At 42.8% G+C, this 242,515-nt stretch overlaps 3 protein-coding genes and 2 long non-coding RNA genes across 42 annotated transcripts; 3 read left to right on the forward strand and 2 right to left on the reverse strand.

The window, feature by feature from the left end:
• Positions 1 to 260: 260 nt before the first annotated feature.
• On the reverse strand, positions 261 to 28,469 carry DENND6A (DENN domain containing 6A). Of its 2 annotated transcripts, XM_037383664.1 has the most exons (20): positions 28,201 to 28,469; positions 25,604 to 25,642; positions 25,467 to 25,509; positions 21,877 to 21,989; positions 20,848 to 20,928; positions 20,366 to 20,471; positions 19,134 to 19,213; positions 17,631 to 17,693; positions 16,910 to 16,965; positions 16,450 to 16,572; positions 16,181 to 16,276; positions 12,884 to 12,978; positions 11,030 to 11,095; positions 10,870 to 10,934; positions 10,163 to 10,252; positions 5,086 to 5,139; positions 4,893 to 5,002; positions 4,172 to 4,274; positions 2,653 to 2,727; positions 261 to 2,135 (listed from the first exon to the last, which is right to left on the reverse strand). In XM_037383664.1, the coding sequence occupies exons 1-20, from the start codon at positions 28,381 to 28,383 to the stop codon at positions 2,004 to 2,006; spliced, it is 1,773 nt and encodes a 590-aa protein (XP_037239561.1). In that variant the 5' UTR covers positions 28,384 to 28,469; the 3' UTR covers positions 261 to 2,003. The 2 variants fall into 2 exon arrangements, with proteins under 2 accessions (XP_037239561.1, XP_037239562.1); XM_037383665.1 differs by lacking the exons at positions 25,467 to 25,509; positions 25,604 to 25,642; positions 28,201 to 28,469 and adding an exon at positions 22,655 to 24,395.
• A 1,052-nt stretch (positions 28,470 to 29,521) lies between these two features.
• LOC119147429 lies at positions 29,522 to 36,170 on the reverse strand. Its single transcript, XR_005104026.1, has 2 exons — positions 32,239 to 36,170; positions 29,522 to 29,755 (listed from the first exon to the last, which is right to left on the reverse strand). It is a non-coding gene; the product is annotated as an uncharacterized LOC119147429 (long non-coding RNA).
• Positions 36,171 to 36,445: 275 nt separating this feature from the next.
• On the forward strand, positions 36,446 to 126,072 carry LOC119147336 (sarcolemma associated protein). Of its 32 annotated transcripts, none has more exons than XM_037386158.1 (25): positions 36,446 to 36,561; positions 36,692 to 38,137; positions 74,429 to 74,582; positions 80,242 to 80,314; positions 80,837 to 80,873; positions 82,340 to 82,402; positions 83,856 to 83,951; positions 84,236 to 84,307; positions 85,156 to 85,296; positions 86,979 to 87,116; positions 88,237 to 88,405; positions 88,491 to 88,541; positions 89,094 to 89,144; positions 93,457 to 93,519; positions 99,563 to 99,619; positions 103,088 to 103,168; positions 103,435 to 103,494; positions 109,584 to 109,706; positions 110,724 to 110,798; positions 114,469 to 114,789; positions 116,119 to 116,236; positions 117,785 to 117,956; positions 119,374 to 119,508; positions 122,991 to 123,080; positions 124,126 to 126,072. In XM_037386158.1, exons 2-24 carry the CDS (start codon positions 37,940 to 37,942, stop codon positions 123,072 to 123,074), a joined length of 2,532 nt encoding a protein of 843 aa, XP_037242055.1. In that variant the 5' UTR covers positions 36,446 to 36,561; positions 36,692 to 37,939; the 3' UTR covers positions 123,075 to 123,080; positions 124,126 to 126,072. The 32 variants fall into 32 exon arrangements, with proteins under 32 accessions (XP_037242055.1, XP_037242057.1, XP_037242054.1 ...); XM_037386160.1 differs by having other exon boundaries at positions 74,429 to 74,576; XM_037386157.1 differs by lacking the exon at positions 122,991 to 123,080.
• Positions 126,073 to 150,990: 24,918 nt separating this feature from the next.
• Positions 150,991 to 167,508, forward strand: LOC119147046. Of its 2 annotated transcripts, none has more exons than XR_005103935.1 (3): positions 150,991 to 151,070; positions 153,917 to 153,992; positions 167,402 to 167,508. It is a non-coding gene; the product is annotated as an uncharacterized LOC119147046 (long non-coding RNA). The 2 variants fall into 2 exon arrangements; XR_005103936.1 differs by lacking the exon at positions 150,991 to 151,070 and adding an exon at positions 153,452 to 153,524.
• An 832-nt stretch (positions 167,509 to 168,340) lies between these two features.
• On the forward strand, positions 168,341 to 241,939 carry FLNB (filamin B). Of its 5 annotated transcripts, XM_037382860.1 has the most exons (47): positions 168,501 to 168,864; positions 193,134 to 193,382; positions 194,371 to 194,468; positions 195,351 to 195,498; positions 198,617 to 198,735; positions 199,535 to 199,612; positions 200,271 to 200,433; positions 201,689 to 201,886; positions 203,603 to 203,740; positions 204,950 to 205,076; positions 205,633 to 205,769; positions 206,139 to 206,332; positions 206,691 to 206,804; positions 207,340 to 207,483; positions 207,832 to 207,955; positions 208,214 to 208,374; positions 208,949 to 209,039; positions 209,295 to 209,464; positions 211,628 to 211,745; positions 212,470 to 212,732; positions 212,964 to 213,561; positions 213,793 to 213,966; positions 214,344 to 214,506; positions 214,891 to 215,051; positions 215,903 to 216,070; positions 216,720 to 216,809; positions 217,665 to 217,788; positions 218,058 to 218,214; positions 219,944 to 220,133; positions 222,014 to 222,261; positions 224,011 to 224,085; positions 224,810 to 224,912; positions 225,793 to 225,933; positions 228,006 to 228,134; positions 228,618 to 228,791; positions 228,945 to 229,103; positions 229,489 to 229,692; positions 230,283 to 230,435; positions 230,760 to 230,882; positions 231,436 to 231,702; positions 232,136 to 232,273; positions 232,364 to 232,479; positions 234,259 to 234,391; positions 235,425 to 235,601; positions 238,062 to 238,280; positions 239,225 to 239,428; positions 240,130 to 241,939. In XM_037382860.1, the coding sequence occupies exons 1-47, from the start codon at positions 168,516 to 168,518 to the stop codon at positions 240,315 to 240,317; spliced, it is 7,959 nt and encodes a 2,652-aa protein (XP_037238757.1). In that variant the 5' UTR covers positions 168,501 to 168,515; the 3' UTR covers positions 240,318 to 241,939. The 5 variants fall into 5 exon arrangements, with proteins under 5 accessions (XP_037238760.1, XP_037238757.1, XP_037238761.1 ...); XM_037382864.1 differs by lacking the exon at positions 238,062 to 238,280; XM_037382861.1 differs by lacking the exon at positions 224,011 to 224,085 and having other exon boundaries at positions 240,130 to 240,317.
• The last annotated feature ends 576 nt before the right edge of the window (positions 241,940 to 242,515 follow it).

Consider the following 242,515-nt stretch of genomic DNA (forward strand, 5'->3'; position numbering starts at 1 on the left):
ATATTGGATAAATTTTGTCTGGAAGTCAGTCTCTGCCATTTGATTTTTTGAGGATCCTGCAGCTCTATTGTATTACAACCATGATGTACGGTCAAGCTACAACACTGCTCCATCACATCAGGCATCTCTGGTCACCTAAGGGGTTCAGCTTCATCAAGTCAGACTGCAGCAGTCTCTACAAGCTGCTGAACAGCTCTGCTGACACAGGAGAGGGGAAAACCCAATCATCTAAGTAACATAGCTTCCGAAGACAAAAAAAATAAAAATCAAACCTTTTATTTTCTTTTACAAAAATATGTATTTGCAGTCATGTGACAGTTATCATAGTTGTTACCAGTTTACATGGTTCCAAGAAACTACACAGTGCTCCAGGTTAAATAGTTAAGATAATTTCATATAAGAAGGGCCACTTACTGATTCCTGGATTAGAAATGCTACTCATCAGGGTGTGCAAAAAAAAATATTTGCGAGTTAGAAATTAATGCTGAAGTGGTGTAGTTTAAGTAACATAATAGATACATTAAACTTTTGGTCATGAGTAACCGTATACAAACCATAACAGTATTAAAATACATTTTCATAAAAATACCGTGACACTTTATATCTAAATAAGACATTTTTAGAAAGATGGTATGAAATATTTATCATACAAAAGCATATTCTTATAGCAGGATTATGTTGGAAGTTTTAAAAAATTCCATTCAAGCACTTAAAAGCAGAGTGTTTTTTTTATAACTGTGATCCACTTGTCATGCGAGTGTCTGCTGTGTGTACACTACAGCATTACGTTTATTCTGTTTGAAACTGGTCAAATACAACACTGCATGTGGAGCAGCTGAGTTCTTACGTACCACTGAAACTTGTTCAAGAAGATAAACATCACATTCTTGCTGCTTAACATGCAAGAGGAAATTACTCTTGATGCATGTCTGCTGTATGCATATATTGAGAATAATTTCAGGCTACAATCTCTTCTTGCCACAGTTTGACCTTTCCATAGGCTTTTTTCAGCTGAAGCCAACATCTTATCCCTTCAGCCCCCTCACCTCCCCGAACATCCTACTGGTATAAGTAAAAATAAAAGATTATAACAGGATTTGTAACTGCTGTGATCTCCAACTGAAATAGATTGTATATCAGCTAACTCTACTGAAATCACTGATTTTAAAATCCGTATTAGAACACCACTGTTTATTTCCTGTGATGAATACTGCATGCTTACATTTACACTAGCGATCCGCTTTAAATCCTGGATGTCAGCAGTTTAAAACCACTAGTTAGAATACAATTACTTTGTATTTAAGGCATGTGAGTAAGAGCACCCTAATTAACTGACATTGAATGGAAGAGACGACTCTTCACGAAATTTGTCAGCTGCCTTCTCTTCTTTAAAGATGCTAAATTAATATGGTTTTGGAAAGATGTAAGGAGGAGAAGGGAAGAACGTTAAGAGCCAATCTGATTATTTCAGCTGTCCCTGAAACAGTTTTGAAAGCAATGATTTACCAGTAAAATACCTCAACTATAATGTATTCTGACCAAGTCGCATGTCAGTTGGACTCACCGCTAGATGAAAACATAAAAAAAAAATTAAAAAAAGGCAAAGCGATCAGATACAACATCAACAGGACAGACAGTACAGGATCAATATTGCTTACCCCTGAGTTAACAGGATTGGGTATAGCAGCACCACTTGGAAAACATTCTGCAATGCCAGCACTGCACCGTGGTCCTATACTGTGGTATAGTTTCATATGCCCACAGATTTTTCTTTAAGAGCACTTATTTCAAACAATAATATTAGACACAGGAATTCCTTTAGTTGCATTGGTATTTAAATGGAAAAAACCCAGTGAAAATAGCATAGTAGAGTATACTATTAGTACAGTCCATTTGTAGTGTTAACATACTATTTAAAGGTGTGTTCTGAACTTGGGAAGCCACTGTCTTCTGTGAAACTGCATTTGCCATTTGCTTTCTGCACGAAAAAAGCCCAGTAGAAATCATGTTGTGCCAGTTTTGAGCAAGATGTCCTGTAAGTCATCTGGAAGTGCTAGTATGATATCATTGATGTGTGTCTGCAGCTTTTTCAGTGTGTCAGTTTTCACAGGAAGGTGTTCTCTGTCAGCCTGCAACTGCAAAGGTACAATGAAACATGGTTTCTACTAAAAATACAAGTTCACCTTAAGAATATGTCACACAAAAGTGACATATTAGTGTATCTGAAAAATTAATTCCTTATTTACAGACCACGTAGAAAGTTGGACTATAGGAGGTTTCCTCAACAATCACACAACAGCATCAGCTAACACTGATTTGGACTTTCAGTAATCATAAGGAAGTTTGGTTTTCTTCTTCCCTGAGGATTCAGCCTTGCTCCCACTCAGATCAGTCAAAAAGTTCAACTTGTTTTAAAAAAAATAGGATCAGTGCAATGCTTCCAACATAGCTGAACAATGGTGGGAAGCTAGCTTAACCTTACAGTCTTAGCTGAAATGAACTGGTTTTATTTTACAAAACTAGAGTGATTGATTCCTTGGGTTACCCAGATCTTAAGGAGTATATTTCGTTCAAATGCCTGTAAACACAACTATGTAACACTTATCTAGTTAAGTAATGCAAATTTGAGCCATGTTCAATTCCATTACTTACCAGTTTATTCTTTAACTTTAAGACAAGATCCACCGTTTCCACTTCAGTATGCTTTTGACTCCAGAAAACCAAGTTCTAAAAGAATAAAAATTAAGCATTGAAATATTTATGGTAACTTGTATAATTTTCAACAATAGTATTCATCTACACCTACCGTTCAGAATGGATCTTCTCCTTTTCCTTATTCTCATGCCACTTACTAAATTCATTTTACTCATGTACTGTCTCTACTGTGAACTGCAAAATCTGCTTTATTTGCATGTTTGTTCAGGACTTAGCATAACAGACTAGCGCACAACATCAACAAACAAATCATGCCAAACAGGCTTAGTTTCAAAACCAGCATCTACAATGCAAAATGGCAGCAAATGTTTACCACATCAGATCTACTAGCATAATACATAGTTGATAACTAGTAAAATATACTCATCAAGTGAATTTTCTTATGGAAGTTCTGTTCCCCTGCCCCTTTACTATTCACCTATTAAATATATTTGCTCATATACAGGAAGATGTTAATATTCAGATCAAAAGAAAAAACTAGTATGGAGCAGAACCAGTAATAAATTCGTGACACGTTTCCTTTTCTTTGAAATAAGTTCGTGTCAAATATAGTTGGATAAATTCTAGGCAATTGACCTAGCTGTTGCCCTGCAAATGATTTGGGCTGCTCCAGCTGAACAATCTATTTGGGCTGCTACAATGTACTGTTTGGGAATTGACAAGGCAAGGGATAAAAATCAATGGCTTTTTTCAAATAACCAGTGCAATCTTTTGTTTTAAAGCTGTGGTGTTGACTGAACTTTTTTTTATTCTTCCTATTCCCTCTTTAGCCACACAATCTCTTCTCCTCTTGCAGTACCTTTCTTTATTAGTCGTTCCGACTTAAATGATACTGATACCCACTTCAGCCTCTTAAGAACTGATCTTGCAACAGAAATCATTTATGTGGCATTTTTTTATATATCAATAAAGAGATTTCACTTCTCAGCTTCCCATTACCATGTATTTGTTGTAGGAATGCTTTAATATCTTTGGAGTTGTAGGTTTCTTTACTACCCATATCTGATTAGTTGTCAATTTTCTATGGTACTCCCTGAGTTTATACCTTCAAAGCTACTAACTGTATCGCAACTAAAAATGTCTTGTCAAATGAAATGCCAAGGAAGCAAGCTGGATGAAATACTGTTATCAAGTAGAAGGAAATATCTTTTTTTTCTGGGGTGGTGAATTCAATTCAAAACACGCAACAGAACAAAAAAGTACCTAAGATACATTTTACAAACCGTAACAGTTGTTATAAAAAAAGCGAACTGTATTTCATATTGCTGTCTTTTGCTATGTTAGTTCTAGCTTGTACTTGGTTAACAAAATCACTGTTTGCTAGATCAGACTTGAGAAAATTGTAAACATTTTTATGTTCAACCAATGAACACACCAGGAGTAAAACTGACTTGAGGAAGAATATATTTTTTATTATCAGATAATAAATATAATCATAAGCACACATTTTTCTAACCTCATTACAGAGTGCTTCTAAGTGAAGGGCCTCTAACTTCTGTGTCATTTCTTTCTGCCGGCTCCTAAACCAACCGTCGAAGTTTGGCGATTTCAAAAAATGCCTGGTAAAACACCAAAGAAAAATAGGGTTTATATTTTAATTAAAATTTTGATAACTCTGCTTTCTAAGTCATCAGATGTGAAGTAATGATGTTTGAGGTTGAAAAATATATTAGGACCCTTTCTCTGTTTACTTTCAAAAAACTAACATTCTCAAGTGGAGTATAACAGGTGTTTCTATTAATCAAGACAAGGATTGAGAAAACAACATAAAGAAAAGGTGTCTGAAAGACAAAATTTTGTCAGGAAAAAAAGCAAGGCTCAGTTTGAAATATCCTCATTTTTATCTTTGTGTTTTATTGGAAGTAGGAACCACAGAAATAAAACCACAGACCATATTGGTATACAGAGACCTGTAGTGTCATAGCACCTTATGAAACCCATTAAAAGGTTACAGAGACACAGATTTAAGTGAGCAAAGTATACTAAGCACTACCAATTCCTATTAAGGTGTGTATATATATATATATATATTCTAAAAGTAAGTCTTATTCAAATCAATACTGATTTGTTCAGGAAAAGATCTGAAGTTTGATTTGAGGTTTGCTCAGGAAAAAGAGCATTCATACTACTGATTTGTCTTCATTTATGAATTTTTTTATGCTGATGAAAAAAGTGACCTGTAAAGTCCTATCCAGTCTCCTTTTAAACCTGATGTGAGCTGTGGTCCTGCTTTTTCCAGTGTCTTCATGAAGTCATCTTGACTAAATTGCCTCAGCTGTGGTGGACTCTATGGAAAGAAAAAAGTAGTGAGCATACTATAACTGTTTTCTCTAATCAACAGTTTCCAGTTCATTTGAATTACTTCCTTACCTTCCATGGTGATATGCATTTTTGCAAAGGCATTAGGCTTGCCACGTAACGTTCCTAAGGAAAGGAAAAAGAAAGGTTGTTTGCATAACCAATACTAAAGACACAGTCCACGTGTACGGTTGCTTATCACTTGTGCCCACAATGTTTTTTCTTCTGAGTATTGGTACAGGGTGGGGTCGTGCATATTTATAAGAAGGAGCTTATCTAATACCATTCGTATTTCCTAACTACAGAACTCTGTCAGCAAGATTGAAGGACATGAGGCAAAGGAGGACAGTAGACAAACATATACATGGAATATATATCTCTTGAACTCCAGCCACTAGTAAATAACGTCTCTTTTCTTTGGTGACAGTCTACAGGTACCTTCACATCATGGGTGATTACAAACACTAATTGCACTTTGCATCAAGTATTAGGAAGTGATTTGCAGAGTGGCTCAGACAAAACATTAAGTACAGAACTAACCTACAAAACACTGAATCACCTGCGGGCCTCTCTGCAGCAGCAGTGTTTGGCAAAGGCATGGCTAGTGCCCCAACGGGCCATCTAGCATACGCGCGGAGGAGCGGTTTCTCAGCAAGGCCACTGCTGAAGCTGAAGGTCCGATGACAGGAGGCAGCTCTGCCCTGCCAGCTCACACAAGCACATCGATACAAGCTGCTATACATTCATTTTGAAAGTGTATTCAAATGGCTGTGCATTTTAATCTGCGAACGTAATCAGCTTCTATAATACTATGAAATTCAGTATTATTATGAAAAGTGTAGTTCCATCTTTTGAAGAAACAAAAGACACACCCCCATATAGTTTCCTTGTTGCAGGGAATGTAAAGGGTGATCTCACCCTGTAAACTAAGATTTATGACAGAAAACATAGTAAGTTTCTCACCTCTTGCTCAGAGTGAAAGTCTAAGCAAGATGGAGGGGAATGCCAGGGAAAGGTTTTGGATTCACCCTACATGTCCATCTCGTCTCAAAATAAGAGGAGAGCAAGACAAATTTTAAGGAGAAACTCCTCTAATCATTAACACCCAAGGGCAAACAACTCTGCGGGAATGTTCCAGTTCCTGCAGACAGAAATTGGACCTGATCATGCACGTTCTGAAATGATGAGAAGTTCAGGTCAAGCACAAAAAGTTGTTCAGAGCTCAGAACAGGACAGAGGATATGTAAACATCTAATGCCTGAGGTATCACTGCCCAATTTTATATATCCCAATTTTAATGTCCCAACTACCTGCCCACAGAAACGACTTCACTTTGTGCAGAAGTTTTTGGGTTGAAGTCCACCATTACACAGACTTCACACCTCCAAATGCTAGGTGAGAGTATGCACCTATTACAACATAATTATTACCCTAATGCACAAATTAGAAAACAAATGACAAATTTCCATTTCAGTGCAAGTCAAAGCCTACAAATCTGCATGGATTCAGCAACCTAACCACAATATTCATTTGTCAGCATAAAAATATGTCAGGAGTCTGCAATCACTACATCACGATTCCAATTTACAGGACAGGTAAATTTTTACTATTGCATCGGACACAAATTCCTATTTTACAAATTAACATCTCTGTTCAGAAGCAAAAAAAAATAAATAAAATAAATCAGTGAACATTAAGCATTCCAAACAACTTTGCTGACTGGCTAGAAGTGAGACAAAACAGGCTTAGAGATTTGAACAGATGAAGTACCATGTTTAGAGAGCAAACACCAGATATCTGCCATTTCCAGAGTAGCACGATGCTATACAATAAAATATTCTGATCCACTGAAAAAACATTCTCCATGTGACACCCTAATACAGAGTACATTTATCTCGACATTCAGTGATAGTCTTTCCTTTGTAAAGTGTAATAGCATCTTCTAGAGTCACCTGAATTTGCAGTTTCCTCAATCTGTTTTATCACACCCAAACCCAGAAGAAGTTATCGCCTGATAAAGCAAACTCTTGTGACAACCATTCTTTTACAGGAACAGCATATAGAAAACAGCTAGGAAGAAAACAAAAAATTTTGAGATTCACTGTCTAGAAACCATTCTCATGTGACTCTGAGGAAAACCAAACCAGCTTATCACTAATAGACAAAACCAGCAAAATTAGAAGGAAAAATCCTGAACAGAAATTACAGTTGAAGGAACTAGATTCCATTAGTCTCCTTATGAACCTTCAGATTGCTGAACTCACCTCTGCTACATTCAGAATAAAAAACTGGAGGCTTTTTTACTGAGGTTGATACAAACAAAAACCCAAATACACAAAAAAAGAAAAATGGAAACCACAAAACTCTGAAAGCTTTCAATGTTGTTTTGGGATGTTCCTCCCAGGTGTAAAACTGTATCGGGTTTACAGCCAAGTAGAGCACGACTGAGAAATGGTCATCACGAAAATGTCTTATACTCTAAAACCCAAGTCTTGGTGAAAGAGCAGTACTGTGGATGATTACTGCAGTCATCGGTGATCTAGAAGCTGTATTTACTGCCTCTGAGGAAGGCAAAGCATGAGGATCATGATGAAACCTCCTCTAGAATCAGGGGACACAAGTGTGTTGAATTTGTACAGCAGTTTATGCCTATGCTTGTATAGCAAGGTTTGATATTGAGCTATATATTCAAATTAGCCTTGCTCTGAGCAGTGGAGTTGGATCAGATGTCCTAGGTAACCTACATTCATCTTTGATTTTATGATCTAGTGAAGAGGTCTGTATATGCAATTTCCTCCCAAAGGTATTTATTTGTTTGAAATAGCCATCCATACTAAATTTCATTTGCCCATATTTTTTTTCTGAAGCAGCAGTAATATTGAGGAAAACTGAGACCAGGTAAGAGAAAGCAAATTCTGTAGTCCCTGCAACATCATGTTGGCCATTAAGATTTCCTGACAGGAAAAGAGACTGAGATAAAGCTGAGTTTCATAATAGTTTTGCCAGTTCTAGATGCTCTGAATCTAAGTAGAGACATTACCTTTTTCTCAAAAGTCTCTTGTGACTTTTGTTTATGCTTGATGTAGCTGCAAGATTTGAAATCCTGAAAATACTGCAATAATCTGAGCAAATAGCTGCCTTGAGGCGAAAAAGGACCTGCCCAAGGAGGACTGACTGCTGAAATTTGTCCACTGCAGGGAATGCAATGGCAAAACAACTTCAAAATCAATGAATAAAAAAAGAAAACCAAACCAAAACTCTGTCTACCTTTGGAAACAGACATTGTTCTTTGGAAGTCGGATAGAACATTGGTAAAAATGGAGTTGCAAAGGTAAGTACATCTGCAAAGTATTAATGAAGTAAATTAATTGCCTAGAAGATGAGTAACGAAATGCTGTCTGGACAAGGCAGCTGAAAGGAACTGAGATGTGCTAGAAATAGTTTCTCACACCAAGCCTAACAGCAGTGAGTGCACAAATATGACTGGAAAAGGGAAAAAATTCTCTGAACTTTAATGATTTGCATGGAAAAGCACAGAGTAAATATCCAAGGGAAAAAATTAAGCCAGTCTGATTTACCAGTTGAATTGGCTGATCTTTCACGTATTAACAGAAAGATTACCTTGTAGCATCCCCTCAGTTATCATAGCAAATAGCAATTTGCTACAAGAGTATATACACTTGCAGAGCTCTTCTCATTACAAAGTACTTTCCAGCTCTACCTTTCCAATACTGACATTTCTTAATGTCAAGGGAAATACTCTTACATGGGGAAAAAAAAAATAATTTCAACAGTAGACAGATGTTCCAAGTATTGAGGAAGGATTAAAGAAATGTCCATCTTGCTTCATGTTAAAATACACACACAGAGAGAGTTTTACTTTGCATAAATGCTACACAGTGTGTTGCAAGCAAACATCTGAAAATGCTGTCTAGCAATGTATACAAAGAGGCATTCCTTTTTAAGATCTGAATCTTCTGTCTAGGTATATAAATGTTCCATTTCTGAGATTAAGCTACGGCCTTCATTTTTCTGCTAAGTATGGTAATTAAAGAACTGTAAGACTACAGTATTTTAGAAAACTCAAGACATAGCCTAATGGTAAATTTCTGTAGCTCGGGTATTATTCACAGGATCCTAAACCACTTGAGGTTGGAAGGCTCATCTGGTGCTATTTCCCTCTTTCCCCCCTGCACAAGCTTCCCTGCAGGCTGCCCAGGACTATGCCTAGACAGGGGTTTTTTATATCTCCAAGGACAGAGACTCCACGACCTCTCTGGGCAACCTAACCTGCTTCACTGCTCAGTAGTAAAAAAGCATTTCCTGATGGCTGACAGACCCTCCTTGTGTTTCAGTTTGTGCCCACTGCCCCTTGTCCTGTCACTGAACTGAGCCTGTATCCATCTTATTTATATCCTCCCTTCAGATTTACATACATTTATTTACATTGGTGAGACTCCTCCCCTGCCACACCCCCACACCTTCTCTTCCCTAGGCTAAACAGCTCCAGTTCTCTCAGCCTTTCCTCACATGAAAGGTGTCCCAGTTCCTCAGTCATTTCAGTAGCCCTTCACTGGACTCTCTCCAGTACCTCCATCTCGCTCTGGTACTGGGGAGCCCAGAACTAGACATGATACTCCAGGTATGGCCTCACCAGCACTGAGTAGAGGGAAAAAAATCACCTCCCTCAGCCTGCTGGCAACACCCCTCCTAATGCAGCCCAGGATACCACTGGCTGCCTTTGCTTCAAGGGCACATTGCTGGCTGATGTTCAACTTCATGTCCATTAGGACTCCCAGATCCTTTTCTGCACAGCTGCACTACCCCCCCCCCCCCCCGACTTTGCACTCCTTTTTGCTGAACTGCATAAGGTCCCTGTCGATCCATTTCTCCAGCCTGCTGAGGTCTCTCTGAACAGCAGCAAGACCCTGTGGTGTATCAGCCACTCCTCCCAGTTTTGTCCCATCAGCAAACTTGCTGAGGATACACACTGCCCCATCACCTAGATCACTAACAAAGGTGTTGAACAGTAGTGGATCCAGTGCTGACCCCAGGGGTACACTGCTAGATACTGGACTTAGTCAGACTAACACCAAACAAGCTACTGCATATTTATATATGTAAAAAACCCGTTAGTCTGAGAACTCACTAATGGAATAATGAAACTTTCCGTCAATTCCAAAAAATACCGCCGAAGAATCACACTCTGTGCTTCTGTGGGACGCTTCTGTTGTACACCCTTAAAAAAGAAATAAAGAGTCAGTCTGTTACCTCAAAATATGTCAGTAGTTGTGGGGTTTTTTAAAGACTATTTATTCCAGTTTTTCTGTAGTCATTGTCCATAAGCCTACACACAGCACCCCGTACCCTGAACCATGACAGGAAAACGAATATGTCAGGTCCTTCTGCACAGATATTCATGCCTTCAATTGCTGATTTTTTATTTTCATGTATAGAAATTAAAGGAAAGTTTCTATAAAAAACTTGTGCAAATCAGTTGAAGTTTAGAATCTCTGATTCTTACCTCAAGCGTGAGATTTCTAGAACAAACAGACTAGATGGAGATGGCAAAAGGTAGACCCCCAAAAGAGATGCACAGATGAATCACTTCAGTTCTCTACATGATTAAGCTAACTTCTTAAGTTCTACTGTTCGTGTTGTTACCCAAACTGCTAAGAAGGCAGCAGCCTTTCTTCTGCAATGAAGGTGTACATCTGTCTATCCAGTTATGAATTGGGGCAAAGTAATCAGAATCTAGTTTCATTTCAGTTATGCACACAGAGCTCTGCCTTCAATTAAAACACTGCATGACAATATATAAAAGAGTTTCCATTAAGAAAAGACTTGCAGTATTACCTTTTGTAATTGTTTAACAATTTCTTCATCTTTGTTCAAGTATGGCTTGTAAGAGGTATAAACACCTAAAGAAAAAAAAGCAGCACTTAGCCAAAGGAAAAATAGGGTATGCTTTTTAAAATTAAAATACTGGTAATTTAATTCTGAAGCAACTTATTACCAGGTTTGGAGTCCAAAGTTTTAAGGTTCTTCAGTTTTTTCACTTTCACCTGCTTTGGAACTTCACCTGCCAAAACATTTAAAGCCACCCTACTTGAAATATCCATCTTTATTACTAGATACTACAGCTGATGTGCTATACATTGCACTGATTTTTAGAAATGGATACTTTCATTTAGAAGACTATCTAATACTGTAAGAAGCATTAAGACACACTGGCAACATCCAGGTATATATCCAGAAACATTCAGTAAACATATGAGTAACAGCATACAGGCTTTTCAATTCATATAAGGGTTCCCTGTTTAAAGCAAAAAAACCCCAAAAACCAAACCAAAAAACCAGAAGTACAACCTTCTGAATCAAAGTAGCCAAAGAAAAATACTGACTATATAGCAGTAAATGACTGTTTCATTAATTTCAAATTTCATTTCCTCTTCCTTTGTTCCCCTTAGGGTAAATGCTTTCAGGAACAAATCTTTGGTACCTGTGCTGAAATAAATTGTACACAAGAAACTAAAACAGTAGCCATGGATTTAAGTGTTGTAAAAGAAAATTTAAGTCCCTTTTTCATAGGCCAAACTAAGGTTTTTGGTTTTCTTTTTCAAATATAGCCTCCTCCAGCCAGAAGACCCTAAACCCTGTTAACAACAGTCCTGCAGCCTCATCAGAACCTTTCGCCTAGATGTAGTTGGACGCTCAACTTCAGAAAATGTAACAGTATATAATTGCTATTGAAACTGAAGAGTGAGGAGAAAAGGAGAAAAAAACCACACCACCCAACAACAACAAAAAAAATCACAAGCCCTCTCCTTATCCCTGAAGGAATAAAATTTAAATTTTTAAAGGCAGGTCAGACAGATACATCACTAGAACTTCCTGACTAAGCATTTCACATACCTGCACCAAAACTTCAGAATTTCATACTTGAGACTGTGTATCAAATTCGAAGGCAACCTGTGTATATGGCTTTGTAGAGGTTTAATAGTTTAATTAAGAATCTGTTTTCCAAACCTTCACTACACAGCAGCTAGCTAAGTCCTCCCCACAACCCCTAAAGCCCCACAGGTATTCTGAAGGTGGACAGGCATGATATTTTAAAAAGTAAAGCAAAACTTTGCCTAATGATATTGGGCACAGCATGAAATCTTTAATTAATTTGGTGTATTCAGACATGGACTCTAACATATTCTACAAAAATGGATTTCATGGTTTATTATCCTAACTGGGTATTTATGCATTCCCACTGCCAGAACAAAACAGCGAACCTGTCACAGCAAACTGCTACATTCAGGAATTAAGAGTACTGCAGTATTTTATTACAGGCTAGCAATTGACATGTTATCCAAAGATTACATTAAAATTCTACTCAATCATGTAAAGAAATCAGCCAGCTTGAACAATTAATAATTACCAGAATATCACCAGGTTATAAATATATTCTCAAAATACTGTCACAAACAACTTTTTATGTTATTGCAACATTCAAACTTAGCTTTCATATGGCTCTTACCTTCTGTGCACTCACTGTAAGTGGTTTGTTACATGCATCCTAAAATTAACATCAGTAATAATTTCTCATTTTAATACCTTATTGGTAGACAGACAAAACCAGGAATGTGTGAAAAGTAAAACATCATTAATAATGAGTATTACCACCTTTTACATTTAATAGATGAAATTTGGCAGTACATGACATACAGTACACGGGAGACTAACTTCACTTGACAGATTGACATTCATGAGGATTTGATTAGTATTCAACTAATTAATTGAACTAAATAAAATGTTTGTAAATAAATAAGCCACAGTTAAGTCTTGTTGCACAGGAGTGTAGAAGGTATTTCTACTTTACCTGGAAGTTTAAGATCTCCAATTCGGATAATGTGAGGCCAGTGCTGAAGTGTTTTAGCAAAAAAAGGATTTGTCACCCCTAAAATGACAGATGGTCTAGAAAAATAATGACAATGTTTAGAATATGACAGTAAGAGCTTCCGTCTCAATGAAATCAAAAGGTTAACTTTAATTCTTGACTTGAAATTGTTTTCCTTTTGTATTTAAGAGTTACGTTTTAAGTTGCACGTGAGAACACAGTAGTATGTTTATTAAAGTTTTTAAGTTTTAGAAACTAGCAAAACAAGCATATCTTAAAGTCTAAACAATAGTGGAGAACAGAAGTGACATCTGCTTAGGCTCTTGGCTAAATTCTGCCCAACTGCAATGATGAGAACAGGGTATTATCTGATATTTAATGAATAGGAATTTGACCCATGTTTGAAAGACAAATTACCACTTCTCAAGGTTTGATTATAACAAAATCTCAGTGCTTGAATGTGCATGTCAACATGACTGCTGTTTGTATGAGACTTCTCAGCAAAGCTACAGCTCAGCTGACATGATTAAGGAAAAAAAAATAAAAAAGACACACAACTTCCTTTCCGACACTTTAGCATTCTCCGTTAAAAAGCAGTTACCAAATGATGAAGTACAAGCACATTAACAGCACTGTGCCCAAGCTCACAACCTGTCAGATTTTTCTGTCTACTCTGTACTTCGAATGTGGCTTTGAAGATGCATAGGGGCACCCAGAGAACAAGAGGCATCAAGAGCACAAGGCTGCTGCTATACCATAGGCCTGCAGAATCTGGGATTTACAGCACTGATATGATGGCTGCCATCCATTTTACAGCCAAATGTTAATTAAGGAGAAAGCGTTACTGCAAGTCTCGCTGGAACTGCCGTATTAAAAACAGGTTATCGTAACTTCTTCAGACTGTTCAAATTTGGGATATTTAAAACACTTTCTGTACATCGCCCTTAACTTCCCTGTTTCTCAAGGCGAGGTGGGGAGAAAAACAAGAAGTGATCTTTCTTTATATTTTTGTTCAATTCTTCTGGCTATACCATGATGGCAACTGGGCATCAATTTCTATGTTAACCTCCAAACTTTTCCAACTTTCATTCCTCCCTCCACTCGCTAATTATAATTATACAGATCTCTCTCTCTCTCAAAATTCATTAGCCATTCACAGATAGGAGAAAAATCTGATCACACAGCTCTGTACCTTAGTAAAATGTCTAGGCCATGGAAATAACAATTTTCTTCTCTCCATTCCATTTTAGAATGAGCAGCACCAAACTGTATCAAGTTTCTTAGAAGTCTTTTCTCACTTGTCACCAACTCAACTTTCCCCAGAAAAATCACTTCGAGTCCTACCTGCTGTTCAAGTATGTTCGTCTGAAAACATTTTATTCCAGGTATTAAGTATTTTTCCCTACTCCTTTGAATTAGTTTCATTATTTTTTGTTGTTTCAATAATCCTGTTAAACGAATTTGCATTACTGACTTAAATTTATTGGGATTTGCAAATGTTTCAGTGTTATCATACATGATTTACAATCTTTCTTCCAAAATGAAGAACAGCATCCATAACAATGTCCCAACAGATTCCTTCCTTGTACTCTGAAAAAATCAACTTATGATGTTTTATCTTATCTTCTTTTCATAGTCACATCATAAGAATCAACATAACAAACTAAGGCTCAGAAGAACTCAAACCAATAGGCATTCTCCTTCTCTCTAGGAATGGATCAGGTCTAACCCATCTTAAATCTTCTCATGCCTCCTTTGTAGGAACCAAATAGCAAGTTTCACACAGAATTGGTTTGGACCAACATACACAAATTGACATTCTTTTACTAACTCGAGCGTTAAAGTCAAGTGAGGCTTTCATTTACACGCATACAAATAATTCTCCAGGTCAAGGTAAACCGGTAGCAAATCATGAGGACTCTTGTTTCATTGCTACTGATGATATAATAGCAAGATTTGGTAAACTACTTGGTAACTTTTAGGAGCGTTAATCTATTATATTTACCAGAACCAATACTGATTTTAAACCACTGAAGTAATTTCTGAAAAGGCACAACAAATCAAAACATCAAGATGAAAAACCTTGCTCCTCTCTCACTAATAAAACAGGCAGAATCTGCATCATCTGGATTCTTCCCCTTCTCAGAGCCATTGCTTTAAAAGCCCGTTTGCAATCTTTGAATTCTTTTTTTGTTTTCTGTAAGAAAGCTTGTGCAATTCTAGCTCTATTTCAAATACTAACATATGTACTGGACAACCTTTCTGCTCTGCTACAGAGCAGCAGATGGATTTTTTTAAACATGGGTTACTAAAGTTTAACCAAATTCTTCTTGCAATTATTTTTAGAAACTAAATTACATACTGCACAACCATTCCCATGGAAAACAATCTGAAACATAGTGCCTAAGTTTGTATGTTCTTCCACTGCTGTGCCTCTGGCAACACCTTTGTTGAGAGGAAAAATACAGTACAAAAAGCAACGAAATAAAGAAAAAACCCAACACAACAACACTGCTTGTTAATACATTAGTAAAAAATAAATTATGAAAAGATCAGTGAATCTAGCACACGCACTCCATTCCCAAATCAAGTTGCATTTAGATAACATAATAGTAAGAAATATTGGAGGTATATGCTCTCAAAATCAGAGCAGGATTAAAAAAAAAAAAAAAAAGGGAAAAATGTGTCATTAAAGCAGTTTCAAAGAGAATTGATTTTGTAGACTGATGCTCTCAAAAAAAGAATCTTAATTTCAGAATTATTTACAACATTTTTCTAACAAATTCAGTGAAGAGATATTTACTTTTTAAATTACTGCCTCAACTAGGACACTGACTGGATTAACTTTACAAAGCAGCTGTATGGATGTTGAATTCTAGAAGTCACCTTGTTTACCAATTGCTTAAAAATAAAAACAAGTACAGAACAATTCTCCAAGGTGCTACTACAGAGCTGTTGCTGCATAGACAAACGCTTATGGAAAAGTGAAACTTTTCTTGCTTTCATATTTGCATTTTACTTATTCTGTACACAAGTATCCTACGAAGCTCAAATGTCGTTTAACTGTGACATTGTTTGATAACTTCTTTATCCTATCTAACTGGGGCGAAAACTTAAACAGCTAATTACTGCACTCTAAGATAAATCTTATTTACGTAAGGAGTCTAAATGTAATTCTCTAATGACAGAAATTTAGAATAGTTAAGCAGTATCTTAAAACAAATTTCTATTTACAAGTGGCTTTGAGCAACACCTTCACAAGAAGTTTGATTTACTTACGGGGCTTGTGTGCGAGTTGTGTATTCCTTGAATTCACTGTCATGTATGGTAAAGTATGGCCTGAAATCACTGCAGTACTTCAATGGTGAAATACAACTGCAAGGTAGAAAGAGGAAAAGCTTGTTGTGTGTATACAGTGCAAAATTTCACGAGACACACAAGCAAATCTAAAATTTGTCATGCTTTGTTACATTCAAATCAAATGAAGATTGCAGCTGAGTGCAGCTACAATGACTCAGTCATTACTTAGGAAGCTCTACTACATTTACCTAACAAGTGCCAACACTGTTTCCGAAGATTCTGATGGTGATGGCGCCATCACAACAAGCGGTTCTCCTAGCAATACTAGTTCCCAAAGCATCTGAATGTGAAAGAACACTGGACAGAAACACCTAAAAACAGATTGTGTTATTTTAACACACTTAACATAACCAGAAATAGTATTTTATTAAGAACTGGATAAAAAGGAAGTTTGCAGCAGTATTTAAGTCATTTGAATAATAAAAACTTCTCTTGTGAAATGGAACATTTAACAGACTTGCTTATTTATTGCAGTTTCAGCCTGCATGTTGTCTGAAATTTTTTTTAGCAAGCTTTACAGAAAAAGAATATTAAAAATAATACTGATAAATGTTGGCTTGCAAGCTATGAGATATGTGTTATGGAAATGTCATAAATCTTTGACTTGTGGGAATTCACAATTAGGAATAAATCAGACCAAACTCCTACCTGAAAAGATCTACTTCATGAACAGTTGGTAAAGCCATGGAGATCTGAGCATCTGCCTAAAAGACATCGCAATGCTTGTTTTTTAGTCATCAGAATACCTAGGTATTAAATGAAAGTCTCTCTTAAATGCTTACAGACAGTAGATGGTATATACCCTAGTTATTCACCACTACTGTACTACTGCAGTATATACTACGTTATCTCCACAAGTACCCATTTTGTGTGCTAAAAGCAAGATTTCCCCCAACACACACACATACCACTTACAGACATGTAACTTTCAGTCCAGAAAAGATGTAAAATATCGAAGCTATTTTAAACAGTCATAGAGCACATGAAGGCACAGAGATTGTTTTTATAGCCATCTTCTGTGGCTAAAGATTTAAAATTTGGTTTTCGTCCTCAAAAAGCCCTAGTTTAGTATAGTTTCACCCATTAAAAGGATGCTCAAGTTCAGTAATTTTTTCAGCCAACTATCCTCTTCCAGGCAGGATATCCCTTTTCTGAAGCACTTGGGGTAACTGGGTTAGAATACCTTTCCTATGAAGAATCCAACTCTAGACTCCTCTCCTCAAAGCATCAAAGACTGTGGATTTCATTATTATCAAAGTATATAAGGATTTGCTATCAGTCTTTTATGAACAAGTTTTAAGTAAAAGAATGAAGGCAGATATTTAGCTTTCTCTTGGAGATACATACAACAGAAGGATCTAATCTCTACCTGGTGCATATTCTGTACTATTTGTGTTGTTCCAGGCTTGTCACGGTATGTTGGAATCCGCAACTTTGAAAGAAAAAGAAAGATTATTTTTTTTCCTTGTATCTAATTCAGCAGAGGCCTAAAACGCTGACTTAGACAAGATGTAACATTTAAAGAGGATATACTACCATATGATACTTACTTTAGAGAACACCCACATAACAATTAATACATAGCTGCAGACTACAGATCATCGCTACAGGAATCAATAAATACTACATGGTACTACAATGCAAACTGAATATTAGGGTATGAAATTGTATTTCAGTTAAAGAAGACTATTGGTAACATCAGTCACAACTATCACAACAATTTCAGTAAAAATGTTGGAGAGAATGATCTGAAATAAGGTTATGGGGTTTTAAGGTGGTACAGAATTACTTTTTAGAAAAAATCCTCTCCTAAAATATCAAGACATCCTGGTGGGTATAAGGCAGAATCCAAATAGGCTGAACAACTTAAATACATTTCACTGACCTCAGTCTGCATCTGTAAGTCTGAGTACTATAAATTTTATCATACTGGAAGCAATTTATATATAAGAATTAAATCTGACTGCTCCAGCAGTGTTAGAAAAACAGGGACAGTATCACCGAGGATGGCAATTATGGTTTTACTCAGTTTAGGAACACAATTCCAACTGTCATGGATAAGAATTACTGATGAGATAAATGCAGGCAATACCCAAACAAGACATACCTGACACTCATATCATTACCACCCAGCATCCAGAACACTGCTTTATTAAATCTGTGCTTTCAGAACAGCTTCAGAAACTTCTCTTTCCACTCCCTGGTGATGTACACGCGTCTAGCCATAAACCTGAGAGTACCTGCTAAGAATGTACTTCCGATTGTAACCTCTGGATCCATCAAATCCATTTAATTGCATTTCATATGAAGATGCTATGGCTCCCAGAAGCCCAGTTCTTAACAACTTTTAACATCTACAGTTCTTCCCCATGCACTATATACAATGTCTTTAATAGCATTTTTCAGACTTATTTCACTTTCAATGAAAATTATCAACAGACCAAGAAATTAATTTCTGGTGTGCAGGCCAAAAAAGACTTTTACTTGTTAAAACTTCAGGAACAAGAACGATTGTCATCAATATAATTAATAACTTGCCTGACTGGAACTTAGTTCTCAGTATTTTGAAGCGTTACTTAATGCTTGATTTGACAAATATAATTAGCATTAAAGTCTCCTAGAATGCATAGTCCAGAAGGATAATAGACACTGCAATTGGTAGTTGTATGGAAACATCACTTTTTAGTTATCTACAGAAATTACATGTTAACCTATGCACCATAAAAGATCTTCCCCTCCTCCCCCCAATCAAGGAATCTAATCAAGAGCTCCCAGAACTTTACTCTGAAAACAAGGCAGAATACAGTGAGTACCTGTACAGTAAAAGGAGGGGAAAACACTCTCAGAGAAAATTAAGTGCAGGAGTATTTACCTTCATTATAATACCCATTATAGGCAAATGCAGTATTTTCCCTGGAATTGGTGCTGGCCAACGATCAACATCGCTACAAACTTAAAGAAAAAGTATAATTTATAACTAGTTTATATATGCTGTAACCCACGATACTGTAGCCACCTTTGTGCACACTGCGATTTTAAATCAGTGCTGACAACCCACAACAGTTCTACTTATCTGTTGATCACTTAAACTCTTAAGTTTTACAGCCTTTTTGACATTCTTAATGTATTATTTTGTTAAAACCATGAAGTTTTTAATTTCAAGAGAACAGTATCCTCTTGCCTTCCCTTTTATGTAGCAACTAGACTTCCAATTAGTTGAAGAAATGTTATATGAGAAATCATGAAGATATATATTAAGAAAATTTGAAAAAGACACACACAGTTATGTACATTAGCTACTGTAGAACAGATAAACACAAGTAGTTAAGGAAAAAGCTAGCTTTCTAGCTCACCTAGAAAGTTTGTCAGCATTTTGTTGTAAACAATTATGAATATCATCACTACTTCTAGCAGTTTCTAATGAGCTTATTTTGTTCATAATACAATCTGTCAAAAAAACCCTGTTTATCTATGGGTGATTAAAAAGTACAATTCCTTCACCAAGAATGGTTTCCACAAATTGCTGTTCAGTGAAAGCACAAAGACATGAATGTTGTATAGGGCAGACAGTACAAAGAACACAGCACTGCTAGGCAAAGAGCAAATAATTTTCCCTTTTGGCCCTCTGGCTCTTGAAGTTCTATAGGTAATGCTGAGGCACCTGTTATCAGTGCCGCCCTGTTGCTTTTTCCCTCTGGTAAAAAACCAACTAAACAAACAAAAAAGAAATAATGCAAAAAAAAACCCCATGCAAGAGGACATTTGTACGGTTGCTTAACAAAAGTTGCCAGAATGCCCCAAAGGACTCAACTTGTGAAGAGTGCAAACTAAGCACTGCCATCAGCTACTTGTGCTGAACTGATCCTGAAACACACAACAAAACCCTAGATCTATGTTTCTTAGGGGCAAGCTTCAACTCTCCCATGGAGGATCCCAAAATTAAATTATCTCTGTTCAATAATCTAAAAATTCAGCCAGTCTGCTAAAGTTTCAACCCTCTACCCTGCAAGAAGACAGAAAGACAAACTAGAATGTGACAGTGTCATTTGTTATTTCTCCAAAAGAAATATGCAATACTGTAAGAGTACATAATTGTATCGCTACCTGCTTCCAGGAAAGCTTCACTTTTTTCAAAATACTCTGGTGCTATTTGCTTAAGCATGGTGCGAAAGAGATGGACATAAGGTAGCTTGCTGATGAGGACCAGTGACTGGAACAGAGAATAACAAAACAAAATATAACTTTTTCACCCTTGCTCTCAGTTCTACTGCAGTTCTATTGGTTATCTGCAGAGAATGTCATGTGTGATTTTTTCCACACATGCAAGTTAACCACACATTTGACTACAGGCAACTGCAACCAAACAATTCCCCGAAGTTCCCAACTGTTTGTTTTTAAACACACAAAAAAAATTCTGTTCAGACAGTGAAGCTGGAACATAGCTTAACTGATATAAAATTAGACCAATTTACTATAAATCAAAAATTAATCTAGTTAAGAGAGCAAGATACTCTTCCTGCTCCTCTGAGGTCACTGAAAAATAATTAATTTCTGAATTAATATTTTCCTAAAAGAACTGAAATTACCTTCTGGAAATAGCCTCTTTTTAACGATTTGTCTCGAACTTGTCGGAAATATACATAGCCATAGTAATATGCTGAATCCTTCTGTGAAAGAAATGAAATAACTCAATACAACAACCTGATACTGTCCTTCGTTCTGAAGCATTTGATATGCTTTTTAAAAGCTTATTTCCCTGCAAGCTCCAAAGTTGATTAGATACAATAAACTAGAAGGATTACTTTGTTTGTTGGCATTTTTTTAAAAATAAGTACTTCAAAGAGAAATGGAAACAGCTGTGCTTTCTGGCTTTACTATTTTTATAATCATATTCTCCTGACACACCATGAAAGCAAAAATAGAATTAATTTCCTGAGGAATAAATCAACACTCATAATTTTGCAAAACAGCATTTAACAGATTTTAGCAGTTAAAAACCTTAAAAGCCTGACTTGAAAAGATAAAAAAACTAGTCTTTCAATGTATTAGTTTTGTAAGAGATATGTGAGAGCATGCTTCCACAATTCAAAGATAAAACATCACCTTCATCCTTCTTACAAAGAGGAATTCAAGTATTTGCCATATAAGCAGATCTAAATTGAGTTTGAGAATCAGACTCCCACTAACATAGTTAAAGGCCTCAATATACCACAAGGACACAATGAGAACAACTTTTTGGTCATTACTTCTTTTAGATAACCGTGACATCTCCAAAAAACGAAGGGTGGAAACAGAGAGACATCTCAACTTTTTTTTTTTTTTTTTTAAGTTACAAAGCACTTCAGATTTCAAAAAAGGTAATGGTTTTTACAACTTGATCTACAAAGTCTCTAGTCAGTAACAAAACAGGCCTGGTCCTCAACTTAATTCCTTGCAGTCCAAAATCCATAGTAATAAAACTTAAAGAATAGTTAATGGCACTCACATTTGCTGAGCTTTGTCTTTCAGGATATCCAGTTCAGAGATTTTGTTTTTCAAGCATTACATTTAAGCGTGAAGACCCATAAATTAACATTACCCGAAAGAAATTAACTTCATTTTTTCTTATTTCCAACCTTTAAGTAAACTGGTAGATCTCTATCCAATTGGTCCAAAAAACAACACAGTGAGACTTTCCTTCCAGGAGACCGTCGAAATCTAAAACAAAATTGTGTGTCCCCAAGACAACCTATGTATGGGGAAGAGATAAACAACAAAGAGACAGACAGTATTCGGAGTTTGAGCCTTGTTTACAGTCAAAGAGGTATAAAAACTTCGATTTGTTTATTTTACACTGCTCTTGTGCCCTACTATTGTGACCATTTATGCATTTATGTTTTTGTAACTGAAAAATTTGACATCTTTAGCAACAATAAATATCCCACCTTCAGCAAGAAAAAAGTCACTCTGCCTCACAGTGAGTGTATTAGACTCATGTCCTTAAATGGATCTACTAATGGCTGTCCTCCTACTGTTATTACACATTTTATTGGTCTGTCTGTACAGTTCTGATCATCTTAACCACATGTCATTTCTCTGTAGAATCACCATGCTTAGCCTTTTTCTGGCACCAAACAGTTCATACGTAAGTCACTCCGTAGGAGTATATTATGCTGATCTCTTGTAACTCCACTTGCGGGCCTAAGACTTACTGTTTTTGAAAGTCACAGAAGTAGCTGTGGAAAACTGAGTGACACCAAGCACTACTTCCCAGTAATACTCCCAATGAGTTAAGTTTCCCCTCATTTCTATCAAAATTAATTTCTGAAAGAAAAATGTAACTAAGTATAGCGACTATTTGCAGTCTGAAAATAAACTTGGCCTAAGTTCTTAGCAGATATCAAAGAAACTTACTCCAGGTGGAACAGGAGAACTGCAACATCAGAACTTCTATCACAGATACACTCATGGCTATGTTCTCACCATTACAAATGTTGTCTGCTATTAAAAGAGCTCAAAAAAACTTTAGTTCAAGTAGAAACTATGCAAGCTAAACAGAATGTACTGCTCAGGGAAATAGCAACAAGAGGGACTGCTAGAATCTTAACATCATGCAGATACATTACTCACTCTAGCAAACCTGCAAAAAAAAAAAAAAAAAGTCCCTTTGGAATGCACTGCTATTAACATGAACACAATGAAGACAACCTCCTGAGCACTGCCAATCTGTAGTAAACAAACTAACTTCACCATTGTAAACGTTTATGTCAGTAAGTATAAAAAATAATTTATTATTAAACTTATAGCCATTGTTGAAGTAGTAAGTTTCCAGCTAGCAAAGGACACTTGCTTCTCCATATTGAATCTAATTTCTTCATTAGTGTTTTGCTCTTACAGCTTTCAGACATTAATTTGCAAAGACCTCCAAGAAAAAAAAAATCATTAAGTCACTACTGAATATCTGAATTCTTCACAGCTGCCCTGTCTTACATCAGCCAGTGCTGACTGACTAAACAGTAAGGCAGAGCTCCATTCTCCAGATTTAAAAGCTCAACTGAATCTTCTTCTCTTTTAGTCTGATACATGCTGCTGCAGCAGCCACAGACACCCTAAACCCGGAGCCAAATTCACTGGCTGTGCAACTGGCAGCGTGGATTAATACTGGCATGTTCAGAACATTCAGGTTGAGTCTTAGAACCCCTTGAAGTTGTAGCAGGAAACCCACAATGCACCAAAACAAAACCAGAAGTAGAAATAATTATGATGAGATAACCATTCAATTCAAACAAGTAACTAAAGCAAGTGCTTAACAATATGGATCCAAGCATAACAAGAAAAAGCACCGCACCTGCCAGTGACACAGCACTAAATTGGTGCTCCAAGCTTTCATAGCTAGTTTGCTTCATCCAAAGCAAAAAGAAAAAAGCAGTTATAAAAAGCTATACACAGGAGACCTAAAACTAAATAACCCTTAATTATTAATATGTTGAAATATCTTTCATAATATGATGACTTATTATTTAACAAGCTCTTCCGCTATGTGGAATTTGAAAAGATTGGTAAACGTCTATTCTTTCTTCAGCTATCCATGCAGAAAATGCAAAAGCATTATTCTAAAGACAACTGCACTAGGAAATTCAGCTTAAAAAACACAGAAAGTGTTGTGATCTAGTAACTGATTAAATCCATTCCCCCCCCTAAATTCATAGCCACTACAAGTCCTAGAATGATATCTACTTGTAGTCGTAAAAGAAAAAAAAAGTTGAATTTATCTTTTGAGCCACGAAAACCTACGAAAAAGACTGACTTCAAATTTAGCTGCAAACTAGTAACTTCCTTCACTGCTGTATTACACAAAGCTTTTATTTTATGTTCTAGCCTCTGATGAAAAAATAATTGTAACTGACAGCATACACTCCCAGCTAATTTCTACAACACAAGTTTTATGTAGGGAATCCCTCTGCATAATTTGAAACTTCAACCTACCATGAATGATCAAGAATCTACAGGTTTTTAATAGGCACATTATAAATGGCAAAAACGTGGGATTTTTTCCTGCTGAAAGTAAACCGTCCCTACCATATACCTGTTCTCCTAAAATCAATTTTACTAGCACTCTTATTTGAAAAAATAAATAAATAAAAATCAGCTTTTGTTCCTAATGCGTTATATTTTACCTTCAATACACCTTTTGAAGATTGGACAGATTTATAACCGTTAATGAGAGTAATAGGAAGATACAGTTGACTCATCTTCTCTTTCAATAACAGAAAGAAGCTCTTCCTCTGTTTACATACAGGAAATCCAGAACAGGGAAAATATCTTCATTTTAATGACATTAAGACATAGGGGAAGAATTAGCCAAGATATTTTGTAAAACTATGTAAGAGAGCTCATACACATATTAAAAGCACACGTCTGCATCACCTCGTATCAGGGTGGTTATGCTGCAGAGCAACCAAAAGCACAGAGTAAGAGCAGTTATAGGGACAAATCTGTTACTACAGGTTTTGACTTTTGTAAAGAAATAAATGAGAAAGGAAGCGTCTGTACTTCTGCCATATCTTCTTGCAAGTAGTCCAAGTCATCAGCCACATGCCTCCAGTTCCTCTTTGGCAGCAGAACAGTAGAGGTTTAGATTAAAAAATAATTTAGCAAGCAGGACCACACACAGCGACAGAAGCATCAAGAATAGAGAAGATGTAAGATAACCTAGGTTTTCCCTTCACAAGTTTTCTTTCTAAATGCTTTTGAATTTAGAAGTCAGTTTCACTGTTATGAATTTAGAAAAATAGACATTTATTCCGTTATGAGGAGAGGGTTCCTCCACATCCCTTCCATTTGCTTTATTCAAATTCTGTGACTCGTTTCTACAACATCAATGTTGTTATTTTGTTTAAAAGCGAGATTAAGATGTTCATTCTTTACTTGCAAAGTATTCTGAAACATCTGCATGTGTGTCATCTGGAAGGTCTTACACATGCACATTCCTGATACTTCACTTGCATAAAATAAAAAAGAATTCTCAGACCTTACTGTAATACAGGCAATTACAGTTTCATATTTAACCTTATTTGCAAATTTTCTGTATTGTAGTATTAATCAAGATGTTCATATAAGTATTCAATCTAAAACCATGAATATATACTGTCAAATTCTATCTTTTTTTAACACAGCTTACTCCAACAACAGACGACTAGAGTGAAGAAGTGAAGGAAGCACTTACCTGAATTAGAATCTGGAAAAGACAAATAGCAAATATTGGTTTTCTGAAGGGTGGGAAAAAGAAGAGAGAGCCGTTATATATCCTGAAATTACTAACTTAAAAAGAAATCATGCACTTACACAGCAACCATGACTCACCTCTTTATCGGTGAGTTTTGAATGTGGAGGATATATTACCTACAAAAAAAAAAGTATTATTTTATTTGAAAATAAACGGTATAAACAGTAGGCTTTTATTAAATACTTTAATGACACAGCCCTCAAATACCTGCCTAGCCTTAGGCTATTTTCAACGGTAAGCTACTAATACTATGTTTCTGTTCTTATTTTTCATATGTTTTTAAGCTAAATTGATCACCCATCTTTACAAGGTATACTGGATGCCAGTTGGAGACCACAGAGATGCATTAAAAAATTCAGAGTACTTGGTATTTTTGGTGCAACAGGTCTCAAAAGAGAGCAAGAGTACATCCTTTCAATTTAACTTGCACATACGAAATGCAGCATAGAAACCTAACAACACGTTTATTGTTTGAAATCTGTTGCAATGCATAGTTAGGTGGCAGTCATCAAAATTCAATCACAAAACATCCTTTATATCACTAGCAACTCTTGAAGGATAAACACTGGACCCAAATGAGAGCTGGGAACTGTGAAAGCTCAAGGAATACACTCAAAAAGCCATGGCTTCTGTACTGACAGAAAAGTAGTAAATTTATTTATTAAGTTTTTACAACACAGAAATCAAGAACGCTGCAACACAACATAAGATATGGAAGCACCATCATTAAAAAAAAAACAACACCAATGCATGTATAAAATCAGTGATTATGCAAGTAAGTGAGAAAACAACATACAGGAAAGAGGACAAAACTGAGACTTAAATTTCACCTAAGTTGTTCCTCAAAAAAACCCGCAAAACTACAGAAATGGGTGGCTAGCTTGTAAGCAGAGGAAATTCAACATAAATTCAAAGATTGTTTCAAAGAAGGTTTCAGGGCTTCCACAGATGCAAGCTTATCCAAGAACAGAAGTTCAATGCAAGAACACTAACTTAGTCTCGAGTCCTTGTATTGCCATAACGCTAACATCCAGTTATCTAATGTAATTTTGTTCACCAAAAATATAAGTAAACGTATTTCCTGCTCTATAGAAAACAACAAATATATCCCCCAGCTGGTCTCCGACTTAAGCAGACTTTCTATCCCCAGGCCATACAGTGTTCCAATCAGTATCTTTTTCCCTCAGTCTTCTGTTCAAAGATGTCCAGCCATACAACTTACTATTGGTATAACTACATCCAGAAGCAGACATATGAATGGAATACCTGCATACTGCATTTACTAAACCTATCATCACCTTTTTTTAATTTCTTAACATTTTGCTATGCTATCTTATGCTAAGCAATACACTCCAACGTAACTCAGCAGTTGAATGATGCTGAAATGATCTACTCAGATGACTGGAGTACAGACCAGGCTTGAATCCATGCTCCTTTCCCTCACTAGACAGTGTATCTTCCCACAACGCCAACTGAAACTAAGATTATTCTTACTGCAGCAACATAAACTGAAATTATTCTTACTGCAGCAACATAAACTGAAATTATTCTTACTGCAGCAACATAACAGGCCTTAGTTATGTGGACATCTTATGTGGACATTCATTTTATGCATGCATTCAACTAAGATTAACGCCACTGTTAACAGAGTTGTTTGCAGACAGGACAGTGGCTACGCCGTGCTTCCCTCAGCCACTGAGCACATTATCTCCTTAACCCACAGGTTATAAACAAACTCTTGTCTTTGTTGCTAACAGTACCACAAAGCGTCAAGCGAACAGAACTTAGATGATGAGCACAGTATGCTGGGTTTTTATTTGCATTTCGCTTGCAGCCAACAATGCGTATCAATGCCATTATTTTAAATATTGTAATAACTAGCTTGGCTGAATTTTTAGGCCAGTGTGGCATACATTCATGCCAGCACCACTTTAATTAAAAAAAAAAAAAAAAAAGAAGAAAAAGAGAAAGCGAAAAAGACAAGGTTTTTCTCCCTGCACACCCGTTGCTGCACAGCCGCATGGGGAAGAGGGTGGAACAGGATGTGAAACCGATCCAAATGAAAATTCTGTTTTCCACTTTCTCTCCCAGCCCGAGCAGTCCCAGCGCAGCTCCGCGGGCAGTGTCACCGCCGCCCGCCCGTTGCACCCGGTGCGGGAGCAGCCGGGAGCCACCACCTGCAGCCCGTCAGTGGCACCCGCACCCGGCGGCCACAGCATGCTGCTTCCAACACTCAGAGAATGCATTTGCATAACCCCTGCGATCCCGAGAACACTAATGAGGAAGACCACTTGCATTCACGTTATTATTACGCTCTTTTAAAATCTTAACGTCAAGATGTCACGGAAAGGGGTGCTATTCGTGTATAAAGAAACCGACGAGGTATTTAACACAGATCCTGGCACCAGCATAATGGAAAGCGGTTGCTGAGCACAACCGGACTCACCTGAGGCTCCGTGACAGCTGCCGCGTCCCCCCCGCCCCCCCGCCGCCTTTCGGGGTTTTGCACAACCGCGCTTCCCCCCGCACGCCGCCCGGCTTCCCCCCGCCGCCGTGCAACGCCGGCACCAGAGGAAGTACCCGATTCCGGCGGGGCCCCGCCGCCGAGCCGCCCGCCCCGGGGGGGAGCGGTGCCTGCCAGCCCACCGAGCCCGGCGGCCGCCGCCTCACGCACCTCCACGGCCTGGCCCAGCTCCAGGTCGAAGCCCACCACGCACACGCAGTGCAGCCAGGCCGAGAAACGGTCCCAGGGCAGCAGCGACAGGCACCGGTCCGGGCCATCTGGCTCCGCCAGCGCCGCCGTCGCGTCCTCCCCGGCCTCAGCGGCGCCGCCCGGGCTCCGCTCCCGCAGCGACATGGCGCTGCCGGCCCGGCTCCCGGCTCGGCCTCGGCCCCGGCCTGGGTCCCGGCCCCGGCCCCAGCGCCGCCGCGGGGAGTCACGTGACCTCCGGCGCACCGCCCCCGCCGCGCTCCCCCGGGGACTGGAGCCGCCTGAAGCGGGAGAGTCCAAGCGGGCACCGGAGCGGAGGGGGCGAGCGGAGCCGGAAAGCCCAAACCATTCCTGGGGCGGCGGGGGCGCGCCAGGCGCGCAGCTCCCCCCCGCGGCCCGCGCGGGAAGGGACGGGCGGCCCCGCCGCCCTCGGAGCGCCCACCCGCGGGCAGCCGCCGCTCGCGCCGCGCGGGGGTCACACCGAGCAACCGCCCCCGAGCGCACGGCGCCCGCCTTCACCGGCGCTTCTGCGGGGGAACGCGCGGGCGGGCAGGTAGATCTCCGTTCTCTGTCCCCGTTTGGCCGTCGGCGCCCAGCACCCCCGGGTGGGATGAGGCCGTGCTCGGTCATGAATGGCACCGCAGGCGTGCCCGCACCGCGGCCCGCGCAACGCTGCGCATCGCTCGGGAGCCCGCGGAAATTCCGCACGGGCTAACGGCTGGGGAGCTTTGCCCTGCATAGGAAATTGGAATAATAAGAAGTGAAAGCATCCAAATCTTTTAAAACCTATTTTAGTGCCTTAGCCAAAAGCCAAGCTCTTTATTTAATAATAAAAGAGCTTTCAAATGCTCTTGGCGCAATCCATGTCCCATTTATATTTCAGTAGGAAACGTTTTCTGGAGTTGAAAGTGCTAAATAGCTACTTTATTAGGGGGAAAAAAAATAATCCCCCACCCAACCCGTAACTTACTTAGTTACTCACACTAGACTTTTGGTTGACTGCTACTGGAACAGCCGAAACCGTAGCAGATGCAGACAGGCAGGTTGCCCGAATTCTACGTGCTGGTTTTTCCCCAACAGAAGTTGCAAATACTAAACCTGAGATACCACATCTGTACATACTTAATAGAGAAATTACACCTCTTCAGATGCACTGCTTCCTTAACACCCATTAACAATATTTGTTTATCTATCAAAACCAAACTACTAGAAATTTTAAAGTATGCTTTGATCATGATAGTAATTTCCTAGACAAAGGAAGCACAAACATACAACTCAGACAAAATTGTAATACGCAAAATTATCATTGTAATAATTTAAGATATAGCCGCTTTCAGTTATCACAAACCATTTGTGGCAAAGTAAATTTTAGATATAAACCAAGATATGAATGGAGTTTGGTAGCGTGCAGCGGGAGTGGCTGTACAGGAAGGCTCTTGCTGTCTCTAGTTGCTTCAGGTATTTTACCATGATGCCAGGTTAAGATTCACAAACTTCTCCAGTAGTTAACTCCCAAGTTCTGTAAAAGATTACTATCCAAAATAAGACATGACTAAGACACAGCTTCATCAGGTTAAACTCAGAGCAATGATTCTGCAGTGCTATTTCATTTGCTGTTTCCATTTAAGAGCTGAGACAGGGCCTGGCCAAAAGCCTTATCGCTTGGTTTAAGAGAAGATACCACCTTACAGCTTCTTACAAGCCTTGCCCTGTTTCCATTCTTGCTATCATGGGCAGAACAACATTTTAGCTACTATTATCATGTATTCCCTTTTGGGTTTTGCTGGCATCTATTTCTAAGTCTTCATGTGAACAGAAAGTATAAACATAGACAAGTAAGAAGAATAAAGTACTTCAGACTGGTATTCTCTGCTCATTTTGTTTGACAAACAATACCCAATAACTTAATTCCACTTGCTGCTTAATGGAACTAAACTTTCAGCAAGAGAAAGTTCAGAGAATAGAGACATGATCTTTGAGAAAGTAGTCACTGGAAAAAAAAAAATAGGATTCTCACCTACTGAAGATATTCCTAATTACTAGGAAAACATTAAGTTCAGGAAGATTTTCACCTAGCCATTTCAAATACATTTTAGTTTTGGTAAAACGCAAAGATCTTCCTCAATTGAGAAAGGATGTCAGTTGTGTAAGAAAAAAAAAAAAACTACATGCATTTTAAGTATTGTAATATTTAGAAGAACTGAAATTGACTGCTTTCTCCTTCAAGAAGTGTATCAGCGCAGGACAAAATACAGGCTTCAGAGCTGAGAACCTATTAACAGAGAATGCTTTGCTATATTGCAATACAGTCTCACAGAGCAGTAGGACTCTGCATATGGAATTTGCCCTTACAAAGCTGTATGAACTCCGCCTCATTTTGCAGAAAGCCAGCAATCTGTTCATATACATATTCGGCGGGGTTTGCACAAGAGCATCTTCTAGAAAAAGCATCCCCTGTGACGTCAGTTGCTGGAATAAAAATGAGTGTAAGCCTGTGTAGGACAGCTGGATTCTAAAGAGCCAAAACCGTTTGGCATTTGAGCCTATCTTGCTTTCTTCCACCCTCTATCTTGCTCCTACAGCTGCTATCGCTACTGCTCTATTCCGCCTCTCTCAGCAGGATGCTTTCTATCAGGTAGCAGCAAATGTTGTGTTGGCTGCTGGCTGGCCAATTTCCATCAGCTTCAGTAGGGAGTGACTCTGCAGGCTGTTCACATCCACTGAGCAACACCAAAAAAATGGATAAACATCTTTTGCTCATCTCACCTTCCCCCTCCGCCTCCCTCTTTGAGATTTCAGTTTAAAGCAATACTTTACTTGCATCTGAAAACTAGATCTGGTCTAATAAATACATTTATTTAAAACAAACAAACAAGACCCAGAAATCTCATGCTTATTTTTACAACACTTTTCCTTATTTTTCAAACAGCCACAAAACATGAATGCAAACATTTCAAAAAGTCCACCTCATATTAACAGAAAAGCAACTAAAAACAGGTTACAGGATAACTGTGTGATAAAGCAATGAAAATGCCAGATATACCAGCTTACCTAATTTCATTAGAAATGAAGAAACATTGTATGTAAGATTAGTTATACGTTAGCATAACACTGTATTAATAGTATGCATGTTATGTTATACTATTTATATATACCATATACATGTTATTGACATAAAACTGGTATATATAGACAGGATATATAGAGTACATTTATAAACAATGTATTTTATATATAACTGTATAAATATAAGCATATATTCAATATCTAATGTAAATTAAACAGTATATTCAACATATGCTTACTATGTATAATACATTAATATAATTGTCTGTTACATTATTACAAGTACATACTGGGTACAAGTATCTTTTAGTAAGCTTAATGCAAACTAGAAATGGGATCAGGGAAAGGTCTGCATGACAACCAGATAAATGGAGAATCTACATGACAAGAGAGGATTAAGCCAGTTGAGTTTTTCATTCTTTCAAAAGGAAGCTGAGATATAATGCACTTGTTTTTTATATAATCAGTCAGAGTTAAAAGATCAGGAACAGAAAGTAAGTCTGAAACTAGAGAACAATGATAGTGCTACAAGAAAGTGTAACCACCCTTCAATAAATCTGGGCTGATAATTAGAATAAATTTTCTAATCACTGAGAAGTCAGGTTTTGAACAAAGTTTTCCAACACGAGGATTGGGGAGTAAAGTCCCAGTAAGTTTTAAGGAGGAGCTCAGTGAGCTTATAAAAAGGATTTTGTGTGACCACTGCCACTGGAAGCAGAGGGACTCTGGTCAAGCAGACACATACCAATGTCTTCTACAAAGTGGTTTACATAGTGGTTCAAACTGTGTAGCAAAGTACTTCGTTAAAACTGAAGTGGAAATCAGCTCTTAGATATATTACAGGCTTTCTGTTATCTGTGATCTTTACTAATCTAGGGCAATCTGGCTCTTTTTCAATGCTATCATGAAACTGGCAAATAACCTATTAGCAAATACCTGCTATTTTCTGGTAATGATCATCATTCAGAGAACATGATTTCACTCCATTTACTTCTCATGACACACCAACATGGACAGAAACACGCTGCTAGAGAACACATTTGTAGAATGTATATGTATTCAGAAGCTCCTAAAACAAACAGGTATCCAAAAATTCAAATGGGATTGTTGCTGTCTTGACATACACTGCAACTGCACCATTTACTCCTGTGACCGTCCAGTGACAGGCGCGATCATCCATGCACAGAATATTGTGAATTTTGTCAAGAATTGCAACCAGAATATTTCAACAAATTCTAGAACCACCACAATGTCACAATAATCTTGCCATTCCTTAATGAGCTTGCTTTGTGAGACCACTTTTCCTACTTAAGAAAAAAGTGATTATATTTTCAGTCCCTGCAACTCAAAAGCAACCACAGATCACCAAATATTGGTCTGACCTAGTCAGTCTGACATGTCATGCAGCTAGTCCTCCCCCCAGTCCTCTAGTGGACACAAAGTGATTGCTGTGAACCACATTTTTGTAGTGTCAACATGCAAACTGACACATCTATAGCTCCAGGAAGATGAACCTATTGCTCTGAAACAGTTCTACACTTTTGACAGTTCAGCTTGATTCTGAATGTCTCAGAAGTTGCTTCTGAGGCAATTTTGTTTTGCAAAGGATACATTAGGATGTAAATAACAGTTCAAACTTTTCTATATACTTCCATATGCTCTATGTAGCAGTAAATGCCTTCATAGACTGTCATATTTTAAAATTTGGTATGGCTTAAAAGAGTGCAATTATACATAGAATTTGTTGTATTGCTGAAAATCAATATGAAATTCATTTAGTAAATTACTGATGAATGAGTTTCAGGGATAAGAACTCAGTGGAAAACTGTGCATCTCCAACTTTCTCCTTACCTATTTATTCTGTTCGCTTTACCAGTTTGCATCAAGTTTTATACTAGAAACTGAACTTTTGCTATACAGCTTGCCTCATTCATTTAAAATGTAACAATCTCTCTTGAGTCAGGATCTCCCACTAAGCAACTGGTTCAGGACACGTCTCCACTGACAAATCTTAATCTGAAGTCTATTAATATTCTGGTAGCCTTTTAGATCACCGTTGCACTATACTCAGAAATCTGGTGCCGAGTTGCCTATAATGATGCTCAGCGTTTTTTGTCTCTAGTCAGTTACAGTTAGTTTACAATTCACAACAGGCTTCCTTCAGCAGATCTTAATTAAGTCATTAAGACTAAAGAATCTCTCCTGCACTTTGACACACTTAAGCCAAAATCCAGATGCTTGGCAGGTATGCACATAAACTCTACCTCTCCTGCATTTCGTCATCCTGAAATGGACAGCAGCTCTTTAGGGGCCAAATGCGACTGCCACTTCACTTCCCTTCCCTTTCCCTTATCTAAGATGGCTGTAGAGCAGGCTGATTCTGCCCTCAGCTATGATGGCTATCATCAAATGTTTTAAGGACTTCCTGCCCAGAAAAAGGATGGCCACCTAAGCGGCATCTTGCTGCCCTTACCTAACATGGCTGCCAAAGTTCATGGCCTCTTTTTGGTTGTGTGGCAAACAGTGGTTCACAGAAACGAAGCATGAACTTACACTCATGCTTACACATCCTCCCTAACTCCTGCTGAGCATAGTACTGTGGCTGAGCATTTTATATTGAACTCTTTCCATCCACCTGTTGCTTTCCACAGTTCTAAGATGGACACTTTCTGGTAAACATCAAATACCTCATAAAAATACCCATACAATAATTATACCCTCATTTCAGAATGCAACCACTTTCTATATTTTTACCTCAGTCTATCAGTCTGCCCCTGATAACTTTTTAACTCATAAGGCAATTTGAAATAGGATTCAAAAACTCCCAGAGAGAATTCAAGGCACCCAACCGCTCTGAAAGCTGTCACTCGTGCAGAAAAGGAAGGCTCAAATTAATGCCATTGCTGAAAACCAAGGTAGAACTCTGTTGTTACATGAGCCACTTGGCAGTGCCAAAAAGTATTAGAAAGACAGCTGGCACATACCATTGCTTCCCCCATGAGACCATCAAAATGGGATTTCTCTAGGGGATGGAGAAGGGTTCAGGTTACCCTAATATGGCAGTGGCTTCCAGTTTAAAGGACACAGATACTTAAGAGTATTAGTTCATTCTACTGGTTGCAGAAAGACTTGAGCAAGATACTGCACAAGCAATACAGTATGAAATTTTTTTCAGTCTCAATATCTAAAAATAATAGATATTTACAGAGAACATCAGAAAAAGATATTCACTGCTCAGTTTAGCTTTTTTACTTGATTCTCTTAGGCCCTAAAGATGATAATTTTTCTTCATCTTTAATTTCACTTTCAGGCTCCTTTCTCCATTAATTTTGCATATAAAAATACAAAAAGTACTTTCATAAACATTCTTTTCATTCCAGCACCTGTAGTACCCTTTGTTTCCATTTTTTATGCCTTTGCAATTCTAAAACGTTCTCAGTTAGTTCTACTTTTGCAACCCTCCCCCTGAAATCGAACTCCTGATAGACTTACATTTATTCCTCATTTCCCCCATACTCTTGTTATACCCCTTTCCTTCCTCCTTTGGATTACTTATGGCACCTTATGTTATGTGCTATAAGCAATAGCTTATATTTTTTTTTAATAAAGAATTTATAAAGAATTTTCATTTATTTAAAAAATCAGTAAATTAGGAATATATTTACCACAATAGTACAGTCTCATAAACAAGCTGATGAAAGCCAGGAAGTGTTGTGCCAGATATATATATTTTTTTTTTTCTCCTGTCAGAATTGACAACTGTGGACATATAGTCCTAAAGCTTCCACCTATTAGCCTTTCTTTTTTTGTCTTAAAAAAATCAGACTCTTCTCTCATCTGGGATTTATTTTCTTTGCTTCATACACAGATGTTACAGCCTGGTTTTGCTGTTTTTTTCCTCATTGGATCATTGGAAGCAGAAGAAAACCAGGCTGTGATGAATCACATCTCTCCTAAATCACCGTGCAATCATAAAGGGGAAAAAAATGAGAACAGCCCTGCGATTTTACTGTGCTATAACTAACAACACAGCAGTCATGCTTTCTCTCATACACTGTGCTGCCTTACCTGAGTTGCTGCTTATTTCCCTCATATATTGCTAGCTAAAGTGCCTGGCCTAGCCCCACTTTCTCGCCTCCACGGCTGCCTGGCCTTCCTGGTGTCAGAGATCCCCCCCATATCCCTAATCCTAACACCTTGTCACAGGGTAATTATAGTGCTGGCACACCTCCAACACCTTGTATCAAACAATCTCCACTTGTTTGCTTTACAGGGAATGATGGACTTAAAAATTAATTCGGACCAGAGAGACCTGTTCACACTAGCCTACTGTATGACCTTGGAAAAGGAACCACCTTTCCTCGGCTTCTAGAAAAAGGGGCTAAACATGACCTTGGATGCTGCTCCAAGACCTGCTGAGGGAAAACACCGCACCAGAGACCCCAGCCCCATTCTATGCTGACCTTGTCGCGGCCTTGTGGCGCAGCCCCGGCTCCAGCTGCCAGCCGGTAACCGGGGCCAGGCAGGCCCGGCCAGCGCTTCCCGCTCCCCCAGGCACGGCAAAGGCATTGCGGCTGCCACAATTTTCAACCCGGGATCATAAAACGCCAAGAAGAACAACGGGGAAAGCAGAAGGATGTCGGGGAGATCCTGCACTCTCTCATGAGGGCTCTGCTGATGAAGCATGACCCCAGTTTCTCCTCAGGGCTACCCTGGTTAACGGCAGGCCAGTCCCGCCCAGGGCGCAGCTGAGGGGAACCGGAGAGGGGACAGACATGGCACCCGGCGCCGGGGCTCACTCACCTCAGCGACCGGCCCCCCTCCCACCTGCTAACTCGTCCTAACCGGACCCTTCCGCAGCAGCCCCTCTCACCCTCCCCCCGCCCCCCAGGGAGCCGCTCAGCTCGCCCCGCCCGGGGCCCCTCACGGCTCAGCCCGCCGGCCCCCCCCAAGCCCGCATTCCCCGCGCGCACCCGGAAGACGGCGGCGGCAGCGGCGGGGCGGGGCCTTGGCCTCTACCGCAGCTTCACTGCGCGCCGCGCGCCTGCGCAGCCCCGCCTCTGCGCTTGCGCCGCCGCCCGCGCGGGGGTTGGAGGCGGCCGCCGCGCCTTCCCTTTGGCCAGGCCCCGCCGAGGACGGCTCCTCCCTCCGCCACCGCCTGCCCTCCCCCCCGACCCCCGCCCCCCGCCCCTCCCCGGCAGCGCCGCCGCTGCTACACCGGGTAGGTTTCCAGTCACTATGGCGGCCGCTGCGCTGAAGGTAAGGGAGGGAGCGGAGCCCTGGTGCGCCCCGTGCCTCCCCCGGGGCCGGGCAGCGCTAGGCCGGGGGGAGGCGCGGGGCCGCGCCGGGCGAGGGACGAGTCTGACCCGGTTTGTTTTCGGCTCTGCAGGTCGGAGGAAAGTTTTCGTGGCCGGCGGCTGCCTGAGAGGCAGCGCTACCGAGCGGGAGGCGTCCGGGCCCGGCCGCCAGGCCTCTCCCGCCGCCGCAGGGCCGGCCGCCGCCGGGCCCGCGGAGCCGCGCTCGGCGGGCGGAGGGAGAGCGCGGGAGGCTGAGGAACGGGCCCTCCTCATGCGCCGCCACCTGCGGACGGGCTGAGCCGAGCGCAGGGGACGCCGCCTCTCCGGGCCGCCGCTCCCCGCGCCGGGGGCTTGTGGCGGGGACTTCCTGGAGCAGCCCCCTGCTCGCCTCCCTTCTCCGCCGGCCCCCGCGCCCCGCCCCGCCGCCAGCCGCCCCGCCGCCGAGGGACGCCCGCTCGCTGCCGCCGGCCGGAGCCATCGCGGGCACCGCCTGGGAGCAACCTGTCAGTGCACCTTGTAGGCCGTCCCCGAGGGACCCTTCCCCTGCGTTAGGGTGTCCCCGGGAGAAGGAGCGTTGGAAGCCCTCTCCATGCCTTATCAAGTTCCTTATCTGAGCGGCTCTCTGAAACCCTAGACCAGTTCAGCTTTATCTGGTGTAGGGGAAGAAAACAGTATAGCCCTTGTACCCCATCCTAAACCGAGGACCACCTATTGTGCTTCACTTCAGTATGTGAAGATGGTGAAATGCGGCTTGCTGTGTGAAGCGACTAGACCCCTGGTGTGGAGTGAGGGCTTTGTATTCACCTCCCGACTCCCGATCTGTATGCTTTGAGAGGGGACGCTAATCCTTCTCCCTCATCCCCCTTCCCTAAACCTTTCCTTGCTTCCATGTTGCATTGGTCGGAATTTTGGTCAGTGTTGTTTACGGAAGGGGGGTGAGAAGGCAGTTGAGGTTAAAAACAAAAGTACTTGTGTGACTCATCTACTTGGATTTAAGACATTCTATCCTTCTTTCAAGGAGCCTTTGCTTCTCTTTGAAGGAATCAGATGCTTGTTCCTATTCTTCCAGAGGAGGATGGATTGAAAGTTGTACATTTTAGACTTCTTTTGAGCCACTGCTGATATTCTTAAAAGACATAATGGGGCTTTTTCACTGGATTATTGCCAGAATTAGTTTACACACTGAAACAATGAGTTGTTAGGCCTTTCATACAATAATGTTTGTCCTGCTTTAATATAAAGTTGCTGTGGAGGTTTGAGGTGAAAATTGTGGAGGACAGTCTGCATCAGAAGAGGCTCTCTTCATCTCTGGTCGGTGTGGCAACCCCAATCTGTCCTCGATGCCTTCAGCCTTGGCCATCTTCACTTGCCGCCCGAACTCTCATCCGTTTCAGGAGCGTCATGTCTACCTGGACGAGCCTGTCAAGATCGGCCGCTCAGTGGCTCGCTGCCGGCCAGCTCAGAATAACGCAACTTTTGACTGTAAGGTGCTGTCCAGGAACCATGCTCTTGTCTGGTTTGATCACAAGACGGGCAAGGTAAGATTATTTTTTTTAAATTTAAAAATAATGAACTGCACATTTGTTTTAGCAAGTTACTGTAGGTTGCAGATCGCTTTGGTTTCACTGTAATAAATATGATTGCAAGTGGAAGGAGTAAGATTTGTGGTATAGTTGAAATGATTACTTTTCAGGTAAGCTGATAATTTCCTACTGAGCAGAAGCTTTAAATATTATTAAAGTACATAAAACAGTTGAAAATGGTTATAAGTGCTGAAAAAAGTTGCATGCGTATTATTCATTGCTGGAAGTAGGTGATTTTGAGGTAATAAAAATGTGAAAGCACAGACTTGCATGACTATAATAGCGTAACAGTATTTTTTAAAATACTGAGAAATTACTATTTTATCTGAGCATGTAAATGGATCTCATTGCGAAGAGCATTAAAAAACCACTCAGTTTATTTGGTACTCTTCCTACTTGCCCTTTTGAAATGTTATAAAGAGTATTTTGTTGTTTGGGTCTGATAGGAGGTTTGTTACTGGCAGCAGGAGCGTAACAAATGGCCTACAAGATATTTTCTCATTGATAGTGAAAACGGTTTTAAAATATATCCTGTGTTCACTTAACTGTTCTTTTCAAAAGGCTAACTGTCTTGTTAAGTGAAATTTAGGGGTTCTGTAGTGCATGTTTTGTCCACTAGGGATTGAACTGGGACAAGTAAAGTTATTGTACTTAATGACTGTCAAGTTAGTTTTATATATCCAACAAGAAATGAACAAAATGCAGATTGCAGTTGCTCAACAACGTATTTTTTTTCCAATATACTGATGTTATGCCCTAGAACTTCACATGCTCTAAATTAGCTCTGTTTTTTAGCTTCACAGCATGCCCCTCTATGAAATGCAGCGTAGCACTTGATTTTAAGAATAGTATGGTCTGTAATTAATGAAGTATTTTTTTTGTAGTGTGACACAGCAGAAGTAACAGTATAGCGCAGTCGAAGTTCTTAAACCTTCTATTGTTAACTATCCTATGTTATGCAATACCTAGGCATGATGGGACCTGCATGTAATTGTGCAAACAGCTATCTGTATTAGTGTTTCGTTAAGCATGTTGTTTTGGCTCTGTTGTGTGTGTGATGTGCATTCTTGGACACTTTAGAAAACTTAAGTACTTGAAGTATTTTCAATTGAAGCTTAGCTTTTAACCTTGTTTGACTCTACAAAGGAGTGTTACAATTTATTGTGCTGTTTTTAAATGGAAAAGTATTATGCATATAGGTTTTTATCAATGTTTCTCATGATTTATAAAGATGTTAAGACCCCTGTTAAGCTCTGTTATGGTTACAAATAGTCTAGCTGTATTAAACCTGGTTAATTTGACAAAGCATTGAGTACTGAGCAAGCCTGCCGACTAATAATGAGCTTGAAAAACAGTCAGCTGTGGGTTTTTTTGTTTGTTCTTAAATTTGTTAGCTTTGGCTTTTCTAATACAGGTAAAAAAATTACATGTTTATTGATCATATCTAGCTGATCTAAAATAGCAACTTAGTAGTAAATAAGAGGATGATATTCTTGAGATACCATCATGTGAAGATTTGACTGGAGTCTTGATGAAAATTGCCAAAGTGGTTATCTGGATCAGTAGCTGTACTGATCAACTAAAGTGTGGGGTTAAGGTCATGCATAAGAATACATTACTGTACATTTTGCGTGTTTAGGTGTTATGGTACTGTAAAAGGTTTAAATCACTGATACAGCAGCACGGAGAATTTTGGGTTCTGTATTTGTTTCTTGGCAATACGCTCTGGATTTTCATCTGGTTGAGTATCTGGTGGATTGTAAGACAGTTGGAGGAGAGGGCAAAAATGTATTGTTAGAGATAAATGCCAAATGCTGTTGTGAAAAGGCAGGTAGAAAATGTTGGTAAATAGAAGCTTAACCTTGAATTGCAAACAAAGAATTCTGGGGTGTTTTCAAAGTACTAACAAAAATATAAACTATGTCTGAACATTTGCATGCAGGAATGTTTATTATCATTACTTACAGGACTTCTAATAAGTACATCTCATTTAGGAACATGTAATTATCCTATCAATGACCTATATTTAAACCTGAATAAATTCTTTTTGCCATAATATTTGTAAACATTTCTTAGAAGCTTATGTATAGGGCTTTTGTCAGTTGTGGGTTTTATGAAGATAAAAGACCTTGAAATGTTAATTTAGTAACAGAGATAAACCTTCAGATATTTCAAAATAGTTCATGAATGATCTGGGGCTGCAGTTTCCTAAGTTGTGGAATTTGGTGATACCAGTTTCTGGCATTCCCAGTTGCTTGGTCCAGTCTCTGTACTGCCTCTTGAGCTGCCTCTCAGTTATACCTTTAATTCTTTTTTGAGGGTTTGGAGTTTTGTTTTGTTGCAGTGATTCATGTGAGTGATCCTGTTTACTACATAGGCTGTAGACAATTATATCAGCATAATCTGTAAACAAGGGTAGAAGCTGAAGAGAGGGAGCATCGGTAAGTGGTGCCAAGGAAACTGGTATACAATTTTATTTTTTTGAGGCAGAGGTAGGCTTAAGCTGAAGTATGTCACACAAGCAGACTATGTTTAAGATGACATGCTACTTACAGTTGAAAGATGTGAATGTTTACTTTGTATAAAGGCAGTTTAATTATGCATGTAAAAAAGTAGGTGCCCAAAGGAGATAATGCCTATGTAACTCCAGCGTTATTAAGGATAAAAGTAGGGTGAGTCTTCAAGATAACCAGTAAATAGCATTTAAAAGCAGATATTTAAAGTTGGATTTGCTTTTAAAAATATTTTTAACATAATATGTAAGCCTAAAAATGTGTAAGATAAAAGTGGAAGGGAGATAATGGTTGAAGTATCTGTACTCAGTTTTTGTTTGCTTAGTAATACTTTTGTAGACAACCAGTGCGATGCCTCTTTTTGCTTGTTTGTAGAAACAGTGTAATATCTCCCTGTGGATTTTTCATACAGCAGTTACGTTAGAAGATTATGCTTAGAATAGATTTTGATTTATTTATTTATTTATTTTAGTAATTACAATTTAATGAATCTTTGTAAGGGATGTCTGAAAAAATGAGTCACTGGATATGTATGAGGTAGATGTGCTGAGCATGGAGTGTTTCAAAAAGTGTGAATCAAAGCAAAAGAAGTGTGCTATAGTTCAGAAAATCTAAGTATGTTTGTTCAGCTTCTATCACTGCATATGGGCAGAAACTCTGAAAACTGCTTAACTGAAATCCTCTTAAAATATATTTTTTCAGGGTAGAGGGTTGTTTTGTTTTTAAAAATAAGCAAGTTGAAAACCCTTGAGAATTTGTATGTGACTTCTCCCAGGCTGAAATGCTTCTGGCAGATGTGGTGGAAGTTTTTAGTTCAAACCTGAAGTTTTGGACAGATATCCAGGCTTTCAAAAATTGGGATTATTCAGTGCCTGAGATTGTTGTGAGTGGCTCTTTTAAGTACCTTTTTATAAAGAATCCATTGCCATAGTTTACTAAAGGCACTGAGAAACTGTGTAAGAAATGAAGTATTTTCTTAGACCAAAAGGATTCGAAATAACTGGTCATTTTTAAGAACTGAAAAAAGTAACATACAGGCACAAGTTTTTGTGTTAGGGTGATAGCTACTACTACTGTTTTCACTTAATTCAAAGCGGGTGTGAGCATTCATAGTATCTTGGTTACAGAAATGCCAAATACTAAATTGAAAGCCAAATAGTCCACATGATAGCACATGAAATTTATTAAGGCCATGCTTTATGGCTTCTGGGCCTAAAATATGTGAGATAATGTTGCAGAATACTTACTGCAGGGAGCACCCTCTTTAAAAAAAACAAACCAACTCTGCTTCTCTGCTCCTGCCCACCCACCCACCCACCAAAAAAAAACCCAACAAAAAAACCCAACACACAACCCACCTAAAAATCAAAACCCCAAACAAAACAACCAAGAAAAATTCACAAACAAACCAGAAAACACCACCCAAAACCAACAACCACAAAGGTACAGCCAGGGAATTGCAGATTGGCTAGCTTTGTTTGAGTCCCTGGGAAAATCGTGGAATAAGCTTTGGAAAACTTTTCTGGGCACATGGAGAGGATGGTTTGGTAATGGTCAGTATGATTTAGCAGGGATAAATCATGTCTGATGAGTCAGATTGCCTTGTATGATAAAATGACTAGATTTGTGGGCAAGGGAGAGCAGTGCATGGTATTTATCTTGCCTTTTAGCAGGGTTTTTGACTATTTCCCATGATGGTCTTCTAAGATAGGGCATTGCAGCCTGGATGTACGAATAACTAGATAAGTAAAACAAAACTGGTTTGAGGATCAAGCTCAGTGGTTAATAGGTAGTGCTCTACCTGGATGCTGGTGACAAGCAGAATACTACAGGAGGCTATAGTGACCTGTCCCGTTTAATATTTTTATCGGTAACCTGAAGGACATGGTGAAGTACACTCTAGTCAAGTTTGAAGATGATACTGAATCTGGGAGTATTGTGGTGGGGAAAGAGTTGATATGCTCAAGGACAGCACTGCCATTCAGAGGGACCTGACCTTGCTGAAGAAGTAGACAAGACGGGAATATCAGGAGTCTCAATAAGGACAAATGAAGTCCTGCACGTGGAAAGGAAGAACGCCTCGCAGTTTGTTAGACCATGTCTGGGATACTGCATCTAATTTTGGACCACCAATTCAAGAAACAGATTGATGAACAGGAGTTAAAAGATTTTGGATGCTTTCTTTTTTTGCTGTGTTATACTAGGGATAAAAATCTATTGACCATATAAAAAGGAGTATGTTTTTCACTGAAGAGGACATAGAATGTTTTGTGGAGATCAAGAATTTGGCAAAATTCAAGAAGTATTAGAGATTCCTCTATGATACTCTGGGCTGTTCGGTGCTGATACATGAGAAATTAAACATCCCTTACATAGATCAGTAGCATTTTTTTCATTAGATACCATTTCTATTATATATTTTTCCTCTGTTACATCTTTTCAGCTTTCTGTTCTGGTTGTTGTCCTTGAGAGCTGGACAAACATTTTATTTTTCAGTGCTTTTGATGTTCTGTGCTTACAGCCTGCAGTATCTGTGGAGGAGACACAGTTTGCAGTGTCTGTAGAGGAGACACTTTATCTTCCAAACATCAAATGTGTATTCCAAGTGCCCTGGGAGACTGACCTGGGATCTGTTATAATGCAAGAAGGTGAAATTTCAGTGCTTAGATGCTTTTGGTAAGAGGGTGATGTCACCCAGCCCTTACGTACACCTGTTAATATTTTTATGTAAGTGCTGTTCACCCTGAATGAACTATCAATTTTTTGCTGATAGGTTCGTAACAGTAGCATGGGGTATGGAGTGCTCTGTTCCGGCAAACTTCACCACTGTACTTTTAGAACCCAGTGTAGGACTGTTGGTGGCCATTTATAGTAGAGGTAAGTTACTGCTGACAAGGATTTCCCTGCAGAGATACCATCTAGAGCCACTGCTGCAGAGCTAATACTGTAATTCTTGGAGCTGATCCATTGCAGTCATGATGCATCTATCCTGAGCCAGGAACACCAACGCATTGATTAGGTTTTAAAAACAAACAAAAATCCCTTTTGTATTTGCAATGAATTTTTACAAACCTCAAATGAATCAGGTTACTTAGCAGTATTGAAGGCCAATAAATATGTTTTCCTTAGGTCTCTAATGAGATGGTTTGGGTTTGCTCCTGGTCCCATGCTTCTAAATATAAAACCTTGCTTCCCTCATATATTTTCATTATATAAAATACTTTTTGACTGACTGACTTTCACATGTTAGTCATGGCAGCCCATTGCTCGTCTGCAGGTGATTTACATTACACTGGAGAAATACTTTTTTGGCTTTGCCTTCTCGTTTTTCTAACTGAATTTGAACAGTTTTCATTGTTCATTTATCTAATTTAAGCATTTAAATGCACGTATGCTGTAAAGGGCCGTGTGGGTTAGTGGTGTCTAACTGTGTCAGTGTGCTGCTTTTGGTTGTGTTGATTTTAATCTATTCTGGCTAAAATTCTGCAAAATGTGTGCACAAACACTCAACTGATTTGTTGTGTTTTGGTTTTTGTCATTTATTTTAATAGATAATACAAAGTGAAAATCATTATTGTTTGTGGAACCTGGCAAGTGAAAGGGAAGGAAGAATGCTGTCTCCATCCCTAAAGCTAGCAATTACAGAGGCTATTGCTACTAAATTACACGATTGTTTGTTGTCTCTGCATTTTCTTTTGAATCACATCAATAACTGCTTCCTGTTAACCTTGCTCACTTGCTGAGAGTTTGGATTATCTAAGAACTCAGAGTTTTGTTAAATCTTGCTGTGACAATGCATTAATGTTTGCAATTTGTCTTTCCTTCCAGAAGCATTTCTGCTTGTAGCAGAATTCTCGGAAGAAGGCTTACAGTATTGTCACATTTTTGTTGAATATAGACAAGCATTTTTTTCAGTCTGCTTTAGAAGTGGGAACCTCGGGCAGAGAGGTAGTTTGAGCTGTACCATCTTAAGCCCCTGTAAGAAGACATATCTGTCTGCCAGAGGCCCAGAACAGTTTCCGTTTTGAAAAGGAAAATCATTATGCTGAAGCCAACCACTTAATCAAATACAATTTTTGTTATGTTGTACCAGACACGCATGTATGTGATTGAGCAATGTCTCAGTTTATTTCAGTCTTGAGAAATAAATAAATTATGAACTTCCAGCAGGCTTATAATAGAAAGCCCCAAATCCTGTAGTAACGCTGTACTTGAATGGAAAAACACAGAAAATGATAGCAGCAGTTTGACTTTTTATTTTTGTTAAAATGTAAAAAGTAAATCTTAAAAGTACTGGGATTAGTCAGGAGTAGCTAAGGGCATGAGGAATTTATAATCTTTGCAAAGCTAAGGAGTACTTCAGTATTGATAGTTGAACTATGGTGCATACTGGAGGAAAGTATGTGCTATTATTAGACCTTTTTAGGTTATAAAATAACAATAACCAACCACTGAAAAGACTGAAGAATTGATGATATGGGCTCAATCGCAAATGTTCTAATAGCGTAAAACAGTGACAACTAGTAACTAAACACAAAAATACTGACAGTATTGTGTGACTGTTAGTTTATCTGCAGTTGGAAGATACTGTTCAGGTTTAGTTTTCATGTGATAATTCCAATGTGTTGAAAATATTTATTGACAGAAAGACTTAAATATAGGAAACATGCAAAGTCTGAGGTATATATAGAAGCTACATAAGAACAAACAAGTGACCTTTTGTTCTCATATTAAGAGGCTATTGAAAATAAACCTAAGAACAAGTTACTAATGCTGTATGTTCTCATAATTACAGTTGTAATAGTTCTTTCATAAAAATAAAATTAATGCAAGAGATTAAGATACAAGAGTTGTAGATGCTTGTAACTGTGTATTGAGTAAAGGAAGGAACAGAAATGCTTATGTTTCAAATCAAAGAAGAAAAGCTCTGTTATGGGCCGGATACATATTTGTACTGCAGGTTCTTTTGAAGACATTTGGTACTGGCTGCTGCTATTTACATATGCCATTAGTCTTATCGGATAGGGCACTTTTTGCTCTTAACTGGCACTTTTCAGAGTTGTTTCTTTTCTGGATGTTGAGCAAGATGAAGTTTAAACATAGATTTTCCAAAACTTTGTATGTCTTTTACAGAACACTGATAATGTTGCACCAGATGTTTTTTGCTTGTTTAACTCCCTGCTCCCCCTCCATGCCCTGCCCCAGCAGATTTTGATGACTCTGCCTTTCTTTCTATTTTGTAATTGCTTTTCTTGAAGTGTAATGCTTAACTGTATAGGGTAGAAACCAGATCTCTTGGTTTTGCAATCTGGGCGTACAGCCTGCCTACCTGTTTGCCTTTTAAATTTCTGGTGACCTTTCTCAGTAATTCCTGGCACAGTTACTGTAATTTTTCTCTTTTTTTGATTGTTAGCTATAATAATTGAATGGACTTATGGGCAATAGCATTGCAAAATGGTTTTGGTGGTATTACTTGTGATTCTGTTCTGACATTGCCTTTTTCTGCACTTACACTTAGTGTTTCAGTGTTTCAGGTACTTGAAGAATCCATGGTGGCATAATGAATTATTTGTAATTCTTCACGTTTTTAATTTGTTGTTAAAAAACCCTTTGTTTTTTATACATGGTTGTGAAAAAATACATTCTGCAGCCAAGCTATTTTTTCAGGTCTTTGATCTCAGTAATTGCAACTCCTTGTTGTTTACTTGCAATTGTTACAAGGATTTCTCTTGCTGAATGGCAGAGGATTTCTAAGGATATATGGAGTCAATATAATCGCATATTATTAAGGGACAAAGAATAAGTTTGAAGCTTCTTTTGTTTCTATGTATTTCAGAACTGTAAATCATTATGTATAGTTAAGGTGGTATCTACTCTGGGGGAGTTTACAGTATTATGAGCAAGGACAGCCATATTCTACGGCACAGATGTGCTGTCAGAAGATAAGTTAGGTTGGTGTGGACTTCTGGAGGTCATCCAGTCCAATCCTCTGTTCCACAGCAGGTCTGATTAGTTTAGATTGCTTGTGGACTTGTGATAGAATTTTGGGTATAAAATTAATCCCTACCAAAAAATAAGCATCTGAGGACAAGGTCAGGTGTATTTTCTAGGTAGGTTAGCTTGTGTTGCTGTTCTCTTATGTTCTAAGCTTTCAGTGTTTGTGTGTATATATAATTTGGTTTTATGAAATAACTGGAGTACTGCTATTGTAGTGTAACTTAATATTACCACCAAAATGTGTCAGATAGAAATACTTTTAAAATTTATCTGGAGGAAAAGAAGCACTAAATGGAAGATGTAAGAACGTTCCTAGTTCTACCCCTAATTCCATAAGGATGGCAGTAATACAACACTTTCACTTACAGCTCTCAACCACTACTTCCTTTTCTAAAACTCAAAGGGGAAATTAAAAAAAAAATATTTTTTTGTCTTCCTCTTTGTGGACTTTCCCTAGACTGCATATTCCAGTAGTTGTAAGAGAAAGCCAGGAATACAAATAGTCATAGAAAGGGCATATTTGTTTTTGCAATCTGTGTGACTAGTTCACATTAGGTAAAGCTACCGGTTGCACTGTTTAAGCAGGGGTTTGGTAGGAATATAAGTATTGTCTGTGACATGGAAGGCCAGTGGTTTGGTCTGTCAACAGGGGACTTCTGTGTGCTTGAAGGAAGAACAGATAGATTGCTATTGTATTATGGTACTTGTAACATAGAAAGGCATGTGGATATTCCATTTCAGTGCTAACTTTACCCATGCTGCCTTCCTGATTTTTAGTTAAATTTATGAATCTGACTGTTAATTAGAAAGTTAAAAGTTAACTTAAGATTCATAAATAGAAGTTAACTTTTAACTTTCGTGTAAACAGAAGGGAAAATGGTTTTTGTGGATTTCTTACTTGAACAAATGCATTATATTAACACAGATGGACAACTTTCTCTCAAAACTCGTTTTTTGTCATGGAATCTGTGTATGTACGCTACCTCACCTACTGAAATCAGTATAGGTTATACATACATCCTATTGCAGAGTATTGCCTCCTGATAAATTTAATGCAAATCTACATTTTTGCTGCAGGTTGCCTTGCTCTTGACCCCATGTTCCAGAAGTGGGCTTGGGAAGAGTTAGTTTGGCAAAACACTGCACCAGCACAGCTGTCTTGCTTTCTTTGAGCCACTCTGGGACACCCAGATAGCATTCTTGTGGGCTCATTTAGGTCATCCTGTTCTGGGATTTTGACTGCTTCACAGACTGATGTAAATCGGCTTACAGGCCTACAGTTGTACCATTTTGTATGCAGTAGTGCGGATAGGTGTGTGGTTTTGGTCTCCCCTTGATCAAATGAAAACGGGCTTAATTTTTGTCTTCCCTTTCCCACATAGCTTTATGTTGAGCCTTTCCAGGGTAGGTGTTGCTGTTGCTGGATGAATTTTAGATGATGATGATGATGTAAGTTTTATAAACTAATATTAAAGGATTTTGATGACTAGTCTTTCTTTTGAGATCTGTAACTCATACTCTTTGATGTGTTTTACAGTTTAAACTTGCTGTACACATCTTCATTTATAATTGCTGGTTTGTATTTCCAAAAAACTTAGAAATAGAATTGTTTTCTAGTTGCCTTTAAAAACCTTTTTTGAAGATGTAGGTTTGGGCCTAATGTTAGGGTACAAGTAATCCTGTAAGATTATTTCAGTGACTGGATCTGCTTGCTGGAGTTGTGCCTCAAATTAAGTCTAAAAAGGACGTTATATAGTTCTGCTTTAAAGATCGCTTTAGACAGTTTTTATACAGGTGAGCAAAGCTGAGTGGAAACTTTCTCTGGATTGGAGAGAATAGTTTTCAGACAATGAAAGGATTTAAGAAATAGTAAGTGCTTGCTTATGCTTGTAGACGTTTGGAAAAGGTAATAATTTTACTTGACTGCTGCACTCTCACTGAGGTGTCCCAAGTATTCTTTTTCATGGGACAGTTGTAGTTGTGGACCAAGTCCTGGTTGTGCTACATGAAAGTGCTATTAATTGTTGGCATTACTCAAAGTTGGTAACTTGTATAATATTTTAGTGTTCTAAAATTGAGTTGTCCATGATCTACATCTAAAATGGAGCTCTTTGCTGGTGGTATTTAATGAGGTCGTTATCAGTAATAAGGATGCTTTTTTTTCTGATACCATCAGGATTAAAGCTGTTCCCTGAGACACGATGCAACGATGACTTCTCCATTAGTGCTAAAACTACAAGTTACTTTGCAATTATGGAATAAATATGTGTTGGTATGAATCTTTCTTGCCTTTCCTTAAGCTGGAATAAAACCTGAGAAATTTTAAAACAAACATCTGTTTGATGGCATATTAAAAAGAAAAAAGAAGAGGAAATGGAACAACTGACCTTCCAGAATTGAGGCATTTGCATCTGATTTTTTTTTTTTTTTTTTGGCCAAAAAAAACCAACTGTTGAATTTTTTCATTTGAAATTTCTGTTCCTGGACTGCGCAGGAACTAAGCATTCTTACAGATGAAAAAGATGCGGTGGCTTACATGTGACTTGGTTGCAACAGTAGCTGCCAAAGTGTGAATGTTTACTCCATGGGCAAACACTAAGCAGTTGGTTTAGTCTGTAAGGTGAAGCTAAGGGTGTGTGGTGCAGGTAGTTATTATGTGTCTGCATCTCGAGCTGGTAACTAGAATTAGTAGTATGACAGCCCACTCATTTGGGGGCTGTACTATTAGCGTTACTAACAAAAAAGTAAATGCTGTTTTAGTGGGAAGTGTATTACAGCAAGGAGCTTGTGTCGCAGGATCCATTTTGGAATGAGAATCTGTGATTATATACAGACCAGAAAATGTTTTTATCTTAAACTTGATTATTGCATTTACAGACACAGCCAGCTTGCCTTTTTATTTTAAAAACCGGTTATATTTAATGGATGACAGAGTGAAAACATGAGTAAGAAAGGGAAAAAAAAACCCAAAACCAACAAACCAAACCAGAAAAAAAAAAGAGGCTAAATCTGCTTTCTAGGAATAGTTTCTTCAATCTGAAGAGAAGTTGCAACTTTGGAAAGTATGCTTGAAGTGTGAGCTAACAAATAACATTGTAAAAAGAATGCTCAAGCAAAACAAGTATTTTTGGTACACAGGAAGGGGTCATCTTTTTACAACTTTTGATATTACCAGTGGCTGTTGTAGTTGCTAGGACATGAAAAAGAATTTCAGTGAGTCTACTGAGTCAATATAAAAAATGGGCCAGTTCAGTTCTTTGCTCCTATGATTTCTGACCACTTAAAGTCATGCTCTGGTGTTTCCTTCCATAAAGCTAGAGATGCCTACAGTGGGTGGAGGAGACCAAACGCTACTGATCATCTGGAACTTTTTTTCCCCTCATCATGTCCTTTCATGGTTACCTGTTTAACTTCATTGTGGTTATTAAATACTAAAATAGTACTAATAAAACTTGTGATGCAGTAGAATTCTTACTGTTTGTATTTTTTATAATTCCTGATGGAAAGTCCCATTTCAGTGGAAGAAAAGAACACCGGTAATAAATTGCCACGGGTGTTAGATGCACTGTTGGCTCATATGACTGGCCAGGAATGCACATTTTTTAGTTGTGTTTGTGGGTAGGTCTGAGCGCCTTTTAAAGAACTTAACAAGGTTTTTGTGGTTTATGCATATGCTATGTGGGCTTAGGCTAGTGGAGATTAGCTCCTTATTTTCCTGATGCATTGTATTTTTGAGCAATTGAGAGAGTGTTACCTGTACTACAACGTTTTAATGTAGCCTTTGAAGTATGAGCTTTGTTAGCTGGCATCTTAAAAGAGGGAGGAGAACGTTTATCTGCTTTGATAAACAAGCCTTTAGAAAGAACTCTGTGACCTTGCTTGAAGAATTATGATGGAAGGAATGTCTTGTATATTTATGTAATCAGAAGTGGTAAATTGTTAAATGCAGCTTGTTTTAAGTGTAAAGCACTTAGATACCTGCCTACACTGAGGCATAGTAAGGGTATTATCATTTAAATGTATGAATTATAATTAACATATATTTTTAACATGCTAATAGTGTAAAGCCAAACTTACAATTTTTGAAAACATTCTAGTTTAAATACTTGAGGAGTTTGTTTTTTCTCAAGTATGACATCTTCAAGTTCTGCAAATAGACATAGATGGCTGTTCTTTGTAAAATAGTGTTAACAGTTTTCTTCAGACATGTTGATATTACGCTTGGGTAAAACTGTTAACAAAGTCCCATAGCAGGAAGCTTGTGTGTCTTGCATCTTCCCACAGTGTTTATGAGAAACTGCATTATGAAAACTGTGGTAGAATACAGAGTCTTTGTTACTTTCTGGAAAACTCAGTGCTGCAATTCAGAGGGGAATCATGCTTGGTGGTTTCCAGTTCTACTCTTCTACAGAATTTTGTTCCAACTCCAAAGGTACTTTTTAAAATGCCAATTTCTGTGTTCCTATATGCTTTCTAGTTCCCTTAACAAAACAACTGAAGCAAATAGGACGAAACAAAATCTTGTCAACTTGTTCTGCATTGTCCAGTGAAAATATCTTTCAGAAAATCCAAGGTCACTGAGTCTATACATTTCTGAAAATGTGGGTGATAACACTTCTTTAGAACAAGACACTCTTGCCAGCGTTAGGGCAGTTATCTAGTAAGTTAACAGAAAGAGTGAAATGGAGTAGGCAGCAAAAAAGCAGAATGAACAACAACTTCAGAGTAGAGTGTTGTAGCAGTAAGTTCCTCTCTTTGTTGTGTTTCTTTGTGGATTTTTGGGTAGTAACTTCCTTTTATTTGTAATGTATATTATCATTAGAAAATATGGTACTTCAGGTTGTGGATTAAGTTTCCCTTTATTTTTTCATTGAGAAGGTAAAAGATAAAATGTTTTGCAAAATACTAATTCTTAGCAAGGTATATGACAAAACTGAAGAAATGAGAACGAATCTGTGGCAGAAAACATTGTGTGTGGGTGCACAGAATTTTCCCAAACCGGTTCTCAAATGTCAGATGAGCCCTTCTGCATAACTGGTCCTTCATCCATCCTGTCCTCCTCACGCTAACTCTTGCACTTGAGCCACTCTTTAAAACCCTAGACCTTAGACTTCAGCTTACTGGTCTATGCTCCATACTGCTGGTCCTGTTGTCTTTCAACTCATTGGAAAAAAAGAATTCCAAGGTTTCATAAAAAGCTGCCTTTTCCACCCCGTTTTTTAGCAGGTTCCCACTGGAGCCTATAAGGCTTGTCTTCCTGAAAGTCATTGTTACCCTAGCTGCCACCTTCCTCTTATTACTGCCCCTTTCTGCAAAGTAAGAAAGATAGATTCCCAAGAATCTGTCGTAGCATCCCGTCTCAGCTGCACCTTTAATTCATCTTTTGTCCAAGTGGGTTTGAGGTAAGTGTCACGTGGTGATGGGGCAGGCAGACAGAAGTGATTTTAGGGGCTGGAGAGAGGGAAAATTAGGGAAAAGAGGAGTGAGTTGTAAGGCTGGAGGAAACTTTTCTGTCTCTGTGTCTCATTCCTTCTAAATATAAGCAACCGATTCTTGATGTCACTTGCTCAGATTTGAGCCTGCTAGCCATAGCGGAGGTGGTCTGCAGGTGCTTAGGTACTGTGGGGGTCAGGAAGCACATCTGTACGGTCAGGCTGGAGAACTCCAGAGGAGAGCTTCTTACCAACAGTGAGGCTCAGATCACTTTTCAGTATTCGAGGTGGTGGGAACAGCACTGAGCAGTGAAGATACCATGGAGTTTGATGGTATTGGAAATTCTGTGAAGATGGGGTACAAACATAAATGATGTTGCAAGTGGATGGAGTGATGCAAAAGGGAATATTGGAACTTAAGAACAACTGAAGTTACGTCTATACACTTGCAAGTTGCTCTTTAAAAAAAAAACCACCAAACCCCAAAGGGAAGCATGTATTACCACTTCTCCTTTTTAAATTTGTACCATTAAGGATAGGTACTTGAAGAGCAGAGTTGTGTGCTGTTAAGAAAAATCATCGTAAAGGTGAAAGTTATCATTTAAGGTAATAAAGCTTTACTTGAAAATTTCTGTGTTGTCTGCTGTTTAAGTGTGTCATTTCTGAAAATGCATATTTATCAGCTTAATTTCTTAAGTTCTATTAAATATTTTTAGCATGTTAGAGAGCTGTCATTACAAGCAGTGCAGAAAAATCGTGACTAATGAGTATTTATAGCAAATAAATATTTCTCGATCAGACAGTTTTTATTTTTTTCATTGAACTACTCATAAGGTTGGAAGGTGGGTCATCTTCCATGAAAGATTTTAGGGAAAATAGTTTAATCTCTTTATATAAGTCTGTTCCTGGTGATGAGTGTGCTGTCTCTATGCCATGTTGAGAGACTTAAATTTACCTCTTCACCTGTTTTTCAGTAAGTTGGTTGTTTTTTTTTGTTTTTTTTTTTTGAGGCTTTATATTGTGACTTGCCTAATGAGAGCATTGGATGTTAAGAGTCTGCTTCAGTGTTTTTGGTTGATGTTTAATTAGCAGCATGGAGCTACTCTTTTGTTCATTTATACACTGTCACAGCTAAAATAGTTTTCATACTTAATGTAGTTTTGAACACGATTGCTTCGTGAAGACTCCTAGTAATACAGTTTGCATTGTAGTTGATACTAAGTAGCGATGATGTTTGTATCCTTGAACTGACGCAATATACTCTCATATCTGCAGAATGTAAAGATTCTAGTAGTTTCCTTTTAAAAAAATCAATGGTGATTGGTTTTTTTTCTTTACTAAATTCATCATTGGGTTGAATCAAGTTGGAGAGTTTCTTGGTTTTGTTTTTTTTTCTTTGTGTTTTTGGAATTCTTTTTTTTTTAATTTTACTTCTGATTGTTTTGTCTTGATGGTTTGGGGACATAATTCTTCTAGTATGCCTTGACTTTTCAGTTGAAATTATGCTGCACATAAAGAAAAGATAAGCAGTTGTCTGTTGCAGTTTAAGTGGTATTGAGGTTCCAGCTGATTGACTGCTTCACTATGGGCACACTTCTTTCTGGGTTGCAGAGCCAAATGTTTGTAAACCAAGCACAGTTGGTAAACCTTTAGAAAAAGGGGAATGAAAGAATAAAAGGTGATAGTTGTTCCTCAGTGAAGTTTTACAATTATTATTGTCTAACTGTCAAAGTAGTAAATGTGTTGCGTTCTATCATAAGGCCCAGTGCAAGAATACTTCCATCGTAACTTATCATAGAATACAACTGTTGAGTGACTTGCTTTGTGTAAATGATTATAGTTTTTCTCTTTAAAGTGAAAACTGGATTAATAATTTGCACATTGGTTATTGTATATATAAATGACTGATAAAATCCAGAGGGACTTCTTGAAATTTTAATAATTTGTTTGTAAATTAATTTACAAAGAGTTTAGATGTGGTAGCATAGTTCAGAATAAAGGGTTAAGTTCAATTGTTTTGAAATGCCTACTGTTTTTCTTTCAAACTAATATCTATGTGAATTTTCTTAGGATTTTTCTCCTCTTCTTTTTTACTCTGAACTATTGTTGTGGTTTACACATTTTTGTTTGCTAGTTTAGTATTTCTGGTATTGAAATTTTCAAGCTAAAACCTTTCAAAGGGAAGTGAAGAAAACACCAACGTTCCTGATGTGCCTATTAAGAAACAGTGAGGTTATAAAATTGTTGAGAAACAGAAGGCAAACACTTCTGGGTGGTTGTTGATGATAACGTGTGTCACGCTTTGAATTAGTTCTTGTTGGTGCTGATTGAGTGGATAGTATTGGAAATTTAGAGACATTCAGCTGCTGAGTCTGAAAGTCGTCAGGCTATCCAGTTTGTGCAGTCAGTAGGTAGGTAAGCTGCAGAAACTGTCCAGCTTTGAATTAAGTGTGAAAAGAGTAATTTAACAAGGAGAGTGAGGGACCTTGGTTAACAGAACATGTTTACTTAATTTGACTTGTACCTAATTTTAAGAGACAGAAAAGCAAGCCATGGAATAAACAAATACAGTAAAAATACAGTTTGTTGCATGAGAACTTACTAAGAATTAAATGATGCATTTGTTTTTCTGTCTGGAAATGCAGCACCCCTTTATTTTTAAGGTACATTCTGTTGAAGGCTGAAACTTACGTGCAGGATATTCTGTGGGGCACTTCTAGTTGCGTATGCACTTTGCACATGTTGCAGTTGCGTGATGGGAGGGGACCAGTCTACATTCAGTTCTTCCACATGCCCGGTTTTCTTCTTTTCCAAAAGAAACCCGAGCATATAAATGGGGAAGAAGCTGGAGATGTGCTGTGGTGCAACTCTTAAGCACGTGTTTGGGAGAGTAGAACAACTGTGTGCACAGCATAGCATGTCTTTCCTGCAGTTGGGTGTGTTGTGGAATGTTACTACTCCACAGCATAGCCTTGGTGCAAAAGAAGGAACTTGTTACGATGAAAAATAGTTGAAATACATAGAGAAGGCAGAGTGCTGACTCCTGACACTTCCCTAAAAACTTGGATGGGATGTACTATGCAGTAAAGCCCACAGATATGTAAAGACTGAGGTGGTGTGTACATTACCTTCCAGGAACTGCTGCAGCGTCTCTCATTTAAGAATTTCTAAAACAGAGCTGCTTCTTCAGCCCCTAGGAGCTACCTCAGGTGGCAACAAAGGAGGGATGTAATTCTAAGATTAAATAGGAGAAGGACTGTGTTCCTTCTTTTGATGTCCGTGGTAGACAGACCAATTCCTACCTACTGAAAGGAGCAGTGTGAAAAGGTGCTTTCACGTAAGAGGGTCTTACCCTTATTGTTACCCGTGTCTTCTAGATTATGTAGCTTCAGTGGATGTTCATGTGGACCTGTGTATAAGCAATCAGAAGAGCTGTTATTGATCAATATATAAATTCTGTATTCTGTTTTTATTATAACAATAACATCTTAATTGTTTTAAGACTGGCTGGGCAGACTTTGAAGTGTTTTTCCTGGATTTCAGTGGTAAACACTTCAAAATTGTTCTAAGCAAGTGTCACAAATTTGGTGTTGTGTTGGGTTTTTTTGTTTGTTTTATGACAGGGTTGAAATAATGCAAAGCTGTAATAATCCAATTAAATGTTCTGTCAACCTACATCATCTGTAGGGTTTGGTATGCCTGGTATTTGCATGGCACCTAGTATAATACTTGGCTGCAGAAGAAAGTACCAAAACAAGTTTAGAAGAAAGAAGCAGTGGGGGGACACACATGTTTCTCTTGAATTTGTATTTAATCATGTTGCTCTTAATGCTGCCAGTTCCCAGTGGCCCAACCTATTTTCCTTTGAAACAAGCTATGGATAGCATCTAATACTAATTAAAGTTTATTAAAACTTCATACTAATACTAGACTAATTATAGGTAGCATAAAAGTCTCGCTGATTTTTCTTTGATTAAAGTATAGACTTGTGTATGGCTATTTTAAATTCAAGCTTGGATGACAAACCTCTTGGTATGTCAAAGCTTATTAACAGTAAACATGTTTTTTGCGGGAAGGCTGTGTTTGTACTGGGAGTGCAGTTTTGAATTTTATGTGAACTTAATTTGAGGGTTCATCTGTTTTGGTGACAGTACAGATTTTGTTTTTTCGTAGAGTGGATGGGCCAGTCTATGTGGAACTGATTTGATGCATGGTACCAGTGCATTGCCACTCCTATTAAATGTCATTACAGTTTGTAATGACTGGAGAAGCTAAACTTGCTGAGCTTTCTTCCGTGTTCTGTTGGGAGTGCAGATTTTGAAATAATTTTTCAAAATGTTTTTGCTTTGAGCTACCAGTGTGTATCCTTTTGTGAGTTGTTTTTGTTCTTTTTCTTTCAGTAAATGACTCATTCTCCTGGTTCGCTTTAGTTTCTGGATTTTCTCTTTTTTTCTCCAATTAGAGCCTAGATAATGAATTTTAGCATAATTTAATCTGTTAAATGTTAAAAATAAGCTTCAGGAAAGTGCTACCTTTGTAAAGAAAAAGCCTAACTGTTCTCAGAACAGCAATATTTTTGAACTGCTGATTAGATATGGAAAAATATGCATGTTAATTCCAGTTCTTTTGCAGTGCATGGCCAATTTCTAGCTAGATACTTTTTACCATTGATTAGGAAGTTCAGTTTCTATGTTTAATGTGAAAAGGCTCTGACAGCATTCAGATTTTATACATGCTTGCTTATTCTGGGTAGAATTTCAGTAACTTGCATAATCTCAGTAGCAGGAATGCTGAAGCTGAGAAACCTCATTTTAAAATCTGAGAAGTTGGAAACTCATTAATGTGGATGTTGTAGCTTGTGTTTGAGGCTCTAGACTGTAAAGATGGTATTACTAGTTCAGACAACCCACAGTATACGTGTTATCATGAAACTTCAGTATTTACACACCCCCACCCCCACCTTTGTAATATAAACAGACTTCACCATCGCTTTCTTATGGGTACTTTTTTGTTGAAGTGGTTAGATTTACCAAATCTGGGTGAGTGTGTATAATTCTGTTGCCCTCTAGTGGCTGACACTCAGGTTTAAAAAATAAAAAGAAAAAGCTTTTTCATGGGGAATGGATTCAATGATTCTTGCTTGCACATTATTAGCTATGGTGCGTTTTTTATAGTAAGCAGGGTGTTCAGTGATCTGTGGAACAGCATGGTTCTTCCATGACAACTGAATAACACCAGGATTGTACAAAGAAAACATAATATCCTGTTATAATTTGATAGCAAGGAATACTGCCCATAGTTATTATGATGGAAATAAAAAAACCCCACAACTTGATAGATTTATTGTATAATTTCAGTTTTCTCTAGTCTTATGAGATTATCATTAGTGCCTTATTGGTGCTGGTTGCAATGTTTGGGGATGTGTCTTTGGCTACTGCATGAGAAGAGCATAGTGGCTTTTGTAACCTTTTGATGAGGCTTTGGATTCAACTTTCAGGTCAGTGAATGTTTAAAAAAAAAACAACAAAAAACAAGCTCTTCAGGTCCTTCAGGCTGCCTACATCAATTTACTCTTGTGATTGTTGATAGGAGGATTTTTGCTTCATATTTTCTCTACAAATGCCCCATTTTTGTTTAAAGCATGACAACTGAGTTAATAAAAAAAAATCACTTGATGACCCTTCATTCATGAGCAAACAGTATACCAGTTTTCTACATAGTGGGACAAGATCCCTGATTTGGTAGCTGCATGGAAGAGCCTGGTAGTCAGAGGGACTAGTCATCTTTCCATAATTTTGCATATGCTTTTCAGGATTGAAACTATCTGTACTTCTGTCATCTCTCCCTCATGCTGCCTCTTTTTTTTTTTTTTTTTTTTTTTTTTTAATCGTTTTGGAATAAATAACTATCAAGCTTATCCTAACTGCTTTGTTAAAAATAAAAGGGGGGGGGGCATGCGGGAGAAGATGGAAATAGCTTTTCTGATGATGATACTGAAGTACAAAGAACTACCCAGGTGATTCAATGTACATGGTATCAGCAACTGAATAGTGCTGCTTTTAGGAGGTGAACTGTGAAAAATTTCACTGTATCTTTCTAGCCATTAAAAACACATATTTTTGTGGTAAGAAAAATGTTATATTGTGTTTTGTCAGTTGGACAGTGTGACCTGAAATCTCCATACAGGTCATTGGAGGTATCTCTGGTTTTCATACCCGGAAGGATCTGCCGTTTGAAAAATGACTTGATGGCTGTTTAAAGAATTAAAGCATTGATGGAGGATATTTCTTCTTAGACTGGCAGTCTAGAACTGTTGGTGCTAGAAAGAGGTTCTTTTTGTACCTTGAAAAATATTTCCCATGTTTTAGAGGGAAATGTGGCACATCTAGTCCAAAAAATTGCAAGATTTGATAATACATTTGAGAGGTGTGGAAAACTACTCCGAGGCTTTACATCTGAAGGGGTGTGAGATTGCCAGCAGTATTTTGCAATTCACTTGCGCCTGCTCCTTTTGCCCGCTGGCAAATTGGTCATGGGCATTTACCATGTGTTACAAGTACTTTTTTATTGACAAAAGAGATTTTAAAAGGCATTCAGGTTGGGTTGACTGTTTTATTTGGGTTTGGGTGGTATGTCTTTGGGGTTTTTTGTTTGGTTGAGTTTTTTAGCTTGTCTGAGGAATAGAATTCATGGGCACGGTGTTGTCAGTGTAATGTCTCTGATGACTTTGTAGATATGATGGAAAATAGCTAGGAAAAAAGACACTGAAATACTTTGGTCTGTGTAGAAAGCTGTGCTGAAATAATTACCTTGCCAAGTTTTGCCACGTTAGCAAACCTTTTAATCTGTAAATCCAAGGTACCATGTATATGATTTTTGCCCTTTACTAAGACCTGTATGAATCATGAGTCACTGTGTTTGAAACTGTAATTACCATATCCTTGAACATCTTATCTGTGCTCTGCCCATTCCTCTGTGCATGTTTCTGATGTTGTGAACCAGTTGAGAAGGCTGCAGCACTTGCCTCTTGTTCTGAAGCCAGCAGGACATGGCTAAAGAAATGGCTGACCAATATTCTCTAAGATTGCCTATCAAAAATTAGCTCATACAGTCTCTCACATTGCTGGCAGACCTGTCTCAGTATGTGGATTCATGCTACAGGCATTTCTTTCCTCAAGCTTAAAAAAAAATACATTAAATTTTTAATTGTAAAATTGCCAGTCTCAAAGGAACACCAGTATAATCTGCCTTTGTTCATGAATATCAGCATTCAGTTACTGCTTGCTTTGAAAGTCTTGACCCAGGAATGAGTTGCAAATAAATACAGCCTCCTCCCAGTCTATTTTCGCTCTCACTTTGTTGGAGGTACGGATTGGCGGTGTCTGGAGTACAAATATTAAACTCCCGATTGTCAAATTTCTCCTCTGTGCCGGAAAATGAATTTTCCGTCTTTAGATGGAGCCGCACCCTTCTCTGATGGTGTTTGGTTTCCAGTTGATTGCATTTGCTGTCTGTATGGAATGCTGAAGTTCAAAACACAGAATGAAAATAAATTAAATGAAGTATTTTTTTAAAAACACTTTTGGTCCTTACTTGATGCAGAGAAGTCTTCAGAAAAACATGGAGGAGCATATTGCTCTGGTGACCAGTTGTTTTCGTATGAGGAAGTGTGCAGTGAACTCTCACTACACTATATTTTGGTAGCATTTGTGGTTTGGACCTGTTACAAAAATATCTAGTTTGACATGATAAAAATTAGTACAGTGTCATTTGTACTTAGGCAGTTCTTTTGAGTTAGGACTTGCACTGCTGCATCTTTATTGGCTGCATTGAATTTATATCACCATAACATTAAGCTAATGTTCAGTATGGTTATTTTAACTGGTGTTTAGAAATGTGCTGAACATTATTTTCCCTGTGACACCCGTCATCTCTTAATAGCTCAGGAGCAGCTGGTGTTGGAAAGCAGGAAATCTCTGCTTTGTGCAAAGGAGAGATGAATTAACTAGGCCTGCTGCAGATGTTTGTTTAAAAAAAACCCACCAACAAACAGCATTAGAAGAGTCCTTTCAGCTGGAATATGTCCCTTGCTAAAAGGAAGGGAGACAACTTCTTCATAAAATTTTCAGGGTATTTTTTAGAGTTTCTATGTAGTGTTATTGTGACAGTACCAAACTACTGTTGCATTTGGAGGTGTTTTTGAAATCTGATGTGTGGGTTTTTATCTGTCTGGATGTGTGATCACTGGGAGTTTTCTCTGTCATAAAACAGCAGCACTATGGAATTAATGACAGTAAGTACACACAGTACCTTATGTGGAAGGAGTAGAAATGAGGAAAGGTTGAATTAGTTTCAACAGCTTCTCCCTTTATTCTCTGTACAGTTAAAAAGTGAACACATGAGAAGAGATCCTTCTTTGCAAGGGGTAGAGGAGCTTTGATGTAATGATTAACTAATTGGAGAAATTTAGCAGCGTGTAGTGAGATAGTTAAGCAGCTCTTGCAGTAGTGCACCTGCCTTGAAATGTCTGGGATTATGCTTGAGAGATGGAGTTCTCTGATAAGCTAACAGTGTGCCTCATGCTTCTTGCTTTTGTGTAAGTAGATCTGGCTCTTCATCTGGTTGGAGTACCTGGTAATCTTGGCTTCTGTTGTGGTTTTTCTACAATTTGCTTGCAAGTGAAAAATGTAGTTGCTGATAGAAGTTCAGTATTGCACATTTCTTAAGGAAAATCTCAATTTCAGCTAATTTTGTGCTAATCAGTTACCTCATTAATTCAAGATTTTTGAGGAAGCAGAAATGATGAATAATGTTAGAGCTGGATTTCTTGTACTAAGTATTTACTGTACCAGATCCTGATGGTATTTCAAGATTTCCTTTTTTAAAAAACCATTTGTTTTCTGCTTTTTTTTTGTCAATTCTATCTATCCTCCAATGTTTTCCCACTACAACAATTTAGAGTTTATTTTAGTAGGTGTTGTAGATCTTTGATTTCAGTTTTTGTTTATGCATGTTTTTTATAAGGTCAGTCTCTTAATTTGAAGATCAGGAGAGATTTATGCCTTACCTCTGGCCTTAATTTGGGGAAAACTTATGTCCAAACATGACAAATTTCTCTGAAGAAATACTCTTCATTGCAATAGTCAGAGACCAGACCGCAGTTGATTTTCATCTTGCGCTTTATGAAGCTGGCCAAAGAGAATAACTATCAAGCTTAACCGCTTCTTAATGATGAATTTAAGAATAAAAAGTTTAGTTCTCTGAATAGTCTTAGCATTTTTCCCTACTGCAGAATATTAGTACAGGTGCTTTTGCTACTTGAAGGTAAGAGTAAATTGCAGTAATTTGCAAACTTTTAGAATCATACATTTGGAAAGAAATTTGTTATATATAGGAACCTGCTCTTTGCATAGCTCATAATTCTTCATTTATTTTATATTCTAGTGGATTTTTGTGACAGGATTTTGGTAGCAGGGGGGCTACAGGGGTGACTTCTGTGAGAAGTTGCGAGAAGCTTCCCCGGTGCCTGATGGAGCCAGTGCCAGCTGGCTCTGAGAAGGATCTGCTACTGACCAAGGCCGAGCCCATCAGTGACAGTGGCAGCACCTCTGAGATAATGTATTTAAGAAGGGAAAAAAAACAGCTGTACAACAATTGCAACACAAGAGTGAGAATATGTGAGACACACACTCTGCAGCCCCCCGGGTCAGTGCAGGAGGCAGGAGGGGCTCCAGGCACTGGAGCAGGGACTCCCCAGCAGCCCCTGGTGAAGCCCATGGTGGGGCAGGCTGTGCCCCCGGCCCATGGAGGTCCATGGGGGAGCAGATCCCTGCCTGCAGCCTGGGGAGGGACCCACACCAGAGCAGGGGGTGCCAAAGTGGGCTGTGAGCTGTGGGAAGCCTGTGCTGAAGCAGGTTTGCTGGCAGGGCCTGGGACCCTGCGGGGGGCCTGAGGGACGGCACCCCATGGGAGGGACCCAAGCCGGAGCAGTTCCTGAGGGACGGCACCCCATGGGAGAGACCCACGCCGGAGCAGTTCCTGAGGGACGGCACCCCATGGGAGGGACCCACGCCGGAGCAGTTCCTGAGGGACGGCACCCCATGGGAGGGACCCACGCCGGAGCAGTTCCTGAGGGACGGCACCCCATGGGAGGGACCCACGCCGGAGCAGTGCCTGAGGGACGGCACCCCATGGGAGGGACCCACGCCGGAGCAGTTCCTGAGGGACGGCACCCCATGGGAGGGACCCACGCCGGAGCAGTTCCTGAGGGACGGCACCCCATGGGAGGGACCCACGCCGGAGCAGTTCCTGAGGGACTGCACCCCATGGGAGGGACCCACGCCGGAGCAGTTCCCGAGGGACGGCACCCCATGGGAGGGACCCACGCCGGAGCAGTTCCTGAAGAACTGCGGCCGGCCCATGGGAAGGGCTCACGTGGGAGAAGTTCATGGAGAACTGTCTCCCATGGGAGGCACCCCACACTGGAGCAGGGGAAGCGTGTGATGAGGAAGGAGTGGCAGAAACGACCTGTGGTGGACTGACCATAACCCCATCCCCTGTATCCCTGCACCGCTGGCAGGGAGCAAGTCGAGAAACAGGGAGTGAAGTTGCGCCCGGGAGGGAGGGGTGAGGGGAAGGTGTTTTTAAGTTTTGATTATTTTTAGCTCTCATTAACCTACTCTGATTTGAATGGTAATAAATTAAACTAATTTCCCCAAGTCAGGTCTGTGTTGCGTGTGACCGTAACAGCCGAGTGATCTCCCTGCCCTTACCTCGACCCATGAGCCTCTCCTTGTATTTTTTCTCCTCCGTGGTGTTGAGGGGAGTGATAGAGTGGCTTGAGTGGGCACCTGGCATTCAGCCAGGATAGAACCACCACGTATCTCACTATGGGCATCCTACAAATACAGTCTTTGGGACTTTGTACGCCTCAAGGTAATGTTTGCTTTCCTTATTGCAAAGTTGGAGTATGCCATGTTGCCAAGCTGTCATTAGATTTCTTACAGTAAACAATAGTATTTAGCTTTCAGTCTAGTTTTGGAGGAAAGTATTCATGTAAGGGCACAAGGATTGAAGAGTATTTCAGCAGTATTTCACACTTAGAAGTTGTAATCTTAAGTGATTATCCTGAAGAAGCCTGGATTTCTGGGTAATGGCGTATTAAGGAATTTTGTTTCATTTTAAAGCCATATTAAGTTGCACTATATTTCTGTAATTGATTAATACAGAGAACGCAGTAACATTAAGCAAAACCTCAGAAAGTCACCTTGTCCCTATGTTTTCCTCAGGGTAAATGTTTGATGTGGTGATAGAAGTTGCTGTAAGTTATACAAAGCAATTGCTGGTATCATGCTGATATGTGATACATAGCCTCTTGTTACGCAAGACATTTATACAGCTGAGCTTCCTTAATGAAATAGAGCAGAACAACTTCTTTGCAACAAGTACAATATCCTTCTAGAAACCTGTTTTTTAGCTAGTTTTCACTGGGTTTATGGCTCCATTGTGCTAATAAGTTTTTAATATGGAGCAAGAAAGTTTATTTCAAAGTCTCTATGTTATGTAAGATAGTAATCTATGACAACAGTAATACAAAATAATGCTCTTCATTATTTTCCTTTTGTATTCTACTGTGTCAATTTCAGCATCTTGGGACCATACGTAATCATTTCTTAGGAATCTTTCCCTTGATTGCACTTTATTGTTAATATATTTTAGCTTAGTACTTAAAGCAGCAATGTACCTTAGAAATCTCTCAGCATCTTCAGGATGAGAATTTCACATAAAATTAAAATTGCACTTGAGAGAATTTTTGTGTAGGCTGACAATTCAAACAATTTTTTTGTTTTCCTCAAGAAAATTGTGTATAATTAGTACTGAGTTGAGGAATTCTTTTTTTTGAAGGAAACTTTTCTACTTTGTCTATATTTTGTATATTCTAGGCATAATGGAGTTGCATCTCCTCTTCTGTTAATGCCCTTAATCTGTTTTGTGTTTTACGTACAACAGGAAGTTTTAAAGTATGGCATATGTGAGAGACAGACTTTGATTCATCTGTGAAGAGAATAAATAGGAATTTTTTCTAGCTGTCCTGAAAACATCCAGCATTTGTAGCAGAAGGCTGGTTTTCAGGAATTCTTGTGAACTGTGAGGACCACAGTTAAGTAAAAGAGATATTCTAACAAGTGCTAATTAGTAACTATGGTGACAGATGTCTCACTATAGCAAGTCAGTCAACTATATATAAACCAAATTACTTATAAATTAGAATTCTTCCTCTAGATCTCTTCGCAAAAATAGCCTTTTGCATCAAAACTAGTGACACTGATGTCAAGAGGTATCTATTTTTGTATGGTGTTGTCACATTCTGTGGTAAAACATTTTTATCTTGAGGTTTTTGGGGAGTATCTTGTCATCCTGCTCCTTTTGACAGCGAATGCATTCATGGATTGTTTGAATGATCTGGAGATAGATCAATGTTCACAAGTAACTTTTACCTTTTTTAACTATTTTATTCCACACCTTCCATTTAGCAGAGGAAATTTTATTCAGTAAGAGGAATGAATATTGTGTACTGTGCCTAGGATTGCTTCAGGTCACATCCTCTAGCGTGAATCTTTTACGTGAATGCACTTACCACAGAATTTTGTGGAATTAGGTGTTACTGCATAATAGAAGATGATCAAGACTTGTTCTTCAGTGACGAGGCATTTTACTGCATTTTGCAACTATGGAATGTGATTATTGGGAGGAGTTAACTTCACAACAGTCACGTTGCAAATTGTTGTTTCTAGAAAAAACAGAGTTTGCAGTTACTTGTGTGCTACCAGGTCTGCCAGAGAACGATGAGGGCAAATAGGTTGGCAAGAGGAACCAACCTTTCTGCTAACATTTCTGTTCATGTTGGTTGGTTCCAAGTTGTTTTTTTTTTAAAGAAGAGACAGTACTTGGGCACTTTTTGTGCAAAGTTTAGGTGAGTGTACAATCATAGTAAAAGCACTCTTTTTGGTATTGCTACTACTTTAATATTGGTATCCTATGATGATCATCTCATATGAAATACTTTTTTCATTATAAACTACTGTCACCATAGTAGTACTGTATTTTTTCCAGAGGTGGTGGTGATCTAGGTGTTTGAAGTGTTGATAGTTCCTTTTAGAGATAAAGTAAATAAAAGAAAACTGAAAGTGGATTAAGGGTGTTCGTACAGTTTTGTGCTAACCATTGGGGTGTTGAGGGTTACAGGAATTGTAATGCAGTTTATTTACTAATATTTTATGAGAGCAAAGATGCTGCAGAGGTCATCATAGTTTTCTGAATTTACTCCACCTTAAGACTGCTATCTCCTAATAAAGAGAACTCCAGATTCTGCTTGTGAAATGTGCTTTAAGGTCTTAAAATCCTGACATATAGCAATTGATAAAAATCAAATGGTTGACGTTGTACATACAGCCTGCTCTCTGCCATTCTCTTCTTGAATGCTGCTGTGGGGTTCATGAGTATAAGCTTAGGAACCAGCTTCTAAAGTATGCTCATTTTTAGCCCAGGTCATTGTTATATACCAACCAAATTAAGCAAACTGAAAATGACAGGAATTCTGAAACCATGCTGAGTTGTTTGGCTGCCCCTGCCATCGAGCCAGCTTTGCTGCTTTCTGTGATGGGTAAGGAGCGGATAACTGTGACGGTCGTGGGTTCAGTTGCCTTGTTTCTTCTATCAGTTACCACATGAGAGTTGAAGATCCCATTCTTGAATGGTATAGTGATTGTGAAAGATGTGTGGGATTATGGTTTGAAGCTGAGGGCACCAATGCATAATTACCGCAAACTTTTGGAAACAAGCGGTAGAGATCTTCATCCTCAGTCCTTTATGTATATATGCACAAACTTTACATTGTGAGCATAGGTCTTTGCTTTTGTTTTAAAATAAAGAACTTGGATTGTGGTATAGCTTGAGGTCCTAAACTTTTAGCCATCTTCTGCCAATCTCTTTAATATTAATTACTTTGAAAAATGCAGCAATACTGCTCAAGAATTTTATTTGATAATAAATAGCCAAAACCATTTAAATGGAATGTTTTTAAGCTCCACATAGCTAGTTCTAAAACTGAATAATTAAAAAGTACTGCTTAATCTTTTTAGTAGCCTTTCTGTTAATAATGATCACTTCCTAAAGCAAATTTTAAAAAATACATCCTTTTAAAGTACATCTGACATCCTGTTTCTGAGTTTTTCTTGCTGTAGATTATGTGCATAACTGCAAATATTAAAAAAAACAGTATAGACCTATTAACTGATAGTAACCTTGATTTCTGAGCTTTTCATCTTCAGACCAGTAAGTTCAATTACAACTACTAAGAAATGTGGTGGCGTTTGAATAGTGTTTTAGAAGGTAAATGCTTTTGCCTAACGGACACAACAGGTAGGAGGTGGTATTAACTCTTCAAATGTGCTTTCATGTTTTTATTTTTTGTGAATGCCTTTAATATGCCGTAATTTAAAAATTCTGATTCTGTATAAGTGTATCTGTAGAACTCAACAGTTAAAAAAAAGCATTGCAATGTCATATGTCAAAAGAAAGGTCTGTGCTGAAATGTTTGCAGGTACAACACACCTGGAAATGTTTGCTTTGTTTCATTGAGGAAGGTGATGTTTTGCTGCTGAGGAACTCACTAGAGCTCACAGGTTGTAGGCAAATGCATGTTTTATGCACAGTTTAAGCTGCTAGTGCCTCTTGGTGTTCAGCATTGCCCCTCTACTGAAGGTGGTTTCCCCTTTTCCCAACAAATCCAACCCATCATACCTTCACTGTCATAGCCCCCGTGCCCTTTTCAGGCAAAGTCTGCTGACCTAGCTCAGACAAAAGTTAAGCTGAATGACAGGGCCTGGAGTGAGTTTCAAAGAACTATCAGGACGTGGCAAGCAGCAGGGGGATTAATACGTTACAGCACTTCAAATACAACCAGAAAAGGCTGAGCGCTGTTTATACCCAGACTCAGTTACGCTGGCACAAAATTACTGCCACAGTTTATTTTGCTTGACAACAGGTACGAGCAGCCGGCAGGGTTGTCCTGGCAGTACAGTCAACAAAACTTCAAGGTGTAAACAGACACAGAACAACTTGGGCAGTCGAAGAGCATATTCTCTGCTGTCCTCTGCCTCTTGGAGTTACTGGCAGGTTTGGAATGATAGCACTGAATTCCTGGGGGTGGCTGAGGATTTTAACCTTTTTCATCTGAGTAGCTGGATTGACATCAGGCTTACACTTTCAGTTGAAAACTTAGGATGAATGTTTTTTGTCCAGTGCTATATCAAAGAAAGTTACTGTTTTCAGTTGTTTTTTTTTTTTTTTATTGCATAGAAATCGTTCATTATTTTCCAGGGAAGTTACTGAAAACTACTAGCAAGGTGTGCTTCTCTGGGGCCTTCAGTACTTAGGGTCCCTGAATAGCCAGCTGCTACTCCTTCAGTCTGTTCAATCGGACTGGAAAATCCTTTTCTTCACAGCTGGTCACTTTTAGTTTGATAGCGTGTGCCTGCCTCAGGTAGCTAGAATAATTTTTTAAAATGAGATTTGCTAAGAACTTAAAAGTTAATACAGTAGTTTTGTTCCTGAGTTGAAGGAGCTGGAGTTTAGTAAACAAAGAGCTATTAGATCCATGTGTTTAAGAAATATAAAACTAAATAGAAAAGCAGTTTTGTTTGATGTACCCCACCCTGTGAATTATGCTTGCTTATGGAGACAAATACTTCTACTTCCTTGATAGGTGGGTGGAGTTAGGCAAGTGAGAGGAAAGGAATTTAGCATGTGCCTAAGCAGACCAGAATGAGGAACTCAATCAGCTGGATCTGGAGATAATTTAGCATCTGACCTTCTCTATCCTACAGCCAAAGGACCAACCTGGAATTCAGTATGGCTTGCACAGTGTACTCTGCTAGCAGAAGTGCTGCCCCCAGAATGAGAAAATAGTCTTAGTATTTCAAGGAAGACAAAATGATCTTTTAATTGTATGGGAGAAAAAGCTTTCTGGCAGCTGTGTAATAGATGTTGTCGATATTGGTTTTGACCCAGTTATGTATTGTTTTGAAATCTTTGTGCACAATTCAGATTGTGCAAAGCCAATGTACTTCACCTCCTAGTAGGATACTCAGTGTGAAACAAGTAAACACAGTTGTGCTACTAGTGTTGTCTCACAAACAGAGTTTGTTACCCAGTGTGCAAAGAGCCAATCTCACACACAAAGCTGAGTTGCCATTTATTGCAAGTCTGTGCAGAGATGGGTGCTAGGTTGTAAATCCACAAAGCCAGCACACCTCTTAACACATAGTAAAACGTTTTATACACTTTGAGCAATTGTTTACAATTACTTTAGTCACACTAAATTCTCACTGGTTCCTACTAGCCCTGTCTCTATTTAAAGGTACAGCATATTTTTTTCCCCTACCATGCATGTTCTGTAAGGAGGGGGTTTTGTTAGTAGGGGGCTTTCTTTGTTCGAGGGCGGATCTTTTAGTGTGCTAATTACAATAGTTCACTTACAGTTCAAGTAATTTTGTTTGGACTCATTAACCATTTGGTTCTCCTTGAGCTTATCTTGTTATGCCCCAGCTTGACATAATTCTGGTATCTGTTCCTTCTCCCAAGGCCTTGTTTTGTTATACTATTAGAAACATTCTCTGTTTTTCAAATCCTTTCTTGTTTTTCATTATAGATATTTTACATACTTTGTCTAAATTTCAAGTTAAATAACAGACTGGCCTTCTTTTTATCACATATCTGCGAGCTGGTCGACTGTACTGCTCAGTCCAATTTTGAACTGAAGCATTACGCTAAGGCAGGCAATCCAATTTCTAGATCCCTGTTTACTTGCTGCATTTGAGTATTAGCTTTAGTACTCAGGGGGTGCATTTGTAATGCCAGCATTAATTGTTCAATGATTGATCCTGTAGTTTGTAGCATGAGTAGGGGAAGAATCTGTCGTAGTAACTGCAACATTTTATGGCTTAACTGCTCTAGCTGACAGCCTTGCTGCTTCTTTGTGGCAGCAAACATGGCAAAAATGAAGCTGTCACTCCCTGGTGGCTATAGTTCAGAATTTGACAAATTAATTTAAATCTTCCTGGTTTAAACTAATGCCTCAAAGACTGTATAACAGGTCTGTGAAGCACATGGAAGTTCTGTATACTTTTTTAACACAGGAAGTAAGATATGAGAAAAAGAGTAGTAAACTAGGAGGTCCTGAAATTTGGATTCTCTTTCTAGATTAGTTGTCTAGGCAGTGAAAATATATTGAATTAATAAAATATATTAATGATAGACTTTATGTAAAAGGCAGTGGCCTACATTATTATTTAATTCATTTAATAATTCAGGTGTGGAATAAGGCTGAAATACGTGTGATTATATGCTGTGATCTTTCTGCATTTTTAAATGTAGAATTTGTTCCTCTTTATGCAGTGAATCTCGCATCTCTGCAGACAAACTGTCTTAATTCTCCAGTAATTCTCTGCACTGTAATTCTCAGCATAATTGTTCTGAACTGCAGTTTCAAGCTGGGTTAGATGGAGTAGCAGTAATGTGCTCTTAAAATGGAAAAGGATGGCTATACATAGTGATAGCAAATGTTACGTGAGTCTGTCTTGATTGCCATTCTTGATTTACTGCCTTATTGCAGTACTGGTAAAGCTCTGCTCTAGAAGAGACTTGAGGTTCTTTCTGTTTATTTTATTGTACTTGGGGTATTTAGGTCATAAGTTTTTGAAAAAACACTTATTTTAATGCTCAGTAACTCATTAATAGAGCACTTAATCTTTAAACATTGGTTTTTCAGTTGTCCTGTGTCTGGAGCACTTATTTTCCCTCTTTACCTTGTACCTTTTTATGAACAGTTATACAACAGAAAGATCTCTGGCATCTTTGGCTTTTGAGTGTCTGTGTAATTGATTATGAAGCATTGCTGTTATTTTGAGATTAACATTTTAGCTTTCTCAGAACAAAATTAAAACCTAGCAATTTAAACGTTAATTTTTGATGATGCATTTGTCTACATTTTGGGCTAATTCTAGAACTTCATGTTAAATTTCTAGTTTGAGCCTCAGTAAAATAATGCAGCGTATTGATAAAAATGCTGTATAGCATAAAGATGAAAAAAATGCAGTGCTAAAAGCAAGTCTTGTAGTAAGGTATTAAAGCAAAAGCTTGGCAGTTTTTTTGTTCTACCATTGTGTTGTAATTACTGAAAAAGCGTGCTACTTTCTTTTCAAGATTTTCTGTGCATCTCTGAGTCCATCCTTGTCTTCTCTTAAGGTCCTTCAGAAGTGATGCATCCTATGTCAGGACTGCGTATGGCTTGGGAAACAAAGCACTTTCTCACTTGTCAGGCTAAGGAAGGAGTTCTCTTCAGCCTATCTCTTGGAAGATGTTACAGTAGAAATCCTTAAAGCAGAACTTTTTGGTTGTTAAATGTTTTTATTTCTTTGAAGAAAAGAGTCTACCTATATTTCGTAGGTAAAGTTAAAATCTGTCCTGCTGGAGCGTAGCAATTTTGCAGCTTCCTAACATCAGCTAGGATTTGTGTATTGTATGTGCGCAAATGTAATGTGTTATACTCTGGGATCTCTGTGGAAGAATTTTTCTGTTTCACTAACCAGGAATTTGTTACAGGGGGAAAAATTATAGTGGTATCTAACTGCATAAAAATAAAATGTAGACTGTGATTTAGCAAGTTGTTGGTACTCTTCTGAGTTACTGACCTGGAAACCAATGGAACTTAAGTGGAATGAGACTTTTATATACCACAGGTCAGAGCAGAGGAGGTACTTTTGTTCAGTTTTATTCAGTTTGCAAAACTGAATAGTAACTTGAAATATAATAAATACTAAATGTATAAAATTAATACATAATTCCATGCAAAGCATGGAAACAACAATTGGCAATTTTTTATTGGAACTTCTTTAATGCAGTTGCTAAAGAAGATCAACTGTACTGGAGAAATTTGAATGCACTGATGAGCCACAAGTTTTACTATAGAATAAAGTCCCCGTAAATTTTGTGGAAGCAGCATGTAGGATATCTGCAGTTAACTGAGTTTATTAACGATGTATAAAAGAGAGAATGTAAGCAATCACGAGAACATAAGTTGCTAAGGAAGAAATATGGACTAGGATTTCTTTTTCTGTCTGAGAAGGTGTTATGATACTGCAGAGTAAGTTTCTTAAGTAGCTGCATGTTACCTTGTATTTTAAGAAAGAGGGGAAACTACCATTTGAACCATGCATCTAGTTACCTGAATTAAGGATGTGGTAGTTCTTTAACAGTCCTCTAAAGCTGAGTTGCTTTGAATGAGCAATGAGCTCACCGAAAAGCATGAGCTACCATCTCTGCTTTAAACTGGAGTAGTTAATATAACGCACAAAAGGGCTGGGACTTTAGTTTGATCTGAAGAGAGGTGTGAATTATAAAAGCAAGTATAATTAGGTCAGTATATGCTGCCCTTCTTTCTGGCAGTACCAGCTTAAGCACCACCTCATATAACTCCCATCAACATGCATCAACTCTCAAAACTGGTTTGCAGTGACTAAACAAATGCCTGAGCCAGTTACACTAAAGAGGTGGTGGCGCAACTCAGCAACGAGCACCGGGGAAGGGAAGGATTTGTATTTCTCTTAAAGCTGGCACTGCTGCTGGAGTTTGTTCGTTTGTGCTGGAAAAGAACAAATGGTGCTAGTTTCGCAGAAGGCACTGTATTACATAGCTGCTGTGTGAAATGTGGTGTTTTGGGAATCGGAGAACCCACCAAGGATACTCTGTAATTAATAGTATATTAAATACCAGTATATGCCTTAGTTTCATGGCTTGCACTTGATTTTGTTTTTTAAAGATAACTTCTAGTAATGATACAAACGCGATGGAGGGATTGACCTTTGAGAAGGATCACTTGAACTAATGAAAACTAGTATGGAATTAACATTTGAATTTGCTACGTGAAAGGGACCAGCTCTGCGGGTTTCCTGAGCAAGTGCTACATTAAAGATAACTGAATCCTTTTTACTAAGTCTTGAAGTCGGTGCATTTCTCCTTAGACATCATCTTATTAACATGCTGCTAGTAATACTTACTTCTTTACTAGATACAGGAAGAAGAGTATTTTCATTCTGTTTGTAAAGACTTTGAGCACCACTTTTCTAAAATTTACGTAATGAAATTCAGTGGCATGGAGTTAAATGGACAGCAGGTTAATAATAAATGTTATGTGTATTTTCTGTGGCCATTTGTTTACAAATTATTTTTGCAGTATGAATTTTGTCTGCTGATATTTTATAAGTTTTGTGTTGCTGATGCTCTGTTGCACTTCCTGTTCTGTGGTCACTCTCCTGTATTTCCTTGTGCTGTCTCATCTGTGCCCCATCTGCAGATTCTGCAGAAGTGTGTTTACGAGGGGCGGTGATTAATCAAAAGGTAGAGGTATAAAAGGCAGATATTATGCATAGGAAAGAAAAGGGTGGGGAAAAGCAAATAAGCACAAGTAGGTTTGTTTCTCCTTGCCTGTGACTCTTTTTCATAGCAGAAGAATTTTCAAATGGAGCAGAAAGCCAATTGGAAACAAACAGGAAGTAAAGAAAACAATTATCGCTGCACTGAACCATGAGAGGGTTGGGTACTTTCAGATTAGCAACTAACAAGCTAATTAATTTGATTTGCGTTTGAACTTACGACTTCTATAAAAGCTATATTATATACTATAGTGTTTCATAACGTATAGATTATTATTTAGGTAGGGTGGGTCTGATTGTTAATGCAATGAATGCAGCCCTAATTTCTTGATCTATGCATAACTTGTGTTTACCTTCATCTTTATGAACATAGGACTGATTAGTATTTTCTTTTTCTTCAATTTAAGATCAAAGGCATATCTGTTGAGGAAAAAAAATCTTTCATGTACTGTTTTTCATTCTGTCATTTCATACCCCTAGCTGAGCTTCCCTGTGCTGGCATTCCCCTTGATTACAGTATTGAGTCCCATCTTCTGGATGCCGTGGCGTTTAAGCTTTCAGGTTTGGGGCACTGCTTTGTGCTACTCAGGATGAACATGCAAGATGCATATCATATGCTTGGTGTCATTTTCCAGTCTGAGGTCTGAAAAGCCCTGGTGCTGGTCTCTTGCTCCATTTTAAACCCATGTTTTTCCCTTGACACTATGATTTTGAGCTATATGTAATTGTTTTTTGAGGAGTGTGATAATAGAGGCAAATAAAAGTATGGGAAAATTTGCATGGAATCCTGAAAAAAATTGTCAGTTGCTTTTATAAGAAAAGCATGGGAATACAATAATTTTTCTGAAGGCAACATCTCTGCTCCGGCCTTATGCTTGCTTTGGGACTTGATGAGATTTTTCACGAGTGCAGGAAGCCAGGGATTTTTGCCATCCTAATCAGGTTCCTGTAATAACTATTGTAATCTTGAACTACTGAAAGTGACTCATTTCAGTAGTTACACCTGGCTGGTTAGTAACATTCCAGTCCCTTCTTTCATGCTGTCTGCTGATCAGGTCTTACCCAGTGACTGTGGTCTTCTGCCAGGTGATTCACTTGTAACCTCTTCTCAGATGCAGCACTTGTGACTAGAAAAGTCTTGTGTCAAGTAGTTTCAGATTCAGTAAGTTGCTATTAAAATTTAATTAACTCTACAAATGTATATTTACCGAGGTACTTGATGGTGTAGCAACCTTGAGATTAACTTAATGGTGTGAACTAGTATTGCTGATAGGTAAAAGCATGCTATTATTTTCCCACCCCCTTAATTACACTGTGGTCTTCTATTACAATTCCTGAATTCTGTCTTCTGCCAAAGCTTTTCTTTGTGCCCTCAATGCTAGTCTTCCCTACAACATATTTCTGTCATGGAACATTGGAACCTTAAATGATGAGCAGTTAAAATGTTTGTATGTTGACCAACATAAGTGCAGATTCTTACATATGTGTGGCAAAAGGTGTTGTTACTAACAATGTCTGATCCTTTCCATGCAGGCAGTTGGTTAAGTACAGTTTGTGGCAATTCCTTGCATAGTGCGTGTGGTAGAATTCAAGCACATATGAAACTACTAAAAATAAAATAAAATTATTCTTCATAATGTGAAGGTGTAGTGTCCTAAGGAGGGTGTTTTGAGTTTGGTACATCTGTCTTTTTGCACATGAAGAGGTCAAGCTATATTTCATAGCAAATACAATTTTAATTGGAGCTTATGTTTCATAATACTTGTTTTGTTGTTTCCAGATACTTTACTATTTTGTTTTCTTCTTTTACAGTTCTATCTTCAAGACACTAAAAGTAGTAATGGTACCTTTATTAATAGTCAGAGATTGAGTAGAGGATCTGAGGAAAGCCCACCATGTGAAATTATGTCAGGTGACATCATCCAGTTTGGTGTAGATGTGACGGAGAACACGCGGAAAGGTAAGGGTATGGATCTTTTTTTTTTCCCAAAAAATATATTTAGAACATCTTACTACAATCTAATCTTTGAGAATAAATGGTATTTCTGTTGTAAGCAGATAGGTTACTTTTTGCTTTGTTTTGTTGCTACCTCTTCCCTCCTTCGCACTGGCAGCAAGTCCTGCAGCCACATGGTAAACTGGACCAAGAAACTTACCTGCTGAAAACATGGACTCTATTTCACCCCCCAGCTAGAATTTGACTGGGTTTCTTCCACGGCCCACCTTCTTCTGTGGCCGTATGGGTGCTAGTATGTGTGGTGGAAATGCGGATCCAGAAAAGGAGGCTCAACTGGGACCACATGTTTAGCTCTTGCCTCACTTAAGTTGACCTACAGCAATATTAAAAGCGCAGCATGGGCATGTGTGTGCTGTGCTGTGTTGGGCTTTTTTGTGTTTTTTAGTTTTATTTTATTTTTGTAACTACCTTTCTTTCAAGCCTGTGAACCCAAAAGTTTCAGCTAATAATGTGGCAGAAGTATAAAACTGCATTTCTTGATAAAGTACTTAGCGTTAGTTTGAAACAGGCTAATTTAATTCTTGTCAAGATACATACTTTTTCTTTCAGTGACTGCTACTAATTTGGATTTCTGCAGGCACTTAAAAATGAGGATAGAAAAACATTGCTAGCTGAAAAATGAGGTGATAAAATTTTTGTTTGGTTTGGTTTTCTTGCGGTCCTCTTGCCAGTATGCACGCTCAGGGGATCTTGTATTACAGTAATAGCTATATATCTGGTAATCAATAAAAATGCAGCCTCAGTCTCTTTTTCTTTTGCATTTATGTATAGTGTTTCAGGAGCCATTTCTTTCTCTTTCTGAAGTCTGGTCTGTATGTGAATTATTAGATTGTAGTCAATATTGTCAAGACTTCTTAAAGTTATTTAATGGGTCTGTTATTTTCTGTAAGCATCAAACCTCTGGCTGTGTTCTAAAGAATCCTAATCCAGTAACATGTGAATTTGGCAATAAAATGGCAGAACTGCCATCACTCCTCATCTGCTACATTTCTGAACAAGACCTTCATAGACCTTATCACTAGAGAGGTGTATTAGGAAAGAATAAAATGGAAGAATAATATTAAATATAAATGCTGGTGGTAGTTCTTTTTTAAAAAAACCAAAAACAACAACAAAAAGCCCCCACACGAACAAAACCCCCAAACACACACACCACCCCAAGCCACCTCTCCCAAACCCCAACAAACCAACCCATAGTACAATGGTAGAGTTTTTAAAGGGCATTAAGTGAACAAAACGAAAAGATGAAGCTTGCTCATGAATTCTGTCTGTCTTCAGCCAGGTAGGTTATAGTTCTCAAAGTCTGAAGTATCAGAGGAAGGTTAAGGAATACATCTTTGAAGAAAATAAAGTTGAGAAATGGCAGTGCTGAAGTAGTTTGTCATGGAGAGCTTCTGGAGCTATAGTATTTTCCAGTGATTCATTGTAGTGAACATCAGATGACATTGTTTCACTTTTCTCAAATATGGTGGTGCAAAGATTTACCTCCTGGATGTCTAGTTGGAATTGTAACTTAGGGAGTTACCTAAATTGTGACTTCATGTGAAGTGATTGCAAATATTTATGAATGCTAACAGTATACATGGAATAAACCAAAGGAGTACATTGCATCTGATGAACCTGGAACTACTCATTTGATGAGATGCTGTCCTCACTAAAAGCTGAATTCCTTCATGTGTATTTAGACCTAAAGCAATATTTATTTTAAGATTTAGTTGGAAGAAAAATTGGAGTTCACTTGTTTTTATCAGCAATTTTTTGCAGTTAGTTTATGTGAAAGTGTATGGAAAGTTCATCGTAAGCAAATATTTGCTAGGAATTCTTGCCGGTTATTTTTCCCAATGGTTTTATCTTAGTTTTACAAAAATGTGATCTCAGTGACCTGTCATTTGTGTAATGAGTGACCAGGTTGTGCAGCCTTCCTTTTCCTCTTCTTTAGCTTTGAACATAGGAGCTGTGCTCATGTTACTCATGAATGTGTTGAGTTAGCTAACGAGGAAGAGCGTGCAAGTTTGCTTTCCTCTCTCTCTCTTCTCCCCCAAGCAATGAATGAAGATTGTATCATCGTGCTGGGGGCATGGAACAGCTGCATCACAGTTACGTGTTTAGCCTTGAATGCAATTAGAATGCATATAAACACTTTTTTTTCTCCAGTTCATTTCAGTCATCTTAGATGTTACTGTTAACCTAAATCTAGTAATGAAACAGACATGAAAGTAGTTCTTAAATTAGCAATTGCCTTTAAAAAATTTTTCCATTCTGGTATTTGCATAATGCCTTACTCATACAAGGCATTTCAGCATTTTGCGGTGCGTAATTATGAGGTAATGACACGATAGGCAGAATTTACTTGCCATGTAAATTCTGAATTGTGTAAATATTGCTGGAATACACTTACTTTTATTGTTCAGGCTGTGTCTTAGTAAGTCATTTCCTTGCCAATGTGATCTCGATTTGGTTCATTAAAATAGTGGCATATTCAGAATGTGATTTTACACGAGTACCGATCCCTCTGCTTCCTGCTGCAGAGCTGGTCCTGGCCAGGCCCTGGAGAAATGAGAAATGCTCCCAGCCCTCCCGCTTCCTTATTTGTTCTCTTGTTCTATCACTGACACGCACGCAGGCCTGCTCGCTTCCCACTCCTTCGTATGGTGCTTATCCATGAATCATCTCACCCTGCTTTTCCTTGTGGCCTCGTGGTTTATATTCTTGTAGCCGTTCCTGAATTTCCCAGTCGATGCCAGAGCGTTCCAAGAGCGAACCGGTGCTTTCCCCGCCTGGGGGGGGGGGGGGGGGGGGGGGGGGCGTGGAGCAGCAGGCTCTGGAGCAGGGGTAGATGCTACCAGATGATTTAGTTCAGATACAGTTTATGCATTATTTCCTAGGCAGGTGCGGACTCTCCTGTCCGCAGCCCCTTCCTGTCGCGGGTGTTGGCAGCAGCCAGCGCGGTGCGCCCCGGTGCGTGCAGCTTGTCGGGGGCACACAGCCCCCCACACAGCCCCCCTGGGGGGTGCGGGGCCGGTCCGTAGCCCGGGTGTGGCGATTGCCACGGCCGCTGTTACCGCGCTGACAAGCCAAGATGAGAACGTGCCACCTGCGAGCCGCCCGTGCCACACGAACATTCAGACCAAACCTCTTTCTTTATTCCTGGGGGTTTTTTATGCTCCTTTGCAGCATAAACCAGGGTTCGGGGCAACTCTGGGTGGTTTTTTTGGAGCGGTGCAGCGGGTGACAGTTAGGTGTTTCGGGATAATGCGGCGAGTTTGAGGCCGGAGCAGGGCCGGGTACCGCGGGACCCGCGGGAGCGGGCGGGGCCGGGCCGGGGGCGCAGCCGGGCCCCGTGGGCGGCTGCCGGCCGGGGGCGCCCCCTGGCGCCGCGCCCCGGCACTGCAGCGGGGCTGCCAGCCGGGCGCCAGGTGCCGGGGCCGGGGAGGCGGCAGCCCCGGCAGTGCCGTCACCCCCTTGCCAGCCGCCCGGGAGGTGAGTGCGGGGCCAGGGGAGAGGAGGGAATATGTTGTAGCTGGAGAAACGTTTTCTCAATCCCCTTTGTCAACCAGAGATTGCTTGACTATCCTTTTTTTTTTTTAATTCCCCAAAAGGCATAATACAGACTTGTATTTAAACAGTTACTGGTATCCTGTCCAGTCATCGCTATAATAATGTTTTATATGTTGCTTTACCTTTCCCTTAGGCTTTCTTATCATTGTTCTTCCAATTATAATGAACTGGTAGCTAAAGGACAGAGCGCAGGGATTTTTTTTTCCTTCTTTAAATTATTTTTATTATATAAATCCATCAAAAAACCTTTTCACAGTCACTGTCTATTCGAGACCCTCTGCAAAATCCCCTTTATCCCTTATTTTTTTACACAAATAAAGCTCCTGCAGCTTTTAAGAGATTTTTTTATTTCCAGTCAGAGTATTGATGGAAAAAACTTCAAAATTATATAACCTCACAGCAGACCTACCTTGATGTATTGCCCAAAGGTAAAGCTGTCTGTTGGTCTTTAATTTCAGATACCCTAATACTTTCTTCTTGAAATCACTTAATTTTCTCTTTATGCCTTAAAGAAAAGATTCTTCATTATGAAAGCTGCGTATTATATGCTAGAGCTAATACTGTTAATGTATTATTCTGTTAATATTTTTGCAAGAACATATTTATGAATTCTGAGGACTTAAGTCTAAAGCCAAAAAAGACACCAAACCCATGGATTAATCTGTTTTGAGAATGAGATCCTGGCTGTTCTTCCCTGGCATGTAAATTTAATACTTCACTGGGTCAGCTTGAAAAAACAAGGTGCTGTAGCCAAAAGGGTACTTCTGCAAGCATTAGCTTTTAGCACTGAACAAAGGTTAAGAACAACTCTCTTCAGTTGGATCATTTCTTCTGTGTTTTTAAATTTTATTGAGGTAGCTTCCTCAAAGGCCTGTCTTGTTTCCCTGGAGTACTACTGGTGTCCTAAAACACCCATTGTCCTTTTTTTCCAAGCCAGATTAACTGTTTTGCTGGTATTAATAACCCTGAAAGTAGAGCAGCTATTTGTCTTTGTATGTTGGTGGGTACTTTAGGTATAGTAGTAGATGACAGATGGCTGTATACTTATTTGTGTCTAGCTTATGGTAGTGATTTGGGAACAACATCTATCTTTCTTTCCGTGTAACTTTAAAGAATTTTTATTTCCCAATTCATAGGACCATACAATACAAAAAACAAACCAAAACAGGTGCAGCTGTCATTTGACTGTTAGCAATGTCATTGAGATGGTATCAGTAACATTTTTGGGAAACATTGTGAAGAGAGGTTAAACTTGATGTGAGAAACAAATGTTACATTTCCTTCTCTTATTCTTTAGGATCTTTCTTGAATTCAGAAAATCTTGAATTTAGTTCTGGAGAACAAGCTTTCTCCTGAAATGAAGAGGCCACTTGTCTCCAGGGGCTGTGCATTAGATATGTACTACAGGTGTACCAAAATAAAGATGTATTCTCCTGAATGATGCTGCTCATAGTGTTCAAGAGGATGTACTTCCCAGTAGTTCCTATACTCTTCCTCTCCATTCCCTTTTTGATCCTTGTGTTTGTAAATAACAATCACTTGCCAAGTTACAGGTGTTCAAGTGAGTGTCTGGTGACTCAAATTGGATGTGTTACTTTTTAAGTCCCTGGCTATGCCCACAGGAATTTTGTCAAGAAAGTAGCTTATCATTTTGTTTATAATTCTGCACTCCCGTTTCTTAGCGTAGGTAAGATGCATTCCTTTTTCCTCTTTTTATGATCAAAACGTACAGTGAATGTTTTTTAACTTGCTGCAGTAAAGGCAGCTTGCAGGTACTGCTGCATGTGGAAGAATTGGAACTGGAACTGCTTCACAGCCAGGACTAGGTACACAGCATAACCTCTTCAAGCTTCTATTGATAAAGTTTCCTGTCTCCAGAGGAGGTGTAAGAAGGCAGACCCAGGGACTGGTGCTTGAAGGCGTTCATGCCTCTTCTTGTTTGTCTGCCTCAGAGAACCAGGGCAGTTTGCTTGGATACCATAACATTAACCATTGAACTTACCGTGATTTGTTACTATTTAATTATGACTTACTATTTGTTTCTTTTCAGTTACCCATGGATGTATAGTCTCCACAATCAAACTGTTTCTTCCAGATGGAATGGAAGCTCGATTGCGATCAGAGTAAGAATAAGTATTGCATGTCCTAATAAGAGTAGTAGAAATATATAGTTCTAACTTTTTAGTTATGATGAAAATGTGCAAGTATAACATTTGCTCTAGTGAAAGTGTACAAAACTCTGTAAGCTATCAAATATTATTTTGCTCTGTTCAATTTGTAAACGGGTGTAGTGTATCCACTGTCTTTTTGTATCTATTGTTTTGTGCACACAAATTGATTTAAATCTTAATCCATTGCAGAAGAATCAAATATTGTGTAATTACTGAAATAGAAGTTGGTAAAGAGTTTTTAGAATAGACCTTGGATTTCAAGTTTGAAAATAATTCTGTAACTTTGAAAACATTGCTCAGCATAGTATTACCGGGTTTTGCACATCTGTATGTTAACTCTTATCTGGTTCTTATCTGAAGAATAAACTTAAAAATACAAAGCATCTTGATTAAATGCACGTTACTAGGGATATTCTGGAGTTTTGAAATGCTATTCTGCACTTTGTGTTCACTTTTTTTAAAATTTTTTTTTAGTGTTATCCATGCTCCATTACCAAGTCCTGTTGACAAGGTAATTTAGTGATTTACTGTTTTCTGCCTTATTCAGCCACATGCTGTTTTCTGACTTGTTACAAAGATGAAGAAATGGTGAAGTCCAGTTATATTTAGATATGTTTTCCACTGCCTGTTTTTAACTAGTTTGATTCTTTTGAGTGACATTTAAGGTAGAGAAGGTAACGCAGTATCGCAGTATATATTTTAAGGTAGCTTGGCTTCTTAAAGTATTGCACCTGAAACATGGCTTCAAAAAAAAAACCCCAAGTATGTTAAGAGGATTAAATTTGAAGGTACAGGTTGATTGACCAACAAGTCTTGGGCATTGCTTAATTTGATACTTGATCTGTTCTCTAGATCCCATGAGTTTGGGATCCCATGATTTGGTGTTTGGATGAGATCTGTTGTCCTTTTATCTTAATTTTTATGCAGAAGAAGCTGCACGGCACAGGCTGGAAAGTGCTCTGGCATGTCCCAAAGGAAGTTTGGGACCAGACTTCTGTTCCTCTTGTACAGGCAGAGTCGCTCACTTGTAGGGTCATGGCATAGCCAGTAATGTCTAGTATAGTTTTTAAACTCAATCTTGATGATGTGAGGGACTTGTAGAAAAGCTGTTAATAGATTCAGCCTTGAGACAAGTGATCAGGAACTGATTGTCTTGCTACCCTCTAAAAAGAAGGATTAACTGAAGTAGGTTAGAATCAAAGTTTTAAACAAAATTTTGAGAAACTAAGGGAGCTTATTTGTGAAGTCAGCAGCCTGAGGTGTTATAGACTTTGCATTTAAATGGAGGTTTCAAAACAGCATATGGAGCTTGAATGCAGGGCAAGGGCAGAAATTCTGAGGAGGGACTGCAGGTATAACTGTGTGAGAAACAGCTTCAAAATTGTGTCAGTGTAGGACGAGCCTACAAGAATTAGCAAACAAATAAATTTGCTGCCCCCGCCCATGAAACAACCCCTCTCTTTCCCTCAAGTCCAGAACAGTTTGTAATGATGAAAGATAATAGAGGAATTCCCCAAATCTGAAATAAATACTTATAAAGGGGAAAGATGAAGGTGATGGCAGTAGTTCAACAGGAAGTGTGTGAGGATGACATTTAATTGGAATATGAGAGACTTTCTTTTCAATTCTGGAAGCCCCTGATTTCTCTTTGTCCTTGGGTTGAATGGCTTCACCCTTGTGCAACTCGTTTCTTTTTTGTTAGTTTAATCTCAACTGAAACAAAAGCCTTAAACTCTTTAGTGTGTTGGTGGTTCAGGTTGTAAGGACGTTAACACAGTGAAGCCTCAGTCCAGAGCTGGGAAATTTTATGATAAAAAAAAGAAAAAATAGTAGCAGAACAATAAGTGATTTAAAACAGCAGTATTAGATAATCTTAAATTTACCTTCATGACTAGATTCAAATGATGAATTTTGCATTATTTGTGTTTAATGAAAAACCCCCAAACCATATTGATTCTTAAATTCTCTTATTTTTAGGTTGCTGCTAACACGCCCAGTATGTATTCTCAGGAATTGTTTCAGCTTTCACAGTATCTACAGGTAGGTTTTTTCTTGACAGCATTTAGTTTGGCTAAATATTTAATCTTTGTTGAAAACACAGATCTTAGCTCTGTATGTCTTTGTTTCACTACAGAAAAGGCAGTTGAATGCTTATCATGTTCCTATTTACAAAATGCAAGTCGAACAATGTACAGCATGTTGTAACTTGACATAGTGTAGTTCTGTGGAGTTTTGGGGTTTTGCATGAACAGTAGAAACTATTGACTTTTATAAAAGAAAACATGAGAGCTTCCTGTTTTATAGAAAGCTCGCTGAATGCTATATAGCTGCTCTTCCTGGCCTGTCTCCTCTCCTACTTTGCTGTCCTAAATTTTCTTTTGCTCACAATACTTTTGTCATCATCTGTTGCAGTGGATATACTGTGTATGTGTATAAGTTTTGGTAGAACAGAGGAAAGGCAAAGAAAAGGTCATTTCATGTCTCAAGAACTAGCTCGTTTCTGTGAACATAATTTCATAGTGTGAATATTTCTGTCCCTGTATCTGTTGGAAAGTATAAAGGAGGGGACAGCGCTGGCAGCTCATCTTCCTCACTGGCATCCCCAGCCTTTCTGTGCCTGCTCCTGTGTTAATTTTAATAGGCGTGTGTTTTCCTAGGGTGTCATGTCACGGAAGGGTTAGACTGCAAAATGGCAACGCATTAAAGTGTGTGTTAATAAATATAAGTAAAACCTTTAGAAAGGACCATAGAATCAGCTTTCTGGAAAAGATGCGAAAACATTATTACTGGTGAATTCTATCTAGGTTTAATTTATGTTTAGTTCTACTGATTTTATTTTGCCTGTTTTTGTTGGTAACGTCAATTTTTTTTGTTCGCTATCAATGACGAAGCTTTTCAGACAGGTACTAACTTTATATGTATTTGCTGACATAGCAGAAAGCAGCTCAGGCAGATGATCTTTCTTGGGAAGCCAAATACTTGCTGGCCAATCTGTTCACTCCCTGTATCCTGGAATTGTTAAAGAAGATGCTTTTCTATCTTACTGTCATAAAGCAAAAATCAAACAAAAATAGTAGTTCTTGCTTGGCATTTTTCTTTTGTGACCTGATTTGAGGGTGAACAGCTCATTCCTTGGGAGCTGCCAAACTGCCTTTTGGTGTTCGCAGTTCTGTTGCTCAAATTCTTGACAAAAGTCAAAGTGTTTTTAAGTCTTGGAAAGAACAACTTGTAGTGATGTATGCTCGGCATGTGCACCATATGTGTGAAAAAATAACGTCAGGTTCCTGAAAACTTTATAGGTTAACAGCTTCTAATTAAAATACCCAAATAAATGTGTGGATGGGTAACATGGGATGGGCTTATCATAGTTTCACATGTGACAACGTTTGCTGTTTACAATTCCTTTTTTTCTTGTATTTTGGTATCGCTTCTGTTGCTTCTGTTACTCTGAGTTGTTCTAGCTGAACTGACTGGTGCTCTGGTCTCTTCACAGGAAGCCTTACATCGGGAACAAATGTTGGAACAGAAGCTGGCAACCCTTCAGCGACTACTTGCTGTCACGCAAGAGGCTTCAGATACTAGTTGGCAGGTATCTGCAGCTTCCTTTTCCTTTATGGACTGAATTGCAGTGGCATATAAAGTTTAGCTATTAATTTACAAACAATGGGGAAAAAAACAGCAGAAAGAAGCAAAATCTTAGGGTGGTTCTCTTAAACTGCGCATAAGATAATTTTTAGTTTAATGATTATGTACCAGTTTGAAATAACTATTAATATTAAGTACTCCAACAAAATGGAAGTCTTTAAAGCAGAACTCTACTGGAACTACATAAAGCGTATGTTAATACTAAGGTGATACTGCCTTTTCTTCTAGGCTTTAATAGATGAAGACAGGCTGCTATCAAGGTTAGAGGTTATGGGAAATCAGTTACAGGCATGTTCAAAGGTAAGTAGTTAAAGTTGAGTGCAATGGAATGATCTTTTGAAGTGTTTTGAAATTAGCTAGTTGTAGGAAAGCAGCTGGAACATAAACTTGCCAAAATGACCCTGTGCAATTTTGATAATCTGAATAGCATGAAAACTGTAGATCTGTTCTCTATTTCATGGAATCATTTTAAATCTAGATAAATGTCTGTTTTTCAGCATTTTTTTAGTCCAGATTGATTTCTTTTGTATATGCATGTAAACGTGTATGTAGTGAGATGCAGGAAAGTAATTTCTGTCATCAGTGAGGAGCAACCACCCTGTCCTTTTTCCAAATAGGGATTTGAGAAAAAGCATTATCAATGTGCTGTCTGACAGCAGCATTGCTGTCAGAGTAACAGAGTACCAAGTATGTCCTGCCTTGATTGTGGTTTAGGCCACCTATGCCTGCCTTAAATTTTTATATTTATTGTTTTTGAGTTCTCTCAACTATCTGCATTATAAGAAATTTTTTTGCCGGTCCTGTTTGAGGTCTTTCAGATGGGACCTCACAGGTTTCTGGTTTGTCAAATTGTCGGTCTTCTGGGCTTGTAATTGTCTTAGCAGCATCCAAAAAACCCCCGTGGTTTTTCTGTCATCAAAGCTGGTCATTGAATGTGTGCTGCCATACATGCAATTAAAAACCCAACTGGTTTACACCCGGTTGTGTCAAGTATCTTTGATCACTGCTTTGTCTGTAATGTTTGTCCATCTACCAGAAATTGCTAAATGCTTTGGAATAGAATAGGTCTTATCACAATCTAATCTATTTAATCAACAAAATACTGATTTATCTTCTGTCTTTGTATCTGAATTATCTTATATATACAGAATCAAACAGAAGACAGTATACGAAAAGAGCTTATAGCATTACAAGAAGACAAACACAACTATGAGACAACAGCCAAAGAGTCCCTGAGGCGGGTCCTTCAGGAGAAAATTGAAGTGGTCAGAAAACTGTCTGAAGTGGAGGTATTGAAGATGAATGCCTAGTTTTCTGGAAATGCTGAAATATTTATAAATGTTGCTGCTTTGATCCCTATTCTGTTGCCTGTATTATGTCAGTATTTGTTGGTGTAAAATGTTGGCCCCAAGGACTTGTGGCACTTGCAGTATATTAAGTAGTAGTGTTTATTTCTCTTACTGGACAATACTTAGATTGTTAAACAGTTAATGAGAAACTATTCTTTAAACTCCTTTTTCTGCCAGGTTTTAAAGTTCAAAGTTCATGAAGCTGTCTTACAAAAGTTACTATGTGTGGGAAATAAGTGAGGGGAAAATTACATGCATGTGTTAGAAAAAATGCTATTAGACCTTGTTTAAACTGTAAAATTTATGGAAACATAAGCTTAACCACTCATACAAATGACACTTAAAAATGAGCTTTTGAGATTACACTGTGTTGAACACATTCTTCAAATTAGATTTCTGCCCCTATAATATGTCTTATTATTATTTTTTCCTTTGTTTTTTCTTTCCATTATTATTTGTTACATTTCCTTAGGTCAAGAAATATCATAAGAATTAATTTTAAGTGTAAAAAGTCTCCAGTCTCTTCATGCTTTTTTGAGAATGCAATGCATATAGTGCTGTAATGAATAACCTTACGCAATTTCAGTTAAATACTCCTTTTTATAATAGTTTTTGACAGGTTTGTTAATGGTTTGAGTTTAATCTTCTGCCATTCTTCTCCTTTCCAACTCTATATCAAGAAACAATCTTCTGATGTACTTATCCTGCTTTTTCCTATTTACTGTGACTCTTGGGGGAGAAATACTAATTTAACTTTAGTCAGAGATTTGCTTGAGTGTTTCGTGCCACATACTTTTCTCTCCGCACAAAAGATTCATTAGCTCCTGATTGAGAGTTGTCCTTTAGTAATTATATAATGTAGTTTCGAATGTACTTTTTTCTAAAGGTGTTTTAGTTGTGAAGGAGAGCTAAGTCAGAGCTTGTTACCAAAAAAACCTCAACAACCCCAAACCAAAAAACATTGTATGACTGAAGAAACAAATCTCGAGCTATGAGGAGGAAACTCCGTACACCGTTAGCTGTGCTACTATTACTGCTGATGCAAACTTCAGGAGCAATCCTTGCTTCCTGAAGACCCAGCTGCCTCTTGAGTAAGGGAATGATGCCTTTCCACATCATGGACTACAGAAAAAGATTTAGAACACTTCCTTCGAGCCACTTGGCTTTTATAATGTGTTAAATCTTCTTTTGCTGGGTGAAAGGTGTCCTGAAATCAATTAATTTCATTGCATTACAAAATAGTATAAAACTTCCACAGTTTGCCATAAAACCAAAGAGAATGGGAGAGATGGTTCACAGGTTTCAGCTCTTTATTCCTATCATTCACAATTAATAACCTACTGTGGGTTTTTTGGTTTGGGTTTGGTTTTTTTTTCCCCCCGTGCATGAAGCTAATACATTTTCACATAATCTGTTTTTTAAGTAGAACAATGCAAAAATTTGTGTAGGTAGCGTTTTTGCCAGGACTTGCTCTGGTTGTTTAGCTTTAATTATTAGGAACAAAGCAGTTAAATACAACTAATTACATTCGTTATTGTTTGGAAAAAAATAGATCCACTTCACTGTTGGTAGATAATTAGTCTCTTTTTTTAATTTTATTTCATAATAATTCTGTCTTACAGAGGAGTTTAAGTAATACAGAAGATGAATGTACTCACCTGAAAGAAATGAATGAGCGGACTCAGGAAGAATTAAGAGAATTAGCTAATAAGTACAATGGAGCTGTAAATGAAATTAAAGACCTTTCTGACAAGCTAAAGGTAATGACAGAACTTGATCGGACTTGTGATGATACTATAATGCATGGAACAAATGTAATTTCTCATGTAGCAATCAGATAAAGGTTAAAAAACTTTTAAAAAAGGTTAATGAAAAATTATATAATCTTTTACATACTGTTTTGTTTACATTTAATGTACCTGAAACTGTCATCAGTTAGGTAAATTGCTAAAAAAGGTTCCTTTACCTGCAATTTGAAAAGTTACCGTATTTTTGGAGCTGCAGTATATTTTAATATAAAACTATGTATGGTGTAAAACTTTATATTCAGCTGCTTTTATATAGACAACTGTCAAACTAAACATTTTACAGTTAATGGGAATGAAGACTAGAATTAAAAATAAATTTGCGCTTCATCTACCTTTTTTGCCGTTAACCATTAATAGCCTACCACATAGTAGTAGTATGGCTCAGCTTCCAGGGGAAAGGAGCATGCTGTCGGGTTTGGTATTAAACTAAACGTCAAAACATACTAATATTTAAAGGTCCTTTATGCCTGAGACAGTTGTTGCATTTTTCTTGAATAAATACGGAATTTGAACTTAGGTTCTTTTGAGTCCTAGGTCAGCACCTCAGAGAGAAGATTTTTCTTTCCAAATTAAGTGCATTTGGTTTCCTAATTACAAGTTACAGTGATTATGATGAGTTTATACAGAAGGATCAAAACTGAGATTTATTACCTAGCTTTGATGGAGGAGAGTCTCTGAAACTCGTTATCATGAACTTATTATTCCATCAAGTTGGTCTGTGCAATGTACTTTCAGTTCAGAGGGATGCTTGGGTTTTGATTGGTTTGAGATTCTGGGAGATGGTGGGTGTTTCTTAGTTCTTGGGCCCTGGTACTGTTCCTGTAAAATCTGCGTTCCTCGGACAAAAAGTTAGTTAAGATATTTTGAGATTCTTTCTCTCTGTTACTGTGCTTGAAGTGAAATGTAGAGAAAAATCACAGTAGAAAAATTTTGTGTTTTTTCCATTTTCTTTATGTGACTAGCAAAGAAAGTTACTTACCTGCATTTAATTATGCAAAAGTCAATGAGATCTGTTCCTTTACATGTTAATTTTTATTTGCTTAGGGATTTTTAAATTTTTTTTTTTGAGCAGGTAGCAGAAGGAAGACAAGAAGAAATCCAACAGAAAGGACTGGCTGAGAAAAAGGAATTGCAGCATAAAATAGATGAAATGGAAGAGAGAGAGCAAGAGCTTCAAGCAAAAATAGAAGCTTTGCAGGCTGATAATGACTTCACCAATGAGCGGCTAACTGCTTTACAAGGTTAGTCACTAGTGGGGAAGAAAGTTTGATTATTTGTTTTTCTTTTAATCTGTGAAATATCTTTTTCTTGGACTTCTGTTTACAGTACGGTTAGAACATCTTCAAGAGAAAACTCTTAAAGAACACAACAGCTTAGGTAGGTGTAATCAGTTTCTTGTTTCAAGATGGTTTCCAGCTTTTCTGTTCAATTACTTTTATTGTGAAAATCTTGTAGTCGAGGTGTGTGGGAAAAGAATGATGTTTTCCAGTTATCCCAGTAGTGCTTTCTTCCTGGGATCACGTAACATGGACAGCCGTGTGGCCACGACAGAGTGCCAGCAGAGGGCGCTGCTGCTGTGGGTGCACAGGCTTCGGGTTCTCCGCTCGGTTTCGAGCTCTGCTTGTGCCCCCTCAGCTCTAAGGCTTTGAAGCTTTTTATGTACATGTAAATATCCAGAAATTATATAATGTGATAGGAAGTAATTCTTTGGGTGAGAGTAACCTCTTACACATTTGAAAAAACAAGAACATGATCTGTAGTGCAGGAAAACACATTAAATTTTGCCTATTTTGTTTGATTTACATTAGCTACTTAGAAGGAGGAGGTAGCATGAAAAGCCAGATGCATTTCACAATGCTGTATTTATAAAGAAACAAAACCCAAAACATTTTGCTTGGTTCCAGAAATAATACCCTTTCTTAATCCTAGGCGTACAAGTTGACGACTTCATACCTAAAATTAATGGGAGCACAGAGAAAGGTAGTGTATCTTAAGGCTACCTTTTGTCTTATGATTGATGTTTGAAGTTAAACAGATTCAAAATGTTCTCTAAAGTTTTACTTTAAATAATATTCTCTTAAAAAAATGAAATTGAATTTGTGACCAGCACTTTTTGCTTAGACTTTCAGTCTAGGTGTTCTTAGAAGGTTCTCAAAAACTTAACAAACCAACTTAGAAGTCGTCTTTTTCGCTTGTTTTTTATGGATTCTCACTGGAATCAGTAAGAGCATACTGAATGATGTCAGGCTGGTGACACAAGACAGTGAAAAACTTGTTCTTTTCCACTTAGTTTTATTTTCTGTTGCAACACAGGCATTTTTCTAGTAAATTGGGCATGGTAAGTAAAGTCAGCAAAACTTGTTTTTTTCTAATTACAATGTATGAAAAATGTGAGTATATGAAATATAGAACTAGTGGAAACTAACTTTTTAAAGTTCAGGAGTGTCTTTAGGTAAAACCAGAGTAAATACAGATTGAGCTAACTGGTTATTATTTTATTCTTATAAAGACCAGTTAGCTAAAGCTTAAGTATTTTAACTGTCTTAACAAACACTTGAAGTGTTTTTAATAAAATTGTCTGATAAGAATATGCCCAGTATCACATATAGCAAAGATTATTCTGATTATGATTCTAAATTCACTGAATTGTTCCATTAGCTAAGATATATTTGTCCTCTTATGTTAGTTTTAGATTTTCCCTTGATGTATCTTTCTTCAGCATTTGCTGTGTCATTGCTGGCTAATGAAAGCTCTGAGGAATGGTGGTAGTATTAATTGGAAGGTTGGGACATCTATATAGAGAACTTGTGGTTTTAACTAATACAGTGGTTAAGGATTACTGTATACTGTTTTGAAACAACGTTTTAAAACTCTCTGTGCTCTATTTCTTAGCTTTTTACCTTTTTTTTCCTATTATAAATAAAGAGCTTCTTAACTAGGGAGACCAATAGCAAAGAAGTTAATCGTGGCATAACCTCATGACTAGTTCTTACTTGGAGCAGGAGGAGAGATCTGTTAAACACTAACAGGAATTGTACAAAAACCACCTCCCCTTAATATAAGTACTCCTTATCCCTTAATGTTTTAGTGTTTAAAGCACTTAGCTGTGATGCAAGCTGAGATTAGCAAGCAGGAGACCTAATGTCTGTTCCTGGTTCTCTGGGCTGCTGTACTTAGTTTTTAGATAGATCGATACATCTTGCTAATGCGTAATTTTAGGTTGGTAATACTCTTAATGCTTGATAGAATAGTTAAGAAATAAATTTGCTTTTAATTTTTTTTTTTATCTTCCACCCCATAAAATAATTAACTTCTTTGCAAAGTGTAACTGAGGTGCTGTATAGGGATTGTGATTCTTCATTCTAATTATGTAAAAAGTAAAAAAACCCCAACAACTTTGAAGATTAGATTGTTGGAGGTTTAGAAAAACTTGCCATAATGTGAACAAAAGTAGCCTAGAGCTAAACCGAAAGATTTAGGAAAAGCTTTCAAGGTTTGAGTGCAAATGCATATTGTTTTGTAGAGAAGTAATTGATAACATCACACTAAATATGAGGTTTTTCTTGTAACAAACAGTTGGTTCTGTTTAAGATTCTTAATAGGAATGTCTTGTTAGTTTTTTAAATACTGCTACCTCATCAGTTTGAGTGTAGGTTGTCTGAAAAGTTATTTAAAAATGGAATTCATTATTATGTGATTATAACCAATATCATTGTATCAAAGATACCACTTTTTTGTCAAAGTTGAAAAAGCAGTCTCTTCATGACTTATTTTGGGTGATAAAAGAGTCAATGTCATCTGAATGTGTGCATGAAAACATAGATTACTCCATCCTCTGAGTAACAGTAGAACTTGTGCTTAAACCTGGGAGTTTTAGGAAGCTGCCAGTTTCTTTTTCTTTGTTAATATAGACAACATATGACTGCTCATTCAAGTTGTCTTTCTGTGTGTTAGTCTGTTACCTCTTTCTGTCATGCACCTATTTTGCTATTCTGTATTTTAGAATTATATTTTTCCATTATTCTGTCTGTTGTACCTCATTCTTCTGCATCTCTGCTATACCTGCTCCATCCAGATTTCTCTGGCATTTTACAGCTTGCTGGCCTGTGTTCTCTTCACAACAGTTTGTGCTTTTTTGTATCTTCCTGTCCTTTATCTAGCCCTCATATAATGACAGATGGGCAGTAATTTTCTCTGCCAGATTTTGGATTTTGTTCTCTTGAAAGCCACAGGAGGCAGTTACTGGAGTTTGTTGGGTTATTTTGTTAGGGTTTTTTTTCCTGAGTAGTCTTGCATTATTTCAGAAGAGGTAAGAATTTAGGGTTTATCATGTAGGTTCAGCTGCTTTGGCAAGAGGTCACAGATATTTTGCATAAGGAAAAGACTTCAGTGTTGAAGGCAGAAGTCAGTAATGCTATTTCCTTTTGGTGCTAAATAGTCTGTAAGTGAAGAACTAAAAAAAATTTTTAAAAATGCTGTTTGTATACAAATTTGTACATACCTTCTCCCCCATCTCACTGTCAGAAGATGGTAAAGCCATGTAAAATTAGTATGCTTTTTAAGATTCCTTTTGTCTTCCTATCTGTCAAAACTTCAGGTCAAGTCCTCTAGGTATTCTTCTAGGCGTACTGCCTAGTTGCTGCAAGAATAAGGATGATACAGTACTTTTTCTGTGGCTGTCCATAAAATTAGAAGCTGTACTCTGAGCAAAGGAGCTAAGAACTCATGTTACAGTCTCTCTAGAGGCTTTTTTAACGAAGTATATTAAGATCATGATGGTTAGGCATTCATTTTCTCTCATTGCACACATGGAAATTCTGGTGCAGTAGAGGGTAACTTGCTTATTCGGCAAGCTACCAGTGATGGTTGTGTAGAATTGAGTTATTTCTGTAAGTGGTATGTTTCTCAGTGAGTTGCACCACACCTGGCTTTCATATTTGTTTTGTGAGCCATATATTACGTAAAGAAAGATATGAGAAGTTGTGTGCCGTCACTTAAAGTATCATGTTAAAAGGCTAAAAAAAATATAAAATGTTTAAATATGGAAAATAAATGTTATAGCCGTGGCATTGTCTTCTAAAAGCCCCGGCCCTGTGGGCTAGAATAAAGTTTACTTTTTGGAGTAACTTTGAAATACAGTAAAGCTTAGTATTACATGTTGGATCTTAACAGCTAAGCTTCTGATATCAGAAGCTAATGCTTGAACAGTTTTGTTAGAATGTAACACATTTTGCTGGTTTATGTACTAAAAAGTAGCCTTTCCAGATTGCCAGACTCCTGAGGTCAAAGGATTTTTGAGGTCCTTTAGAAAGGAAATGTTAGCACCTTTTTACTTGGAGATGCAAGATTCTGATGGAATGGGGAGCTGAACAAGGTCACATAGAAGGAATTGGGTAAACCTGGGAACTGAGCCCAGTTTTAGGATCTCTGCTGTAGAGCTGCCCTTTGAAAAATTGATGTTTCTGCACAGTAAAGCTTTGTTTAAAAAGTAAAGGGAGCTATTCAGCAACACTTGAAAATTTTTACATTTTTAAAATTTAAAGAACGTATTAGATATGAAGAATAGACGTGAAGACTAAAGAAAAACTTACTAAATGCCCTTTTAAAGGTAATAAAAAATGCTGAAGAATATAGGTTAAATACATATTTCTCATTTCTTCAATGCTTGGATTTGGCATTTGCAGTTATCCATGTCTGATGATGAATTATCCAATGGGAGAAACTAGAGGCATCAGTGCTATGGAGTTGCATGTTTCAGTAGTGTATCATCTTACGTATTCTAAATTTATTGTGATTTAAATATCACGTATGTGTGTTAATCTTTTTGCCAAAAATACAAAGTTGTCAATGGCAATTGAGTGGAATTCACTTGTCACCACCTAATCTGAAAGAGCAGTATGCCAAATGCAGAATGTTTGGACTTTTAATAATAGGTTCTTACTAAATTTTATTAAATAAAGTTGGTTTGATTTTTTTAAATAGCTTCTACTGAGGTAAGGGGCTTTTTATTATGCTTATGAACTGTTAACAGATTTTAGTATTTAAAAGTACCCTTTGAAAATGCAGTTAAAGTACTTCTTTCTTCTGATTAATTCAAGAGAGTAATCTATTTTCTGCTATCACTCAGACGTAATTTCAATTACATGTCTTGTCTGCTTGCATATTAACTCAATTTCAAAAGTTCACTGTAAATACACAATTACAAATATTGTTAATATTCCTTTCAAATTTTTTTTGCATCAATTTGAAAATGATAAGAAGATGTAAACTTAAGTGTTTCTTTCTTTACTAGAGCACTTTCTTTCAAAGAGTGGAGGGGACTGCACTTTTATTCATCAGTTCATAGAATGTCAGAGTGAGTACAAGAGTGTTCATCACATTTGCTTTAAAAACAGCAGAAAACCCAGAGAAGGTGGATAAAAGCCAGAACTTGTCACTACTATTTAATTTTTCTGTAGTAGCAGAAATTTTCAGGGCATAGAATTGTGGCATTGTGATGCTAAGCAGATGCCTGTAGTAGCAGTAGTAAGAGCACGTCTTTGCTCTTGCAAAGCAATGATCACATTGTCTCTTAGCAGTTAATCCATTATTGTCCTCCAACTAATGAAAGGCTGGTAATGTTGCCACATGATGTTTAAAACTGAGTGCAATTTTTCACCTGTAACGAATTCAGAAGTTGAACGCCAAACACTGTTTAAGCAGTTGTCACAGGCAGCACTAGGACAGAGATAAAGTAATGATGCCTTTTCTCCATTTCAGATATTTATAATTTATCTGACAGTTAAGAGCCTTATACATTCCTCAAATTAGTTGTTACAAAGAACAAAAATGAAAAGAAGACCTTAATTTTTATGTGGAAATCTAAGAGATAATTTTAAGAAAAATAGAACATAAATATGCATAAATATACCAATCTTTAGAAAGATGTGTTATTCTGGAAAGAGAAATGTGTTTTTCAAAGGAAATTGTTTTTGAAAATGAGTGATGAAGCAGCACAGTCTGCATATCTATAATAAAAGAAAAACTTAAGATGTTAAAACTTTCTGTCCACTGAGAGAAAAACATTATTAGGATGAAGAGAGAAAAGTGCTATTAAACTTCAAAGAAAACTCCTTTGTAGCATAAAGAACTAGTTTTTTACTTAAGAGTTTACAGAAGTTACGTGCCTGAAGTTGAGCAGACAGAAGTATTTATAAGCAGAAACAAGGCAGTACCTTTTTTTTTTTATGTTATGCCCATTGGACTCTTCTTTTCCCTTTTAAATTTGAGTAAGGAAGTGTGGCAGACCTGTTTGATGTTATTCCTTGTGATATGGATTGCTGTGCTATAAACTGAATGACAGGATGCTGCTAATGTTTGTCTAAGAAGATTTAAACTTTGAGAAATGTGTTTTTTTAGGAGTGAATGACTTGTAGCTGTCTTCTGTCAGGCTGAAGTTTAAAATAGTTTTAAGTTTTGCTAAGATCTTGTATGAATCCTCTTTATTCAGTACATAAAAATGACCTGAAATTAAATGTTTGATAAAACAGTTTGATAAAAATATTTTTTTGTCTAGACTGAAAATGAAGAGCACACTGAGTGATGTTCATATACAAATTGGTTGCCTGTTTTCATTCTCTGGATGTTAGCTTAACATATTTTAGCAAAACTTGTGTTAGTATCACCTCTGCAAACTAAATGTGACCAGTCTTGTCACTACTGAGAAGCAAATTGACCATCAGGATCTAGTAAAAGATTCTGATATGCAACTGAAGTAGTAATAAGTGTAAAATAAAGATCAGTTTACTTATGCCTCCCTTTCCTTGAGTGATTAAAAGCTAGAGTAAGGACAGTGTAAGGCCTCGATTGCCTTTTTAAAGGAAGGAATACGAGTTCAAAGGGTTCAGTATTCTGCAATTTTTTGACAGTTTAAGTTTTTACTGCCTAACCGAGAACATAAAAAGAGATTCCAAGTCAGCAGCTTGTATTTATTCCTGGACTGAAAGTTTGCCATTCCCAAATTCAAATCTGTTTAGTCAGGACCCGCAAAATCATGAGGTTAAGCTGCAAACTGTGGGCTCTATTATTTTATTTTGTATGTAAGTGCTACCCTTGAGTCCTGCTCCTGGGCTTTGCTCTCTGGGGCAGTGAGGGTTGGGAACTGATGGGGAGAAAAGTTGTAGTTCCAGAGATCGCCAGAAACCGGCGTTTTAAGACATGCAGCAAATACTGAAGTATCTAAACCGTAAAACTAAAACAGTATCATAAAGATTAGCAATCTTGAGAAAGAACATGTAGTTTAATAGGGGTCACTCATTGAAGTTGTGTTATGTATGGTTTACTGGTTTGTAAGAGGAGCACAGGAATTAAAACCATAAGAGAAATCTGGAGGAAAAAAAGGAGAATTTTAAACAACCATGGAATTCAGCAGGGAAAATGCACATCTCCATAATCCTGGGGAAGAAGCACTTAAATTGGGAAAGCACAAACAGAGAAATGAGGAAAAACAGCTTGAGTCAAGGTAGTTGAGTATGTGAGATAGTACAAGAAAGAAAATTAGATGATTAAACAAGCTGGTATTCTATACAGACAGTTGCCAGAGGTATAAGACAATTAGAAGTGCTTAACTGATAAGAGCAATCAAGACCTCTCCTGGTAGTAAAGCTAGAACTTTTTTTGGTGGAGAGAAACAACAGGACACTAAAATCGTAAGTTACAATGCTGCTTGAATGCTTAACTTGGGTAGCATTGTTTGTAAAATCTGGTTTCTGTAAGTTTTTGAAGATACTTTGATTTATTTTTCTTTTTTTAAGCAGAATATGGCTCATGATACCATCCAGTAACCTGTCCTGATCTACAACATCTCTAAAATGTTGTGAAATCTTGCTCTGAGTGATCTGGGACGTCTGATCATTACATCCAGCTCACTTGTTGCTCGTTTCATAACATTTTGTTTTTAGCAACCAGTGGTGAATAACAGTGACATGGACAGCAAAAGTCATGGTACTGCTTTTTGATTAGTACATCATATGTTCCTACCAAAAATGATGGTGATGTATAGAGACGTGGTGCCCTGCTAGCTTCCTGTCTTTTGTTCCAATCTAACTCTTTATTTGCATCCTTTTTTCTTTCTCATTTCATGTTTTTTTGCATTTCTGATTCTAAATGCAAGTAAATTTTTTGCTTTTTTGCTAAGTTTTTATATTTTTTTTATCTCTCTAGAATGAAGTAGGTTTTGGATGGATTGAAAAGCTATTTTCAACTTTTCCATAAATTTATGTCCTGTAGGTGGCAAGTAAAGTTGAAGCTGCTTAGCATCGTTTTTTTCAAATGGTCTGAAATTTGTGTGTTGAGAGCTAGGTTTCCTTTCATTGGTCTTCAAAACTGGCCTCCTTCAAAAACTAATTTGATACAAAAATGTATTGGGACATCTTAAGTAATCATTGTAATGTTAATAGATCTTAACTGTTATATTACATATATTACACAGTGATACACAACCTAAATCTAAAAGGGAGTTTGTTAATCAAAAAAATAGGAAATGCCTAAATACCGAAGAGAAAGCTGTCTTTGAACTGTATTCATCAGTGAATAATAAACATAGACTATCTTAAAGATGAACTGGAAGTTTAACTTTAAAGCACATTGAGTGAAAATTAGTATTATTTATGATATGTGTCAGTAACTCTGCTTTCTGTTAAGTAGCGCCTGGGTAGCATGAAAGATAAAAATTATTTGTGCCAGGAATTAAAGCTAGGATTCTCATTCTAATTTATATTTTTGGTAGCCAAAAATGCACATCTTGATTCAGGAAAAATGTGAATTGATTTTTTTTTAAAAAAAACCACTAAGTTTGAAATATGCAGAGATCTGAAAAAGGGAGGTTTTAAAAATACAGGTACATCTGCTTTTACTTTCTGATTGTTGTTTGGATGTTGCCATTTTTAATGACTAGGGTGGTAACAGTGCAGAGTAAGATTCTATGTAGTTCAATGATACCTACATCCAGTTTTCTGTTTATTATCTAAATATACACAGGCATGCTAAAATAAACAAATTTTTGTTGGCTTTGAAATATACTAATGCTAACATTCTTAAAACAGGGAGAATGCTTACTTGTTTTGTAAGTTAGGAGAGAGGTCAGCCACGAAGTCAAAAATACTGGCTTTGTCAGCTTTGGGTCCCACTGGCAAGGGGACTTGTGTGTTACTGCTGAAGTTCTTTGAAGAAATTGTGTCAAGAGGAACATTTTTGTACAAATATTGAAATTCATAATGGATGTTAGAAAACAGTAAGACACCATGGAAAAGGAAATAAATTAGTCTGCAGGTTTTTTAGTTGTAGGAATTCAAGATTCTTAAAAGCATAAAGATCTGCTCCTAAGGTTTCAGTTTGCAAAAACATCTGGGTCAAGAAGACTAGTTTCTTTGTGTTGTGCTATAATTATTCTGGTTTTAACAGCTACTGAATTGTGAAAACTCCAAGATCCATCAGTTCATAATGCTAAGTTTTCTTCTGTAAACTGATTGTAGAAGTGTATTTTAAGCCAACACGCTAGCACAGATGAGGTGTTACCCCTTCAGAACAGATAGTCGATAGCTACTTTGAGTGTGTGGTTTTTGCATTCAGCTAATTCTTTCAGACATATGGGCAGAACTCCTCAGCTGCTTTTTCTTGTTGCCTTCCTCCCTGCCCCCTTCCAGCCTCAGCTGAGTCCTGGAATAATTACGTATGAAGACTTTTTTAGGTGTTATTTTTTAGAATGGAAGAAGGCTCATGATACTTGGCTGCAGCCACTTGTCCCTCCGTGGTGCCTTCCTCAGTCAGGGCGCCGTGACTCCAGCTCTCATGAACTCGAGACCGTTCTGAACTTGGATGATGAGTGATGTCCTGCAGTTGCTTGAGACCTGAAGCCAATCCTGAAAATCCACTGTGCTGTTCAGTGCATTTCTGAAGTATTTGTAAAATGTTATAGCAGTGCAGGATAATATTTGGAGACAGAAGTAGGTGGAGGAAATACCTCTTTCAGACTGGTTTGTCTGGTTGTGGGTGAGGGAAGGGGACAGGATAAACTTTTGGCCGTGTGAGTGGTTCTTCAGGCCTCAGGGTTATATTTTGTCTGAAAGCTTGTCTACTATTTAGGGCTGAAAAAGATACCTCTGCTCAAATCTTGTCCTGCCACTGTCCTTAGATTGTAATGCTTACAGCAACATGCCATCAGAGGAGTACAGAGACCTGCTGATCTTCAGAAATACTCGATGCTGGAAATGCTGACTGAAGCTCACTTTTTCTTTTTTTTTTTTTTAAATTAAAATTTTGAAAACAATCTCCTGCCATCCAGCTTCCTTAATCTGAACTCTCCTGTATGTGCCGGTCATCCAGTTTTCTCTGTGTCTCAGTTACCTGTTAATAGCACATGGGATAACCAGCACACTCAGTTCCGTGGCTGATTGGCAGGGATCCAGCAGGGAGAGCACAGAGTAGAGACGGAGGCAGCTTCCAGCCTGGTCTTTCAGTTGTTGTTAACAGCTTTCAACATTGTCTAAATTTCAAGATCTACTGCATAGAAATGGATGATGTGATCTGTAAGATACGTGACCCTTGATAATTTTGCATGGTGGCATTGCTAGCCCATGCTTCAGGAATTAGCAATAATGAAAATCTCCTCTGAAAAATAAATTAATTAATTACTAGTTCGGTAGTTCTTTAAGTGCCTTTGGTTAATCCAAACCTTTCTTCCCTTGGTCTTACTGTTTGCCTTCGTGTCCTAGCTGAAATTAGGATGAAGTTAGCAATTTAGTTTCAAATTCCGTGTTTTAGGATTTTATTCACCTGGCATATATGGGTAGGCTTTCCTGTGAATGCTATGTGTAAACTCATTTTTTTGTGACCCTGAATGGTATGATGCATGCACAATTTTATGGAAGTTTGTGTAGCGCTCTAAAAGTTGCAAGCTAAGAAACGCTGTTTCTGTGTACCTTTTCATAGGTACTATTAAAGCAGTTGTGATGTGGAGGTGGCTTCTCAGTTCTGTTCTACTGTGACGTATTTCTAGATTTCTGCTGTGTCGGGTCGATACCTGTTTCAGGCAACCAGCTCTTATAATTCCTTCTTTGATAACTATAAAAAAAAAGATTGTAAAAATTAATTTTCCTAACTTCTCATTAGTGAACTGAAGCATTAATAATGTAAGCTAGTAAACTGCAGAAGAAATAATTATGCACTTTATCACAAAGTTCCAGTAGGCTTGTATGCTCTGTTTCATTATTCCATGCCAGAATAAAGTTTTTGTTCAAGCCTGAGTAGGAAGTAATACTATCAGCTTTTAATTTGGTCATGGAATGTAGTCTGCGTAGATGCGTGCAGGGAAAAGCTTGCTTAATTTGATCTTGGAAAGTAACACTTATTTTGTTTGGCAGACAAGATCATAGATGAAGGACATCTAACCAAAGTGGAAGAAACAAAGCTTTTGAAAGGTTAGACTGCTGGATTATTTAATTGTTTTTGAAGCATGTTTTTATGTCACTTCAGTGCATGTTCTGTCTTAAACTAGCAGTTTGAGTTTTGTTCAATACTCACTTAAGAAAAAAAAAAATCAATATAGGGCAGGTATATTGTTTATTAAACTCTGCTCCAAATACTATTGTAAGGTAAAAAGATTTAACGGAAACAATTTTTGAAGGTGAAATGCTAGTCTCAGTTTTGACTGAGTTCTTACCTGAGTGTGCATTTAAAAAAAAATAACTAAAAGATAATAATTCTTCTAAATTGATTCAAATATTTAGTGCCTGCATAATTTTCAACAGGTCTTTTTGTTCCATTATAGGACTAAACTGAATAGAAATAACATTTGATCTTATTTTAAGTTTTAGATATCAGTGTATTTTAATTTGACTTTTTTTTTAACTTACACCTTCATAACTTTAAACTATTAACCTCCTAAACGTGCCTTTTCCAAGTAAAATCTATGTCTCAACTCTTTTCTGTATAAAACAAGGGAAATACAAGGAGCTAATTAGGAAAGATTTATCTTGTCAAGGAATCGTCATCCTTATCTTACAGTGCCAAAATCGGGAATGTTATAAAGTGTGTAGATCAGTATTTCCTATGTGTAATGTGAGGCTGTTTGGACTTGTAGGCTGACTCCACTTTTGTAGCTTTTTGTTAATGTCTAGTCATACTAACTCATTTCTTTGCCTTCTGTTCTTCTGTGAAGTGTTACTGTATTGAATAAATGTTACCTTGTTAAAAGTTCTCATTTTTTGGAGACAGTTTATCTTCTCTTTACCTTAATTTATGAAACTGCACCTTTAATTTGTTTCTGTAGGTGAGTAAGCTATAGACAACATGCCATATTTGGCAAAAGAATGCATACAATAACTGTAACGTAACACTTGCATGCCAGTTATCTTGCAAAGCAGTGTGCTATTTTTGGTGCTTGTTAATATATTCTAACTCATCAAGTAAGTATGATGTCAACACATTTTAATATACTTCATCATTTTGGCTATATTTATTCAGCTCAGTTTTATTATGGGAAATAGGGACAACTGCTGTGAAACAATATAGTACAGGAAGGAGTTTTGTGCTTATGGTTCTGGTTCCAGAATAGGAAGCAGGTTTCTAAATCATTTTCTTTTTTACTTTTGCTGTTGCAGATGTAGACACTGATGCATCTTTCCCCTGGTGCCTCATCTTGTTCCCTGTTTCAGGGGGAGGAGGATAGGAGGGAGGAAGGAGCTGGTGTTACCCAAGTGTGGGTGGGAGGGGAGTATGAGAGGGAGGTGGGGGGAGAGAGAATTAATTCAGCGGTTGGAACTTGCACTGTTCCTCCTGTTTCACACGGAGCAAGAAAGCTGTTCCCATGTATGACCAGATATGGTAAAGTTAGTTGGATACAGATACTGCTCAGCTTAGTGCTTCTGGATTGGCCACTAATATAGACGACATGGGTGAGGCTCTTAGGATATACTTTTCTTAATACTTTAAAAAGAATGTATTACTTTGTTTAGTAATTACTGCGGCTTTAATGGCAATCTTGTGGGCTTGTTTCTGTATGATACATATAAAATGCTTTGTGTCCTGACATCTTTAGATATTAGTTAAAAACCTAAAACCAGGGAAGTACCCTTTTTGTTTTAGCAAAGAACCAACTCCGATTGTCAAGTTTTTAATTACACCAGTCACTATGAGCTTTGAAGTCTGCTGAAATAATGAGGGAGATGTTTGGAATAGCTGCCAGATCTGAACCCCTGATGTGCTCTAAGTGCGCGGGTGCTTTCCCCTTCTTCCTCTCCAGTGATTTCAGTTACATTAGGACAGGAAAAGTGGCTCTGGATCAGCTGCTTTGTTTGTACTTGCTGCCTTCCGTTTCACATGCAAGTGGATGTTACTCTGGCACAGAGAAATAGAAAACTTTTATTTCTATTAATCTGTCTGTGTTTTGTTGTCTTCCTAATTTCCCTGTGTAGGTGCACAGGTTGTCTTCAGTTTCCACTTAATGTCTTTCATTTTGGGGGTGTTTCGTTCTGTTTGTTGTCTTGTTACTTGAAAAAACAATGCACGCAGCTTTCTCATTACTCCTTTTTTACATATATTTTCATATATTAACCCTATTGGTATGACACACTTGATTGATTTATTGCTGTGCATCTTTTTTTTCCTGTGTCCTGGTACTATTTCATTGCATCTACAGTGTCTATATGTGAAGGAATTATTTGTGTTCACTGCTTTCCTGCATGTATTGTAGAAGTGAAGTCTGTATACTGGGAATGTTGTAATGATGCTTTATTTTATATATATATATACACACACACACTTGGAACTTGAGAGTCAGAGGAAACCTCTATTAATCTGTGGGTGGGCAGTGATGCTGTCAAACCAAGGATCTGCATAGTCAGCCAAGAAAGACTTCATTATGTGTGATATCACCTGCATGTTGGTGACACAGTTCCTCGCTTGACAGACTTACTGGGTTTGCCCACAGCAGAGATAGTGTGCCTTTCTTTAATGGACCTATCAGAACTAAACTGTAATAGTTATTTTAAAAAAAAAAAAAAAAAAGAAAATTACAGCCTCAGAAGTATTCAGACTCTTGAGTCAGGGATAATTCTGTGTCGAAAAAGGATAATTAAATATTATTTGTGGTGTTATATATATATTATATAAGTAAATATGTATAGTAATTAAATAAATAGTATAATTAAACTCCCCATACCTTTTGAAAAAGTCTGGTCTCCATTAAAAATCTGTAACTGGTAAAAACCAACCAACCGAACAAAACAAACACACAACTGTGTGGCTTCACTGAGCTGCATATAATAATGCGGTGAATTGTGTATGAGCAGATATTTAATGAAGGTATTTTTTGGTGGAAAGGGCACAGACTGCCTTCTCTTAATACAATTTGAACTGAAAACTCTTTCTAGAAATTAGTGTATTAATTTATATTGCTGTGATTCTTAACTGGTTCATGACACACTTCTTTTTAACAAAACAGTATATATAAGACTTGTTGCTATTATTTTACTTGTCCAAAATACTGAAGCACAGTTTTATTCTTAACAGCAATTTCTTTCTGACTTGTTACAATATCTGCATTGTTCTAGTCTTCTTTTCTTGTTTGTTCCCTGATTGAATCAGCTTTTGCACAGAGTTCCAGCTGGCAAGAATACAGCTTTAACAAAAGTTCAAGCTGTGCATGATGCAGTTGCATCCCCTATTAGAGCCTCGGCTAGATTAATGACTTTAGTGATGCTGAATCCATTTTAGCCCAGACTTACAAAGAAATAAGCAAACACCAGGTTTTTAGGTGTTTCTTCAACAAAGTTGTGTTCTGTTAACATCTAGCTGTAATTAAATAAATAGATGTATCGAAAAAATTATGATTAAGAGACTGAACAAAACATTTGCTGATTGTAGCTGATTTTTCTTGTTTCTTGCAGAGAATCAAGCAAGAGTCAAGGAATCTGATTTGTCAGACACTCTTAGTCCAAGCAAGGAAAAAAGCAGCGACGACACTACAGGTAAGCATTTAACTGAGATTTCTGTAACATCTAATTACTTTGAATTAAATCACTGAATCGCAGAGTCGTTTCTTTTAAAAGAGTGGCGAAGGCGCATATTACGCGGAGCCAGATACAAGCTTAGAGCAGTATTGTCTCTTTTGTGAGTTCATAATTAAATGGTCTAAAGAAAGAAGACTGTAAAAGCTTCTCCTTGCTTAAAGAACATTTATGTGAAAACAGTCTGCCTGCTCTCTGAAAGGTGTGGTATTTGTTGGGTTTTTTAGATGCCCAGATGGATGACCAAGATCTAAATGAACCTATTGCTAAAGTAGCGCTTCTAAAAGGTAAACAATTTTATTTTTGTAACTTTATATGTATAACCTCTGTGTGTGTGTATATATATTTATATCTTCTTGTCTACCTGTTTTTGATCAAATGTGCGTTGAAGTAGAGTGCTGAAATTCAAAGGTTTTAATCATGGTAGTACAGAAGAGTTGCATTTGAATATGAATAATGATTCCATTGGGTGATATGAAATAAAAACATACTTCTGAGTGTTAGTATAGAACTTGTGCATAAAGCTAGTTTTTGCACTCACCCATACTGTTCTAGGAATCTACATGTTACAACTTCCAAGTAGAGTCGAGAAGTAGTTTCTGCATACACTTAAGTTAGGGCTAATAGCTGTGGGGAGGAGAGATTCTTCTATCAGTGACATGTTTTAGGTACTGCCAAATTTTTCTCATATAGTTCCCATCGCTGTCAGAAATGCTTCTGTTAGTTTGCACCTGATGGGTTAAAAAGAAAATCGAAAATCTTTTTTTGCTTAACACAATCAAGATTTGAATTTCCTGCTATAACTGTATTTAGAATGATTGCTAAGCCTTAGCTTTGAGCTTCATAGCTGGAAAATTTAATTTTTTTACTGCTCACTGCACTGAAGGCATGTACTTAAAACTTGATTAGCAAGCTAATATTTACATATTCATGAGCTGAAAAAATTTGTGGGGTATTAGTTGTTACATTTAGCTTACTGAAAATTAATTTTATGCTTTTTGTACAATTAGACATTTGATCTGTAAAATGATGCTTACATTGAGATCACAAGTAAAAAGAACATCACAGTTCTTTATGGTTCAGAAAGATAGGAAACCATAATGAGTTTTAGAATACCCGTAAAAGAGCATTTTTCTATAGTTGTTTACACTTCTCTAATTTTATGACGGAAGGACTTCAAAAAATCGCATGTATTATATATGTTTCCAAACAGCAAAACTAAAGTTGAATTGGGTATTTTTCCAGTGGGTATCAGTTCAGCAAAGCAGTTTAAAAAGGAGTGTTTGAGCTCTTAGGCATGTTCCATTTGGCTTTTGCTCTAATGTTTGCAATTAATAACCAGTATATGCAGTGACTTCCTATGTTACAGGGTAGAACCTGGTAATGATGTTCATAGTGATTATGACAGTCTTATTTTTGGAATTTGGAAATAAAATTGGGTTTTGCAACAAGTTTTATTTGGGACGGGGTGGGGAGAGGAGAAATACAGTTGAAAAGCGTGATATTTGTTAAGTGTTAGAACTTTTAAGTCCAGAATGGGATACACATTAAGGAGTTTGCTTCCAGTGAGCATTGTCACATGCACATAATTCACAGCCAGAATAACCCTTTGTATGTAAACAGTACAGCAGAGAATCTAAGTTCAGCTTATGTCAAAATTATTTCAGTTCTAGTTCTTACAGTTTTGAGAGAGCCAACTGAAGACTACTCCCAATTGACTGGATTTCTTAGTTATCTTCTGCGGACAAATTAAAAGTGTACCCCTCAGGCTGAAAACCACAGATTCCTGAATTGTCCTTATGTGCAAGTGAAGTCTTACTAAATTCTCTCAGAAAGGTTTGTTTAACAGCCCAAGACCAAGGTGAGGCTGCTGTGAGCGTGCTGCTTCCTAGATGAGGACAGCCTCATGTCACAGCAAGGGTCAAGCGCAGTTACACTTTCTCTGTACAGGGTATGTTGAAGTGGCAGGGAGGGTTAACTGAACTCCTGAAGGACTAAAATCAAGTTTTCTGTGGTAACATGGAAGCAGTCTTTTGCTAATGTGGATGTTTTCCTGGCTTCATCTGTCTTTACTCGGTTGGAGATTTAAACCATAACCGTTACAGAACTTTTAGTGAATAAGTAGAAAAATACCTATTTGCATAGACCGCTTTGCTATTGAATTGCATATTGTAATTAACCACAGTAATTGTAATAACTGGTTTTCTCTTGAGGCTATTTATGGGCATTCCTTTTTTGCTGTCATGAAACCATTAAAAAATATCTGTACAATGAATCATTCTCCCTTGAAATTTTTAAGAAGAGCCTATAAACCCGCAGTTTTGTTTGAGGTTTTGTCAGAGAGCTACTTCACATGCCTGGCTTTGCCCTAAAAAGGATCATCTTTGCCACAGAAAGACTTTCAAGTGGATTTGTTATGCAGTCATACAATTAAGGAAGAGTGAGAACATTTCTCATCTGGCAGCTGTTTGGAATGCGGAAACGGCTGCTGGAAAAGGCAGCGTTCCTTTTTGTTTAACTGTTGGAATTTGCCAAACAAATCATTGGAACAAGAAAATGATGAGACTTCTAATTGCTGTAGTTTCCTCCAAGTGTATTTTCCATCATTAAATTTTGAGTGCATTCCGGATTTGTTTCAGCTTTCTACAAGTCAGAGTCTGTCAAAGAGGGGAAGGGGAAAAGCTGTCACAGATTAGTAGAACTACTTTTTTGGGGTTTGGTTTGGGGGTTGTTTTTCTTCCTTTCCCCAACAAGGTAAATGAATTCTGGCCATTAATAACAGTTCCCTGGATGCTTCTATTTAGACAGGCTGTTTGTGACTACTTTTTGCAAAGTTAAAACCAGGTATGTTAAGCAAAAATGTTAAACAGATGGAAAGAAGCAATAAATGTTACTGGAAGGTTAGTAATCTTGTTCTTATCAACTTCCTTATAATTTTATAGTAACTATAAGACTGATCCATGGAATCTTAATGAAAAGTGGTTTCAGTTGAGAGGTTGCTGAACAGTGGTAGTTTACAACATGAGAAATTTTGAAAATCAGCAATGGTCTGTGGATTTAGAAAGTTTGGGAACCATTGCGTTTTATGTTGCAATAGCCAGATACTTTATTTTAAGTATATGATACAGTTTACTTTATGTGGATCTTATGAAGCTGGAGAAAACTTAGCGTTTTAATCATTTATTTGACTTCACTGAGTACTCTGAGAAGAGTCATCTGAGTAACCTGAGAAATCCTGCAAAATTCTGAAAGTGAGCTACTGTGAGACTTGGAGAAGTACCACCCTGTTCATGAATGTGCTTCCACAGGCCAGGCACCTACGGATAAGGGATCAATTAAGACCACAGCCTATGTGTGGTGCTGTATCATCTCTCTTATCAAAAGTGTAAAAGCAAACATATAAGCAGAACTCTGTTGATATCTTCGTGTTTGTAAATATTAATTGGTTTAACCGAAGTTTTATTTTATAGATAGTAAAATTGCAAAGTATTCCTTTGCACACCATCATATTCTGTAATAATTTAGAAATGGTAGTTTTCCCCCCAAACTGGCCTATGGGTTAGACTCCTTTTCTTGAGCCAGATTGAAGGTGGAGAAATATTTATGTGCTTTAGCAATGATTTGTATGGATCAGGCTAATTTTTTTAGCATTTTTAAATCTACTGGTAGAGTTGATGTTAAGGGAAACCTCTGTGTGTGCAGGGGAAACAAAGTGGTATTAATTAAGAATGTATTGTGCAATGTGACAAACAGTCTGAACACAGATTAAAATTTTCAGTGAGCTAGAATAAATGAACAAGGGTTTTCAAACTGTTGTATTTGACTTTTTTGTTTTGGTACCTTTTTGTAGTTAATGATAGAATTCCTTAGACTTCTCTCAGAACAGTTTGTTCAATACTGAATGCTCCTGGAAATTGCTCAAATACTCTTTTTTTTTTTTTTTTAATTGCAGCCTTTTATATTAGTTAGCAAATTTTTTTTTTGTGATGTGAATTTGCTTTCTAAGGGAACTAGCTCTAAGCCTGATGATATTTAGTAGTTCTGTTATTTATAAATAGAGCGATCCTACTCACTAAGGATTTTTTTCAAAACTAGAGTTAGCAAAAAAAATGTTTGCTTTGAACTAAAAGACATTAAAGAAATTTTCAGTTTGGCTAAGACTGAAAAGCTGTTATTTTGTTGTACTTATGTTGCTTGGCTTTTGATTTAGAAGCATGTCAAGCATATGGAAATTCCCCTATTGCATTTGTGTAGGAAAGGCTTTACCTTGATTGTGTCTTTGCTAAACTGATTGTTTAAATTGTTTAAACGTTGTCCCATAAGTTGAGTTCCTCATCTCCTTTGAAGCAGTATTATCTTTTATGATGCATGCTTTCATTGCTTGGAAAATACTGTCCACCAGAAAGTTCATTTAGGGTGCCTATTGTTGGATTTGGGACACTGCTTCTTTATCAGACGTGATTGGAGCATAATTTGTCCACTTCCTCATCCACTTCTTCTGAACAGTCTCATTAAAGAGGGTTGAGAGTCTAATTGCCCCAAGTCTTTATCCATGAGAAGCTAGGAACAAAACATGTTCAATAAAGAGAAACTTGGATTTGGAACTCTAATAAACCATAAAAGAAAGCATTTGGATGAAATATGTAGTCCTCTTTGTTCTTTCTGCTCTCATAATTTTGTTCTGAAAAAGTCTAAAAGCACATGTGTACCCTCAGCTCTACTTGATCCATCCCACCAATTCATTACTGTGAGAACAGCAGAAACATAGCCTCTTTTCCTCGAGGGATACAGCGTGAATACTTTAACATGATTTGGTAAACAGTATTTTTAATGAAGAAAACAGAAAAAAAAAAAAAAAGATTACTTTGTTGATGACATACAGTCAATTATGAATGTCAAAAGTATAACGACGAACTAAACTATAGCTTGTATTTTTTTTTTTCTTATTAGTGACAGGTCCAGACAACCAAAGTAATCTATCTTTTTGCAGTTTTTATTCTAAGTAGTGTGCCTTTATCTGAAATCCATATGGTCTGTAGTGGTAGACGTACATTAAACAGTTCGCTGTGTAACACACCTACCTTTTTGTTCTCCCTCTCCCATGATGCGCAGCTGGACTTTTTTCACTGATTTCCATCTTTACCATTCTCACCTAACGGGCTTTCTATAGAGTTTTAGCCCTCTGCCTATGTAGTTTGAATGCTCCTTGTGCCTATTGGAAGATCTGTTTCTGCCCCAGGCACTACTTAAGGAAAATTTAGTGAATGCGAGTTTCCTGGATGCAGTTCCTGGCATTGCAGATGCCTGCAGGCTGGAGAGTTGTCTTCCTTTTCTTTACTGCACCTAGTTTCTGCTGTGTGCACATCAGAGGACACTGCAATTAGTCACAAACACTTATTTTTCCTCTTTTACATTCTGCCAAAAGTTAAGCTTTAAAACTACCTAATTTATCCACAACTGTAAGTCATCTCTTGTAAGCCCAAGAGGTATTTAATATGCATTTTAGCTAAAATAGACTTGTGGGGAAGAGAAATGTTTTTATTTGGAGTCTGAATAACTTGCATAGATACCTGATTGCGTTAAAGATATATCTAATATTTTAAGACACAGTGGAAAAAATAGCTTAGTATTCACTAGGCCACTGAATGGAATAAGGAGGGTGGACTTTTCTTTATTTTCTTAATTTTGTTTTAGAAAATTCCCCCAAATTTTTTCCTTTCCTTGTAGTTATGGTCCACAGAGGAGAGGGGGAAGCCAAGCCTTGCATGGTAGCAGGCTGGTTGGCAGTAGCAAACCACTTAATAGCAACTCTTTGCATAATCTCTTGCAGCTGAGTGGCATTAGCCAGCCTCAGTACAAGGCTGGGTCTGTACATGTGCCCGTAGCTGCGTGCCAGGGCTGGTACGTGCTCTTAGGAGCAGGCCTGGGAGGGTGGGCTTGGGAGGTAGGGGATGTGGAATTATTGCTGAGAAGTGTGTGCTGGGGGAGAGGGTTAGAGAAGCTTCCTTTTAAAAATAAGTTGTAAACAGAGCCAAGGATTGTCTTAGGCTTGTTGTTCCTTCATTTTTGTCATTGTTAGAATCCCTGCCAATCTATACAGTGTTTTTAAAAAAACTGTCTTGTTCTTGGTTGTGTTGTTTTTGTTTTGTTTTGTTTTATGCTGCATGTTGTATATGTAATGAATATTTTAAAGTTTGCATATGTTTTCCTTCTTTTAAAAGTATATTAATATTTTTGCTAATATTTACCTAATACAATTTTAGTTTAACTAACTTTGGATGATTTGAGTAAAAAGTTGCCAGTCATCATGTGTCAGTGCAAATTAAACTGTTGTACAAATTTATGATTAAAAAAAAAATAAATGTTTTTTTATCAGATGAATTGCAGGGTGCACAATCAGAGACTGAGGCTAAGCAAGAAATTCAGCAACTGCACAAGGAGCTGGTTGAAGCCCAAGAGCTAGCTAGGACAAGTAAACAAAAATGCTTTGAACTTCAAGGTGAGACCCAGATCAACTTGGTTGTGTAGGGTATCCATTAAAGTTGTATTTATCAGGTAGTCCTAAAAGGGGGTTCAGTTCTGCTGACTTAGATAAATTTCATAGCGTTCCCATCTCTTGCACAGAATATCAGAAACCTTTGCTTTTTTCTGAACTCTGTATACAGTCCAACCGAGCTCTGACTTGTTGATTCAAGATCGTAAAATCGTGGAATGATTTGGGTTGGAAGGGACCTTAAAGATCACCTAGTTCCAACCCCTGCCATGGGCCGGGACACCTCCCACTAACACCAGGTTGCTCCAGGCCCCATCCAGCCTGGCCCTGAGCACTGCCAGGGATGGGGCATCCACAGCTGCTCTGGGCAAACTGTGACAGTGTCTCACCGCACTTACAGTGAAGGATTTCTTCCGAATACCTAATAAAACTCTACCCGCTTTTAGTTTAAAACCATTACCCCTTGTAAGATAAACCAACATCCTTTCATAGTATTGAATACATACTTGAACTCCATATACTGCATTCTTATGAAATATATTCATCTGCAGATATTGATTAATCTGTATTTCAGTCAGATAATTTACGTAGTTTAATGTATTTGGTTTAGATCATCCTGTCGGATGTGTAGCTGTGTCATTATCCTCAGCAAAACTGTGGGTTGTTTTTGACAGGAAACAGTGTAGTCCAGTTTCATTCCATATTGTTCAGTGATTTTTATGGGATATATTTACAGCACTTGTTTTTTTTTTCATCCCACACCCGTTTGTGTTTAGCACACATGGAGTTTTTTGTTCAGGCAACAGATTGTATTAATTTCAAATTAATGGTAATACTACCACGATAATGGAATGGTGTCCTAATATTAACTTTTTATTAAACTACTTACACCATTACTAGCTTTCATAACTGAAATAATACGATTGTTTTAACCTTTTCAGTTAAGGGGAAGTTGCGACCAAAATTAATTACACAGCTGAAGTACTAACAAAAATTTGGGCACATTTTCACTTTCATTTATAGCGCTCTTGGAAGAAGAGAGAAAAGCCTATCGAGTCCAAGTTGAAGAATCTAACAAGCAAATAAATGCTCTGCAAGGTAGGAATTTACTTTTTTCACCCCACTCTTTAGGGAAAATATATAGCTTTGGCTGTTTCCATGGCATCATAAGCACTAATAAAGGAAAATGTTAATTAAGTGTATGTTTTAAATCTGATTTCTTTCACCATATCTTTGAATTTTATTGTGAAATGTTTCCTGTCGATTCCTGTGGTTCTAGTCATAACTTCGAAAATGCAAAAGATGTAATCTCTTGCACATAGCTCTCCTCCTTCAGCTTTCTCAGCTTTGAATGATCCAGGGATTTTTGCTGTGACTATTTTATCTTCAGGGCACTCAGAAGGTTTAGGGGTGTTTTATTGCTACTTGGTGTCTTCGCTTCATTAGTAGGATCCTGCCAAAGGAATTTTTAATCTAGATCTACATCCAACTTCAGAGCATGCATTAAAACTTCTGCAGCAGAGACGCTGTCTATGCTTTTTTGAAAAAACAATATCACCAAACACGTTCTTTTCAGCGCAGAATAATTATAGCAGAAGGGGATCCTGTGATTTACATAACTTCTGCATCATGTTAGCTTGTCAGCCTGTGCATGTGAGCGAGCTTATTGATCAAGAGGCTGTCTCGCCTTAAAATCAGTAAGTCGTTAGAGCAGGCGTTAGTTGGAGCATCTACACAGCTATTGATCGTTATGAAACTCGTTGGAGCTTCGTACCTTGGGCTTGTTGTCAGCGTACTGTTTGGCTTGGACCTGAAAACGGTTGGAAGGCAGATGAACAGACAGGAAGATGGACTGACAGTCCTCGCTTTCTTAGGAAATCAAAATGGCTTTAGCAAATTACGTCATGGGCAGTAATTTGTTGTGGAACGTAGTACTTGTCATATACCAGTTACACTGAGAAGCTTATGTAATAGCACTATTTTGTATGAGTGTCAGCAAAGAATATTTATGTGTTCTGCCATTGCTCTTGTAAGAAAGAGGAGTTTACGTAATGCTCATGTTCAGAGCAAGATGAGCAATTTGATTTTAAATATTACCCTGCTCATAATAAAAGTTCTCCGAGTAAAAAAGTGCTGTAGCAAAAGTTAAAATTAGAATTTGATAGTTATTTCCATGCAGAAAAAAAGAAACCTTTTTTTTTTCTCTCTCAAAAAAAGAGAATCCAAGTAGAAGCTTGACAGGGTCAGACTTAACTGCAAGATGCCTTTTGTCAGTTCGGTGCTTTTTGTTTCCTGAACCATTCTCAAGTGAGGTCTTGCTAATGTTTCCTCCTCTTCTCTCTCCGCTGTAGTTCAAAATGTTCAAAATGTCCTGATGCTCATTGTATGCTTGCTGCTTCCCAAACTTTTAGGGTGTGACGCATCTCAGAACTTGAGAAAAGTTGTCAGGATGTCAGGATTCTTTCTTGGCAGTCTCTGCAAACTGCAGTGGAGAAAAAAATCTTGGCCGCTTCATGCAGTAACGTTTCTTGAAGCATTTTCATGGAATCAATGTTTTAGGCCAGCCAGTGCTACATGGTTTTGTATGTTTGTCATAGAGAAGAGAAGGTGCCACAGAAACAACTGAGATCCTATCTCTAAGTGTGAAGTTCTTCAGATGAACAGATAGGAAAAACAAGGACATTCAAGTAACTTGCCATTACTTATTTAAAAAAAAAAAAAAAAAGTGAAGCGTTCAGTTTAGATGAGGTAATGGCCTACATAAGTAAGAGGTGTAATGGAAGGTTTCTTTCTAATTGCTCTTTCAGATTCTATCCAGTGCCTCAGAAACCATTCCAATATTCTTGGTAGTAATTTTCCTGTGTAAGTTATTTCTACAACTCCACCAAACTTTAGAAACACTTGTATGCATTTGGATTGTTTTCATGCTTGAACATTTAAAGGGAGGGTTGTTCATTAACAATGCAGACAGAAGGGAAAAAAGAAATTTATTTGTATTACTGCAGTTATGGAGAAGCAGGAATTTAGCTTGGTTTGATGAAGAAAATCATATCAGGAAGATATGGTTTGAAAAAAAATTGTTCCTTTGCTCGTTAATGGGCACCTGCTATATTAGCAAGTTGTAATTCTTGGTATTTTAGAAATGTGGTTTCCTAGCATATTGGTTTGGTAGTTTCAAGACTTCTAATGGGTACATGGAAAGGCAATAGGTAATATGTCATGTGTTGTTTTACTGTCAGGTTGTTCTCATCCACTACTTTGTGCTGTTCTGTTAGTATAAGCCTGTAGAAACTGTTTTCAAACAAATCAGATGGTAGTAAGTGTCGTGTTGCTCATGTATGTAAAAATCCATCATGCTGCAAACATTTTTGTTATGGAACAGATAGACTGTTTCGTCTTATACAGAATTGCTGTGAAATCTAATTTACTGTTGTCTAGATTAGCTCTTACGTATTACAGTATATAATACTCTATTTTTTTCCTGTACTGTCTTATTCTTCCAGAGTGTGAAATTGGGTAATTCATAGATTCTTTAATGTCTTGCTGGAGCCTGTTTAGAGGAGGGGAGGAAAAAGGTTTTTATGTTATATCAGTTTACGGCAAGACTTGCTCACGTTCTGTGTTATCTTCTGTAATGGATTGAGAGAACAAAAATAAATACAAGTAATCTATGAAGGTTACTCAGCCTTGGTTATCTTCCCATGCTTTCCACTATCCTCTTTTTGTCCCTTGTTTCTGAAACATAAAACCTTAAATGTGTGATTCTGACCCTCTACAGTATCTTATATTAGGTTTTCAAGTGATATTAAGTACTTCTGAGAGCAATTCTTCATTAATTTACTAATTGCTTTTTCCCATGTTAGAAATAAATGAAATACATGTGAATTCTGTGATGTACTCTTAAAAAAGCAAAACAAACACACTGACCAAATTTTGTTCTTTTTTAGTTCACTTTCCTCTCTGCTTCTTTTTTCCAGCTGTTTGCACTGAATTCTATTTGTGTGCATTTTTATGAAGAATATTTGTGCTCAGAGAAGAGATGTGTTTTAGTAATGAAACAGTTTTGAATGGGAATAATTTATAAGGTTTGCTTCATGCAGAAATGTAAAATAGCCTAGCGTGTATGTGTCTGCTGCACATTTACAGTAGGCTGTTAATGCTGAAGGACTTGTTATAGTTCAGTATATTCGGTGCAGCTGTCCCTTTCAATTGAAAATTCATCTCACGCTTTGAAAAATGCTTTTTGCAAAGAAGTAATTTTTATTTCCTTTACTACATGTGGATACTGGACTAGAAATTAGAGACTGTGCCTGAAATATTTGTAGACATTACAAGTTAACTGCTGAACAAGCAAACATTTCCACTGTAGCTTTGCAAATGTTTGGCTTGTCACAGAAGTTTTCTTGCTTTTCCTCTTGTCCCTGAACCCCTCAGTGTCCTTGTTCTGTAATACTTGTTTTGCTTACCTTGAAGTTGGATCTGAATCTTGGTTTCAGATTTTGGAGACTTGCTTTAATATTGCGCGCGTAACCCTATCTAAGAAAGCTGTGTCCAACCATAATTCTTGTTTCTTTTGACTCTGTAATACGTGACCCCCATATGCATGTCTCTTCAAGGGTGCAGCATTTGACAAGATTAATATCTTTTTCAATAATATTAGGATTCTTTAGTCCTGTTAAACATCAACAAGTTGAGAAAGCAAGTTAGGTTTTTAGAGTTTCTGTAAATACAGTTTTACAAAATAATAACATTCACACATGCTTTCCAGCTCAGTTGCGAAGGTTACAAGAAGATATTGAGAATCTTCGTGAGGAAAAGGAGAGTGAAATTTCAAGCACTAGAAATGAACTAGTCAGTGCTCAAAATGAGATTCTGTCACTTCAACAAGTAGCGGAAAAGGCAGCATCAGAACGAGATACAGATATTTCTACATTGCAAGATGAGCTGCAAACAGTGCGAGCGGAACTTGAACGGTGGCGGAAAGATGCCTCAGATTATGAAAAAGAAATTGTCAGTCTGCAAGCCAGTTTTCAGCTCAGATGCCAGCAGTGTGAGGATCAGCATAAGGAAGAGGCTACTCGCTTAAAAGGTACTTGTTTAAAAGGATGTCACTGAGAAGGATACTACTGTTAGTACTAGTCTATCTGATGAATGTCAGTTATTCAAATCACTATTTGTTTCTCTGTAGTTATTTACTATGTCTTTATGTATGTGCACACATGCACACATGTATATAATATGTGCATCAAGGCTTGTAGTGTTACAAAAGCTGTTTTGTATGCTTCATTAAATAGTAATTCTCTATTATGCCTAAACTAGCTTAGGTACCCTTTGGTATCAAGAGTAGACAAAGCAGAATTCCACTTATAAAAGATGGAAAACTTCTGCTGTTTGAGACATTGATACTGCCACAGATTTCCAGAAGGACTTGTGTAACTTCGGTATAATGTAAGCCCAGAAGTGAGTAGCTTCCGACCTATTAATTTTTCTAGCAAAGCTTCACTCAAGACAAAGAACTGTATTTTATGACTTAATAAAACTGTTGATACCATCTCATTTTTAACATAAAAATGTTAAAGCAAATTTGCAATAAAAGCTTTATTCTGGATGCATGATGTAGAGACACAAAACTACATTGTTCTGAGCCCGCATAGGGCTGCTTTTAGGCTCGTTCATTTGCATTTCACTTTACCCGTAACGCACCCACGTGCCATAAGGGCTGGTTGAGCGCCACGACCCCGGGCCTGTAGCCTCAGTTCTTGGAGAATCCACTAACAGAGTTCAAAAGCTCATGCTGAAACTTTTAATGTGCCACAGAGAAACTCGCATATATAAAATATGCTGCAAGTTCTGAATTGGTTAATTTTTGAAGGTGTCAGGGAAGCCATTTACCAGTTCAGGCTCTAGTCTCTTGACACTGTATTGGTGAGATGTGTGTAACATTGATTTTTATCTTATTTAGCAGGGACTGATTTATTTTAAAGGTCTCTCTTTCACCCTCTAGTTACTGCTTTAAACATTCTGCTGCTTGTAGCAGAGGTGTGGTGTGTAGTGATTCTAGTTGTTTGCTGTTTTAAAGTCTGGGGAATTAGTTTCTTCAAATACTTTTCTGTCACTGTTCCTGAAATACTAGAGTAAGCCCATAAACAGACTGTTTTCTACTCCTTTGTGCCTTAGAAAAAGCTTGCAAAAAAAAAAAAAAAGCACTAGCTTGTTTAATGGCTTACAAACCTCATAACAGTGGAAGGTATTGTAATGTTTTATAGGTGCTTGTGAGAGAATTCATGTGACGTGATTATAATCAAGGATATTTGAGATTTACAACAGATACCAGCTTTTCCTCCATTTATTAGCTGGTGATACTTGAAGCCGTCATGAAATAATTTTACTCGATTCAATTAAATTTTATTCATCGCAGGTGAACTTGAGAAGTTGAAGGCAGAGTGGAATGCTCTGGAAGCTGAATGTGTTACACTAAGGAAGGAAAATACTTCGCTTGCATCTGAACTTCAGCGACAAGAGAAGGAGCTTTCTAGGTAAGGGCACGATAGACTTGTCTGGGAGGGTATCGTAGTAGCTGAAGAGAGTTTTTCTGGTTTTTTTTCTTCCCCAAAGTGGTACTACATGTCTAATGGCATTTCGATGAATGTATTGAAATTTTACTTATAGTATTGGACTGAACACACTTTCATGTCGAATTGTTATACCAAACTATTTTTTTCTATTTTGCAAATGCTTGTGTATTACTTGTGATGATGTAACATGACTGATAAGGTAACCTGACTTATTTTTCTGCTTTTAATAAGGACTTGGACGTGTGTGTTGTGCAAGTATTTAGACTTAACAGTTATACTTCTACTTAAAAGGATAATACACCACATAGATTTCCTAACCTAAAATTTTCTCAGTATTCAGGGTTGGAAAATGATTCTCAGATAGTATGGTGTCTCATGGAAGCCTGTCACATCATAAATGTAGTAGTGATGGGCAGAAACAGCACTCTGCATGATGCTATGCTTAACACAGAAATTCAAGTCCTGTTATTGCAAGCTCCGTAATATCTTTTGGGAGGGATTTTAGAGTACAGAAGTATTTGTATTTTACTGTATTTCTTCCGCTCTTTGGGCACATGACATTACTAAAGGCTGTCTAAATCTTCCGCCTTCCCCTCTTACCCCTTCATCTGCCATTATTATGTTGTTTTTCAGTTTCAGATATTAGAAATTAATTCACAAAATAAATATGGGACAGCAATTTTGTTGTATTGTAGAACCAAGTCTTACCATCATGCTTAGATATCTTTTTTTTTTTTTTTTTTTTTTCCTTCTGGCTTCCTCACTGTTGTAAGATCTAATTGAAAAATGGAAATTTCCCACAGTAAAACATTTCTAGAAGTAATGTGTTATTTTACAAGAATCACTTTTTTTTTGTTTTTGTTCCATCATGCCTTGATTTCCACTGTTGTTTTTCCCATACAGAAGGTCACAGGAGCAAATATAATACTTGCATAATGAATATATGCAAAATCTCCCCCCTTTTTTTCCTTTGTCTTGCACCGGCACAAATTAATGCTACTTGGTTATTGCACTGAAGTTTGTAATGGCTTAATTTAGACCTTTCTATGACTCTCACACAATTGTACTAAACTCTTGAAGAATATAGTAGCTATTCGCTTATGCAACTGGAGTAAACAGAAGTATGTATGCAAATAAGTGAAATATTTCTAAAAATCTTGGGCAGACTTCTCATTACAAATTTGGAGACTCTAAGAAATACTTAGTGAATAATAAAAAATAAAATAAGAAACTAAAAAGTAGGAATGATATAATTAAATTACAGATTATGATTAATTATACACACTAAGCTGTGCATATATATTTATAAGCAAGACTATGTCCAGCCTTTTGTCAGTACTTTGTATAGGGAGACAATGATGATCTGTACTTCTCTGATTACTTTAAGCTGACATTTCCGTACTAAATAAAAATAATGTGTGAGGCTTTGGAAGATGAAAAGTGCTTTCATTTTTTTTTGTTTGTTTAAGTTTATAACACATGAGGAATCAATTGGATTTTGTTTTTCAGCTCTCAGAAACAGAGTTTAGCACTGACCAGCGATATAAGTGTTCTTGAAATGTCTCGAAAGGAACTTGAAAATCAGATGGGATCTTTGAGAGAAAAACATCAACGGGATGCAGCTAGTCTAAAAAGCCAACTCAGCGAAGCTGAGAGTCAAGCAAAAGATGTTCAGAAAGAGGTAACATGAAAGATTATTTCTGTTTTGAGAGAATGTAATGCCCTTTGACTTTTAAGCTAAAAGAAAAGGAAAAATATAGTATTTCTAGTGATTAAAATATTTTATACTCATACTTTTATGATAACGAACTGTATAAACTGAGAGCCAAATTTAATATGGAAGATTTCAGATAAAATGACTTGCATGTGTTTTGGGAACTTTGTAAAGTTTATTTTGCTGCATTACCTTAGTGAATTTACTTTTAAACTGTTCAGAAAGGTAAACCCCTATTCAGAGTCTTCCTGAACGTTGTGGTATAGAGTTTCATTAGCTGTTATGAGTCAATTTTCATTCTTTTTAGTCAGTATGATCTTCCTAGTTAGATTTGAACTTTTCTTTGACAATGGGACTACACATTCATTACAAAAGTCTCCTTTCATCTTACTGAATGACTAGGCTGCTGAAGGTGTTTAGCAAGTGCATAAGGAAAAGCTAGCATTTTGAGCATATGTTTCATCTTCCTATAGCCTCTAAAGACTACGTCTGGAAGAATGTCATAGTCTCTAACAGTTATTTGCTTTCTCTTATGAGCATTTTGAGTGAAGTTTTCCCTAGAAACTGCTTTTAGTTTCTTTTGCAGTTCTTCTTTGCTTTGTCATTAATTCGTCCATGTCACATTCCTTACCATTTTTAGATTTCAAAAAACCCAGTCTTGTTAGTCTGTGGTTTTGTAATCAGATGTATGCCTAATCTTTAAATTTTGTGGTAAATGCCAGTAGTGAAAGTCATTGGTTCCATCGTGAGGACTACTAGAAAGCTTGTCTATTGACAAGCATCTATTGAAAAGTGACTTTGAAAAAGCTGCTTATAGTGTAGGAACACGACACATGCACCTAGTATTGTTTGTACTTGACCACACTGAGCTTTATTGTGTGATAGTAATAAGGGACAATTTTTTTAATGCCCTTCTTATATTTGAATTTGTGATGTGGGAAGAGGATTTGATTTACTTTACACAGAAAGTTGATTTTTGCACCTATTTGATTCGTGTTGGTATTTAAGCTACAGCCTAGATCTAAGAACACTATTTAAATATAAAGGACTCCTTGTTCTGTCTTCACAGTTTTTGCAGTCGTTTCCAATATGATAGTGAGTAATAGGTTGGTATGAGAGATGAATTAAGGCCTTGCATTTGCTTCATATTTCCCTCTTTTTAGTAATCCTAGCCCTTCAAAGTCAGGAACAAAAATTTTCATTTAGAAAAAGAGAAAAACCTAAACTAAGATTTTTCTACCCTGCTTTTATGAAAAGAGTACTCATCCAAGGCGAGGTGCTCTAGGCAGATGCCAGGAAAGGAAGCAGTGTGCTCTGCAAACGTAAGCATGTGTTGGGTGTCTGGGGGTCTGCAGACTTTTTTTTTTTTTCTCTCTCTCTTTAGTATGAAAGAACACAGACTGTGCTCTCAGAGCTGAAGGCAAAGTATGAGATGGCTGAAAAAGAAAACCAGTCACTCACAGAAGAGCTCAAACAATGTAAAGAAAACCTGAAGCTGCTACAAGAAAAAGGAAACAACGTAAGTCTGTACAAAATTATGTGGGGAAGCTGGGTTATGACACTGGCAGTTGTGTCGAGTATGTAAGTGTCAAATAGAAAAGGACAACTTAAAAAAAAACCCACCAACAGTTGTGTACTGCATTATATGCCAAATTCCATTCTGGTACTACCTGTGCAAATTTGTAGGTTACTACACCGTTACAATTATGCATGCAAGTTAAATTTACAGTTGTGTGACAGTTCTAAGTATGGCCTTAGATATCTGCTCTCTTGAAAATAGCTGGCTTAAATACTGAACCAGAACTAAGTAAAACTTTAATTTCAGAAAATGATATTACGGGTAATAGCTGAGAAACCTGTATCCAAATGAATGAATCTTTTTCAAGAAGCTTTTATTTTATTAGTATTTATTACAACGAGTGTTCCCTCCTTACTCTTGCTCGTGTTTCTCCACAGTGGTTAACCCTGATGGGCTTATGCTTTAAACAGTGCAGGTGAACTATCCTTTCTCTTCACTAATGAAAATACTCTTTTCTGTTGCAATTAATTTCAGAGGTTGTATCATTAGAATTGAGATTACAGCTAGGGACAACTTTTTTTTTTTTTTTTTTTTTTTAATGCTGAAACTTCTGAAATCCTCCAAACATTAAGGGTGTGAGAGACAAGTTACGAGGTGGTCATAACCTTATTTTACCTACCTTACTACCCTGGGATGGCTGGTTTATTGTCTTCCTGTACTGCCTTTATGATCAGTGCAGGGTGAACAACTCCTGTAGTGGACAGTACAGAACAGGAGGATAATGGATGCTCTGTAAATAGCCCTTTAGAGAACTATTTCTCTGATTACAAAGAAGGTTTTACAGATACCATCCTCTCAAATCAACTGGCAGCTAGATGTCCAAAGTTTATATGAATACTCTCGCTGTAGCTAATTACTGAATGTAAACCTCTAACACAGCAGAGCTGTCAAAGTTGTAAAGAATTCAAAGCCTTTCTTACTTTTTCCAGCCATATTTTCGAGAATATGATGTTACAATTCCTTTGGAAACTGCTTCCTGCTTAAATTTCTTCTGCAATGCTGAGATAATATACTAAATAATACTAAAGTAGTCAGAAGTCAAAAACAAACAACAGACCACACTGTAATAGATCACACTGATTAAATAATTGTGAATGTGAGATTTTTCTGATCTGTTAAAATTATTAACCTCAGGATTAAAATATCAGTGGAAAAAGGGGGATAGTAGGGAAGAAATACTGTGAAGGGAATTGGAGCGCCTGATGAAAGTGGAAAAGCTTGAAAGGTAATGAAAATTTTAGAAAGAACGAGGTGAGTATTTAGATGACATGAGGAACCACAGCAGTCGCCAAAATCTGCTTACAGAGGGAGTTAGTTATGACAGTTGAAACCTGGAGGTCAGGGTATGATGAAGAGCATCCAACCATGTAGGAGCTTGCTTGCTGTTCAAGCAAGAATTACTCGCCATCAGCAATGTAAAACATCTATCTTGGGGGTTATTTGAAGCATCATGCATACTGGGCTGAGTTCCAAGGTCAAATTTTTGAAGTACCAGTGTGTCCTTGTGCTGGAATCATTATCTGCTGCTTCATTTCTAAGGACAGTGTTGCACAGAAAGGGACTTCCCGCTGTGGGATTTGTTCCTTTTTGCAGCCCATCTGTTCCTGAGTTTGCTTATCTTCATGTTCTAATACAAGATGCACATCTTGATGCAGCACCTAGTTAACTGTTCCTTTACAATAAGGAGATTTTATATATATTGGTAAGGTTGTGAAGGGGAAAATTTAATCGTTTGGAGGCCATTTCATTTAATATGGATATTTATCGTCTCTTTTATTTGCCAAGATGCTACAGCCATGAATGCGTAGAACTTAAAAAAGATAACAAACCCATAGAATTGTTCAGCAAACTAACAAATGTTAGGAAAGGCAAGGCTTCTGTACTCCATTTGGGATATCATTCAAGTCTTGAGTTTTTATACTTAAGTTTTACTTTTAAAAAACTGCAGTGTGGTGTTCTGAAACGCTTAGCAGTGTGGTGTACTACTTTTGCTTGCACGCTTGTAGTCACTGATTATTTCCTGATGCGCTTTATATGACAGATTTATGTGAATGGTTTGAGAACATTAGCTGCTCTGGTTGACTTAAACTTCTGGCACTTTTTTAAACACTGCTGTGATTATTTCTACCAACGTACTTTCTGTGGGAAGGTGGCACTCTTGATTTGTGGCACCAATGACACAAAAACTGTCCTGCATGAAAATAACTTCAGTAGTTCCACATAATTTTTCTATTAAATATTTGCCTTGATTAAAACAAATCCGAATTGAGTGGCAGGGAGTAGAATACCTTCTACGATTCCAATGTTTTGAACCTTACTGGAGGTTCTGTAATTGAGTGACTTCTACAAATTGGTAACAGGGTGAAATTATGAAACACTATGTTTTACAAAGTCTTCAAACATGAATTATTTATTTGACTGAACAAAATCAAGGTGGCTTCAGCACAAAAAAGTTCTTAAAACACTTAGCATGGTTTGAACTTAACCTCTGTGTGTCTTTGTGTGTGCACAAATATATAGGCTAGGATGCAGAGAAAGCAGATGTCTTCCAAAAGAAGACAATTCTCAAAAAGAATTGAAGTTCATTTTTGCTTTTATTCTCTCATATTAAGGATAGAGGCTATCTATCCAGAAAGTCAAGTAGTTTACAGTTAATTGAATATAGCTGAGTAAATGTGTTGATGGCTCTAACAAGGCCATAAGCTAGATGAACCCTGCAATATTGCCAGCTGGTAGTTTGGCCCAGCTGCAACACTTGATCAGTTTTCAGAATTGCATTTGGCCACAAGGCTGCTGACCTGCCAAAGTTGCTGATCTTGGTGCTATCTAATTGAAAAGTACTTCCCTGCTTTATGGTAACTCGGTGTTGATTGTACAGTCATGTTACAATCTCCTGGAAATGTTTGAACTACTGGGTTTGCCTGTGGACATAGTTGTAATTGATTCACTAATGGAGGAAAAAGATTGTTTTTCTTGGAGGCTGGTGATGGAAATGGGAAAGGCTAACTAGCAAGGAATGAAGAAGTAGGTGGAAAATTCAGTGTCTGGTGTGAGTCTTTGTACCTTAAGAAATCCAGATGGGATTTCCTATCACTTAAAAAAAACCTAAAACCAACAATAAATAAGATACAGGCAAATCGATTTTACATTTGTATTCTTAAGTGCTAAATTCCAAGTTGTGACAAGAGGTTTCTTAGAACACTTTCTGCTTACTTCCCTTTATTTTTAAACATCCCTGTTCATTTGAGTAGAACGGTGTACTAACTTTGTATACCAAATTAGATAATGCTGTATTGTGTTAGATGTCTTTAATACATTTCAATTAAAACAGAACTCACTGACTGATTTTCCCCTCTCTAAATCATCTTTACCTGAATGATTTATAGCACAAAGTGATTTTTAATATCCCTTCCCTTCTTTAGCCTTCCATATTACAACCCGTCCCAGCCGTATTCATCGGCCTAATCCTGGCTTTCCTGTATTGGTGTTACGGCCCATTGTGGTAGCGAAAGGTACAAGCACTACTGTTCAGTCAATGTATGTTTGTCCCTCTCACCTGTTCGTGCCATCTCTGTATAAAATAGTGCATGGTGAAATGCTCACAGGTATTTCTTTACCTGAAGCAAACCCTTCATTTAATATGCCATTCTGTTGATACTGACGAGCTGAGCAATCAACTAATCATTTAACATCTGTGTGATTTCTTTAACTCTAACAGTGAAGTTTTGTTCTAACTGGTTCTGAATGTGCCTCTTCTAACTCAGTCTCAGTTTGCCTTTAGCAAATGGGCTACCTTTTGCACAATGCTGCGATGCTAGGGCCTGTAAGAAAACTTAATTGCCTAATTAACTACGAAAAAATGAAGAGTTTGCCTCTAAATAATAATAAAAGCCAACAAGCTTTGGTTCCTATTTATGGACTAAGAAATTCCTCTCTGGCTCTAAACACTTTAATTTTTCTCACTATTGCTATGAAGATGATGGAAAAAAAGACAAGATGAGAAATAGGTGGTTGGTTTGTATTCTGAACTCTCAGCTTGCATTTTCTCTAATGTGTCTCAGTGTGTCGTCCTCTTTAAAATGCTATTGTTGTCATGAAATGTTGTGACAGTCCACTAGAAATGATGTTGTAAGGATCCTGCTACAAACTAACTTCATAGATCTGGACTTAAACATTCAAAAGCTAAGTTAAAGATGTCAGTACTGCATAAACCTGTGTCTAGCGATTACTTGGCATACACAATGTTTTAAAGATCTTAAGCCCTCACATGTTTAATAGCAGATTTCTTTGAGGTGCACACAGTAATGAAGCTGGAAATACAGAACTGCCAAAAGTCCTCCTGATGATCCTCAGTCATGAAGAGCTGTGGACTTCCCTTTGCTAGAGAAACGGTTTGCTGTGATGCTCTGAGTCAGGACTAGCCTGCAGTAGGGCTCGTGGGTAACATTTTAGTGATGCCTATCAACAGGTACTCAAGACTTTCAGGAACCACGGGGTAAACTGCTTAGTATGAATTAGAACAAATATGATATTGATTTTTTTTTTCTCTCCACACAGAGACAATGGCCTTGGATGCCTGTGATGGCAGCTTTGGTTGCTGTAACAGCCGTGGTGCTGTACCCAGGCCTAACCAGAGCTTCTCCATGAGAACTGTTGTTGAATCCATACACCGTCCTCCCTTTAGAAGCTGGCAACATTCATATACTGAGGGAAAACAGATTAATTCTCTTCCTTTTTACCTCTTAATACAGCACAGCTCTGCGTGAGAACAGCAGTAGGGTCATTTGCTTTAAACTGTATAAAATGTATCTGTCTATAAAGAGGGAATAAAATTGTGATTCATCATACTGTGAGCAATATTTTTGCTTACAATTTCATGCAAGTTTTAAATTAGTATGTTGGGATTCTGAATACGATGGTGGCCTAAAGTAGGCTTCTTGGTACCAAATTATTTATAATGGCTAGGGTTGTGGACACTTACTTTAGAATCTGATTGCCAGATTTAAAAGGAAAAATACATTTCTGATTTGGACACCCAAGCCAAGTAACCCTGTAGATACTTGGAGAACAGATACAGTGTGCTCAGTGCCTTTCAGTACAAAGATTATTATTTTTTTTTAAACTAGTATACCGTTTTACTTGCTGTTAGTCACTGAGCTGTTGGGAACAAGACTTAAGAAAACTTCTCTTACCACGCCTTCTGAAGGAAGCATATTTTTCTTTGATAAGGATTGCTTTATTAATGATTTTTGGGAATAAACACAATTCATGTCCAGCCTTAAAGAGATAGAGATACTGATGGTGAAGACCAGCCTGAAGTATTTAGTGTGCGCGTGTGCGAGTGTAAGCATGTGTGTGTTCTTGAGTGAACTAAGGTGTTTCTGGGAGCAAGTACTTGGTCATTTGATGGACATAGTGCAGTGATTCAACTTACGTTAACTTTAGTTTGAATGTAATTTATTAAATTGCATATATTTAAAGAGATACGTTCTTTAAAAGTATGAATACTTTCTCACATATCACATGTATCAATTTATTTTTTCAGTCATTTGATACTTTCTGACTTGAGCTGGAGAAGCTCTTTAGATAAGCTTTTGTGGACGTAACTTTATTAAGAGAACTGCTACAGTACGTCTGTGATTAGCTGAAAAAAATCTAAGATACATAAAATACTACAGAATTTGAATCATACACCTGATGAAGTATTGTCAGGTGAAGATGATTTTAATTTGGTAGTAAAATTTTGTGCATCCCTCATCACATGGCTGTAAGTATGATGCAGTGGTCCCCATTATAAAGTTTATTTTCCTTATCTAAGTACTATAACTATTACTATTTGCTGACTTTTGGTGGGAATCACTGTAGTTAGTGCTGAATTAAATGTAGACTGTGGTTGTCTTGTTCAGCTCAACAGTTCTGTCAAAAAAGTTCATTAAAGATTTAAATAATATGCTAAAGAATGGTAAAGTAAAATGGCTCTGCTAAAGGAAAGTTCAAAATAGGGAGGTAATCTCAGCAATTCAATTGGCTTTAAAGAATGTTATGGCAATCGACAGGTAGTTTCAATATTTAAATAGAAATTTAGCATATAATTTACTTTGTGAGGTTTTAAGGGTCATTGTCCTTTAATTAAAGGTTTTATCTTAAGTTACATGGGATTTGCTAATGGGAGGATAATTAGGTGGGAAAAATAGTCCACAAGTGACTTGTAGAAAATAAATATTGTCATTTAGTTCATTCATTTCATCCTTTTCAGTTGCAGGAAGCCACCCAACCACAGAACACTCGTATGCCAGTGGTACTTAGTACCTCTTGTATATAGGTTATTGCAAATATTGTTCTGAAATGCTTAACTTCAGAATTACATTTTTTAAAGTAAATAATTGTTTTAAATCTATTTTGTAAAGATATAAAAATACAATAGAATTTCTGGAGTACAGATTAAACTATTTGCACTAACACACGTGATGTGCATGATTTAATAAAATAACTTTACTCTCCCTATGCATGTTTGAGTTGAATGTCATTTGAAAACAAAAGATTCATGCTAAGTTTCTTTTGCGCTAGATGTTGCCACATTTACTAGGCACAATGTCTGCAGCATGTCCAGTAATAGCAAAAGAATTTTTTTTCCCTTGTATTTCACATTTGCACTGGTTTCAGTTTTTGTCTAGCTGATCTCTCTCCTGTCTGTGGTTTTCAGAAAGAAAAGGGGGGAGGCGATCGCCATGGAAGGCTTGGGAGCATGTTGCTGTGGGGCAGGGGGCAGATGTTCACAGCTGCAGGGTGGGTTGTGCCTGTGGCAGATGTTGTGAGATTGGAGGAGCAGTGGCTGCTCATAGTGGGGCAATAGTGGAAAGCCCTTCTAGGGGAAGGGGGCCTGATGCTGCCTCCTCTCTTCTTTAGCATCTTGAACTCTCTATTTGTCCCTCTTTCAGCTACTGTTTCTTTTCCAATGGATTCTGTTCCCTCCTCCCTGCCCGTAGCATGTAGCCATGGTGTGAGGAGAAGGAGTGGAGCCTGGTGGAGCAGTGGTCCCTTGTGGCTGGCAGTAGGGAAGGTGCTGAGTTCCCTGGGATCAACCTCGTGGTGGGCCTGCACTGCCAGGTGGTGCCCCATACTGAGCAGCACTGCCTGTGACATAACTTTGTTCTTGGATTAAAGACAAAAGTTGGGTTTTCAGAAATCTTTAGAGCATCAGAGAGCTGAAATTTGAGACCCATCATGGTCATATTAAAGGAGAAAGATTTCCAATTTAATTATGTGCATGTGTGCCTATTTATATTATATACACAGGTGCATAGTACACATTGCATGGGGGTTTGTGCTTATGAGTATACCTGTGGTTCCCTAATACAGTTCCTTTCCCAGGAGTTCTTGACATTTGCATGTTCAAAATGATCAGGAATGAGCTAAAATGCACAGTTCGCTCTCTCATTGTGAGAATCCCTGGAGAAGGATTGGATAACTGGGAAGCTGCTGTTCTTCAGTGCTTTGATACTAAAGCAGCAAGTGGAGTTATTTTGCCAGCACTCTATGCACAAACCTTTCTGGTGTTCTGTTGCGTTTGTTTATGGTAAATGTGTGTGCTCTTTTGCATTCATACTTAGTTTCTTTTTAGTTGTGAGGTTTGATTAGCTAAGCCTTGGAGTTACTGTAACCAGCTGCTTTTCACAAATGTGTAAGATGCTCTACTTGTAAAACAAGTGCTCTGAGCTTGCACTGAAGCTTGAGGTTTTCAAAAGGTTCCTCATACTTGAAAAGTTAGTCTGAGAGTTGTTTTATCAGTCGCTAGTTCAATTTGGAAGATGTACTATAATAAAATATCTGAATGCTGCTTCACTTTTGTCCTGATGTCCTGACTGAGGCACCTTCTTTTAATTTCTAAAAGAATTCTACCTACATGGGGACTACAACAGCAGGCCTTTAAAAAAATACAACTATACTATGTATAATGAATACAGTGTAACTTTTCTGTTTCTTCTAGCTGAAATTAAATGCATTCTTCCAGAGTCTTAGCCTGATCTTTCTTGCAGAATCTGGATTTTTTTGGTGCTAAATGGAGAGTTGTGACCCTGCACAACATATTGGAAAGTTTTCTCATGAAACTTTCTCTTAGCGAGACTTAGTATCAAATGACTGATGGCTGAAGCAAAGGTAATCACCTGTGCGTGTATTTTTGGGGTATTTTCCTAAGTTTTTGTTTGTTTGATTGTTTATAGTCAAGTCTTCTGAAGTATGTTACCTGTTCAAATTCTCAGTGTGCTTTACATGAGATTTCGAATGTCTCCTGCCTTAATCTGTAGGGTTCTACCACTGGCAATAATCATTTCTTCAGCTTGAATCTTCTCCATGACAAATCCACTGCTGAGGTTCATTCCACCAGCAGCATCCAAGTGCTTTAAAACACCAGGTCACCACAACATCTTTTGAGAAGCGATGGTCGTTTGCACTAGTTCTCCAACTGGAGCTGGCCGGTTTCCACCAGGGGTCTTGCTTCCCCTCTGGCTTTTCATCCCCCATTAGTATTTCATTAGCACCTGTCTCAAGATTTTGAGTCTCCATTAATTTAGCAATTGATCATATGAAAATTGGAATTGGAAGACATATCCTCTCCCTCTCATGTATACCTCTGGATCTGTTTGAAGGGTGACTGCTTCCAGCAAACAGCTACGTTGAATTCCCCAGATCCAGCTGATTTACCCATCCCAGCCCCTCTTTGCGTATCCTTCTAGACACAGAATTCCTTTGGTTGGTCTCTGGTGAGGAACTGGGCTGCAATTTGGGTCTCCTACTTCTTCCAGCCTTCCTGGGTTTTCAGTTTGTGCCAACTCATTGAAATTAGTAAGCAAAGGTTTGCCCACGGGCCCAAGTTCTTCTGCTTGGAGAGTGGGTTGCACTTGCTACTGCTTTAAAAACTGGGTGCTGCCAATATTTGACTAAAGGCTCCCAGAAGCAGAAGGCAAATCAGCAACTGAGACAAAGGTTTCAGTTGGTAAAGACCATTAGAGGCTCAAATTTTCATTAATTGGTAACAGTAGAGGGAACTTCTATCTAATTGCTTTTCTGGATTCCACAGTCACAAAACTTCACTGGCTGATTTCAACATCAGAAGCATAATGTCAAGAAGTTAAGCATATACATTTTAGTAAGGAAGAACTCTTGCTTTAAGAAAATCAGAAAAAGAATCGGTCATCTCTGTAGGTAAGTTACTTGAGCAACTGCTGTCCTCTAGGAAGAAGAAGAAGGAAAGAAAAAAAATCAAACTCCAAACCCAGTGCTGTGTTCGAGGAGGTCATCTTGCTTTGTCTCCCAACCATTGGTTTTCAATATATCTCTCTTGGAGGATGTTCTGTTACCGCAGATGTCCTGATCCAGGACTTTGACATACCGTGATCAAAATACCTTCCAATCTTACTTTATATGGATTTAATTTTTAATTTTTTTTTTTCTTCATCCTTCTAGCTTTTGTTGTCAGCTTTTTAAACTGTTTCTGAGTGGATGTCAAGCAGAACATGTCTTTACAGTAATTAGTTTATTATCTATTTATATCATGTCAGTAAGGTTATATCCTTCTCTGGTGTTCCTGTTCATCTGTCTACCAGAACCTTTTTTTGGATTTTGGGATTCACTGACTTCTAGCATCTGGATTTTAATCTTGTGAAGCAAATCTGTGCATTACTTGCATCACCCCAACCCCATGGTATCTAACTTTGCAATATTGTTCAGCAAACCACTGCAGGCAAGCAGTTTGAGGCAGCAAACCTCTTCCCATTACTGTTCAGCACTTCAACAATGGGGGTTTTTCCCTTTCAGGTTTTAACAGGGTTGACTACTGAAGTTTTCTAGGTTGTTGTCATACGCTGTTGAATGGTAGTGAGCCAAAACCAGATCCCTGCAGGACAGTAGGGAAAACGTTCATAGAATAATTCCTTCACTTAGTTTTTGCAATCTGTCATTTGGTTTGTAATCTGGATTATTAGAATGATAGTAGTGTAGTGACCACTTGGATTGAAATGTCAAATGACTTACAGAAGTCTTGGTTTAATAACACCAATCAACTTAAGTTTCTTAAAACTTAAAAAAGTGGAACTTTATTTCAAAAATGCTTTGACAGGCATGAATTATTCTACATTCTTGATTTTCACACTGATTGCTTCCGATAGATTACTCTTGAAGTGAATTGAAATCAGTCCTTCTCCCAAGATCATGTATTTTATACTCTTTTCCCTCAGCCCCATCATGTTGTTGCCCATTACTGCTGCTTCCCTCTAGAAAGTATTTCTAATTCTAAATTATTCACGTGACTGTTTAAATCTTTCAGTCTACTCAGTTTAGCTCAGCGTTCTTTCCCAGTGCTGGAGCTGTAACGGTTCTAACACACCGAGGTGTGTGTGCATGTGTATACGTCGCTGTTCCGAGATTGCGCTTGCATGCAGCAAAATAGATCGTAGATTCCTTGCATTTAGCAACCATGAGAATGGAGATGTAATTGAGATTCTCAAATAATTTTCAAATGTGGGAACGGAGGTGTTAGTATGGAGATGCAATTCCTTTATTAAGTCAGGTGATATACTGAAAATGCAGATGTGCTTCCAAGCATGTCATCTCTTCATCGTATCTGAAGAACAAATGCAAAGCTTGGGTTAAACTAAAAGTAATTTTTTCTTACCTGATCATGTTAATCAGTAACTTGCGAGAAAAGGGTTAAGTGATCAACTCATTCTGTTCTATTGGAATAAAATTTATCCAAAAAGCTAGCCCATATTTGTTTCCGTTAGGAAATGGATTATTTTTTTTATCATTTTTTTTAAACACCTTAGACGTACTATGAGTGGTGAAGTACTGCCTTCAGTATAGAATGAATTTACTATTTTAATCTCTTCATGCTAGATCATTTAAGAAGTTTATATTCTATTTATATTTCTTGTAAGGAGTTCTTGCTCTGGAAAATACTTTTATTGGGTATGTCATCAGTTTTCATGTGACAAAACTACTTGTCTTGAATAATACAGTGGCTCGTATTTAAAAATGTTCCAAATATGCAATATGTCTTTTGGGATGAATAAATGGTAAAAATTACAATAATAAATTTGCAACACAACAGAAAGCTGATTTGTATTGTACATAGTCTTTTTCATTCAGCCTAACTCTAGATTTCAGCACTCCACAACTTCCGAATAACTTGCTGCACTTTGCTTTGTTGCAATAGAAGACAAGTTGCTAGTTCATGAAATCAATTAAAACCTGTTTTAAAATTGGAATCTTATTTACCTGTTTACTTTGTACAAATGGGGTTCGCTGCTGTATGACCTTTCCTCCTCTCTGTAATGTGGTGAAGCAGTGCTTCAGCAGATCTCTATGCAAACGCAGGGAGAGAAGGGCTGGAACACAGAGCATGAGTGCAACCTCTGTGCAAAGGTGGTTTTTTTGTGGAGCTTTGCTTCAGTGCTGACTCAGGAGGAGGGTATTGACTGAGTCACATAGTTTTCAGCAAGTTTGAGCAGCTTGAGGAAGGGAAGTCTCCTCCTTGTTTGCGTGGTTTGGATCCACCCCAGGGTGTAGTTTAAGTAAACATTACTCCAGGCTGCAAGTCCTGGTGCAAGAGCCTAGCTAACTTGCCTTTCTTTTATGTCTCTGTTTAAAAAGTTAAAATCAAAGTTAACATTAAAACACTCTATGAGATGCATTAGATGTTCGGGGTTTTGGGAGAGGGGAACAAAAAAAAAAGCCTTGAAGTAGTGTTAAATAAGTCTGTCTAGACGCTCTACATGGGATACTGTTGGTAGTACCTAACATCTACCAGTAACTTCATCTCAAATACCTGTTTCTGGAATACCGGCACAGAGCGCTCCTCTTCAGACTGAGGAGACAAACACTGAGTTAGTTTATTTCTGAGTAATGCTACAGCTGAGAAACAGTGGTAAAGTTTGCTCATTTTAGAAGATTTAGTATCGATATTACAGACTCGTTGGGTGTGATCTTACAGGTGGTTTTTGCTGTTCTGTTGTATGTGTGGCAGTCACAGTCAATTGGCAGTTTTTGTGTTGCAGAACTTGACTGTAATCTCAACTGTAGCTGGGCATTGTAACAGACATTTATTGCTCCATTTTCTCCACTTCATAATTATTGTAGTGGCACATAAGTGAAAACGTAGCCTGCAGCAACTTCAGAGCGATTGTTTTAATTGCACTTAGACTCGGGTTGGCCAGGTGTTGCTGTGTCTGCATGACATGTTGCATCAATAGGATGTCCTTCTTCTGCAGACTTTTCTGAATTACAGTTCTTCCTTGGTTTCCGATACTTCCTAAAGAGTCGTCACCCATCTGTTTCAATAGTAAATTTGAAGTTGCTGTCATAGTGCCCCAGCAGGGTTGTATTATGCTTTTATCCTTATTATATCCTTAATAATTCGAACAAATTATTAACAGTCTCCCTTATTTATGTGGAAGGCTGCTTTTGCAGCGAGTGAGTGTATTCCTTAGCATATCCATGCCCCTCTTCAAGAGGAGACTTCGTAGATAAATAGCAAAAAAAATCTTCAGTGACTTACATGGTGTTTCTCATTTCAAATCTGGAGAGCATGGTAAAAAATTATTTGCCCCAAACTGATGCTTCCCCTGGTAATTAAGAAACAAATGGTGGAATAATTCCAGCGGAAGGAGTAGTTCTGGGATATTTCTTTGGTTAGAACTGAATTGCTTTGTCAGATGTGTACAGTGTTGCTTGGAACGTGGGTCTGCTGAGCCTTTCTGCTCTTGACTGCCCTTAGAGGGGCAAGGAAATTTATCTGTGAAGCATTTGATGTAACATGTGTCGAGATGGGCGATGCAGATACCGTAACTGAGGCACCTCGGCTCTAGTCATGTGCACATGGACTCATGTAACGGGGGTGTTCGTTTGGTTTATTTAGTGTAAATGGTTTCTAGTTCTCATGAAATACATTTCACTGGAGATTATTAAAACATGGTAAGTTTTTTTTACTCTAAAATAAAGAGCAATAATGGGCTGTTTACTCATATTTTGCAGCTGTATGGGTTAGCTTTTAAACTTCTTGGACTGTAAGTAGGGCCTCGGCTAGATCCTGCTGGCTCAGATACTTCGTCAGACAACTGCTGTATTATTCTTCAGATTTCGAGCACATACTGGAGTTCTTCAGTCCTTTTGGTTGTGAAGATACTGTGAAAATACGAAGTTATAACTGTTTAATGGGAAGGTTGCTTCCTGCAGCCTCTGAAGAGCAAGTTTGGAAAGCAGTCTGTCTTCATGGCTATTACCATGAGTATCCAGTGATGCAGGTGCGAGCAGCCATCTCCAGTTGAGGAGAAAGGGTGATGACTCAGGGTAGAGTCACATCCTCTTAACACTCTGGTTAGGGACACCACCGCTTCACCCTTCTGGGTCTGACTAATGAAGCTGAAAAGAGGTATAAAGATGTGAAAAAGGGAAAGCTAACCCTTCAGAGATCTGTGGCTATCCAAATCTTGTATGCAGCTGCCTGTATGCTCAGCTCTGCATATACAGGGGTCCTGGAGCCAAGCGGACCGCTTTCCACTGGCTGTAGTGGCTGCCACCCCATTGTTGAGTGTCTGCAGACTGGGGCAGATGTAACGGCCTTGCTTGCATACAGCTTGTACCTGTGGTTTCCTCTGCAGTCACACAAGCTGAGATGATTTGCTGTGATATGTGTTTGGGTAGATTTGGAGACGTGGGATCTTGGGGCGATTTCGTTAAACATGATTACACCTGCTCCAACGTGTACGAGCATCCAGAGTGGGAGAACTGAGCCCCCGTGGTTAGCAGTGCCCGTACGATCACACTTTGAACTCTTGCCCATCAGCGAAAAACACTGTCTGGCTCTTGCATCTCAGTGTACCCCAGCCTGCCCTGTGGGTTGGCTCTCAGCTGGAGCCTGGCATTTATGTGAAGAGTATTTCTGCAGCTTCTATTTTCCCAGTACAAGCTCAACGAGCCAGCTAAGCTGTGCTGGCAGGGCTGCTTGAATCGAGTGAACACTGTAGCAGAGACAAGTTGGTGTAGCAGAGCGTTGCATAAAACAATTTATCTGTACAGTCTGTAGTAGCAGGATGATGCTTTGTGCTTCGCAGTGCAGCTTTAATGGGATAGGTTCAGGTAAAAAACTATTTCAAGCTTTTCAAATTCAGCATGTTAGGAGGGTGAAGTTGAAGTTGAGGTGTGTGGCCTTGCTGTGTGCACAGATCCCTGCTGAGGCATCTCTTCATTTGTCAGGAGGAGTTTAAAAAGCTTCCTCAAATAATATTGGCTGTTTCCCAATCACTTTTAAGCTGGCATTGGGGCTGGAAAGGATTTTTTCTTTCTTTTGTTTGTGCTGCATTGCTTATTGCATGCAAAACTGACTCTTTTAATCAAGGAGCTTCTACTAACAGCTTGAGATGTCAAAACACAAATTTCAAATACATCTCTTCACGTGTTTCATGATGGAAAATACTTCACGTACAGCCTTCTGGAGGGAATCCTTGCTGGTAGCCATTGCTTCTGTTTTTCCTCACGTATGCCAGGCTGTCGTTGCTGAATTAAGTTACTTGCCTTCTGTATGTAAAAGCCCTGGTGTCCATGGTTGTGCTGTCTCTGAATGCGTCACCCCAGCAGCCCCGTGCTGTATGTGTGAGCGTGTTGGTTTCATAGACAATGAGCTGCTGCCCTGGGAAGTGTGGCCTGGCCAGTGTCACCGTGGGGGGTGGCAGGAGCCTGCTGGGGGAAGTTCCAGGTGTCTTGAGAGGAAGGAGATGAGGGAAAAACGGTGTTTTAGGGAAAGTTCCCACGCAGTGCGAAGGAGAGGCATGGGGCGGGGGTCGTCAGGAAGGGAAGAGCAAAGTGAGGCCATCTGGGAGGGATGGGGATGTTGCTGGGGGTTACCTCAGAGGGGAAAAGTCCTCTTCAGGCCTTGAGAGAGCATCCTCATCTTGCCTGCTGCCCCGCTGCCTCCTGCCCTCAGCCAGCACGGCAGCGGGCAGCTCTGGGTGCCAGCGGCCGGTGCAGGGAGCAGCTGGCCCTGCCTGGCTTGGGGTGCAGCGAGGTGGGAAGCGCTGTGCACGGCAGGGGCTGTAGAGACAATATCTGCGTTCCTGCCCTTGCCTGAACCTCCCAGGAGGCCCACGCCATTCTTCTCCCCTTCCTGGCATTGACCTGCGGCTCCGCCGCAAGCCGAGGCTTCCTCTTGCCGGTGTGCTGGGGCGTTCTGCAGCACCGCGGGGTGACGGGGGTTTGCTTGCAGTGCTGAGCAGGTGAACGGTGATGAGTTACATCTGGGGGGGTCGATTAGAGACCCCCTTCAGTTCACTGGGGTCTGCAGGAAGCAAAGGCTTGTCCGGGCTGCTGTGGGAGCGCGGCGGGGCAGGGTTCGGTGGGGATCCTCCTGCAGAGTGCAGATGTGTCTGAGGTGGCGCGGTGCCATCGCCGATGTGAGCGCAGCCCTCGGTAACAGCGGCTCTGCTGGTCGCAGTGCCAGAACTTGTAGGGCACCAGGAAGGGTGGACCTGTACCTGACTACGTCAGGAGAAGGTAAGACCTGTGGACCTCTTCTGCTGTAGGAAGAGTGGTGTTGGTGTCAGCACATCCTTTGCGTGGTCTTAGTATTGCTTTGGCTAAACCGCGTGTTACACGTGAGATGCCTTTGATGCATCTACTGCCTCATTCATTGCCTCATCTGTGGAGCTTTGCTTAAGCCATCCTTATGGCTAAAACAGACAAAGATTCTTTTGAAACTTCAAAGAATCTTTGTTCTAGTTTTGTTTTGTCTGATTCTCTATTGTATATAATAATGTGTGTAATATATATGGAAAAAATTATCTTCACTTAAATGTTTTGTTCTCTATTACATATGCAAGTGGGAAATGCTTCATAGCTACCTCCTACAATCCCACAGATTCAGACGACGCAGTTCACAATACTGTTTTAATCTACATTTAATGTTAAATGAGAGTTTGTTAATTTTACCAGATGCAGATGTCAAGTATAGCAGACTCAAAGCAAAAAAACCCCAACCATACAACACCCCATGAACCAACAGAGCCCCCCCACCAAAACAAAAGAAAAAAAGCTTTAGGCAACCCTCCGTGTGTGGCCTAAAGGCAGCAGTCCTTTAACTGCGCGGCCCCAGCTGTGCTGCTAATTGGGCCCTGTTTTCCACCTTCGTTAGCCTGGGATTGTGTACACTGCTCAGAGGGAACCCCTGGTTCCAAGGCACTATAATACATAGTCGTTACAATGATGTATCTCTGTGGGAAGAAAAATTCGGTTCACACCCTCTAAGTCCAAACTATAAGGTAAAAATAATCCCTTTCTATTCTCTCCTAAACAGAACTGCTCCTGGAAAGCAGAAACAAACCCTAGTAATTGCTCTATGTCCCTGGAGTCCTTAACAGAGCGTCTGCAGACATGACAGGAACAAGACCTGCTCCGGGATGCCTGCAGTTTTCAGCAATGGCAGAGATCAGTTCATGCATTACTGTTTAAGTGCTGTGTGTGTGCTCAGTGCGGTGGCATTACAAAGAAGATGACTTTATTTTCCTGCTGCAAGGAGGTTGAAATCTTAACATCCTGAACATATGGAAGGAGAGTTTTCTCTGACTGTCCAAAAATCTCAGAAAATGTAAGCCGGGGGGGAGAGGGGAGGCCATGTGCATGCTCGGTGTTCAAGAAAAAAGCTATTTGTGCTCAGTATAATGGCAATATTTTTCAGTTGCAGCTCTCCTGTGCGGAAGTTTAATCTCCCTAATATGGACAGAGTGAGAGCAATGAGAACCACATCATTTTTAACTTAGCCAGTTTTCTAAGAACAAAAGACATATGCGTCAAGTATGTGTTTTGGGTCACTTTTGCACCTTTTTTGTCTTTCTGTGTTTCTGTTTGTACCCTGGCCAGTTCTTACGCTCTCCGACCTGGTAAGAAAGTTAACATGGTTACTAAACTTTAAGAGGGAAGAGACCGGTTGCCTGGATTTGATCTGAGCACCATTACATTTATTAATATAAGTAATGACATCATCTTTATTGCAGAACAGGAACCTTAAACAGTTATGGGAGAGCAAATTTTAGCAACAGTGTCCTTATGAGACTTCTGTGATTCATCTTCAAGTGTGCATATTTAAGAAAGATCCTGTGCCAAATCAGCTCTGTGAATCTGACTTTACTTCATTTCAAACTGTAATTTATTAGCAAAAATTATTCACTTTCATTTTTTTCCTTTTAAACTATGTGAAAACTAGCGCTTGCAGCCTGCTGGGGAGTGCTAGGCAAAGCACAGGCAGCTCTTTTGTCCTCTTCCAGCTTCCTCCAGCAATCTGCTTTTGCACTCCTCCAAAAGCCTTTTGTAAATGATGCCTGAACCATAAAAGTAACAGTAACTGCTGTCTCATTTCTGGGATTCAATGTGTTAGTCATTCACAGTGGTGGTGTTCGGGGCACTGATGAACTGCCAGTAAAGCACTTGGTTTACTACCAGAGGAGTTTGCTGATGTCTGTTAGAAAGTATCACCACGTTCAGGTTCAGTCTTTTCTACATAACAGCGTGGAGGAAATGTGCATCCTTTATGGCCAGAGCTGAAAAAGCAAAACGATACACCACAGTATAGCCGTGGTGGCTGCCAAGGGTGAACATCTGCTCTACAGCTTGTCATTCAGCTTTTAAAGATGTCCTGTGAACAGCCAAGAGTGCTGGCCTGCCTGGCTTCTTGCATCTGTTTTGTACCTAGATGGGAGATAACTTGCTCCGAAGGGGAAAGCCGCAGACTGGCAGGCTTCACCTCTGTGTGAGCTGCACGTTGGCAGCAACACACCGATCTGCCTGCCCGCCTGCTGGAGCCGTGTTTTCTCCTCACCTGGGTTTTCTATGCCATATTTACTGGAAAGAATCGGTCCTGTAGTGAATTGCCCTGAGGAAAGTAGGCGTGTGCTCCCCATTTCCTAGCGCCTGCCCTTGTGCAGGGATGTGGTCCCTGTGCCTCGCCTCTCGCTGTCGGTGAGCAGCTTCATCTGTGCTAGCCACGCAAGGGCAGAAGACTGAAAGTTGTTTGGGTTGGTTGGTTTGTTTAAAAAAGGTGAAAAGTGTTCAACAAACATTAGTGGTTGTTTTCAGTGAGTTTGTTTTCAAACCTGACCTCGTGTGATGTGAAGGGCCGGTGTTACGGCACTCCTGGGGGGCTGGAGTGAGGCTCATTCGGCCTTAAGCCGCTGCCTTTACCTTTCTCTTTTCCTGAAGCTTAGGAGAAACCTCCTCTGCCACCCGGTCTGACCCAGCCTGGGGGCCCTTCCCTCAGCACAGGACGTGGCTCAGTGCTGTTGGTGAGGAGCAGGAGCCCTGCCTGCTGGACGAGCTGTGCAGCATAACTGCCGGCACTCGCCTACCTGCTGTCCTCTTTGAACCATTTCCTCGGTAAACGAAGACAAGTGTTGCATTATTCCAGGGGCAGAACAGCGTTTCCCAAACCTTCCTTGTGCGGCGGCTGTTGCCACTTCTCCCTAGCTTTAAGCCAGGGCTGGCTCAGCAAACTTTTGGGTCAGATTCCTGATTTCCCTCCTCTGGTTGTTGCCTTTTCCCATTGCCAAGGTGTCAGCTGGAGCGGGGGAAGCGCTGCTGGGCTGACCTGTCAGCCTGGTGCCTGGCCCTGGGAAGGGCTCCAGTGCTGCCGAGATGGTTTGGAGGATGCCACCAACTTGCTTTTTATGGTTCCTGCTGTGTTTTGCTTGCCCTAATGCCCAAGTCTCACGCTAAAACCTGAGGAAGACCGCATCTGAAGATACTCAGTCTTTTCAGCTCCCTGTGGGAGGGGTAGCTCCCTGATGGCACTTCATGCCTTAATTTGAGCTTATCAAGTGTCTTCACCCGCATCCCAGAGCAGCAGCCTTTATAAAAGCAGATGAACGCAGCTGGCATGGGGGCAGAAGTGAGATGCTTTGGGGCACCTCACAAATCTGTGCCAGCTAGTCGCTGGGTGCAGGATTGTCTGTCTAGCAGTGCCCCAAACAAATCCTGCCCAAAGGGCTCGGCGTGCCCTTCCCCTGGCATGGGTCTGCCCAGGGCTACGGGCTGCTGTCCCGGCTGACATGTAGGGCAAGAAGCAGTTTTCACTCCTGCTTCCAGGAAGGTGAGGAGATTTTTACCAGTTTTGGTGAGGCTGGCCCTTGTTTGGAGATTTTGGGTGCCACCTTCACGTGGCAATTCTCAGGACTACCCTTGAGATACCATTTATCTAGAAGATTTGCTGTGCCTGGTAACTTTAGGGATGTGTGCTTCTTCCCTGGTCTTACTAAGATCCTGGTTAGCCATCTGGAAATCTCATCCTGTGATTACTCCAGAATCTGGAAGACCTTTTGTAACTACTAATCCCAGAAACAGATTTTCCCTTCATCCTGTCTGTCAACACAGCCTTTAACTTATTTTTATGGGCTTCAGCACATGTTTGAAGCATCACTGCCTTAGGATACAGTCTGTTTTCCAGACTATTTTCAGTGGTCCTTATATCTACATAATAGCACTTCCTGAAGAAGGGCTGTTTAGTGGGTATTTAGTAGCATCTTTTGTGTCCTTCAAAACTTGACACATCTCCATTTGCACATCTAGAACAGGAATCAGTGTAATTTAGCATGCCATGAGCATGAAATCCTAGGATATTATACTTTGCCATGCAATCTGTTCTGCTTCAACAGAACGGAGTAATGTTTTCATTGATAAGATGTGATAAAGATTGTATTATAAAGTACTAATCCAATTGAAGCAAGGGGGGTAAAGCAAAAAGAATACTCTAACTGATGCCATATTAGACTTCATTTTTTTGCCTTTTTTGTGTGTCTTGTCCACTAGTTGTTGTTTACCCACCAAAATAACTTCTGTATGCAGGTTGCTGTATGTGTCTTGCCTGCTGCACGGAGGCAGCAGGATATGGCAGGTCAGCATCGACCCTGCGTGCAGCCAGAGCTGTCTGGTTGAGTGCCGTCTGCATGGGGGTAGTTCAGGAGGGTCCGTGTTATGACCTTGCCTCGAATTGTGGCCCCGTGTTCCTGCAAGACCATGAGGGCCCAGGCAGAGGTTGGGACAGCGTCGCTGGATGAGGCCAGCAGGACATCTACCCTGTGGCCGGAGCATGCCTGCGTGGTGGAGAGGGTGGGAAGGTGGCTCTGTGTGTGCACAGAGCACAGCAGTGGGCTCACATCCAGTCTGCAATGCTTTCAGGTTTGTTGGCACGTGCTGCTTTGTAGCAGTGGGCCCTGGACTACGTGTGCTGCTTGTGCCCACGCTTGTGCATTTGCAGAGCATCATGTAAAGCCGCCCTCCGTGAGCCAGCAGCGAGATAAGGGGAACTGCCTCCTTTTTCTCTCTTCTTAAGGAAGAATTCTCAAGAAATGTTTCTATGTTTCTTGAGAACAGAAAAGCTTGACCTAACTGCTGCTCTAAATATATGTCTGTGGTCCTTGAAAGGCCCAGCAGGATATAAAGCCACCAGTTCCAGTTCTCATTTTTGCCAGAACTTCAAAGTGTTTCCCTTTATGCAGTAATCTTAAAACTAGTCCAAGAAAACGCTCACGCGATTACTTAGATATTCCAGTTATGCCACCAATGTGGAAACTTAAATGATGATATTTTCCACAGGCAAAGCTTTCGTTGTTAGTTAAACGTGATGGTCTTCTGCTTGTTTGTAGGGAAGATACCACCTCCTTTCCGTGGTCTGAGAAACGGTTGCTGCTCATGAGCTGAGCCAAAAGTGGTGACAGACAGACTAAGAAAATGGAGCCATAACACAGTCACCAAAGTCCTGTTTAGGCTTTAAATGTTTGTTTTAATCATAATTGTAACCTTCTCTGGAAGAGAAGCTTTGGATGGACTAGCCATTACTTATTAAATAAACACGTTGCTATTTTAGTATTTGAAATTATAGTTGCCATCTTTATCAGTTGTGCATCACGTCAAACTTCAAGTAGAGATAAAAGCTCATGTACCTTCATCGATAAAAAGCAAAATTGGGCAGGACTTGCTCCTATACGCCAAATCTTAGTCTGTTCTTGGAAAAGCTGCAAGCCATAGTTTGCCTGCCTCTGCCAGTGTGGCCACATGTAATCTTGCAATGCATTTACTTCATCCACGAGGCCGTTGTGTGGGCTGAATTTGTGCGTATTCAACAAGCCATGGCTGGTCTGCTGCAGAGTTTGTAACTATATAATATAAATATAGTATAAAAATGAGAGCGACGTGGGGTTTTTGGGGGGTTGGGCTGTTTTAGGGCTCTCTTGGTAAGTACAGTTACACAGGCAGGGCCTGAGATTTTTATTCGGTTGGGTTTTTTTGGTTTTGGTGGTTTTTTGTTGGTTTGGGGTTTTGTTCTCCCGGAATGACTGTGCGGTAGCACTTGACCTTGCAGTCAAGGCAGGGTAGGTTCATCCCTTGGCTGCTGAGCCCAGGAGAGCCGCAGCAGATGTTCCAGGTCCTGGTCAGGAGGAATTCATGGAACACGGAACGGCAGCCACCGGGGTCAGCGGAGACCCGTCGTACTTCAAGTGGTTTTAAGGACCACAGGAAGCGTGGTCAAAAATGAAGAGATCATTCAAGGATCATTTAGACGTAGAGAATTCCTCCGGGTTAAGTAAATATCCTGCCGAGTTTCTCCTGGAAAAGAATTCAGTATGTAAGGCTGTATCTTTTCCAGATTATGAGCGATGGGATGCAACAGAGAGAAACTTCTATTTCTACAAACTGAGAAAGCATGCGGGCCTCAAACTCTTTTCCCAGTTGGAAAATTTGCTGCTAAGAAAAGGAAATAGATTTTTATAAGCAATATTTAATTCAAGCATTTGGCTAATTCTCCTGCTGCAAAGGTTTTAGGTCACAGTCTGATTCATTGATGTGGAACTGGAATGAAAGGGATTAGGAGAGGAAGTAGACTCTGAAGTTAGGAAAACTCTCTGGTTTCTTGTCCACTAACCATTTTTTTCCAACCCATCAAATGTATATTTGACCTATGTTTCTAATTTAAGTGTTGTAGAGAAACTTATTCCTACGCGCCTTCCCTTTCCTCTTTTTCTGCCCATTGTCATCAGTTCTGCCATGGGTGTGTTTGATTTTGCTCTTTCAGGAGGATATTCTGATCTTTCCATATTTGGGGAAGTTTCTGGACATGACATTGTTGTACAGATGCTGTGAACTTATACATTTATTCCACTAGGTTAGAGAATGGAAAATGGGTGGTTTATTATTCTTATTACTCATTACAAATATATGTTAAAATAGCTCCCTGCTCACAATGGGATGTTCTGCAGTAACACAGGTGCTGGGGGGAGCCACAGCCAGTACCTTCCTTCTGTTGCTACATGTATGTGTGTTTGCATAGGTGCATGTGTTTTGTTCAGGGATCACGCAGGGGATCCATCTGAAAACTTTTGTTGTAGCAGTGAGGTCAGTCTCCCCCTGTCCTTGCAACCTCCCCGTTGTTTGTCTGACCCCCAGCTCCTGGCAGCTCCTGCTATCCACCGCCCCGCTCTCTCCCAGCCTCCGAGACGTTCCCTTTTCCCCTGGCCAGTACTCTCATTGCTAGGTCTGAGAGACCTGGCAGTCATCAATCTTATGTCACTTACAATATCCCATAATATCATGAGCGGTGGTTGTGAGTGGTTTTCCTAGCTGCGTTCATAAAGCAGCTACAAAAAGAGACTTATCAGAGGAGACAGGTCTGCATCCTGCCCTGGCTGCGTTACTGCGGCGCTGTGATGGATTTACTGCTTTCATAAAGGCAGCAAACGACGTTGCCAAACCCAGTGGTTTATCTGGGGCCACCCGTGTGCTCTGCAAAAAATAGCTCATCCTCAGAGAAAAGAATGACGTGGGGCTGAGTTCACAGTAATTACTTTGGGAATAGTTATGTTGCTCAAAAGAAAGAACGCTGCTTTTCGTTTTGTGAGAAAATGGCGATCGGGACAAGGGGAGGTTAAATGTGCTGAGTCCTTGGGCAGGCGGCAGGGCTGGGCAGGCAGGGCGGGCAGGGCAGGCAGCAGCGAGGGTGGGCAGGGCTGGGCAGGCAGGGCAGGGCAGGCAGCAGCGAGGGCAGGCAGGGCTGGGCAGCAGGGCGAGCAGGCAGCAGTGAGGCTCCAGCCCTGCTATGCTCTGGAGAGGGGGGAGCGCTTTGGTGATGGGCCAGCTTCACCCTGGGGCCAGTAATTACTCAGGTGGGAGTTTCCCAGCAGATTCAGGGCGTCCTGGGAGTCACTGAACAGGGAGAAGACGGGGGGCTTGGCAGTGCAGAGGAGCCCATCTTTTTTTTCCTCCCAGTTTTTAACCGTGTAATTCATGCTTTGCTCTGTAAAGCATTGTGATATAGTTTGTATACGTTATGTAAAATAAGTTGTATTCTATTATATCGAAGAAATACAAATATAAAATAAAGTCAAAGGATGGAGTAAAGTAGCCTTGTGGTAACTGGACCCCTAGTCCCTGCTTGTACCGGTTGTCCTGTTCCCCAAGGCTGCAAAGCCTCTGGGGCGAAGGCTGCGGCTGCAGGTCTCTGCCATCCCTGGAATGATTCAGGAGTTCTCCACATGAAGATGCACTGTTAAATCCAGCCTGTCCTGGATGAAAGGGGAAGCACAGATCAAATTCCGTCACACGTTTTGCTCACCAGTGGAGCTTGTCTCCAAGATCTCGGGTGTTCCTGCTGTGTGGGGGGACTGTGCAGCTCTTGTGTTTTGGGAGCTTTAAGAAACGATTTTTAACTGTGCTTCAGTCTTTTGAGGCTGGAAACACTCCGTGTTGCTCTAGGCACAACAGATAGGTGGGCTCTTTAGGGGTGGTCCATGTTGGTAACGGGACAGCATGTGGCAATTTTGTGACCTAGGGAAAGCAGAACCCCAAATCTCCAGGGTTTGCGTGGGTGTGGGGCTGGGAGGGCGGTGAGGTTGACTGTGAGCACTTCAGATAGGCAACGTGCTGTTGCAGAAGGTGGAATCTGCCAAAAAATGCCAAGGTGAATTTTTTATGGGAGGAAAGATGTCGTTGTGAGCTGCCTGACACCAGGGCGAGACCCTGCGTTTGTATTTCATCCCTGAGACAGGAATCGCAGCCCAAACCCCCATCGCCCGGCGTGCGCTGCAGGAGAGCCAGCACCCAAGGGAGGTGGGAGGAAGAGCCGTAAATCCCAGCAGCTCCTGAGCATGGCTCGGGGGGGCTGATGTTCGGCTCTGCGAGGGCTGCCAAGAGGGTCAGTGCAGGGCGGCTGCCGGCACAAATCCTGCGCGGTGGGAATTTTCCCCCTTGAGCAACCGCTGTGCTTTTTAACCAGAAGATTAATGGAAGGGGGGCTGTGGAACGGGCCGGAGTGCCAGGTATTAGTTCATTAGTCTCCAAGCAAGCACGCAGCCGGTGAGTCACCGGCACCGCTTCCTGCGCTGATGCCGCGCTTGGAGCTCTCCCAGTGCCGGGTGATCCGGCCCAGCCCTGCGAAGGCTGGGAACTCGCCGGACCAGATCAGCGCATGCTGTGACTGTGGGCTGTTAATGCTATAAAATAAAAACTAGTCTAGATTAATTACACTGCACATGTTATTCATCTATAATCCTGCTCCTTGGCTTCATTCCCTCCCAGCGCAGCTCCCCGTTGGTTTCTGTTCCTCTCTTAAGGTGTCCTTGACTCCCTTTGGGTTTCTCCTTTTCTTCCAAGGGGTGGGAAGAAGGTGCCTGCCGCTGGTAGCAGCATGCCTGCTCTGCTCGTTCTGCTGGACAGACCCGTATATCTGCGTGTGGAGGCATAAATAGCTGGTCAGAACTGTCAGTCGGCTTTGATGGGTCACCAGCCGCAGCAAGGGCTTGTGATGCCGGTGAGGTGCCAAGCGCAGCAGGGAGGGCAGCTGGAAGTGCTCCTGGTCCCTAACACCAGAAGTGATGGTCCTGTAAGGGGATGCACGCAGGATGCATCTGCTTCCATGATTGAAAAAAAAAAATGTTGCGGCTACATCCTACAGCGATGGGTTGACAATGAAATTAAACCATGCAGGGAACCAGCCTGTAGCTGCCGGAAACGGCGTGTTGGGTCAAAGCAGTCATCTTGCAGAAAAGTGGTGGTGCTTTTGTGCAAACTTGTGTGCTGTCATGGGCCTGGTTGGTCCCGGCAGCAGCACTCTGGGGTGAGCCAGCCCTTCACTGTGCTGCAAGGGCCTGGAGGGAGAGCGGGAAAGCTGTAGCAAAATGCTGGAATTCTCATGCCTAAAACACATACCGTACCTGCGGTGCTGCCTGACAGCCAGGGAAGAGAAATCCCAACCACAGATCCAGAGCTGGAGGGCTGGGGCATCGCAGGTGGCCCTTCCAGCTCAGCCCCCACCGCAGGGGTCCCAGGCACACGGTTTGTTTAGCTCGGGGGGTGGGGGGGGTGGGGGGGTGGGGGGGGGGTGGTGTTGAGCTTGGAGGGACCCAAGCAGCTGCAACTGTGCAGTGGCAGCAAGCTGCTCTCTCCTGCTCTGCTTGTAGCAATGCTTAGCTCTAGCACATTTTTTGTTACAATCAAGCCTAGGAAATTAAAAGTTGTCAGCTTGACAGATAAGCAGGTAGGATAAGGTCTGGTTGCCGTCTGGAGCCTGTGGCAATGTTCCCAATGACTCGAGTGGGAGAAGCACAAGCCCCCCCATCTCTTGAGATGATGACGAGCTAAGACTTGCTAAATCCAGACAAAATAAGCTGTACTTTTGTTTAGCTGTGAGTTGTTTTGGGCAAGAAGCGATTTTGAAAGGATCTTTGTACCTCACAGAGGATTATTGCACTTTCATGTGATGCCAGTGGGATCAGCAGATGCTCTGGTAGGGTCCCAGAGTGCTTAGAGGTCCCCACCCCCATCAGAAGCAGTGCTGGGTTAGGGGCATCATCCATGTATTTTCCAAAATGTTCTGAACTATGTTCTGCTGCAGTCACTTCCAGCAGGTGTTTTTAAATGTGGCAACCATTCGTTCTTTTTTTTAGCCCTTGTTTTTCTCTCCTCTTCACCTGTTTGAAGGCCGTTGCCACAGGAGAGTGGACCAGGAGGGCTGGACCACTGGGTTGGAGGGTTTTTCCTTTTATTTTTCTGATTATTTTTTTTCAAACAACTGCATTTTTAAATGATGTGTTTATAATTATGGACCTTATTTTCAAAACAGAGCACACCATTCACAGCTGTTACAAATGAGAGCCCAGCCAGCAGCCCTTCCACATCTGTGACTCGCTTGTCCCTGCAGAAGCCACGATCGGTGCAGGGGACTTTGTTCTCAGGGTACGTAGAGGAGAGGCTCGTGACCACCGCAGGGCTGTAATCGGCCGCGTTTTGAACCATTTGTATTAGCCTGGTGTCCCCCAGCAAGCTGCGCCCTAGCTCAAGCAGTGAAGGTGAAAATGCTGAACCCCTGGGGAGAGAAGGTCACCCTGAGGAGAAGCCCCCCGTTAGCAGGGAAGGGGATGCACAGGAGGGGAGCTGGCAGTGTTGGCAGTAGTCAGGGTGGTGAGGGCTGGCACGGGGCGGCACGTGGTGCTGGGTATCGTGGCACAACTGGGTGCTGGAGATGTTCCCTGGCACTGGTTGCAGAGGAGGTCTCCACCCCTCGTCCCCGCATGGGGTCAAGCTCTCCCTCCAGCGCAGCCATCCCCAGCACCAACCACCCTTCCCTGAGAAAACGGGCCATTTCTGCAAAGGTTTAAATACTGTCATTTGGGGAATTTGCATATTGCCTTGGCCAAACAGGCCCTGTCAGCACCCCAACCCCCGCGCCCTGCGCCTGCTGCCCAGCCAGCGCCGGCCTTGCCCCGCGTGCCGCAGGGCGCAGGTGCACCCGGCGTTTACCCGCAACAATAACAGCACGTGCACATGCATCTGCTTTAAATCACTAAATTATAGCGAGGGGTCAGCGGTGTTTAAATGGACTCAGAGGTGAGGCCAAAGAAACGAGGCTTGAAATTCAAAGCAGTCCAACCTGCCCCGCCGTGGCGTAACTGTCTGAGTAATTCACTGGTACCGAGCCATCACCCTGACTCCTGGGAGAGATGCTTTAAAAGCTCCTCACGTGGGCAGTTCAAATGATGTGCACATGGGGGGAACAGAAAATAGAGTTTAATTGAAGTGCTGCACATGTATATATGTTTTGAGGATAAACAAAACAGATTGGGCAAATATTTGTTTCTGCCTCTACTGCTACAAAGCAAACTTTCCCACAGCTTTTGACAGAGATAATCTGTTTTTCAGCCATGATGGTGAATTTGTAATGACAAGTTTTCATTTTGAACATTTCAGGATTTTCTGATTGTTTCTCATGCAATTATTTTGATTAACAATGAGGTTTTCAGACCAACTTGAAAGAGTCTCAGAGGCTTAGGAAGAACCTGGCGCTCTGTTACTCCTCTCTCACTGGGATTATTTTCCACAGCTTTCTAACACTTTAATCAAATGATTTGGAAATCAAAGAAAACTGCATCTTAGAAATATTTCATATCTTCACCCCTTCTGAGAAGGGTTTCTTTAAGTTTAGAAAAATGCTTGTTCCCATATCAAAAAAAAAGAAAAAAAGGAAAACATAGGGCTGTAATAAGAATGAAAAAGCAACGTGTGTTTTTTTAATGAAAAGGTGTATTTTTAATAAAAAGATAAATGCTTTAGATGATCTGCTGTGAGAAAGCAACATCTAAAAACAGAGACTGAAAAATATTTAGGGAATTTCTGATTAATGAGGAAATGTGATCTCAAACTAGGAACCTCTGGATGTTTCTCTTTCATTTATAAACATAGGAGGTGTCTTAAGAAATTAGGAAAAAAAATCCATCAGCTGTTTGCTCAGATTTCATTGTTCTGTCCTTATCATTTATATTCTCTACCTTTTGGTTTTTTTAATATGACATGGAAATCTTAGACTAGCTTCAGAGTGTGCATGCCAGCAGATCTGAACCGCCTGCCTCTGTGCCCCAGCTGGTGGCATCTTTCTGCAGGTGGGAACAGCCCTCTGGAGCTCCTGCTCCCCTCCCCCCCCCCAAATGTCAATTAAGGGCAGGTAATCATAAGCAAAGGTGATGTATAATTGCTTGGACCTGGTATAGCCTGGGCAGGGTCCAAATAAGCTGGGACTGCACCTCCTTGAACTGGCCCCCTCCCCACAAATACCTGCAGCCCACTGGGCTCCTTCTGGTGGGCAGGTGAAAAATAGGAGACCTTGCTTCTGCTTGCAAGGGATGCACATGGAGGGAACCCAATCTCTCTGTTTTCAGCTAAGATGCCACTAGTGCAACTGTATAATTGGCATCTGGGCGCTGGAGCTGCCCTGTGCCGGTGGCAGCCATGGGGCAGGGTCCCACAGGGTGGCTGGCACGGCTCCCCAGTGGCCATCCCAGCCCCCTCCCTGGCCACGGGCACCTCCAGCCCTCACCTAGCTCTAGGGGAGGATGGAAGGGTGGTGGTCACCAGGTGAGCTGAAACAGTGGCAATGCAACGCTGTGAGACGGCTGCTGGGACAGGTCCTGCATTTGCTATTCATGTCCTAGATTAATTAGTCACCATATAATAATTTAAATATAACAGCAGATTGAAGCATCGTAGTGCAGAACCCAGCGAGGACTGAGAAGGGTGGGTTTGGTACAAGCGGAGAAGCCTGTAAGTGAAAAAAACCCAGTTTGGGCTTTCTGTGACAGTGAAGCTTTCTGAGTTCAAGCAATTGCACAGCCAGACTACCCCAGTTTAGCAAACATTAGCTAAAGGTAAGTACGTTTAGCAGTGTATTTTCTCTCACACCGCAGAAAGTGGAAACATAAACCATGCGTCTGGTGTGATCTCCATACAGATGGCTTTGAAACGCTGGCTCCGCTCTGAAACATCATTACTTTTACAGTGGACTTTTAAAAAGTATGTTATTGCTGCTAATATTATGTGTATGTATTTTAAAAGTAATTTCCCTGGACTCCAATAAAACGTTCTAACGGAGTTTTGTTCTCTAAACAATTTTAACCCATGTTTCGCCTTTTGGGGAGTACTTTTGGCCCCCAGGCAATGCAGAAGAAAAATTGCTGGCTAAGTAACACCAGATGCAGGAGAGACTGCTGGCCGCTAGAGAGCTCCCAGATGAGAAGACTTTTCAGGCTGAAATACAAATATGTTTTGTAATGAAAGCAGAAACCCTCTTTTACTTTAGGACACAGGGACCAGCCATGAAACGCAAAAAGGTTTCTGCTTGCGCTGCAGCAAGAGGCATCATTATCCATAATTGTATTTTTCATACTTGAAATCAAAAGCCCCAGTGCTGCCCTCCCTCCAGAGCAAGATCTGAAAAATTATCTTAGAAGTTGGCCTTTAAGTCAAGTCGCATAGTGGGGCGGATCTCAGGGATGAATGAAAAGCTGTTGCAGCCCTTCGGTAAGGGTGTCTGCGTGGGGATTATGTGTCGGCCGTTGTCTCATGCGCCATCAACGGTGAAGCCCGGGGGATGCCATGTGTCACCTGGAATTGCAGTGCTGCAGTCAGAGCCTCCTGCTCTGGGAAAAGGGCAGGAAGGTGCCTCTCCCCTCCCTCTCGCTTGCTCGAGCTCCACTTTCATCGAGGCTCCTATTACTGGGGACAAAAAAAATCACCTTTGGTGTAACTGGGGGTGCCTGGGTGCTCAAGGGGGCTGGCCACGGGGTGTGCTGATGGTCATTTGGGAATACCTGGACAGGAAGAGATCTGATGGCTACATCCCCCCTGGAGGGGCTGGCTGGGGTTCATGTTATTTGTAATGGGGCTGAAATGCACTGGATGCAATCAAGGCTCAGTGCCCTGGGAGCTTGCAAGTGAAGCCCAGGCGCAGGGTGTGGGGTGGGATGTGCCAGCATCGGAGCTGTGAGTTGCAGGAGCCTCGTGTTTGTTGTTTGCTCTGAGCACTTTGTTGCCAGCGATGAGGACCCATACGGATTCCTGCGGGCGCGTGGGCTGATGCACTGGAAGGGATGCGGAGGGTAAGTGGGGGTGGGCAGCAGCTGGGCTCAGCGCAGAGTGTGGGGTGCCCGGGCCGGGGCGCGCTGTGCCCACAGGGCACTGCAACACCCCCGAGCGCAGCAGGTCTGTGAGAAAACCTCCACTGCAGCTTGGCCCTGCTGCCCCCGTGAATTGCTCCTGCCCCTGCCGTGCGTGGCCTTCCCTGTGGCGACCTGCAGCCTGCCCACCCAGCACATCCCCCTGCAGCTGGCACGTGTCCATGCCTGTCCCTTTCCTCCAGCTGCCACCGCAGCAGGGCAAGAGGCCAGCCCCGCATGTGACAGCAGCTCCAACAGCAAGGGTTCATCCTGAACCATGATTTCAAGCCTAACAAGTGGCATTGGAAGAAGCCTTCACCGGGGCCAGGCTTCTCTTAGTTTCCTGTGGGGCAGGAGCCTAAGAATTCCCATCTGCCAACTCTGAGCAGGCTGCACGGGGCACGCGTGGTGGCCAAAGGTGCGAGTGAGCCTGCAGCGGGGGAACAGGGGACAGAAAGCAGCGCCCTGAAATGCAGAAAGTTTCCATTGCTCAACAGCTGTACAGCAGAGAAGCGCAAGAGGAACATGAGGTCAGGGCTGACATCATCACGTAACCTTTTTATGTATCTTGCTTGCTGGAAATAGCAGTATTTCAAGTCCTGGTGGCTGGCCCTTCCCTTCTTATGCATTACAGTAGTACCAGACACAGGGGCCACTGCTGGTGCACGGGGAGCTGGAAACCTTGTGGGCTGGGAGGGCCAGGTAGAGGCATCTCCTTCCTTCTGTGCTTGCATGAGCAAACGCCCTTTCATCTTGAGCTGGACCACCAAACCCTGTCCCTGTCCCCAGGAACCCCTGTCCGATTGGAGCATGGGGGGAGGTGGGTGCCCAGGAATGGACACAGCCAGGCTAGGTCTGGCTGGGGGTTCCCGACACCAGGTCTGGGGCTGGGACATTTTAGGGCCACCTCCCAGCACACCCTCGCAGATCTGGATTTCTCCTCTGCCAGAAGCGATTTCCACCCTCTGCGATTTCCCAGGGGCTTGGTGAGAAAGCAAAAAAAGTGCTGTCAAAGGTTTTCCCCTTCCCTTCCCAAGTGTAAGCCCCCGGGGTCTCTGGCAGGGATTTAGCAGCCACAGGAATGTGTGGGAATACGGGAGGCTTTGGGATGGGGCTTGGGGGTGGAAGTTGTTAAAAGAAGGATCTCACCATGGGCTTCTCTGCAGCAAACTCACCCCCAAGTCTAAGGGTGAACCCACCTGTGCTGACACCCCCCCCCCCCATCCCGGTTTTGCTCAGGTGTGCATCCTTGCGTTTGGCAGCTGGTGCAAGGTGTGCCTGGGCACCCAGCAAGGGATGAGCAGCGGCGCAGCCAGCCCTGCCGGTATTTTGCCTTCCAGGGAGTGAAGGAGTTAAACTTCTCAGATGGAAAATGAACTGAAGATCAAACCAGCAGCCTGGTGACCTCCCGCTGCTGGGACAGCAGCAGCTGCCCAGCCCAAGCCCGGCAGTTCCATCCATCAGCTTGGCGGGGCTGGCGGGGAGCGGCGGCCGGTAGGTGCCAGGGGTGGCATGGCTGGGCATGGTGTGGGACCCCAGGGCTGGGGCCGGGGGGCGAGGGCAGGGAGCAACGGTCCGTGGGATGGAGAGAGCGCCGGGAGGATTGTCCCTGATCCGTTCTCGGAAAGAGGATTGCTCAGAACCAGCTTGTCCTAACGACGCCTGGGGAAGTGCTATTTCTTGCCTTTTGGGACACCCGGCCAGTGGATCCTGAGGCTTCAGGAACAACATGGTTTTGTAACTGAACTCCTTGCATGCAGCCAGGGAGGGTGTCGTGGGTTTATTTCTCCCGGACAAGGAAGGAATGATAGCCATATGCTTTAATCCTGTCCTTTGACGATGGGCTGCTATGTACCAATAAATGCAAAAAGCATGGGATGTCGATTTGCAGTTTCTAAACAATAAGAGACCTTCTTGGTGTAAATGGATTATTTTTTTTCCTTGAGCTGAAAACACCGTGGTCTGATTCTAAGTAATACCAGGCATATCTCATTGTGCTAAATCCATATTGTCTGCCTGGCTCTTCAGTTTATCAAATGATAACAAACACTCACTGGTTCAAAGACACCGTGTCAGTAATTTGAATGTTTATTTTGCAGTAATAAGGTGGTATAGTCTTATCGAAGGATTTGCATAAACATTTATCATATCATTTACATTGTAGTAATAATTCCTCTTGTTCAGAAATCAAGGCTGAATCAAAAGCCATGATCATTTCTGGTAAAGAAAGAGGGATTACACTTAGTTCAAAGAAAACCGAGTAGAACCACATCCCTATAAAATTAAAACTAAAGTAGTATATCATTCCCCTTGCCCTAAGAATCCCCTCAACTCTTATGGTGTTACGTGTTTTTCTTTAGAAACAAACCAGAAAATATATTTCCCTAAAATCTGAGGCTTTCTTTTTATTATTGAAATGGTCTTGAGGTGGTGACTGAAGGAGGTTGCCAGGCGGATGGCTGCTAAGCGGTAGTTTCTCACCAGGCGAATGGAATTGCAATCACCGTGTTTCAGAGTCGGAAAAGCTCAAATTGCTCTTTACTGGCCTCCCAGTTGCTACAACCCGATTCCCACAAGGTACTTTCTGGCCAGAGATGAGGCTCTTGATTACAGAAACGCAGATCTCCTGGTAACCGCGCTTGATTTATTCTTCGGTATCACGGAGAACAAGTCAGTGTTATTCTCTGGAAGCATGAACTCCTCCAAATGCTAAAGTGTGGGGAGAAAGAAAGCAGCAATTGTTATTATTTTCTTAACAATAGCCCACAGGAATGCGCTTAGCAGCAAGCACAGCCTGCAAGTCCTCCTGCCTTGGCCCCGGCACCTTTCCCAGGGGCTGCTGGCACAGCGGGGGACCCCTCCGCCGACCGGCAGAAAACCAAGCAGGGGAAGCAATAATCCCAATGAGGGGAAAGGAGGCTGTGGGATATGTTGAGAGGAGCTCTGAAAAGTCATTAGTATAAATGTAACAGGGAGCCCCACTCCTGCGGCACCCCAGAGACAGCCTGCAGCTGCTCACCGGGGCCGATGGGGGACCTGGGGGCATCTCCTGGGGCCAGGCGGCAGCTGAGGTAGGTGACATCGGATGGGTCCCCTGGTGTTTCATCTCTTAGGACAGCCAGCTGGCTGCTGTGCTTTTGCCATGCACCTTGTTGGCCTGATGCCTTCCTGCAACAGTGCAGTTTGCCCTGCAGACACCCCTTGTTGTCCATAACTGAAGTTGCAGGGAAAAATGCCTGTAGGCAGATGGCAATGCATCCAAGAGGAGCAGAACCTGCCCAGGCTGGTGGGCTTTATTCAGTAGTGACTTGATGCTACTCCCATTCAAGCGGGTAATAAAACTCCCATTGATGTTTTTCATTTACTTATGATTTTCTATGGACTTTCAATTACCACTGCAACCATGCCCAGAGTGTGCGAGCGCACGGCGGGTGCACAGTGCTGCGGTGCAGAGGGCTCTGCTGTATCCTGTTTTTGTAAAGGGCTTTTCCTCTTAGCAGTCGTAGTGAAAACAAACATGTGGGAGAACAATGGGATTTTTTTTTCCTGCTTTCCTCTGTATTTTTAAACACAATAAAAAAGCCTATTAACATGAAATAAAACGTGTTAACTAAAAAGGGATACCTATATGTTAATGAAGAAAATAAGCGTAACTATGTGAACATGCAATCACAAGCACAAAGGTCATTTGCCTTCCTGATCTTGGCCTGTATTTTTGCAATTGAAAGCCTTATTCATTAAACACCTTGTGAAAACAGGGCACTGGTAAAGCAGAACAAAGCCTGTGCCATAAAGCTGTTATCTGTAATAAAGGAGGGTCAGCTTCACATCCCAGAGAAACACCCTCGCGCGCTGCTGCGGGACTTTGCAGTCTTTCGAGTCGCCACATCAGCAGGGAGCAAAGGGGAGTCCGCAGAAAGGATTTCCTTTCTTCAGCTAAACCTGGAGGTATTTCATTTGTTTTGTCTAAAATATTTGGCAGTAAGCAAATAAGGATAATTCTAGTTGCTGGAAAAAATGGAAGTAATAGTAAGATACTCTTTCTAGGAGTAAAACTTGTTCATAGAACAAATTACCCCAAGGAAATAGGGATTGTGAAATCAGTGATGAGGTATGATATAACAGGTGGGACAACCACCTTATATCGTTCCAATTTAAAATACGTGTGGTTTAGAGAAACATCTGACATTGGTTTCTCCATGAGAGGTGGACAATCTACCGCAATAGGTGGATAAGGGCAGTTATTCACAAGGTCAAGTTGCTCTTGTTTGAAATGTATTTCCCTCGTGCGCAGCTGCTCGGTGAGTCCCTCTCCTCTGACATTGCTCTTCCCCATGCAGGCACCGCAGCCCGTGACCACATCTGGCCTTGACCCTCTCAGCAGCAGACTGGGCTCCCAAAGCCATTTGCTACAAGGTGGGTTTCCCGTACCATTGCCATCCTCCTCGCTGTTCTCCCTGTTCTCGTTGTCTTTTCTGAGCGGCAAATGTTTTTATGGGGTGAGGTTATTCGTGCCACTAACAATGTCCGCTATCCTTCTGGCAGAGAAACTTGCACTAGACCCAGAAATATATGCGATAAATTTTGCTTTTAAAGCAGACCACATCCAGGGCTCTCCAGGTATTAGGTTTGTCACCTATTTGACAGGCTTAGATTTATTTGGTTTGTGTTTGGGTGTCACCAGTTCATTAAATAACACCCGCTTGTCACTGCTGCCTGGAGCGTGGCTGTGTGCGGACACCAAGGTGGGGACACCTTTCTGGCCCCATCCATCAGTGGGCTGGTGGGAAAGGCTGAGGACATATTGGTAGGACCAGATTTCATCCCAGCATGTTTTGTTTCTGTTGAGATCAAAGTGCTTTGTGAAATCGGTATGAATGTGAACGGATTAAGGGTGGGAGAAAGGTATAGAGTGCAATAATGTCAAAGTACTGCATTCAGCGTTACTTGGGGTGTAACATTTCAGATTTATTTTGAAACAATATACCCTTTCAAGACTTGGTTTGCTTTTATTCTGTTCTAACACATAACACAAAGTCAAAAAGAACAATTTTGAAGTGCCTGAAACTGAGGGGAGCAGCTTTTTACTATCCTCCTCCTGAGAACTGTATGCATCAGGGTTTGGCTCTGACTCACAGCGATGCTGAATTTAAAAATCCTTTCAAAATAGAGCTCAACCTTTCTCACAGCTCCCTTCATAAAAAGCTGAATGTTGAAGCGATAATGTTTGGAACAAAGAACACAGTATAAACATTTAGTTTGTACTAAATAAATTACGCTCGGTCTTACAGTCACGTTATTGGTGACAGCTCATACAGCCCGCACCCTTCCCCTGTAACGTACCAGAACGAAGCGAATATACATCGCTGGGAGAAATTCCTTGTCTTTTGTCAAACAGCCCAACTGCTGTCAGCAAACATATTATGGGAATATGAATCTGGAAACAAACAGATCATTAGAGGGTGAGTTAAGGTTTTGTGATTTAATTCTAAACATGTTGAGTGAGGGAACCAGAGATGTGCAATGCCAGGAAAACTGCGCACCAGAGGGTGTTTTTTTTTTTCTCTAATGAAAGCTGGTATTTTTATTGAATACAAAGTGCTTTGGGTGACAAAGATGGTTACATATGGAAAATATGAAGTTCCATTTGTTCTGGAGAATTATGGAGATCACTTGATTAGAAGTAATGTTGTGCCGATGCAAGTTTTACATTCTTTCCTTGGTGGAAATTATTCATCCATTTACAGAACTTTATTAACAAGGTACAATAATTTTCCAATGTTAAAAAAAGAATGTTCATGGAGGACCTCTGCACAGAAAGTAGTGACTTGGGTTTGTGCAGTCCCTGGCTGGATTACATCCATGTTTTGTCCCGTTGCAACTGTAACGGGGTTGAGAAAATAAAACGACTGCCCTGTTCAGAGCATCGTTGGTGGGAAGAGCCTGCACCGGGGGCGCGGTGCTGCTCTCGCCCGAAGCCGAAGGGCTGAAGACCGTCAGGAAGGAGGGAGCCCGAGGAGCTCTTTGGAGGTCTCCCGAGAGGTCTCGGAAACCATCTGTGGAGTCCCGAGAGGGCCCTGCCCTTCCCAGCGCTTTAGAGAAATGCAGTCGGAGGCGGGGGGGTGGGGGGGGTGGGGGGGGGTGGGGGGGGGCAGTGGGAGCGCCCCAGGGGAGGGAGCCAGGCCCTGTCCCCCAGCATGAGATGCTGCATCCCCTGGGGTGGGCTAAGCGCCTGCGACCAGACTTGTGACTCTTCTGGGCTTTCATTCTTCTGCCGCATCATCTCCCCCCCATGTCTAGACGCGTCACTGTAGAACGGATATCCCGATCTGCCCCAGCCCCTGCTCCGCAGGGACAGTCACAAGCCAGGCTGTGTCCTTGTGTGTTTTGGCAGATGCTGGAGCTTTGCTCTCTCAGGGAAAAACTGTTTTGGTATCTCCCCTTCCTATAGCCGGACAGCTACTGTCCTGGCCCCATGGCTGTTCTAATGGCAGCCTGAGCAGCTCTGTTGCACTGAAGGGGAGAAGGTTAAGGCGAGGGAGCTGCCGGACATCTCCACCTCAGCGTGCATCACCAAACCCACACGGACCTGCAAGTCTTCAAAGGCTGCTCCTCTGCCCAGCACCTATCCCCGGAGTGCTTTCTTCAGGCAGCTAGCTCTGGAGGCCTCTGTCACCAATGGTATCCTGCACGGTGCCACGCTAATGAAAACTGAAAATCCTCTGAGCTGCTCAGCCTTGTTCACCTGTCACTTCCCCTCCAGCACTGCCCAAGCACATCCTGGTTTTCCCAAAAATCCGAGGATCTGCTTCCTGCGATGCTCCAATGATGTCTGTTAACCCAAACAGGATGTGAGAAGACGGGAGAGAAAAACATTCGTTTCCCAAAGTCTTTGACAAGATAGAAAAATGCTTCTCTTCCTCAGGAGCAGACAGATGCTTTTATTGGAGTAAATGCCCCTGCAAAGCCGGCTGCAGCCCCACGAGCTGCTTGTGGCTGGGGAAGACCCTCCCCGGGAGCATGACACAGCTCAAACCTGGAGGTGGCTTCAGCTGCCCCCGCTGCTCATGGTCCCTTCTCTGCGACGTGCTGAAGTCTTTCCCTGTGTCGAGAGCGCATCTTCTTTTGCGTGGCCCTTTCACCGTGCTGTCCACCACACGGTCAGGCTTCCAGTCATTTCAGTGCTGTTTTATATGCTGTTAATTTTATAGTGAGGCAGAGGTTGATAAACACTTTCTGCTATTTCCTGCCTTCTCTCGCAATGCTGGTTCAAATTGCTATTAACAAACCAACCCCCCTCCAAAAATACCCCAGCCAGCTGTATGAATCCAGCCCAGCACTCAGGGCAGCAGTTGTGGGGGATGCATGGGGTGCACCGATGCTCATCCCAGGGTAAAGGAGCAGCTTTTTGCTGCCCTTCTTTTCTGCCTAGGAGGGAGCAGCAATGCAGCAGGGGGCTGCGAGAGCACGGGAGCACTGCCTGGAGATGTTGAGCTGCAGCAAGAAGATACTAGATAGTTTCAGAAAATCTGCTCGTCAGGATCTGAGGCTACATTCAGAAGTGGTAACGGCCAGGATAACGTGTTGTTTATTGCAAACAGGCATCTGCAGTGGCCTCGAAGGGCTGGATGTCCAACTGCCCTGCTACATACATCAAACCCCCTGTTAGGAGTTTCAGCCCAAAGTTCAGATTCCAAAGCCAAACGATGATGGTATCACATTCGCTTTTCATTTCTGCGTGGGCACCGTGCCCATTCAGTTATAACACAGCTGATTCTGATTTTCATATAGTTCATTGTTTACTTATGACTTACTATAAAGTTGAACTTGTCTTATTTATGAGCAGCCATGAAGATATGGGATTTCATCCACTGGGTGATGACTCATTCATTGGGTTGGACTTTTTAGCTCCTAATACGTGACATATTTTGGACTATTGGATGAACAGCATTTCTGCATGAGCCCAGATTAAATGTGGTGAATGGAAATAATTAGTTATTTGTTTTTAAAATCATGTTTGTAGCTGGGTTTCTGCTGGTGCAGCTCCCAGCTCATTCCACCGATGCGTACCCGGGCAGGACGGGTGGCTGTGTGGCTGCAGCGGAGGGATGGCGAGCAGTGGTTCAGGGTCAGGCATCTAAACAAGTCAGGGGCCACTCTGTTGCTGGTGCACAAGGAGGAGCTTTGCAGCACTGGAGCATTTGATACTTTCTATGAACTTTAATGACGGCAACGTTCCTTGCGCTGCTGCAAACCATTTGAGAAACTAATTTGTAAAATCACTCGTAAAAATCTCATGTTCTTTCTGTAATAATAAAGCTCCTCGGCTGGAAGAAGGAATACAAACCTTCAGGAAGAGCAGCCCAGCAGGGCCCCAGCCTGGGGCGCTCCCCGCCGTGGGTGCACCGTGCCCGCTGCGCTCAGCCCGGAGGATCCGTGCACGGCCAGGAATCGCCCCCGGTAACGCTCAGCTACATAAGGAAAATGCAAAGTTTTTAAAAACCTTCCTCTCCTCCTGCCCGCAGCTCTCGCAGACGGGACAGGTACCGTGCGAAACGTCGGGGTAACCGTGTCGCAGCAGCGGCTGTCCGGGCGTACGGCCGCTCGCAGCCGCAGTTCGTGCCTCCGCCGCGGTGCCGGTGGCCGGGAGCGGCGGCAGGGCGTGTGGGGGACCGGCCGTGACATAACCGCATTCCTGCGGCATTAGGAGACGCTCCGGGCCGCAGCGGGGGCAGCACGTCCCGGCCCCGCTCCCACCCCCCGCCCTGCGCCGCGGGGCCGCTCCACGCTCGGCCCGAGCCAGCACCGCGCCGGCTGCCGGCGCCGCCCCGGGCGGGTTAACGGGGACCTGCGGCGCCCCGGGGCCTGCCCGCTGCCCGGCGCACGGCGGGGCGAGGAGCTGCCCGGCGGGAGCGCCCCCCGGCACGGCTGCGGGGCTGGCGGCAGCGCCGGGGGTGGGGGGGGAATGGCCTTGCCCGGCCGCGCAGCCCCGCCGCCAGCCCCCACCCCGCCGGGGGCATCCGGGCAGCGCCGGGACTGGCCGCCCCCCGCCCCCGCAGCCGCGGCTGGCCCCGGCGTGGGGCACCCGCTGCCGGCGGCCGTCGCCCCCCCTGGCCGCGGGCGCTGCAGGAGCGCGGTGCGGCGCCCCCAGCCCCGGGCAGTGCGCAGCCTTTCACCCCGGCCCGGGGGCACTGCCCCCCGCACAGCCCCGCCGGGCAGCGACTGTCCTCCCCGTGCCCCTTCCTCCTCCAGCGCTGAACCGGCTTTGCGCCCGTTAGTGTGTCTGGGAGCGGCCGGGGGTGGGATCCGCCGGGCAGGGCAGCTGCCCGCTGCTCCCCTGCCCTGAGCGCTCCCGGAGGGAGCACAATTGGCGAAGCCATCTTCCAGTTGCGCTTCACCAGTTTACAGCCACTTCATCACGGCCCCCACTTCGCTACTGGAAACTTGCTGCTGTCAAGGAACCAGGGAGCGGATTTTTGCTCTGAAGAAGGAAAATCCGCTGCTGCTGTGAGGACCGCCACAAACACAGTGGGCTGGTGGCTCCCTGCGTTTGCCCGTGGCCGGGCACAGCACCATCGAGGCTGGCGAAGGAGCGGGAGGAAGGCTCCCATGGGGCCGAAGCAGCCTGCTGAGGGCCGGGCATCTGTGCAGAGCTCAGGGCCTTGGGCTGTGGCTGCACCGCGGTCCCCGTGCCATCCAGGCACTGGCAGCACCAGGGGTTATTAACAGCCACATTTCTGCAAAGGGTTTTGCTGCAGAGTCTTCCCAGCTGCTGCTCCCAGGGAGATGCAGAGAACGCAGGTGTGCTGGCCCGTGCCCCCATCAGCCCGACGCTTTAGGACATGGTCATAGCAGAAGCTTGCCGGCCAGCAAGGGCTGGGGCCTGAGGCCAAAAGGATCAAGTCCGTGCAGAATGACAAGGTTCAGCAAAAAGGAGATCTATCCAGAAGACCATTGCCATGTGGAAAGCAGGAGAAGGGGATTCCTGTGGGTACGCCTGGCCCCGCTGGCATGTCTTGCAAACTGGGGTGGGTTCTGGTCCCCAGAGGAGCTGCTGCCACCTCCCTCCCCAGGCTCAAGCTTCAGAGAGGCCAAAAGCAAACAAGGGTGATCAAAGGCACCCGGGCGGCCACCAAGCTGTGCCTGTGCAAACAGCCAGTGCCTCTGCGAGGGAAGTAGTGATAACCCAGAGCTTTGCAAGGCTCCTGCAGCCCTGCCTGGGCATGACTGGCCCCAGCTGGATCACCTCCATCCTGTTGCAACCCATGTTATCATCATGGCTGTAAAGATAAAATCACTTCTCTGAGGCTGCTGTAGCTGTGTCTCACTCTTCCCTCTCCCTTCTCTAACAGCATCACTGCAGCGATGGGGCAGCTGGGACTAAGGCACAGCGACCACCCTCAAAAAAGGGTCTCAAGCCATGCCCCAACCCTGTTCCCCTGTTACATTTTGTTCTTGTTTGATCCAACTAGCAGATTTGGGCTTGGTAGGGCTCTCTTTTCCTGCTCTGTGCCATACCAGCCTCTTTGTTGGTGCTTTAACCTGTACAAAAGCCACAATGCACACAGCTTACAAAGAGAAGGTTCCTGGCTTGGAGTGCTGTGCCAGATGGCTGATGTGCAGTGCCAACTACCGCAGCATGGCTGAATTGCCCTTTGAAATACACCTTTCTTTGATTGAAAAGGATCTGGTTTTACTTTTTGGTCCTTTTCAATCAGACAGCGTGTGACTGGGGTCATTCTTGATATTATCGCCCCTTTCAGGTCTCTCTCTGGCACACAGGGAGCAAGAGGTACCAGCTGCCCAGCTAGCTCCACCAGTAACACCTTTCTGATGCCATCTTCTCCCAGTAGTGTATCTTTTACTGCCCTTTTTTTTTTTTTTTTTCCAGCTAGTGATTTTGGAGTTGCTTTGCAAAATCCAGGGATCACCGTTGTGAGACAAACAAGAACACTGGAATTGCATGTTTTGCCCTACAAGGGCAGAGCCAGAGCAGAGCAGGGGTCCCTGCAGGGGAATCTCACCGTTTTTAGGATAAGTTTACACCCAGAAAAGCTTCTGGGACTAGGTAAAGCACAGATTGTGCCACACGGATGGGTGATGTGCTCGGCTTTCTTCCAGCCCTGTTTTATCCCATCTGGGGACTCTGGTTTCTCCAGACACATCCTGTGGAGCCATCCCTGGACAGCCAGCCTCCCAGTTCCTGCTGGGGGTTGTGCCAGCACGCACAGCCCAGGGTTTCCCAAGCTGCCACCTTCCTCCCACCCACCCCCGGGGTGATGTCTCCCATTATTTTCTGCAACAGTGGCAACACCCTGCCCTTTTCCCCAGGCTGGTGCTTCTTGCACCCGCGCACCCGCCTCCGCCTTTCCTCCTTGCAGGGTGTTACTGGGCAGAGCTCAGCCGCAGGACATTGTTATGGTGCAATATATTAACAGCAGAACTGACTAACAACTACACAGGGGGAACAGTGGCTTGAGGCTGGTGACTGCTGGCTGGGTCCAAGTGCTTTTCTTCCACCCTTTATTATTGCTAATACTCACCCAAATCGATGTGACGCTGCCCACAGAGGCCTCTGCCATACCTTTTAATTATTCAACATGCTCAGAAGGTTAGCTCCCTTTTGAGCAGAGAAATGCCCCAAATATATGGCCTCACACACAGGAGCATTTATGGAGGAAGTTAAATTCTCTAATTGCTTGTCTGGATCAAGACCAGGCTGCCAGCCGCATGGGGCTGAGCTGCAGAACAATGCACGGCCCTTGTGTCCTTACGCGCCAGCCAAGGCTTATCAGCCCACGTAGGGGCTAATAAAGTAGCTTTCAAAATGAGTCAGTAGACTTAAGGCTTCTTATGCAAGATTCCTGTCCGGGAATATTTTTGTGAGAAATGTTTAAAAAAAAAAAAAAAGAAAGGAGAGTGACTTCAGCTTTGTGCAGAAAGCAAATCCACTTAAAGCAGATTTTGGCTGATTATTTGCTGTCATGAGAACACTGCAATGGGGACGGTAGATGTGGGCGCTGTGCAGCATCGTGCCTTTCCAGACACAATGTGCATGTTTTCACTCACTCCATGCACCAGCCTTCTCATCTGTGCGGCTGCCGCATCCCAAGGCACGCACCAGGAGAGCCAAATGACCTCCCCCTTTGGCTGCTCGTAGGTCAGCAGTTTTGTTTATGTCACACAGAAGGCCTTTGGTTTGTTTAAAAAATATACACTGTTCCCCTGGAAAGTGTTTCTTCCTATGCTTCATCCAGCTGTCCCAAGGAGGAGCTTGGCTGCTCCTCTGCAGTCAAACACAACTATTCATTTACTCACAACTCAAACTCAACATATTCAAATGCAACCTGTACCCCAGGTTAAAACAACTCCCGAAGAATAACCAAGGAACACCTGGAATTCTGCACACACTATGAGCTCTGACAGGTGTGAGAAGTTTTATTCTGATTTTACACCGTCACTCCTGTGAACTCCAGCTCACGGAGTAAAAACACAACAAAAGAAGCTCAAACCCCGAGGAAAATGGGTGTACCACCTTAGGAAGAGAGCCCTGGTTACTCTGAATGCAAACACAAGCAGTAGGTAAAGCTGGAAGGAAGCACGGAAAATGCCTAAGGAGGATGGTGCCTGCAGGATCTGCTCTGGGCAGGAAGCTGTGAGTAGCTGCACACTGGAGCACGGTGCGGTTTAGTACAGGATCTGACTTCCCAGGCCGTGAAATCAGATCCTGAGTTATTTTGAAAATGAGTTGCTATTTCAAATAATTTTTCAGCTTCATGTTTGATATGTCAAGTCACATTTATTTGGGTAAGCTCTGTGTTGGTGGGACACCCACAACGCGGCCATCACCGCATTCCCAGCGCTCAGTGGGGGGTCTGGCTGAGAGCAGGCACGGCCGTGGGGATGTTTCAACGTCCTCAGGTACCAAGACAAGTTTTATTGGGGTTTTGCAAAGAGAGGGATGCCTATCCATGGCTGTGTGAATACATTTTTTCATTCAAAACCATCTTCACAAATTAGAAGTAAAATTAAACACCCTGTGGTGGTTTATCAATCAGAAAACTAGACGAACCTAGGAAAACAGATGAGCTTTGCAGCATTTCCATAGGAATAAGCGGCAAGGATATTTTGGACAAAGAAATGAGGTGAATTCCTGCATGAGAGGCACTCCCAGGGAATGCCCTGTCCTTGCTCTTCCAGTATGTGCTAAATGGATTCCAGTTTGGTTGCCTTCCCAGATTTCAGCTGCCACAGGATAGCAAAAAGCACCAGCAGCCTTGCTCTTGGGCCATTTACTGCCTGTGTCAAAACCAGAACTTTAAATTCCAGCTGCAAGTCTCCCTGGGATCCAAAGCAAGAGCAGTGCATTAAGTTCTGGCAAAGTACTGTGTTTGCCAGATGGATGGATGCTTTCGGCACCAGTTTCAGCTTCTGGATACACATACGATGCGGCAAGATATCTATGTACAGAAGAAAAATCATATTCTTCCAGGCATGGAGAGATGAAAAAACCACCCCAAACACAGCCGCTACTGCAAGCAACTGTTGCCTACATAGACTTTCGAATGATAAATTTCAATACAAATTCCAGGACAAGTCATATTTTTCAGCATATTTCTACAGATGCCTAAAGACATCCCTCTGTCTGATTTGGACTGAACTGCTGCTGCGTGCTCTCATATTGCTGTCTTCCCTGGATAACAGATGTCGGAGGAAAAAGAAGACGGAAAAAACTCAGAACAAGTTGTATCAAATGTCCTAGCCAATATTTGTATAATGCAGAACTTCTTTGCCTTCCATAGAGCTGCTGAATAAGGAAAATGCAACCCATGACGCAATCCCTTTAATTCATGCTTTGACTTGAACAACTGAACAACTTGTCTCGGTTTTGCTTCACTTGGTAGAGATCGTGGTAACGAAAGGAGAGGCTTAATGACTACTTCATCAATCAAAAAGAAACACTTCTATTGTCTTTTAAACCCCAGTAAATAGTGTGCCGGGTGAAGAAAATGTGCGGTCTGGAAACCTTTGACGCGGGAGGCTGGGTGCTGCTCCCAGGGACCTGGCTGTGACTGCCGAGCCAGGAGGGGTGCTGCCGGCAGCGTGGCAATGCCATGCATGGGCACTTAGTCATGAAACCCCATCAAGTTACCGTGACTGCAGCTTCTGAAAAACCAAACCTTTAGCTACGTTCAGCCCCAGCTTCTCTACCTTTAACGTCACATAGTGGATTAGTGGAGGAGTCTCCCTGCAGCACTGCAAGGGTTAGCATCTGCACGGTGTTTTGAAGGTGCTGTAATTTGTTTTATGGTATTTGTTGCACTGGCTTTTGCTGCAACGCACAATGCTGTCTTGTGTGTGGATAAGGCTATTACATGCCAAAAACTCAAAAATACTTAAAATCTCCTGATAGATTTCTAAAGCTACCCAGGTGCTATAGCCTATGGTCCAGTTATTCCTTTTCCGAGCCACTGCTCTGACAGCTCCCCATCTTTGACAGCCCCGGGGTGCAAATCTTTAGGGTGCTGTGGCTGTGACAGAAGCCTTTGGAAAGGATGGAAGCCTCTTGCTGGCTTTTCACCACACGTTTCTGCTGAGGTGTCTTCAAAGTCATTTGAGCGGTATTAGTTATAGTGTGGGGAACCCCCCCAGTGCTTCTCGTGTATGAGCAGCACCACTGAAACCTTTAAAAGATGATGTTTCTAGTTGTGCAGATCCTCAGAGAGGTGGTAAGTGAACTGTGATCTGGCAGCAGTGGAGAAAAACCCTTCCACCTGCGAAGACTCAGCCCTGAACGCTCAGCCAGGGCCGATTAGTGCTCTAAGCAAGCTGTGCAGAGGTTGGATTAATATTTGATATTAACTCTGATTATTGTCCTCTTATGATCAAAGCATGCTGTTGCTGAATAATACGTCAAGCAGAGAGCACGTACAGTGTCCCGAATGGCTGGGATCTCTCATAGCCCATGATTCAGAGGAATCCAAGAACATATCATCACATGAGACCGTGATAAAGTTGATTACCCTGAAGCAGACCTCAGACTTCATTAGTCACCCCGTCATGCGCTGCCTGTCCCCTGATGTCAGCGAGGGCTCGCGCCACCACTCCCCACACCCTTCTGCTTTTGTAAGCCAGGCTTAGACAGACCTTTCCTGAACAAAACAGCCAGAGGTCAGAGCTGGTATTTCCCCCTGCTATTAGGATGCTCCAAAAAAATTAAACAGGAGTTTATTTTATAAATAAAAATAAAGGGAGTCCCACGATACCCTTCCAGGCCCCCTAAAGATGCGATAAATAATCTGCGCTGAGATTAAATTTCCTTAAGGATTATCACTGATCCCAGCAAGAGCAGCAGCAGACCTGTAAAGGCCAGCCAATTTTTATTTACCTTTACACTTTAAACTATGCTCCTAGGTTTTTTATTCCTGCCTACAAAGCAACTGCAACTCCCTGTACATTCACAGAACCTAATGCCATATTCTGGTCTGAGAGACATTCTTCAGTATCTTTTTGCTAAAAATAGAGAAACCCAATGCCCTTACAGTTCATCCATTTACACAGGCTGGGTTTTCAAATGCAAAATATTCTGAGCTGTTCTATGATAAAACAGTAAGTATGTAGCAGTGGAAGATCTCTGCTGATGAACAAGCAGGGTCTTTTTAAGTCCAGCCTTGCAGTGAATTATCATAGAGGAAGAAGAATATTTGTAAAGCAGTGGAAAAAATTCAGTGCTGTGTTTTTGCAACTGCTTAAAGAGAACCAAAAAAACAATGGCAGTGTCCTTCCTTCCTTATATCTGCATCTAGTGAGCAAAGGAAGAGCCGGAATGGAAAGATCCTCATCATACAGGACAAATCAAAAGAAAAAAGTATCTGTCCCAGAGCGCAGTGTTGAAATCTCCCTCCTTCTTTGCATATATACATATATCCACACAAACATCTACCCATATAAATATAGACATAAGGTATTCCTGCAAGGCATGCATTAATGCATTTGTAATAATACACAGTACCAAGATGCTCTTCCAGCAAGTACAGATTCATGGGTTAGCTTGGTTTTCCTACTCAGCCTCTTGACAAAACTTGACACACATGTTCACTTGTGTTAAAGTGTCTTCCAACTTCATTTTAAAAGGAAATCCAGTTTCTCAGACCAAACATGACCTCAAGAAGAATCCCACCACAGAGCAGCGCAGGGTGATGCTCTCATCAGTAGAGGACAAGGCCTTGATGCCAGTGGAGGTGCCCAGTGCAGCAGTCAGTGCCACAGCCAGGTGTCACACTTGCGGCCAGGCAGCTCCCAGACACGTGCCTCTCCTGAGCTCAAACACCCGTGCAGGCGATGGGGTGCAGGCAGGGGCTGCTCCTGCTCCCACTGCCCAGAAATGTTGCTCAGATCACGGCTGGGAGGGCCATCTGTGAATGGGAAGGAAGGAAACAAGATCTGTTCCTCAGAACAGAAACTATTTTGCTTTTTTTTTTCATTCTCTTCCCATAAAGCAGTCTTTGTTTCCCAATAATCGTGAAAGCAATGAGGATGCAAAAGGCCAAATTCTGTTCAAAAGCCCTGTGATGTGCAGGGAAGGGCAGCTGTGACATGGGCTGCTGCATCCAGACCACCAGCATCCCGCTGACCCTGCACCGTCCCAAGCAGCAACAGCCCCGACTTACATCTCTGCGCCAGCAGTTTGCTGAGCACTTCACATCTGGTTTCATGCCTCAGTGCTTCTGGTGGGAGGGAGGGAGAGCTGGATGGATGGATGGACGGATGCGTGGATGGATGGATGGATGGATGCATGGATAGATGACGTGGTGCAAAACCACTCGAAGAAACCTCTGTCCTCATGTGTGCAGAGCATGTCATTGCATAATACATCATTGGGATAAAAATTATCTTTGCTGGATCTATGGAAAAAATTACCTTTATTGAAAATTTTAGCTAAATATTTAAGGTAAAAATTAAGGTCCTGATACTGATTCTGCCTTTTTCCTGTTTAATTTTTGTTCACCTCTTTTGCTACAGAAAAAAGTGGCTGAAGCTTCAACTTTCAGTGTAGTGTAGGCACAAAACGATATTCAATAGAGTGTGCCTCACTAGGTGCGGGAGTGGAAAGGAACTGAAATTAGAATTTTACAAGTGATCAGCTAATCCAGGTGGAATGATTGTGAAGGAGTCCCAACCCAGGCAAAAGTCAATAAGCAATTAGCATCTATTAAAAGATGGAGTATAGGATGATGGGAGAAAAGCCCTTGAAAAAAGGCTGAGCCCCATATTTCCAGCCTGCTTTCCTCTGGGCTGGAATAGCAGGGAGCTGCTGTGAAGCCGTGACCTGCCCTGCTGGGGCACCTCTACAGCCTGTGGCTGGTTTTGCTCTAGAAATAAAAGCCTTCAGTTAAATTCAGTTTTTATTTGGATCCTTCTTGCTGCTTGGGTCAATAATTTGAGGAAAGGGCACTGGCTGCTGTACCATGGGATACACCTTGTTGTTTCAGTGTAGTAAATGTGTCTGATTTCTTTGATGGTTTTGAAACAGGAGGTGACGCTGGTTGGGGAGCAATGGAAGTTTAGGTGTAACTCCCACTTTACCTCACCTTCATCTTTGCTTCTTTCTTATTTTCTTGTGAACAAATGTTTCTAATATAACTCAAGATAGTCTGGGGAAGGAGCTGTTAGGTCGCTGGAGAAAAATCCCAGTGCCAGGTAAAGGCATTCAAATAAAACCCTTGAAAGAAATTAATTAGAAAACTGATTTCTAATTTCAGCGGAGAAATTTTGTCGTTTAATTAGACTTTATCGACTGTGTTTTAATGGATTTGTTTTCTCAGGCAGACTCCTCCATCTTTCAGCGTGGCAACCTTGATGTAAATAGATACGAACGTGTACGCTTCGCTTGAAGTTGGTGGAGCAGCTCCTGGTAGCAAAGCCAAGACCGTAAGTGTGCGGGAGATCAGCGCCCGAGGGGAGGGCGGGTGGGCACAGGCTTCCCTCGGGGCAGGGACACGCAGGGACACCTCACCGCAGCTTTCACTGACCCCTCGGTGTCACGAGGCGTCTGGGCAGCCTGCAGAGCGTCAGCACGCAGCAACTGCCGATGGGCTGGTTCTGCTGACTCTGCTGTCGCCAGGTGAGTCAGTGGCAAGTCACCGTCTGGGCTGCGGGCACGGAGCGGCATGCCTGGAAACCCGCTACAGAAGCGAGGGAGGCGAGGCGCCCCCGAGGACCCCAGCCTCACCTGGCTGCTTTTTGCAGTTTCTGTTTTCTTTAAGTGGCTGATGAAACCCCGAGTATCAGGCAGAGGGTGCCCCCCCCGCAGGGTGCCGCACCTCTGCCCCCCCGCCGGGCTGGCCGTGCACCGGGGGCTGCAGCGTCCTCCGGCCCGGGCGCTCGGGCTCTGCCGGTGGCGGCACCGATGGGGGGGGGGGGGGGCGCGTAAGCGGGACGGGGGCTCTGCGAATTTCAGCGGTGTCTGCGGTGCAAGGGCCGGCCGCGCACCGGCGCCGGGGGGTCGCGCCGCGGCCCACGCAGGGTGCGATGCCCCCCACGCAGCGGCGCCGGGTGAGCTGCGCTCCCGCCGGGCGGCAGTGCCACGGGAGCGCCCCCCGCCCCGCCAGGCGCCGCGGGCAGGTGAGGGCCGGCTCGGCGGGGCCCCGGGGCGGGGGAGGCCGTGCGCGCTCCCGGGCGCCGCGCACCCCCCGTGGGCCGGCCCGGCGGGAGGCTGGGGCGGCCCAGGGCGTTGCCGCTCCCCGCGGATAAAGCCGGGCGGCGGCGGGGGCCGTGCAGAGCTGGGGAGCAGCGCGGGGCGGGCCGGGGCGGCGGCGGGGGGAACCGGGCGCAGGAGCCGTGCGGCCGCTGAGCGCCGCGTCCCTCCCCGCAGGCGCGGGCGGGCAGCGGGCGGAGCGGGCTGAGGAGGAGGCGGCGGAGGCGGAGCGGGGCCGCGCCATGAGCACGCAGGCGCGGGGCCAGGGCGGGCGCAGAGCGGCGGATCCCGACGGCGAGATGCCGGCCACCGAGAAGGACCTGGCGGAGGACGCGCCCTGGAAGCGGATCCAGCAGAACACCTTCACCCGCTGGTGCAACGAGCACTTGCGCTGCGTCAACAAGCGCATCGGCAACCTGCAGCACGACCTGAGCGATGGGCTGCGCCTCATCGCCCTCCTGGAGGTGCTCAGCCAGAAGCGCATGTACCGCAAGTACCACCAGCGGCCCACCTTCCGCCAGATGCAGCTGGAGAACGTCTCGGTGGCCCTCGAGTTCCTGGAGCGGGAGAGCATCAAGCTGGTCTCCATCGGTGAGTGCATCCCCTGCGGGTGCGTTGTCGGTTTATGTTGTTGGGGTTTTTTGCTTGTTTTGTTTTTTGTTGGTATGGGGGGTTTTGTTGTTGTGGTGGTTTTTTTTGTTGTCCCCCCCCCGTTTTATCGTGTGTTTTCTTTTTCCTGCGCCGGCCCTCTGCCTCGCAGGGCAGCCGCGGGGTGCTGCCCCCGGGGCACCGGTCTCGGCAGCCGAGGGAGCGCTGCCGCCCCTTCCCTTCAAGGAGAGGCTTTGGGGGTGCAGCGTGGTGCTGGAGCGCTGCCGCCCCTTCTCCTCAGGGCCAGCGTGGTGGTGGTGGTGTAAAGCTGTGTGTGCAGTGGGGCTGTCCCACAGCCCGGCTGGCAGTGCCTTCCTGTCCCCCTCAGCTGCTCTCCTAGTCACTCTCTCACAGGTGACGCTTTGCTGTCAGGGCTTTCCCTTGGGGAACCCAGTGCCAGAGCGTGTTCTGTCCCTGAGCCCCCAGTTTCCCCAGGAGCTGAGCCCTTCAGTAGCCCCAGCAGGAGATGCAGCCGGGCCAGTGCTTGCCCTAGCCCATGTCTGGCCAGGGGTGCCTGGGCTCTGGCGAGGTGCTGAGCCCAGCTCTGGGGCGGTGGGTGGGCTGTGGGGAGGCAGCTGCAGCCATCCGTGGTGCAAGGAGACTTTTCCTCCTCGCCAGGGCCCAGTATGTGATGCCAGTGTTCAGATGGGCATGGATGCTTGCCTAAGTGCAGTTGGAGCTTTTGAACAGGCTTGTGCTTTCTCTTTAATCTTCCTGCTGTGGTAAGGCATGGGTAGAAAACATACAAGGGCTGCTGCTAACTCCAGGAGATGTGTGGTTTAAGCTAATGCCCAGCCTGGCTGGTGCTGGCTTTGACTCTCCATACTGTACTGGAGGGTGCAATTGCTGGATAACTGGTGGTCTGCTCGGGAAACTAAAGCTGTTGGCATGCATGTCAAATTGCAGATGATCCCTCAGGAATGCCTGTGGTGACCATTTGGGGAATAGCTCAGGTGTGGCCACAATACAGTCTGTAAAGCAGTACAAATGCCTGAGAGATCTCTGGGAAGGAATGTGAATGCCTTTTCTAGCGTGTTGCCAGATAACTCTAATTACTGCCTACTGGTGACTCTGGCCTGGATGAATTGCACAGCTGAATTCGGGTGAGAGCAGCTCTACCCAGTTGTCTGAAACTCCTGGCCAGGGTGAAAGCTATTTCCCTTTAGAGGCTTCAGCTGCAATAGCAAGAAAATAACAAACTTGTCTGGTTTGGGGGGGCCCTCTCTGGAGACCTGTGGCTGCATGGTGTAGTGGGTATGCTGTAGTACCTCTCTACTAATGTGTAAAAGCAGCTTTGGACTAATGGGGACTGCTGGGTCCGGAATGGCTGATTATCCTCCTAGGGCAAAATAGCTAATGTACTTGCAGCTGGCAATGGAGCTGGTGCTAATTATTTACTTAGAGTTGCATTCCCTTTGCACACAGTGGGGTTCAAGTTGCAGCTGCTGACTCCTGGGCTGAGCTTGCTTTTGCTAACACCAGAGCTCACCTTTCTGTTTCAGCCACTGGAATAGCTCCTTAGCAGCCGCAGCGCTAACACCAGGCCAGTGCTCCCTTCCTGTTGCATTGTTTGCCCTAGAAAAACGTTGCTGCTCCAGCTGCTTTCCCACTAGCCTGTGGGTTTGGGAGATCAAGCTTAGTGCAGTCAGGCCTGGCTTCCAGCGACTTCCTTCCTAAAATGCTGCAGCAGCAGCAGCACAGCTGCCTTGCAGGATGAGGCTGAGCTGCAGTGTGGCCATAAACATTTAAGATGTGTCTAACTGTTTTGCAGTTTACTTGCGTTGTGTTGGCTGTTAAAGTAAATAAAAAAAAAAAACCCCGAAACAAGAAACATGTAGTTGAAGCTTTGGGAGAACAGAATGACTAGGGTTGCTAGTGCCTTTGCCATTGTCTCGACCTCTGTGTGGGGGGGTATACAGCTCTATCTGTGCTGTGCCACCAGAGCTGGAGCCAAGCAGTAACACAGGAGCCCTACTGTATGGTCCTGGATAAAGGGAGCGGCTCCTGAAAAAGCAGCCTCAACTTGCTTTCCAAAAAAGATGTTCAAAGCGAGCCTTGGTGCTCTGCTTTGTTGAAGAGGCTGAGGCGCGTGCCACCTCTCCGCAGGCGCGGCGTTGGCTGGGGTCGCTGCCTGTCCCTGCCGCCTTTTTCCCTGCAGGTTCTGAAGAACTCAGGGCTTGCTTTTTGTTTCTAGCTTGTACTCTCCTCTTTTGTGTTGCTGAGCAAAACCAGGGCTGTGACGGGGCCTGGAGCTATGTACCAGCAAAGGCTTTTAGGTGGAGAACTTTTATGACCAGCTTGGTCTTTAGGGCCTGGTGTGTTTAGGGCCAGCCCTGACCCAAATCAGCAGGGAAAACCTGACAGCTGTGGCTGCTGGATTTCTGGCATTAATGATGCCATCAGACCTCTGCGAAGTGGATGCAGGGCCTGTTCCAGTTATTATTTAACTTCCAGGAACATTTTGGAAGCTGTGTATTACGGCTCAGCTACTGCTGCTATACTACAGCCACACTCAAACTTTTTCAGTAGCAAGCTTTTGGCATTCCATTTTGTGCATTTAAAAGAAGTCTGCCTGTGCACAGAGAAATCAGTTAAATTTATAGTGTTTGGCCACAACCCCTTCTGGATGCACAGTTAGGAGTCCTGCCTCTCCTGCTGCTGTTGCCCCTTCTTGAGTCTCTGCTCAGTCTCTTGATAGTTCAGGATGCTGTTCTTATAAGTATGGAGTGCCTCCGCTTCAGTGCAGATTTAACCGCACGTGTGGTCTAATGTAAAAACAACTGTAAAGTACATAGGTGCTTTTTGCCATCCAGCAAAGATGGGATGTAAAGCTCTGAAAAAGCCGCTGTGAGGACAGGTGACTTCGTGGAGTTTTCTACTCAGCACCAGGTGACTGCTGTGCTACTCAAGTGTTAACAAGTGTTAAGTCTAGCTCTTTTTTTTTTTTTTTTTTTGTCTGCTAGACTGAGATAATTGCAGATTCCTGGGTGCTGAGTGGCATCTGGTGTGACAGGCACTGGGGAGTAGGATGCCAGGAATGCAGAGCACAAGGGCTTTGCTCTTGGCCAAAGAAGCTGATTGACTCTGCAGATTACTTTGTACAGGAGCCACACTGCCCCTTGGTAAAAGCTGTAGCAAGTGGCAGGGAAGGGGGGGGGTTGAAGCTAGCTTGGCACTGAGCTTGTCCCTCGAAACTGTGATACCGGGCAATCGGAGTCAACTGATTTAGCTTAGAAACAGAGTTCAGTGTCTGAAGCTTGGCAGGTGGTTTTGGGCTGTGAACTGCCAAGTTGCACTGGAGGCTGCAGCCAGCAGACCCTGGTGCACACTCTGGTGCTGTTCGGTGCCTGTTGGCAGTGTCCTTGTGGCTGCTGCTCGCCCAGTAGCTCTGTGTTGCTGGCAGAGGCAGGATGAGTGCTGGCTGGCTTGTTTGGTAAAACTGCTGTCTTACACTGCTGCAGTCTGATTGATCAAACTGAAAAACACATGGCTTCTCTACCAGGTAAGGGAGCTGATCTGGCTTGCCTCGCAGCTGCAGGACATCAAGTGATGATGCAGGTAAATGGATAGGCAGGGGCAGCTGGTTTGTCTTGGTGGTGGTCCTGAGTCATCCTGCAGTGCCTGGAGGGAGATGGGTGAGGAGAGGGTGGGATTATAATCATGATCTATTGGTACTTGCCTCATGGAGACTTTGGTGGTCTTGGGATGTCCCAGCTGCAGGAGTGCTTCTGGAAGGGCTGTTTCTTTCTGACCGAACCTAACTTGTGTATCAGGTGGGTTTTGGTTAATGACCAAGTACTTGATGCATCCAGTGTGCTCTGTAGAGCAGACCTCCAGCATGCTGTCAAGATGAAAGTATCTTGACCTGTGAGTCCGAGTACCTTGTGGAGTCTCTTCTTAAGAAAACAGCTGAAAACCAACTTTCTTCTCTAGGCTGTTGATGTACTGAGGGGTGACAAAACAAATCTTAATATTTTTGAGGAGAAGTCGTATATTCTAAAGCTTGGTAAGTGTATTGTCCTGTAATGCCTAGAGCTAGGTGCATGAAAACTGAAAAAAGGAAAATGTATTTTCAGCCTGTATACAGTTAGGGTCTTTCACTGTCTCACTTCAGGTGCTGTTAACACATCATAAGAAGGTAGTCAAAATACACTTGCATTTTGTCTGCCACTTACCTGTGACTTCCCTGGAGGCTGTTTTCTGGAAAATATCCAGTGTGTCTTGGAAGCAGGTTTCTGCTTCTTGGAAATGTGACACTTAATCCTTCCCCTCAAAGATTATTTTTGATAGAGTGGCTGTGGGCCTGACGGCTGGAGGTGGCTTCAGTTTCTGAGGGTGGTTGGTCTCCTCTGTTTCAATAGCTCGACTGCTGGTCTGAAAGCGTGGCTTTGCATAAGCTATTTGCTCCAAGTTATAGGAAACTTTAAGGTAGCTTACACAGACTGCTCTTGCATTCTTTTACATATGAGCGGAAACTTGTAAAGTGATCAAACTTCAGTAAAATTACTTGGGACCAGTTAGACTAATGTGCTAAACAGCTTTTTCATTTAAGGCGCTGAATGCTATGCCAGCTATTCAAGAAGGACTGAAGTCTTAACTGCTCCATATTCTAATGCCAGTCATGTATTGACTTACATGGGAATGTTTAAATCAAAATGGGTCACGATAACTCCTTTCCTAGCCTACAACTGTAATCTAAGAACGTGGTTAGCCTTGTGTGTGGCCATGCTTCTGCACTGCCAGTATTGTTCGGTGTCCGCTCCAAGCGATGGGAAGTAAAACAATGATCTCTGAATCTCCCAGGCTGCAGAGGAATTTTCTCTCTGCCCCTCAGAAACACTTTGATGTGCAGTTAGTCTGGGACCTGAACAAGGGCCTGCCAAGTTCAGACCGCTGATACATGCTGTGGCTGCACACCAGAGTGAAATGGTGTGTTGCAGGTGATGCTGGTGTGAGCAGACCTCTGCTGTACTGACACTCACCTGGTCTCTGCCACCAGCATCAGGTGGACCTGCCTGTGGACCTGTGCCTTCCTTTACTGCCTGGTGTGTGGTGCACAGCTCACAGAGATGACACCTGATCCATAAGGCGTTACAGTAATGGCAATGCAAAGCTCAGCGACCTGGAGTTTGGCTCTGCTAGGGCTTGGTACCACTGTGCCTGAAGAGCCGGTCCCAGCAGCTGTTGCTTACAAAGCATCAAACCTGATTTTTGGCTCTGGGTGAGGTAGCCAGGCTTTCTGTAGAGAAAGCTGTAGGTTCCTGTGAGATTTTTCTTGCTTTTTGTGTGTGCACTCTGCTAGTACAGTGGGTCCTGTTCCAGAGCACCCATCCATGGAGCGGGGGAGTCCTCTCCACACAGGTGTGCCAAGGTAGTGATGGGCATGCATGGTTGGTGGAAGCAGGTGAGGATGTGTTGCTGCAATCTGCTTGGACTTGGCAGGAAAAACAGAATCAGATGTTCCAAGTGTGTCTGCTGGAGGAGTGAAATGCTGTGTTAACTGTTGGTGGAAGTAAAAAAAAAAAATAGAGAAGGCTAAGGGAAGACACTGCCCAACCTCTTAAGGAGATTTGAGCAGTCTTTGCTACAGCCTTCACTGTATGGCACTGCTCACAGGGCTGTTTGTTGCAGGCTGAATTCATGCTGATGGTGGTGGTGGGAACGGATGAGTGTCTTCACATTGTGTTTGGAGAAATACGAGTAGCGGTTTTCATGAAAATACTGAGTCTGAAACCTGTGCTAGCTGCTAACGTATATTTTCTTGAAAGCTCTAGTACGAGCGTGTGGTAGAGGTGGGTACTCACCCACCCTTCTTGCAGCCGCTGCCTGGGTGGGGTGAGCAGAACTGCCCTGGCTCTTCCTGGGAACCTGACCTCAGGTTCAGAGTTGAGTCAACCGAGGTCTGAGGTTCTCTCTTCAATGGGCTAAGCAAGCTCTGCCCTGTGGATTTGAGTTAATTAACTGAAGCTGAAGTGAGGGTTTTCTCCCTGTGTCTTGCTTCTGGGGTCTTGGTACAGATATTTATTTTTTTAACCACCACCAGGCAAAAGTTTCTGTAGCTCACACTCCTGCCTATCTGTGTTCCTCCTGAGGAAGGACCAGTACTCTAATCTAACAGGAAAGACAGACACTTTCTTCTAGGTCGTCATTAGGAGATAAATCCTAGTTCCTGTACTTGAAAGCCTTGCAGTGAGTGTGTGTTGTACCATAACCAGATGTTTCTCTGGGCTCTGACATGGCCTCTAACCTGTCTGAGCCTTCCTCAGCTTTCTGTCCCTCATGCAACTAACCTTGAGTTCTGGAGATGCCTACATCATATCTGGTACATCATAATGAGGATTATCTGCTGTGGTGGGCTTTGGGTTCAGCTAATGGACAGCAATTCCTTGTGTAAACACCGTTCTGCTGTAAGCAGTTGAAGTCTCTAACATCCATAGTGAGATGTATGCAGTGTCTGGTTCCTGCTGTGCTAGTACATGGCAACTGCAATACTAGCAAGAATAAACTGGATTTTTTTTTTTTTGGTGTTAGTGAAAACAAGCTAGGCCACTTCAAAAGAAGCTTTGACTAAGTTCCTGGGGAAGCAAGGGTTGCCTTGCATGTCCTCCCTTGTGCTGAGTAACACAGCAGACACTGCCCTGGAGCTGCGTGGGGGTGGGCGGAGGATGAAGCAGCTGAATCCTGTCTCTTCTGGTGTGATGGGTTGGGGTTGTTTGGACCCCCTGTTGATGCTGCCCTTGGAAGAAAGCAGCCATGGCTCTAATAAACCCAGTGGCCACACATACAGCTGCACTGTCTGGTTGCTAATGAGATGTTTCCTCTGAGTCAGATAGGTGATGGTCCTCTGCTGTTCATTACAACTCACAGAAGCAGACAGCTAATCTAGGGAAGGAGCCAATAAATACTGAAGGACATCTCCAACTTTAAAACATAAATTCAGCTTATATTGCAGAGCTGTTTTCTCTGGGTCACTGAAATATAGCAAGTTTTATTGATCAGGCTGGTAAGGTGGTACTGGCAGAGCTTTGAACATCCAGGCTGGGATCTTTCTTGCAAAGGGACAAGCTGTTTTCATCTAACAGCAGCAGCAGGTTGCATGAACTCTCCTGCTGACTTTCCCAGTAATAGCACAAAAATGCACGTGAGCTACAGTGACATCATGGGCCGTGGCTCCTTCTCCCTTGCTTCAGGGCATGCCGTAAATCATGACGCATTTATTTGTCAGAGCTCTGCATTATTCCAGCATGAGCTGGCCAGGCTTTGTGGCAGCACAGCTCCAAACACGGGGTCCTTTGAGAGCGAGGTGGGCGCAGACACTGCCATCCTGGCACCCAGCCTCCCTGCAGTGAGGGAGAAATTGGGCAAGGGCTGTTGCAACAGCATGTCCTGGTGTCGCCCAAGGAGCACGCTAGCAGGCAGTGCATTGCTGCAGCCGGTGCCCGCATGGCATGGGTGCTGTGCTGAGCAAGCCTCTGCTCTCGCCACGCTGCTGGGGAAGCACTCGCTGTCTTCCCGAAGCCTGAGTGGAGTGGGAGCATTGCAGCACTGGCCACAGGCCCTCTGTGCCTCTGGCCGCAGCACCTCCGCTGCTGCGGAGCGGTAGGTGGAAGCGGTGGAGGCGCCTTCCCGCTGGCCTGGGGATGGTGTGTTGCCACCCACTTGTGCTGAAATCTGGGGGGCACTTCGGAGTGGCTGCCTGTGAGATGAGCTCTGGGCTGAGCTATTACATGCTGCTCTGAAATGCCAACTCCCGTGCCTTGCATAGGTGCTGTGAGCACATCTGGACCGAGGGGGGTGGGATGCTGGCTGGGGGTGGGATGCTGGCGGCTGTCTCTCTTCCACGGCTCGCAGCCCACAGCGATTTTGGGCTACCCTGGGCGCTTGCGGCTGCCTACTGGTTTTGATTAGTCTGTGGCTGCTCTTGTGAGGAGACAATGTAAGTGTCTGTATTTCTGAGCCTGTATTAAAGGGCACTCTCGTGGTTGGTGGGCCTAAAACCAGCTGTAGGTGGCAACTGGTGAGCTATGCTATGTAAACACGCTTTGAAATTCTCCTCTGGAGCCCTGCAGCAGAAGGCGCAGTGTACAGAGCTGCTCTGAGCAAACACCAGTGATATATGCATCTGAAGGTTATTCAAACACAGAAGAGGAAATACTGTTCCCCTTGGCTAGATACTAACCTGCCATATCTGTGCTTCCTTTAATTGGTATAATTAACTGTTTTACATTCCTTTTCTCTCAACACCCTTGCAGCAATAGGTGTAGCAGCTTTAGTGGACTTCACATAAGCAAATAACCGGCAAGCCAGGTCTCTGAGCTAGTTTAGCTAGGTCTTGAGGTTAAAACACTGAGTATGTCTTACAGGTGACCTTCACCTTCATGCAGATCCTCACTTTCTTACAAGGTGAGTGGTAGCAGCAGGTCCCCTGGGCTTGGACCACAGGAGTGAAGAGCCTGAGCTGGGGGGTATGTGCAGTGCCCTGCATTTGTCCCAGCATCTCCCTGGCTGGGAGCTGGCAGTTTAACAAAGACTCCCTGCATCTGTCATGGTGTGAGACACAAATCTTGGATTAATCTGACTGCTTTCAATCCTCACTACAGAATGAGGAACACTAGTTTGCTAAACAACGTTGGTGTCTAACTGTCATCTTGGTGGTGCAAGATACCAAGTGTTACTTCATCTTCATAGCTAGACAGTGAATTTTGGTAGGGTTTCTTTCTCTCTGCAAGAGACGGAGTAATTTTACTTGTCAGTCTCCCAAATAATCCAAAGCCCAGGCACCTTTTGAGCCTGCTCCAACACCTGGATGCTGCTGTTTGCTGGTGTCACTGCTAGCCATGGTGACTCCCCGCAGCTGTTACTTCCTCAGATGTGGCTTGTTGTCAGATTCCCCTGTGGGAGGGAAGAGTTTGTGTCTGAGCAGACTTAATGTACTGGCTGTGGGAAGACTCAGGATGTTAATTGTGGTGTTTCAGCTTTGTTCTGGCTGTTGATCGACAGTGTGACTGCATGCAAATATCTGATAGCTTATGTAACTGCTTGAACAAGATCAATGGTCTAATAAAAAGTCAAACAGCTTTAGTTGTCTCTGAGGATTATTTCTTTTGGTAACTTTTACGCTTGTTGTAAAAATGCAGCTATGAAGAAATAGAGAAGCTAGGCTGGTGACTGGTAAGGAAACTTGTGGTGATCTTGAAAGGGCAGTGACTTCCAGTGCCACAGCTGGAGCTCAGCAGTGCTGGATGCTGTGGCTGTCAGATGTCAGCACAAAGACATGGAAACTCCTTGTGGTTATGGTATCTAATGCTGGCTCAAGTGAGTCTGACACTTTTAACAGGGCATGCAGCATGTGTGCTGGACAACTGAAGAGCTCTATCAAATATGGGTGGCCAGAGGGGGAGGGTAACTCTTGCCACAACCCAGTACAACTGCTGTCAGAGAAGACCCTGGCTGGCAGAGGTTGCCTGCACATTGGTAAACCAGCTCCTGTACTAATAGTATTTCTCAGACCTAACCTGACTGGTGAGCAAGAGCAAGGATTGCCAGCTCAATCAAATTGACAAAGACCAAGTGAGATGTCTGCTTGAGGGGCCACAAAATCAGGCTGCTGAGGAGCACCTGCAGATCCTTGGAGCGGTGCAGATGTAGGCGCATCCAAAAAAAGTTAGAAAAAGCCCGAGAGAGTCTTCCAGTGGTTCAGGCTCTCCCCCAAAATGTAAGAGTGAAGAAACACTAATTGCGTTCAGGTCACAGCTGCTGTGAAGTGGTCAGGCTCAGCCCTGCCCTTGGTGCTGTGGCTCTGGATGATTATGGCTGCTAAGTGAGTATCACTTGGCATGCTAATGACTTGCAGGCGTCTGCAGTTATAGACATAGGAGCATGTGGGACTCCTGGTCAAGGGTATGGCTAAGACCTTGTCCCAGAGAATTAACCACATCATTGTTGGGATCCTCACTTGAGTATATACCAATATACTGCTTTCTGGGTGGAAACAGTTTGGAGATGTTCTGCAAGGGTCAACTCATGGAGGTGGCTTGCTCTGCTGTGAAAGCACCAGGAGCAGCAGACTCCAGTGAGGAGCTGCTAGTTCAGGCCCTGGAAATGGTGGAGATGCCTGGGGTGCCTTGGGTGGAAAGCTCTGCCGAACTCTGCTTCAGGGGCCAGGGAAGCCCCCTGAAGTTAGTGGCACAAAACCCTACTTCAGCAAATCTGCTTCAGGTTTTGCTGTGGTTTTTGTATCCTAGTTCAAAGTTCAGTGTTTAAAGAAATACTACTTTTGATATAGGTAAATAACTGAAAAAGCTATGTACCTTTAACAGGTTTTTAATTGCAAGGAGGAAAATTATCTGCTTCATGTGAAGTGCTGCAACTATTGGTTGAAAACACTGCCTAAGGCAGAGGAAGCTTAAATATTTTAATTAACCAGATTTATTACTTAAACACAGGCTTTAACAAGCTGTAGAATAGTTCATACTCTAGCTGTAAGAAAAGTATCTCGGGCTTCTGAAGCAGTACATGGACAAGCAAGAGTATTTGAGGTCAGATGTAGAAGCTGAAATAAGCAGCCCAGTCTCTGTCTAAGAGTAGGACAAACATCTGTGGGGCTTTTGCTCTGTCTGTCTGGAGGTAATAGCATGTTAATAAATATTTTTCATGGTAAAATGGAGGAATTTATAACAAATGAGCTAACCTAATGCTGTACCTAACCTGGTAGGTAACTGGGAGGGGTATGGGAGGTCAGGCAGTGCAGCTTGTGATGTTACTGCAACTGTTCCTGCTCTAGTAAAATTGCCTCCAGAGCCAGTGGGGTTTTTTTTGTGTGTTGTGTTAAAAATGTGAAATACAATAGGTCTGCAAATGTGAACAATATGAGTCTGCAGATTAAAAATGAGATCTTGCAGCTGGTGAGGATTTGGGTAATTGCCGGCACCCTGTTCAGTCGATGTGTGTGTGGTGGAGCGCTGTCCCTGAAGCCTAGGGAGAGAGCTGTGAGCTTGTGAAGCTTGGAAAGACTTGTGTGAAGCCTTTAGCTGGAAGACTTAAAGTCCAGCCTCTGGAGAGGAAAGGTGGTATCCCTCTGAGCGCTGGCTAGCTCGGAAACGCTGTTAGCAGCCAGAGCCTGTTACGGCTGAGCAGCTCCTGACAAAGTTGGATTAGGCTGACGGTGTCAAATGAGCAGAGCTGCTCCTGCATCTTGCTAGAAGCAGCCTATGCAGGGAAGAAGGGAGGCATGGCCCCGAGCAGAGCCTGTGGATGGCACAGGAGCCACGGTGTGGGAGAGTGGCACTGGGGGCTGGGGCCAGCCAGCCTGCAGCAGCTGGTGTGAGCTGGGGGGGGTCCCTCGGGCAGCTCAGAGTGATGCAAAACTCACACATCCAAAGCAAAGCTTTGCTGGGTGGTGAGTGAGTTTGGGTGGGAGGAGCGGGTATGTGGGCTGCACAAGTGTGTGTCGCACAGCTGTGGCTAATATGTGCTCAAGCTGTACCATTAATCCCATATGGTCCTCTTTAAGGTGCTCAGAGACCACCCATGCAGACTGTGCCTCTGCAGATACACTGCTGCTCTCCTGCTCATGAAAGCTTCTCTCAAAAGAGGTCTGTCTGATAGTGGCTGCCGCCATCGGATGAATTACCTGGGCCTCAAGCCAAGCATCTTTTCCTTACGTTAGCGGCTTGTAGCTGAAACCATATAAACACAGCGCTATCCTGTGTGGGTTGTTAAACACACAGGGCTTAAATCTCGACTGCGCAGGGGTGAGCCCTGTGCTGTGTGCGGGTGGAAGCGTGTTTACTGCTGCGTTGCACAAGTATACAAAAATATGTTCAAATGATGTCACTGCTTCTTCCAGAAAGAGGGTGAAACTGCTTCCTTCAAGAAGCAGCTGCACAACACAATGTTTTTTTAAAATTTTATTTAAAGATTGACATTCCAGGAAGAAAGTGGACTCCTTCCTTCTTGGACAGGGATGGTCATGGTTTCTAGTGGAGGGGAGGACAGGTGTCTGTATGTGGAAATCTCATGAAGAACTAACGTCTAGCTGGCTTACACACAAAACATTAAGACATCTTCATAGTGGTCACGGAAAAGCAGCAGTGCCTGCCAGGACTGCAGGGATGCACGGTGGATGCACAGTGTTTGTAGTGACTGTGCCACTACCCTGAGCATCCTCACTTGGTGCATGGCTGCAGAAGGCAGCCTGGCTTGTGCAGATGTGCCATCCCCCTCTGGATGGGCACCGGAATGGTGATGCTGAGGTGGTGGCTGGAGCTCGGAGGCAGGATGGTGGCTGATTTCAGGTGTTCAGCACCTGTATGGTAGTGGCCTGGTGAGATGTATTCTGGTGGCACCTTGGGGGTGTAGGGCTGCTTTCGGTGCTGTGTGTTTAAGAGTGCATACTTACGCCTGAATGTCAAAATGAACTGTTGAAATGGCTCTGATGTTGAAGGGAGATTTCCAAAGCAGCTGTTCTGATCTGCAGTGGGGATACAATTGCATGTGTCATGGTTTAGCCCCAGCTGGCAACTAAGCCCCATATCAGCAGAGTAAAAATGACAAAACTCATGGGTTCAGATAAAGACAGTTTAATAGGTAAAGCAAAAGCCGCACATGCAAGCGGAGCAAACAAAGGAATTCATTCACCAGTTCGCATTGGCGGGCAGGTGTTCAGCCATCCCCAGGAAAGCAGGGCTCCATTGCGTGTAAGTTACCGGGGAAGACAAAACACTCTAACTCTGAATGTCCCCCCATCCCCACCCCGCCTGCCTTCTCCTTCCCCCAGGTTTATAAGCTGAGCATGCATGGGATATCCCTTTGGTCAGTGGGGGTCAGCTCTCCTGCCCGTGTTGGGTGTCGTCCATCTTCCCCTTCACAGAAGGGCATCGTTTTGCATTAAGATGTCTCTGCCAGTCAAACCTTTAGCCTTTCTGTAACAGGATCATGTTGTGGTTTAATCCCAGTTGGCAACTAAGCCCCATGCTCACCCACTCCCCCCTGGTGGGATGCGGGGATAATCAGCAGAGTAAAAGTGGGAAAACTCATGGGTTGAGATAAAGACAGTTTAATAAGTAAAACAAAAGCCAGACACGCAAGCAAAGCAAGCCAAGGAATTCATGCACCCATTCCCGTGGCAGGCAGGTGTTCAGCCGTCCCTGGGAAAGCAGGGCTTCATCGTGGGTAACACTTATTCAGGAAGACAAAAGGTTCTAACTCCAAATGTGTCCACCTTCCTCCTCCTTCCCCCAGGTCTATAAGCTGAGCATGCTGCCATATGGTATGGGATATCCCTTTGGTCAGCGGGGGTCAGCTCTCCTGCCTGTGTCGCCCCCCCCCCCCCCCCCCCCCCAACTCCTTGTGCCCCCCAGCCCCCTCGCTGTGGGGTGGGGTGAGGAGCAGAGAAGCCCTTGGCTCTGTGCAAGCTGCTCAGCAATAACAGAAACATCCCTGTGTTATCAAGGCTGTTTTCAGCACAAACCCAAAGCGGAGCCCCATACCAGCTACTATGAAGAAAAATTAGCTCTATGCCAGCCAAAACCAGTACATGTTGTTGGAGATTAATTACCTTTTCTATTACTTCTCAGGGAAATGGTAGGATGGAGATAGATGACCTGCTGATAAATTCTGGAATAACTTGTCACTAAGCTACAGAGGGCTGTAGAGCATCTGTAACAGGGCATCTGTGCTGAAATACTTCAAAAGAAACCTGTATGGAGCAGTGCTGTTAGGCTCCGATTCTGAGCACCTACCAAAACGCAGACAAACCACAAATCTTTGGCATAGCTAAAGTAACTGGCAGGGTATTTTCTGATGTGTCACCAGCCCCAGACCACAAAGTATGCTCTGATCCTGAACTCTTGGTGCTGCAGCATGGGGTGGAGGTGGGTTGAGCTGTGCAGGGCTGCATGAATGGGGATTTCCTTCGAACAACCCTGTGCACAGTGAATCACAGTCAGTGCAGTGATTCTGGTTTCAGATGGAAAAATTGAATCTTGGTGTGTGTTGTGGCCAAGGATTTCCCCAAACAGTAATCACATCTGATAATTTCTAATGTGTTGGTTTTGGCTTCAGAAACTCCATCCATTGCAGCTTTCGTGCCTGGTGTCTGCCGCACAGAAGATGTTAGACAGCCCTATCTGAATGGGCTCATTTATCTCAGCAGGATTTTACATGCTGTTTCTTATAACTATCTTGACCTACCCCCACTGTGAGTAAACATGCTCTTCACTAATGCAGAGGTCATTGTGATGTCTGGAAACCTCTGATATACTTGTTGCTCTTTTGCCTCGCCAAGGCTTTTTTTCTTTTTTCCCTTTCTGTAGCCACATCTCTTGTACCTTTTCCATCCCCAGAGCACGCTGGTGCTGAGGGGGTGGACCTTCCTGTTGGTCCCCTGCACTGAAGCTCGGTCACCTTCCTTCAGTAATGGAAGGTACAGCACAGTGCTGATGGCTTGTCCACCTAATGCATCTGCTGGCCCCTGGGAAGTCTTTGCAAGAACTAGCCTGGTTTTTAACCTTGATGCAACCTGAAGCGACCTGGTGAGGTTTGGGATTACCTTAATCTTGCAGGGATGGTTACTGCAGTCTCATGCCTCGGCGACGATTCTTAGTTTTGCTGCGTTACTTGCAGAAATTTGGCTCCACAGCTTTATTCATATGTTTGTATCTGCAGTGGGGGATAAATGTGTGTATATATACCCACATATATGTTTATCAGCTTAGCCTTGCTGACGGAGGCTTGGCTTTCTGGCTGTGTGAGGAGGTGATCTGTTGTGAGGTGGTGCTTTTTTTGTTTGTGTGCATGGAATAACCTCGAGTTTATTGGACTCCTAGACAAGTATTTTGGCCTAGGCTTGGGCAATCTTGTATTTGGCTAGAATTTTCATGAAACGTGTTTCCTGTGAGTGGGGTGGTGGTGTTGCTGGCTGGGCCGTAGCTCCCAGCTCTGGTGGGAGGGCTGTGCCGCAGCAGTGGATGTGCTGCCCCGTGGGGAGCAGGACCCTGGCCCAGGCTCGCTCCCCTTCCCCTCCCCGCCCGGGGCAGGGGCTGCAGCTTGTGTCCCATCACTCCGCTTCAGAAGCCGAGCCAAGCATTTCTCAGCAGAACGTGGCAAAGGCGGCGGGGTGTGTGTGTGTGTGTGTATCCTCTCTTCCCCCTTCCCTCCATCATTTCACAGAAATCCACTTTCCGGCATGTTCGCTCCCCGCTGCGGGGACTTTCCTTCACAAGTCATTACCACCGAGTGATTAATCAGCCCCCGGGCGGCTGGCGTGGCCTGTCCCCGCCGTTTCCCGGCGCTTCCCTCCGCCGGCGCCTGACCCGGGGTGGCGGCGGTGGGGGGGCGGTGGGGGCCGCCGACCGGCCCTCGCCGGGGGCTTTCCCAAGCCCCTGCAGCCCGCGGGGTCGATGGAACCGGTCTGCGGGTTGCTGCCGGCCGTGCCGACCCGCGAGGAGGGGGGGGGCTGCTGGGTCACCCCGACCCGGGGAGGGGGTTGTGCAGGAAGGTCCCAGGCGGGCGGGGCGCCCTGTGCGGGGGGGGGGCGGTCGGGGGTCGCAGGGCCCGCTGCTGCCCGCGGTGCGTGTGCCCGCTGTGCGTGTGCCCGCTGTGGCACGCCGGGGGCAGCGGCAAGCGGGAGCCGGGCTGGCCCGGGGGGGCGGCGGGGTGAGCTCGGCAGCGGGGAGTGCGCTGTGCCGGGCGCCCGGGGTCCGCGCTTGCAGGGCCCGGTGCCGGGGCGGTGTGGCCCCCCCGTGCCCCCCGCTGTGCCCCCGGCGCCGGGGCCCGGGGTGAGGGCGGGCGCGGCCCCGGGCCTCGCTCGTGGAGCGGAGCAGCGCTGGTGGCCACGGCTGCTGCGCAGGGGCCGCGCGTTCAGGCTCCCCCCGCCACCGACGGGCACCCCGAATGCGCAGCGGCGGGCCGGGCCCGGCGGGCCGTGACAGCCGCGGTTCTGCGGTGCTGCGTCCCCACTCGCCGCTGACCCCTCTGTCCCCGGTGGCGATGCGCCTGGTGGCAGGGTCGCACGTGCGCTGACACCCCTTGCTGGGCTCCTCCGCAGCCCGAGATCCACACGTTTTACCTTCTCGTGTCCACAACTTGGTAGCGGCTCTGAAGGCCACGGAAACCTTAGGTGCGTTCAGACCGAAAGGATTAAGGAATTTGATCATAAGCCACACGCAGTTTGACTTTTTTCCCCACCCACCCTAACAATTCCTAATTTTGAAATTCTTGACTTCTTCCAGCCCCCTTGGGTGTTTTCAGTTTCTCTCGGAGAAGCTGGGTTGGTTGCTGTTGCTGTTACACTGCTGGCTTCAGCTTGCTTCATGTTATGCCTTTCTTTTCTGGATGTGAGCCTTAAGTGGTCTCTGGGTACCTATTAAAAAGTTGGGCAGAGCTATTTTCATCTGTATTTCACTCCTGTGAGCTCCACTGGTTTAATTATTTTTATTCTTTTCTGTATTAAAAGTCTGTCTGACTTTTTTTTTCCTTGCCAAACCTACCCTGAAAGGACTGGAGTTGAACTTATTTTTACAGTTGCCTGTTCCACCTCATAAGAGATCCTTTCCAGAGGCCCAATGTGCACCAGTCGACAGCGCAGGGTGATGGATGCAACAGTGGCCTGAAGTCCTCTGACTGATCTAAAGGGTTTCAAATCCAATTAAAGTAAAAACTGTTGAAAACCTCTGAATTGTAATGTTTAATCACTCAAATCCTAAGATAAGCCTCACAGAGGAATCAACTTTTTGTTGGTGTAGTTTTTTTGTTTGGTTGGTTTTTTTTGGTTTGGTTTTTTCTTTCTTTTGTAATAACCAGACATCCTGGTAAGCATAGAGGAAAATGGTTTCCATCCCCTTGGAAAAAAATAAAAAAGGAAAACCCCCAACATTTTTTCCATCCTCCTGTCTGTGCCCAGATCAGCACTCAGTTAATGTGCTGAAAGCCCTCCAGTGAAATGGCATTTCTCCTCTGAAAAGCTCACCTTGTAAAAACCTTAGTGGATCTGCTGCGTACATGGTGTATCACTTGCACTTCCTGAAGATAGCTTCCTCGGGTACCAAACACCCAGAGGCTCGTTGGTAAAGCTGACCACTGGCTGCATCTCAGCAGGGTGCAGGAGCTAAGTTGGGAGCGGATGAGATGAAGGCCTGCTGGTGTTCACCTAAGCTGGATGCTGAGGAAAGCTCTCCAATGGGTCACAGCATCAACTGCGAACACTGCTGAGAAGCAGAGATGCAGTGCGGCTGGAGCATGTTGCCGTTAGAGGCTAGCAGGTCACAGCTCGGAATCCATGAACTGGCCCAAGATCAGCTGCCCTGGTGCCAGCTCCGAGCAGTGAGCGCAGCCGGGGCTCCCGCAGGATGAGCCGGCTGCACACGGGCAGGCGACAAGCTGTGTGCCGAGCTCCAGAAGCTGCCAGGTGGACCTGGGCTTAAGGGTCACTGGAGGAAATGGTTGCAGTATGTTCTCAATGCACAGAGGAACCCGCGTAATTGATTTAAAGACATATTATCCCTACAGAGGATGTCGCTAATGGCTTTAGCAGGCACGGCAAGCCTGTGAACACATACTGTATGCTTCGGCAAAGAATTTCCTTAGGCAGCTCACTCAGTTTCATCTCATCTGCATAGTTCTGCTTGGTATGGACACAGTGTGGAGCAGGGCTTTTGAAAGAGCTCAGTTCAATGTGGAGTTTTCACTGTTGCAGAAGATTAAACCTTAGCGAGCGCTTAATTTTTCTGGCCCCCAATTGCTATATTGTTTAACAATAGGTGAGAATAACTGGAGGTGGGAAAATGCTCAGAAACTTCAAGACACTGGGATTTAAAATACCTACAGTCTCCATTTAAGTGATCTATAACTGAACTTCATGCACTGTACAAGCTTCCTTCCACATCTGGAAATAAGGAGTAGGGGTGGCTGTTGAGACTGCTCCTTTGTTTTGTGTTAAGGAGCATGCATCTTGGGTTCTTCCATGTAATGCATAAACCACAATTTTCAGTAGGGAGAACATCGATTGGAGAAGGTGACCACTTTTTAGAGAAGCTGGGTGCAAAGATGAGTGCTGGTTGTTGTAGAACTTCCATATGTGATCAACAGCAAAACGTATGAGATGTCTTTGCCCAGACTGTAAATGAGCTGGGTTGACTTCAGCCTCAGCCGAGAAACTGTTTAAAAAAAAATAAATATATATATATATAAATGCACTACTCAAAAACTGCTTTTTCAGTCCTTCATTTGTTTTGCAAGACTTTGCACAGTAGCTCAATTTAGTAAGGAAGCTGTCTGCTGCGGTAGCTTATCTTGTTTCCACTAATTGTCCAACAGAAAATGACTTGCAGCTCTGCTGTAGGGCAGAGTTCAAGGAGCGCTGCCACAGTTCGGGTAGTACTTGTGCTTAACCTGAACGCAAAGCAGACTTGCACATCAGCAAAAGATTCCAGTCACAAACCTGTTTGTAACACTGGGTTGGTTTTTTTGGAGTTGTGGAATCATTTAGCTTTGAAGAGACCTAATGAAGGTCGTAGAGTTCAAGCCATGTGCCTCAGGTAGAGTTCTTGGATCTCTCCTGGAGAGGATGAATTTGCAAGCTTTAGATCAATGCCAGGTTTCAGTTCTGGTGCTTGCTCCTGGAGCAGCTGCGAGCACAGATACAGAGGACCAAGTTCTGCTGTGCTGGTGATTTTCCACTTGGTAGGTTGGGTTGGGAAGTTTTTTGTGGCCCAAGCCATAAAAATGACAGACATTTGTCTGGAGATGGTCACACTGCTGGCTCAGGCTAGGCATGCCGCTGGCTGAAGGCTGGGCACTTCACCGTCTTTCTTTGTGCTTTAAGGCGTGTGATACTAACAGTCCAAGTGTAACATATCGTATTAATATTTAGTATAAAGCAACAATTATAAGTCAGCTTGAGCAGTTAAAACTTGGTTCCTTTTCAAGACTGAGACTGGTGGTGTGTACTGCTGGCCTATGGAATTGCCATAATCCATTTTTTGGGCTGGGTGCCACTTAGTTAATAGGATAATAAAAGAGTAAGAATTACAATCTAGACTCAGAGGTGTGATGGGGGAAGCAAACGAGCTCTGGTTCAGTCTGTTTTCCTCTTCACCCTACCAGGCAGCCACTTAAATCCTAATAGCTGACTAAGAAGCAGGATACTCCTACATAAAACTTAATGTTGTAGGCTATATATAGGCTTTTCTTTTTTTTTTTTTAACAGAAGAGTGAGTGCTCGCTTGTTCAATAGTGGCGTTGATTCTGCAGAACAGCTTATGTCTGGTTGGCAGGTTTTCCCCAGCAGTCAGTGTGTAGGTCATGTCGAGCTGCATCCCGATGCCAGGACCTCTCGGCAGTAGGCTGCCTGCAGCCCAGCCCGGCCGACGGCTTCTGCCTGCCTGCGGCTGAGCAAGGGCTGCATCCTTCTTGCTTTTAGAGGAAGGAAGCGACTTAAGAGTTGGACTAACTGAAGTTAAAATGCACGTTGAACAGTGTAGATGGGAACAAAGGTTTGTGTTAAATCCAAACTTGAGTGTTTCTACTTTTTCTGCTTCTTGTTAGGTCAGGACTGTGCGCCTAGCTGTGATAACTTGCAGACTGTCTGAAAGTGGTCGTCTAACGGCGTTCGGAAAGTTGGAGTTCACAGCAGAGTGTCAGGAGGATTTGCATGTAACATCCCAAAATTCCTTGGTTCTATGAAAAGAAAAAAAGCCCCAAAATGAACAAAACCCCAAAAAATCCCAACCCCCCAAAAAACCACTCCCCTGGACCTCTCCAAAGCCCTCGCCCTTCTGCTGTTGTGGATGGCACCTCTACAGTTGCTCATCTGTGTTTCCAGTTGAGCCAGAGTCCTCCTAAGTACTGCGGTCTGAGGCAGGCCAGGGCTCTGGTGGCACGGATTCCTGCTTCATGCCTGGGCTCCCTGCGTGCCCTTGAAGCACAAGTCGGGTGGCCGTCAGCAGGTACCCTGCGGTGGTGTGGCTCAGCGGTGCGGGCGCTTCGGTGTCCAAAGCGCGTGTTTCCTACCAGGTGCAACAAACCAGTGCGCGAGTGCGCTCCGGCATGCGTGTAAGTGCATCTTGCCGATGTTAACTAAGCATTGTAATGTGAATAAAACAAATCATGCGGATGCCCACGCTTTCTCCAAAAAAGGTTACGTTAAAGCTGTCTACGGTGGTGCTGTTACTCAGTGCTGCTAAATTGCCTTGGCGAATGAGACGCGACAGCTCGCTTCCCGCAGCTGTGGGAAGGTGGGGATCGGCAGCAGTCGCCTGTGTGGAGAAGGCTCCTTTAATCTGGGGAAACTCTCCTGGTGCTGTGGAGTAAACACATGCTCTCCGTTGCAGCTGAGAGCAGTCAATTTGTTCCCATCTACCAAACACGCAGAAGCTGAAAGCCAAATGCTGATGGTGGAGGTGCATCCTCAAGGGGCTGGACTGTTGCTCTGTGGCTCAGAAGCACTGACCATGAGAAGTGTGCATCTCCATGTTGTAAATTTACTATGGGCTCCAGAGGAGCAATTGAGAAACATGGCTTGAAGGGCTCTGTAAAGCTGCAAAGTATAGAGCGTGTAAGTAATAAGTATGCCTAAAAGTAATTTTTGTAGTAGGAAAGCAGCGTTGCGAGATCTGCTGTTGACGTAATCCGTTTTCCAGCCTGGAATGGCCAGAAAAAGTGTCTTGAAGCAGACCAGGGAATGGGGGGAATCCAGTGGAAAGCCCGCTGAGCTGGGGTACATGGCAGCATCTGCAGTAGTGATTGTTGGTGCTTAAGTGTCATTGGGAACACACGTTTTTTTCACTCTTCCAGAACCTTGGCAGTATTACGCTGGCAGTGTGCCCTCGGAGCTGGGAGGGGGATGCCTGCAAATTGCCTGGTGCTAAGAGGGTTTCAGGGTTCTCTGGACCAGCTCTGTGTGCAGGACCTGTTAGCAGATGCTTGTCTTCCTGGGTGCTGCTTGCATCTTCGTGCCGGAGAAGCCTCAAGGAGAATGCACTGAATGTTTTTAGTCAGTTAATTAAAAAGGCAGCACTAAAGCTGAGGCTTTTCTGAAGAGGCTGAATGCTTGGGTGGAGCTGAGCTCTACACCAGTGCTTGGAAGCCAAGCCTGCCTTGGGCTGGATCCTGGTCTTTTCATGAACATGGAGGGTCCTTTTGTGTCTGATAGAGTTTGTGAGCCGGGGCTTAGCAGCTGGTGGGATCCCCTGTAGCTGGGAGCGGGGTGCCTGCGGGAAGGGTGCGCAGCCGGCTCTGCTGGGTGCTGATAAGGTCTGCCGTCCTGCCTAGGAGTTCTTCTCCCTCCTCCCCACCCCAAATGAAAGCAGACAAGCCCTCCTACAAGCAGGCTTGGAAAAAATTACATCATGAGATGCCTATGCCTGTCAGGAAGCCGAGAGGCTGTAAGAGCTTGCTAACTTTGCTAACAAAGTGCAGTTGTGGGGATGGCACCAGCCCCGGGGAGGAAGAGCTGTCCCATTCCTGCGGTGACCTTTTCCTGTCATCTGGGCAGCGGCCCCATGCCTGGCCTCTCTGGATGAAGGCGATGAGATGTTCCTGCTTTCAGTGTGAAGCTATCTTGTGCACAGGCGCTTTTTCCCCGGGTCAGGGACCACTGCCCAGCCATGCCCTCGGACATAGTGATGGGGTGCTGGAGGAGGCTCTGAGCATGTGGCTGGTTGTTGCAGTAACCGCAGCGCATCCACATACAGACTTTAGTTATGTGCTGTAAATATGAAATGAGCCGGGTTTTATTTTGAGTAACGTGCGCATGGCAGTGTGCTTGGGGTGGTTCTGTCCCACTGGCTTTTCTCCCTGGGATCACTGGATGGCTCTCTGAAATGGGTTTACTTCTAGCATACTAAATCATTGCTGCGTCCACTCTAGTAAAAAAAATGCCGATGTCAGTATAAATCCACAGCTGAAGTTTGGAGACGTTTCTGGTGTGGGGATGCAGTGGCCGGTGGTGTGGTCCAGCAGCGTGGTGTGAGCGGGTGGTCCTGCCATGGGGGTGCGGGATGGAGGTGCAGCTGGCACGGGGGGGCAGTGGGGGCTCACACCACAAAAGTGGGGGCTTTTGTACACTGCACCCCTTAATTTCAGTTTGCAGAGCTCAGGCACAGTGGTGAGCTCGCTGGCAGGGCTTTGGGTCTCTCCCTTACGTAAAATGCAGCTCTTCCATCTGCTCTGATACGATTTCTTTCAAGAAAGCTTTCCCTAATAGGTTGTAAGGGAGCTTCTTCCCTCCACTGACTAGTTTGCAGCTCAGCTGGGAAGGAGGGGGAAGTGGGTAACAGCAGGGACTGTTTAGTTGTTGCTAGGAGACACTGCTTGTGTGATGCAGACTTTCACCTTGGAACCTGTAATTAAAAGCCAGCGGAGCTTAATCACCTCATAGCTATCTATTGTATACCTCAGACTGGATGGGAAATTGGCAGTGAGTGGTCAAGTGGCAGACACTTATCATAATCCTGTAAGATTAGTCAAAACTGATGTTAAATAAAAATCCAATACAAATAAAATCTGAGTAGAAACCAGACGTTAACTGTCAGGAAAGGCCAAACACCATTCAAGGTCTGAAGTTAACAGCATTATCTGTTCAGGACATACCGCCCTATTGTGAAACCATGTAAATATTAACCACTTTGCTGGAGCACTGGGTTAAAGGGAACACCCTGGTGCTTACCATTCTTGGTTGCTGTTCTGTATAATCACTTGTTTGGAAAGTCAGGAGATCTTTTTGTATTGCTAAGATGGTATTGGGTTGCTGCTGTGGTCTCTGCAGCTGAAGAGGAGCAGGTGAGGCATGCCCAGTCGATGTTGGGCATGGTGAGGCTCAGCTTGCAGGACTCTGAACACTCTTAAGTTTGAACTGGAGAAGGCAGTCAAAGTAGGGAACACTTTTCCTTTGCTAGCTAGGACTTAATAAGATCCCTGTACAGTTATTCTGGTGGCATGGAAGTGAGTTCATACCACTGTAGTTGTCTTTACTCCAGCATCTGCTCCGGGAACTGGAGAGCAAGACAGAAGCTTCCAGGTCACTTGTAACTTCTGTTGACTAGAAAGGGGTTTCTGTAACAGTTTTCACTGAAATGGAAGGAAGAACAGAAAAATGCACTGCTGTAGTGTGCTACTGTGAGTGAAAGGATCAGTCAGGCTGAGGGCATCCCAAAACATTGCAGAAGAGCCCTGGTTTGGGTGAACTTGGGCAAACTGGAGCTGTTACAAGTGTAATACAACCTGAGTAGCAACTACAAGCTTAAAAGGAGTGCATCCAATCTGTGACTCACTAAACCCAAAGTAAACTGCAAGAGTATTCACAGAACTGTAGAAGTCACTTCGTAAGGCCAAACTGATGCAGAAAAATACCCTGCCCCTTCAGGCAGCTTCTTACGACAATCTGATCTTGGTACCCAGCAGCCTTAAACTTAGCTGCACGGAGTGTCTTAAAGCAGAGGTGCAGCGTGGCTGCTGTGGTGGTGGATATTGCTAGGCTAGAGCATCACGTGGAAAAGCGAGAGCTGGTTTTTCTTTTTCTTCTAACTGAATTTGTAGCATGAAGGGATGACTTTTTGTGCAGGCAGGAGCGTGGTGGTGCAAAGGATGCCCGATGGACCTCCACTCCCCGCTTTGCCATTTATACACAGGTCATGATCTATCTGGACTTTGTTCCAATTCCAAACTCTGGCTTTGCCATCATATAGTACCTTTCTTTTTTTTTTTTCTTTTCTGCCATTTTAAATGCAAACTATTGGTGGTGTGGGGAGGCATGTTTCTATATATAAATGCAGTTTCCTAAATGAGTCTTTTAGGTATGCCCTGGGGTGTTTCACCCCGGTTGCGATGTTGTTCTTATGAACTCCATCATGTGCTGTGAGGCCTCTTCCATAAGATACAAATGCCATTAAAAATACCAGGCGGCACTTATTATCCAAATGCAAAATACCAGAGATCTTAAAACTGCCAGTTCTCCTAAGCTTAACATGGCAAAGCTTCAATGGGAAGTCTCAACACCCTTGGAGAGCACTTGGTACTTGGACTCTTCTCTTCCCTCCCATCTAATGCTGGACATGAAGGATGGTGTCTCTGCCCTGAGCAAGTGCCTGCAGTGACCTCGGTCACTTCTCTTGTCCTTGATTACCTGGGAATGAGTGCAGGCACGGTTATTTTAAAAACATGTCTCTTTCCTTTGAGGCGGGAAATAAAACTGTTGTACGTCTTCTGTCTTCCAGATAGTAAAGCCATAGTTGATGGAAATTTGAAGTTGATCCTTGGCCTGATATGGACCCTTATCCTCCACTACTCCATTTCCATGCCAGTGTGGGAGGATGAAGGTGACGATGATGCAAAGAAGCAGACCCCTAAGCAGAGGCTGCTGGGCTGGATCCAGAACAAAATTCCTTACTTGCCAATCACGAACTTCAATCAAAACTGGCAGGATGGGAAGGCACTGGGGGCTCTTGTTGACAGCTGTGCTCCAGGTAAGTCCTTTCCTCTGATGGTCAGTGTTGTCCTTGCTTGCTGTCCTTGTGGCTGCTCTGCTGTTCCTATGGGAGGAGGTTTTCACTGCTGAGTTGGAGACAGGACTGAGGCTTTCAGGAAAACCTGAGTCCAAAGAGGCCAGCTGTGGGAAGCAGCGAGCTGTAAGAGCTGTAAACGACTTGGCTAAGGGAAACACTGGCCTAAAGCAGAATGTGTGATTGCATTATTGGAGGCGCCACGTTTAAGCTTTGTATTGGGTGCAAGGGACAAAGGCGCAAATGCTGGCTCCTAAATGCAAAAAAGACTTGTTCCCACAGCGAGTGCCAACAAGCTTTCAACTTCTGGGCGCAGCAGGAGGCTTCATGTGTTCTCCTGAAATAGGATTGCAGAGGGAGCACAGAGCAGCCAGAAGCTGCACACTACCTGAAATGTCAGTGTTTAGCAAGCTGAGGCTGTGCTGCTTAAGGCGGATAATGTGATGAAGTGTGAGAAAGGCAGTTTCGTTGCCTTCCTGTAAAACAGCCTCACTAGTGCGATTGCTGGTGTTCATCTAACGCAGTCTGGGGTGCTGTGGCAAGCAGTTGAATTTTTCTTTTCCAGATTTGCTGCAGGAGAGCCAGTGAAACATAAATGATGGCTAGATGTATTTGTGCTGAATTTAAAGTGGTGTCTTGCACAGCTTAAATTTAAAGCAGTGTGGTTGTGTGGCCGACTGAAAAGCTATACGTCTTTAGTTGATAGGCAAGGTGGGTGGGAGTCTTTCTGAACGGGCTGTTACTGTCTGTGTCGTTGGGGTCCCTGGAGGTGTTGGTTGTTATCTTGCAAGCGTTTGAGCAGCACGTGCTCCGTCTTGTTCTAGTTTACTTCTGCAAAGCTCTGAATATCTTCCTATAGAGCGGTAAAAGTGGCTGTGGGGTTTGTGCTTGGTTTCTTCAGCTAGGGAAGCTCCTTTGCAGATAACACCTAACAAGTGAAATGCGCTTGCAGGCCTGTGCCCTGACTGGGAGACCTGGGACCCGAAGAAGCCTGTTGACAACGCTCGGGAAGCCATGCAGCAGGCGGACGACTGGCTGGGTGTGCCACAGGTGAGGCTGTGCAGGCCTGCGGGGAGCACAGCAGCCAGCTGTGTGCTTGTGACTAGCTTGGGTTTAAACTGAGGAAAGCAGGTCAAGTTGCTTGGACACTTTCAAAAGTTACAGTTAACTTGTGTGAAATTGCCTGGGAAAGGGCAAGTTGTAATGAAATGCCCTGTTGCATCTCAGAGCTCTGGCTGTAAGATTTTGTGTCGGTGTCTCCGCTGAAGGCAGCTGGTGTTGCACCATTTAGGGTAGGAGGGAAGGCACACGTGTAGCGGTGCCTGCCCTCTTAGTCCATGGAATTTTGCAGCACTGAATGCCACAGAAGTAAAACTCACTGGCTTAGGAAATCACCTGCAAGGATGGCTTTCCTATGGAGAACAAATTTGCAAACCAGATAGTTTCATAATGATAAAATTGGGACAGAATTGCCAAAGTCTCTGAAGCTCTGGGAGCAGCTTGTGTCGTGGGGGCAGGAGAAGAGACTGGTCGCAAGTTTCACTTTGCAGGAACTGCAATTCAGAGCTGTAGCATGCGGGATTATGAGTTTCCAATTCTTGCAGTTTCAGTTATCCCCATGTTGGCTTTTCAAGAGGAACATAGCTACTGTTGTCCTGCCTTGCTGCCTGCTCAGTTTGTTGCAATCTCCTGAGAACCCCTAATAATTAAGGCACAAAAAGCCCCAAACCACATTGGGACCATAATGAGCTGCTTGATTTTCTTGCCATGAGATAATAAATGATGTTGTGTGTATCAAAGGGAAAATAGATGTGAGAAATCACATTAACATGTGGGGGTTTTGAAATGTAAGACTGTGTCATAGCTCTGTTTCTGTGTTGACATGCAGTAACCAAGCACTGGTACAATATGCTTAATTGCACTGTCTTTCAGGTTATTACCCCTGAAGAAATTATCCACCCTGATGTGGATGAGCACTCTGTAATGACTTACCTGTCCCAGTTCCCCAAAGCCAAGCTGAAACCGGGAGCTCCTTTAAAACCCAAGCTGAATCCAAAGAAAGCAAGGGCTTATGGCAGAGGTAAGGACTTGGTGAGCTTAAGCTGCACCAAGCGTTCAGCTCTTCAGAAAGCTGGGTGGGGTTTTTCGCTTGTGTTGAACTCCAGACCTACTGTAACTGACTTCAAAGTTTCACTTGTATACTCTTGGTGTGGTGCCTAGTTTCAGAAATACGTGGATATAGTCCAAAAGACACTCCTAGTTCTAACATGTAAATTCCCCAAAGTCTCTGAACCTGTTCTGCAAGCTGCAGCCTCGTACTGCACAGCTGGAAGAAGTAGCATGATACGGGGCTAAAACCACCGTGGTGTGCGATTCAAGCTAGCAGTATTGCTGCCGATGGCTGTTGATGCAGCAGGGAGTGCTTCTCCGGGTAAAGTGCTCCTTTAAAGAGGAAAAAACCTCTTCACATCTCTGCGTCTCTCTGAGCAGGCTCTCTGTAGAGGCAGAGTCTCCCAGGCTTGGTGGCAGATGTGTATTAGGGTAGGCTAATTCTAAATAAGTTATTTTAATTGATTGGAGGTGTGAATACTTCGTTTGCACATGCACAAAGGTGGGTTGGTAGTCCTTCAAACTTAGGTAGTGCCGGGCCTTTGTTTTAAAGGCTGTATTTGCTAATTGGAAGGACTCGTCCATGGGTGTTTATGCAACTGTAGATCTATAGGCAGCCTTTCTTTCAACTTACCTTTTAAATGGATAATTTCCTGTAACTTCTGATGTGGTTCTACTCTAGATTGGAATATGATCTCAACTAAATGAATAACAGATTTTTACCTTTAATATGCTTGGTATGTAGCAAGACGTCACTTAAGTGTTACACTTTGTTCTCCATTCCATTTTTTTTAAATTTTTTTTTTAATCCGGGGGCTGTTATCGATCGGTCCTTCAAGATTTTTAGAATTAGTGGGTTCCAGAATTGGGTGTACAAGAGTGAAATGGGAAGAAACAAAACTTTCCTTATTTTTTTCTGGGTTTATGTGAGTTGGGTTTTTTTAAAGTTGATTTTCCATTGAAACTTAACTAGTGGAATGAATGGGCATGGACATTATCTTTGCACTGAAGAGCAGTCACTATAGCCAGAAGTGGGTTTAGCACTTACCCTACTTGGGTTTATGCCCTTCCTTGGTGCCTTCCACAGCAAACCACGATACATAAGACACATTTATTAGACCCCAAATGTATAGACTTCTATACTCCACTTACTGTGTAGGTGACTGATCAGCCTGCCTCAATCTGTCAAGTCTGGCTTTAGTCATGTTCTTACTCTTTCAAAAACTGGAATTATTTTGTCTTCTGCTTTCATGCGTATGGTGCTCTGGAACCATTGTAATAGAAATTATAAAGGGTGAGCGGCTCTTCCTGAAAGATTGATGTTTTCCCAAAGTGAATTACCAAAGCAGAGTCACTAGATGTTATTGACAATTCTGACTGCTAAGGTGTGTCGGGACTGAACAGTGACTCCAGCAGCAAGGGGCTCGCTGCCAACTGGGCACGGTCTTTTGGATGAATGAGTAACAGGTCTTCATGCTTCCAGAAAAAGGTGACTGTCAAGTGTGAAGCAGATCAGTCTTAGCATTTTTTATTGTTGTTTTTCCATGTAAGTTGCTTGTCACCTCCTAACATGAGCCTTGGTTGCAGTGCAGCACCCTGGCCGCCGCGAGGGCAGCTGTCTGTAGACCTGATGTGAAATGAGCCTGCAGAGGTGCTGTGCAGGGTTGTGCAGACCATCAGTAATGCATGGGGAGTTCTCGTTGAACCAGGCAAAGCAGGTCTCCTCTAAGAGAGTAAAATCCAGGAGGTGAAACGTAGGCTAAGAAAGTGACTAATGCTGTCCTTTGAGGATGAGCAGTCCTCGTCGTGCTTGCAGAAGGACGGATACTTAACTCCAATACCAGACCCTAATGCTTGTGCGGTGGGCTGAAGATAGGCAGAGTGAATTTATAGCTGTTTAAACTAGATGATAATCTGGGGCTTAGTTTGAAAGAATGAATATGTCAATTGTTAACACCTTATCAGAATGCTCAGATTTCCTAGTAAAAACATGATCTTCCTTGCATTGCTTTCAACTTATTGTTTTCTGAAGATAAACAAGTTTAGGAATTCTGTTGTTCACAACCACTTCCTTTATAATCTGTCAGACGTTGCACTTTCCACTAATTGTGCTATGGAGCAGTAGTGCCCACGGTTTTATGAATAAGCCAAGGAGTAATTCCCTCGGACGGAAGGGTATATATGTTTAGGCTAGTCTGGAACCAGCAACGTTGGGAAGTTCTTCCACCCACTCAGTCTGACACCAGCATGACAGGTGTCGTGACCTGGGGCTACGTGTAGGGAGATGATGAAACCCTGCTGGTAAACTGCGTGCTGTAGCAGGCCCTGTGCTGGGGAACAAGGAAACTCTGACTAAAAAGTTCAGGGGAAGTGGCACTGAATTGCAGGCTTTTCATGGTTTGAAGAGGTTCCTGCATGCAGTTTGTACAGTGTTCACTCTGGCAAAGTAGTTTGAGCGGCTTTCAAAGAATAATAAATCTGAGCGGTGTCTGTATGGCAGAGTTCTGGTAATGGAGTAAAATGTCATTTTACTGGATTGTTAGGATCAATATGGGTAGGATGGGTAGGAACTGTCTTGCTTAAATAAGTCTTCTGCCCTTGGCTGTAGGGTAGTGCCTTTACCAAAAGGCTTCCCAAAATTTCCCTCCGGCCTCCCTGGTTGCCCTTGCTGCGGTGCAGCACCATTGCAGCGTTTAGCTGTGTGAAGCAGAGCAGCTCGTAAGGAGCAGCTAATGCACATAGGCCAGGCACTGTCAGTGCCGGCTGCGGGGGACACTCAGCGCATCGCTCGGGCAGACGGGGGGGAACTTGCTTTCACCTGAACCCAGATGCCAGCAGGGTTCTGGCATCAGCCTGAGATCCTAAGATGAGTTAAGCACCAGTGATTCAACCAATTTTTTAAAATGCTTGTGCTGTAAGAGCAGGGGTCGTTGTGAGCACGATGCTCTGGGCAGCTGGTGAAGAGGTGGCGTGCAGCGGGCTGGGGAAGCTGGTGCTGGGGGCTCGTGCGTCAGCTGGGGGGTGGCCTCCAAACTACCTTCTGGGTTTTGTAGCAACAGCTGATGTGCCGCTCTGGGTCTGTCTCACAGGGATTGAGCCTCATGGGAACATGGTGAAGCAGCCTGCCATCTTCACGGTAGACACCATCAGTGCTGGGCAGGGAGACCTGATGGTCTTCATAGAGGATCCAGAAGGAAACAGAGAGGAGGTATGTCTGTTAGATTTTGTGTGAAAGAGTAAAGCTGGTCTGAACACTGAAATTTTTTTGCAGTAACCTTCATCTTTTACAAATAAGGTCTTAACAGATAAGTAATCTAAAAAGAAGTTGCAAAATAATCTTATCAAAAGTGCAAGTCTCAAGCTTTTCCTCATAATTGCCTTACTGGATGAACTTGAAAAAAAAGTCACTGTCTGGAACACAACCCCAATGTCCAGTAGTTGCAGTGCTTTAGCCTGACTGGCCAAGTACACCCTGACATGTTTTTAGATAACACACATCACTAAATCGCTGTCTGCCCTTACTCATTCTGCAAGAATGGCTAAAGCAGCTATTTAGATGCCATGAATCATTTTGAGTTAAAATGCGGGTTTTAATGTTTATAGAAACTTCTCATCCAAGTGCTCCACTTGATCGTGTTACAACATTCCAGAAAAATACAGCTGTGCATTGGACTTAACGTCTCCTCAGTTTTGGCCTGCCTTAGCAGAGCAGTTAGCAGCAAGGGAAAGGGCTGGGCTGGGAAGAAGGTAGCTTGCTTTGTCTTGTGTAAAGACAAAATCAATGGATTTTTTTTCCCTATGAGAAGAGGAGGTAGCAAGGATCCCTGCTCCCACAGGAGCAAGTCTCTCACATTGCTGACTCTGGAAATAGTTTGCTATATCCATATGTAACATAGCTATCTGCTATATTATATATGGATCTAGTTTGAGTATCAAGTGCTACCCAGGAAAGTCTTAGGCTGGCGTGTGCAGGCGGAGCTCAATGATGGATGTGTTTTCTCTCCTAGGCGAAGATAACACCATCCAGTGACAAAAACAAGACCTATTCAGTTCAGTATGTGCCCAGGGTTACTGGACCTCACAAGGTAGGTTGTGTGTCAATAACCAGTATTCTCTTGCTAAACGTGCTCACTGCTCTGCTGGTTGTTAATGTGAGCCCCCGAGGGCTGCCTGTTTACTCGTGGTGTAATATATAATTTGTATATGTATCTATATATAAAATAATAAATAATAACTGCTCTGGGCATCCTGAAGAAAAGGTAACCTGCCGTGGCCGTAATTCCCTGTCTGGGCTATGGTGCTGCCTCCTGCTCGGGGGGAAGCAGGGGTGTGTTGGGGGAAAGTGTGTGGGCGCTCGGGTATCGGGTGCGGCAGCCGGCTCTCCTCTCACATGGGGCCGCTTTTTGCAGCTCGTGAAGCCAGTTTTGTGGGTTGTCACAGACGCGCAGAGGAAAGTACCAGGTTGTTTCTGTAAGAGTTTCTTTGCTGATGATACTGTACACCATAGGGGTTTTGTGGAGAAGGTTCCTCACTCAGCTCTGTCCCCAGATGCCTGCAGAAGCAGGTTTATGCTGGGTGGTCCTGTTGCTTGACATTTGCCTGAGTGGCTGGTCCCCACAGCCAGCCTGAAAAGATAAATGCAGCTTCTGCTGCCACTTCATTGCTGGATGGTGATCTGCCTCTTACCGGGCACTGAGCTCTGCCTCTGCCCCCTGGGTTGAAGCTGATGCTGTCTGTCTCTAGGTTTCGGTCCTGTTTGCTGGGCAGCACATTTCAAAGAGCCCGTTTGAAGTGAATGTTGACAAAGCCCAGGGAGATGCGAGCAAAGTAACAGCAAAGGGACCGGGACTGGAGGCAGCAGGGAACATTGCCAACAAGCCTACCTACTTTGACCTCTACACAGCAGGTAAGCAAGGTGAACAAATGCCAAAATCCTGCAGCTCCCTCGAACACGAGGAGGACCTAAACCTTGTAGGAATAAACAAACTGAAAGTGGATGAGGATTTGCAGCCCCATCAAGTTTAGAGGTGAAACAATAACCAGGCTGCTCTGGAGGCTTCAGCTGTGTATGGGACGTTTGAAGTGCAGAGCTGAGCTGAGGCAAGAAGGTGCTAAGCATCACCCAGAAATTTGCCATGAGCTTGCTGAATGGCAGCAGGCAAGTTCCTGGCTGGTTTGTTCCTCCAGCTCATTTTAAACAGGAATGTGAAATGCCCACCTCTGAAGGATGAACCGTGAGTAAACTGTAATATGTTCTGTATTTAGCTTTACAGAAAGAATCTGCCGCAGTGCTGCTTTGAGTTCATACTTCAATGACAAACTGTCTTCAACCTCTGTTGTCGTTATTAGAGGGCTACTATCTTCATTAGGGCATCTCCATCACATGACTTGTTGCCTGCTATTAGGCCAATGCTGTAGCCTAGAGGAATGAGTCAATAAGATGCTACAAATGCTAATTCATTTAGAACAATGTGAAACTACTTAGGGCAGTTACTTGGAGTATTTAAGCACCGAAATATGCTGAGTAGCATATTTTAAATTGCCTTCTGCCTGAGGGCGCTTAGAAGTAAAATTAAATGTGGTTATAGTGAGGGGAAGTGTTATGTTCAGCCTCTAATTGGGAGAGGGAGTGGTCTGGATCATGTAAAGACATGTCTGGCCTCTGAAAGTGCTAGAAAACTGTTCGTGTTGCATGATGAGTTGAATAAAATGTGAGAGGAGCAGGTGTCTGGACAAAAGTGAGTGTGTACAGTCCAGCAGAGAAGGATCCTTGTCCAGACCAACCTGCATGTTGTTCCAGCTCTCTCAGGCTTTGAAGCAGTTTAGATTAAGATCAAACTGACTGGTAAAGTTGTGGGCTAGTCTGTGACAGAGGTGCTACAGGGTGGTAGCAAACCAGGCTGTATGTGTTTTCAGGGCTATAATAGTGTTGTGAAACCCTGTAGCTGGAGCAGCAGAGCCTTGTCAGTTTGGCGGCTTCATGGAGATGCCATCATCCTGTCTTTCCCCCTCCCCACTTGAATGTCTGGTTGCTGTCAGGAGGAGCTGAACCTTTAGGCTGTGTCTAGAAATGGCAGCAGAGGACGGCTGGCTGGGATCCTGAATGCAGTGCACGTTGCTGTGGAGAAGCCAAGGCTCAGCTGGGCTTGTTTCCTTTGCAGGTGCTGGTGTGGGTGATGTGATTGTGGACGTGGAGGATCCTCAGGGGAGAAGCCTTTCTGAAGTTGCAGTAGAAGACAAAGGCAACCAAGTCTACCGTTGCACCTACAGACCTGTTCAAGCTGGTCCTCACATTGTCAAAGTGACTTTTGCGGGGGAGGCAATTCCCAAGACTCCTTGCACTGTTCTAGTCGGAGAGGGTATGCGTTTTAAATATCCACCTAAGTGTAGATGGCCACTGTCCTCCTTAGATGTGATCACAGAATAAGCTTGAATCTTGCCTTGGATGTTCTCTTTACCCTTCAGTGTCTTGGTCCTGATTCAGTGGGTCACCTGGGTATTCTCAAGGGAAAACAAGTGCTCTCTGACAGTAATACAGCTTTTGTTGCTAGTGTTTCCTTTCTGCCTAGACCTCCAAATGTTAAGCTGCCCTTTGTATTTTTTTTAACTGTTTTATGCAGCTATGCAGTGTCTTGCTGTTTTCCACCTCGGTTCCTCAAATGACTATATTTACTGTTTTCCTCCTTAACTGACACCTAACTTGCTTTCTGTTCCATCCTTACGTGCTCCTACGCTTTTAGATCTCTGCTCATCTCTCCTGAGCTACCCTCCATTTGTGGAATTTTGGACTTCACTGCTAATGGCTTCCTAGTTGGTAAGAGGTGTGCAGGATGCTCAGTCATGTTTGCTTTTCATAAGCTTCTAGCTTGTGGCTTGTCCAGGCCAAAAGGGTTTTTGGTTTTGTTGGGGTTGGGGAAGAAAGTTGCAAGCGAGCTGAAGCGGTATGTGACCCAGTCAGTGAAACTGGCTCGACCACAAGCTGCCTGACACAGTTGTGCAAGAGCTTGACAAGCAGTTCCCACTCCACGTGGGGCACGCTCCTGGGTGCTCCCACCGGCTTCTCGGAGCTAGCAGGTGGCACGCAGTTTTTGCTTATGCTGTCCTGAGTAGGACACACAGTGATGTTGGCTGCTGCAGGGGCGAGGGTAGGCTTGTAAGCTATTGAAATGAGTCAAAACCGAACAAGCTGCTTGGCAGACTTGTGCTTCTGCTGTAAGCACGGCCTGTTTTGGGGAAATGCATGTTGGGTTTATGCTGCTGGAAAACTCTTGATTATTTGTAAGTCTCTTCAAAACCTTCAGGTCTCTGGAGTTGAAGACCACGTGATAGCTGTGATTGTATAATGGAAACTGTTCATAAGAGTGCGTTACTTATTTATGTAGCCACTCTGCAGGCCTGGAGAGGCACTTGGAGTAAAGGGGTTAAGCGTAAGCTGAAGCTCAGTTTATGTAGTATGTAACCTACTGCCCCTACCCATGGCTGCTTCGGTCTGCAGAGGGCTCGATGGCTTTGCTTCCCAAAGTGTGAACCGCGATGAACTGGGATTTTGTTGTGACATCTCTTAACGAAGCACGTGCAGAACTCTGCTTTGCTAATAGCAGTTATTCCAGGCATGTGCTTCTGAAAGACCAGCACAGTAACACAGTTCACTGGGGCTTATCTGCAAAGGGAGACTTCACCCTGTGCTGCAGTGTGCCTCTCGATGCAAAAGGCATCAAGAAGATTGTGCCTTGTACAGTGAATATCTGTACGTGATAGCTGTGTAAAAGTTTTGTATTGGTAACGACATGAAATTAGAAAGCAGCAGGGCTTCAGCGTTTGCTTTAATTGTAAAAAGTGGCCCTTGCAGTGTTGCCTGGCTGCCCTGAACGCTGCTGCCCAGGAGCCACGGAGCACAGGCAGCGGCTGGGCAGACTCCTGTCTGGCTGCCTTAACGCTATAACCTTAAAACTTGTGCTGAAAGCTAAGCTGTGGTTGCCCTGAGTCAACATTAAACTAAAGGTTGTTCCAGGCTGGCTAGGCTACATCTGTGTTAGGAATCAAAGATGGTATTGATGTCTGAAATTCCCTTGCAGCCTGCAATCCCAACGCTTGTCGTGCCACTGGTAGAGGTCTGCAGCCCAAGGGCGTCCGCATGAGGGAAACGGCTGACTTCAAGGTTGATACGAGAGCAGCGGGGAGTGGGGATCTCGGCGTGACTATAAAGGGACCGAGTAAGTGTTCGGGTGAATTTGTGCTGTGGATATGTTTTGGAGAAGGTAGGGAAGCAAAAAGGAGGACCAGTAAGGAGGTGGTGGCCTGATGGAACTGATGGGACTTGTGTCACCATAAAAAGCTGAATTTCAGAAGGATTTTCTGGTACTTGCTGTCTAGCGTGAAGGCTTTGATCTGCAGGGCTGGGTAAGACTACCCCTCGTTTTAGTTGTCTCCATTTTAATGCGTATCAGTTAGCAAAACAGAAAATCCACGTGTCTGCCCGCCGTGGCCTCCAAGCTTTATGGGTTCATATTGCATCTTCCATCTGATCTGTGTGAGCAAGTCACACTCCAGGGTCTCTGGCAGGGTGGAAATCCTGCTTTTGTAAAGCTAGGAATGGCTCAGAGCAGCGCTCCTGGCTGTGCTGGATGCTTGGGCATGTGAGCAGGGGAAGAAAGGGTCAATGGAAGCTGTAGGCTGACATGGAGACCTTCTGCCAGGATCTGTCCCCGGGTCCTTTGCTGTGTCCTGAGCTCTGGATGTGGCCCTCTGCCTGGACCTTGGCAGGCTGGGGCCATGGGAGTGCTGGCAGCCGCTGGCTCACGCAGTGGCTCCTGAGGCTGCCAGCGGCAGTGGATGTGCTGCTGCTCTCCAGGAGCTGCTGTGCTTGTGTTGTACTTGTGAGCTGGTCACCTCCCCCCAGCTGGGGCTGTATTAAAAGGTGCATTGTATTGCCTTCACCTCCTCCACACGCACAGTGCTCTGACTGTGTGGCTTAATGCACTTGGGGGTGGGGGGGAGCAACAGACGTATCAATGTAGATTTTAGTGTATTAAGCTTTTCTCCCTAAATTCTTCATCTTGAAGAAAATGAAAAGTAGGCATTCCCTGCATACTTGTGGTTGCAAAGTCTGACAAATGTTAAGCTTTTTTGTTTTAACATATGACATGCATCATACTGCAGACTAAGAAAATAAAACACAAGGGAACCTATTAAGTCTGGTAACTTAAAATACTTTCTGCTGTATTTCTTCTGGAAGTGTTTGCTGTCTTTGTCCTAGAGGGCAACTAGAACTGACTTCCCTTATAACCTGACCTTTTCTTTTTTTTGGTGGAAGAAATTTATTCTTGCAAGCTAAAATAAATACTAGAAAACGTGAACTTGTCTGAGTAATTGAAGGCAGGATGGAAGCTGTTAAGTTTAATGCTGAACTGATCTTTCAACAGAGGGCTTGGAAGAGCTGGTGAAACAAAAAGGCTTTATGGATGGTGTATATGCATTTGAGTATTATCCAGCTACCCCAGGGAAGTATGTTGCCACGATTACATGGGGTGGGCACAACATCCCAAAAAGGTGAGTTAGAAGTAGCTTTGGTACCGTTTTTGTACCCTTCAGTGGGTTGTGTAGTTGGTGGGCTTTTAAAGCAACACTAACCTTTGAAAAAAAACTCTGGAGGGACAAGTTAGTGGCAAGCAGTTGCTGTGACAGTTTTGCCACAGCCTTAAAACAGGCTGTAGATACTTACATTGGTAAAGCTTTGAAGGGTGATTCGCATCGATCTTGCTGAACCCAAAAAGATGAATACAAAACGCAATAAAACTTGGTGGATCGTGTGTTTTGGACTTCGCTGTGAGTTCCTGGAGGGATCTGTCATTTTAGTGTCCAGGGCTACAACAAGCAGTGCAAGCCAGGTATTTGGCACTCAGGATTTGTGGGTGCAAGATGTAAGCACGCAATGGGTTGATGACCTCTTTGCTAGAAAGACAGTCTGCTGGGCATTGTGCCACCACATGATAACATCTATTAATTTGGAAAATCCAATGTAAAGCCTCATTAAAATGCCTGGGGGGGAAAGTGGATGCTGTATTTGTCCTCATTTCTAATCCCATGCTTTGCTTTTGTCTTGTAGTCCCTTTGAAGTTCAAGTGGGTCATGAAGCAGGTCCTCAGAAAGTGCGAGCCTGGGGGCCAGGACTGCATGAGGGGGTTGTGGGCAAATCGGCTGACTTCGTGGTGGAATCCATTGGCACAGAAGCTGGCTCTCTTGGTATGTTAATTACTTTGTGTGCCTGAAATACTTATGTATTGCAATGTTAGCAACAAACTCATGAGAAACAACAGCTTTCCCAGCAGTAAAAAAAAACGTCTATAAGACATTTTGGTCTGAACACAAACTTTTATCAGAGCATCAAAGGCAAGTCCTAGAGATAGGAAAGTGTGTGATAAGGAGTGTTAATCTGTGGTTTTGTGGGATGAGATCCAGAAGGGAATGATGGATTTTCTCCCATGTTGTTGAAGAAGGGTAATAGAGAGCATCATGTGTGGTTATGGCTAATAAAAAGCAATTTGGGGAAGTGGGGTTATATTAGCAGCCACCACAAACCTAACATGAGGAACTTCCTTGTTCCTGTTGCAGGCTTCGCCATAGAAGGCCCTTCTCAGGCTAAAATTGAGTGTGATGACAAGAACGATGGCTCCTGTGATGTGAAGTATTGGCCCAAAGAGCCTGGTGAATATGCTGTGCACATCATGTGTGATGATGAGGACATAAAAGACAGCCCTTACATGGCCTTCATCCGACCGGCTTCAGGAGACTTCAACCCAGATAAGGTGGTGTATAAGAGTTTACCCATGGCGTAACGCGTATTTGATATCACAATGGTAGAGATGTTTCTGAGGGCTTCTGGTGACAGACTTGACTCTTAAGCTACCTCTGCTTAAAGCTCTTGAATTTGCTGTGGTCCAGCCAGATATTACTCAGCTTTTTCTAATAACACTGTTGTGGTTTTGATTTAATGCAATGACAACTTGCTGAATTAGTCCAGATTCTCAACTTTCACACTAGCCTCTACTTGTATCCCATGCTTCATGGGTTTTGTGGGAAGGAGAAGGTCTTTAGAAATAAATGGCTTAGTTTTACTTCTCTTTCTGAACTGCAAGCTAAGACTCTTGGGGTGGTTTTTTTTAGGTGAAGGCTTATGGCCCGGGCTTGGAGAGGACTGGCTGTATAGTGAACAATCCTGCTGAGTTCACAGTTGAAACCAAGGATGCCGGGAAAGCACCTCTGAAGATGTATGCACAGGTAAAAAGCCAAAGGCAGCTAGGTGAAACTTCAGCAGAAGGGCTTTAATGCTGTTGAGAAAATGCCTTAAGTATTTCTGCTTGCTTACATACCACTTAATTCTGGGCATATGTGTAATTCTCTCAAAGCTCTGCGCTTTGATCTGTGTAATGTAGTCAGGTAACAAACCTGACTCAAGACAAGGTGACTTCTCCCTGGTGTATGAAATATATGGCTTTGCTTCCGTACTTGGAGTCTCCTTGGCAAAGCAAGCTGTAATTTCCTAGAGTTGTCATTTGGAAGCACCCAAAGTGTCTCTGAGCCTGTGACTTTCAGACGAGCTTGTTAAAATATGTGTCATAGGATGGTGTTAGGAATGAGCAAGTGTTAGATGAGAAAGATTTACAGGAGTGTAATTTGCGTGTTTCTTCAGTGTTTCTGAGCTGCAGTTCTGGGAAAAAAACCCACAATGCATTTTGGAACAGTCTTGGGTTGTTCAAACTACACAAACATTTTTAAAGTACCTGAACCTTCTGCTTGTATTACTGCTTTTTAGGATGGAGAAGGAAACCCCATCGATATTCAGATAAAGAGCAAGCCTGATGGTGTGTTTGTCTGTTCCTATGTCCCAGTTAAACCAATCAAACATACAATTTCTGTTGTCTGGGGAGGAGCCAATGTGCCCAATAGCCCGTTTAGGGTAAGTACGGAGGTGGATATTACTAGTTCTAGCCAAGCAGGATGTACATGCTCACAACTACTTGTCGTTACAACTGAGATGATAAAACCATTCTGTGAACTTCAAGGAGGTGTTCCTTTCTGCTCCCTGTTTTTTAGCAGTCAGTCCACTTGAAAAAAGCTTTCTGTTTTGACAAGCTCACGTGTTGGAGGTCTCCTGTCAGTCCAGCTGCAGCCCGGGGCAGTCAGGGCAATTCATTCTTACCTTGGTAGTCTTCTCCTGTAGCCTTCCCCCAAGCAAAGCTCTGACATGACGGTGGTGTTGAGCATGACACAGATGTGTGATTCTGGCTCTTGTGAATCCATGTAGGTCCTTATAGGTCAAGGGAGTCATCCTCAGAAAGTGAAAGTGTTTGGACCTGGTGTGGAGAGAACTGGCCTGAAAGCAAATGAGCCAACCCACTTCACTGTTGACTGCACAGATGCAGGAGAAGGTAAAGGCGGGCTGAGCTGTAGCTGTGGTATCAGAACCGCATGTCATGACAGGGGAGGGATTATGTACTGTTTCGTGCTGGTTTTCCTTGCTTCTTGGAAAAACCTTGGGAAGCAGAATACTGCAGTGAATTGCGATGTGATCTGTTACATCAATTAATGTGGCGACTTGAACAACTACTGGAAATAGGAATGTGCTGGCTGTTTGGCTACCAATGTCTGTACTGTCCACTAGGAAAATGTCCGTTTGCTTTTCCTAGGTGATGTCAGTGTTGGAATTAAGTGCGATGCTCGTGTAGTCAGCGATGAGGAAGAAGACATAGATTTCGACATCATCCACAATGCTAATGACACATTCACAGTGAAGTACGCACCACCTGCTGCTGGACGCTACACTATTAAAGTGCTTTTCGCAGGAGAGGTTTGTAATCTTCATTTTACAGCCTGATGTTTCTGGAGGCAGTTTATCTGCCCTTTGATCACCAAGCACGTGCCAGTTCACAGCTGGCTGTGGTGGTTTGCAGCTGACTCCTTCCATTTCAGCTCACGTGCGCTTTGTCTGGTCACTGTTTCTAGAAACACTTTTGTAGTTCTTGAAGGTGAACAAATGAGAGGGCTTGGCTGGAGATAACTGAAGTTCAAGCATGTGGTGTGTTGAGCTGGCACGATGAGCATGGTCTCAGTGATGGGGCAAAGCTGCTTTCTCAAGGATAGAAAACCTCGGTGACTTTCCAAGGAACATGGGAATAAGAAAAAAGTTTTCCTTAAAAAAAAAAAAGGAGGGAGAGAGGCCCCTGCAAACTGTTCAGCTGTTATCTTTGCCCTAGATTTTGAAAGATACTACTTAGTAAGGCAGAGCAGAGTGTTTAAGTGAGGTGACATTTTACACAAGATGGTGCTGGAGTTAAAGCAGAATTACCTTAAAATGATTGCCTGTCTAATTTTGGCTAGTGACGAGTGACCTGATGAGGTTTAGAGCTGTGTTTCTGTTGCAGGAAATTCCTGCCAGCCCGTTCAGAGTTAAAGTGGACCCCTCGCACGATGCCAGCAAAGTGAAAGCTGAGGGACCTGGGCTGAACAAAACTGGTGAGAGCTGGGTTGAGCTGGTGTGGCCAGTGCTGGACTGTGAGGGGCTGTTGCAGGGAAGCCACTTGCCTGGCTGAGCATCTCTGCGATGCCATCCTGGATACAGTGGGGGGGGTGGGGGTGGTGCCAGGTGGCTGGAAACAACTCTGTTCCCTGGGCATTTTCCTTGACTGGGCTTTGTAGGCACCGAATGCTTCTTGGGAAGAGTTTCTCTGTGTGAGCTCTGCATAAATTAGAATTAACATTTTTCTTCAGGTGTGGAAAATGGCAAGCCAACACATTTCACTGTGTTCACCAAGGGAGCTGGGAAGGCACCGCTGGATGTGCAGTTCAGCAGCCCAGCGCCCGGAGAGGCGGTGGCAGATCTCGATATCATTGACAACTACGACTATTCCCACACTGTTAGGTACACTCCAATACAGCAGGTAGGTCCTGTAGGAGTACAAGAGTGAATGGCTCGTGTTGCTGTAGTGCCATGACCTCCCTCCCTGGTGCCTGTGCACGGATAAATGAGCAGATGAGACTTGCCAGGGTGTCCTGTTCCCCAGGATCCCTAAAGCCTGCAGGACAATAGGGACTGGAAAGCAGTAATGCAGTTTTCTGGTGTGTAGTTACTAATAGCTTGTCACTGTTTTCTGGGAACAAGTGAGCTGTTGAAGCAGCAGCGCACAGCTCGTGGTCATTCCACAGCTCATCAGTCGAAGCAGGTGGTGAACCTTCACGGGGTCTGAAACGGAGGTGGCTCCTGCCCCAGCTGCTCTGGGCTGCCACGGTCCTGCAGAGCCAGGGCTGGGATGTGCTGCCGATCAGCAGGCTGCTGTAAGTGCAAACCAGAGCAGGGGCAAAACGCGCAGTGTTTGGTGATGGTGCAGCAGCTCCCCAGTAGGAAAGTGAATGGGTTGGTGCTGAGAAGGGAAGCTGGGCTGCAGATGAAACGCGTCAAAGTATTTGTGTTTGAGGTTTGCCCTTGGGTTGGAAAAAATTTCAGTCTAACTCGTTTTGATTCGCAGACAGAGGCTTCCTAGCAACGCCATTAAAGAGCTGAAAGTGGAGCTGCTAATAAGTATTCTTCCTAGTGCTGTGCTTGCATGTTGGTAAAGGGCCATTAAACACCAGAATGCACGAATCTCATGTATTTCTGAGGATGTAGGTGTGGTAGTGCTGAGATGAAAGTGTTTTGCTGCTCTGGTTCTGCTGAACAAACACATGAGCTACTCGGTCATCTGCACCAGCTTCCTTGAATGTAGCTGTGTAAAAGTGGATTGATATGGAGGACTGCAGCATTATTTATCTGACAATGCTGGATTAGCATTCTTGGAAGCACCATAAAGCTAGCATTTGTTTTTGGATAAAGCAGTTGCATGATCTCAGGATGTGGCTGGCATGCCTGTTTGGAGAAGCTTTAGCTTGTTCAGTCAGGGTTGGTTATGCAGAAGGGAGCAAAGTCATCTGAACTTCATGCACACTCGTGTGTGAGCAGTATCAGATTGCTATGTTTCACGTGAAAAACAGCAACGAAACAAGCCAGGATGCACAAACCAGGTTTCCCACTTGGGTCTCCCATCTGGAGAACTACCTTGGGTCATGGAGGAGCTGTGGACTTAGAGGAGATGCTTGCAGGGAGCAGTGGCAGGAAAGCAATGGTTAAAAAGAGAAGACGAAAATAGACTGCACAGTAATTAAGTAGCCTTGATGTCCCTCCAGGCTGTGAGCATGTAGGTTGTTCCTGGACTCTGTCTTTCTCTGGTTCATAAGCAGTAGCTTTACGCGTGAGACTGGACTCTTCAGATCCGGGGGAGGATGGACTAGGTAGTTAAATTCCTGAGGGACTGCGTCAGCAGCAGAGGAGCCTTGGTTTAATGCTGTTTACGAAGCCTTATCTATCTTGTGGTGTTGCTACAGCTACCCGTGTGTGTGTTTTCTAAAAACAACCAAGAATAATCATGGAGGCTATTCACTAGCTTGCATGAAACATCCATGATTATTTCACTTGGGAGCTGAACCGGCCAAGAATGAAAAATAAGCAAATATAGTGACTATAGCTAAAATATGGACTGCGGTAGGAGAGAATAAAAGGAGCACACATCGTGGGCTGGAGCTTGCCATGGCTGTGTGGTATTCCAGCCAAAATACACAACAGCATTAATCTTTCTGACTTGTAGCGCTTAAACCCCTGGTATTTCAGATGCTGTAATAATACAGCCTCTTTGGAGGCTTGGGTTTGGCCTGGCCTTTCCATGTGGTGGAAAGGGGATACCTGGTCTGGAGCACTGGGACATTCATTCAGCTGTCGGGTCTGAGTGCTGGGAGGGTGGGAGCCAGCCAGAGCCAGAGGTTTTGCCAGGCAGCTTCAATACAGTCTAATTAAATGTTGGAAAGAACTGTTGTTTTTCTCTCTTCCTGTGTTAAATAAAAACTGTTTAATACTTTGAAGGGCTGCAGTGGGATGAGAGCTTGAGAGTCCATAAACGAGTAAGTTTGGCTGTGGTCAGCTGAAATGGATTAGTTGAAGTGGTTATGTACCGCTTGGATGCGAGTGTGTCTGTGTGAAGTGAGGAACTGATCTAACTTGTAAATTCTCCAACTAGGGTCCGATGAAGGTTTTGGTAACTTACGGTGGTGATCCTATCCCCAAAAGCCCTTTCACTGTGGGCGTCGCTGCTCCGTTGGACCTAAACAAAGTTAAAGTCAATGCACTCGAAAACAGTAAGTACCTCTGGGCTGGAAGCCCCGTCGCCTGCCTCTGAAGTCTTTCCTGAACCTGGGCGATAGCCAGCATGTCCTGCTGGAACACAAGTGGGCAAGACAATCTTGTTTTTAACTTGCCGCTGTTGGGGATCAACCAGCTCCAACTTTATAGCTTGACCAGTTTGACTTAGCTGGGTCTTTTGAGGACTGAATTTCAATTTAGATTTTTTATTCTTCTTCTTCTTTTTGGCAAAGATTACATAGCAATGTGGACAAAACATGTGTTGAGGTGTAGACCATTGTGGTGAACGGAGCCGGACTCTTCACCGGGCTGGGTACCTGCTGATGAAATCTGGTTTCCCTGGGGCTAGGGGTCTGTTTGTGGAAATAGATACAACTGCTGCAGCGCAGGCTGTCATTCATACTCCTTGTTTTCTAAAAGTGGAAAAACTTAAGGCTGTGAAATGCTGTTGCTTTCCTGAAATGAGCCTCTGACACTGTCAGGCTAGGTCTTACAGGCTTGTTTAGCACTGAAGTTTTGTAGCTCAAATTAACCAAAGCACTTGTTTGTTTGGTTGGTTGGTTTGTTTGGATTGGCAGGTTTTTTTGCATGCAGAGGGATGCAGACTGAGCAGGGCTCTGCCAGCGCTTGCTCCCTCAGTGGTATGTGCATGAGAGAGTTCTTAGAGCATTGTCTGATGTTGAGTGCTTAAAATAATAATAAGGGGTTTGTCTTTTTCAGGAGTGGAAGTAGGAAAGGACCAGGAATTTGTAATTGACACCAAAGGAGCTGGTGGGCAGGGTAAACTGGATGTTAATATTTCCAGTCCTCTAAGGAAAGCTGTGCCGTGTCTGGTGGAACCGGTTCTGGGTAAGGAGTGCAGCACTGCAAAGTACATCCCAAGGGAAGAAGGACTGTATGTGGTGGACGTCAGTTATGATGGCAACCCAGTCCCAGGGAGCCCCTATACTGTGGAGGCCATGCTGCCTCCAGACCCTTCCAAGGTGAGTGCTTTAGGGCTGTAACAGCAACCTGGGAACTGAATTGTGGGCCACTGCATGAGGCTTGGCTTGGTTTTGGCCAAACCAGACCCAGGAACTTCCTTACTCAGAGCGCAGAATCATTCCTTGTGTGGGCTCTGTGACTCATGGAAGTCGTTCCTGTAACACTATTTGAGAAAACATTGAACTAATTAAGAATACTGCAAGCATCCCGTGTGGTGTATTCTCTTCCAGGTAAAAGCTCATGGTCCAGGTCTCCGAGGGGGTCTTGTTGGAAAACCAGCCCAATTCACGATAGATACCAAAGGGGCAGGAACTGGAGGTTTGGGTTTGACGGTAGAAGGTCCATGTGAAGCTAAAATTGAATGCTCAGACAACGGTGATGGAACCTGCTCTGTCTCCTACCTACCTACAAGGCCTGGAGAGTATTTTGTAAACATCCTCTTTGAAGACGTTCACATTCCTGGTTCGCCGTTTAAGGCAGACATTGAAATGCCATTTGATGCCTCTAAAGTCATTGCCACGGGCCCAGGTCTGGAACGTGGTAAAGTAGGTGAGGCAGGGCTGCTGAACGTTGACTGCACGGAGGCGGGTCCCGGGGACCTGCGGGTGGATGTGGTCTCGGATGCTGGTTCCAAAGCAGAGGTCCAGATCGATGACAACAAAGACGGGACCTATGTTGTAACGTATGTGCCGCTCTCGGCTGGCATGTACACGATCGTGATGAGATACGGAGGAGAGCAAGTGCCTAAATTTCCAGCTCGGCTCAAAGTGGAACCAGCTGTGGACACAAGCAGAATTAAAGTGTTTGGGCCAGGCGTGGAAGGGGAAGGTAAGAACAACTGTTGGTATCAGAGTTTGTAAGACTTGCGGTCCTTTATCTTGCACAGAGTATTCTGAGCATTAAAAATTGTAGCAGCCTTGCATGTTCCCATCGTGACCCTTAGACGAGGGTGTTTCGTTATGTTCCCAAATGAGTTGTTTATTGTGCTGGTTCACAAAATGTTCTGTCATTGGAAATAAATGTAGTTCTTGAAGTGACTCTTCAAAATGTATCCTGCAGATGTCTTCCGAGAAGCTACAACCGAGTTCAGTGTGGATGCTCGACCTCTAACGAAGGATGGTGGTGACCACATCAGGACACAGATTGTGAACTCATCCGGCTCCCCCACGGACTGTCTCATCCAAGACAATGCTGATGGAACGTATTTGGTAGAGTACACGCCGTTTGAAAAAGGTAACCTCTGGTTTGTTGGGTTTTTAACTTGGGAAAACCAAGAGCAGGCAGCTCTTCTGACACTTTTATTTGGCAAACTGCTGAGGTCTGCCGGTAACTTGTTGGCATCTTAGCAAGGTTTTTGCCAGTAGAGGAGCTAATTCTGCAGGAACTAGCTCTATTTTAACTTGGAAGAATTGACTTTCACAGTAACTTGGCTTCAGAAGAACAGTGTGTAGATGGCATCTTGGTTGCGAAACACCAGTGAAGTCTTGTGAAATTTAGGAGGCAGCTCTTACCCGTATACTGACATTTAAGTCTGTAGCATCTTGTAGAAGTGATGTTAATTGATGAGAATATTTAGGGAATTCAGGACACGTTTTCTTCCTCTTTAACAGGTCCACACACAGTCAGTGTAACGTATGACGGCGTACCTGTGCCAAACAGTCCCTTCAGAGTGAATGTGACAGAGGGCTGCCACCCATCACATGTGAAGGCACAAGGAGCTGGACTCAAAGAAGCTTTCACAAATCAGCCAAACGCCTTTTCAGTTGTCACCAGGTAACCAGGCCTGTTTGATCCTTAAGGAATAGCCGAGGGAGAAAGGAGTGTATTGGGCTGTGCGATGCAGGATGCTAAATCCAGTACAAATATTTATGAAAAGGCCAGACTGTGTCCTCCTGATTGCTGTGTGCTGCCTCATCGTGTACTGAGCACTTTGCTCGCAGAGATTAGGGGTTGATAGTGGTTGAGGATGAAAGGCTATGGAAATGCAAGTGAGGTTATGCTGAACAGCTTTGCGTACCAGAGCGTGCTGAAGGCTGGACATTACAAGTCAGATTACTGCGTTTCCAATAAGGATGGAAATACAGCCAGAGCATGTGGAGACTACGAAGCTGCTGTTAGAAGCAGGTGATTCTAACAATGTGCATTTCTGTCTTGCAGAGGAGCAGGAATTGGTGGCCTTGGAATAACTGTTGAAGGACCTTCAGAGTCTAAAATTAGCTGTAAAGATAACAAGGATGGGAGCTGCAGTGCTGAGTATGTTCCTTACGTTCCAGGAGACTACGATGTTAACATCACCTACGGGGGCAAGCATATTCCTGGTAAGAGCTCTTGCTCAGTGGCCCTCATGAGGGAAGGTGCTGAGCTGAGGACTCAGTACCTTGGCTGCATCTCACTTGTGCTGCAGGATGGGTGCTGGGGTTTGGTTTTCTATTTTTCCTGGGCATTCAGGCAGGAACAGCGGTGGTGTTTGTTCCTCACACCCGGTAGGGAAGCGCAGAGCCCTTGGTGCTGTGGTGCGGTAGTTTTGAGGAAGGGCTGCAGTCTCGTCACACTTCTGAAATGGCCTCAGTGGGGATGTGGAGGACTGTCGCAGCACTCTCCAAACTATCAAGCTGTTAACAAGGTCTTTTACTATCTCATACCAACATACTCTTCATGCCAGTCCCTCTGCTGCCTTCTCCTCACCTCATCCAGGGCCTGCTCCCTCTTCACTTGCTTTTCCTCTCTCCTCTTCTTCCTCGGCTGCTCTCTCCATTGGCTCTCAACCACTTAACAGAACCAGTCACAGCTGCACCTTATCTACATCAGCCAGCCCACAGTTGTATATTATCAATGCTAGTTAATCCAGCTTCGTTTCTCTACAGAGGAGCCTCACAAGTGGCCTGCGTGGCACTTTGTTTGCACATCTGTTTTCTTTCATGCATTTTTCCTGAGGTGTGAGAAGCGGTTGGATCACAACTGAATTGTTGAGTAGACAGTGAAAATGGAGAAGCACCGTCATTACGCTTCTGGCTTTTGCAGAAGCAGAGGAGTAAGGTGGAGGCTGTTGTTCCTGCCCAAGGTTGAGGGATAGTAATAAAAAAGCCCAAGGAAAAGTGGGGACAAAGATCTTTGATTTCCCGTAGCTGTTAACTCTGTGGTGTTGAACACTTGCTGTGTTAACTTCCAGGCAGTCCTTTCAAGGTTCCTGTGAAGGATGTTGTGGATCCCAGCAAGGTGAAGATAGCAGGACCAGGTCTGGGAACAGCTGTTCGAGCCAAGATCCCACAGTCCTTCACTGTAGACACCAGCAAGGCAGGAGTAGCACCCCTTGAAGTGGTGGTGGCAGGACCCAGAGGTAAGAACTGAAGTACTCCATCCAGCTGTGCCCCTGTCTCTGTGTTTGGGTGGTACTCCATCCAGCTGTGCCCCTGTCTCTGTGTTTGGGTGGGTGATGTGGTCCTGGCCCTGCTTGTGAAGGTGGTGATACCACTTGAACAAACATTTCCCTCTGTTGCTGTTCATCTGGCACGTGCATCTTGGCAGTTGACCCATGTGTCCTACTGTGAAAGGACGAGAACTGTGTCCTAGGTAGGGCTGCTTTGGGCAGTGTCTTTGGCTTTATCCTAATCTTCAGGGCTGGGAGAAGTGACGTTGAGTAACTGTCACTGCTGAACAGCGGTGGCTTAGATTTAGACATCAAAAAGTAGATCCAGAGTCTCACATGTGAGTGATGACTTGAGAAACCTGTGTCACTGGGTTGCAGAGTCTCTGAAACTTGGTGGAACCGCTCAGTGGTCCCCAGAGGGGCAGCAAGGCCCTCAAGCTTTAGCATTGATGATGTTGGCATTAACCTAGGAAGCTGTATCTTGCTGGCACGGTACCTCAGCAGCAATTACCTTTTGGCTGCAAGTCTCACCTTGCTAGGAGGTGAGAGCTGCTTCCCCACTCAAGCATCAGGCCACGCTGATGCGGGTGCCCCTCAGGTAACCGTTCTTTAATTTTAGCGGATGAGGCGTATTCCCAGGGATGGCGCTCCCCATTGAAAATGATTTCGGATTTCTTTAAAGGTGATCGAGAGGGTGACACTCAGACAGGTTTGGACTTTCAACTAACTGCTGGCAATTTTGGCTTTTGGAAATCCAATTGGCAACAGCAAGAATCATCTGGAGGAGGGAGTGGGAACCAGTGGTGTTGCTTTTAAGCTTTGCATGGCAGCTATACATTTCTTCTGTGCTTACTTTACTGCTAATCCTTCCTGTGTTTTAAAGCCAACTTGTAATTGTAGGCTGCTTTGTGTGTTGATCTGAACCGATATGTCATGTAATCTGCTGTAGATTCAGCTTAATGCAAATTGAAATAATTGATCCTGCTTTCTTAGGAGTTTGGCAGCTTGCAGGGCTCTCCTGCCTAGGCAGTGAGCCTGCCTTTCCAAACTGCGATCTGTGAATCACAAATTCCTGATTGTGAAAGATACGGTTGGTGAATGCTACACACCAACTGGCTTTAGGGCTCAATTCTGTGCAGCGAATCCCAGTAACAGTATGTAATCTTGTAAATGACAGTTCAGGCAATTATCACCATTACTCACTTTCTTTCTCTAAAGATCTTCAGTGTACTTTGAGCAATTGCTTTTGACCTGGACTGTACAGAAAGGCAGATTTTTTCTCCAGTATTTTCATGGCAGTTTTTGTTTACAGCAAGAAGATGGGAGCGCAGAGAGTGGTGGATAACAAATCTGTCTCAAGTCAGTGGCTCTTGAATACAAAATAAGGGAAACTGATCACTGATCCATGCCCATTGCCTTCATTAAAAAAAAAAAAAGAAATTGAAATTTAGCTTGCTGCAAACGATAAACGGGCGGTGCATCTTGGAGCTTTGTGCAGCAAATGGCTGGTGAGGAATTGTGTTTTAATAGCACAGCTGAGAAAATAATTTGTTGGTTTTTTTAGGAGTTGTGGGGCCTGTTAATGTAGTAGACAACGGAGATGGCACCCACACGGCGGTGTACACCCCTATGCAGGAGGGACCCTATATGATCTCTGTCAAATATGCTGGTGAAGAGATTCCTCGCAGGTAAGTTGGTGGAGATAAACTTAAATGAACTGAAGATTTAAGGACCTCGTGTGCCCTCCCAGCACACGAGCACCGTTTAAGGGTAGCTGTGGTCCTCTCTACGTAACCAGTGCAGCTCCTTGTGCGACTGCAGGGTTCCGCGGTAGTTTGAGGCTGCTGCACCTACAGCAGAGAGGCTATAGGGGAGGTGTCCCCCCACCCCAGCATGTACTGTGGTGACTCAGCCGTTGGCCTAGGAGGAGGGGGCAATAACGGGTTTCCCTTTTAAGTCCCTTCAAGGTGAAGGTGCTTCCTACGTATGATGCCAGTAAAGTGACAGCAAGTGGACCAGGTCTCAGTTCCTACGGCATACCAGCCAGCCTGCCTGTGGAGTTTGCTGTGGATGCTAAGGATGCTGGGCAGGGAATTCTGGCTGTACAGATCACTGTAAGTAACTACAAAACCAAGCAGGAGTAGAAACTCATTGTTCTAGATGGGCATGAGTGGCTCCCGTTGGAAGCATCCACAGCTGTACCCTGACATCCTCCGTGCCCTGGAGACTGGGCTACTGGCTGGACCTTAAGCTCTGGTACAGGAAAGTCTTGCACTCTGCATTTGTAAAGCTCTTGAGGCTGTTCTTATGAGACTTCTGTCTTTGTCATCACCCCATGCTATATTTGGCTCTTGGTTAACCTTCCACTCTGCAGATGCTCAAAATGAGATAAATAGTTGCTTGTCAGATAACGCAAGTGCTGGAATTTGAAGTGGAGACAGTCTTCTAGCAGCGTAGTTCAGCAAGGCCATGAGATAACATCCACACTGAGTATTACATGATGTTAAATCAACAAACAAGTCTCCCTCAAGGTTGCCAGAAATCTTAAGCTGCTTATGGGAGGTACTACAGGAATGTTTTTATTTGACTTTGTTATTGCTCTTCTAAATTTCTGGTGCCTGGACTCTGTGGCCTCAGCAAAAAGGTCTTTGGTTCGTGGGCCATAAAGCACATTTCTCAGCAATGGCATGCCTAGGTCATGGCATGGCTGGTTGTACTTGCCCTTCTGCATTCTTGCTCCCATGCTGTCCCACTGTCTGCTCAGGTGCAGCAAAGCAGTCGCCTTTATTCTGGCATGCAAGTGTGGTCTTAAAGGATCCAAAATGCTTATCAGAGCTCCCAGCCTGGCTGTGGCTTTGGAAATCAAGTTCCACAAGTCCTGCGTGGTGGGAGTGCGTAGGTGATCCTCCTCACAGCGTTTGTTTGCCTCTCGTTCTGAGCTGTTGAACGTCAAACACTTCACAAGCCTTCCTGAAAGAAGTAAGCTCTTTTGTGCCGTACCTAAAATCTGAAGTCCTTTGCAGCTTATCCTGTACCCCAGGCCACGTTAAGCCATAAAATACAGAATGGGGTCAACGTGGGGTTCCCTGTGCACCGGCCTGGAAGGCTTTCCAAAATGCTTCATGCTTTGTAGCTGATGAGTTACTCTGAAAGCTGAGGCTGGGAGCAGCGCTGTCGGAAGCATTATACACAGTATTGATCTTGGCTGTAGATACGAAAGCTTGATGCTGAAGCTCAGATCTGTATTATTTATGCACCTCTTTAGTTCTTGCACTTAGTGTAGAAATGGTAGTTGAAGGGACTACGCAGACCTGCTTTTAACCTTGCAGTGCATCAGGAGCAGGGTGCCTTATCCAGGAGGGTGATGGCAGACTCCAGTAGTGCTTCCCCCTGACCTCAAACCATTCAGGGAGCAGCTGCCCCAAGGGTACCCAGTGCTTTGTCAGGGCAGAGCTGCACATCTCGCTCCCTGTCTGTGCCTCAGGAACCGGGGAAGTGTTCTTCATTTCTAGCAGCGATAAGACAATGAAGCCTAAAGCTTCTTAAAATAAATAGGAAGTTCATTAAAATGGCTTGCTGCATCTTATAAACATTCTTGTATCAAACAGAGAGTAGTTACTGATACCAGTGCTTGTTTTATAATGGTCTGATACCTTTTTGCCCCTGATAGTCTGTTCCTGGTACTAGTCCTTGAGTGAAATATGTTTAACCCTCAGAAATGCTGCAGTTCCTTGTCTGTCTGAGACTCTCTAAATATGGTTGTGAACAGGTTTGCCGTCCTGCTGAAGGAGTTATTCATAACTAACTCCACAGTGCCTAAATATTCTGGTTTGCATTCCTCAGGACCAAGAGGGCAAACCCAAGAGAGTGGACATTCATGACAACAAGGATGGCACTTACACAGTCACCTATGTCCCTGACAAAACGGGCCGCTATACGATTGGTGTGAAGTATGGTGGAGATGATATCCCGTCCTCTCCCTATCGGATCCGGGCATCTCCAACTGGCGATGCCAGCAAGTGTTTGGCCACAGGTGAGTGTTGGCTCTTCTCTGTTGCTGTTGTTTGTACTTGGTGTACAGCTGCCTTCTGAGCATGGTACAGTTGATGTAATGGATGTAGCTGACGCTAGAAACTTGTGTTAAGTAAGAGGGATTTTCCTAAAGATGAAGAAGCATCCACCCTGTGGGTGAGCAAGAATCTCTTGCAGGCTCTAGCAAAATCTTTCAAACTGCTTGGGTTGTTACAAACAGCCAGATGCAACTGAAGTCTCATGCTTATTTTGGCTTAGATAAATCCTGCTGAGAGCTGCAGTGAGGTTGATTTAAAAATAACACATCTGTGCACGTTCGCTGCATCACGCTCCTTGCATTGCGAGTGTTGCCAGAAGCTTTTCACTCTGAGCAAGAACAGAATGAATTCTGAGGATGTAAATAGCTGGCTATGTGCTTCTGCACTGCCAGTGCCTGTTCAGGCTGGGTGTTATTAGTGGAGGTTTCTGCTGCTTTTCTCTCTGGTCAAGGTTGGCCAGGGTCTGAACAGACTTTTAGAAGGCGTGGGTGGAAGGAGGGAACCTAAAGATAAGATGTTAGTGGAACTCAAAAAAAAATAATCATTGCCTCAAAAATCAGTCCCTTGGTGTAGGGGAGGGAATCCATGTTTGTTGCTGTAGGAGCACGCTTACAGCTTCAACCCTTACTGGTTCTCCAGATGGGTGGTCATCATGTGGCTTTGGGCTGGCCGCTGTGGCACGCTGCCACCTCCCATCTGGCTGGGGTCTGTGGCAGGGAGCAGAAGTGGCAGGAGCTACTTAGAAGAATGCCACTGGGTGTTAAATCCCCTCATTTTAAAATAAATGAATTAGGCAAGACCAAATTGAACAGGGAAACTCAATCTGTGGTTGCAGATCTGTGAGAGCGTCTGGGCATTTTGCTGACCTGCACCATGCGGTTAGAGCATACCCGGTGCCTGTCTGGCAGCTGGCTGCTTTCAAGCCTGCTTAAACAGAAACGGCACAATGGAAAACACAGAGCGGCAGGTATCCCCTTTGCTTCAGAGTTTGTTTAAAAGAGGCCTTAATGGTTGAATCTGATACTCTTCAAAGTAACTGGGGTCGCTGACTATTCAAAATAACTGTGATGGTCACTACTCTCAAATGCCAGCTTAAATTTCCCCTTTCCAAGAAGTGCCTCTGACTCTCCGCTGTAGAGCTGGAATACGGTCGCCATAGGAGTAGATGCTGGAATATGGTCAAAAGTACAAAAATGGCAGATTCGTTGCCATTTGAAAAGGAGCCATTTACCTGGTAACAAGTGCCGGTCAAAAGCAGGAGTATTAAATGTGTACTGCAAGTAATACTCCGTGGTTCTCATTTAAACACAGCGTTCTTCAGGCTGGATCCAATTGCTCCAATTTGGGCATTGTTTCATGACTTTCTTTTTTTGGGATGTGTGGCAGAACAGTGGAAAATCGTCTGTGGGTAATGTAGGAGGAAACATGGCCATGGCTGCTCCTGCACCCTTTATAGCTGCCTACACAGGGAGATTGATGTTAAAGCAGTGACAGCCGAGTCCCTGGCCAGGGCAGAAGATAGTGCTTTTGGCTCTGAATAAAGGAGTAGGGCTGTAGGACTATGGGTTAAGGCATTGCTTCCTTCAAACGTAGTTTTTTTCCCTGCTGTGTTCTCATCCAGCCCCTCTGATTGCAGAGGAGAAGGAAGGCTGGTGCCCAGCTCTTGCAGGCGGCTGTGCTGACCAACACTGGGAACGTCCCCTGTTGTACATCTGCTCCCAAACCCACGCCTGTGGGTCCCTGGGACTGCCATTCTGATGCTGTGCTTCCCAGGCGCCTAGTGGGCGGCCTGCCTGGGAAAACCATCCTCTGAACGCTTTCTGTAATGAAAATTGCCTTGTAGGTCCTGGAATTGCACCCACTGTGAGGACTGGTGAGGAGGTCGGGTTTGTGGTAGACGCCAAATCAGCAGGGAAGGGAAAAGTGACGTGCACTGTCCTGACGCCAGATGGGACAGAAGCTGAAGCAGATGTTGTTGAAAATGAGGATGGGACTTACGATATCTTCTACACTGCCGCCAAACCAGGAACCTATGTGATTTATGTCCGCTTTGGTGGGGTGGACATTCCCAACAGTCCTTTCACTGTCATGGTAAGCCAGCTCTGCTCTGAAAATACCTCCCACTCGGATTCCTGCTGCCACGTTTTATTTAGTGATAGGTTAACTCTGTGTGTAAGTGTGTGTTTAGGCATTTATTAGACTAGCAGGAGCTAATGAATCCTTGTTACTTGCAGAGTTTATTTTGAGCAGGCAACACAATTAAGTGAAGAAGGGTAGAAGCCGTCAGAGGATGAAGACTTGACTTCTCTGAGCCAAATTCATTTTTTCATTTCCTGACACGTAGTTCTCTTTCTAAATGATGGAAGAGTGGTTGTAATTGGGCTGCAACTAATTACTTCAGCCGATGTCAGATACAGTGCTCTGGCTTGTCCGTGTCTCACTCCTTAGAATGTTGACCCTGAAATAAGGAACGGTCTGCTGACAGATCCCAGGGAAGCAGGCCGTTAGCTCGCACTTAAAAATGATTTGCAAGCGCTAGTTAAACTGTTATAGCCAAATCCCTCTCCTTCTAATTATGTTCTTTCCAGCGTGCAGTACTTCAGCGTGTTTAGGTGTAAAAAGCAAACAGAACCCCAGGCTCCCTGAGGAGCAGGCCAGGTGCCTTTCGGGGCTCACAGAAGCCCTTCATGTGAAGAACAGCTCCCCATGTTTGCAAAACAAGTCTTGGTCTTGTAACCTCAGCCGAGGTGGCCCCTGGCAGGTCTCGGTCCATGAAACCGTGTGGCTGTACCTGAGCCTGGCCGGAGCCCACGGGTGAGTCCTCGGGGCTGGGCTCTTCCTACCTGCCACCCTGGTGGGTCGCTGCTGGTGTCTCTGAAGATTTTAATGAGAAAAATGACTCCCTTGGTTGCCGCTCAGAGCTTACTGCAGGAAATAACCTCTCGAGGTCAGGGAGCCAACATTCCCACTCCCTAGCTGACTGCCACCATGCATGTTTGACTTGGGTGTCTCAGCTGGGGACAGAAAGCAGTGCAACAGCGGTATTTCTGTTTTGCAATGGTTTTCTTAGCGGAGTCTTTCCGTGGATAAGTTTCCGGAAGGTTATTTTGTTAGGTTGGTTTGCAGTGGTGTAAAGGGGCCAGGGGAGCTGGGGTGGCTGAGCACAGTGGGATGGTGCGAGGGGGCGTCAGCCCCAGCCACTCCGGTTGGGTTAAGTGGGGGAGGTGGGATTTTGCAAGTCATCCTCTTGGCATGCCGGGTGGGAAGGGAGGCTGCGCCAGGGGAAAACACATTGGGTGTCTTGACAACGCTATCCCAGCTATGAATCAGAAGAATGGCTTTGCAGCTATGACTGCACGTGGGCTGGGTCGTTCACCCAAGTGCGTGAGCCGGGAGCAGCCTTCCCACGGCAGCAGGCTGCCCTGCCTCCCAGCTCGTACGCCGTGCTCTGCAGCGCTTGGGGGCTCGCATATTAGGTTTAAACCTTTCCCTTCCCTCCCTGCCCCAGACCCACAAACCAGCACCTCTGAAATTCAATTCCACCAGTGTTCAGGCACTGCTTTTCAGCTTCCCTCCCAAGCTCCCAACAACAGCACGTACCAGCTTTGTCCCTTTGCGGTGCAGCTGGTGGCTTTCCCCAGTGCCCAGCACCTGCGCATATGGGCAGTTTCCCAGTTCCCCTGGCTGGATCCAGGTTCTTGTGATGGTGAGAGGACTGGGAGGGCTGCATGGTGGGAGGAAGGTGTTGAGGAGCTGGAAGGAGCTGAGCATTCTGTACTGTGAAAGGTGGGAATGCCTCTGTGCCAGAATAACACCTAACCGGCCTTTACCCCTGCCCAGGCTGTAGATGCAGATGATGCTGCCGTGCGGTCGCAGGAGCCAGTGGGCGCCTCCCCCCCAGGATTCCGCCCTTGGGTACACACTTTTTACATATTTCAGCTGTTTTCCCCCCGTCTGTATTCTATTTCAGATGACAGCCTGCTTCTTGGGACTGCTTGAATTGCTCTGGTCATTGTGTTCATTCTTTCTGTTTGATCAATTGTTCTTGGGATCCAGACCTTGTTTTTTCTTTGCTGCTTGAAGAGAGTCTGCAAATAAACTCTCATTTAAACATGAAGAGGATCATTACACCTACAGCTTCTACTTCTGCAATGTCTACTGTTGGCAAAAGCAACCTGAGTGCATTGCTTTGTGTTCCCAGTAAAACAGCACAGTGTCTTTAGTCCAGAGTCGCATTGTGAAATGTGTTTCTTTTGTCCATTTTGTGTTGCAATCACTCTACCCCATTCAAAAATCACTTTCTCTTCCAGGCCTTAAGCAACTAAATCCTTTCAGATGGAGCCACTCTGGGTCTTGCGTGCGCTACATTGTCTTCCATCCCTTTGTGTTCCATTTTGATCTCTTTAACTTTTTTCCAGCATGTCTTCCATTCGCACCGTGTTTGATTCACTCTGCTGCGCGGTGTGGTGGTGTTGTGAAGGAAAGCTTGGCCGGACGCTGCTCTGGTTGAGCTCAGTCCTGTGGCTGGCTGTGATAATCACTGCACACTTCCTTCTGCTTGTGCTCACAGTGGAGTTGCTCAGTGCTCATTTGGGTCTGCCATCCGGTTTGAAGTGACCCATCCTTTTGCTTCCTTTAGGTCGCGGAAGAAGCTTATGTCCCAGTTGGAGACATGAACGGCATGGGATTCAGGCCCTTTGATATGGTTATCCCTTTTGCCGTAAGGAAAGGAGAAATAACAGGTACCCGATGTATGCATAGCCTCTTGGGGAGGTTTTGCTTTTTGTTAGCATGTTTATCCATTTGCAGCTAACAGTCTGGGTGGTCTAGACCACAGCCTGCGGGGGAGGATTTTATCCTGCCAGCAACTTAGTTGTTTAATTTCACATCAAGTGGTGTACACTAAGGGTGAGTAGGATACGCCCTGCTAATGGTTTGAGTTAAATGAGGGTGTTCTTGGTGCTGCCATGGTCCTCAGGGCCACGCTATGAGCTCCTGCACTGTAGGACCTGTTGCTGCTTTTTTCCTTCTGGAGCAGCCACATGCACCCTTGATAAGCTCCGTTATTTACTTTGTGCAGATGCTGCAAAGCAGTCTAATCCTGCATTCATATCACAGACCTGCTTCAGGGCAAGTGAGCGCTTTTCCACGGGTCTGGCAGATGAGAGCATCACCCTGGCTGCGCTAAGCTCCTGCACACATGGGCTGTGTCCCCTCCTGCCTTCTAGCTCAGCAATCCCACCCCAAGCTCTGGTCTGTCCCTGTTGAAGAGACAGTCAATCTTTTTTTCAAAATTGCTGCAGGAGAGGGAGCAACAAGGCAGATCGGTGCCTTTCCTTGGGCTTGCTGTGGAAATTTCAGTGGCTGCAGCAAACAGCCCTGCCTGTGGAGTTTGTAAGGTCACAGAACTGTTTGCCAGATGTCTACCACTGCATTGTATTCATGTAGCTTAAGCAGAAAACATGTCTGGTTAGTGTTCCCATTAGTCTCCTATTTGTGCCTGTGGGTAAGGAATTTAACAATTTAAAATACTTGTTTAACATGGCTAGACAATTCTTTGTGGGTGGGAGAGGGGAAGCAAGCAGCTTCTCCTTCTGTAACTCCCATGGTGGCTTTTTGTAGGTGAAGTACACATGCCCTCTGGAAAGACGGATACGCCAGATATTGTGGATAACAAAGACGGCACAGTAACAGTGAGATACGCTCCTACTGAGGTCGGGCTGCATGAAATGCACATAAAATATATGGGAAAGCACATCCCAGGTGAGTCTGACAAAGCAGGCGAGACAAATCCGAGCGCAGTGTCCTGCTGGTACATCTGCTCCCTGGTGAGGTTTCTATAGCTTAGTTGTATATGCTGCAGTAAGACGTCTTACCGTTCAGAGGCAGTTCATCTGCAAGCAGTCCAGAGAGCAGCTAAAGCAAAGGACTAAGTGCTGGCACATGTGAGCTTCCAGTGTGGTTTAATAGTACCAGCCAGGCTTAAAATGGATTTTGGTTTTTGAAACTAGTTTTTGTGGCATTTTTATTATGAAGAAGAAACATGCCATTTTCTAACTACCGGGTTTTTTTCAAGTTCAAATTTACTGCCATGGTGCTCAGCAAAACTGGTGGTTACAGTGTACGTTTATCCTTAAAAAAACTGCACTGGCATAAAATCTCCAATCTGTGGGGAGGACTAAGTGGCTAAAACACTATAGCTACTCTTTCCATCTCATTGCAATAAAATAAAACACACATGCACACTATGCTGTAATCATTCTTTCTTCCTGGCTGCCTCTTAACAAACAGCAACCACTGCCTTTCATTCCCTCTTTCTTCTCTTGTCCTTACTTGCCAGCTCCCCAGCTGAAGCTGTGCCTCGTCTGGGGCTGCCCCACGGGCATGCTGGCTGCGTGGGGCTGGGGCGAAAAGGGGCAGCTCTGTAGAAGGATGTGTGGGCATGAGAGGACTGGGCTGCTGGTTCTGTTGGTGTACAGAAACACAGGATAACTTGGGCTAAAGTGGGGGGCTGTTGGAAGAAGGGTTCGCCGGAGTCAAGAAGACGCTCAATATGAGTTATGCATCTTGCTCAACTTTATTATAACACTACTTACATAGAACTGATACACGTGCATATTCGTAAAGCAGAAATATAATTGGTTAGTAGTCTCTAAACGCGCGCGGTTCTCACACCCCTAATTATCATGACTAAAATAAGCATTCTATCCATGTAGCTAATTGTGTTGCTGTGCTTCAGCCTTGTAGTTTGTTCCTCCCTATATTCCCGTACCGCTCCCTATCTCTCTTGGCCCTGCACCTGCTTGCCCAGCAGCTGTATCTTGTTACAGCCACGGCCTGTTGGCACAACATAATTACTCGGTCTCAGGATTCAAGAATAGCTCAAGGCTACCTTTCTTGTTATCTTCAGCACAGCAACTTCAGCACAATTCTAATTGCAGGCCTATTCTAATAGCAGGCCTGGATTGTGCAGATCTTCAGAGATTCTAAGGCCACGCTTCTGCAGCCATTCTTCTACAGGGAGCTTGATAGCGTGGTGCATGGTGCTGCCTCAGTGTCTTCAGCCCTTTGTATGAATATAGCACCTCCCGAAGTGCCAGACTGTCAGATGTGTCGGTTCAGTAAGACCACTGCACTGCGCCTCACAGAAAGATGATGTGCCATAATGTGTCCTTCTTGAAGGCTGTCATGAATCAAACTTGCTACTCTCTCAGCTGCAAAATCTAGCTTTGTACTTAAGAGCTATCTGTGCCTTTTTTTGGAACCATTATTGGCTGTTGGTGACTGTACTTCTTGTTTTTGTGCACCAGCTTAGCTAATCTGAGGCTGGCAAATTTGTTTTTGGATACCCTTCAAATTTGCTGGTTCAGGTTCATTGAGCCAGACAATGTGCTGTGCTAGTTCCTAATTCCGAGCTACCAAAATTCAGGATCTGTGCTTGAACTGAAAGCCTGCTTCTGAGTCATGTTCCGATTTAACATGCTAAAAATAGACTTGTAATGAATAAGACCCTTTACAACATCATTGAAGCTTATCTCTGGCAATTTGAGTAACACATACTTTGTCACGACGATGTGGAACAAATTGTGGAGAAGTGTCTTTTGAAGGCAAAAGGGGAGGCTTATTCATTTGGTGTTTTGTTGGGGGGGTCTTTGTTTTTTTTAAATTGCATTTCAGTGACATAAAGATTCTTCAAATATCAAGTAGTGAGAATGGCATTGAAGAACATGGGTATCAGTAAGCATAAGATCCCATCGGGCCACAGCAGCTTCATGTTTGTTTTATTCTTGTAGTCCAGGCCACTCAAAAGTGCTCCTTTTGGTTTTTCCCTTTAGAGAGCCCTCTGCAGTTCTATGTGAATTATCCAAACAGCGGCAGTGTGTCTGCTTACGGGCCTGGCCTCGTTTATGGGGTTGCCAATAAACTAGCCACTTTCACCATTATCACTGAAGATGCAGGAGAGGGTAAGTCTGTTCTTTAAAACCCATCCTACCCTACTAAACTAGGAACTTCTTGGAAGTGTAATGCACGTCAGCGTTGATTTGCATTCATCTGTCCACCTGTGAATCTCTGGTGTGATACAAATGACTTGTGCAAATACCAGGCTGTAACTTGCAGTAAAAACTGTTTTATTACCTCTGCCCGAGAGCAGTAGATGTACCCTGTGGTACAGGGTGCAAATGATTCATTTAATTAGAAATAAACTGAGAGCAGCTTAGGTGTCATGGGTGATGACTGGATGTGGAATCACTGTTAGATAAATCTCACAGACTGAACAGAGTTGTGGTCTTAGTGGATTGGCCTGAGCTCCTTTTGCTGCTGTCCTTAGAAAACATGCATCTGAGCTGCATTTCCAGTACCAAGTACTGGATCTTCCTCTTTGGACCAAGCCTTTGGACTTGGTGTGCAGGAAGATTTACAGAAGTGCTGTTCTCCTTGTTTCCTAGGTGGGCTGAACTTGGCTATTGAAGGACCTTCAAAAGCAGAGATCAGCTGCATTGATAACAAAGATGGGACGTGCACAGTCACGTACCTGCCTACTCTACCTGGGAATTACAGCATCCTGGTCAAGTACAATGACAAGCACATCCCAGGCAGTCCGTTCACGGCCAAGATCACAGGTATAAAGTTTAGACTTCTGAAAGCACTTCATAATGAAAATTAATCTCTGATAGCATGGGGGACCTGGTTTGTGGCAGGAATGTGAAGTCCTCTGACTTGTTCTGCAGCTAACCTTGTAATATTTTCTGACTTGTTTCTCTTTATATATTCAGATGATAACAGAAGACGGTCCCAGGTTAAGCTTGGTTCTGCTGCTGACTTTTTGTTGGACATCAGTGAGACTGATCTCAGTCTTCTAACAGCCAGCGTTAAAGCCCCATCAGGTCGTGATGAGCCTTGTCTTCTGAAGAGGCTACCCAACAACCACATTGGTAAGCTCTGACAGTCTTGATCTGAGAGAGTAGTATAGTAGCCCCTACTCCAGTTTGCTTTGCTATGTAAAAAACCTGATTTCTTTGCTTCTTCTCAGAAGATTGTTGTCAAACTAAGCAGTTGGTATTGTTTGGTACAGTTGGCCAAAGACAGAAGAGTATGAAGAATGACCTCTTGCGTTAGCTTGCATGTGACGTGCCACATTGTGATTGAAGTGCTTTTTTCAGCATATGTGAATGGCTTTGTGGCCCATTTGAGAGTAACACTTCAACATGTGTAAAGACAGTGCTCTTTCAGTATTTCATTTGGTGTGATTAAAGCATTTAAATCAAGTACGACAGGCATAAAAAGTGAGTAACTTCGTCACATTTCTGTGCTTTGTAGGCATCTCATTCATTCCACGAGAAGTGGGAGAGCATCTGGTTAGCATCAAGAAGAACGGGAGCCATGTACCAAACAGCCCTGTAACAATCATGGTGGTCCAGTCTGAGATAGGAGATGCCAGACGAGCAAGAGTTTTTGGACGCGGCTTGGTAGAAGGACGAACCTTTGAAATGTGTGACTTCATTATAGACACAAGAGATGCAGGTTAGTTCCATAGCAATGGGACTATGAGATGCTGTGTGTTATGTATCATCTCTAAATGAGAGCCTTCCCTCCCTCCACGTGACCACCAGATCACGAGCCAAAAACCAGCAGATGCAAATGGTGTATTAAGGATGCACAGTCATTATTGTCAGTTATTAACTACAGATAATGCTACAAGCTTCTAAGATGCTTTGCGTTGTTTTGGCTGATGTCTTTGTTACAGCCGGCAGGAACTGTCACTGAGACACTCATGAAGCTTTTCTTTCATTTGATGGTGCTGGTTCTAGTATCGTGTACAGCAAAAAGGAAACGAGCAAGAGACTTCCCTGTTGGTTTAATGTGGACCCTTGGCCACAGTCTTTGAAGCTAACTTTAATGTGGTCAGAGCATTTTAGGAGCTGTGAATGCATGCTGTGCCTTGAATATTTGACTGATTAGGACTACAAAAGTGTCATTAAGGCATCATGCAACTCCCGTGTGCCCATTAAGATACAAACCTACCGACTAGCTACTGCTACGGGTTTGGACTATTTTGTGTCAAATTTAGAAGAGCACTATGGAAATCTGAGGCTAACTTAGCTGTGTTGTAGGTTATGCTGGAATCTCACTGGCAGTTGAAGGACCCAGCAAGGTAGATATCCAAACTGAAGACCTAGAAGACGGAACCTGCAAAGTGTCCTATTTCCCAACTGTACCTGGCGTGTACATTGTGTCCACTAAATTTGCAGATGAACATATTCCAGGTAAGCAGAAGTGTTGGGTGGCTTTTTGGTTAGTACAACAAAAGCCTTACCTAGGTGGCCAGCACAGTGGAGCTGTGGGTGGGCTGTGTGATCTGGATCGGACCGTAAGTCCCAAAGGTTCAAGGAGGGTCGTACCAGTGCCCTCCACAAGCAGCAAACATCCATAACTTTTCTGTTTGCATGGGTGTAATTCACTTGGACCTGACTGTTAGCTGGCTCTAAAACTTGCCCTGTGGTCCACTACAAGCCAGAGAAGCTTCCCCTCCTTCCCTCGATGCAGCGTATAAGGAGCAGAGGAGGAGTAACTTGCTGTGGTACTTACAGGCAGCCCATTTACTGTGAAGATAAGTGGTGAAGGAAGAATTAAGGAGAGCATCACACGAACAAGGCGGGCTCCCTCTGTTGCAACAGTAGGAAGCATATGTGATCTGAACCTAAAAATTCCAGGTAAGCAACGTCCTTATCCTCATCACCATAACTTGCACTTGTATAGCGTGGGTGTACCTGAAACAGTGGAAACAGGAATTTCAGTGTTGTTAAGACATCCTCATATTAAGATAGTTTAGGGAAGAAGATAGTTTAGTGTGTTGTCTTCAAACTGTTAAAAATAAGCATGACCGTGATCAACATATGGAGAAACAAATACCAGGGGGGCCTTCATCTGTTCTGTGTACAGCAGGCTGGAGAACAGGCTGCACAGCTCGCCCTGTCTCCACGGTTTTGAGATGGTCGTGTTGGCTCTTAACTGTTTGTATGGCTGGCTGGCAAAGGTGAATCCCACGGGCCACTTCCTTCAGCTGCCTCTGTAGCACCTCGTAAGTGGTCACTGGCTAGGCTCGCTGCTCGCGTCCAGCTGAGCGTGCAGACCGGCACCCGCGTGCCTTTTCTGTCATTTGTACCGTGTGATAACTCCAGCTCAGGTCCTGCTTCCAAAAACAAAATACCAACCCTCTTTGTCACTCTCTATAATCTGTGATTTTTTTAATTCTCTTCTTGTTAGAAATTGATTGTGGGGATATGACAGCCCAGGTAACTAGTCCCTCTGGGAGAAACTCTGACGCCGAAATCATGGAAGCTGACAAAAACACCTATTGTGTCCGCTTTGTGCCACAAGAAATGGGGGTCCACACTGTGGATGTCAAATACAGAGGGCAGCCGGTGCTGGGCAGCCCCTTCCAGTTCACCGTGGGGCCGCTGGGCGAGGGAGGAGCCCACAAAGTGAGAGCTGGTGGGCCAGGGCTGAAGCGTGGAGAGACGGGCATCCCAGGTGAGTCCTCCAGTGTCCACTGGGCACAGGTCTGCAGCCCAGTGCTTTGGGTTCTGGTGGCCTCTGCTCTGGGAGCTTGAGCAGAGCTTGGTGTAACGCTGTAGGGTCGCCCCAAGCCAGGGGTGGTCAGGGGAGAAACACAGAGAAATAATGTTGCTGTTGCAATCTCCATGCGGATGGAGAAGTCTGGAGATGGGCGTTTTGGAACCTGCTCTCGCAGGATGAGCTTGAGGTCATAAGGTGTGTTATACAGGGCTGATTAATTCAAGGCTAGTAGGAGCTTCTTGGAGAAACTGCTAAGCGTTATCAGCCAGGATGATGGGACAAGGTAGTGTTCTTCGTACACATAAGTATGGAATGCTGCATGGTCTGTTAGGAAGAAGCTGCCACGCAGCAGACTTAGGCTTGTGTGTGCTCTCGTGTGCTTCAACAGCTGAGTTCAGTATATGGACGCGGGAAGCTGGAGCTGGAGGCCTGTCTATTGCTGTAGAAGGCCCAAGTAAAGCAGAAATCGCCTTTGAGGACCATAAAAATGGATCTTGTGGTGTATCATACATAGCACAAGAGCCAGGTATGTACTGACACCAATTGGTACCAAAATAACACCAGATGCTACTTCAAGAGAAGCTAAGGGCACTCACTGCTGCTTTTCTCCCTGCAGGCAACTATGAGGTGTCCATAAAGTTCAATGACGAGCACATTCCTGAAAGCCCCTACCTGGTTCCAGTCATCGCCCCCTCCGATGATGCTCGCAGGCTCACTGTCACTAGCCTTCAGGTGAGACACAAGGAAACATCTCCACAACTTGCTACACAGACTGATTTCGTCCTTGTTCTCCAAGACCAAAATGGTTGTCCTTTTTCCTTAGTAATAGCCTTGCATCTTGCAGCCAGAGAGAGGTTTTTGGCCACTGGCCCGTGGTAACCTGGGCTGGTAGAGCTGGCCTGGTTCTGTCTTGCCAGAACTTGAAGGCAGAAGGCTCAGCTGAGTGTATTACAGGTGGTAAGGTTTGGGAATTAAGAATAAGAGGCTCTAGAAGGTAGCACTGAGGAGCTAAAACTTGCTTTCCACTCTGTTAGCTAGGGGAAGGTTAAGGAGAACTGAAAGATGGACGTGACTCACCAGTGATGGTGCTGGTGCCAAGTTACTCGGCTGGCACATGGACTGGAGAGCTGGGCTGGGGGCTGGGATGCTGCTGCAGCCTGGCTGGAGCGTTGGCATGGACAGATGGAGGGGCCCCGCCGTGAGGGGGTAACAAAACCACACAGTCACATCCCAGAGTGATTCACAGTTTTGCGGTTGGTCTGGGCTCATCCCTCTGTTAACCTCACCATATCGTGTGTGTGTGTGTGTGTGGTTATGTACATTAAAATACAGGTAACGTTAAAGGCCTGACTTAAATCTCCAAAGCCAGAAACTTGGATGTGAGTGAGACTGAGAATCTGTGTCTAAAGATACTGTACCTCAGTCCTCATCGAGTGGTGATCAGCAATTAGTGCTTCAGTCGAGGCATTTTTTGGGGTATGTCCCAGCTGTGGTTCCGTGGCGTTTGCCTGGGCTGCAGGGCTCCTCCACCTTGCCTGCGTAAATCAGTCGTGACAGCCTGATCCAATAGTATCTCTTCTAACCAGGAGTTACAAGGGCGTTAATTAGTCGCTGTGGTATTGATGTTTCTCTTGTGTTTCATTTAAAGACTCTTTGACAGGAATACTCACTTCAATTAAGTCCTGGAGAGGCAGATAAAGCTGAGTATTCGGTAACGGAGCACGGTGCGCAGCATCAGCTTCCACAAAACCCGCATCAGGGACTTGCTTTATACGTTGTACCTCAGTTCTACTCAGTTGCATTTATTTCCCTCTTCAGGATTTATTTGAAAAAAAAAAAAAATAATAATCAGGTAAAGTATGTTAAGCATAAAATATTACTGCCAGATAGCTGCATGGGCTGCTCTGGTTGAGACCCGTTGCGGCACGGATGCCGCTGCCTCGCCTTCCACCGATGGCCTGACAGCGCGGCAACATCTGGTTTCATGTTTTAAATTGCTTTCTCATGTTAAGAAGTCTTGTGGTGGCGTTCTAAATGCAGCCTCTTGTGGCAAATATAAACATGCATATTACTCTTTCAGACAACTGGATTATCAGAGGCTTTTCCCCTGAATGAATCTGGAATGAATGAAGGGGCTGAAAATGGAGCTATAGCTTAAACATCCTTTAAATCAAGTGCCTGAATACTGGGGGCTGACCTTGGTGATAACGGATGACTAGTCTTGTAAACCTGCCTCTGCCTGATTTGTCAGTCGTCTGGCTTCCAAAAACGGTCTGTTACCATGGGAAAAACCAGCCTAGTCAGCATGTGTGAGTCCTAAATCAGCCACCTCCTAAGTGGGAGAGAGCTTCTGACCGGGGAGTTAATGCAAGTCACAACTTTACGCCTTTTGTTGAAATCTGAAAAAAAATAAATCAGTAATTGTGCTGAAGTGGGTATTTCCCTGCCACAAATCTCGCGCTGTCTGAAACAAGAAGTTTACATTTGCTAATCTGACTGTTGCATTCTCAGGAGTCTGGATTAAAAGTTAATCAGCCGGCATCCTTTGCTATAAGGCTGAACGGGGCAAAGGGCAAGATCGATGCTAAAGTCCACAGCCCCTCCGGAGCTGTAGAAGAGTGCCATGTGTCTGAGCTGGAGCCAGGTGAGCATGGCTTTACATTGGTCAAAACGAACCGGGTGACCTCCAAAACGTGCTTGCTGCCCCATAGTGAGGGAGGTTAATCCCTTTGGCTGGCGAGCAGCATGCCCAAGGAGCGTGCACCTTGCTTGGAGAAGACTTCTTGGTGTTGGGTTGTTGGGTCAGGGTTGTGTCCGTGTTTTTCCTAGAGAGCTCATGGAGTGACAGAGCCCTGACTTGTGTGAGATACAGATATTTAAGTCTTGGCTTGTCAGTGAAGGTGCAGTGATACTAGTCATAAATAAAATATGATGTGGTTGTTGAATTTAGCCAGGGAAGAAGTTTATTTTTCAAAGCTATGCTACCATCTTCGACTAATAGTTCATTTTTACCTTGCACTCACTCCTTCATACAAAATGTCAAGGAAGCTGAATATAAGCAAACACTACAGAAAGCTCAACACCTGTTTCAGCAATGAGCTTTTCTTTTTCACTTGAAGTCTGAATGAGTTACGGTCTGTACTATGGACAGACAGCAGCTGTCTGGCTAGGGAAGATCAGTCCCTCCTGTGGGTTAACACACGATCAAAAATGTTAAATATCAGCAGATTGCTAAATGACTTTATTAAAGGCGCAGTGTCTGTGGTGTCAGAGCAGCATGCTCAGCCTGCTGGTGAGATCTGGCTTGCTCTTCCCAGCTGCGTTCCTTCTTTGCACCGCTCCCTGGACCGCTGGCAGGCTGGGCTGTGATGAAGCTGTCATGCTGAGTGCACGTGTGAGGCACGTACCCTAAAACTCACCCTGCAGGCTACAGGACAGCTGAGATCAGGTCCTAGTAGACAAGGTGCAAATGCAACCTGTGACGACACCTGTGATAAATGCAGCATTTTCCTACTTATATATGAGCTTAGTGTAGCTGAGTTTACCTAAGCTGGGACCAAAACACATCAAAGCGTTAGAGAAGCTTTGCTTGGGTCGCTAACTGGCCCTGTGCTGGGTTTAATTGCTGGTTTATTTGTTAGCTCTGATATGTCAGAAAAGCCACTTCTCTCTTGCAGATAAGTATGCCGTTCGGTTCATCCCCCATGAAAACGGCATCCACTCGATTGATGTGAAGTTCAACGGAAACCACGTGGTGGGCAGCCCCTTCAAAGTGCGCGTGGGTGAGCCCGGGCAGGCGGGCAACCCCGCGCTCGTCACGGCATATGGGTCCGGCCTGGAGAGCGGTACCACGGGTAACCCTTCTTTTCCAGCTCCGATACAGACCTGTTTGCGCTTTGGCTTTGAGAGAGGCAGGAGCTGTTCCTAGGCGTATGTTTATGTGACTTTCCCTCCTAAGGCAGCTGAACTAACCCATATTCTCTGCTGACCCCAGGCACAGGCTAATTTTGCTTTCTCGCATGCTCCTCAAGTCTGAACGATCATCGATTAGCAAGTCTGCAGGCTATTCTGAGCTTTGACAAATTTAAAACCTATAAAGCAGCAACTGTGGCACGAGTTCACTTGAGGTGGTTAGTAGCTGGGCTATGACTTGCCAGTTAGATTAGCTCCACACTGGTGGTCCCTCGGAGCTCCGGGGATGCTCTGGCTCCCTTCTGCACATGAACTCAATGTCAATGCAAATGCCAGGCAGAGGCTTTTTGTGAGTGCAGATGTTGAGCTGGCTGTCTGGTTGAAGGAGTCTTGTTTAACTTGTATACCCCTGTTACTTAAACGGGTACCAGAGTGTACCCAGTTGCCTTTTCTCCAATGCTTGCGCCTCTAAGAAATTGCGAGTTTCATGTAACGTGATGTGTAAACTAGGGAGTACGGCAAATTGTAGTGTGCTATATGTGCTTCAGAGGCAGTGTGTGAACTGACTCTTCTTGGAAATCTGACACTTTAGTTATCTGCTGTGGCTGCCCCATCTGATAGTTCACAACTCAAGAACATAGGGTTTAGGGGTGGTTTTTTTTCATTTATATGATTTATAGCCTTAGTAAGAAAGTATGAAGACATTCCAGGATATGCACTTCCATTTATTTAATTGTGTGCTTCCTTGGGCCCTACACACAGGTGAATAAGCAGAGTAAAAGTGATTTATTTTTTTTTCCCTTTTGGTGTGCAAGGTGATAGCTAGTTTTTCTTACCCTATCTACTGCTGTCTTTTATGGATTCCATTTCATACCTTCAGTCTCCCTGGAAAAAAAAAAAAATGCTGCATTTATTCAGTCGAAGCTTCTGCTGTGCTGGAAAAACCAAGCAGTTGGTTTTGGAAACAAGTGGGTATACTATGTAAAATAAAGATACTGTAGCCTATGCTGTTTTAATAGGTGGAAACAAAAGCACTCATTAATACTAGCCACTGATACATCAGGGACAGGGGAATTTTTCTCCATCTATGAATGTGCTTGGGGTTGTTTTTAATCTAAATAGACTGTTTAACTTCAGCAAAGTTACTCTGTGCCGCCTTGTTGGATCCTGGCCGCTGCCAAAAGCCCAGTGCCCTGGGAGCGCCGAGCAGCGTTTCAAACAATGATCTACTGTGAAGGTTTCAATAGCTGGTGGCTGAGCACCTGAAACGTGCCCCCAGGAGGGCTGTGCGTCTGCAGCCTCCAACAATGCAAGCCTTTATTTGGGGCACAGGGAAAAAGCAGGGACTTCGGAGCAAGAAGTCTCCAGTGAGAAGCTGTGAAGCTTGCTGCCTTTGGAAATTAATTTTCCTCTGGTTGAGCAGTGCGTGTTGCAAGCTGACTGCCTTACTTCCCAGGCAGGCAGTGCCAGTAAGATTTACAGCTAAGGCATTGGAAGATGGTATAATCCTTGTGGGAGCCGGGTTCTTCCAGCATTGCAACAGCCTCTTGTGTGGAGAGGCTAGAAACCTCTCCCTAGTTTATCACCACGCTTGCGTGCTTCAGTCACAGCTATCGTAAACTTGCCCATAACCATCCTGGTTTTGATTGAGCTCAAAGCACTTTATTCCTCCTCAGCAGTGTCTGATACAACAGCCCAAAGATCATAAATATTTGAAGCCAGTGGTTGACAGTAAATTATTTGGGGGCTGAAAGCCTTGCTTAATTTTTTCTTGTGTTGCTGCCGTTGTGTCTTTGGCTTAGTATTGGCAGCAGTAATTCAGCTGCGTTAACCAGATGCTGTAATTAAACAATCTTTTGTTTCCACAAACTGCTTGGAGTGCTCTGGCTGAGCAGTTCAAACACCCGTCTCCTTCAGGAGATCTCCTGCCCCTCATCTCTTGCTTTGTTGTGGGCTCTTCGCTGCTCATTGAGGGTCCAGGGTGGGACGGCTCCGAGCCTTCCCGAGCCCAGCGGGGCAGGAGCTGGCTGTGCTGGCGCGGGCTCTGGCACCCAGCAGAAAGGAGGCTCGTGTTCTAAGAGCTCTCTCTCTAAGCCAGTCTTTTGATGCCAGACTACTTCCATTTTGGTCCTGAAGGGCTCTCATGGCCTCTTCTGCCACACTGTCATGTAACACAAGCAGAGGAGGGAGCCAAGGTGCCAGTGGGGAGGCTGCCGGGGGTGCAGAGCCCCCGCTCGGGGCAAGCCCTAGCCCTTGCAAGGGTGCTGGTGGGGGCTGTGCTGTTCCTCCCTGCCTGCAGCCTTGTCTTGCACCAAATTAGCTGTTCCTCGTTAATAACTGAGGCTGCCTGTGTAACATCGGGTGCGAGGAAGAGTGTGTCTTACTGTGCTAAATCTTTCTAGGACTGCAGTCGGAGTTTTTCATTAACACGACCAAGGCTGGTCCAGGTGCCCTCTCTGTTACAATTGAAGGGCCGTCAAAGGTGAAAATGGACTGCCAGGAAGCTCCAGAAGGTTACAAAGTCATGTACACACCCATGGCTCCAGGAAGCTATTTAATTGGAGTTAAATTTGGTGGACCTAACCACATAGTGGGCAGCCCCTTCAAGGCAAAGGTTACAGGTAAAAAGCTAACCAGTATTTACTGTGTGCCTGAAGTAGTTTGTATCATTCAGCAAATATGTTCCTCCAGGATAGCAGTGTGGCATTCAGGTTTAGATGCCCAGAAACGTGAGAAGTGAAACATTTCTCCCCAAAGCCTGCCTAGATGAGGGATCTCAGGAGAGGCTACAGGAGCATCAGTCACGGAGCTTGCCAGCTTGACTCAGTGGAGGGTTGTAAAACAGCTTCAAGGGAGAATATTAAGTCCTGAGCTAGCCCTAGGGTTTTGCACTGGGAGTAGGGAAATGTGGCTTATTTACCCATTCCCACCCACCCCCAAGCCTGAAACCTGTAGCATAAGTGTTGTCCCTCTTGGTCTCATTTTGGTGCAGGTATCACGTAACCAAAGGTCAGTAATGTCTGGGAGGCTTTTAGATGATGCGAGCAAGGCTGGTTTAGGAAGCTCTTTCTCTCTTCAGTGCTGTGTTTAAACACAGACTGGAATTCATTTCTACTGCTGCCCCTGAGCTAGTGAACCCTCTCCTGGTGCCCGTGGTGTGGTAATGTTCTTGGGAGTGGACGGCAGGGACTGCGCTCCCCCAGGCTGGGACATGCTCTGCTTTCAAAATGGGTTATTGCAAAATTGCACCTGCTTTTCTGCCAACTCAAGTCATTTTTAGCATTTGGTGATTGGAGCACAATTAACTCTTCTTAAGTGGCCAGCTTTGCTTTAATGAATCCTGAAGTTCCTGTGGTCCTTTAACCACTCGAGGGCTCTGGGATGGGATTGTTGCCAGCGTTGCTGGAAGATGTCAGTTTAAAAACCCAAGTAGGAAATTGCTCCTCTCAGAAAATGCATTTTGGATGCAGAATGCATGCTAGTCATTAGGAGGGTTTTGAAACCTCCTTGTAAATGCCTTTTGGATGGGGTGAACCTGAATGTCAGAAATCTTTTCTGTTTCCAGGACAGCGACTGGTTAGCCCAAGCAGTGCCAACGAAACTTCTTCCATCCTGGTAGAGTCGGTGACAAGATCATCGACTGAAACTTGTTATAGTGCCATTCCCAAATCCACCTCGGATGCTAGCAAGGTGGTTTCCCGTGGAGCAGGACTTTCAAAGGCTTTTGTGGGTCAGAAAAGCTCCTTCTCTGTGGACTGCAGCAAAGCAGGTATGGGTACAGGAACCAGGGGGATGTCAGGGTGGTTTAACTGGACATTTTTTGCCCTAAACCAGCTTGTAAAGTTAAAACTCGGAGCTTGAGGTGGTGATCTGGTTCTAAAGAAAAACTCTGAATGCCACACAGTGCTCACCAACTCAGTCCTAATGTAGAGGTGGTAAAGATGCTGTTTCCTCTCCGAATGGCTTTATCTGAGCCGGGTGCACCTGAAAGAAACCCCAGGGTTATGGCGTGAGAACAAACAGGTTGCTGAATTCAAGCAACCCTCGTGGTGCATTGCAGCGTGCCATGCAAGGTGTTCCCGTAAGCCTTGGGTGCTGATCGTCATCACCTGGAAGCTTTGTGGTGGGTGGATTACAGGCCAGCTGTGTTCACTGGTCTCTGCTATTAACTTCTAACGAAGTACTGGAGAGGCAGTGCCTGCTCACCTTCACGGGCAGTGTTAATGTCTCCTGTGCTCTAGTTAGATAGTGGTAGCCTGCAGGGTCTTTGCAAAATGCACAGATAAACCCTTGCCTCTATGAGGCTGAAGGCTTTTTAAAATAAAATTCCTTCTTATACCAAATTAACTTGGCTACCACTATGTGAATTAAAATAACAGAATCCATGTGTTATGGAGCCAATATATTATGGTACAACTATGCTTGTTTATTTAAGTTGAGGAGCGCTAACAGTCTCTTATTTTGCTGTAGGTTCAAATATGTTGTTAGTTGGCGTCCACGGACCTACAATACCCTGCGAAGAGGTATCCATCAAACATCTGGGGAGCCACCAGTACAACGTAACGTATGTCGTCAAGGAAAGGGGTGACTATATCCTGGCGGTGAAATGGGGTGACGAGCACATCCCTGGCAGTCCCTTCCATGTCACCGTTCCTTAAACTCGCTGAGCATCAGAGTCAACCTTTGTGTCTGCAGTTCAGATGTAGAGTTATACCAGGTGCAGTCTTGTTGCAAAATGCAGTATCTAGATACACACGGCTCACATTTCAATACAGTCAGAAGTAAACTCTGTAACTATTTTTTACAAGCATTTCACTTCTATCCTACTTACCAACCTAATGTCAATCTATTTAATGTCCTCCTCAAATTGTACCTTTGCAGTACTGTCCAGGTCACTGTTAACATTTGGAGAATCATGTGGATAAATAGACACTAATTTCCCTTGTGGATGTTAAAGGCTTTAGATGTTAATTGAGAACTGGAATTTGTCTTTGTAATTGGGTATCTTAACTACTGATTTTATTTGACTGGAGACTTTACGGTTTAGTTATGGAATATGACTTCGGCTGTCCCCAGTTCAAATTCTTTTCTGTAAAGAAATGAGGTAAAACTGGTACTATAACAGGTGCCTTTGTATACTTGATCAATTTTAACGCTTAACATTATAAAAAGCTACTAAAGGTGGCTTTACCACTCAAATTTAAAATGTCTCTGAAAATGCTTTGCTAATGGTTTACATTTAGGAAAAGTTTATCTTTTATAGCAAGCCAAAAGCAGACTGAAAATGAATTTCTGGAAGCTTTCAGCCTTTCGATGTTAATGCTTTGTAAATCTAGATAGGTAGCTTTTTGGCCACAGGGCTAGCAATGCGGTTTTTAATTAGCTTTGGGATTCTGGTGAGATTTCTGTCACTGTACAGGTAACTCCCCACACCCTTTTTATTCATTTTAAGAACAACCCCCAGTTTGGCTGGGTTAAATAAAGCCCCTAAACTTGCCAAGGCAGGTGTAGCTCTCGCCTGCGTGACCCAAAATTGATGCAGGTCAGACCACAGCAGTGTACTGGGGAGATGATCGGCAGTTTACCTGGAGGCTGTGGCCAGGCGAGTAGCTAAGATGGTGCAAAGAAGCCAACCTGGGGATGGGACCCCACATCTGTAGTTGAGTATGGGGGTGGGAGGGAGGGCGGGTGTGCAAATTTACCAATAATAGCAATGCCGATCAACAAACCTGGTTTTGGTGTGAGTGGTTTTATTATATCTCAGTCCAAGGACATGCCTGAGGCATGCTCATCTCTCCTGAAATCCGCTTCACGCTGCAAAAGGCATTCCTGCTGAAGGACAGGGAGTGAAATCTTCCATTATAACTTGTCTGTTTGTCCTGGATTACTCTGTGCTACTTCCCAAGTGTGTATCTGAATTGCTGTCAGCTGCTGGGGCTTTAGTAAACTCTCCAAATGAGCTTTAACTCTGCAATTAGGAGAAGGTAGGATTTGTTGAAATGTCACTGTCTGTCCCTAGAGAGAAGTTCACACTTACGGTTCTGTAGTTCCGTGTGGATGCACTACTCTCCAGCACAGTCATTGGGGTTTAAAATAAAGGAAGGTTGGGGTTTTTTTTACTGTGCTTTTTATTGTGCCTTAATGTGAAATGCTCACTACATTGTAAACTAGGAAGTAAAACCAAAATAAACTGGAATAAAATGCAGGATTGTAAAATTGTATCTTATAACTTATTAAATAGAAATGTTTGCTTCATTAAAAATGTGCATGTTAAAAACAACATTGGATTCCTTTCATATATAGTCAGTAAAATTCAAACTAAAGCCACAGCGTGCGGCAGCTGCAGGCAGACCGAACAACCCCTGGCCCACGAGCCGTGTAGGTAGCCACAAAAAACTTCAGCATAACTTCACTGACATTAATTTTTTTCCTCTAAAACTTTTTTTTTTTTTAACCTAAAACAAAATGTCTAGCAAAAGTTTAAGCCATGGCATGAACGCATGGGGCGGCGGCGGGCAGAGCATGAATGGGGCACGACACCGGCACAGGGCGCAGTGCCGGCAGGTTCCAGGTCTGATCCCGGGGTGCTGCCTGTGGCACCCGCCGGCCCCTCCAGCCTTGCTGGGCTTGTTTGCAGAAGGTGGTTCCCGGCATGGTGCTGCACCTGGGACCGGCCGGCTCCTGTGCACGGCCATGGAAACCAGCAGATGTTTTCCCAAACAGGCTGGAAGCCCTGCTGAAACCTGAGGCGCAGTGGCTGCCAAGAACTTTCCTGCCCCAGGTTTATCAGATTATTTCCTTTTTATAGTTAGCTGTGTTTCATTAGCTTTGTGCTATGTCAGCCTGAACCTCCTAT

The sequence above is a fragment of the Falco rusticolus genome, chromosome 4 (genome assembly GCF_015220075.1).
Source record: "Falco rusticolus isolate bFalRus1 chromosome 4, bFalRus1.pri, whole genome shotgun sequence".
Taxonomy (NCBI): domain Eukaryota; kingdom Metazoa; phylum Chordata; class Aves; order Falconiformes; family Falconidae; genus Falco; species Falco rusticolus.

Excerpts from the sequence above, each read along its gene's own strand:
- LOC119147336 (XM_037386157.1), top strand. The coding sequence starts at position 37,940 with ATGCCTTCAGCCTTGGCCATCTTCACTTGCCGCCCGAACTCTCATCCG. Across the intron at positions 80,874-82,339 it reads TACCAAGTCCTGTTGACAAG|GTTGCTGCTAACACGCCCAG; the intron begins GTAATTTAGTGA and ends TCTTATTTTTAG. Across the intron at positions 88,542-89,093 it reads TAAAGAACACAACAGCTTAG|GCGTACAAGTTGACGACTTC; the intron begins GTAGGTGTAATC and ends TCTTAATCCTAG.
- DENND6A (XM_037383664.1), bottom strand. The coding sequence starts at position 28,383 with ATGTCGCTGCGGGAGCGGAGCCCGGGCGGCGCCGCTGAGGCCGGGGAG. Across the intron at positions 25,510-25,603 it reads CAAAACTCACCGATAAAGAG|AAAACCAATATTTGCTATTT; the intron begins GTGAGTCATGGT and ends CCCACCCTTCAG. Across the intron at positions 17,694-19,133 it reads TAATGGGTATTATAATGAAG|TTGCGGATTCCAACATACCG; the intron begins GTAAATACTCCT and ends TTTCTTTCAAAG.
- FLNB (XM_037382860.1), top strand. The coding sequence starts at position 168,516 with ATGAGCACGCAGGCGCGGGGCCAGGGCGGGCGCAGAGCGGCGGATCCC. Across the intron at positions 194,469-195,350 it reads ACTGGCTGGGTGTGCCACAG|GTTATTACCCCTGAAGAAAT; the intron begins GTGAGGCTGTGC and ends ACTGTCTTTCAG. Across the intron at positions 234,392-235,424 it reads TGTGTCTGAGCTGGAGCCAG|ATAAGTATGCCGTTCGGTTC; the intron begins GTGAGCATGGCT and ends TCTCTCTTGCAG.